Below are 270556 nucleotides of genomic sequence, written 5' to 3' on the forward strand. Positions count from 1 at the left end.
TGGACGGCATTTTAAACGTATTTTTTTGTAACATTTATGTTCACCTTAAATCTAAATAACATTTATTACTTCATACAAATATAAAACAGTGTTTGCTACATTGTATATGGAATATGACTACAAATTTTTATAATTTCTCTGTGCTTTTAGAATCAATACCGACCAGGTTCCCCGCATTATCTTAAACGAGACATTACCTGAATGGTTGGTCGCTTAGCTAAATTGATCGTAATTAACTTTTGGAATTGCCTGTGATTTTGTCTACATTACCACGGCTTGAAATCTTTCACAAAAAGCTTATAAAGCTATATATCTCCTGAGGATTTCAAACTTGTTGATTAAAAATTATTATTTTCATCGTGATGTCGTTGCTATGTCATTTATAACAAGATAGCAATAACTCACAATACTTGTTTTAATAAAATTATGTATTAAAACAAGTATTGTCGATTTAACAATATACTGATATATATTTAATTTAATTTAATAGACTTTTGCCGACAAATTTCATCGATTTTGTTTTCTTACGTCAGGGATACTAGGATTGTATTTTAAGTTAAAAATACTTGGTCGGGTTTGTGCCTTCTAATGATATCTGATCTCTTTTAACTGACTCACTGAAGAAGAAGTGAGTTTAAGACATATGAATAATAATTTAGTAATTGTTATTTGTTACTTAAAGAAATGATTCTGATAAAACTAATTGTTTCACGACACAGAAATATACATGGCTATAAATAGCCATAGCTGTAAATAGATCTATCTACGGCTACAATCACTGTATATATAACCTCTCGACCTTAGCCACTGGAACTTTGGTTCAGCCAGTCAGTGGTCAGTAACCTCCCTTTAGTTTGAAGGGACACAAAACTTCCCTCCTCTACAGTAGGATAATCCTTCTTGCTTTTAAAATAACATTTTTTAAGTTTCAACTATCAATCACATACAAACCCCATCTGGATAGATTTAAAACTTATCCCTATTCTATTATTGCATTGTACATTCTTCCAAGGTACAAGATATAAATTCAAAATATTCGATAAAAGAACACCAAACACAGTGACTAGTCAAAATCTTTGAGAAATTTGAGAGTGCGTGATATATTGTGAAGGTGTGTACACGCTGCGTATACACACCATAAGTACAAATTGTGAGTTCTACTAGCTAGCATTTGTCTTATTTTAGCATTCTAACAATTTGTCTCAATAATTGTTGATTCAGTTTATTATCCAAAAACAGTGCGTCTTTTTGGTGTAAAAGTGTCTGTTCCGAGAAGACAGTGTGCTTTTTTCCAGAGATTACTATTAACCTAAGGTGCTTTCCCAGCTTTGTCATTTTTCAAAATCAATGTAATATAAGACTAAAATGCTGTTCCAAAATAATTAAGAACTACCCATTTTATTCCTTTATGCATTTGTTACATTAAAATTCCGTCTCCGAACTTCGCAATTAAATTACTCGAATTTCCCAAAATGCAGACGAAGTAAATATAATTAAACTGTATTATTCTTTTGCAGGAAGTTGGAAAAATGAGGCTCTGTACATATTTGCTGCTGAGTTTCTTGGGTAAGTCGCTGTTTGTTTTGGGCAACGCCTTTTTATTAGACGAATTTATTCCACTCGATATCTTTTTGTTTACGATTTTCCCCTTGGATTATGTGGATCGCGTTTATGTTTTTCGCCATACTTTATGCTTAAGACGCTAAAGATTACCAATGCTGAAACTGGAGGATTTTAGAAAATACGCCTAATAAGTTGCAGTTTCTTATATATAGTATTCAAATTAGGTGTTCGATTTTAAGTTTATTAATATTTAAACATATCAATGAAGCACACATATCTGTTGGAGTTATCATCATTGTAAAATGAAAACGATATTTCACCAGCAATCGAACCCAGAGCAACTATTATTTTCTGCGTTAACGACTAAGCCTTGTTGCTATCTTTAATCCGATTACAGTATGTCGAAATATCGTTACGTATTCGTATACTTGTTACTTGTTAGACATAAAAAAATACTACCGGGCTTTGCGTATTACTATTTATTTTATTTATTTATTGTATACACAATCAGATTAAAAGAAGTCTTCAATAGTGTGGTGGAAATATACACTCTACACTGCACATAATTATTATATTTTCGACGAGAACTTTTATCCGAGTACAGGACATCTGTATAGGTTTACTGATCACTTTAATTTATGCCCAATTAGTTGTCTAACGTAAAAGAACGTGTCACTGAGTTATTCAGTGTATATTTAATAATTTACAATTCGTACGCGAATGAGATCTGGTATACATTTTTCATAATTTTTTTGAAAAACTTATGAAAAAAAAGTTTCGTAATTATATTTCCGAAACTACTCGTTTAAAAATGTATATTTAATTAAATTTATAATTATATTAATAAATGATAGTTAAACTTAAAACAAATAAAAATTCTGTATTGTTTGTATTGCAGTAAAAAAGTTTCATTCAACCAATTACTTGTCAGCAATATGTCAAAACTTACCAAAAAAACCTTCCAAACTGACATTTATAAACAACATAACTTTTTATATAAATACACTTCTGTCAGAGTTTTACATTTGATAAAAGTGTGAAAATGAAATTCGCCAGCTCGCCCCACGGGGACAGTATATCTTCGGTCGTATAACTCTGGGGCCTAGATGTCATTACGAAAGTTTTCGGTCAATGGACTGCAGTTTCATAACTAGTCCTTTACTTTATATGTATCTCTTATATTGTGTACTTGGGCTACGAATGGTAAGTGTTAAATTTTTTTAAATAATTTGTGAAAATTTAATACTAATAATTTATGTATGACAGTGTTTTCATATTTAGCGACGTAATATCAAATACACAGCTTAAAGATTATCTTACCATTAATTAAAATAATAAACTAAAATCTTAAATTTAAAAAATGTTTCGTTCTCATTAACTAAAATGCATTCCTACCTGAAGTGGTTGGGCGCAAATATGTTAAAAAAATATGCTGCCTGATACTAATTTTTTCAGTATTTTTAAGTATATTTTGTCAAGGCTCTCGTATTTTTAATATAATTAACTAGATCGTAACTAGAGATATAAGAAGTTTTCTCATGTAACTTATACTTTGTATTTTTTATTGAGAAATCAATAAAATCAATAAACGTATAAATGGAAAAATATTTGCAATATCAGCTAATCATATTTACGATTTACTAGATATAAGAATTTATATATCCTAAGACTTATAAATTTAATTTATGAAATACGTTACGTTGGCACGCAGCAAGCACATTAGTACAGACACACGCGTATTATAAAAAAACCATGCAACTGTTCGTATATCTTATAAAACCTGCATTTTCCTAAGCATATTTATGACTGCATTGCTCGAATCTCCGGAAACGAATGCGGAGTTACAAGATGGATTCTTTTTAACATGTGTCACAAATATCACAGACAAAATGGCCGACTGTGCTGTCAATACATATTTTTGGTATATGACGCCAGATTGGTTTAATATTAAAAACACCTCTTAAAATACTATATTTACTATTTCATCATAGCCAGCTTTCTAAGATCAAAATCAACAGTTTTAAGCTCTTACATTTAAGTAAAACTGAAATGCAAAATTTTCGAGAAACAATTCAACCGCAGCTCACAAAACTAAATACAACAAATATTGTTGAAGTGAAAGATAGAACTTTCTAAGCTTATTCCGAAACTGGAGTCAACGTTTGTTCTGCCGAAATGTTTGCCAATAAATAAGAACAAATATTCCTGCCACATCTGTCTTGTAAGCCAATAAACTGAGGACTCTGAGTTCGATTCCTGGCGCAATATGGCATAGAAAGAACTGAACATCACTCTCGTACTACGGAACTCGAATCTCGATCAAGGTCAAATCATTGAATCTAGCAAAATATAAACTTCAAACATCTATTAAATATTGTGCCCTGTGTGTATTATTAAAAATAAACTTTACAAATCGTTATCTTTAGCTCCATATCTCCCTATTAATATAAACAAATAACATGAAAATATTATGCTACTTTATGTTATATTACTTTTATAATATGTTAATATTATAAAAGTCAAATACTTTAGTTGCTTATTTTCGCAAATTAATTTAACAAATATATGGTCATAACCGCCTAAATAAGTAAACGCTGATAAGTGCTGAGATACTAAATTATCAACATAATATTGTTACAAAAATCAATAACTTATTTTGTACCGAGGTGCCCTAAAGTTCAATAGGGTCTAGTCAGCAGGCGTGAAATGTACTAACATTCTACAAACAAACTTGCTGTCGAGTTGCCAGACGCAGGCCCCTTTAGAATTCAGTTTGAAAAGCCTAATTTATCTGTAATATCGTGTTTTACTATGATGTCTGTAAAGCCAGTCCATTTCAGTTTTTGCATTTTACTGTCCAGCGGTATATACATTGTACTTGATAATTTCAATGAATAGTAACTATAAGGCGTTCTGTAGTTTTGTATATTTTTAACGAGTTTTTTTAAATTCTGTCTTAATTGAGGTATCCTTGATAATTACGGTCTAGCGTTATAATTTAAGTCTTACCTAATTTACTGATACGATAATATAAGAAAGTGTCCACAACAATACTACCAGTTTCTATTAAAGGACATGCTCTGTTTTCGTGTTCTACCTTTTCACTTACCACTCAAACTAAAGTGTACACCAGTTCACTAATTTTAATTCTTTCCAATATTTCTACTAGGCTAGTAGGGTCAAGAAGTTGAATTATTAATAATAAATGATTTAGGAGTAAAGTTAAAAAGTAAGTTCAAATTGTCTTACAAAAAGAATGTCCATATGAAAATGGTTATATTTCTTCCAAAATGTTTAATAAATAAATGTTTATCAATACAGGGACAGGCTGCTAGTATAAGCGTAATACAAGTATGATTATGTTAAACACAACACACTTTTAAAAAAATACCTCCATTGCAACAAAGCGTAATAATCACTTTTGGACTAATATAATAATTTAGGTTTTATTTGTATTACGGCGTTAGATGTTTCGTTTGCCCTTGACGTTTAAAACATTTCCAAGCGTGCAGAAGTTCTCAATTTGTCGCTATACTAACTTTATTTTCTTAGTAATCATTCCGATTTCTTTATCCAACATAGTAATAATATTTATTTTTTCATCAACCATTTATCATATTGGTTTTTGTAACATTCGCCTCTCTTATTCGCTTGTGATATTTATTTAGAAAAGTCTACGATTATACTTCTAAAAGCCAAGGAATATACCTAAATAAATAAATATTAATGTTACATTCTTAGTATTTATTAAAAGCAACAAGAAAATCTGCCGATACACCAATTGCCTCACAAATCGGAGTTCGAGCTTTTAAACATATGATATTACTAATTAGGCGCTGAGCCAAGTGTGTATAAACTTGGTACGAATGTATCGATTCAGGTATTTGCGGAACGATAAATTGGTTAACGACACATAGGACGACTTTCCGCGAATGCTTTTAAAGATAATGATAGCCATTACTATACTTATTGAGTGTATACCATCAGCTAAGTGACTACAGCTCCTTTGGACTAGTCAGAATAAACGTTTGTCTTCCAAGTCAGAACGCATAGAGTTAGAGAAGATATATAATGATTGGACTAGTGTGTAAATTTGGCATTCAATTTCTTGCGCTGATGACGTGAAGACAGATGTTTGATATTATTTGTAAGACCCAGAGTCTTACTCTTTGTTTGTTAATTTATTTATGTAAAAACACACATTTCCAAATAATATTTGTTTACTTACAAAAAGAGAATTATTAATGACATAATTTTATTAATAGAGTAAATTGTCAAAGTGACAGTGACATGTAGCATTAATGTATCTTCCTTTTTATATCATTATTGTTAGACAAACTACGGGCGCATTGTAGCATTATTTTGCTAAAGCCAATAATTCTACTCACGTCATCCCATAAGTGATCTCTTTTGATTTGTTATTCTCGTTATATATAGCTTAAACAGAAGTTAAATTTGATAAGATTTTGATCCCATTTTCATGAAAGCCTGTAACTTGGTAACTCCAAGTGATGTATCAAATTATAATGGAACGGGGCTCTTGCTAAGTAGTTTTGTAAACTAAACAAAGTTCAAGGCTCTGAAATTTTAACTTAATTCTCTTTTGTCACATCTGCTTTGCCGGGTTTGACATGGATATTTTAAAAGGTATGTCGACTTCTAAAAATTTCAACATTATGATTTGTTTATATCTATATGTTGAACATTCATGCAAACGTTAGGAATATAAATATTTTTTTTAATCTAAACTAAAAACCTTAAAAATATAATATAATAACTAAAATATTAGGTTGGGGAAAAAGTCTTTTCGCATTATAGCATGTATAAAATTGTAATAAAATCTCTTTGGTTATACTATTTGTATTTGGCTGGTTGTGGTATGGATGCCATTTTTAAAAAAGTGTTTCGACGTAGCTGAAGAACTGGGAATTGACAGTTTTGGCGCATTTGTAAAAAACTGGGTACACAAAAGAGCTCTGAAAGAAACCTAATGAAGCGTGTCCTCATTTGTGATTCTTTATTACGACTTAATGAAACCGAACCATTTTTGAAGAATCTGGTGATGAAAAGTGGATCACGTACTACAAGAACGTGCGAAAAAGGTCGTGGACAAAGATCGGTCAGGCTTCATAGACTGTGTCGAAACGCGGATTAACTCGCAACGAGGTGATGCTGTGTGATGGGATTGGAAGGGCATTATTAATTATGAGATGTTACCACCACGTAGGACCATCGATTCTGAACTCTACTGCGATCAACTGATGAGATTAAAGCAAGAAGTTGAGAGAAAGCGGCCAGTATTAATCAACCGAAGGGGTGTGGTTTTTCATCATGATATCGCTAGACCTCACTCATCTTTAGCCACTCAGCAAAAATTAAGAGAGCTTGGCTGGGAGGTGTTAATGCATCCGCCGTATAGTCCTGACCTCGCACCTTCAGATTCGCCAGATCCACCAGTTTCGGTCTCTTCAAATTTTTTTAGGCAGTGTCAGGTTAACATCACGAGAGGTCTGCCAAAACCAATTGTCGCGATACTTTGATCAGAAGCCTCAAAATTTCTATAGAAATGGGATCACGTCCCTACCTACAAGTTGGCAAAAAGTTATCGAACAAAATGGTACATATTTTAGTTAAACGTAAATAAACTAAATTAAAAAATGTGAATTTTATTAAATGCGAAGAAACTTTTCCCCCAACCTATTATATTTTTTAAAAAAGAGATTATTAGGCAAGGTTTCGAAGATATTGGCAGCGTTCCTCCTTTGAATAGCTAGACTAATTCATTGTCCGAGGTAGCTACCACCTCTTCGGTCTCCTGTGTTCAACTGGAGATCCGCGGTCTCTGCCCACCTTTGGTAAAAAGGCGTATATATTTAAAATGTGGAACCATTGTTTCAGTTGATTTATTTAATAACAAATTGTCTTATTACTTTATTTTTAGAAAGAGTAAGAAAGATTATCAAATCAAATGTTGATAAACACAAGAACAGTGTCTTCCAGTTATTAGACACTATAAGTAGTGCCATTGGAAAGTAGGCCGAGGGGCAAGTGCTCCGTAAAAATATGGAAACACCACTCACCTATAGTCCTCCGTCTCTTAACCTGTCTCCGTGGGAGAAGACCACAAATAAAAGTATAAGCACAAAAAGCGGAATCGTAAGCAAACGAAGCGCAAGCGTAAGCACACGCGTGACCTCGCGTTGGCGGTTTAGTCTTCTCTAAGGCGCGGGAGCATGTAGAATGGTCGCCTCCTCCTACACTTGAAGATGGCAAAAGAGAAAGAGTGGTGTTTAGGGAATTGGTGCGGTAAGGACAGAAAATGTGCACAGAGAGGACTATACGTCGCTTAGCTAACAATACCGCATAAGTCAGATTTGCTTAGTTTTCAGGAGAGACAAAAAACTGTATTACTTTAACATTTTGAATAATACATGCATGATAAAAAAATTAATATATTATATTTAGTTAAGCATGATAACTATTAAACAAATAAACTAAATATCGTCTTATTAAGTAAATTATAAGACTTAAGCAATTTTATTCTAACAAAATAAAGACTTACGCAGTGTTTGTACCTTTTATATTTAATCATTTTAAGCTTTTAATAAAAATATTTTTATACAAAACTATCACAATAAAACTTTTTTCAAAAACAGTTTTATGTAACTAATTATTTATTATAATATGAGTGGCAGTTCGAAGGTATCACTGCCTTTAAATCTTGAAGATCCTTGTATTTTCTTTGGGAAATTGGCAATCTTTCAGAAAATAATTTCGGCAGCTCTTCTAAAGGTTTTATATTAGTAATTTTCATTGGACGCTGAGGCAACGTCTGCAAAGGTTCGTCAAAGTTTAAGCTATACCAAATAGTTCCATCTGGTTTATATTTTAATACCCTTAAATCAGTAACAGTGGGATCTCCGAATTTTCTGCCCGGACGAATGGTTTTGTAAATTAAATCCTTACTAAAATTGGTAAAAAAAGAGAATTCTAATAATCAAGACTCATATGGAATTGGGTTATCTCTTGCTGTCTTTGTTATGTTCGCATACTGTGAAGGAAGGTAAATTTCTTTTCCCTTTAATCTACATTCGATGGCACTGTGCACAGAATCGCATTCCATCTGCGTGTGACCTTTTTCTAAGAATTTTTGAGTTATTATAACATTTTTTATCGATGGCTAAACGCAGAAGAGCATTGCTTAAGATGGAATTTCGATTTTGTGCACAGCAGCCATCGGAATACAATATCACCGGTAGTAATTTTCTATTTAAAATTTTCTGTAGTTGATCCACAATGCACGATGCGAAAACGGAAGCTTCAAGGGAACCATTTGATTCATCGAACCAGTAGCAGCAAGTGTTGACAAATTGTACATGGTAAAATTGTGTACAGCTAATTTTGTCTTGTAGTATATAGCACTAGCCTGAAGGTAGGGAGCTAATTTTACTGATTGAACATCTTGCGTGACATGACATGTTTTTCTTTCTATTGCCAGATTTTTGTCAGTATCTTTTTCTTGTCTAGCTTTGTCTTTCCTATCGCGATGTATTGTAATTTCAGTATCGTTTAAATTTCCAACTTTATGACCGCAGCATACATCGCATTGATCTTTTTTGGGATGAAACAGGCTCAGGTTCTGTTTTAAGAATACATTGTCAAAAACCCTACGACTAAGACATTTCAAGGAATCTAATTCGCATTTGCTGACGTATTCTTTATATAATTGTTCCATGGTTTGAAATACTGGTTCTAGGTATTGTCTGGATGAGTTTGCTCGACAGTAGTGCGATGGCATCTTCGGCAGGCTATCTAAAAATCGCTGTAGACGTTCGTGACCATCAGAGTTCTTTTTGGAGCAATCTACATTCCGAGAAATCACAGAAGGCGGTGGCATAGCACAACCAGTATCGGACAAACCATTATTTAATACCCAATGTATTTAATAACATTTTTTTACACACCTGATGACGTTCGTTGCCAATCGTGAGAAAGTATGGCGTACTTTTGGATCTTTTGGAAGCAGGATTTTTTACTTGTTTTTTATCATAAGTTGTCACATGAGAGCATATAAAAAGCCTTCGTTGCTCCCAAGACATAGTTTTCCAAAAAAAATCGATTAAGTTTTTCCTTTTGTCTTCATCTATGTTATTACAATTCCTTAGTTTTTATTTCCTGCAAAATGTTGATTCACACGCCGGCTTCATGGATCTGGCTGGCTTAAAGACATCGTGGTGTATTTTGCTTTTTTTATTGTTTTCTTTTTTTTCTCGTCTATATCCTAGGTATTCCTCTCCCTTCATTCTTAAATCACGATTGACATTTATTTTCCGTTTCCTCGAATCTTTATTAACTGTGCTCCTCCTTTTATTGTTTGTTGCTAGATCTCCATGATATTCAGGTTCATTCTTATTATTTCTTATGTGGTTTGCTGATAGGGTTGAAATTGTATGCTCGTTGGCAGGAACTGTAATATTTCTCTGATCCACTGAAATTAAATTATCGTTAAAGTTCTCATCGGATATTGGACAGGTTATGGCAATTCCATCAAATTGAGAATTATGTTTTTCTGCTACGTTGCAAGTATCAACATCTGGTGTTGGCCTTAAAGTTATGTTTAATTTCTTATTCATTTCGTTAAGAGATACGTCCACAGGATGTTCAGGCTGATGGATAGCTCTGGAATTATTTTCTGTCGGTATCAAATTAATTCAAGAAATGTTTATTAGTTCACTAGTAGAAATATTCATCAAATCACAATTATTATCGCTCATAATTAACTGGTTATTTATTATATTCATACACGGTAAATTATTAATATCTTGATTTTCAATGTTTTCTATACAACTTCCAAACATTTCAAAATCGGTAAAGATTAAATTTAATGATTCTTTTTGGGAGTTACTGATAGCGAAAGTTTCACACTGAGCTAATTCCTGATCAGAACTAGTGGGTACAGGAGCTGTATGGACACGAGGCAAAATATGGGAATTAATTATAGACGTTAAATTTGTAATTTCAGGAACACTCGATAAAAATTCTTATTCTTTTAATATAACCATCTTCTGGGCAAGTAATACTTGACGTCTCTTTTGTAAGTCACGTAAAGTAGTAACTTTACATTGAGAGTCAACTCTTGAAAAGTCATTAGGCGGTGTACCATTATCGACCAATTTGTCCATTTTCGTGTCCTGAAGTAAAATAAATGTTCACTAATATAATTATATAATTACGAAGTAGTAATAATTAAAAAAACACCGTAAACATCGCTAATTATATCGATGAATACCGCAGCAGTCAGAAATTCAAAACAGAAGTACAGCGTAAGTCATACAGACATCGAAACCAAGCAAAGAGAAAACCGCCTAAGTCGACGAAACTGTTGATTCCAACACTGCTTAAGTATTCATGTTTTTAATTTCAATCATATGAAGTATATTAATAGACAAAATATTAATACTATGTTATATTTAAGTTACCTTACCTTTTAACTACATCAGAGGGGCCAGTCCGTTACAAAAAATCAGCTTTTTATAAAACGACAAACGATCTTATTAGGTGCGACGTGGCACATTCAAATTTCTATGGCGTTATGATGACTTGCGCGATGTTAGGGCAAACAATGAGTTGTGTTATGTTACTATTTTTTGAATAACGTGCTCTTATTGGACAATATTACCTCTAGCGAGAGCTCATTAGATGCGCGGGAAAGTAATCTATCGAATGGTGTATAAAACGTCACTTGGCTAAAATATGACTTCTGCGGTATTGTTAGCTAAGCGACGTATAGGTAACTGGATGGCGTGAACAGACACTTTCTTATGTTAAATTACTTATTAGTCTTAAGTTAGACCAGATCGTAATTTTCCATGATGTCTTAGTAATGACACATGTTTTATAAAAAAAAACTTTATTTTTAAAAAACCACTTTATTATCAAATCAAAATTTAGAAATGCAATTATTTAAATTCTAAATCACTACTCTTGACAACCTTTACATGGTTAAATTTATTATAAGTCTCAATTATTTCACGAATATTTTCTGACATTAAATTTCAAAGTCCCACAACAGTAGTGATTTGTTGGCAGATTTGGTAGAAAGCAGGTTTAAATTTAAAGTACTTGCTTATGTTTATAGCCCACATTAGTAAATGTTTTGTGTGTATTTTGTGAATCGCAAAATATGTTCATAAGCGCAAAACTCAAAGACGATGGGACCAAGTAGAGTAATGTTTTTTTCATTTATTCCTGCCTTGAACTCAGAAAAGTTAATAAATGAAAAAAGGTTTTTATATAAAGAAAACTGGAAAAAAGACCAACATCATATTAAGGCGAAACGTAGTTTACGGGAGTATCTATAATAATAACATCCACAGTTTAAAAGCCAAAAGGAAAATTTAAAAAGGTTATAAAAGCCGGCCGATATTTTCTATTCAATGTCGTATCTAAATCACCGTTATTCCTTATAGCAACATAAAACGGTTCCATTCTGCAGTTTCCTTCTATTTGTGTCCATAATAGCTGTCCCTGACGAAAGTGGCAATTTTATGACAACACTTTATTTCATTGCTTTGTGGACGGATCGTCCAAATTTTTTAACAACGACATCGCGGCTTACTCCTTCTTCTTGCTTCTTTGTGAATTGTTTAAGGTTAGTTTCGAAAGGCGGTGAAGGACAGTGTTCAGCGTGCGAATCATTCCTGAGATCGTAGATTCATATTCCAGCTGTATACCAAAGGATCTGTTTATGTATTTTATACTTGTTCGTACGGAAAACAATGCGGAAAAATCGCCATACCTTAGACCCAAAAAGTCTGGCGTGGCGTGTGTCAGACACGGAAGGCTCTGATTTTTTTGGTTCACAAAACTGCTAAGAAATATCAATACAAGGATACAAATATAACACATTCTTAATTGACTTCGTCGTATCTGCACACAATTTTTTATAATGCTTCTAAGAAGTACAAGAAGTATACTACAATTTATGTTAATAAGTTAAATTGATTACAATTTTAAAATGAAAGGAACTCGGACTCGGATATTGCGAAAAGAAATATAAACTCAGACAATTGGTGCTTGGTGGTAAGTAAAATATTCAATTTAAACTGGACTAAATTCCAATCAATTAAGAAAATGTTATAGTGAAATTTCTAACATCTGCGTTCGATATCAATATCCATTTCTCTATTATTACGCGTAATTGCACGAGATTTCGAGAAACATAATACATACTCGAACGTTTCCAAGAAGTGGTTTCCAAATTGGGTTAATCCTCAAAGCTTTTCATGTTACCTACCATTCATTTATTTTTACGTGTCCATTTATACGTATTTAAACGTGGAAACAGGTTTATTTATCACATGTATTAAATTCATTCACCTTGGTCATTGGTTCAATGAATAAGTAGGTACTTATACTTATTTCATTTAAAATTGTATAATATATTAATTAAGAATATGTCTAGGTCAAACCGTATATATTTAAATATAAAGTAGGAGACAATAACGCGTATAATTGCGCTATGCCTCATTAGTATAATGTCCGGAAAATATTACAATCATCAAAGGGCATGCGTACTTTCACGCACTACCGAAAATTCAGAAACCTCCTTATTTATACATCATATTATGTATACTGCCATCTACAAAGATTAAACATGGATCCTCTTATTTAATTATAAAAAGGCCGGGAAATTAATTAAATAATTCCATTTTATTCCAGTCACGTCCACCTCTCTTTTCTGAAATTGCTATTGCTAATTAAGATATTTTATATTCGCCCGTTGTAAGGCAAAACAGATAAGAATCATATAAATTTATTGTTCCTAGTAAATTAAATAAAGTAGACAGAAAAATAAAACCATTTCGTGAAATTATTACCACCAACTATTCAAAGTTAGTGTAGTCCTCCCTCCAACGCACCTACTAAAAATGGGTGTCCAAGCACTTTAAAAGATAACACACGTGACAATGATTTGATTGAATACATAATTTCCCTTTTGTTAAATCAAATGTATACTTATGAACGTCAAAAACAGAAATATTTATGAAATACTTCTAATTTGACATTTACTGCCAGTTCTCAAATTAAGGGCGTAGAACGGAAGAGAAGAACTGGCAATAAACTCCCCACCTCTCTTTTTAATCACCAAGTTATTGTTTCATACAACGTGTGTAAGGAGCTGCAACCGCTACACATCCACATAACACATGACATCTTTAAGTAATTAATATGTTCGGAAAACAGGCATCTCCTCCGTTAGAGATCTTGTGAGTGAATAAATTAGATAATTAAACCATTATACTCAGTATGTGACGAATGAATGAATGAATAAATAGTTTTTTTACTATAATAACAATAAAGTCAGGTTATCTTAAGAAAACGTGGTTTCACAAATGCTTCATATTATTCACTTAGGCAAATCTTTACTTTACGTGCTCTGAAAACATACAACGATCATGTTCTACACATTTTTGTCTATTAGTGTAACTACATATTTATTCAAAGCCTTATTCTAAAAAAAACAATAAATTTAATATAATAGTATCGATGCAAAAATGAGTTTTTTAGTGTCAAATACAAATACGTTTTTTGTTGATGTTCGTTACGTATATTAAAAAAAAACGTCTCCAATGTATGATCAATGTTTTAATATAACACAGTAATATATGTAAATCATTTAGCATTCATGTTTCTAATTCCACGCTCAACTAAAGTATAAAATCATTGTTTTCCATTTCATAATATTTGCTCATTTGAAATTAAATTGAAATTAACATACATTAGAAAAATTCTAAGGAAAGTGGGTTAATTGCTAACAGAAAATTGAGAACGTGCTATTGAATACCACGTGGTGATATTTTTCTTTGAAATATAGGCACAGCCTTACGCTGTGAGCTAGATTTCTGAATGAATATGAACCCAATTAAACGGACATAACAACATTTATTTTCTTGAATATCCTACACTGATATCTTTCCATAATAGCATAAACTTACATTAACTGACCTAATCGACAAGTACTAGCTATGTTGAACATAATTCGTATCGGATCTTTCAAAAAAAGGTATAGGTGCAAATGCAAATCTAAATCTGTTAGAGAAAAAACACCTGCGTCGCTTAAATAACAATATTTTATTCGAAATATGCTATCGGCCTAACTGAAAGTTTTTTACGGAGGATAAAATACGAAAGTTAAGGCAAATTTCCGGACAAATAAGAAAAATTTTCCTTAAACTATAGAGGTTTTGTAAAGTATTCAAGAATATAAATAAATATATCTATTTAATCTAAAATTCGGTCTTAAATCTTCATATCTGGATACTCCATTACAGAAATTCCAATATTTTTATACAGACAAAGATTACACAGAGAATTATGAGGTCCTTAAAACCGCAAGACTTTGAACATATTCAATTATTTCTAAATTATATAATTATATTTGTATGTAAATAAGGGTTAATATATCAACAGATACTACTCAATAAAGTAGAGACTATAGTATTTTACCGCTCTCTGTTCTAGGGCCATAAAAACTCATACATTTTCCGAGCATCCCCAAGTTTCAAATAATAACTTTGCGACGTGATTTAACATTCTTATCGCAAAGTTACAGTCGACTGTGCTCTATGAAAACAGCTTTGTCTTTATGAATCTGTAATATTGTAACTTCGTTCCAGTTTTTATTATGGAACGCTTTTTATAAATATTATAGAATCTAGTGTATTTTACAGTTGACAATATCTACAGATTATAAATTTATTTAAGTAGTGAATCTAATATGTTTTTCACATAAATATATAAGGGCTACATGCTTATGTTTTTACTGATTCAAATTTATTTAGTGTTATTATATATTTCTTACATAACATATAATACATTGAAACCTATAATTGAAATTGATGACGTAATCTTTCCGCCGTGAATTTATTGTATTGGATTTTATTACTCGTGCAAACAAAAGCTTTGCACCGGTTTTCCGGTCACAGTAACGTCTCACATGTATACGGAAAAATTGTGCAAGAATTTTTAATTTTTAACTGAAATACTTTTAAAAGCTAAGAGATTCTACTAAAGGAAATACTCTCTATACATAGCCTTCTAGAACGTAATATATATATTGTTTATATATCAGCATGGCCAGGTCTACATCCATTATTTCTATAAATATTGCTTCAATTAACCTAAATTTAAGACTAACACGGATTCGCATTCAACATTTTGACGGGTAATTTGGCAAAGTCACACGTGTGGCCTGCCACTGAAATATTGCCCCTCTGTTATTAGGGCATTTGCCCTTTTTCCTTCACGTTTTTGGAAAAGAAAGTTAACTGCTAGGGTCAAGTTACACTGGTCATTATGTTACAGCTTTTATGTGTTTACGGCGGGTTTGTTTTGAATTGCTAAACTGCGGGCTACTCTCGAGTAATTTAGTAAAATGTTTTGAGATATTTAGGGTATAGTTAACAGTTTTACTGTGATCAGGTAAAATATGAGTAAATAGATACCTAGAAAGATTAAACGAGTTGTATTGACATATATTTATGTTTCGCAGAATTAATTAGGAGAAAAAATAAACATACTTATTCCTCAAGGCAATATGTTACACATAATAAATTATTGTAATAAAAATTACTTCCAATAATTGTCGAGATCCGATTTATTTTTCATCAATTGCTACCCTCCTACTAGCAACAAACGTGAGCTTTGAATGTAAGATGTGACTGTTACTGGTTTTTAGGGTTTACGGCCGTCTTCGAGTTTTGCGCTTAGCGATATAACTTGCTTTATAAAGATTTGCCAAGTCGGTCGAAAAAATCTATACATAAAATGAACCGACAAGGCCTGTTAGACTAACCTAAAGGGACACTACATACAACCGTTCAGAGAATCTTTTAGTTTCCGATATTGGTCTTTCTTCACCAGACCTACGACGGCTGAGGTGTCTTTGAAGAATCCTTCTACGGTTCTACAATTACTATAGACATTTTACCCTTTCCGTTATTTCTGAAGCTGAACCATTGTGTCGGGTCCACATAATCCCTTGAGGAGGAAAGTACATTAGAAGTTTAATTTCCAACGGGATCAAATTCGGAAAAGTTACACCGGTCCTTTTCAACAACGCCATCGCGAGCGTACCAATTCTTTTAAGGATATCAACCCACTCGCGAGTTCTCTGGCATTGAGAGTATCCATAGGCAGTGGTATCACTTAACATCAAGTGTTGCCAGTTTACCCCTGCTCTATAAAAAAAATGTAGTCATATCAATTCTTAAACGTCAGCAACGCACTTGCGACAGCTTCGGTTTTAAGCGTGTCCATGGGTATCACTTAACATCCGATTAGCCTACTGCCCGTTTGCCCCCTTTTCTATATTAAAAAAGTCATCACAAAAGGTTACCGATTCATAAACGCCAGCAAAGCACTTTCAAGACCTTTGGCATTGTCCACGGAAGGTATCACTTAACATCAGATGAGCCTCTTGCCCCTTCGCCCAGGTAAAACCAATTGATTAAAAACGGACTGATAGATTTCTGTGAATTTCATAAAGTAAATAGACATCCGAATATATTTACTAATTTGTTGGGTAAACGACGGTTGTCAGCGAATGATGGATGGTCTCATCCGGTATGACGAGTTCTTTCACTCGCCTCAATCAATCATCTACGCATTGCGTTCTATTTCCGCTGTGAAATGGAGGTTTTACTGTAATGAATTTTCATTTCGCACAGATTATTTTTTTTATTATTAAATAACCGGATAAATCTGGTTTTTAGTCTTTTACAGATGTAGTTGCTGGCTCGTCAGACGTTGTCCTGTACACACGTTTATGATTCAAAAATTAATCATCGTATTGTATCAAAATAGGAGGATTTTAATTACAAAAAAGTTAAACTTCTTTGTAAATTAATTATTACTAAGGTAAAAGCCCCAATAGATGATCCTGTACCAGTATATGATCACTCCATGTATTTGTACATCTATATTAACACTCTTTACACACTGTATACGTTATAATGATAATATAAATAAAAAATGTGCGTTTACTGCACAAGCCGTTATGCGACAGAATTACCACCAAAAGTTCTAATTTGCTATACTAAACGAATACATCAACCAATAGCGTGATGCAGCAATCGATTATGCAAATATCATGAACATATATGCCTAGAAGTAAAATCTCCATACAAGCTCCAAACAAGTAAAATGCAAAGATCTAGTTTTCAATAGTTTTCAAAACCCATGTTACTGTAGACACGTAAAGTTCCTGCAGTAGATTTTCAGAATTCAGAACGTTATTTCGTCTTGTGAATGACAAGATACGTCAACACAATATGTAATACGTAGACTTCATTCCCTCTGTGGCGACAAGGGATTCCTAATTACGACCCTCCCTGTCATGTAGATCAGTGCTGTAAAGAAAGCCTACTTCAAAGCGAACACGGCTTTTAATTGGAAAAGAAATGTCTTGAGTAATCGCTTTTTTGAAACTAATGAGAATTTTTTGTATCATTAATAGAACGGTATTTCTTAGGGCGTTTCATAAGTAATTGATATTTATGTTATTCGCTTTACGTACATTATAGCATAACCATTTAAGGTACAATAATAGTTTTACAGTATTTCAAGTATTAAATTCATTTAAAAGTCACTTTCTGCTTGATCAATCTCTAAATAACTTTATTCATATGGGTAACCAAGTACGCTTATGAACGTCAGAAAAGTTAAATTAATGCAAAATTAACATTTCCACCAGTTCGCAAGTTAAGGACGTAGAGCGAGCAAGAAGAACTGGAAAGAAACTCTCCGCCACCATTTTTAATGGCGAAGTTTTGAGTTCATACAAATTATTTGAACTGGAGCAAAAACATCCCAAAGATTAGGATTATTTAAATTTATGTTTATCGCTCGGCGTTGTGTTAAGATGTGAGATCTCTCTGCATTTACCATGGAGAGTGTTTAGAGGAGTTGTTCAGCTGAGTTTCATAATCGGACAATGAGGAGATACGACGTGCGTCAAGAGTTTTCAATAAAAAAGAGCGTAGCAATTTTTTAAATTAATGGCAACCTTTTGGCAGCGTGAGTATCACTCGGCATCTGGTGGGCCTCCTGTCCGTTAGCTTTTCTATAAAAAATCATAATTTGATGTAATTAATCACATTTAAATGCTAATGACTATTGATATTCATAAGTTATCAAAAAAGGGATTGGCTTGTTTCTCAATTTAAAAAAAAAACCAAGATAGCTAAACAAACCCAGTCTAATATCTACCTACCTCTCAAGTTTTGATAAATACATACACATTATACTTCAGCGTGGGCTGTCCCGATACTGAATTTAAATAATGTTTCAATTTCCAGTATTTCGTTCACAACAACAAAATGCTAAATGAGCCGGCTATTGTTTTTAATTTAAAACTTGTTTTCTACGTTGCATTGTGTAACGATATCCTGATTTTGAAATATTGATATAAACCTGATTATAGTGTGTTATTTTATTTAACGATTACAAAATTAAGTGCTCAGAGGAATGGTCAATGCTCTTTATTATATTAAATATGCTTTTAGTAAATAGGTTAGACATTGATTACTTAGTATTGTCTTTTGTTAACATGGCTTTTACACATTAAGAAAACACTTTTTAAACGGATTGAAGCTTTGTATTTTTATTATAAACTTATAATTATTTACATAATTTTAAATTTAAATTTTCCGACGTTTCGACTTATATACGACTTATAATACATAGCTTCAATCCGTTTAAAAAGCGTTTTCTTCATTGATTACTTTTTAGTCTTAAGTTAGGCTAGATCGTAATGTTCCACGTCAGCGAAGATACACGTATAAATTTATAGATGTATGTCTTGAAATTTTGGATTTTTACAACTGTCAATGCACTACTTCTTACTTACTTACTTCAGCTGTAAGCCTAGTTTGACGCCTCAGACGTCTGTATATATTTCCGTCACCATTTATACTTAAGTTAAGTATGTTCTGTGCATAGATTTCATATCTTAGTAAACAAAAAGCATTTAAGTATACTAAATTTTTGATTAAAAGACTTTTATCAAAGTCGTCGCATAAGCGTAGATGTCTTATAGTAATGGAAGTATAAATCATAAGTAGATTAAATTTTTCTTCAGTGACAAGTATTTGTGGATTTGGTATTTTTATTTTTCCTATTGTTTTAGCCTATAACAGAGGTCTTAATTAAAAGCATTAAAACACTTGAATTAATTTGACAAGTACACAAGCGTATTCGTCGATATGATAATGATGTAGCGACACTTATAGTCTGCGATTACACATAGCTGCGATCACGTGCTGAAACGCACTAATGAAATTATTCCAGCCACTAAGGACATATAAAACTTCTCGACAAATGGGGCCTTGGGCAATTCTAACCACTGACTGGCCCAGGCTCTAGTCAAGGTTTCGTCCTTTAGGTTGGAGAAATTGAACACCATCATTTTTTCACAATGTCAATTTGATATACACGAATAATATTAGATGGTTATGATTCCGTTACCAAATATAGTGTATATGACCAAAACTATTTTTATAAGTTTTTTACGTTATTATGCAAATTTAAGAGTATAAATTAAAAAAAAACAGAAAATACTTCTACATCTTACTAAGCGTATTTATAAACAATCTAATCAACTTACATTGTTAAATCGCTGCAATCCGGAGGAAATTGAACATGTTTTTCCGTCTTAATACTTTGACTATCTTCTTAGCTTTGCTTTAATTTCTGCTTCCTTATTACAACTGCGCAGTCGAGATAACTCTATTAGCCTCAAGTATTTGTAGCGGTTTTTCCACAATTCCTGTTCTTAAACATTTCCTGTTAGAATTTTCTTTAGCATTTACAACTTAAAGAGATTCTATATTTGAGTATGTAGAATGTAAATATTTTTTGATGTTTTGGATGAGATTTGCAATATTAAAATGCAAACACAGATTTGTTTTGAAAGGTACCTAGACAATTTAAACGAGATTAAGAATAACCTTAATGTTCACTATTAGCTACGTTATTGAAGGTTTAATTAATGTTTAATGTAATTATTATAGAAAGTGAGAAAGTAAATATATATTAATCGGTAATTTTTAACTAATCTTAATTTTGTGTCATATTTGTTAACTTACACAAGGTATAAGAAAGGAAGTCTGATCATCCGCAAACCTTAAAAACTATTGGTGACGGGAATTGAAACTTGATATTTTATTTAAAGAATGCTGATAAAATCTTTCACTTTTAATACATATTTCACTCATTTTAAAGGCGATATGAATTTAAAAATATTTCTAGTCCAGTCTTACCAATAAAAGTTATTAAATCATTTTCATATGGCAATATTGAAATGCTTTTATGTAACAATTTATTTAAAACGAAACGCAAATGTAATTACTTTAGCTGTCGGCTTAGTGGATAAAAAATTTGCTAAAATTTAAGTCAATCTTCGAGGCTATAAAAAATGTTTTTAGAAATTTTTGACATTTAAAATATATCAGATAAGTAAGAATTACATTAATGTTATTTTTGAAATATATCTATCATTTTCATCATTTATGATTGGTTCAAGATTTAATTAAACAGGTTTAGCCAATGCACTTATTTTACTTTACCTTATAGCTATTTACTAGCTACCCAGATGTTGTAGCCCACACAACTCGTCCTTACCACACTCGGCCTTTATCATATAGGTACGTCTTTCTTCCAACCTTTTTATTGCCGAACCATCTTTAAAAAATAAAAAAAATCAATGGCACTACAACCTTTTTAGGTCTGAGTCTCAGATTTCTATATCTGTTTCATGATCATTTGTAAAATGGATAGGCAAGTAGGATCAGCCAGACGCACGCCGTCGATTTTTTGGGTCTAATGCAAGCTGTTTTCCTCACGATGTTTCCTTCACCGTTCGAGCGAATTTTAAATGTGAACATAGAAAGAAAATCCATTGGTGCACAGTCGGAGATCGAACCTACGACCTCCGGGATGAGAGTCGCACGCTGAAGCCACTGCCGAACCATCTTACTATTCGATATTTCAAAATTAAATTTATTATTATTATCTAAAATCAAAGTTTAATATTGTGGTATAATTATAATTACAATCTGTATATACTTAAATTATGGCAGTATTTCATTTAGATGCATAACAATTGTACTATCGGAAACACTTTGCACAATTGAACAGTACAAATTATATTCGATATTAAAACCAAATTCAAATTACATAAGACTTGAAATTAGAACGTGTTAAATTTAAATTCATTATTCCAGGTACTTCGGTCCGATGTTAAGTTAAACAGGTGTGAGCTCAAAAAGCGATTTTCAATTAAAATACACTGAACCTGTGACAGACGTTTCATTAACCTGCCCCCGTTTCGACCAGTGCCGTGTCACATTCGCAGCTCTATCACCCTGTCGGATAATTCAAACAACGTCCGGCCTAATTGTTTGTTACGTGACGAAAATTAATGTGGGTTTAGATAAACTAAAATCTATTTAAATTAGAGATTGTTCATACAATTGCTTTATTAGACTTATATTGTTTCTAGAATATCCAATATAGAGTATTTATGTTATTAAGACGCTTCCCGTTACATTTTTTTTAAGGACCCCTACGTACTAGCCTCGCACGCTGTCAGTGAGATATGTGACCGAGTAACTACGTAGCAGGGGAGCGTCGAAGTCTTCCCTTTCTTCAAAAACGGAAGACTTAGGGGCGTTAGATTTATTGTAAGCACTACCTTGTGGTTATCACTGCCTACTCTTGATGAGAATATTATAGTACAATTATCAAACGTAAAAAAATCCTTTTGACATGCGATTATTGTAATATACTGTATTTTCCTATAATTGTTGGCGTTCACGTATGTTATGGGTCACATGTTGACGTATGACTTAGATAATCGAGTGTATCTATATCTTTATATATAAAAATGAATCCCTATTTCCCTTGGTCACGGCATCACGCGTGAATGGCTAATTCTTTTTTGTTGTATTTGTTATTTTCAGAAGAAGGTTCTTATGAAAGAACAAATTAAGTAAATTGCGCGGTAAATTAGAAAATTTAAGAATACTTAACCACCATATTAAGTAATCCTGACTTTCGTTACCATAATTTATTTTCCAGTGCATAGCGTTTTTATCTTTCAACCTTTCTTGATATAACCTTATGGCGTTTGACATCACATTGACAGAATGCGTCCTGCAAATAACGCCAAAGAGTATGTAAGAAAAATGAATATCGTTTAAAACAAATGTTTCGTTCGGAGATAAATAAAATATGAAATAATTACAGTCGCTAATTATTTGTGGCATTAATCTTGAAAATTAATTTATAAAAACTAGTTTATGTATCGGTATACCAACAAAACTAGTTATATACGCGTCAGAAAAACAAAAAAAGAATGTTGTATATCATCAAGCATTAGAGTAATAAACGTTTCTGAAATATTTTTTTAGTTATATATACCAAATCGAAATCAATAGTTATAGTTAAGACAGGACAACGTCTGTCGGGTCCGCTAGTTATAGATAAAAATAATCTACATAGTTTTATTTTTCATTTCTATATAAAAAGACCAGTACTTCCAGTTTATCGCCTGCAACTAACTAAATCTATAACTAAAACTATTATCCTGTATTTATTATCACCATAGCCTTAGCTATTTACCAATTTACGTTATTGACACTAGATGGCTTAATTGACATTGTTAGAATCCACCCTAAATCAAGTCTATAGTTTATCTAGGCTCGTGTGACAATTTGTTTGTCGAGACGTGACGGAACCAGCGTAACGTGATCCCTGACGGTGAACGACCTGTGTAGCATGGGAAAAGCCATGGATTAATTAAAAAAACATTATCCCGTAAAACTCCATTGCGTTTACGAGACATAAAACTGTCATTCATTTAGTTAAGAAACGATATTGTAGTGAAATTACTTTTGGGTTGTTCAGTAGGATTTTTGAGCTTTATGTATGTATATGTTTTTTTTCCAAAGGTAAAACTTCAGATAGGCTTAATTATGTATCTAAAATACTGGTTTAAGTAAATTTATCAGCAAAACATAGAAAATAGTTCTAAATTCCCATAACAATGCCTAAAATATTACACGTTACGTATAAATTTAAAATTACACCAAACTAGAGCTCAACACAGATATAACCTTTATTAACCTGAAATATAATCTTTATTAAATTGAGATATAAACTTTATTAACCTGATATATAATCTTAATTAAATTGAGATATATACTTTATTAAATTGAGATATAAACTTTATTAACTTGATATATAAAGTTTCTCAACTTGTGAAATAAAGATAATTTGAGATATAAACTTTGTTAAATTACAGAAACTGAGCTTGCCCTGATCTCAAAAAACAATAAAACGTATGATAAATAATATTGTATTTTATTATTTTTTATTTAATTAAAGTTAAATAATTAAAAAAATATAATTAATTTAAGCTTCTTTGGATCTAACTTCTTTTCAAATTAAAACCAAAAGTCTTGAAGAATTCTTTGTGAAATTCTTTCTTTTTAAAACTACACAAAGATTTTTACATAAATTGAATCAGTTTAAGTCAATATAAATATTAATATTTATTTCAAGGAGCTTACTTATTTTTAAATATTTTAAACATTAAATGTTATAACCAACATAAAATAGGGGCATAGGGGTTGCGACGCAAACAAAAACAAACTATGCTTATCTAAGGATTCACAAATCTAAATCACACTTATGTTATTGGACATTATCGCAAACCAGAATGTTAAAATACAATTTATGAGTGTGGTAAAAACTTAAGGGCTCAATATTGGCTTGAAGTGTACGATGATTGTTTACAATTGGTTTACGCTTCTAATGATTACCTAAATAACTACTAATAACCCAATATTTACTTCACTAATGTTGGGTTACAATTTAGTGACTTGTATTTGGTCTATAATTACTAAGGTATTACGTGTAAGAATTATTATGATGATAAGTTTACATATAAAATGAATTCGCGTGGTTTTTTACACATGAGTGCACTACATGCGAGTGTAGAACCGCAAAATATTTATAGTGGTTTAAACCAGTTACAGCTTTGATGAATATTTTGAAATTACAATAATTTAATTAGCAAATTTGTGCAGTTTGAATTTTCATTTGATATTAATAAAAACAACCTACGAAACATTACGGATATAATCAAATAATTGTTGATTTCGTTTAAGAGTGATTAAAGACATCGTTAGACATACATTGAAGAATTATATATAGAAAATGAAAACCCTTATTGAAAGTTGCATGTTACCGATTACACGGAATTACATTTTTGTATTTTCATTTTTACGGTGACAAATAAAACGATAACTTTCCTTTTAACATAATCAAAATCGGGATACTTTATATTTAGGGCTCGCGCGGCAATCATTATTCACCTTTACGAGCAAGAGTCGTTTTTTAACGAGTTAGAACGCAATCTCAACTGAGTTTCAGATTTATTTATGTGCTGGAAAGGTGATTATTCCTAAAGTATGTGTAATTTAAGACTTTTTAAGCAGTATTATTTTGTTTCTTTCACTAATAAAAATTCTTAGTTTTTATGAATGTAAGTTGCACAATTGTTTAAGTTCAAGTGGGATCATTTATTTATACTTTGTTACCATAATATACATAATTATAAAAGTAAAGTAAGTAAGTAGGTTACATAAGTTATTAGGCAACAGGCGGCCTTATCGCTAACAAGCGATTTCTTCCAGGCAACCCTAATATGGGACAATAAAGAAACACCTACAAAGTACAAGAAGTTCATAATTAATTAACAAAAAAAACTCAAAATAACATGCAACTGTAACTAAAATTTAATAAAATAATATCCAAAGAAAAAATATAAATAATAATATGTATAAGCAGACTTTTAAAAGCTCTGCCAAAGGTTAATTGACTCACATTTAATATATATAAGTAGTAGCTAATTACGAGGCAGAATAAAAATAATCAAAAAGAAGATTTTTAAATAAATTTAGAGTAAATCATCGTAATACTCCAAAGTTAATACCCACGAATTAAAACACAATTCTAAACTACATACAAATACAATAAGTTAAGGGACGATAAAACTTTTAATTTAACCCGGCAAGGGCTGTAAAGTTCCAATCAAATATTTGTCGAAGCGTTTCAACTTTGGGCCTTTGTGTAATTTAATTAAATTTCATAGGTTTCTAAGTACTTATATAATAAATATAAGCGAAATCAAGCCAATGAGACATCGATATTTATTTTGCTAGCCTAAATACTCACTAGAACAATAATCACTGAAGAATATTTTTTCGGGTAAACACACTGAAAAATCTAAGAATATCCAAGAACAATACAATTATGTATTATTTAGACAGCGAATTAAATAAAACCAGTGTCGAAAGGCACCTGGCCACGCCTGGATGCCAACCGGATGGAGGCGGCCTATGTCCTACGGTAGACAAACCAAAACCTCACTACGGAAGGAAATGATGGTTACTAAATGTTACATTGCATTTTACTTACTGTTAAAATTTATTTCTTTAGGATCTATATAAATGAAATTTCAATGTTCGTTATTATGTTTTGGAAATAAAGTCTACTATTATTGTATAATAAATCTAGACATACAACGTCTATACCTCGTTTGGATATATATTTTGTACCTTTAGAACAGAATTGGTAAAAACATTTTCTGATTTGGCAGGTCCATCCCATTTAACTACTATAATATGCTAACTTTAGAGTATATAGCTGTCACTCCAAGCTAGTACGGGCCCACCGAAAATCAGTGTTGCTGGCGACAGTAACTTATAGCTGAGTTGTGGCCATTTTTTTTAAAGTCATTTTATATTATATGTATATATATTTATTTAATTTGAACAATATCAAATTAATTATGGGACAACGTTTGATCGTCCCATAATTTGAAAGTGAATCTAAATTTTATAATTAATCGCCAGACACAGTATCAAAATGTGGATTCCCCTCTAGTTGCGCTGGAGTCGACTATCCTAACTAGAAGTAAGAATTAAACTCACTTGGGAGATATGGCCCTCAAACTCAGACACTATTACTACCAACATAGTTTTAACAGCATTGGTCTTGTGCTTTGAGTGTGCGACCCTCATTCCTGAGGTTCTAGTTTTGAACTCCGGCAAAGGACTTTTCGTCCTTCATCGTAAGAAAGGAAAATATCGTGAGGAAAACAGCTTGTCTAAAAAGTTGACGCTGTCAAATTTAAAAACTACTCACTAAGGCCTTTTGTATTATAAACGATAACTTGAACAAGTAAAAACCAGTCTAAATGTAAAAAAATGTTATTCATGCGTCAAATGAGCTACAACTGAAATTAGTCCAAAGCTATGATTTAGTGTAAAGGAAATCCTTATGTATCTTATAATCTTCACAATGTACTTCACATTTTCACTGCTACAGTGTACTGAAATGTGTTTCATATCTTATTTCATCTATAGAGTGAATTTTAAACCGAGTTTCTTAAATTTGAAATTAGAATGTATCTTTGGCTTAGGTTACCAATTAAATATATCGAAAAATGTCTTTGATTAAATGTTCTTATCTCAATTAAATCGATTTTTTGTTTTGGATATCGATTTGGTTTTAGGCTATATTAGAGTTTCTCTATGGCGAGGAGCCGACTTATGGGTACTGATCAATCAATTAATAATTAATTTCTCTTCGTGATAATAGATAATAAATAAACATTTATTTTTGTCCATTTATTTAAGATGTAATGAGGAGCAGTTCAGTATAATTAGAAGCATTCTTTTTTTCGTTCATAACTGTACATTGTGTATATGAATGCAAATAGCATATTTGTAATACTAGTAGACATCTTATTGTTGACATAAATATCCATGATGACCCGTTTTAACTCACTAAACTGAAATATAGCACCTTGAACTAATATATTCTCAAAGCTTTTAACACGTTATATAAATTCACAGACAATTACTCAAGAACTTGTGAGTCCCCACTAATCTGCGCATAATCCTACAAAGTTGACGAAAGTACTCTATAGTTATATGGGTTGGAATGAACATGTCATCATATTTATGTAGAACTAACAAAGTGGCTTCATATTATAAGTATTGTTATTAAATACTCGCTTCTCAATGATGATGAACTCCCATTACATAACTGTTCTAAGGTAGTTTAGGGTATCCACAGTAAGGCCTTATAATTCACTTCCGGTGTTTATCCGCTTGCTCTCATCCTTTAAATCACAACGGCAGACGCATTATTTGTACCCGTCCTTTGCCTAAAATTATTAAAAAATTGCGATTCATGTGTCTATATTACCTTAATTGTGATCACTTTTGGCAATATAACTTATAATTCTCTAGATTTTCATCACTTTGTACTTCTTTTGTAAAGCATCGAAGAGCTAAATAAATATATAATATTGATCCTATCAGCATAACCATGGTAAGAATTAAAAACAACGTCTGAATTTACTTCGAAATAATGGGTGAGAATATTGAAAGATGCAAATTATAGTTTGTAATGTTCGTTTGTAAATTCGTTGCTTTCCAACATCTACAGTAAGATTTAAATTTAAGAAATCAAAAGTATTTTCATCAATTTCCAAAGTTTAAAATAGTTTAGATTTTGTTTAAGAATCTCTTTTGTCTCTTTAAAAAAATTACCCGTAAACAAGTAAGGTTACCTAACGCCAATAGCACACCCTTCGTCTGATAAATGATATTAAGTTTTTCATTCAAAATTGCTAGAAAATCGCCGAGAAAGTTATAAGCTCTAGTTACCGTTGGAAGACAACGCATTAGTTATTCTTATTCACCGCAGCATTTCAATTTCTCTCTTCATTATGCAAAATTGAGCGAACTATCAAGAAAGGAATCTGTTTTAAATTTGAATTCACTTCAATTATATCACAGGATATTTAATAAATGAGAGAGACTCTACGTGATGCCAAATTTAAAATTAATGAACTTGCGACGTAGACAAAAGCTCTGTTATTTTTTTTATTTCTCTTGCTTATTACCTTTGAATCACTAATTGAAATTAAACTAATTCTGAAATTAAAATCTACTGGTTTTAACAACCAAGCGGTGGCTTATAAACTCAGAGGTGTAGGTTACATTTATAACAATATTTGGGTCAGGTTAAAGGCATAAAAATATATCATCTTTTTGTCAAATATGAATGAAGGACTCAAATACTAAAACGGTAAGATTCAGGATTTTTGCAAAACCGTTCTTGTGTATCATTAGTTAATTGATGTATCCATTTCGAAAACAATTCAATTTTTCAAATTTTACAAATTCAAATAACAGAGATAAAAAACATAAAACGTTCCACATTTGAAAACCATATAGCAAGTGCTTTGAAATTCCAAATTTAAATTTGAAACTCCCGTACTGCACCGTAGGTCGTAATTAAAATTCCTACCCAAATGATCTTGAAAAATGTAAAGATGGTGAATAATTTAAATGCATCGGAAAATGAAAGTGCGGTGTGCTTTATCGTCTCCATCGTCCATTGGAGTTGCTTCGTCCGCGAATTTAAATTTAAAGGATCCTTGAAAGAAGGATCCTTATTAATATAGCCATAACTAGGACGGCAAGGGATAAAAAGCTCCGTGAATTATGTACAAAAGAATTAAAATGTAACCTATTTTTGCATAAAGGCATTAATTGTGTATAATGAAGTTTTGTGTTCGAAGTACCCCAATGGAATAGTGCAAGCCTATTTCTAGGTCTGTTTAAAAACCGATTATAAGACAAGTAGGTAGCTTTTTTTATAGATCAGTCAGGAGGCTGACTTGGTGATAAGTGATACCGCAGCCCATAGACACTCTATGCCAGAGGGCTTGCGATTGAGTTGCCGGCGTTTTAAGAATTGATACGCTCTTTTCTTGAAGGAGTCGAATTGGTTCGGAAATACTTTAGTGGGCAGCTGGTTCCACAAAAATTGCCCTAAAAAACGGCCAGTGCTTTGTGAGATAATAATTGCATTGTAGAGAATCGAACCCAGGATCTTCAACTTAAGCGTCTTAAGCTGAGTACGCTATGTAAGCTATTAGTACTCTGTTACGAAAGGCAAGCTTTTAGTTTGATTCACTGCCAATGTACGAGTTTTTATGATAAGTACGCTATGCAATTATTAAAATAACTTTTTCCTCCATTCTTTCGTAATCATACTTTTTACAACAGACAAAGAGGTTTTATTCATTTTAGGTTTAATTTTTGCAGGAATGGAAAATGATGAGAAAAGTAATTAACGCTTTGAAGAGAGGAAATGAAACGGTACTTACCGAGTATTATCGATCCGATCACTCGAGATATAGGCGTTGTTGCCAGTCTGTACGATAATTTTAGAACTCTGCCGTACAATGGATGTTCTAAATTTGAAATTTTGAATGACGTAGACTATTTTTGGGAATTGATATTGTTAACTAATTCACGGAGGCCGTGAAAAAAACATGATCGTTTTAAGTTTCTTTAAAAGTATCGTTCAGAATATATCTACTATATATCTTATTACGCTTATACTTTGCACTATTGTAAAGTGCTTTGATATAGTCAACTCGTCGCTAAAAAAATATAAATAAATCAGTAGCGCCCCAACCTTTTTAGGTCTGGACCTCAGATTTTTGAATATGTTTCATGATCATTTGTTAATTGAATAGGCAAGTAGGTCATCAGCCTCTAGTGCCTGACACACTTTTGGATATAAGGCAAGCCGGTTTCCTCACGATGTTTTCCTGCACCGTTCGAGCGAATTTTAAATGCGCACATAGAAAGAAAGTAAATTGGTGCATAACCGAGGATCGAACCTCAGGGATTAGAGTCGCACGCGGAAGCCACTAGGCCACTGTTCTTCCCGTCGCTTAATCCATATTTCAATTCAGTCCACATACTATTTAATATAATCGGGATTTGACATCTGAAATAGTCCGTTTATGGTTCTGTGCAATGTAAAAACATTTTCTATTACAACAATGACGCCAGTGCGTAATTAAAAATGGCGACCGCACAAAGAAACAGCTGATCGTTAAAAGTTTTACAAAGCGAGTTAAAATTAATAAACGTGTTAAATATAAGTTGTCAAAGACGGTTTAAAATTTTCTGCAATTTCATTCTAAAACAATCTGTGTAAAAATTGAGTTTATAAGGACATTGTGAGCGTAAATTAAATTCTCTATTATAGAAATAAATTCATACATAGAAGGGTGATCACCTACTTGGCTAATAGAAATAAATTATATCGAAATAGATAAAAACATCTACGCCTCAGCCCCAAAAGGATGTAGCGCCAATAGTTTTTTAATTACAAGATGTACCCAACATACATAAACTTATTTCTCGAAATCGAAATGATTGTTTTCTTAAGAATTCGGTAAGTGTTTCTGCAAGACAAAGTCAAAAAGACTCGACTAGAAAGTCGTTAAAACAGATTCAACTAAAAGCGTACTTACATTATTATCTTAACAAACATGAATATAATAACTAAGTTTTAATACCGTAGTCACAAACGCTCGCACGTACAACCATAAAGTGTTTAGTCTTGGCAGGTGCTATTATTTGCTCCCTAAATGAGAAACGTGCGCAAATTGTATAGGTTATAGCTATAACTTCCTTCACAGGCAAAGCTGCTTTATTCGATTTTGATTTACATTATGTGATTCATAATTAATTAACATAGTATTTACCTATAGCGGGTTTAATATGCTCTAGTAACAATATCTCGTAAGCATACAAATGTTTACCACTAAGATTCTTGCGTTCATTCTTTGCTCTAGATTGACTTTACAACGTATCATCTTCTGTATCAATATTCTCAATGGCTTGGTACCTTTTTAATGTTGTTGTGTTGCGTGAACAATATATTATCTTTGGCAAATAAGTTGTTTTGTTCGACGTTCTGGTGGACAGAAAAAAAACCAAACATTACGTATTTTTTGTTTCCACCATAATTCTTTCTATAAGCTATGCTAATAATAACCTCGTGTATCAAACAGATACAGAAGTTATACACCAACACTACAGTCTAGTGTACACTAGTGTATATCTATATTTTTACCACACTATTTGATAGAGCCGTATTATTCTCATAGACACAATCATGAATAATCACAAAATGAACGGTGTTTTAACAACCCATGTGTTACAAAATTAATTCAATAGCGAGCGATCTGTTGCTGCGGTTTCAAAACAATGAATATTCATTCATTATAATGTTCATCATATATGTTGACGTAATTTCTTCAATTTTGTGAATATATGGTATCTTGTAAGGAAATTGTATAATTGTGAAGTTTAAAATGTTCAATGCCTATGTTCAACCTAATTTCGTAAAGCTACAAAAGCTTGTGACAAACTTCTCCAAACGTAATTACACTAAATCCATTTACGTGTGTATGTGTGTAAATAACAATAAAGTAGCATCGTTTTGTAATGAATAAGAGTATACACAAAGATAACATTATTTCTACTGCTTTGTTAATAGATAGATAATTGGGTGGATTTTATTAAAATATCACCTAACTAGTCGCAGTACAATCACAGTAATTAAGCTTTTAATCCTATGAAGAATAAGGAAACAGTAAATATGTTGACACAGAGACGTAACGTAACGTCATTAAAAGAATATAATTAAATATTGATTTTTTAAAGAAATGTGTTAGCCCCGTAGGCTATTCACGTATTTTATCATAATCTGTGCCCTGTTGTTGTACCCGTTAATGTTATATAGACTTTTTGATCAATGTAATACAAATAATAAAGCAAGTAAAAGTAAACGTAGATAAAGGGCGGTCTAATTACTAAGAACAGCCTTCCAGACTAATTGCACTATCCAACATACCATTTTTTTAAATTGCAGAGCTCAGTATGTTTAACCAGACAAACTTTTCAGATCTATAATATACGTATGGATGTACAAACTTGCGCGAAGTCATATCTGAAGTAATAAAAAATTCAGAGTTTTAGAATAAAAACAGCGAACACGACATTATCTCCCAAGCGAAATTAAACTTCACACAGCAATATAACGCTGCGATATTTTTTTGATCTCATTTATACGGAGTTCGTATATTTTCCTGTCAATAATAATTCTCTTCAAAAGCATTTGAGTAATGCTTTTACAATCCTTTCATTAACACCAACTCTCTCTACACTTCACTAGCACCACGCCTCTACGAACTTCATTTTGCCTTAATATAATTGACCTTGAACTTTTTAGTAGCTGGATACCAACATATGAAATATACTACGCTACCACACAGAGACTGTTCACCAATTTTCCTCTTCCATTAAATCTTCCTCAGAATTCAAAGAATAAATAAAACAAATCGAATTGATCCAGCCGTCTTCGACTTTAGCGCTTAGTAACGTCTTTGCGATTCATTTTTATTCATAGACTTTATTTTAATTATTCGTTTATTTTTATCACGTCTTTATATACGCAACGTATTTAAACACGTAGCGAATTAAATCGCAATAATGAAAACAATGTTTTTGTTAAATTCCTATTAATTTTAATTCTTAATATATATCCTTAATGTCCAAGATAATGTTGACATTACTTGGTAAATTCAGAAATAACGTTCGATATCGATGAGCCGAAATATTTTCCTATTAAGGAAAAAGCAACAAGCTAGCAGCAATGCATCAGGGATTTTGCAATTTCAAATGCGAGGAGGCAAAAGCCATCATCCCCAATGAATTAGCCAATAAAATCGAATTGCGCGAAATAAATTTAACATTATGACCGTTTTTCTATTAGCATTTAGGGGATCCTATTAGTATGTTGGCTTTAACTGAATGTAGAAATTACATTCAGCCAACAGTCTTTGATTTACACAAATATTACGCATAAATACATTTATTTAACATTGCCGACATAAATTATATATAACAAAAAACACTTATACTAAACATTTGCAACTGTTTAATTGACTGCCTTGACTTATTGTCGCTTTTACTTTTTCACACCCCTTTATCATACAATACAAGACAAACCCAACTATTCCAGATTCTTCGGTCTAATAAAAACTATTTACGTAACTCAGCCATGTGTCGTATACCTTCAGATTAAAACACAAATTACCAGCAAATAGATATATGTAATGTGACTAAAGAATGCTTAAAAAATATTCAAAAAACTCTGGTATCTTTTATTAATAATGGCTTTGTTATTCTTCCTTTACATTAAATTAAATATATATAAATATTTATTATAATGATCAATAGTTCTTAGAACTTGTAATCTAGAATTTAGTATGAAATTGTACTTTGTTATATTTTTTGTATAAATAGGTAAAACTGTGCTTTATGTTTATGTTTGAATGTGTATTCCGTTTTTGGCTTTTGTGTATAATATAATTGTTTGAATATTGTTTAGTGAGCTGTAGGAATACTTATAAAAAAATAAGATGGAATATATAATATATACAAAAACGTTCAAACATTTACGAAAGGAAAAAGTCAATAAAATTATTTAATACATTTAACAAAGTAATATATAATTCTAGAAAAATAATAATTTTAGAATAGAGACGTTAACAAAGTAGTTATTTTCCGGGAAATGTTCAAGTATATGATGAATTACGGGGAAATTTGTTGATACAATGCGATATAGACGCCTTTTGTATGACGCCTGCTGCAGAAAAAAGGAAATAAACAACCGGCTTTGTTCTGATGCCTTGCTTCTGTGGAGTCAGACTTCTTATTATTAAGATGGCAATTTATCACTGCATTATACTTTAAGTAATCTTGCACCAACTAATAAAAAATATTAATTAAACATTTTGTATACACTTTATCATTTAAGTCAAATATCTATCTATATATATAAAACCCTATTTGTGATGAAAAATGGATTCTTTACGATAATCGGAAGCGCTCAGGCAATGGTTGGATCCTGGCCAGCCAGCCAAATCCAAAGCCAGCCCCAAGCCTAAATTAACCCCAAAAAGTTACTTATAAGCGTTTGGTGGACTAGTGCCGGTATTGTTCATTGCAGTTTTCTCAAATCTGGCCAGACTATTACGGCTGATGTTTATTGTCAGCAATTGCAAACCATGATGGAAAAGCTAGCGGCTAAACAACCTAGGCTGATCAATAGCTCTACGCCACTGCTACTTCACGACAACGCTAGACCACACACTGCACAACAGACGGCTACCAAATTAGAAGAGGTTCAATTGGAATGTCTAAGACATCCTCCGTACTCCCCGGACCTTGCTCTAACAGATTACCATTTTTTTCGAAATTAGGACAACTTCTTGCAAGGGAAAAAATTTAACTCTGATGGGTCAGTCCAAATCGCCTTCACAGATTTTATTGATTCCTGTCCGACTGGTTTTTTTTAGTAAAGGGATCAATGAACTACCTATGAGATGGCAAAAGTGCATAGAAAACAATGGTTCATACTTTGATTAATTAAATATATTATATTTAAAAATATTCGACTTTTTGTTCCTCCCATACAAAACGCCAATTTCATATGTAAGGACCTATTACAAATAAAATAAATACAGTCACTAATTGTTTGTGGTATTAATCTTGAAAATCCATGTTATTCACCTGGCCAGTTATATGTCGCCTGTTTCCGTTTCGGAATACCAACAAAATTATTTACATACGCGCCATAAAAACCAACAAAGAATGATGTTTATCAAAAACCATTAGAATAATAAAGACTTTGAAATATTTTTTAGTTACTATACCAATTCCAAATTAATATTTATAGTTAAGACAGGACGTCTGTCGAGTCCGCTAGTTTAGAATAGTTAAAATTTACTAACGAAAAGAGTTGTATAACTCTGTCATTTTATAAAGCTTTAAGTTCCGTTAATTGTATTATTATGCAAATTATATAGACCACATTATGATAATATATTCTGAATCTGAGCCGGTATGGGGCGGAGAAATGAACAAATTTTGCCATTTTCAGTTTGCACTACAAAATCTTTTTCTTAAGGATTTAGGAGTGGAGAATATATGCTGGTGAATTTCATATCATCTTGATGAAAAACGATTTTTTGTATTTTGTGAGCCGTTTTTAAATTCTTCTTTTTTGCATAAGGTAGATTTAATCTTTAAAGCTGTATGTTACTTATATAGTATGGATAAGGCTGTATAGATTTATAATTCAATTACTATGATCTAAAAGAACACGAATAATAATTGTAATTTTATTGATACCAAAATATACCATTCATAAATACAAAATCTGTCAATCGCATCCTCATACTCATCTCTTTTCACACTTTTAAAGACTTTGACAGGAAGAGAGGAAAGAGTATTTTACTTTAAAAAAAATCTATAGTGCTACAACTTTTTTTATGTTTGGGCCTCAGAGTTATGAGTCTGTTTCCTGATAATTTGTTTATATAATAGGCAAGTAGGTGCTCAGCCTTCTGTGCCACACCGTTTTTTTGGGTCTAAGGCAAGTCGGTTTCCTCGTGATTTTTTCCTTCAACGTACGAGCGCATGATAAATGCGCACATAGAAAGAAAATTATTTTTGAAAATTGGGTCTATTGTCGCACAGTCGGGGAATGAACCTACGAACTAAGGGATGAGAGTCACACGCTGAAACCACTACGCCAACACTGCTCATTACTTACAAAATTAAAACGCATATTTTTACTATTATTTAATACATAGATAATGCAATAATGTCTGTGTTAACATTGTCCAAAAAAACTTTATAATATATAGCTCTTGACGTAATAGTAATAATAAAAATAATGTGGCAGTGGACCTTTAACGCTGGCAGCATTTCCTCGCTGTATTGCGATACTTATTCGTTGAGCGAGGAAAGTCCCAGCTCTGGAGTCACTGGTACTATCTACTAGGAGTCATCTTAAATATTTAATTAGCTCCTGTGCACTTGAACCCCACGTACCAAGAGTATCTACTGCAAAGGGAACAAATCGTAGTAGGAGGAAGGACTCTTATATTTGAGCCGTTTATTATTTTCCGCCTGCTCTGCGGCCACCCCAGGTTTTTTGCTTGTCCGAGGGAAGTGAGACGGGGCTAATCTGTCCACACAAGTAGCATCCCATACCAAAGCCCGACTTCTAAGTGATCAAAGACATCCCATGTGGCTGCTTGCCATCGAACTGTTGGCTCCAAAATGACTTGAACATTAACGTATGAAACGTAATTCAAATGCTGAAAGATAGCTTGCTATATTATAATAAATATGATAATTATATATATTTATATTAATTACATACTAGTCACAGTATCACAGTTTACATATACCGATCCATGTGAAACAAGATATTTAAAAATTAAACATATTCGAATATGTAATTTCACTCATATCACCTCGATGTCCGCCGTTCCACGAGTGAACGTTTTTCAAGGCAACTTTTGCCGCGCATCACCGCTATGTGCCAGCTACCCACTGAAGTATTTCCGAACCAATTCAACTTAGGGTCCTTCAAGAAAAGAGCGTATCAATTCTTAAAAGGCCGACAATGCACTCGCGAGCCCTCTGGCATCGAGGGTGAAAAAATCAATTTAATGTTAACAAAAACTGCTAATAACTTTAACAGCCCTAAACAGATCAGATTTGTTTCCTTGTTCAGAAGCTACGATAAATGAAGATACGACGAACAGATAAACACCGATAACCCTTTTATTTCGTTAGCGTTAAAGATTATCTTTAGCATTTAGAATAATAAAAAAGTAGTTAATATAAGTGCCAACTGATTTCTTAATTAAAAAAGACATACATCACACGTAATGAAAACCTAGACACACCAGTCTCGGAAAGCCACTAATTACAATTAAGCTCACTACGAACGTCTTCTAATCTCCTACAAATCCGGCAAATTCTGTTAATGGCTACACTAAGACTGGTATCGTATTAAAAATACGATTGTCTTTGACAATGATTCTTGCAGTCTATTTTTAATTCATTTTATTGAAATAAATTATAAAATTAAAAGGTATTTTGATATTATGACTATTTTAGGCGACAAGTTTTGCTGCATTTCGAATACAATTATATTAAAAAAAACTGTTGTTTCTACGTTTTTTATTTGCATTATAGCATTTACAGTATTGGCCTAGTGGCTTCACCGTGCGACTCTCATCCTAAGAGTCGTAGGTTCAATCCCCGGCTGTGCACAAATGGACTTTCTGTCTATGTGCGAATTTAACATTCACTCGAACGTTGAAGGAAACCGACATTTGACCGAAAACGTCGACGGCGTGTGACAGGAGGCTGATCACCTAGTCGCCTTTTAGAATGGCTAATATTCAAATTGATACAAGATATTTTAAATTAGAAACTACTGTTTTTAGACATTAATTTTTAATACAAAGGATCATATTAATAGGAACGTAATTGCTTTATCAGAGCGATGTTAGCAAACATAGTATTTTGTAATATTAGGTATCGCAAACAAGTTTGCTAGGAAACATGCTACGCAGCGCTCTGATACGATGCTACGACTGTCTACGACATCGATTTATGCCTTCATCCGACGCATCATCATAACCTACCATTTTATCATCCAGTCCGACTTCCGGATATCCCTTCTGTGGTTTACTAAAATTATCATTTAACTTAACTGTGTAAGTAGTAACTAGCTTATTATATATACTAACTCGAAGTAAGTACTTTAAAAAAGACACAGACGAGTAGCAAAATTTCAAACATTATTTAGTGCATTTTAACATTAATCAAAAGCAGGTTGTCGCCTCCTGAAGTTTTCACTTAGTCAAAAAGATTTAGTGCCTGAAATAACGATTTCCTATTATATTTATCCATGTCCATGTGTTTTGGTAGTTCAAAGTAAGTTTTACTCTTCAAATAAATGTCGAAATAATACTTCAAAGTACATCTCCAATGGACATATTCACGCTCACCTGAATACAATGCAATTGATGGACTTAAGTACCAAACAAAGCTTGTTATGTTACAATGGCTTTGCCCAGCAAATTACAGAGTTACAAAGATAAAATGAATATAGTATTTGAATTCATGATCGATCTGTTGACTTCATGTCAGTTGGAGTCCCTATCACAATCCGTACGATACGCAGTGAAACTGGCCTCAACATTTAAAGGACTGTATTGAAGCCAATGGCCACTTCCAATAGTAATTAATGTTATTTGCAATAAAACATTTTTTTTTACTTTGTTTCAGTATTTATGGCTAGACTAGGTATGTATCTCATGTAGGATCTCACTTAATTTTATCATCACATTATTGCAATTTCATTTAAAAAAATAGTTACAAAGCTTTATTTCGTTTTAAAATATTTTGCTTAGTGATTATTTAAAATATCGTAATTGTGTGTTTTTGTTTTCATTTACAAATTAATTATAAAAAATAAACCTAATATTAAATACATCACATTCCGAATACACAGCCGTGTATTGTCTTTGAAAATATAATCGCGCGTAGAACAAACAAATATTCAATAGAATGTAACAGAAAATACAAGGTTCTTCCCAAGTATTTTTATATTCACAAATACTCAAACCACAAACTCACTCAAGCAAGAATATTATTTCATTTGTTTCCAACATCTGGCAACATTTGACTACTACTTGTAGAATACTTCTTGAAAGTTTTAAAAGGTTTGCCTTTTAACGTATGAGACGTACTTGTTGTCTATTTAGACTTAAATATAAAGTAATTTGTTCTAAAATTAAATTAGGACCGTTAAAAAACCGGCATTGCATTAAGATGTCAGCGCTATTCTTGACATTTGAAAAACAATACTTTATGGTGAGAGATGTTTATGCTGATTGTTAAATTACCCAAAAGATAATAAAAAAAATCTAACTAAAATATCGTTTGATTAATTTATCTTTCCAGGTTATTGGAATCTTAACCTACATACATTCTTTATAATTTTTTCAAATTGAACACACATATAAATGAACTAAAAACCGCATAATCAGCCATATTAAAATAGGAAGCAAATGTCTATTTACAATTAAAAAACAATTATGTTAGAATGTATATAATGTGGAGAATTTATGTATAAAGGTACTTAAAACTTATAATCTACAAACTCTCTCAAATCTTAATTTGAACGAACTTCTATGTGATAAGCACATTTCCCTTGAAAGTTAATAATGAGACTAGACTAGAATAGCTAAAAATATTACTTTATAAGAAATTAATAAATATTTATTAAAAATACGTAGTCTCGTTATTACGTGCTTGATATCCTATATGTTTTTATTAACTCTGTGATAGATCTTTAAGTAAAATATTGAAAATGGGCCTTTAACATACATTCTGTTATATGTATGTTAATGTATCATCAGACGAAATGGCAGTTATCATCCTTTAATTAAGGTTGAAGAGAATATTATAATAAAAAATCATTCATTACTTTACTTTACTGTGACAATAGTCACAGAGATTTTTCATATCTTCCAAGGGCTAGATAAAAAAAAGATAAAAATAATGCTGCCATTGTAGAAGATATTAATTATACTTTGTAAAATTTAAACATCCATTTGTCACCTAATTTAAAAAAACCATAAACGGAGTTAAAACAGATTTTTTTCACCTTAAGTTTACATAGAAACTATTTTTTAACAGCAACAGCGAGACAAATTTACTGTTGAATTACCGAATATTAAATTTTAGTTGTATTAGGAATTCCGAAAGAAAAACAATATATTATCATAGTTTATAACAACGCAAACACTATTTCTCACAAGAGATTTTTACAAGAGCATCAAAAATTAAATAACAACAATATACGAAAAATATTATGACATATTTAATTTTAAAATACCAGACATTTAAATCAATTTTACTTTATTACACTACGATTACTATTATTTTCATAGCTTGATGTTTCTAACAGCAGTGAAATTTTACAAACGGTGACAGTGGTTTTATTAATATCGATTCGTCAAATCTGAAATGGTGTTTATTGAACAATACGTTACTGATGCATGAAGGATATTTAACAACACTTCCCGCGTGCAATTTTTATATATATCCGTATTAAAGAGAACAGTAGACACCCGGTAATTCGGCCCCTGTCTAATCTGGCCAATATGACACGGTCTATTACTTATAATTTTTTAAATCTTCCCTAATGCATGATTGAACAAGCACTATTGTGCTCGACGCGTAGGGCATTGTTTTGATTATGATTGCATAGTTTACATTTGAAGTTTGAAGAAGATAGCGGTACGGTCTAGCGTGTGTTAATTATTTACTGTTTATTCTATAGGGACTATAGGGGGTCTTAGGTAGTACTCTATAATCCGACAAAGTCGATAATCCAACACTCACCTGCAAAGTGTTTGTCGGATTACTGGGGGTCAAATCCATTGGTGCACAGCCGTCGAACCTACGACCTCAGGGATGAGCGCCGCACGCTGAAGCCACTAGGCCAATACTGCTCTTGAGAAAAAAAACCGGTAAATAAAAACCGAATAACCGTCATCAATTTCAATTCCTGAAGTTCCATTTAAAATAAAATAGGTCAACAGTCTCTCAAGTAATTGTCGATTAAGTCCGCTTAAATACACAAGAGGTTGCCCTGTAAAATATTTACATTAGTTACTGCTAAAATACAATAATTGGTAAAAAATACGGCATCAGATTTAAATTATCTCTAATGATTTAATATATATACGTATATATTGACAAATTAATGACTCATATTAGCCTAAGTCTGGAAGCGTCAAAATTTACTTTTTCTCCACCCATTTATAATATCCAAAAATATGTTTTTTTTTTATAAAATAGGGGGCAAACGGGCAGGAGCCTCATCTGATGTTAAGTGATACCGCCGCCCATGGACACTCTCAATGCCAGAGGGCTCGCGAGTGCGTTGCCGGCCTTTTAAGAATTTGTACGCTCTTTTCTTGAAGGACCCTAAGTCGAATTGGTTCGGAAATACTTCAGTGGGCAGCTGGTTCCACATAGCGGTGGTGCGCGGCAAAAATTGCCTTGAAAAACGCTCAGTCGTGGAACGTCGGACGTCGAGGTGATACGGGTGGAATTTTGTATTTTGCCTCGACGGCCGATGCTGAAACTCAGCTGCAGGTATTAATCCGAACAACTCCTCTGAACACTCTCCATGGTAAATGCGGTAGAAGATGCAGAGTGACCCCACATCTCTACGCAACGCCAAAGGATCGAGCCGCTCGGAGAGGGATTGGTCATCAACGATTCGAACCGCTCTTCGTTGGACGGTCAAGTGGAAGGAGCAGGTACTGGGGAGCCCCCGCCCAGAGGTGAGAACAGTATTCCATGTGGGGCCCTATTTGCGCTTTATAGAGTTGCAAGCGGTGGCCCAGAGTGAAGTACCGTCTCGCCTTGCTGAGCACACCAAGCTTTTTGGAGGCTAATTTAGCCTTTCCCTCGAAATGACCGCGAAACTGAACGAAATTTTTTATTTTTCATGTTTACCAAACCCCTTCCTCTAAACAGGGGAGCGGTCTAGTTCTCATAAAAATTAAAATTGATAACAAAGGGTCGAACTTAACTCATCGGATGTTCAGAAGTAAATATTGAAATGTTTTCGGTAAAAACAATGGTCTAAGGTGTTGTAAGGGTTACACGATGTCATGTAAAAATATGGATCATATCTCTAGGGGCCATTTCCTGTCGGGTAAAGAATATTTTTACATAATTTGTGAATGCGGTTATGTAAGTTACAGTCATTTACATAAGTATCACTATATTTACTATTAGGTACATTGTTGGAGAATGCTTTCGTAAAGTGGTGTATTTGCATAAGTGAATTTTGGATAGTTTTATCTATTACATAAGAACAACCATAGCTTTGTCGAGAACAGCTTCCGGAAAAATGTAATATTGAATTGAATACCTAGTGGATTCAGCATGTGACTCTCATCCCCGAGATCGTATGTCCGATGTCCGGCTGTGCACCAATGGACTTTCTTTCTAAGTGCGTAACATTCGTTTGAACGATGAAGGAACACATCGTGAAAAAACCGGCTTGCCTTAGACCCAAAAAGTCGACGGCGTGTCTCAGGCACAGGATACTGATTATCTATTAAATTGTCAAATAATGAAACAGATACAAAAATCTGAGGCCGAGACCTTAAAACGGTTGTAGCATTTTCGTTTCTTTAAAGAGAAGATTTTTATTATGAAACAGTTTGTAGTACAACAGCCTTACCTTAGATAGTGTTTAACATTAAATAAAATCTGGGAAGAAATATTTTATATAATATTTTCCCATTAATGTTTTAAGTTTAACAGTCATGTAAAAAGCTTGTATCTCTTTGCTACTGTTCTTTATAACATCCTTCCAAAATTTTAATTCAATATATATATCACTCAGTTAGCTAGCGGTATTGTATGGCAAAATGAAACAGTTAAGTCCAACAATAGCGATTTAATACTTTTACCAATACCGTATTTTATAAAACACATACCAACGTAAATGGCTCTCCATTACGAAAAACAATGAAACAGTTATTACTTTTAATTTCATGTAAATAACCGAGCATTTATTTCTCTCCCCATGCTTGTATTTTCCCATTACCGCTCTATTTTCCTCAAGGTTTTCCCAGATGCTTCCTTCAGTATAATAAACTCCCGCCGAATTACTTTGTTCAATGCAAGATAACTTGTGGGTAAGCCATTAGCCAGGCGTTTAATTTATTTACAACTTTGACCATTTCACACTGTTTTGTTCACTTTTGTTTTCTTCGAAATCGCACATAACGACACATTTGATAGGTACAATATCGGCCCTAGAACGTTGCATCGTTTTAATACAAACATTTATACTTTATAATAATTTATTTTATCACAGCAATCTTAACTCATGACCAAAAACACAAAACATCGGGAGGGTAAAAATAAAAGTTGGATTCTGTGTTTGCAAACCAAAGGATTGCATTTAATAATCATTAACTACTCACTAATAGAACTTTATTTTTGTATGCTCGTGCATATAATCTTAGACGCACAAAGTAATAATGAAAAAACGTTTTTCGGCAAAAACGTCTATAGCGGCGGTATCACCTAACATCAGGTGAGCCGAGCCTCCTGTTTGTAAGTTCTATAAAAAAAAATTTAGAATCTTATTCCGCTAGCAGTGATTTAAAATGTGGTCTAGCTTTTGCCCATATTGACTCGCCCATTATAGACCTTAATTCAAAATTATGAATCTAACAATAATATAAATTGTTTAATTTACACAATGTCTCGTATATGCATATAACCTTCCTGTGTAAAACCATTGATTATTATTTATCTTCATTCACTCACACTCTAACTTTGACCTGACCATTGAGTTGAAATAACAACCTAACAGTTAAACCTAATTGGATCCAGACACGTGTACCATTCACTAAAAACAAGCCCGCGGTCAAACACGCAAGCACACAACTTTATAACACTACGCTTTGAAAAGAAACAAAGAAAATCTAACAATTAAAGCAATAGGGGGATTTAAACTTGAGAGGACGTGACTAAACCGCTGAATAGTTGTTGACAGTCAAACAATAGGGTGGGAACAAAAGTGATTTGTGACAGAGCTTTTATTGTTAGGGTAGGTACTAAGTTTACCTATACAAGATTATAAGGCATATGCGGTACGGTTGATCTATGGATTATAAAATAAAAGAAAATATGTTTATTATGGAATATAAGGTACAGGCATCACTTATTTTACGTCAGTAAATTAGTATCGGTAAACCTCCGTACTCATCGCAAAAAAGACAGAGGGTGTAGGCCAAGAGAAAAAGCCGGCGTTAAAAACGTGGTACTCATTTAAAATATCAAATCATCATACAAAATGACTATGGCAAACATAGATAGAAGAAAACAGACAGGAGGGAAAAACGGTCCGCTCCTTATTTGTATTCAATTACAAAACCGAACGAAAACCTCTGACGTTAACATTACAATTATTAGATTAGGTGATGAGAACCTCTTTGTAAGAAATAGAGACTTTGTCGTCGTTGAGACCACCACCACCATAACGTCACCAGACGGAATGTGCAGGTTACAGCATATAGCTTGATATCTTCCCGCTTATCGTCAAAATTATTGACAAAACGTTCAGAAAAAACAAAGATGATTAAAAAAGATGTAATTATATATATATATATATAATTGTATATATATATAAGATGTCACGTGGAACATGGTGTAATGGTTGCAGCTCTTTACAAACGTTGTGTAAAACAAAAACTTGGCGATTAAAAAGAGTGGCGGAGTTTATTGCCAGTTCTTCTCTTCCGTTCTACGCCCTTGATTTAAGACCTGACAGTAAATGTAAAATTCGAAGCATTTTATATACATTTCTATTTTTGACGTTCATTAGTTTACATTAACACAACGTACCTATATGAATACATCTTTTAGAATTTAGATTTTTCTTGAAAGGGTGCCAAATATTATACAATATAATGATTTGTTGTCAAATGAATAAATGCGTTGGTCCTGTACTACTTTAGTACTTTGTTACCAGTTAGTTATTTAGTTATACTTCTCACTTAAGAAAAATATTACATAGTTAGTTATCAGACCAAGGTTCGTGTACCATTAAAAAAACGTAGTCACACATATTATAGTTGATCGTTAGAAAAGATATGAATGATATGATATGATTTCCGTATCATAGCACGAGGGTATGTGGAACTCAACTGACACCAATCAACCTCTACCCACTTAAACCTTCTCGGCGTCCCGAACTTTCGCGCAAGACTCCAGGGATAGCAAAACTCAGTCTCGAGTTTAAGTGTCGACATTCGAGGAAACACTTTTAACCTGGTAACATTCACTGGGGATATGAAACATTACAGCTATTAATCAGAACTACGTTCCATTAATGTAATCGTGTTCAACGTTGAAAAGCAAATGAATGTAAATGGAATTGGACTTAATTAAATTTTAGATGAAAATTGATATTTATATTTAGCATTGTTCATTACAAAACTATATATTCAGGCACATAATTATATTTACCAATAAGATTATTATTTATCAAACAATTAAATTTTAAGTCATAGAAATAGAAAGAACACATATGAAAGGCATTTCGTTGTGAAGAATATCGTTAATGTCAATTTTACAATCATATTAAAACGTACAACCTTCATAAACACAGTGAATAAAGCTCATTTCATTTATAATTATTAACTTCATTACGATTATGGAGAAAGTTTAATTATAAAACCCTTTTGGCTCACTGTATTAACATTTCATGAATGATATATCACGTTCTGACACCTGTCGAATGTTCTATTCAAAATTTAAATTTCGAATTTTTAATAAACAAAGTATTGCGTTAAAAGTCATATATCCCCTAAGTGGGGCAGAGTGGTCTGTTTTGGGCGGCCACGTTTCCTTTTGCCTTGAGAATTCCAGTCGAGGGCCTGCATGGCATTGTGACTTGGATCTTTTCAGAGCGTAGACCACCCATTTCCACTTTCGGCGTTTTATAGATTGTAAATTGCACCTCATTGCATAGGTCCCATAGCTGATTATTAGAAATTCTCTCGGCTAAGATATTTCCAGGAGTTGACGAAGGCAACTGTTCACGAAGACCTGCAGTTGTTGTATGGTCCTCTATGTAACTTTTTACGTATTGCAACCATACAGCAACACGGTCTTAATGTTGAATAGGACGTCTAAATTTTGAAACCGATTACTATCGCGTTAAGTTGTGTTCAAATTCAATTCAATTTCACACGTATATTACTTTTATCATAATGTATTGTATTGTAAGTATTTGATCAAATATTACACATTTAAATTTAACTTCTTAAACCAATAGATATAGTTTTATTTTGTAAGAGAATCGTGGTCAGAGAAAGTCAGAAATTATATGAAGTTATATAAATGTTATCAAAATTTTATATTCGTTAAAGAAATTAACTATCTATCTTTAAACTTAGTTTTACTTAAAGCTAAAACATTACATGAAATAAGTTAATTAATAGGCTTTGGGGCACATCGTATTTGTTTCAAAAATGTATAAATTATATCTAATCTGTAAGGATCTTATTATGTTTAAATATAATAAACCGCTGAATTTCATCTTGATAAAGAAGGTCAAACTTTTACAATTTACCGAGAAATTGAAGTAATAAAATTAAAAGTTCATCTAGTACTTAATTAGCGGCTTTGTTACCCTAACACTAATTAGTTGTTTTAGAACTTCGTAAATATAACTCTTTATCTATTAAACTCTAGTGCTTTTTAAAATAATCCATTCACGCATACAATAAAATGAAGTTCTTTTATAGATGTATATTTTCTTTAGTGTACTCAATTTTTTTCTTTGTTTTTACTTTCCTTTTAATGTACATCTCTAAATTACTTTAAGTTAAATTAAAGCCTTTTATATACTCTTATAACATATCCATATATATATTATTCGTTTACTGTCGTAATAAAATGTTCGTTTACTTCATTCATTTTTCTTATTTTAAGAAATGTATTAGAGTTTTATACACCACCAAAAGTTAGCTTAGGATTATTATGATATCAGACAAAGCTGACACAGTCTATTTATATATTATTTTCTGCCTGTCCAGGCTCTATATACAACGCAATATTATAAGGAAGTTTGGGGGAATTATTGGCAACTGACAGCTGACATCTGACAATGAACACAGCTTAGGGCAATGACAGGATGTCTCTAGCATACCCTATCATCTGTGTCAAGCTGTGGAAAGGTCCAGGTCAAGTCTTTGTACCTAGAAAGTATTGAGTACGGAATAAACTAGACCATTAAATTATTTTAAATAATTAATTAATTTTTTCTATTGTTTTTCTAAATCGTATCAATTCTTGCAGTGTTATTTAAATTATTAATCTTATTTTAATTGCTTAATTTTATTGTAAATTTTGTAATAATTTATATTTATTTCATTCATAATCATAAGTCATATAATACACAGATATAAGTTAGACACGTGCCACCATATGATTCGTAATGGTCGTAGAAACATTACTTATGTTTGTTCCTAATCTAATCTAGTACATTTAACCAAAAATAATTAATACACAATATTTTACGTGCACCTTAAAAACTTATAAATCTTTCGTTTATTAAAAGCGATATTAAAAATGTATGAATTATTCCGGTAGCTCGAGGTCGCGATGCAATATATTTTGATGGCATTTTCAGTGCTATCCTCGGCACGTTGCACACCTGGGCTTCATTAAGCTGATAGTTTTTCTACATGTCATATGCGCTTAGATGTATTCATTGAAGGCTTTGTACCGACGTTTGGCCTTTTGTTTTGCCGTCTATAAAAATACCACAGTAGGCAACACTTAAAACTGCAAGAACATTAATATAATATTTTTGTTTGTGTAGCAGTTTCTGAATGTCACACAGTTACACAGATTTAACAATAGTAATCTGTTGTTAATTATATTGATAAATTAAAATATTTTTATCATACGTTAGGATATGTCGATTTTAAAAAGTAAATTTAATGACAATTATAAAGGTGTATTATACTGCAAAAATCCAATTATTAAATACAGAAAATGGATAGTACTCGTAAACAAAGGCTGTTCATTAAGGGATAAGGGTGAAGTAATAGGTAACAAATATCGACTCGAAATATAATACTGAACGTTACGAAAGGCGAAATGTGAAGGGTAATATGATAAGCTTTGATATAATGTCTTGGTATATATTTGTTAGTGTGCTCTTTCTTTTGTAGCTTATTTCTTCAATTAGGTATTTTTGTGCCCGTAATAATTTTTATTCATAATTCATATGTCTTTCAAATAATAATGAAACCCATTCAAAGAGGCTTTCATACTCGAGTAATATTACTCTCGCGTCAAGTTTATTTAGTTTAAACTGTTATTGCAAATTAAAAATAACATCTAATAATTAATTAACACTTATAGTAGTTGTATAAATAAGAGGCTTTATGGTCCGCTTTGTATCCATATTCATTAAAATTAAGTTGTATCGTATGTATATATGAATTCGCTATGGGTTTTGGCATCTGTATCTTCTTTATTGTTTTGTTTAGGCATTCGCCTTGATTGATCGCCTTTTTATGCCAGCTTCAAATCGTCGATTTTGAACAATAGACGTGTAGGTTATTGCAAGATGTCTTTCAGAATAGCCCTGAAATGACCAGGACTCAAATGCACGATTTCAGGGCGTGGTTAACTATTAAAATACATGCTCGTATATCAAATAAAAACAATATTAAACCTAATACCGTATTAATATACACATACAAATTGAATAAACAGCTGTGAAACTTTTCAAATAAAATTTAATCAAGCGTGTATCCGCGGGCGCTACGAGTGTAGCACATTGCTACGAAATTATGTTTAGTGATGGGAATTTTGTTGAAACATTTGACTGGTTATTCCTTTTGTAAGATATTCAGAGATAACTTTGTGTCTTAACTGAGTCACATTCAGCCGGTCATCAAAGAGTTGAACTGTTTTAAAAAAATGTTACGCTTAAATAATTATAATACAAATTTTGAAGTCTATTTTCTTTTTTATTAGTTTATTTACCATGGCACAGCTACTCCAACCCCTTCTAAAGTTACCTTTCTTGCGGGATAAATGCCACCGCGGCCGTTTTAGCCCTCTCATCGCGTTGCATGGATGCCAATGTAGAACTCGTTCACTCCACCGATTGTCTTTAACTCTTGCGACATGTCCGACCCACTTCTATTTTAGCTTACATCCCATTCAAATTTTTTTTTTAAATTTTAATCTCGTTTTCTTCCGTCACAAACTTTACAGATAACTTAATCCTCGAAATTTTTGCCAAAATTTGGGGAAATTGTGTATATTTAAAATTATTTTTAACTTGTTGTCGAACATATATATATATATATATAGATACAATGGGCATTGTGCCGTAAGCTCAGCTAATGTTATATTCTTAAACGTTTTAACAACAGGAGTAAATATACTTTTAAAAAATAGAATTTACCCTTTGCTTATAAATCATTTAACAAATGTACAAAGCTGTTAGTAAACCGGCGACTGTGTAATGATCTTCTCTGGTTTACGTCAGTCCGTTGAACTATTTTTTTACAATTTTTAAACACTATGCATTTTTGTGTTGTATTCATATTTTAATTAAAGCTGTAGTTTATATCCATACAAATAATATCACCCTCATTTATAATATAATACGTTATATATCTTTATTACATAATTATAAAGTACGGGATTCCTAAATATATTGGCAATTCTTAAACATCCTCGGGCCTGCCTGTTAATAACGAATAATGATCGTCATAGTCTTCTGCTAATTATTATATTTAATACATTTCACAGACTAATCTTATATTCATTATATACCAAAAGCTTTGAAAATAAAAGTCCAAAGCTCCTCTTATTCTTATAATTTACCTACAGAGTGAAGATTATGTATAATTTAATATTGTCGCTACGTCGTTTAAAACAATTCTAATATCTACAACGATTCTTACACTTCAATGAGTACGTAAATTTTAAGATCTAAACTTAACTGGCTTAACGCAATATCACAGATGGTAAACACGAAGGATGTTTTTATAATTTCATTAAAAGTAAAGATTTAAAAAGCCACCTCGTGTATAGAAAAAATTAACAGAAATCCGTCAACTACCGACGAGATCCCATTTGCGAGACATTAAAGCGTGTAAAAAAATTAAGTTTAAGATAAAGTATTAATTTTTAATGAGTATAAATACTCTAAGGTACGACAGAAAGCTTACCTAAGTGGAATATTTCAGAAGTCCAAGTGCATCTGTATTGGCAAGGGCAAAACTAAAAAAACTTGTTTAGGTTCCTTAATAAAAGTGGTGTAGATAAATTAAACCGACCTGTCAACATAATTTACTAATTTATATAACTTAATATATAGATATAATAGTTAACCGTAGATCTAAATCTGGAGTCTTAGTTCCCTAAGATAGAATATAGATATACCTAATGTTAATCAAAAATGATAATTTTGATGACCTTTATTTTCCGAAAAATTTGCGACAGACATACGAATGTATTTCCAATTCCAACAGTATCACATACATACAAGTCAAAAGTCTCGTTTTTTAAAGTTAGTTAATAAACTTCAGTCCCCTTAAAATATAGTACCCCATAGATGGGACTGTGAAGTGTCTGCGTGTATCTATGATTATTTATGCCGGTCTATTGTAGTCGGCCCCATTGTAGCCCTAATGAGCGATCCGAGCATTTGCATTGCAATATTTAGCCTTTACTGAACTCTGAAAAGATGTTCCGGCTAGTGATTAAAGCTATGTAGATTAACTGTTAATGTTTTGTATGGCTGTCTGGCTGTATGAATATACGATTGAGGAATTATTCCTTAGGCCATACGGCACGTTGCAAAGGAATTTTTCATGGCGTGTGATTTGAATTTCATAAGTTTATCAACTTTGAACGTTGGTGAACACGTGTACACGTTGAAAGAAGAAAAGTCTAAAATGTTTTTTGGCTACTTATAATAAATGTATATATTTAACTACACTCAAAAATTCTGAGACAAGGAAATATTTTGGAAATTCCTTGTAATGGGATTGGTAGCAAAGTCGATGGAACTTTAAGTATCTGCAACAGATAATATTATTCGTTGTCTGTGGATACTTTTAATTAAAAGTTTTAAATTCCCAAAGACAATAGCCTATTTTTGCTGTCACTTTTTTTGATATGCACGAAGTTTTTATTTTCAATACAGATTTTTTTATAAGGGTTTATTAAAAACAATATATACATAAAACTGTTTAATAAAATTTAATAAATTTTTTAAGGCAAGGTGCCTTTATAGTGTAGGCGAGTATGTAGACCATAGGTTTGACAGAAATTGTATATAACTTAACTTTGAAATTATGTTAATCTTCTTATTATATGACATTGTAAAAATTGATATTATATTTGCATGCCTATTTACATATGGCAGATTGTGCGGATATTTGTAGTTGATCGATCTAATTGTACCACTATCTTGGCAATTAAACGATTTATTAATATAATCAAAAGGCTTAATTAAGTAACCTAGAAACTATGATTGATAACTGTATTCCAGGGCTATTATTTGTAATTCTTTATATAAATAACGGTATACTAAATATTTTTGCTTACTAACTACTGCCTTAGCTTAGCTACACAATTTAATTGGTGCGTCATTTAATTAGAATACACACATTATGTGATATATAATACTAAAGAATTGTGTCGAAATTTATTAATATTTTAGGAGTTTTCGTGACGTTGTTCTTTGGGAAAAGGATGTCATTTATTTTATTAAAATGGCAACACCACGCAATATCATAGACATCTTACAGGATATTAATTGTCAATATAAATCTATGGACGCCTGTCTTATTTTTTTAAATCAATTAACAGATCTGACGACAATTATAACCATGCGATTTTTTCTAATCTTTCTGAATCTGCGACATATATATTAATGAAATAATGTGGAATGTAAAGCCAAACGATTTGAAACTATTTATGTTTATAATTAGTTTGAAAACAATTTTGTCAGCCACAAAAATTTCGCAAAATGGTTCCTACATTTCTGTGTAATGTTGAAGCAACTTTGTTTAAAGTTTCAACAATATTCGGGAATTGTTTGTATAGATTAAACTTACTTTCAGCTTTGCAAAATAATGTTCTGTTATAAGCAGACTTAGAGTATAAAGTATGTTTTAATTATGATAAAGATTCAAAGTCGTGACTTTTGTAATTGTTATATTTCCTTTTCTTTTTTAATGTGTCGCAATTTATGAATCCGTAAGATTAGGTTTTTTAGTTTGTTTTATTACTATATCTTTTGTATATGTATATGTAGATTAAGGTTATATATTTTATATAAAATTTGGTTAAGCACTTCTTGCACTATAACTATCATTTTTTTTTAAGTTTTTTTTCTCTCCTCCAGGCCTACCTAGGCCTGTTAAATGTAATGAAGTCTGAATAAATAAATTAATGAAGTCGAGACTTAGAGAAATAATAATAATATAAAGAATATGGGTGTAGAAGTATTGGATTTATGAAACACGAGCATTGCTTAGCGGAAAGTCTCTAACATAGAAAAAATTCTACTGCTTAAAATTACGAAATAATTCCAAAAAAGTTTTTGTCAACGACTACACGAGCCTATCTGGGATTAAGATGGCTGCAACAGTTACAGCGTAATATTATTATTCGTATTATCATTCATTACGTACGAACATAACCCTGTCCAGAAAAATAACAATTCCACAAAGTAGGAAGTTCCGAGAAAGATAACATAATGTTTACGAAGTATGGTCTGTTAGAAGTTGGATAAACATAGATGATACAAAAATAAACCTGATTTACCAACACGTTGTTATGATATTATGAGACTCTTAGATAAAAATAAATGTTAAGTTAGTAAATTTTCCAATAACCATTATCTTTAAATGACTTCAAGGGAGGTTTTATAGTGAATATTCTTTGTTTTAAATGTGTATTTATTCTTGACGCGAAAACCTCTAATAAATCGATGAACGCCGGCTGCACGCACGAAAAAATATGCCTCATTGTCCCGTTACGCTCATTGTACGCTTGCGCCGCATCTATCTTTCTTCCACTAGATACGCCTATGTGTTCGAGGATTAACTCTTTTTTGTATTCATACACAACACAGATAATTCAATAAGAATTATTCAATTTTATTCTTAAAAGTATGAAATCATTTCAATAATGTTTTGTTATGACGTTCTCACGTTAAACTATGCTCAGTAAACGACTTTACAGACAATCATTTTTTTCGTAAACAGATAACCCTTATACATAAAAATACCAGAGTATTTATCAAGAACGATAAGCTATCTTAGTAACACTAGGAAACGAAACGATACATTTTGAAGGTGGTCCTAATTACTTACGCTATGGGTTAACGTTTCTACAAGAACTATTGTATATCATATCAGGAGTAGATAGTAATAATATTTCATCTTATACTACCCACGTAAAGAAACATTCTCCTTTGTAAAAAGAAATATCTTGACTTAAGTGTTTATAAAGTTAACTTGTAGAACTTACATGAGATCTGATAACTTTTAGACAATGTTTGCAAGAATCATATGGTCTCGTCTTGGCAACATTTCACCTTTTTGGTGTGTCGTTTATCTTCGAATACTGTTTCTATATATACGCTACATTATATTTATTTCAATAAAACAATTAAATATACAGTATTTACAATTTTCATAATCAACATAGTACGAAAGAAAATTAAAACAATTTTAAAAAGTTTGGCCCCCGTGGCAGTGCACCTTTAAAGCTGGCAGAATTTCCTCGCTGTATTGCGATACTTAATCGTTGAGCGAGGAAAGCACCAGCTCTGGGGTCGCGAATTTTAATTATCACAGGGTAAACATTATCTTTTTTCACAAATTTAAATATTGAACTTGCCTTTATTTGAAACTACAAAATTCGTGATCCCTATTATTCCTACAGGCTAGAAACATTCTATTTATTCATTAATTTATACTTCGTTACCATAATATATTATCTATCTATTTAACTTACTAAAATAATGTATATGCTCTTGGTTTCAAAGAAAACAAGGGAAACTCTTTAGTAATCAAATTCTATTTCAGTATTAAGAATTTTAAAACTTAAGAATTTTAAATATTACACTCGTATATATTTATGCTTTTTTAAATATTAAAGGTTTGTTTAAAATTATTAAATGATTTGATTGACATTGCATAGTTTTGAATACTAATATTTTTTGTATATTAATAATTTTACTTATATGTGAAAAAAATTAATAAGAGCATTTTTATAAGTAACTAGAGGACTTGACAGGCCTGACACGTCTTAAATTAAATATTTAAAACTTAAAAAACAACTAAAATTTATAGGGAACTAATAAACACTTTTTTTGCACTGCTGGCATGTGCACTGCTAATTTCACAAGCTTGATATTGACGGCATTACAAAAATGGCCTTGCTGAAAATGATTATATATTCCGAATCCGATGTTTAATAGTTCTTGCAAACTCCTGTGAACATTTGATGCATAACTACCTTTACTGTATTAACAAACAAGCAAAGTTACTTGTCGCTTAGCCACGTTCATTATAACACAATTAGGACGCGACTGAATGCTTCATCTACATAGGTAGCTATACAGCGGTTGCCGTGAAATTAAACGGAAATCGAAAGCTGTGGCTTGCGGTTGTAGTAACTAAGGACAATTTAAAGATATAGCAATATAAATGTATTTTATACGAAGTTTATTCTGCTGCTGTGTTTCCTTTACATTTCCGTATTTCCTAGGTCAGTGGAGATTATGGAACTTAATATCAACAATTCAATTGAATCAGAATTAATACTTCACACTAAATGTCATAAGCATGTCAAAAACGTATTGGATTTGACATATGATTGTGTCGATGTCAACTGTTAAGTGTCAAACGTCAGCGTAGAGCGTCAAAGTATATATGTATAAGTTTTATAAGTATATATGTTAAGTTTTTTAAGTATATATGTTAAGTTTTATAACGTCAAATTACCCACAGTTAGGTGAATGTAAAATACGCTACATAATACACGGGTAACTATCAATTTTGCCTTTTATTTCATAGTTGGCATAAAAGGCTATATTTAATTGTGTTTTAATGAAATCGTTACTGATGCTGATATCTATTTTGATATTTGTCATTTGTTTAGTTGAAACATATGGCAAATTATTTATGGAAACACAAAAAGTTTATAATAGATTGAATCAACAGAATTGATTATTTCAATTAGTTTTAGCATAAAATATTACAATTTAATGAAAAGTATATCATTCTCCACAGTTGTGCGTGCATCACCAGAACCTCGGAAGCTGAGTATTCTGGAGCCGCAGCATCATGTAGAGTTCACCAATGATACTGGCGTAATCCTTACCTGCTCCACGAGGGGAGCGTACCAGGTATTTATTTGATTATTTAGAAAATTCAGGGTTGGATTATAAGCGTTCCTGTCACCAAACTAACGATGCTAGAAGCCTCGTTAGTTTTTAGTTACACAAGTGCATGGTGTTTATATACAATTTTGATTAATGGAGAATAAAATACGAACATAATCTCTATATATATAAAACTCTCGTGTCACAACGTTCGTTCCCATACTCAACCGATGCTTATGAATTTTTTATGCATAGTAAGTCTGAGAATCGGGTACTATCTTTCAAACACCTATGTGGTTATTTTTATTGAACTAATAACATGTGTCCTGGACAAAACGATGTTTCCGGGCCAGCTAGTAATTTATATGTAAAGAAAACCAGTCCGAGTTGTTACCATTTAATTATTTGGTAATTTTGTTGAATCATATAAAATGTGGGAATGTTTTCTAAAACATCAGCCGTTAATCCCTTATCTAACAGCGTCTGTATTCTTTCCTTAACAATAAACAAATGTAATAGATTTTGGAAAAAGTTTTCAACTTTGCCAATCTTTATTCGTTCCCTATTTCACGTAAACGTGGCAAACGTATTACCAAACATACTAATTCCGTATTCCAAGTGTAACCAAAGTCAAATATAAATAAAGTTTCACCATTCAGCTGGGTTGGGGAAGTTTACGGTCGTTGAGACCCACCGGGAAATAAAGATATGCGCCGAGTCTTTCGCTAAATAGAACCGATGGGCGGGTAAAGTTTGACTTTCGTTGTCTGGTTTGTAACTTCGGAATTAAACGTATACGTACAATAGAAGGCAAAATAGGCTTTTATTTATTTATTTACAAAAACGATTAAATAGGCCACCTTATAGAAAACCTTTTGCTATCAATTAATCCTCTCTAAGTATGCCCTTAAATCGTCGTATACTACCCCCTACTTATGTTTCCGGCAGCGATGATACTTGTCCAGAACTGTACGTTCCTCATAATCTCTCCCTTACTACTAAGCATACTTGCTGTATGCGCTCTCCATTTCGTTATTAATTGTTCTTAAACCAAATTTGATCAAAGCTAAATCTCTACGAAGTTCTAGTCATTTATGGAGAAACCTATTCATGATTCCATATCTAAGCAAAATATATTGTTCTTTATCTTAGAAATATACGTTATTGAGTAAAAATACTTTAGGTAAATAAATAAAAATATTAAGTTAAGTAAATAAAAAATTCAAAACCTGTTCCCTAATGATCTTATGTACCGGTGTGATATCAAATCGTTAAGCTGTCAAAACTTAACAGACAGGCAGGATTAGACAGCGAAGTAATAAGAAGTTCTGTATCCAGGCTTATATACATAAATGTTTATACTGAAATAAGTAACATGTTTTAAATATAAAGTTGATTTACATCATTGTTCGTACAAACAGAGTGGCGGAGAGCTATTTCCCAGTTCCGGTCTACGCCCTCGATTGAAAAACTGGCCGTAAATGTCAATTTAAAGTCAATTCATATCGTTTTTAGCGTTCAAAAGTGAGCAATAGTTACTTATATCTTAAAGTCAAGTGCGGAAACAGGGTCCAAAATAAATACATATATATCTTGATTTGTAAAAACTAAGTAACCCAAAAAAAAAACGTTTCTAGGCTTTTCCTTCATGTTAAATGCGCACATAGAAAGAAAGTCCATTGGTGCTCAGCCGGGGATCGAACCTACGACTTCAGGGATGAGGGCACGCTGAATTTACAAAACAAACACCCCTCATATATATCCCAATACGATTCGATTTATTTATTGTCGCAAATTATTCAACAAATACATCTCAGGCGCGCTACTAGTACTTAATATTCCTGAGGGTGCTTCTTAACCTCGCTTGTCAAAACACGATTAATTTCTAACTTGACAGGTAAAGTTTATAATAAATAATAGACTATTTATTGAGTCTCAAGAGTCTTTCGTATAACGAAAGGAAAAAAATTGTAAAATTAGTTTTTTTGAAGTGAAACTTCTTTATCGGCGTTGTAACAAAATTGCCGTCACATTTTTCAGTTACGCGTCACATTATTCCGTTGCGCGTCACATTTTTCCGTTACCTGCCATCTTTTTCTTGTCCCTACCACGGTTGATTCGAAGAGATTCGAAGCCATTAACAACAAAAATATATGATAACAATTATAGTAATAGTTCTGTTACAATTAATGAAATTCTGTAATAATCTTAGTTGTAATATGGTAAAATGAAATATTGTATTATTTGTATTCATGTCTTTGATAATAATAGCCTTTTGTTAAACTTTATCTTATTTAACTTTACTTAACCAATTTCTGTAAAGTTGCATATAGTAGATCATTTTTCGAAAAATAATGTCATAAAGAAGTTTTACTTCTTACGTGGGTACACTAGTAAATGCACACATTTTTATTTGATTCTTATAACTAGATTTATAAGGTATAAATATATATTATTGATATTGAATTATTCATTTATATACGCTTTTCTTATTCTTTGGAACATCAAAAAACAAACATTACCTACGTATTTTCTTAAAGTGTTCAAAGTGTGTTCAAATAAACAATTTATTATATTATTTATATTTTTCCTTAAAAGGTTGTCTGGTTGCCCTCCTTATATTTATATATAATTTGGTTTTTACAATGTTTTATAAATACATAGAGGAATGAAAGAAGAAGCCGTCGTCTGGAGTTGTAGCACCATGTCTTTTGTTAAGTAACGTCTGACCTGGGACCCCTTGCATCATGTGTCAGATGTTGACAGATGACAATTGGTACATCATAGACCTGCTTCGTTAGTTATATAAAATCGTATATTTGCAGGTTTCGTCAATCTTTTTAAACAGTAAAAATATAGGAATTTTTAAATCTTGTTCACAATACAATTATGTACATTATATACGGATTACCTCTTCATTAATTAATTGTGTTAATAGATCTACAATTTGAACAAACAAAGCATAGCATAAGCATAGTTTAAAACCCGAAACAAAAGTAAAGAGGTCACATCTATATATATATCTATATCTAGGGAGGGTAAAAGTGCTAAGTAAAGCGGAGTCAAAGCAAACAATCGCAGAATGGAGGTCGTGACAGAAAAACTAATGAACTCGGTGCATTTACGGGATTGAATATTTGTATTTTAGACTAATTGTTGACAGTTCCTTTATAGACTGTGGAAAACGGGAAAGGGGTAAGGGGTCTCGATGTTAATACTAACATAAATAAATACTGTTTTTGATGCGTTTCTCACTTTATTATAATTAAAAACAGTTATATAACCAAAATGCGATTTTAATATAATACAGCAGTTTTATTATTTATTATTAAATTTCGTGTACCCTCTCGATACCCCAGGCATCCCATCATCCAGTGTTCCTCCTTTCAGAAGAACGGGCTTTCGCCAAAACTCACCATTCTCTAACTAGTCTGGCCATAAATACTCTTAAATAATAGATTCGTGGCCAAACAGATAAAAGGCAAAGGTGGAAATCTCGAAAGGAATATTTTCTTACTTTTTGCTGAGACTTTAATAACAGAACTAACACTTTGAAATTAATTTTCATTTAATTTTTAAAATTTATTAATCGATTTTTTTTCCTTCGTGTCTGTTATATTTGCCTATAAGTGTTTGTCACATTAAATATTGTATTTTATTCTTCTTATGTGCCAATGTATGAGTGTGCCGAGCATTGGTAACCTTTTGGAAATAAATAAATAAGTAGACAGTTCTGAATTTGAATATCAACAATACTCTTGAATTAATAATGCGCATACATATCTTCGCCAGTTGGCGGTGGTAACCCAAATTGTTTTCGATCGTATACACATGATATTGACTCCTATTTCTTTCGAAGAAGGTGCAAAATGCAAGTGCATTGTTTAGAGCTCTTATGATTTAATGATTCGGATTCTCCGGGAGTACAACCACTGGTTAAGATCTGTATACGCATTATTAATTTGGAAGTATTGTACTGTGCTGTAAATTTTTGTTTCTTTGTTTTGTTAATTTAGGAGTAGCAATACCCATAAAGTATTGCTACTTCTAAATTATATAAGAGAAGTTTTTGAAAGAACAATTTTAAAACAAAAATTACGTAAGAACAATGAACTCCGAATAATAGATTTTGTTAATATTTCTTATTATACCTTCATAAATTTAATATCATTCGGCAACTCAAGGTTATTTCGTGAAAGATACTTTATTACAATTTCAAGTATTTCATTTCAAAGGCAATACTAAAATCTTATATGAAAATACTAACTCTCTATTGAGTTTTGGCTTAATGAAATACCCTTCTTTATTGTATGATGAAACAGTTCACTTTAGGAATATAGAAATGGAAATTCCTCAAAATTGTAATGTAAATGTGTAATATACATGTAATATACAAGTATAACTGAATCAAAGAATATGAAAAGTTCTCGAAGTATTGCGTAAAATAGCATTAATTTGTCAAAAAAATCAATATATCAATATATATATATATATATATATATATTATATAACAGCAGGGAAACGTGCAGGCTCATGTAAAGTGATACGGCCGACCATGAACACTCACATGACCGTAAGTCGAATTGGTTTAGAAATACAACAAACAGTGTTGCTGCGCGTCTAAAGCTGCCTTAAGAAACGATCAGTTATGGACCAACGGATGTCGAGGTGATACGGATGGTATATCGTATTCTACCTTGACCCCCAATGAGATGCTCGCTTAAATGTCATTGCTTGTGGCGGCGTCCATGCGCTCATGCAGGTCGTCTCTCTCCCTAAATAAAGCGAGGGGACCGATAGCTGGCCATGGGTAATACTCGTGATCGGGTGCTACTTGTGGTGACTGGTCGCCAACATATATATATGTTAAGGTTGGTTATATTATATGAAAACGTTATCGTAAGCTCAGGAATAAATCAAGCTGTGTATTTGAGGTGAAATTGAAAATATGGCCATATTTGCATATGAACACAATCCTTTACAAATACGGTAGAAACTATCTCGGTTGCCGCATGTCCTCTTCAAATATACTTCACGATACGCCATGAAATGAATAAAAATCACATAATAAAAGTAATAGAATTTATTCATTGGCTACGTTGGAAAATGAAGGCTTTAAAGTTTGTAGTATTGTCTTAGAATTAAATTTATAGCTTTATATTGTACTGCATTGCGTAGAATCAAGCGATTCGATTATGTTAAATAGGATAAAAAATGAAATATTTTAAACTGTGCGATATATTTACACTTACACTTCATAATAAAAATATTATTGTTATATGTTACTTTTCTTTAAAATTATAGACTTTGGTTTAAATATTTTTGCTTTCTCATATATTCCCGCTCCTATCGGCTCCCTAAACACACACACACACACACACCTGCCTCATCTATTTCATGTAAAAAGTTCGAAAAGAAATGGTTCTATAAGAACAGATGAGCTTAATACCAAAGCTGTGTTTGTTTAACGATCTCCGAACAAAACTAAACTTCCATTAAACTGGAAAGTTCAAAGAGAAATATGGAACTTTGATAGGATGATCCCTTTCATTCCTTTTTGCAGCAATATGGTTTTTATAAATGTGTATATCGAACTGAAATTGATACCATGAACTTTATTTATACCTGTGAATCCAATATATTTTAGAGTAATAATTGCGTTCGATGTATGTATGATATACTCATCTATACTAATAACATGAAGGGTGATTTTTGAGTTAAGTTGAAAACACTTATGAACTGTTTCAAAGAATCATCTTTATCTTAATTCATATGTGGAGCAGTGTGCAACATGATCGTTTCCATAGAACACATTGTTAGAGCATAGAGCATGAAATTATATTTATTCGATCTAACGAAAAATATTGCCATACAGGAAGTGACCGAACATTAATATAAATTTGTATCTGTAATCTGTGGCAGTATCTCGCTGAACACAACCGCTGAAAATTGAAATGTTAGTTAATTATGTTTGATAACTATATTTAGTATATATTATAACTATATATAGTATATAAGTATATGGGATATAATATAATATAACTTCTTATTATATTGCATAACAGTCCTTTTAATAACATAGTATATCATTGTCGGTATGTCGTAAAAAAGCAATTTGGTTTTTTACTAATTTTTATTTTGGTTTATTAAACCAACTTATGTATCTTCTATTCTTCTTCTTCTTCTTATCCAGTACACTCTTGACAGAGCGGTCGTGATGGCTGTTTAGTAGTGAGATGGGGCAGATGTGTCACCCTGCTCCACTTATTGAGTAAACCTCATACGGCAGACTTGATCTGGTGAAGGTAATGTAAGGATGCAAGGATACGAGATTGTACTATTGAGAACAGGCGCTGGAGTTCTTAAAGTATCGTGACGTTTGTACGAAATACGGTCCACGAACCGCCAAGCATTCTACTCAAACACCACATTTCCAAAGCGTCTATTTTCTGCCTTTCCACATCTCGCAAGATCCACGTCTCAGCCGCGTATATAAATATGGGAAATATAAGCGTCCGAGTACGAGTATCGTTTTCGTGGCTTTTGTTATATTCATGTGTTTATGTCTGTGTGAAACACAGCAAAACATACAGTTTTGCGTTTTTCATACCTTATTATAAATAAATTGTATTATTGCTTATTGTAAATAGTACACAAAAACAAAGTGTCTTTCCCTTAAAGCAGTCTGTAAGTTGTTTCATTATTGGACACATTCTTATGTTAAATATATTTTTGAGTAAATTAGGTTAAATTAAATTACTTATTAGTCTTAAGTTAAGCTAGATCGTAATGTTAAATGATGTCTTTGTGCAGATACAATTAAAAAAAGCAACTTATCAATAATGAAAGTAATTGATGTATTCACCAAGTACGTAAATTCATTATTATCGACTTACTATAAAATTAATTAATATGAAACCGATTCACCGAAAACCAATTTATAGCTAGTACTATTTACATACAGATCACATATCTGTCCTATATTGAACACATAATTACATCTGTGTGCATTACACCATGTCTAAATTTGCCTGCAGCGTGGACATGTCAAAATTAAACCCTTTGGCTATAAAGGGTTATTAAAAACTGATTCCGTTTTGTTAATTCAACCAAAAAGGTTAATTAATAATTATGGAACTTCATAGGAGCATGCATAAAAGTGCATTGGGTAGAAAGGACTGGTCATTATGATAAAAAATCAATTAACTGTTAATGTTGTCTTCGATTGGTAGGACTTTGATTTGGTTGGAAGTAATTGTCACATATACGCAGTGTAAACACCATGTAACGGTTCTCGATTTAACGATGAACTCCCAAAAGCGTCGAAATTAATTGACTTTGGTTGGTTAGCTTCTCATCCATACAATGATACACTCTACATAGCATTACACCCACTCTCAATAATGACAACAATTGACTAATAAAGTACTTTTTAAGTTAGTGAAATTAGTACAAAAGCGCAGATATGTAGGTTCTCTTGTCGCTTTATTATCCTAGCGAGCAATAAACTCGACCGTCGGCATAATGCATACGAACTTTAAAAAAAATTCGTTGTTTACAAATTTGGATTGCTTGCACGTGTAGACTGTTGTTAACCATGACTAACAAGTAGGAGTCATGGATGATCTATACGTTTTTCTTCTGTCTATTTAACGACAACTCTCTATACCGCCATAAAATGCACAGTCCTTTCAGTGTCAAGTTTACACTAATATATATATATATATATATGTATATATATATATATATATGTGTGTGTATGTGTGTGTGAATATGTTAACACTGTATCTACATAATAATTAAGATAAGTGCTGCATTGATTTTTATACGCCTTTTGTTCTAGGTACATGGTTTTAACATATAATTATCAAATCAATGTATACAAAATAAAGTAAAAACTATTTTAAAAGTATGGAGTTGCTTCCCCATTCTACCCCATATGAAACTACATTTTGGATGGGACAACTAGGGTCATTTTGTCTTTCAAAAGTGTCTTTTATATAGGTCTAACTGTAATAAATGATTTAACTTTATGTTTAAAGTCCAAGACAAATCATAAATAAATGAGTAAGTAACAACTTTTACTTAAACTTTGTACTTAACTTCGTTGCAAAATTATTAACGCATTTGGTACGCACACCACTCCTTTTATATGTAATTAATGATGTAACCATAGTAACAAACACGATATTATAATGCACTTTTTATAAGGCTCGTATTCCAATCATGGCTCTTTCTTAGACTACGTAGGCAAACTGTTAAAAATCATGAATACAAAAAACGTATAAATGAGTGTATGGGACATCAATTAGCACAAACATTTTAGGTAATTAAAGAACATACACAGAACAAAAAAATTTTTTTACTATATCTGGTTAGTTTCAGCTATAGATATAGTAAAAAAAGTTTGTAACCCCAACTAAAACTACGAAAGTCCCGGACATACAATCTTCGCTCAATTCATTTATGTCACGTGACATTTATTAAATCGCGGACTCCGTTCCCTGGGAGATGGGATATTTAATATAAATTGTACTAAGGGACGACAAAACATACAGCTTAGAACAGATTTATTGTTGGCGAACCAATTATTCAGCGTAGCTGTAGAATGTATTGTCAGTGCCTTGCGAATGAACGCATTGTGGTTCCTTCGCTACGAACACACGAGATTGCATTTGTTAACATAATCAGCTATACAAGACATTTTACATTATTCTAATCTACAAAAATCCTTTTGTTAATACTATTGTTGTTCTGCCTTACGTTATCTACGATTACGAGAGTTCGAACTGAAAACTGAACGAATAACGGAATAACGTTAACTGAATAATGGATAATTGTCAATCTGCACATAAGAAATTGGCATTTTGTATTGGAGGATAAAAAAGTAGTTTTTTTTTTAATACAGAATATATTATTAATGATTAGCACTGGTAAATAACTGTAAAAACATACAACACCAACATGATACACACGAGTAAATTGCTGTAAAAAAAAATAATTTGGAATTCCAAACCAATGAGGAGATATTTGAAGTCAAAGTAGCCAGTATGACAAAACGCCAATTTCATATTTATGGACATAGTACAAGCTAACGTGTTAGTAGTGTAAAGTGATTTTATAGGTTTTATTTTAACTTTGTTTACTTAAAAGAATTCATAAGATTTTGAATAGCTTGTCGTGTCTTTGCGGTGACGGTTTTCATGTAGTACTAACTGTTTCCGCAAACTTTGTTTCACCTTAATATGATTTTTTTACTTAACATAAGATAGGTTATGCGAGTAATATACATACCATAATATGGCTACTCCATAGAGATTGTTCACTTTTTCGAAATAAAAACTTCAGTATGAAATAAAACGACATTATCTATATTATTATTATTATTTTTCCAAAAAAATATCTGCCTAAAATGCTTCCTAAAAAGGAATAAATTAAAAATACTATTATGTTATTTATAGATTGTGATTATTTATTATGGAATTACACAAGACCTTGGTTTTCATACATCTCAACGTGGTTGCTAAGAGATTAAACTTGCAAGCAGCATAATTCAATTTAGATTTTAGTTTTGGAGCCCCTTTAATTCCTGTGTAACTCGAAATATAATAAAAAGCACTTTGCAATAAGACATCTTACAAAATGTTATTAAATCTATTCTCATACGAAAATCATTTATCACGTTTCCTGAACGTAAATTAAGATTGATAACGGTAAGATATTTTTATATGAAAAATATGTTTATTCTTTGCAATAATATTTGAACACATTTTATTTTTATAAAGAAACAGTTTTAGTAAAGAGACTATGTGTCATTCAAATTGATATATTTAAAAACAATCATAATATCACTCACTCAGCTTAAGTAATATTTATTTTCGTATTTAATTTCTATGTAATAACGCAGTCTAGTCAGTCTACAGTTAATTAGTTTTCTATGAATACCCAATGTTATTGAAATATTTTCAATAAAGATTGAAAAGGACATAACTAGGTATGCATCGATACGCCTTTTTGCCGATACGATACCGATTCCGATACTCTTATCGGACTATCGCTAATACCGATACCCATGTCAAGTAAATTAAAATTAAAGGTAAAATATATCAAATTTGGTTAAAGTTAAGAAAACACTTTAAACGGATTGAAGCTATGTATTATTATCATAAACTTATAATTATTTACGGTCACGGTCACCGTGACCACGCACGCTGTAAAGCACGCGAAACATCGGAAAAAAATTAAATTTAAAATTATGTAAATAATGATAAGTTTATGATAATATAATATATAATATAAACAATGTTAACAAAAGACAATACTTGGTTAAAGTTTTTAATTTTTATTAAACAATGTAAACAGTCACAAACTTAAGGATTAAAGGTTAAAGTAAAATTAAAGTTATTCAAATTAACAATTAAGAGTAATAATTAAATTAAAATAAGATAAGTAACTGTTAATAATTAAACTTAACATTGATAATATGTTTGTAATTCTGTATTTTATTTTATTTGGTATTGAAAACATACTACGCGCGAAATGGAATGCAACAAAATGAATAAAACGTAGGGATTCCCCGGGTGTAGATAGTCCGTGCCTCGTTCGCAACGAACTAGATTAAACAAGATGCGCGTTTACATTACTTTTTAAAGCGCGATATTTTAAAAGTATCGTTGTATCGGCAAACCTAAAGTATCGCCGATATATCGGTATTGGTAACGGATGCAGCCCTAACAAAATCATTTAAATTAGTGCTAAGTGCTAAACAGTGGTATGTTAAGCCTGGTTTCCCCTTATGTTAAATATCCTTATCAGTAATTTAGGTGAGACTTCCATTACTAATTAGTCTTAAGATGGGCTAGATCTTAATGTTCCATGATGTAGTAGTTTAATTAAAATTATATATTTATTTATTATATGGCATCAGTGCCACATAATATACGATTAAAGTATATAAAATGTTACTAAGTGTTATATTTGTTATACACACACATCTAACAGGAATATAATTAGTACTTCAACTCTATAGTTGAAATAATTTTTCTTTATTTTTTATAATTTTATGTATAACATTTATATACATTAAATCATGTATTTTATCTTTGTGTGCCGAGCGTTGGCGAGCTTAAACAAATAAATAAATACTTAAACATTAAAATATTTAACAATTTAGTATTAAAGAATAATTGTCGGCAACACACTTGCGAGCCTCCTGCCAGTTTCTTGTTACATAAAATAAATAACTATTATATGGTGTAATTCCTTTAAGAATAATTCTTATAAATATTTTATATTATGTAATAAATAATATGGCTGTATAAAACACTTAATAAATATTAAACAACTTCTGTCCAACACATGTCGAGGTCTATAACGAACCTTGTGAAAACAATTTTTCCGCATTAATATTTATTATATTCCAAGAATTCATCAATAAAATTCGCTAACCGCATAAGATACTCATACAATCACCAAGTTACTCCCTTGGGGATTGTATAAACATCGAGAAGCGAAACAAAACCACAGGTGCGGTCAATCGCAAACTATTTCGAAATATGTATGCACAAACTCGATATGTACTGAATTGAATAGTATTGTTCCATCCTATGCAGGTTGCATAAAGGTTTTTATTCTATACCAGAGAGTAACATTAAAAAAATTGTTACAGAATTAAGAGATAGATATGTATAATTGTTTTTTTATTGAAAACTAGTATGAGGTGTTTGCAAGTAATGGGTCAATGTTGTATATGATTTTAATTAAATAAATATTATTATGTACTTCGAGTACATAGGGGCTTATAAAAGATTTAAGCTGGCGCTAGTAGATAGTACTGGTGACACCAGAGCTGGTGCTTTCCTCGCTCATGAATTAGTATCGCAATACAGGGAGGAAATGCTGCCAGCGTTAAAGGGTACACTGCCACAGGGACCAAACCTTTTAAATTTGTTTTAATTTTGCTTATTACAAAATTTAATTATTTTTAATTATTACTATCTACTATAAAAAAAATTTAAAAACTGTATATTTTATTATTATTACTAATATAAACTATATTATGTACTTGAAGATGAATTATTATCAAACCAAACAGCTTTATCGAATGATTAAATTTCTATTCCCTTCTAATTAATGGATTAATTGACCCAATTCTTGGCTTATTTTACGCACCGGGATTTGTATTAAGTATTTAAAAACATGAAACAAATATAGAAAATAGACGGAAAAAAGGTATCGTAATTGTCAAACATTTGTTCATCGCGTCGATATGGTAGTCTCTCCTGAAATTAAAGAATATATTTATATAAAGGCAAATAATTGACAAGGTAGGCATGGATACATAATATTCGTATAATGGCGTATTTTAGGTTTAAATGATTATGTAGAATTATGTCAGTAATGAAAAAGCGAATTTTTTGTGGTAATTTATTTTTAAAGTAAAAACTTTGTATTTATTTTATCTTCATTGTATTACTTTCAAAAAATCATAAATTAAGCTCTCCTATCTGTAATACGACTGAATATAAGGCGGTACAAAGTTCGATAGGCCAGTTTTCCTAATAATAAATTCCAGAAAGATGTCTCTTAACCTAACTGTGAACCTGTAAAGATACGACAATAATCCACTGGGACCTGTCAAAATCTGGGTAATCAATCCCATTTTTTTAATTATTGAAAAGTCCGAAACAACAGCTGGAAGGATTAACTTGATTATTGCCAGCCCAGTTAGTTATCAATAAAAATCTTTTAAAACACTATCGTCAATCTAATTTTTATGTCATTCCCATACAAATTAGATTGACGATAGTGTTTTACGGCATGCGTAAAGTAATTTTGTCTTAGACCCTTTATAAATTGGTTTCCAATAATAATAAACATCGTTTGACCCAAAGGAATCGCGGTCACGGTTGTAACTAGGAAATTCTAGAAATTATAATCTTTAAAAAGCATCATATTTCTCCAGTGGCCTAGATAGAAATGTGGGACGAGATATACAATAGCAAAAGCGTCAAATAATTAACCATTTTGTTAATTATGAGCAGCTGTGAATTAATGTGGAGTTTCAGTATTGATTTACCTTAATACCGACCTTTAGGAGTGCGCCTGTGTTAAGAAGTGTGTATGAAATTAAACATAATTAGTAGCTATTATTTTATTGCGCGCGGAAAGAACGACTGGCGCTACCAATTGCAACTACACACTGTCGCAATACAAAATGTGTGGTATTCATAAACCACAACAGTCTTTTACTTTTTGGTGAAGCTTTTTTGGAAATTGTTGTAGGCTTTGAGAAAATGCTTTCATTACAGCAGAGCTTTCAATTTTTTTAATATATTCAAATTTTATAATGTTGTATTCTTAAGTTTTAAACAGTATTTTTTTAAATATAGTATATTAGTAACGCAAAGCTTACGCAAAATTCTCCACACTTGAATATCGACATACTGTATAATATTATAATTTATTTATTTTAATTAATTATAATTAACTAAACGGTCTCTTTATAAATGTAATATTTATAAAATTGCTGGGAAACCGTAGAAAAGACATCAGCGGTAAAAGGCTCGCGAGGGAGCGAAATTTTGGGGATTATAACATCCCCGAATATCCTCCAGAGGATTATAAATAACAGCTTATGTACTGTCACGAGAAACGGCACATAGCAACTTTTTTAATATTCATTTATGAGACACTGTCTGCATATCCACTAGGAATGCAAGTTCATTTTATTAAGCCCTGTGCAAAACCATAATAAACCTGTACTCCGTGGAGAAACATATAGTACTTAAACTTCTCATATTTAAGTGTAGAATAAATTTTTCCTATAGCTTCTAAATTAGTTCGGTGGTAAGTTAAGGCTTTAAACAAAAGCCTTGTAGCTGGCGCGAACAAATTGAGATAGCATTTTTAAAATTATTTTATGTATTTTTTATGTAATAGGAGGCCCGGCCCACATTACCAGATGGCTCGCTAATGCGTTGTCGGAAAATCATACATATTCAACACATCTAATATTTTAAAATTTTATAATTTTCCAGCTTGACTGGTTACTCGTGGACAACACGCCAGTGACGTCAATAGCGGGTCTTCGGCGGGTGTTGACCAATGGCTCCCTGGAGTTCCCCCCATTTCCGGCTAACCACTTCCGGCGTGACGTCCATACCGCCACATACCGGTGTCGGTTAAGGCTGAAGAGCGGCTTCGCTGTTCTATCAAAAAACATTCACGTGCACGCGTGTAAGTATTTTTATTAATCACGACATTAGAGTATAGAGCATATTTAAAAAACTGACTCTGTGATAAGTAACAATATAAAACAAAGAAATGTTCAAGTTTTATTTCTATAATTACAATCATAATACCTTCAAGAAATATAAGTAACAATATATTCAATTCTATTTGATTTAGAATTGTTGATAGGTAGTATTGTCTTTTGTTAACATAGCTTTTACACAATAAGAAAATACTTTTTAAACGGATTGAAGCTATGTATTATTATTATAAACTTATTATTATTTACATAATTTTAAATTTAAATTTTTTCCGACGTTTCGCGTGCTTATGTTTTCTTGTTGATAGATTTGAAATATTAAAAATATTCAATTGTTTCCCTTTAAAAATGGGAGACATGATGAATATTGAGACTAATTGTTGATGATGATGAAGTTGATTTCATTTTGACGGTTCATAAAAACAACCATATTGATTTTAATTATTATAAATTAATTGTAATCTTTAACTTTCAATTTTACCAGTAACTTCGAGATTATTCGTATTTTTTTCTATTATTTTTACAACTGGAAATTCACAATTACTTTATTTATACTAGACCAACATTTGTTTCGACAGTAGTAAATACGCCATGGGAGGTGCATGTACCAGATGAGTACGTGATGTCGGGCAACGCAGCTGTTCTCCGTTGCGTGGTGCCACCACATTGCGCCGAGCGCGTCGCCGCGACTGAGTGGTTCGCGGATGACGACACCAGTGTGTTCCCTTACTTAGGTGAGTAACTATAACCATCGCAAAGCTCGAAGTAAGAAACAGAGACAACACGGGTTTCTTATAAAATAACAACAAATAAAAAACATGACGCATGCGGCCTTACCTCGCTCTGAGGCGTTCCATTTAAGGTCTGAAGTGCAAGCGAGAGCGCGGAATGAGCGACAAAGAGGCACAATCGGCCTCCGCATCGTTCGACATTTTGTATTGTATATGTATCTTTTATTTGCCAGAGATATTACTTCTTAATTAAAAAAATTGACATAATTGTATTTATGCGTACAAATAAATGTAACTTGATCAATTCAATTGTGATTTCCATATACTTCTTCTTGATATCCATACAAATATCTATTAAACAAAAAAAATTAATATTTTCTTTTGAAAAAGCAACCATTCCATCAGTATTTTTCTATGACGTTGTCACGTTCAACTATCGTCAGTAAACCGACTGTACAGACAACCGATTTTTTTAGGGGTTTCGGATACGATTGATTCTTAAGGGGCTCCTAGACTGGCCACTAATCACGAAAATGTATAGCTACAAGGGCTGTGGCTGGTGGTTTTTCTAAGTCCGATGAATTTTTAGTGTCCCAATCGTATGGCCGGAAAAATCGCTTTGTGCGTCCCTTTTTCATGCGAGGTGAAGATTGCCACGAGTCGTTCGAGTAGCGCTATGTTCGTTTGTGTTTGTTCCTGTTAATTTTAGTTGTAAGTACTAAGCCATGTATGTAAACCGTGTAATGACGAAATAATGTTGCAGAAATTTGCTGAGATTTTAAATTTTTCAGCCATGTGCTGCATTAAAATATTTTTGTATTTTCGGGATATAATATAAACGATAACTACGTTTACGAAAAGTATGAACTAAAAACAAAGAAACGTAAGAAAGGCTTTGTTTACGCTAATAATTATTAATTTATCGTATTGGTTAATAACTACTGCGTATAGATAATAAATGAGTTAATTTAAGATAAACAATTGCCAACCAGATAGAACTGTTAATAGATAAAAAACCCAAGTTCTGAATATAATTTTTTTGGATAACATAATAATAGTATTGTTAATACATCTTCATTACTCATTGAGTTTGATTCTCGGCCAACGAATTATTGTAAAGGGAACAGATGATGATTTAAAAGAAATAATAAAGAAGTTACTCGATCCACCTGGGCTAAATTTTCACTAATATTGCATCCTTATTCTTCAATGTTAGCCTCATAAAAGAGTATCCAAAAGGTTTAGAAACGGGAGATTTTTAATTCCTATACCTCACTTTTTCTTGTCCTAATTAAAACCATTTTAGGTCTCTTAAAACCCCATTAAAAGTTTATACATTCATCTTTCGACAGAACTTCATTGTAAAGTAGGAATAATTAAACTTTGACATAACTGTCAAAGTTAGTTTCAAGTTAAATTTTCTATTTCTAATCAAGATTTATTTGATGGTTTGATTAATTTTGCGTTAAATTCCTTTTAAGAATAATCGTTATTACTACGTACAACGACAAAAGCTATGGCATGCCAAAATGTATTAAAGAAAATAACTTGGAAAATATCTACATATAAAGACAATTTTCCTTTATGTCTTACCAAAAAGGAGTCAAAAGAATTTTTCAACTCAGTTCGCGTAAGGAGCTACGCAATTACGCTTTCGTCACATATCTCATTTTCAGAGAATAAAATTCGAGAATTCCATAAAACTCAATTCCGGATTTATATTAAGAAGTTGGAATTGAAAGAAGCCCGCAGTCGCATTCAAACCTACGGCTATAAAAAACTTGAAAATTTCGTGGCTTTATCCCAATTCTTAATTAAGAAGCCTAGCGGCTATATCCTTCCCATTAAATTAAGAAAGGTCCAGTCTTGAAGCATACCTATCTTTCGTTTTCATCCCAAATGTAAACGAAGACAGAAATCTGTCTATGCCAAATGGCAAGTCCATAGATATAGATAGATTTCTGTGTCTGTGTGAGCATTGTTGGCTTAGTGAATTGCGTGAGTGCGATGCTTATCTCTGAGGATTTAGGTTCGATCCCCGGCTCTACACCAATGGACTTTCTGTCTATGTACGCTCGAATGCAGAAGGAAAACCGTAAGGAAACCGGCTTGCCTTAGACCTAAAAATTAGACGGCGTGTGTCAGGCACAGGCTAAGCACCTCCTTTTCTATTAGATTTACAAATGATCATGAAACAGATACAGAAATCTGAGGCCCAAACCTTAAAAGGTGTAGCGCCACTGATATGTTTTATTTAGATTTTACATTTATATTATTTAATTAATGGCCGAGTGTTCTACGGTGTTTTTGTGTATGAACGAGTCCGAAAATAATTAACCAAGTTATAATTTTCACGTCGTAGAGCTTAGTGATTATACGGGCAAAACCCTAGATATGGCTTCAATTTGGTGACAGTAGACAGTAAACATTTGCTCGTACGGTGAACGAAAACCACAACTAATATTTGCAGTATTAGCTTACTTGTAACCAATTTCTCTCAACTAAAAACCTCAAAATCACAATATCATAATCTAAACGCCAACTCAGACCAGATATAATTTCGTCTAATATTAGAAATAATTTATTTTTATGTTTATATAGTATATATGTCGCAACCAACTAGATTATTTCGCCGTTCAATTAATAGCCTGGCATTTTAACTAAACAGCGCCGTTTAACTAGCGGCCTGAAAGATATTCTACGGTTGTTACAACATTTAATAAAATGCTTAGGCCATTCGTACAATAGTGTGACCATGTAACATAAATATTAAAAAAGATTAACATCTGACATAAATTACTCGAGTCAGTCACATTTAAATTCACATTATTATTGTCATTACACACTTCCATGGCACTTGTTGTCTTTCCTTAAACTTTGGAAAACCCCATCAAGAAACGTAATTGATCCAAATCATTTGCCTGGCTGTTTGATCAACTGGTTGAATATTTTGAGGCCGCTAGTTAAACGGCTACGACATATTAAGTTGGGAAAAGTCTTTTCGCATTATAGTATGTATGAACTTGTAATTAAATCTCTTTGGCTATACTATTTGTATCTGGCCGGTTATGGTATCATTAAAAGTTTAAATTTTAAAGAAGATAATTCCAAATTCAAGTTAGTTAAATTTAAATAAACTATATTAAAAAATGTTGTGGATTTTCTTAAAATATGCATAGAAACTTTTCCCTCAACCTATTATATACCACACTGACAATGGTGATTAAAAAAGATAAAATTGGTAAATATTATTGGATACAACATTGCCTAATATTACAATTGGATATAATGCGCGTCAACCACAGCATGTATATAAAAAATTGTCGGAAATCCAGCACGTCTAGGATCTATTGACAACGTGTCATATACAGACGGCTATTCGCCGGCAATATCCTACATCCCAACCACAGTTCATACGTACATGTAGTTGGCTAATATTTTTATATCAGCTGTAATTCCTATACTTTTTGTTTTCTTAGGTCCAAATTACGAGCGTCTAGATGATGGCTCACTGTATATAGCTGCGGTCAGCCCAGATGATCGCTACACCATATTCAGGTGTAGGGTACGGGATAGAGTTACTGATCATACCTACACTAGTCAATATTATGGTAAGTTTAATTCATTTATTGGTAATCTTACAGCTAGCATACATACTATAAAACAAAACACTTAGGCAATATACAAAGCCAAAACAGATTACATAGATAATCAAAATTTATGAAACAGAAAATTAAAGTAAGTATATTACTACACAAAAATATGAAGTAAACTGAAATTAGACATTAAACAAACGACAATTAATAATATTATTTCAATTAAAAAACTAGATTGTTACTGCTAAACAAAAAACTGTGTACAGTTTGTATTTCCAGAACACCAACTTCCTTTCTATTAAGATCATTAAATAAAATAAATAAAGTTAAAGTCTTTCCGCGTCTCAAGTATTTACTCACGTCCTCTTTGGTGAAGTGGAAAATATCAATATCCTCATAATTCATTTATTAATACTTTAATTACATCACAATAACACAAAAAAGAAGGAAAATAGGAGTTACTGAAATTGTAGATAAATACAAAAGTGTATTGAATAATCACGTAGTCTTATTACAGATATTATTTTATATAGATTCATTGGTTAAAGATGCGTTTATATAAAAGATGACATAGAGTATGTGCTTAAAGTCATCATAGTTTGGATGATGAGTACATGCTACGCAATCGGAGGTCCCTAAACAAAAACCGAATAGTGATAATGTAAGAAATGTCTGAACACATTAAAAGCACAGGAAATTTCTTTATTAATTAGAATTTATTGTCATCCAGGTCACGTTATAGTAACAGAACCAAAAGGGCAAGTACGCCCGCGAGCAGCAGTTGAAATGCGCTCGCGCAGAGTTCAAGTGGGGCATGATGTGCGGATACCCTGCGCTGCACATGCGTGGCCAGTTCCTACTTTTAGGTAAGGATATAATGTTTTAATAGTTTCTGATGAGAAAAACTCATCAGAAGCTGTTTCCTAACCTTTTTATATCCCTCAATGAATTTATACACACATACTTATGCACACCGATATTCTAATATTTTGCAAGAGTAGGCCATTTGTAACTTTTATGTAAGGATTTGGCTACCTAAATAAATAATAATAAGATATTTTATTGTGAAAATATATTTTTAACACATAGAAATAATGTTTGAATAAATATTAAATATTGAAGTATACAAATATATATGCTTATTAATTAGGCAAAATTGTTTTTGTTATAATGCGTGTCACTCTTATACTCTACTATTTTTTATTGTATTTTTCAAGTTATAGTCAGGGGTACCAATGAAAGAAAATAAAAAATATTTTAGAATTTTTCACATAAATTGTATAAGAAGAAAAAAAATTGCGTCAAAAAAATTTCACAACCAAAAGAAGCAATTGTTGTTGTGCTTCTGTGGTAATTAGTATATTAAATTCTTCAATCAATGCTATGCCGCGTTCAACAATGTCGTTCGCTACTCTTATAGAGCGTACAATTTATCAGGAAACTTTGAAGTCTTCATATTCTTCCTAAAGAAGAGGCTCTATTTGCAAAAATGTAGACGGAAATTTACGTCACGAAATTCTCAAAATTTCCTCGATGTCACTTAGATCCAAGGTGATTCGCATTGGGCTATATTCGGACCTTCCTTAATTAGTGCAATCACAATTTTTTGTTTGCTTTCAAGAAAAAGGTCGTCAAAAGAAAAACAAGCGATATATTATTCAGGTATAAATTATTAATATAACTGTTTTATTGAGCTGCAAGTTATCATTACCATAAATTTTTCAACGTTGACATGAGGTAGCGACCCCTAAAAACTTAACAAATAAATAAAAAATATAGGTTCGATTTTAGCTCATACTAGTAGAAGCGAATGGTGGTCTGACGCAGTAATTTTTCAAAAGTTGAAAATTAAGGAGTACCCTAATATATATGCCACATCAGCCATATGAGATATGCAAACAAAATCAGATAATATTACTTTAGTAAGAAGAAGTTCGTTAAAACCGAATAAAGTTTGGTGTTTGTATGGATGGTTTAAAACATGAGCTTATATCTAACATATAATAATTATATGTATATATATGCCTTAATTAATTATTAAGGGTAGTGGGAATGCGACGCTGACAACAACTAATTTGGCTCACCTAAGGGTAATAAATCTAAGTAACACTTCAATACAAGTGAAGTCGACCTTTTTGGACATTACCGTAATCAAGAATATTGTATTACAATTTATGAGGCTCCTTGTGCATGGGCATGTATTTTTGCCACCATGTGTGCGAAGATGGCTAACATTTGGTTAACGCTTCAAATTATTTACTAAATAATAACTAATGTAAGGTTACATAACTACCGTCATATTTGTTTATTTGTCTTGAAATTTCTATTCACACAGTAACAAAACTTCACTATTTACTTCTTATACAACTGGTTAAGTTAATCTTACAAAAACTGTTAATGAAAACAAAAACATTAAAAATTCCTTTATCCCAAAAATGTTTTGTAATGCGTCTGACAAGTTAAATGCGTATTACATCTTTCCTGAGAAAACAAATGCAACTGACGTGAACAAATGCACACTCACGAAAACAATGTTCTGTTTACGTTACATGGACCGAAAGTTTATACAAATGTTGTCGATACGGTCTGTATTATATGTTTGCGAAGGCGAATCGCAAGAATTGTTTGTTGTGAACAATACGATATTATTGCGTCTTTCAAAATCCATTACTTTGTCTTCTACTTTAATATTTTAGGTCTGGGAATCAAATTTCTGTAACTGTTTGGTGATCATTTGTTTTTACAACAAGTGTGTCCGATCAGCCTTCCAGCCAGTGACGTTTTCGGTCGAAGGCAAACCGGTTTTCTCACAATATTCACTGACTTCACTGACAAGAGTTTTACGACCACAGGCATGAGAGTCTTATGCTGAAGCCACTAATAAATTAAAATCTTTGCTTCGGATAGGAACGGCAAAATAAACGCCATCTACTACTAATTTAAATGTATCAAAAATAAAGAAAAACCTGTGGGTTTTCGAACACAATTATATTGTCTTATCAGTTAAACATTAATTTGTATAAGTAAAATATTAACCAGACATTATTTAATTAGAAATGTTTATAATATCCTTAAAATATCAATGTAGTTTATGTTCGGCAATATTCGATATAGCCTGTATTTTTACCCCTTTGTTTAGACCTAAGTTCGTCTAGCTGTACTCTTTCGTCTCTTTACTTTAGTTAAAATGAGTCAATTAACTTAGATTCTTCATGATCATATATTATTCTAAAACAATTTCACTTTGGTGTCTTTACGCAAGAAATAAATTATGGTTTTAAAACACAACGTTACGTTTCAGCAAGCATGTTTACAGGTTAATTAGTGTTATACAGCACAATTTTACATTATCAAATTTTTCGTTTTATGTTACAATAAATGAAAAAAACAGCCAGGTCCATGATAAATTCATTCCGAGGGTGTTTTACCCAGTCGAAATTAATTCGCTTCTTGCCAATCGAATCACGGGTGGAGATTATAAAATTGTGGTTAAATCTGCGCGCGGTAAAAGGATTTCAAATAAAACCCCCAATTACGAGGGAAAATTATATTTACCCTTACGAAGTAAACAACAGCCAATAGATTGTTGATTGTTGTGGTATTAGTTAAACACTTCTATGTTAAAAGAAAACAATTTTTTAATTATTTGTTTTGTTTGTTTATTTATTTGTATTATTATAAACTTATAAAACTTTGCTGTGATACTTTTGACATTCAACACCTTTTGTCTTCAGTCACCGTGACCACGCACGCTGAAAAGCACGCAAAACGTCGAAAAAAAATTAAATTTAAAATTATGTAAAATAATTATAAGTTTATAATAATACATATAGCTTTAATCCGTCTAAAAAATTGTTTTCTTTTAACATAAAGGCCCATAAGGCCAACAGCGATATTCCATTCTAAAAAAAGGTCCATTAGTGCCGGCCATTCTATATTTAGACTGATCGACGATCCTCTTTCAAGGTTTGAGGAAAAGTACACCTTCCTTCCTCCTCATGCTTTATGCCATGGTAAAAATAATTTATATTTTATTATTTAAGCAGATGTGACGGTCTCCTAATGATAATAAAACCCCCATGTTCGAACCATTCCTTAGTTTGAGGAGGAAATTTCTTTGAAATATTTATACAAGTACTAGAAAATCGTGTAGAAAATATACAACTCTGACACGTATAATCAAATGTACATACGATGATGTTTATCAACCACTTCGAGTGTTGCTCGGATTTGCAATATTAGCTTTAACCCAGTACTTACAAGTTCATGCATAAAGCAAAACAGACTTATATTCCTTCATATTTATTTAAACTCTATCACCTCATATTTTGCACTAAATTACCGATAAATATCTTAATTGCTTATCTATTGCGATCAAATTTATAAAGAGTTCAAATGACAAGCGCTAACGCGCGTTGCGAGAGCTCGTCAGTCTGTTCCGATAGAGCTGAACTGAAATGAACGTGAAATTTAGCTATTATTTTGTGGTTGTAGTTTTGTAATAACTTCAGATGTACTTATTTTGAATTGAATACGAAAACAAGTCACAAAAAATACGTGCAATCGAAATGGAAGCGCGCGCTCAACGGATCAGTCGAAGCGCGCGTTCGCCTACATTTAGAGACTTTTTCTCATGTGATCGGTTGTACGTAAATACCACGATGTGTAGTCACGATTATAAAATGCGAGACATTTCCATCTGAACATGGCCTAAGTTTTCCGTGGTTATGATTTTTGTTTCTATCTCTATATGTATTGTGAGCTTTTCCATTTTGAAATTATAAAAAAAATCACGACATCTACTGAAAATGTATTATCAACATGGCGTTTACTTAAAGCTTAGTAAACCATTATGGACATGAAATAGTCGCAATACTCTTCTAATTTATAAAAAAAATATACTAGCACTGGCACTAGAACCTTTTTAGATCTGGGTCTAAGATTTTATCGTCTATTCAAGCAGGTGATCAGCTTTCTGTGCCTGACACGCCGTCGCCTGTTATGGTCTAAGCCAAACACTGCTTTTATAATCACCATATATTAAAAATGAAAACTACGATGACTTTAGAAAACAAGTAATGGTGCGTCGGAATATGATGTAAATATTTTCTAAACAACCCTGTCTTAATATTAATTTAATTGAAATTTTCATCCGCAACTGTCAAGCAACAGTTTTAATTCAATAAGCTTAACTAACATTGCATTTTTAAACTTTTCACCTGAGTTCTTCTCATATATTATGTTAACGCCCGCAATTTTCTATTGAATATTTTAAAAGACATCGTATCCTATAAATACTTTTCGCTAACGAGAGTTATTTTTATAATTTTTATGTACCATTTTTTTCGTTATTAATATTTTTTTCTTTCTTTTGTCTTACCTCCAACTTCGATTTTGTACCCTCTGGAGTAGACTCTGGGCCGAGGGGATGATGTGCACAGGCGCTAATTAGAGATTTAAGTTGGCGCTTGGTGGATAGTACCGGTGACACCAGAGCTGATGCTTTCATCGATCATGAATAAGTATCTCAGTATAGTGAGAGCCACACGGACCAAACTTTTTAAATTTGTTTTAATTTTCTTTTTATAAATTTTTAATCATTTTTATTACTATTATTTAGGTTAAGAAAATTTGTAAAGACTTGTATACTTACTTAATTGTAATCTGTATACTTGATTGTAGTGATTACTAAAAAACGTTATTATATTAATAAATTTACATCAAAATTAGTTAATGCTTGATATTATATAAACGTCTTCTTAAGTAAAATTGTGGTTTCTAAAGATTTTTTATTTTAAAAAATACTATATGACGGTGGAACATGAACTGAATACTGTTTCTCCGTCCACCGAATCGACGACATTCATCCATATAATATTAATTTTACTTTGATTGAAAAGTATATGTTGGGGTCGTAGGTTCGATCCCCGGCTGAGCGCCAATGGACTTCCTTTCTATGTGCGCATTTAACATTCGCTCGAACGCTGAAAGAAAACATCGTAAGGAAACTCGCTTTCCTTAGAACCAAAAAGTTTATGGCGTGAGTCAGGCAGAAGGTTGATTATGATTAACAAACCACGATTAACAAATGATCATGAAACAGATACAGAAATCTAAGGCTCAGACCTAAAATGGTTGTAGCGCCATTGATTATTATTATTATAATGTTACGGTGATTGATACAATCATCAATAAATTAACAACAGTAGATGGTATAAACATTTTATAATAAGTGACTAAATACTTTGTCTACATATAATTATCACAGTATCACAGTTTTTAATGGCCGGCAAGGCAATCGCGAGCTCTCTAACATTGAGTGTCCATGGGCGCCGGTATCGCTTAACATCAGATGAGCTTCCCGCCCATTTGCCCTCTGGTGCTACATTGATACGATTGACGGAATACGTCAGTGGAATGATAGTTTAATACGTTCAAGCGAGCCTAGAGGCCACTGTACTTTTTGGGTTATCTGGCTGTCTAACGACTGTGGGACTTCCCATATACTCTCAGTGATGTCTTGCCCACCTCGATGGTAAAAACCAAATCTACAATTATTCATCACAATAGTGCTTGATGTTCTAACAGCTATTCTTTCAAAGAAGCTTTGTCATTTATAAGTGAAAGTAGACAAATCTAGGGAAGAAAATTCAGCAATTTAATGCGCCATGCTGCTGATAAAATCCTTTAGAATGCAAATGTCTCAGCATTTCTTTCAAAACTATTTCCAAAAGGAAAACTTGCGGAGCATTGAAGATTTCAACTCAGCCATTTGGTTCTGAGAAATTGCTGGAGGATTAGACGACGTTTGCTTCCAGATTCTAGCAATGCACAAAAGTTGAAAATAGAAAGCTTCCTTTAACAATAAAGACATTGTAATGGTGTCCTTTGAATGGCTTATATTCATACAACTGATTATCTAAACTGCCACGTTTTTATGCCTAATAGCTAATGCTTTTTTTTATAAAATATCAGTGGGGCTACAACTTTATTAGGTCTGAGCCTTAGACTAGTCTGTATGTTTCATGATCATTTGTCAATCTAATAAGCAAGAAGGTAATCAGCCTCCTGTGCCTGACACAAGCCGTTGACTTTTTCGGTATAGGGCAAGCCGGTTTCTTCTCGATGTTCGTCGTACTAGCGAATGTTACATGCATATAGATAGTCCATTGGTGCACAGCCGGGGATCGAACCTACGATCTCAGGGGTGAGAGTCGCACTCTTAAGCCCCTAGGCCAACACTTCTCACCTGCTAATGCCTTGGCAAAATCGCAAGCTTCATCTGAAATAAAAAAAATAATTTTATCTCCTCATTTGCTTACTTTTTACTGTTTTATTAAATATAGAAAAATGGTTTTTGAAGACCCACTTGAGTTTATCTCAAAAGCGACAAGATGGCTCTTAAGAATCCTTCTGCACAAATTTACCACAAAAATTATAACATTACACACAAAGTGACGTTTCAAATATTCTAGGTATATTTTGTGGGGAGTTCAAAACCACAGGAGAGTTACGAATTTTACGAAAGTTATAGGATCAGTTGGACTTTGATTTCAATTTTATTGCAATGAAAGTACAGTTTTTATTTCGCTCGCAGTTTGACAAGGAGCGAGACTGAATTGAAAGCTTCATTTTACATAACTTCAAATTTATTTCACTCGTATAAAGTGTTTACGATATCGGTCGTACCGTAATTTGTCTACTCATTATTCATGAGCGTCGTTCGAGTAGTCTGTAACTTATCAACTATATATTATTACATTCTGTGGCCTGAGTAGAATATGTTATAGTATGTCGAAGCGCGGTTCTTTGATAGTTTGTATAGTATTAAAATATATTTTTGCGTTATAAAGTCATACGGCGAATGAAAAACTATGCCAAAGGCCCCACGACAGTGACTTGACAGTGATTTTTAGACTTTACAATTAATTAGCTACATTTTAAAGTAATTAACTAAACTTATTTTTTTTAGATGGTTCCGAGAGCATCATGAGCAATTAATACCTATAGAAAAGTCAGGGCTATGGCCCCGAATGAGGACACAACGTGGTCTCCTGCATATCAAGTCCGTGCAAAGAGAAGATGGAGGCAGATTCGTCTGTTGGCTGAACAATACTGCTGGAACGGAGTCTGTTCACTTCACACTACTTGTTACAGGTATACTCTTTAAAAGCACGAAGTTTTAAGTAAACATAAGTAATGGCCACTTTGGTACACTTTGGACCCACGATAGAGAGTTTATCTGATAATTTATCTTCGGTAATCTACTATGCTTTCCAAACTAAAATATTAAGTTTTTTTCCACTGAATTATGTAGGCAGTATCAATAAAGTTTATAAAAACAGTCCGAGAGATTTTATTAATTTAATATTTCATTTAAAAAATCACTTTGTAACCTGCCGGCGTAGTATATAGGTCAAGTTATACTTCTAAGAACTACAGATGGGTCAAACAAAAGGACTTTTTGTTTGGAGTAACCGCAGTGTCCTATTTTAAACAACTCATGAAAAGTGCCAATTGTTGTCAACATATTTGTTTTGTTTAACGTGAAAATATCTCAAATGTAATTTATAAACATTTGCAAATAAAATTTTTATGTACGATAAATGTGTAAAAGTCTCTGCATCAAATACTAGTATACAAAATTTGTTCATTTCTATGTCCTTTGACAGATAGAAATCCTTTAAGAACTTAACTTTTAAATCCTGCAATATGATATCAGATACATTACTGTAATGCACTCGTAATATTATTTATTTCACACAACTTTGTATTGTACTCTAAGTTTGGAGCAATAATTTATTTTAAGTGACTATCTCTCATATCGAGGTACTCGATCTGTCAAACTCATATTACCTATCTCCGTTTTAGAATCTATATCCGTGCGAATAAGGCCCGATACAATAAGACCGAAATTAAACGCTTACATAAGCATGGACTGCAAAATCTCTGGACATCCCATTGAAGTCGTTTACTGGATACACGATGGCAAATCCGTGAAGGACACAGACAGAATCTGGGTATCAGAAGACAGACTAAGATTACATATCAAAAACACACAAATAAACGACCAAGGAATCTACCAATGTTTCGCGAGTAATACCAGAGATCAAGCCTACGGAATTGCGGAGGTTTTAATAGATGGTAATATTCATATAATAGATTTTTTAGTGTTAAAATGTTCTGTCTCTAACCACTTCCGTTCTCTACCTTCCTTTAAATCTCTGTTGTACAAACGAACCTGTCTACGTTGTATCCGTAACATAATTTAGAAATTATCATATATATATATGATATATATATATACTCTATACCTTGTTGTTAGGTTTTTCTTTATGTTTAAGTTGTTGAATATCTTACGTAAACTGCTTTTCATGCTATAAAGAATTTCTTAACAGTGATTTCCTGGTTCCAGTTGCCCTCCTTATTATCTGATTATTCCAATTGTACTGATTTTTGCATAAATATAATAAACTTTAAGTATAAATATCTACTGACCAGCATAAACCAACAATTTTGTTAAATATGTTTATATTTGAAGAATGTGGCTTCTAATATATAATACAATTATATTTTCTTCTAAAATCTACATAACGAAGTAGGCCTCACAACGGTACAAGTATATATTAAACTGAAATATGTAGAGGATATATTTTATCCGGTTAGTGGAGATAAAAGCATTTTTGTAAATATAAAGCATATTTGCAGTGTCGGAGAACAATCGTGGTGTCGGCAATCGGTCCCGTCGAGCGCCATACGCACGCAGCACACACACACACGACGCCGACTGGAACTTCACGGGAAATAGAGGTATTGAACTCTTGTTTTAAAACTTAGCAGAAAGTATATGGTCATCGCAACAGGAATAAGTCAACAACTTCTCAACTTCTCGTAGAAATATACCTTTCAATAAAAGTAATTAAGTCAACTTCAAATAGCTATTACGAAAAAGTGCGTAAATCTTAAACACTTCCTTAAGTAGAAACATTTGACTTTGGCATATAATATGTCTCCGATATGACTTCTATAAAATTGTGGTCAAACATTTACTACAAACCTTCGTTTTTTTATATGCGCTTAAAAACGAAGGTGTATTCGGATTGTAATTTTAATTGTTTCTTGAAAAACAATTATTATTTTTATTAAATTGTCTCTAAATACGATATCCAATCTAGTGTTTACCCAGTTTCTAAAGTGACACTTTATTTTTGTGTTATGTCACTGACTAACAATAAATATATTCAAACTAATACACCAACTTAAAGGTTTCTGTTTAAGTCTTCTTACTATACACAAAGTCTAGAAGCTGGATAGCATCGACATTCTCATGGAGTCATGTGTCCAGCAATATTTTTCTCTAACTAAAATTGGATAACCTAAATGTTACAACCAATATCTGGCTATTATAAATTCGACATATTAATTAGAAATATGTCTTTCTCACAAAGGAATAATTTAGAATATTACATAATACATCTCTGCTTACTAAACCGCCATACTTATTGTTTCGCCAGAAATATATATACAGAACTAAAACAAAAAACATTTATCCTATAAAATTTTATATAATCTGTATCCGATATTGCTATAGATTATATGCCGTACAAAAAATATTCTTTTAACTTTAGATTTTATAAAAGCAATTTCGGAGTTTCGTAAAACAAAAGGGATTTATGTAGGACGCTAATAGAATTACTTTGGTATATGTACGTAGTCGTTCCCAAAGTTATATCATAAATGGAAATAATGATAATAACAAAAGTACTGATCAGTTTCTGATGAGTGATATATCAATTTATAGTACATTAGTTAAGGAATAGAAATATCATGAACTACCTTATTTTTAATACAGGCACCATATTCATGTCGATTTCAGTGACTGCTTCTTTTAAATATGACTTCAGACTCACCAAATTTTTATGGGGTTTAACACAGACCTTCTAGATTTTATAAAAAGAGAAGGATTAAGGTCCAGATTGGGAGGAAGGCCAATCCTCATGTCTAATTAAGTCGATGTTTTGACGCTCATACCAGGCTTGAGTGGTCTTGGCATTGTGTGCAGGCGCAGTGTCATGCTGGAACAGGAAGTGATGTCCCGCAAATGGCGTGCTGGGCAGATCTTTGATAAGTCGATCCAAAACCGTCTCTCTGGTTGCTCTGGTCTGCCTCTGCTCTCTCTCTGCCTTTTCGCAAAAAATTACCTCAGTTGGCCTGTAATAGGACACTCCCAACCTGACCATTACTGTTGATGGATGATGTCCATGTTGCACCCTCCGAACTTTATTTCCAGCTTCGTCAGAACTCCTAGTTTACACTCTATCATTCTATTTATGGTAATTCTCTTCAATATCGAAATTTTTGTTTTTAAACAATAGTCAAATATTCAAGAAAAGAATGCAATATTTTTTTATATAATCATGTTTGAAATTAAAAAAAACTGTGCCAGTGACAGAACTTTGGGACCAACTACGTAAATAAAACAACTTAAATGTTTGTGATAGTAGGCTCTGAAAAGTCATCGATACATCAGGCATATTTTCGTATATTGCAGCGCTATCGATTTTATAATGCACTTAACACAAAGATCAAAGATTTTTATTTGATTATAACAACAATCGTTTATTACCACTGTACCACTAGGTTAGATCAATCAATTACAAATATGTGCACTACACTATAAAGGCAAGGTGCCTTTTAGCGAGTATTTGGTATATAATTTAAAATACATTTACATTTTTTTCTTTTACTATAAATTATGTAATAAGGTGTGTAATCTGTTAAAACAATATCTTTCTGAAGCTTGAAAGGTGAATAATTATTTTTGGTTTTACAATACCAAATCCACGTGATTATTGGAATAATATGTTTATATAAGGTAATAGAATAATATGATATATTATAAAACAATATGTGACAGTTACCTTCACGAACATATCTCGTCTAAAATCTTACAACTAACATATATTAGATTTAATAAAAAAGATTTAAACTAAAGATATAGCCAAAGATGGAATACCCAATTTTAAAAAAAGTTTCAAATACAAAAGCAAAAAAAAAATCAATACAATAAAACTGAGTATTAAGCCTACCTTGGCTGTGATGTGTGATAGTGTAAAAGTGAGATTACATATGTACGCGAGACTGTGTATGTAACGACGCAAGCAATACACTTCAGCTTTATCAGAAGTTTGTTTATATTTACTCAAATTATGATTTCTCCCAAGAAATAAAAATATGTGCGTGTACTAGTATGCACACGTAAGAAGTGAAACTTCTTTATGACCTTATTTTTCGCAAAATGCACTCAAATGCACACACAAATATGCTATATGCAACTTTACAGAAATTGGTTAAATAAAGTTAAATAATATAAAGTTTAACAAAAGGCTTTTATTATTATAGACATGAATATAAATAATACAATTATTTAATTTAATCAACATTTAATGTATTAAAAAATCTTTGGAACAAACGGTGGCGAAGTTCCTCTTGGAAACAGTGATCATCCATAGATTCGTGTCCTGTATAAAAGCCAAACTGGGCATTCCGAATAGATTTTTTTTATATTTTTTGCTGAGACCTTAATAAATAAGTGATAAATTTTAATAATATGATATTCCTACATTTGTAACAGAACTTATGGCAGGACTAGGACATATATATGTATAGGTACATATATGTTTTGTTTGTACACAATGTATGTTGTAAACAATAGCTTAGTTTAGTATAATTCTTGTATTGAACCTTTTAATGCACTATACATAATCTATAACTTAAAAATCAATTGTTACATAGTAATAATATTTTGTTGGGTTTGTTTAAAGTATATATTTTCAAAGTAATAAATTTTAATATAGTCATATTGAATAAAAAAATTAAAAAACCGGGCTTAAATTGGTAAGGACTATATAAATAATATCAACAACAACAAATATTAGCTCCTTACACATGAAATTGGCGTTTTGTATGGGAGGAACAAAAAGTCGAATATTTTTAAATATAATATATTTAATTAATCAAAGTATGAACCATTGTTTTCTATGCACTTTTGCCATCTCATAGGTAGTTCATTGATCCCTTTACTAAAAAAACCAGTCGGACGGGAATCAATAAAATCTGTGAAGGCGATTTGGACTGTCCCATCAGAGTTAAATTTTTCCCTTGCAAGAAGTTGTCCAAATTTCGAAAAAAAATGGTAATCTGTTGGAGCAAGGTCCGGGGAGTACGGAGGATGTCTTAGACATTCCAATTGAAGCTCTTCTAATTTGGTAGCCGTCTGTTGTGCAGTGTGTGGTCTAGCGTTGTCGTGAAGTAGCAGTGGCGTGGAGCGATTGACCAGCCTAGGTTGTTTAGCCGCAAGCTTTTCCATCATGGTTTGCAATTGCTGACAATAGACATCAGCCGTAATAGTCTGGCCAGATTTGAGAAAACTGCAATGAACAATACCGGCACTAGTCCACCAAACGCTTACAAGTAACTTTTTTGGGGTTAATTTTCGTTTGGGGCAGGATCCAACCATCCGTCAGGTTTTAGTGGGTAGGGTTTATTAAGTCTGAGTCCCACATAATCCCTGCTGGTGTAAAATACCGTAGGGATATGAATAAAAGCATTTCCTGACGAAAAAAAAAAAAAGGATCCAACCATTGCGCTGAGCGCTTCCGATTATCGTAAAGAATCCATTTTTCATCACAGGTAAAATACCTTCGGTTTAAAATACCTCCATTATTGTGCCGGTTCAGTAATGTAACGCAGCAGTCGACGCGCGTTTGCCGGTTTGCTTCAGTCAATTCGTGAGGTACCCACCTTTCAAGAATTTTAATCTTCCCAATTTGCTTCAAGTGAATTAAAACAGTTTTATCACTAACACCGCAGCCTGCAGCTAACTCGGACGTGGTTTGCGATGGATCCGCTTCCACAGTAGCCTTCAATACTTCATTATCAACTTGGGTCTCAGGCCGTCCACGGGGCTTGTTCTGCAGGTCGAAATTTCCAGAACGAAAACGTTGGAACCAAAAACGAACTGTGTTTTCTTTTGCAACATGACCGCCATACACATCATTCACCCTTCGAGTCGTTTCCGCAGCACTAGCGCCACGGCGGAACTCGTCCTCGTAAATAATGCGATACTTTAAGTTTTCCATTTTGTAAAAAGAGTGACGCAAACAGAAAAAAACAGAAGAAAATAACAAATGAATGACGGTCATCGAATCATAAATACATGAGTAAATAGCCGTACAAATTTGAATTTGGAATTCCTTACCAAAGAGGAGAACATCGTGATTAAAGTGGCCAGTACGAAATACGCCAATTTCATATGTAAGGACCTAATATAATTTTCTATAAATATAAAAATCAATCCCGTCTTAGGATTAAGTTGTATTCGTATTTGGGTCTCTCTGGAAGACCTGGAACACTGCCATCAAAGAAGATGCACTGTTCGTCGCTCCACCAAAGATAAATAACATCTTGTTATTTTACTGTGGTGTTAACTATCTTTGGGAGGGGTTGCAGCGCAAAAAATAATGGCTTAAAATTATTCTGCGTTATCCGAAAAACAAAATTTTTAAGACATAAATTGTAAACTGAATGAAACAATTTATAACTTTGACTTAAAGAAGTTTTTGAAATCACAAGCAAAAACATTTATATATTTATTATTACATTTTAATTATAATATTATAAACATTATCTATATATATATATATATATATATATATATGTATATATTTTTCTTTTAGGAATGTAATGAAATCATTATTTTCAAACTTTCATTAAAATCGTAAACTATAATACACCCAAAACGTTATTAGTTTAACGAGTATCGAACGAAAGTCGACTCAACTTTCATCCGGTCTCATTTCCTTCATCATAAAATATTTAAAAGTCCATTTTTAAGCTCCGATCCGCTGCAAGCTATTAGAGTCAACTCTTCAGCTCAAACAAAGAGTTGCTACGAAGCGCGCCTCCCTGTTACCTATTAGCGCACAACATTATGTACTAAAACGCAAAACTACCAATTAAGATCCTATCACCCTGCGTTAAGGTTGTTTTTACCTAATAAACGTCAGGATATACGCCTCTTTTAGATACTATTAATTTGCTCCCCGCTTTTTGGTGTCGCTACACTTGAGAGCTGAAGGGCCGTCGCAATGCATACATGTTACCTATTGGAATATAGAAAGCATATTCCTTTAATGACTTGTGTAATGTTCCATTTTAATTAGGCATGTTTATCGAACTTAAGTGCACTGCAGTGTATTAAACTTTGTGAATAGGTCGATTTTTCTTGTTCCTTTTTTAAAAATTTGTTTAAAATAAATGAGTTTTTTAATCAATACGTCGACTTCAGTCCAAAGGTCGTGTTTGAATCATGTTGTGACAGGCATGAGTGAATCTGTGGCCAAGACTTAATACTTTTTTGTCGAATTTTTACTTTGTTTCCAACTTGACTTATAGGATTAAAAAGTATGGATTACTTTATTATTTCTGTGTGTTAGAAGAATGTTCTACTGCTTACACCGCTAACCCTTTAATCCTTATTTCTCGAGATTTATATACCTAAGGTAAGTTCATTGTTTGTTTTGTAGAAGTGAGACACAAAATGATCAAACTGTTTAATTCTATGGCATAGCAACAACGCAGAGACCGCGTAGCGAAAAATAGTCGCGAAAGCGTGTTTTAGATATTATAAAAAATTATAATAATTATTACTTTCTTTAAAGTCTCTATATATGATCTCTCCTTACAATTACTAGCCAACTATACATAAGATACAGTTTTTTAGTTTTAACGTCTCTGTCAACTTCTGGTCGGTTACATAAAAAGAGACTGATTTGAGAAGTGTTTTTACACACAATAATACAAATAGTTATTGTGATAATTGACATAGTCGTATGTAACAGTCGTTTGTTCAACGGTTTTAGACTAAGGCATTTAAAGGGATACATCATCTATAATAAATCGATAGAAATGATCTGTGTTAATAAATATATTCTAAACGTTTGTGGGTGAAAACATATTGTTCAAAATAATATTTATTATTGAATTATTTAGCAAAATGTCACTTCGTATTCTTGTTGCCTATGTTTGCCTTTATAAAAACCGTTTCGAAAAACTAATAATAACTTTTAAAAAAATAACTTTTCTCTCTTTGGACAGTGCTCCTATTTAACCAGTGTTACTACTGGTTATATAAATCAAGGGATCTTGTTTAACAGTTCATATAAATATACAACTACTGAATACTAATACTAACCGAGTGGTTCCATTAATCAAAGTACAACTAAACAGACAAAGTCGCGGGTATCAGCTACATAAATTAAGCAAATAGTAAACACAAGTAGAACATTAATTCTTGTCTCGTTTACCAGGGTCCTTATTGGTATTGCTAATGTAAGGTTTTAATTACATGTAGCCTTTAATTAACATTGAAGGCACTGTAGGTAATAATTAAGAGGCGGTTGATAAGTTTGTGCTGGAATAAGCTATTATTATTAAGACCTAAATCTTTATAAATATAATTCTACTGTACGTTAGTGAACTCCCCTTAAACGGCTGGACCAATTTGAATACATTTTTGTATGCGTGTGTGGCGCCCTGGATGGTTTACATTCATAAATCCGGCCGACAGACGGCGCTGGAGTCAGTGCTTTCATACTTTGTTTTATATCCTAATCGCTTGAAACACCATGCAGGACAACGTCTGTCGAGTCTGCTAGTTAACCCTTTGGTTGTGTGTATTACTATACATCAACGGACTATTCGTATGTGCGCATTTATTACACGCTCGCAGGGGGAAAGAAAACAGTATGCCTTGAACCCGAAAACATGTGTCAAGCGCAGAAGCAATACCGCCTACTTCCCTATAAAGAAGAATGAAGGAATGTGAAAATAGCTGTGCTAGATAGACGTCGATTTAATAAGAGCGTTCAGGTATTAATTTGAAAACTAAAAACTAGTTAGGCATTTTTATCATAAAGAACTTGTTCCGTTCTACGCGAAATCCAGCAATTTAAGGATCTGAACCAAGCGTGAACTATAGCTCCCATGTGTCAAAATTCAACGTTTTTGACATACAGAAAAATGTATGTAAAGTGTCATTTCTGAATATCACCAAAATAATAATAGCGATCCCGTCTCCATGTGTAGTGAGATTCATGCGTTATTTCAATAACAGATATAGAAATAATAATATCGAAATTAGACACAAAATAGCCGACTTCGCGCAGAGAGTAGAATGTTTGTAATTTTTTGTAAATATTACAAGAATTACAGAGCTTAATAATTTTTAAGACATCAGGGAAAGTCAGGTGTGTGCGTGTACGTGCGTGGTTTGAAATACTTTTACCACTCAAACGCTTTATCGATTTATCTTATGTTTGTTTTTGGTATTTGCAAAGAGAAATGATATAAATGATCAAAGTATATTTTATTTTTCTTTATTTTACAAAATAATATAATATATTCAGAATATGTTACATAAGAAAGCCGCTGTGGTTTGTATTAATGTAACCATAGCAGTCTTGTTAAGGAGTGCGACAATTGCATATAAAAGAAGTTTTTTAATTTACTAATGGTTTATGTTGGTTAGTATAAGGTTATCTAAAATCAGATTGGGTAGACCATTCATTAGCCGCGGTAGCAACGTTCTCTCGCCATATACGTTGTTTGTTCTCGATGTACAGAACCGAATCTGCGGTACCTCTAGAGTCTTTACGTCATGCTCCACTCGTTTTTTTATGTCATCTCGGAAAGTATGTCATCGACGATAAGATACTGTAAATAAATTATTAAAAAACTCATTAATTGTGCCAGCGGTGTTTAAAAAATAACGCCAAATTTCCCCTTTAACTCCACTAACGTCACAATTAGTAAAATTAACTAATACGTAAATCTGTTCACTTCCCAGCCAACTAGTTTTCTCTTGTGATTAATTTATGTTGCTTGAAATGTACAAATATTTAGCAATGCTACGTGAACATTTCTGTAGATAATTATTTCGATTCAATTTGGTTTACAATATAATATTGTTGAATGGACCACAAGTCCATTCAAATTTGACTTCCACTTACTTTCTACTTTTGTACGTTTCTAAGTAATTGAAAGCGGCACACTAAACGAGATTGAAGGACCGTCATGATTATTATACTATTTTATTGTAATAGTTGGAATTCATTGGTAAGCGGAAGCGGGAATTTTTAAATACAACTTAATTTAATTCATCGTAAAAAGTAACTGAAGTCAAACATCATTTACTATATTATATGAGTAAATTTTCTTACATTTCATATTATGCATTAAAAAGAAATACATAGATTTTATTATACGGCCAGTTATAAAAGTTACCTTACATGTAACATTAATTTAAATTAACATTAATAATTAAGATTCGCTTAAACGGTGAAAGAAAAAGATCATGAGGAAACTTGCCTTAAACCCAAAAAATCGACGGCGTGTGTCAGGCACAGGAAACACATCTTGCGTATTAGATTGACATATTATGATCATGAAACAGATACAGAAACCTGAGGCCCTGCCCTAATATGGTTGTAGCGTCACTGATTTTTTTTCATAAAATCAATTTTATTTAGACTATTTTTTTTACAAAATAACATATTATGTATATTTCATGCGCCGTTATAGTATAATTTTCCTGTTTTATTAAGTAATATTTACTCCACCCATTAACGGAGTATAACAAAGTTAGAAAATCCGCAATATATTTAAATTTATGAAAAACAATATTAACAGTCTTACCGGAGTCGTGCCTTGTCCTGTTTCAGGCGGATTTCAACCAGCTCTATGTAGATAGCATATTATTATTTTATTATCAGTAGAGTACTTTAGACAATATAAGATGGAAGTTTATCTGTGAAAAATGTTTTGTATTTGGAGTTTTATTTGCTCTCTTATTTTATTAAGAAACAATTATTGATTCAGAAATCGGACCCAGAAACTTCTGCTAGCCACTAGGTGGTGTTATTTTGTACAACAGCGGGTTCTTTTTTGTAAAGGCTTATTGATGTTTGCTAATATAACATAAAAGTCTGTGGTTTAGGCCGGTAAGTCGTGTAGCGTTACCCATATAACGCCACATATATATTGACTGTACCTAGTTCACTGGCTATTTGAAATTTTCTTTTAAAAGCCTGAGATATACAAACTTAAACAAAAATAGGTCTATATAGGTGTGTATATATGTTTCTTATAAACTAAAAACTTTGGTAATAACCATATATAATTACATATATGCTCATAAAACTATCACTCACTTTTTCTTGTGCCTCGTAATTAACCACTTATATGTATCAATAAACCTTCGGGTTAGCTCTTACATTTTTGTTAATACATATTTATTTTTTTTCTTTTGGTTTTACTTTATTTTAGTTTTATTTATGCACTTCTTGTCCTTTACCCACTGTAGGTGTTTTTTTCTTTATTGTGCCATACTAGGGTTGCCCGGTCGCTTTTTAGCGATAAAGCCGCCGGTTGCCTTTATACGCCGATAAAGCTTTTTTGGCGACGTGGAAGTAAATAAATCAAAAGATAGCTTACTTTAAATTTATTTACAGAATCAAAACCAGAACTAGTTTACTGGTTTTCCGAACAGACCCTACAACCTGGTCCAAGCGTGTCCCTTAAGTGTGTGGCGATGGGCCACCCACCACCTCAATTCACCTGGACACTGGACGGGTTTCCTATACCCACTAATTCTCGGTAATATGGCAGACTTGACCGCATTTCTAACACTTAAGTCTATTAAATTTAGTAAGTATAATTTTCATATTATAAAGGCTTATTAATAACATAGTTGTACTTTGTACGTGTAAAGGTGTCATATAAATCGCTTACTACGCAATGGATTTGTTACAATACTTTCTGTTTAAGTTTCTTTCCAAGGTTTTTAAGCAGAATCAAATAAATAAATTCAGTACGTAATAATGATGATATTAATTTACCCCTAATGAGAAAGGCAAAGGATTAATACGTAACTATATACAGTAATATTAAATCTCTTTAATCTGTGAGATTTTTAATATGAAACGATTCAACATCATACAATAAATCATAGAATTTTTATGATTTTAAAATTTGTGTTTCACGAAGAAACAAGTTGGGTCTTGGCTTGTATGATTGCGGTATATTACATCTATACATACTGAAGTAATTCTTTATAATATATTATTTTATAATTGAACAGGTTCGTCGTTGGGCAGCACGTGACCCTACAAGACGACGTAGTTAGCCATCTCAACGTCAGTCGTGTGACAGAACAAGATGGCGGCGAGTACGCGTGTGTTGCCGCCAACACCGCGGGAAAAGCAAGTCACGCCGCCCGAGTTAACGTCTATGGTTTGCCCTATATTCGTGAAATGCCAAAAGTGACAGCTGTCGCTGGCAGTGATTTGAATATAAAATGTCCTGTTGCTGGATATCCAATTGAAGCAATCACATGGGAAAGAGGTTGGTAATTTTACAATATGTCTTTTAAAATACTGTTAATAATGACTCTACAAACTTATTAAAATATTATATATTAATATTGCTACGTATGATCTACATATTACCTACTCCAAAAATTAACTTGGCTTTTAAAAACATAGACACCGCAAATATGGTTTAGTATTCACGAGTGAGTTTGATCTTTTATCTATCTTTTAAACTAATTGTAAACTCAGCTTATACTGTTATGTTGCCTTGAAACGCAAATGTATTGATTAAATTAGGTATGACTTGCAAACTTCAGGAACAAGGGAAACCAATGTAACATAATTAATATTTAATACCTACCAATGTTCGACACGTGTAATGACGAAAATAAAGCGACCCCGATACAAGTTTCCTAATAAAGCTTTATTGCGCACCTGTACCTAATTAGAAGATTTTCAATGGAAAATGTCCGTTTACGTAATATTGTATAAAACGTTTTGACGTGATAACGTCTATTATAAATCGATGAGTGCCATCTGCACGCACGAAAAAACATGACTTATTGTCACGTTGCACCTGAGCCGAGCGTAACATGAATCATTGTCACGTTCCGCGTGAGCCGAGCGTGCCAGCGAGAACGCGGATCAAGCGATAGAGAGGCACTAAGCTTTTGGCTTACGCATTTGTATTATACAAAATAATATTTATTTTGTGATAATTAAATTAATAAAAGACGTTATCACGTACATTTCTCGTCCGTAAACCGACTTTACAGACAACCAATTTTTTGGATTACAATGTGTTGTAGGAGCATTACAAAGTATGTATTTATAAATTACTATAATATAAAGTCCAAGAACATTACAGGACATAAATTGACTTATTGTGAAACAAATGTAGTTAATTGACAGGTCATGAAAGAATGCAATATCTGTTTTCTTGTCACGATTCCGTAGACTTGTCAGCACGATGTCGTTAAATTCATCGAATTTCAAACTTATTCACAGATCATACCAAGTTTGCCCTCCGCAACTTGCTATAGTCAGTTTTTGACAGTTTGAACACACGGTACTACATGAATTTTATTTGAACTATGTATTCTTCCGTTTACTTCAAAATATACCCTCAGAATACTGCTCAAGTTTTCTAAACAAGGATATACCTATCGTTATATTTAATCATGAAACATATACCTAAACCCTGACCTAAAAAAGGTACGCGCCACTGGTAAATAATTGTATAGTTCTTGGCCATAAATAATAGACAATACCTATAACTATACATCTTACAATTAGATTACAATCTGAGATAAAACTTTGTTTTTTAATTTAATTTATTTTAATATTATTTATTACTTAAGATGTCATATGGAACATGGTGTAATGGTTGCAGCTCCTGACAAACGTTGTGTAATACAAAAATATTGACGATTAAAAAGAGTGGCGGACAGTTTATTGCAAGTTCTTCTCTTCCGTCATACACCCTTGATTTGAGAACTGGCAGTAAATGTAAAATTAAAAGCATTTAATGTATTTTTTTTTTGACGTTCATAAGTGTACATTATATTACCTATATGAATAAATTATTTTTGTCTTTGACTTTGACTATAAAGACATCTTCTACGATATTTATGCTGTAATTGATAAATATAAGTATAGTATTGTCTTTGGTTAACATAGCTTTTACACATTGAAAGAAAACAATTTTTTAACCAGATTAAAGCTGTTAGTATTATTATAAACTTATCATTATTGTACATAATTTTAAATTTAAATTTTTCCGACGTTTCACGTGCTTTAACGTGCGTGGTCACGGTGGTGTTTTTATCATACAATTAGATTTAAAGATATTTACAATCCTTATTTGTACGTTAGATAAAATGTACAAATTGCGTATTTTCCGTTTAAACGTGCCCGGAAGGACACTTTAGTGTATCGAATTAAGCGGGGGAAGTCAGGGGGCTCGGCAACAGGTTAAGAAACTAGGTTAAAGATGTTAGAGATTTTCCTTTTTCTTAGGTTACGTATATTTTTACCTTGGATACGGATTATATTGCCATTTTTGTTGGATTTTGTTGGATGATTTTTCCGGTTTAAAGGGAAGTACACTACAGATGAAACTCGTTTAGTTAGAGTATTGCAAAACAACTTATTTTAAATTTCGAACCCATCGTCTATCGTGGTATTGAGATTGTCATTAACAACATTTAACGAATAATGTTCTATAATATTTTATAATCGAATTAACAGACATCATTATTATTTTGTGTAAATTGTTACGAGCTAGGGAATCGGATAGAAAATGCCGCAGATCTCTTCAAGGGTTTATTTTTAAATAAATCAACCAGGAGTTTGTTTATACTAAAACGCCACAAATTATGCACAGGAATACACTAATTACCACACACAACGAGCACTAGTTACTTCAATTACGCGCAAGTCACACAGTACTCTATCACTTGTCTTCACTATTCACACTTTATCACGTGTTAGTCTTTTAGTGTCGCACTCGAAACTAACTTAATTAATCGCGTTTCAGCTATCTTATATTTCACTGGGAATATCTCGAACGATATTCGGGAACTCTCTAGACAGGAATAGTGTTTGTACAATTCTAGAACGGACGTACTCTTTATCTCTTTCGCACAATACTCCGGTCTTGTCTTACGGCGTTCTAGAGTGTTCAGTCTGGCTTCGAGAAGTTTTCGATCTTCCCTGTCTCTGGCGTATCATTCCATTCTTGACCCATACCTAGTAAATTCGGTGTGGAATGGTGTGGTGAATTTTTGTCTTCATCAAAAACAAGACAAGTCCTGAAATCTGTATGTAATCTGTAAACGGATGTCCTGAAAATTATGCCACAAGTCTACACATTTTCTGAAAGTGAAAAATATATATAGATTTGGAGTTATTGTTAAAATTCAAATTAAAACCATAAATTATTTAAATTTGAAAATTCGTTGGCGTGGGCAGGTGGCTCATCTGATGATAAGTGATACTTTAAATACCAAAGGGCTCGCGAATACGTTGCCGGGCTTTTAAAAAGAAACAGATTCGGGACCAAGACCAAGGGTTGTAACCACTGGTTTATTACAACCGCTCAATAGACGAAGTTGATAAATTAACAAATACATATAAGAGAATTCTAAAGCGCAAATTAAAATAACAATAGGTACAATGATAGCATTAAACAAGAACGCTTACACGAAAGTGAATTGGCTGGCAACATGTAACATGGGCGAGCTCGCACGATCCAATTAGGGAAAGGAATTTTTAAGTTATCGCCGACGTGATTTTTCCTTTACACCTTTCAAACAGCGATAATGGTAACTGCTTGCCAATCGTAAAGTGAAGATTATTTTTAAATTATAAATACAAAAAAAGTTATTTACATTGTTTATTAAAGTCTAGAAGTAATTAAGGTATTAATAAAATACTAAATATAGAATATTACAAACTTATGCTATACTAAAAAAATCTTAATACGCGACCTTGAAAATGTTAATACCTAACTAAAAACATGATTATCGTGTCAAATATATAAGGAGTCTTCTTATATATATTTTATTTGTATAATAATCCACTGTTTACAGTCCTGAAATGCATATTTAAGATTAATTGATATAGATATATGAAACTATTTTAATTAATTAATAAACAGTAACTAAAATTCAAGCTGTTTTCAATACAACATTTCTATTTATATGTACGAGTATATTTGTCTCAAACCTAAGAGCAATCTAAATATTTAATTCCACTTGTATATACATCAGAAATGTTCTATATATGCTATACATTTTCATGGTTTATTCGTGTATTAACTTTTACTTAAATCCATCTGCCTCTCAAGGTATTAAACGAAGACGACTTAGGGTAATTTAAGAATAGAGCGTACTTTTTAAAAGCAAAGTACTCGCAAGCCTTCACATTTGTCCATAGACTACAGTTAACACGAGGTGAGCCTGCCCGTTTTCCCCTGTTCTCTAAAAATATATTACACAAAGTGGCAAGTAATAACTAAGTGTAAAATTCAATCACGATTCTATTTTAAAAAGCTTTTACAGTATGAACGTTTGAGAGATCGATTAAGCGCCGACTGATAAAAGGGGCCATAAATATATTCTATAATAATAGGGTCACCTAAAATTATCAAAGGTAACTAAACTATGTATAAGATCGTTGTTGACAAGGGTCTAACCGGAAAAAGGAAATTACGGAGGAGTGACCGAGAAGCCTTAATTTGATCTTACGTAGTAATTCTGTTAAACGGGCTAAGCATTTTATGGTCCGACATTTTTCTTAGATATTTTTTGATCCCTTGAAATGGTTAAGGGAACACGAAAAGGCTAATTTCATTCGTTTTGTCAAATATATATTTGTTGATGTTTGAAATGTTTAAAGTTATTACAGTAAAATCTGTTATCATCATCGTACTCATATTTGGTGGTAAACACCGATAGTCGTAACAGCCAACCTTTGATTTTGGTCAATATACCCGGTATGTTGATCTAAACGATGTCGTCGTAAATGGTTTTGACTGTATATGTATATCCTTCATACATCTTATTATGCATGAAGGATATACATATGTTAGAATATGTTGTTGTTATTTTTTTAGTTTTTACAATATTTGTAGCAATTATCTGCAATTTAGGTGTTACAAAAAATCCTTAAAACATAAGCTCATATCTACTCAAAAATAACTTTATTCATATAGGTAACCAAGTACACTTATGAAAGTCAACTGAAAAGATGTTAAATTGTATCTAAATTTACATTTACTACCAGTTCGCAAGTTAAGCGCGTAGAGAGGGCAAGAAGAACTGGCAAGAAACTCTCCGCCACTCTTTTAATCGCCAAGTTTTGAGTCATACACATTTTTTGAAAGACAAATACATATAGTATTTGAAATGAAGTAAATCGATTCCAAAGATTAGGATCATTAAGTAATCGTCAAATTTATGAAAAGCATTATTGATTAACTTAATAATTTACGTTAAGCGAGAGTTTTGAATTTATTCGGTGATAATTCTCTTGCTTTGCTTGGGAGTTGGAGCCTAGATAGTCGTTAGACATTTAATGCCACTAAATCAAGCGATTTTAACACACGGACTCCAATTATAAACACACAAATACACACCCACGCCCTACACGCATTCTCTCTCTTATCATATTATTAATTATGTAAACCTTCTAATTGGCGTTTCGATTTAAAAAATATGTTTTAATATAGATATAAGACTTTTCTAAATAAATAGATTCAAAGAATACCGCCGCGGACAAATCATTTTCCGTCTAATTTACTTTTTTCCAATTTCGATTATTCTAATAGATACATATTTTACGACAAAACGTTGCGCAGATTGTCTAAAAAGATCGCATATAGCTATTTTATTATTAACTAATATCTAAGGCGTAAAATATCTAAAATAATATTTGTTATTCCAGATACTTTTGCATCTTAACACATTTATATGTTTATCTCGAACTTTTTAGCTGTGTGTCCTTTGTTAGCAAAGGCCTTCTCCAAATCCTTCCATTCCTGCGCAGTGGCACACGACTCTCTGCCATGTACCGCCTGCTTCCTTAATTTTGTCTATCTACCTACCCTAAAGAGGAAGACGAAGATCGTCTTCCTCTTTTTGTTTATTGTACTTTACAAAAGACCCTTTAATTCACATTTATCCACTTGTTATGCTGATAATCTGATTATTTAATCCAATATTCTTTTCTATTATATGCATTGTTTTCCATGTTTGCAGATGGCCAAACATTGCCATTGAATCGCCGTCAGAAAGTCTTTCCGAACGGTACATTAATCGTCGAACAGACCCAACGGGGCGAGGACGCCGGTACCTACACCTGTCAGGCATCTAACAGACAACGTCATGTTGCCAGACGAGATGTGGAAGTCCAAATATTGGGTAGATATTAATTTTGAACTAGAATTTATGAATGTTACGGCAATTCTTTTGAATGTATGCCTGGATATTTTAATGGATTGTGATTCAAGACACTCCACCTAATTTAAGCCGGTCTCTATAAAGGAGACGACAATCACTGATGTGATGATTCAATGGAATCCTCTTCAACATTCTTACTAGGCCCACGGTCTCATAAAATTGAATAGCCTTATTCAGGACTCGAACGCAGCACTGCAAAAGCTAGGAAACTGATTAACAATAGCCTCAAATTCATTCGTTTGTCAGTAACATTTAGTAGTTCAATCAAACAATAGTTCAGTTCGTTGGCGGTTGTTGGAGGGATGTTCAAATAAATGAAACGCTTTGTTTGAAGCTCAAGTGTCAAGGCTTTAATCGTTTAAAGCATGAGGTAACATAAAATTAGGGGCAGGGCAACGTTAGACTAACAAAAATAGTTTTTTGTTAGTCCAGCGTACTTACGGTGTAGTCAAGTTTGTACTTGGCTTATGTTTGGGTTCTTAAATCTAAGTGACATATCTGTTACCTATAAACAATATAAGTGTAGTCGACATTGGACATTATCGGCAACGTGAATGTTATATTACAATTTATGAGTACTACTAAAACTGACGTTTTACAATTTATTGCCTATAATTGTGAGATTGCTAACATTTGGTTTGCGCTTCATTATTAACTAATGTGTACATACCTAATATATATGTACACGAGGCTTGGATCGTTATTAAAGGTGGTTGCCTCCATTGTGATACATATTTGTATAGCTAAAAACCGCGTAATAAAACCTGAGGAGTGAAATTATTGATCTGTTATTCATTAAACTTTTCTCGCTTGTTCCCACCGCATACTTTAATGGGATAATAAAATGTAAAAAGTCTAACCTACAATGTACGTTTACGATTCCGATTAATTACACGGTTTTACAAGCCTCTGGTGCGGTGCCAAATCCTTTATCGGGACTAAACGATACTTTTGTTTTCAGTCCAGCCAAAGATATTGCCCATACAGCCTTTGACGAATTTACTGAGGGAGGGAATGCGGGCCGCTATCTCATGTCAGATACTAGAGGGTGATTTGCCGATTGCCTTCCGATGGGAGAAAAACGGGCAGGCTGTGACGTCGTCGCCGTACGCGCCCAGCGGGATTATTACTAGGCGAATGGACGAGTACAGCGCCTCTCTTGTGATTGAACACATAACGTCCCTTCATAGCGGGAATTACACATGCATCGCATCTAATGTCGCTGGCTCCGAGCGGTTCACTGTGCCGCTAACTGTTAACGGTAATTAAAAATATCCATAGACTATTTTATAGCTTACACAAATTTTTATGACGTTCAAATGTTTGTACATTCATTTTTTAAAAAAGGAATGCAATGGTTTTTTTCATAAAATTTCTGAACTCTATAATTTATTCCCCTAACAAGAAGGCTCAAATAGACAAAAAAAATATACTTTGTTTGTAGAACACGAGTTTAATAAAAAAATATTTTAGTTCCACCTCGCTGGAGGCTTGAGCCAAATGACATCGCGGTAGCATCAGGTCAAGATGTCACTCTACAATGCCAAGCAGATGGCTACCCGAGACCCATTATTACATGGAAGAAAGCTGTTGGTAAGTGTTAATATAGAAAAATATCATAATATTAATGTATTAATTAATTTTAGAAGAAATTCTGGAAATTTATATTTTTATACCAAATTTAATTAAATAATTTTACATACTACTAAAACAATATAGAAGATATTATTTTTATTGATTTCCAAATATATCAAGGATAAACATTTTATTAAGCATTTTGACCGACTCCAAAAACCCGAAGGAGGTATTTTACAATTCGTATGATTTTTTACTGTTAGAAAATACTTTATTTACCAATTCTAAAGCATAGTGTATTGACTTTAATACTTTTTTGTGCGTTACATTGAAAAGAGTTTAAAAGCATATACTGGCCGGCATATTCCTCATTGACATCAATTGTCAATTTAAAAAGTACTGTTATTTTCTTTTTTTATGAAAAAGTATTCAACTGGCTAAAAATGAAATTCAAATTTCGAACACGTCTCAATTCATATTCACAGAGTAAATGTAAACATAAATAAAGTTAATAGATGATAAAAAAAAAACTTCATTATGCTTACGCGAACGAACTCGGTTAGTCGCTCGTTTCTTATAAAATTTTAAATCTTATATAAACTCTAAATGTAAAAGTAACTTTATAACAGAAAGTGAATAAAGGAATTGAAATGAAACTGCAACAAGTTTCTCTTTGTAATATTGCAATACTTTCATTTTAAGTAACAGTTCAAAGTAATACATGAAACCTAGTAATGGACCGAGCTGAGCAAACGCTTTATATAAGCTTCAAAGCAAATATTTTTCATATCAATAAAAATGGAATTTATAAAAGGACTTACAAAATAACTCTCATGAAACTTAACGGCATTACGACTCATGGCTCAGTTGTTTTATAATGAATCACTCACACATGTAAAATGGTACCTCATTAATACATAATTAAAATTAAGAATATTCTTAATTCTAAAAGACAAAACATTTGTCACGTTATATTATTAAAAAGACAAAAGAGTGATAAAGACAGCTATTTATCAAATAGTGTCTTTCTTCGTTTTTAAATATTCGAAATCTTGCAGGTAATACACCTGGGGAATACAAGGACTTCATGTTTGAAGGCAGCTCGAGGGTTCTTGAGAATGGTTCGCTGGTCTTCGAACGAGTGGCCAAAGACAGTGAGGGGCATTACCTTTGTGAAGCGAGGAACGACATCGGAGCTGGGCTTAGCAAACTCATATTTCTCAAAGTTAATGGTGAGTTATTTGTACTTAAACATACTTTCTAAAGACATGCTGAAAGAGGTTTATATTTAGTAGTTCTTAATTCTTTGCAAATAACTTTTAAGTGTAATAATGGGCGAGATATTTTCGGATTATATATTAAATTCGGCGTAAATTATTGTATAACCCTACTTCTCATTTTAAAGTCATTGGATTATTCTAGGTATATAAATTTTATATCTTTTTATGATGCACTATATAAAAAAATACAAATTACATATAAGTATGTATATATATGTACTTTTAAACGAAACAACCACCTTTACGACGTTCTAACATGGTGTAAAGCCGGGTCTCAGGTTAGAGTCCCGGCTTTACTTTTACGCATTTAACACTCGCTTGTACGGTGGTAAGGAAACCTTAGCTTCGACACAAACTGTCGACGGCGTGTGTCAGGCACAGAAGGCTGATCACCTATCACCTAAGAAATATAAATTATAACGAAAGAGTGTACAGAAATCTGAGGCCCAGAACTAATAGGTTGTAGCGCCATTGTTTCTTTTAATAATAAAATTTAAGTAGTTAATTACATATATCTGTATGTATTTTGGCTCTCCTCCAACAGTTATCATCAGCATAGTTAATAGATCCGGTGCATCATAATAATTCATACACCTTAACAGTACTCCAACTCCAACTTATGACGAAAATAATTGGCTGAATACTCGTTCAGCTCCCACTAGCCCGTTTGCTCAATATTCCCGTATAACTTTAAATTGCTCATGTTTATATTGAACTTCAAACCTATTCGGAATTATATGAAGTATCTCCTTGAACTAGTCAAAAGTTACGAGAGACGTAACAAATTTCTTTTAAAGTACTTTTATAGCAAGACTAATGCATTGTTGTACTTAAAAAGTATAATGAAAGCTAATTCATATATTGTGCACAATAATCATAAACAACAGATTACGACAGAAACTAAATATGGCATAATAAAAAGTGAAATGTTACAAATATTTTTTAGAAAATGGTGAATGTGGAAAAATATTTATTTTCATTAAATACAATAGTTTGAAATAAAAAAAACTTATTTCAAATTGCGAGAACTTAATTGTTTTAATCGGTGACTTTTGTATAAAAATCGTCGTATAACGTTGTTGCCATGGCAACAATCGGTTTACTCACTATAGATGTTTCAAATCAAAATCTAATACAATACAACCAACTTCCGAATAACGATTTATCAAATTAAAAAAGGGAATTAACAATTCGTAAATATCAATTTCTTTTTGAGATAGAACAATTGCTATAGGTTGTATTAGGCGAAATTATGTTGTAGTTTTTTTATATAAATCTAATGTTGACATTGTACAATTACTAAAGTATTTAAATAAGATATAACTTTATTTATTTATAAACATTTTATTTTGATCCTCACCAATGTCTCGCATTTTATATTATATGCTGCGTAACAAAATGTCATATGGAAATATTTTGGATAGCCTCTCCTTTAATAAATTTCTTACTTTGAACGTTTCATAGAAAACTTAACACATTTATTTTGTACTATATTCCCCCGCGAAACATTTAACTAACCCTATCCTACCTTTTTAGTAGCTATATACCAACACATGGCACTTTTTTCTATACTACCCCTATAGAGACGCTTTTCCGGAATCTAAATTATTTTTATCTCCATAATAACCTTACTCAAAGTTAAAACAAATACTCATATTCAGCCATATTCGAGTAAAATTTTGCGAAACATTTTTTATTTATATAGATTTTATGACGTCTAAGTACGCGTACGCGGGAATTAAGTCGTAGTAAATCACTTAGCATAATAGCCAAGAAAGCCGCGCTGAAAACTTCTGGAATGCTTCATAGTACTCCGACCCGACAAGAAACTGAAATGAAAATTCTTTACCGTCATTATTGCTCCAACAACGTTCGACTACCTCCATTGTGCTTAGAACATAATTTTTCTTAGACTCTCCAAGCATTTCCCATTAAAATTATTTATTAACCTCAACGCTTTAAATGAAATATGTACTCTCCACTACCAGCCACGCTTTTAATGGGTATACTGTAAATGGATATAATAATTTTATTTCGAAATCCTACGGCTAACTTAAAATATATATAAAACGGTTGTACAAAAGATATAGCCAAAGATGGAATACATAATATGTATGTATATATAATTTTTCCTTCTGCCTCGTAATTAGCTACTAATTATATGTATTAATTTTGTTTCAATAACCTCTGGATTAGCTTTTACATTTTTCTTTATACAAATTATAGTTAATTATTTTTTTTTCTTTAGATTTTACTTTATTTTACGTTAGTTATATTGTTACGAGCTATGGGATCGGATATAAAATGCCGTAGATTTATATTTTATTCAAGGGTTTATTTCTTGATAAATCAATGAGGAATTTATGGGCACAAATTAATCGCAGAGATGCACTGATTACACATAAAAACAGTCACTAATTACTTCACTTATGCACACTTCACACAGTACTTTATCACTTGTATACACTTTAATCGCACTTTATCGCTTCGGTGTTTCTCTCTTGATATCGCATTCGAAACTAAAGTCAACTAGTCGCGTTTCGGCTCGCTTATATATCCCTAGGAATAATCTTGTATAATATTCGAGAACTCTCTAGGCGGCCTTGCTACTGAGTAGCGATTGCACAATTCGTCGTAACAATATGGTATTTTGAGGTTTTTGTTACTTATAAACTTCTTGTACGTTACCCTCTATAGGTGTTTCTTCATTTTGTCGGTCCAAATTAGGGTTGCCTGGAAGAAATCGCATGTTGGCGATAAGGCCGCCGTTTTTATACGAATGTTTTTGTATAAGGTAACGAAGTGTAAATAAATAAATATTTATATAAAAGGGTTGAAACATTTAGAAAACATAAAAATAAAAATTAATAAACTTTATTAAATATATTGTACTAAGTAACTAACGTTGTTTTTAATTCGGGTGTGCTTATGATGAAGGTTATGTAGCGTGAAGGTTTCAGGTCGTTAATTACTTTTGAATATTCTTAATACTCTTTTAAAGCAAATTTCGTGATAGCTTAAACAAGTCGAGGCTAATGGTCGTTCTATGTCCCGTACATAACTGAACTGACAAACTGCGCGATACAAAACTGAGTTTTTTGCACAGTTGCTGTTGTATGAGGTGCGTGAAACAAAACACGATTAGGAGTCTGTTAGGCAGGAGCATGGAGGTGTAATTTTCAGGAAGTGATTTACATTTTATGTGACATAATGATTCTATCATATTGATAATATAATAAACTATTCATATTTTAACAAAATATTAGTGTGATAAAATTGATTTGAATTTCCCCCATTCGCCCCTGTGTTGTGGGTGACTAGACACTGCCGTGGTACAGGTTCAAAACAATAAAGTGACGTATGAATATCTTGTTTAAGAAAATGTATCGAGTAATACCTTAAGTTGCGTGAGTTCATGAATGTGTGAATGCATATGTATGTGTGAGAGTGTAATTCAGAGATGTTACAAGTTATCCTATATGTAAACAAAAGAAATCATCATAAATATACGAAGCGGCAGTAGAGGCGATTCTCAGTTCTTCAAAGATACACATGTTTCTTAAAGAGAAGATTTTTTTAAAGAGTTTTCAAATTTCCACACACTAGTGTGCTGTGTTTGTATTATTTCCCCATTAATATACTACATTATCCTTTTAACATAGGCTATATTTATTTTCAAAAGTTATAATTGCAACAAAGTTGAATCCTTACTAAAGGCGACCTATTCCTAATAATTTCATCTATTAATTCAAACAGAAATGCAGCAATGAAGTCTTCATTGTTTAAAATGGCGCGAGAAATAACTGGAAAAGAATCGTATTGTATTTTTTAAATAAAAGTTTAAAGAGTTCCAAGATAAACTGGCGCAGTTAACAGGAAAATTATTCACACCTGACCTGGCTGATATTACGACGAGGAACGTCTCGAACTTATTAACTTTATTCTAACGTTCGAGTTGGTATTCTATTATCACATTGAAACTTTTTTCTTAATAACCTCTTTGGAACTAAAATTCAATTAAAAGTATTATTGCTAGTATTTCAGAGACAGATTCAGAGTCGACACTTAAGGTACAAGTGTAAAGCTTACTAGATTTTATTAATAGTTTATTTGCAAATAACGTAGTCAATTCAGATTGATTAATGAGAAAAAATCGCACTACTAGCTATCAAATTAGGCAAATGTATTACGTAAGCACAGGAGGTTTCGTTGATTTTCTCATCTGGTGATTACGTCAACAGTAATTATTTACGTTTTTACACATACATGTGGGTGTGTGGCTACATGCTATGCTTGAAAACGAAACTCGAGGATTCGTAATACGTATATGTACTATTTTTTTTAAGATTTGCTTACTTTTACTGAAGAGGAGGGGGAGTATAAATTGCAGTAAATCTGCTTACATAATACTTGAACGGCCCCAATGTCATAATAATAATAAGATCAGTTAAGTGCACAGTGGGGTACTGAATATACGACCACAAGGAGCACGCTGAATCCACTAGGCTAACACTGATAACATTACATGTGGATCACCTACAATTAATATTACAGAATGGCACACAAGAGACTTTACGAGAGTAAAAATAACGATTACAACAATATACGCGTTTGAGCAGAAGACTCAATGGCCGTACATCGCAATACTTCGTCCTTATTGGAAAATGAGACAGTTGGCTTCCACAAGAATGATTCTTATACGCGATATTGGCTTTTCTTGAAGAACAAATATATCTTCATCCATTACGTTTGACTTATACCGTATATTTTTTGCTCACAACGTCCTCATTTATCTTTTCGAATTAATTCGTGGAAGAGTTCTCCAACATTATTTGATATCCCAAAAATATAACAAAAAGCTCTTTATACAAAAAATTGAACAGATTGTATTATAAAACCCAGAATACTGTCAGCCGAGTGCTTAAGTGTTACACTCTAATGAAGTCTTGCATTCGATCCCGTTTATATTTGTTCTTAAAGCGCATTTAACTTGCTTGTACGTTGAAGGGAAACATCGTGAGTAGACCGCAATTTTAAATTCGTCAATTCGACTTAGGGTCCTTCAAGAAAAGAGCATACCATGGCTTAAAATGCCGACAACGCACTTGCGTGCCTACTGGCAATGTGAGTGTCCATGGTAGGTGGTATCTATAAATTTTAAAAACATTCAATGTCAGACTCAGAGCTGTGAACATGTGTACATAATTAAGTAATTTGTAATTCGTTTAACGTAACGTATGTAACGTAAGTATCCGAAAGAACTAATTTTCAAACCCGGGATGTCTTATTAAAATACCTATAATGTTATGTAACATTAAAATATCATTATTATTTGTAATTACAATTTTCTTAACCTACAGAGCAAAAATAAAAATTATTAAAACGAAAATTAAAACAAATTGAAAAGTTTAGTCTCTGTGGCAATGTACCTTTAACGCTGGCAACATTTCCTCGCTGTATTGCGATACATATTATAATTAGAATTTTTAAATATCAATAAATCCGAACAAGCGTAATTAATTTGTTTTTAAATTGGTGATATCACTTTAAAAGCCGTATTAATGTGGGCCGAAAACAGGAAAATGATTTCACATAAACATTGGCGTTCAACGATGCGTCCAATTGAATTGGCAGACACGCTGAATGATAAATATTAATAAGGCCACGTGCCCGAAATAAAATAGGGGCTGGAAAAACTTACAGTCTACGTAGCATTTGATAACAAATCTCGATCTTATGATCGTTTTAGGAATTAAAATCTAGAATGTTTTCTAAAAATTTAGTATACAACAATAAAAAACAATTAATTAGCTAATAATCGGTTGATTGCCAGGTTTATATGTTTTTGTTGTATAATTTGGAAGTGTAATAATATAATAAATATAAAAAAAACAAAGAGACATTTATTCATCTAGTAGTTACAATTTGTACACTCATATATGTCAATTCACGCCATCTCACTATATTATAGCGGCATTAGTGTCATCAAGACACATTGTTATCGTCTATATATTCTTGAACTATATAATATCCATTTTTTATTAGAGTTTCCTTGATGTAAGGTTTAAACTTATATAGCGGAAATTTGGTTACATGATCTGGAATTTTGTTATATATCTGTATACATTTCCCCATAAATGAATGAGCAGTTTTATGAAGTTTGAAAGCTGGAAAAGCAAGTCTTTTCTTACTTCTTGTGTTTAAATTGTGACAGTCACTGAGCTTTAAAAATGTATTTATGTTTTTATAGGCAACTGTTAAAAACTTAAAATACTAATTCATTTCATTTCATTTTCAAAGAGTAAATTGACAGGCTTTCAAGTTGATTTAATTAGGGTCCCCATAGCATATGGCAGACATATTTCAGCCTTTAAATGACAATTTTAAGGCAGAAATAACAATTCAAATTATAAAAATAATACAATTTGTTCAATGACATGAAAAATTATTTGTTCGCAAAACTCAGCGACCTTCGTCGTCATTAAATTAAATTTCACACAATTTTCTCGCTTTTGCTAGAATAAATAAATACGTAACAATAAATAAAATAGCTCGTAAATTGTCGAATAAAATCACGAGACCCAACTGTCTGTAAACACTCCCTTTCTACGGACAATATATTTTTGTAGCTAGCGAGTGTTCCTCGATTTTCTGCCTGGGTTTTTAGATATTGTTATAGGAATGAATTGAAGTCCTCATAAAACTAAGTTGGCAATAATCGTATTTGTTTATATAGTAAGACCGTACATTATTAATTTACACAAATGTGATATAACAATTGATAACAATGAAATTTATTTTAAGTATATTGTATTGGAAGTAGGAACATATTGTCCAGAATGCCTTTCTTCATACATACACGTTAAAATGGAAACAATAATATATCGGTACCCACGTGAAAATAACATGAGAACTTATGAATTATGACCACAGTTGATATTGTTTTGTAAATAAAATATTAAACTCCATTTGACATAAAAAAATATGTTTTACAGCCCCAGCCCGCTTTCCAATGAAGAGTAAGACGGTCCAGGTGACAGCCGGAGAAGCTGCTCACCTGCAATGCGCTGCTTCGGGAGACGCGCCCCTTGAGCTCACGTGGCGCAGCCCTCATCATCATACTATCGCCCACCATTTGGATCAAAGGTAAGAAGTTTGTCATTTGCCCTTGTGTTCTTCGTTCTTTATCCAAACTACTTGATTTTTCTATAAACATTGTTTTTGTTTCATAAATATATTGCATAAAGTCTCGCATTTATTGTGATTAATTGTGAGTGTGTGACATGATATCCTTATCATTCATTCATTTAAACAATCGTCGAACTCGTCAAAAAGCTTTATTGATTAAGTAACGTTTAGCGTTTAGAGAGTTTTGAATTTATTCAGTGATAATTCTCTAACTTCGCTTGGGAGTTTGTTGTAAAAACGAATAAAATTTTCTTATAAGAAGTGGTTCATCTTTTGGAGACTGGTTGGTCGTACGCTTAGATTTACTACACGAATATAATAACACTAATACTTCTAGATACACAATACGTGAACAAGTCCTGGACGATGGGCTAGTGTCGGAGTTGAGTATATTACAGACATACAGACAAGACACTGGTGCCCTCACTTGTCGAGCATCCAATGCGTACGGACAGGACGAAATGCTCATACACCTAGTCGTACAAGAGGTAAGATTATAGTGTGTGTTTGTGTGTTTAAGGTTAAATCGGTATTGATATGAAAATTCATGCAAAACTATACAAAAAGGCACTGCAGAACACCAATACAATAATATACTGTTTCAGGTACCAGAAATGCCAAAGAATATAAGGATAATAGACCAACAGTCAAGATCTATACAAATATCGTGGACACAGCCATACGCCGGCAACAGTCCTATTATAAACTACATTCTTCAATATAAAGAAGCTCCAGGTATTCACAAGCAGTCATCATAAACTTCTTATCCGGTACACTCTTGACAGAGCAGATATGATCGCTAGGAGTAATATTAGAAGGGGCAGATGTGATGCACTTCTCGACGTTTCGCCACCGTTGCCTATTAGGTCATCCTGCTGCACTCATTGAGTGAACGTCTTAGTCCAATGCGTAAGTGACCTTCCACGCTTAGTTCTACCTTCCTTGGACGACAAGGTGATCTATGGATTGATCACAACGCCGTTTGTACGAATCTCAGTCCACGGCTCATTATATATATTCGTGTCTAAAATAATCGTAGAAAATATTAAAAAAAATAAGAAATAATTGTGATATTTTTTTTAATCCAGTTCGTATCGCGTCGGTCATTGGATTAACTTTGAATCAAATGAAATGCGCCATTATTGTTTTAAGCTCAATGCGAATTGAGGATATGGTTTTTTTCATCGTTTTCAACCTTCTGATTAGGGATGTCAATACAACAAGTTTTTTTTCTGTGTACGCATACCTCCGCCGTTCGTAGACTAATTTGGATTTGTCTTCAAATTTGCCTAATAATGTACCAACTCTATACTATCTTGATTGCTATAGGCATTGAGAGAGTCCATGGACAGCGTTTTCACTTGATGTCAGATGAAACTCCTGCTCTGCTTTGCTTTCCCCTTACCCCCATTATTACTAACCACTTTGAAGTCAGTTATTTTTAAGGAATTTATTTAAATAATTTAAATTATCTCATCTTAAATTCTATAACACTATCATGCCAGTGTTTCTTCGCTGGGTTGGTCAAAAGATATATCTGAAAATTAAAAAAAATATATATAAATTTTTTAGAACCTTGGCCCACGACGCCTCAAAAAGTAATAGTTCCTGGTAGCGTGACGTCAGCAAGTGTACAAAATCTTCAACCAGCCACCTCCTACCACTTAAGGATTATCGCTGAGAATCGCCTGGGCCAAAGCGAACCAAGTCAATTGGTACAAGTGACTACTACAGAAGAAGGTAAGACTTTCACTTGATGTTTTTCACATTGACATACTCTGAAAAATATTGATAAAACTTATTTTACACTGATTAATATTGTCAATAAAAAGTGTTACTTCTTCCCTTTACTTAACAGAGTGCAAAAAAAATATAGTGCAAAAATAAACAGTGGACTATTCGCCGCAGAGATCAGCATCTGTTTCGTAATTTCGTTTTTCAAATAGGAACTTCGATTAGGGTTGATTTCTTGGTCTAAGGGATACCGGTTTCCTCACGATGTTTTCCTTCACCGTACGCACGTAAATGCACATATAGAAACGTCCATTGGTGCACGGTGGGTCTCGAATCTGTGACGTCAGGGATGCAAGCTCAAACCTCTAGACCAAAACTGCCCATGGTGTAAAATTTTAAAAACACAAGTTTTTGGAAATCCCCTCCATCCACTACTTGCAAAGTTATACCAAACACGAATGTATTTTCAGTTCCCAGCGGTTCACCTATAGATGTCCGTGTGGAGGCAAAAAGCTCTACGGAATTAATCGTCACGTGGGATCCACCCCAAAAGGACTTGTGGAATGGAAACATTCTTGGATATTACGTGGGATTTCAGGAGGTGATTGATTTTTTTATAGAACAGGAGCAAACAGGCAGAGATGTTAAGTGATACCGTCCGCCCATGGACTATCTCTATGCCAAAGGACTCGCAAGTGTGTTGCCGTTTAAGAATTGGTACGCTCTTTTCTTGAAGGTCCCTAAGTCGGTGGTTTAGAATTAATTTAATTATTCCAATTATTCCCTTTTATCGTCTAATATGAACAAGTACAAAATACACGTCTTGAGTTAGCGATTTAAAGCTTTAACTATTCAATCAATTTCATTTATTTGATCACTCAACGGTATTATATAATTATTGCATGTAAAATCCTCGTATGAACACTTTTTCTTTCAATTTATATCTTTACATATGTAAAACCACGGCAATGACGCTCAATGACAATATATGTACGTTCCCTTTAATCAAAATGATAATGACTAATGGTCACGCCATTATTTGTACCGTTATCAATAATACTTATTAAAAAAAAATATTTGCAAAAATGGTTCTTTTATATTGATTAATAAAACACAATCAGCCATATAAAAATGCAAGGCATGCAAATGTCATACCAATTATCACAATATCATAATGATAACAGTTACGTCAATTATAATTTTTGTCAAAACGTATGCTCTAAATACACTCCCACACTATAAAGAGACCTTATCATTTAATTCAAGTTTCGCCTAAAACACAGATTTGATATACGCTAATATTAACATTAAATGTAAAATATCAGGGATTATATCTCATTTGTTACATATAGCGGTATTTATTTAATAATTCATTCATTTAGGAAACATACCAAAACAAAACAGATACATCTCTAAAAAAATACTCATAATCTTCAGCTCAATAACAACAGTACAATACTGAGCGCGAGTGGGCCGGGAGGCGCGTCGTACACAGTTCGTACTGTTGAAGGCACGGGCAGTGCGCGAGCTCGCACCACGTTATCCGGTCTTCAGAAGCACACGCCGTACGCTGTTGTGGTCCAGGCGTATAATAGTAGAGGTGCGGGGCCCGCCTCGCCCCCAACCACTGCTACTACTATGGAAGACGGTAGGACCTTGTTTTTAATATTCAAACGCTTTTTCACGTTGTGTTAAAAAGTTATTATTTATATTTTTATGTGACGCAGGGTCAAGCCATTAAGAAAGCTTGTTTTTTTACACTAATTCAACGCTGCATATTTTTTAACATATACCATGTTTAAATTCATTGTTGAAAGTGTGCAAAATATATTTTTAAGCCGTACTTAACTACGTAAATTCAAAACTCTCGTCAAACAGTAATCTAAATCTAATCAGTAAAACTTTTTATAAATTTGACGATTATTTAAATGATCCTAATCCTTGGGATTGATTTGATCCAGTTCAAATATTTATGGTTGCTCTACCTTACAAACAACTTCATGCCTCAAAACTTAGGGATTAAAAAGAGTGACGGAGAGTTTCTTGCCCGCTCTTCGCCCTTAACTTGCAAACTGTAAATTTAAGTTAAAATCAATTTAACTTCTTTTCTGTTGACTGTTCATGAGTGTACTTGCTTACCTATATGAGTAAACATATTTTGAGTTAGTAAAATATTTGTCTAATATAAATAAAATAATTATCAGCATAACTTCTAAATATTTTCCATCAAGACACGATTTTGTTTGATTAATATTATTTACCTAATATTATCAACATTGACGTAACAATTTATGAAACCCAGAAATATTTAACTGGTCCGTGAATAAAGCTCCACATTATATCTTTCTTACAATCGAAATTAAATTAATTAATTTCCAATCTAGTACCAAGTCTTCCCCCCGGTTCACTGACGTGTTCCGCTCTGAGCTCTCAGTCCGTACGAGTGAATTGGGAGCCTCCGCCGATGCGAGGACGTAATGGAGTGTTACAGGGGTTTAGGGTGACATATGCGCCTGTCACCGATTGGTATGGTAAGTTAATATTAAACCTAGTAATTAAATATTAAAAATCTGTTATGAGACACGGATGGAGACAGAAAATACGACTCTAGAATAATAGAATAATAGAAACAAATGTTGAACTGCCCTTTGACCTGTATTGCAATGAAAATTTTCATCATCTTTTATTAGACTGTGTACAAAGTACATCGTTATAGACTCGATTGAATACCGAGATTAAATAATATTCAACATGTTCTGGTACTATGCGTGCTAAAACCCTATAAAAATCTAGTAGTGAAAGTATTAGAGTTGTGAAAATTAATTTTAGTTTAGAAAACTTAAGCAGCGTAAACGTGCTTCGAACTAGATGGAAGAAACATTCCTGTAAAAACTAATTGTTTGGAAAATCAATGCTCAGAAGCTTCTTAATACTAACAGTATATTATTATTTGACGAAACTATAGTAAAATTCATGCTATTTTTGAAGTTAATATAAAATGTTGCAAGCATCAAACGTAGTGTACGTAACGCCACAGGGACCAAACTTTTTAAATTTGTGTTAATTTTTTATTTATACATTTTTTGTTTTTATTATTATTACTATGTCGGTTAAGAATATTGTAAATATATTGGATTGTTGGAAATAAATACCTTATTAAATTTGAGAAATATGACTCAGTTAATATACTAAAAATTTTGAAATTAAAAATTTCGGAATAATGTTACAATCTTTAAGACTGTTGACATTTCAGATCTATTTCGGCCGAAATAAACGTTTAATATTTTTTAATGTAGATTTAATATGCTTAACATGCTTCGTTTTTTCAGGAAGCGAAGATGCTGTAACAAAGCAGATATCAGGCCTGCACACAACACTGTCAGGGTTGCGTCGCTTTACGAACTATTCCGTTACTGTGTGTGCGTTTACTGCAGCAGGGGATGGTGTGAGAGCCGCCCCTGTTTACTGCCATACCGAGGAAGATGGTAAGCGATCTAGAGCGTGGGATAAATACTTGATGCTCTTGAAGTTATGCTTTGAAAAACCCATTAAAATAAATTACAACGCTTCGATAACTACCTCTTCAATTTCTAATCTTACTAATTTCAACTCCTTAGTCTTGACCGTCGCCGTTCACTATTCTTTAGATTGCACTCTGGAGAATGCTACATCCATTCAACCTGATTCCGTCATCCCCTTTCAAACAATGCTCATCTAGACGCACGCTGGAGTTTTACCCCTTTGTGTCCCCTAGTGCCACACTGCACGATTTGGATCATCGTTTCTTGTAAAACAGCAAAGCCTTATCCTCATCCATCTTCCCTCAGTCTAATATGAGTTCATTTATACCTGCAATAGGCCACAGCTCACTTAACTTCAGATGGCCACAATCCGCCAAATGTCTCTCCAGTTCTGTATAAAAAAAACTTATTTAAGATTATTAATTAATATTTCAGTGCCATCAGCACCAGCTGATATAAAAGCGGCAGTATCATCGAGGAACAAGATTCTCGTGTCATGGCTTCCACCTGCCTCACCCAACGGCGTACTGGTGGGCTACACTCTTTATATGAGTGTCATTGAAGACGGGAGAGAAGTGAGTTAATTCAATAGATTTTCGCTTTGTTCAGGGTAGCTAAGTGTTTACATTAACTACAGCTTTACCTAAAGGAATTATAAATGGGATATGATTGATATAATATTCTTGGTCCATTAGCAGTGTTGGCCTCGTGGCTCCAGCGTGCGACTCTCATCCTTGAGGTCGTAGGTTCGATCCCCGGCTGTGCACCAATGGATTTTCTTTTTATGTGCGCATTTAACATTAGCTCGAACGGTTAAGGAAAACATCGTGAGGAAACCGGCTTGCCTTAGATCCAAAAAGTCGACGGCGTGCGTCAAGCACAGAAGGCTGATCACTTACTTGCCTATTCCATTAACAAATGATCATGAAACAGATACAGAAATCTGAGGCCTAGACCTAAAAAGGTTGTAGCGCCATTGATTATTATTATTATAACAGTTTTAAGTACAAGGTGTTAATTAATAAATTATAATTTTTAAAATATTATATTTTTCATCTTACCCTGATTACAATTTTAACGATTTGTATCCAATTCTATATGGTTTATCTGTAGCGCTAATGTTACAGAGTACATGCTCTTGTTTTAGTTATGTTAGGTTAGTTTTTGTGCTAAACATCAAGATAATTTTGAGGTTTAAATAATATTCCGACTTGATTGTTCAGTAATAAAGTTAATTGTTAAATGTGATCCCTGCTTAATATTTTAAAGATGCGATGTATGTATACATTTAGTATTTAGGACGTACTGATTTAGATTCGGCCAATGATTATCTTTGGTAGACATGGGCGTGATATCTTATCTGTGTAAGTTTATTGTATATTAATTGTAAAGGAAGACTAATTTGGGTGTTCTGTTGTGTTCTAGGAGGGTACCCACAAACGCATGTTATCTCCAAGTACCCTCACACATGAGACATCTCGATCCCCATCTCGAGCCACGCATCAGTTCTGGGTCTCCGCTTCCACGAGACTTGGGGAAGGAGACACGACTAGAGTCGTCACTGTGCTGCCCTCTGACTCTGGTATGCGTATAACAATGATTATTTATGTATACTAGAAGTCTTTTCGTACGGTTATGAATATATATTTCTACTAAAGTAATCAAACATTCATTATTTACGAGAAGGACATTAAGTGACAAAAATGCGCTAATATATGTAGTATGTACCCGTACATTTCGTAGCTTTAATACAAAAAATTGAGTAATTCCTAATAATGAAGACATTTCTTATACACATCGGGTGAGCGTCATGCCCTATTGTAAAAAATTCTTAATAAATGTAATTACAGTGCCAGCACGAATAACATCGTTCAGCCGTAGTATAGTTACACCGTGGAAGGAGAACATTTCCCTCTCATGCAATAAAGTTGGTATTCCCACACCTTCAACCACTTGGAGTATGAACGGCGCTATACTGGAATCTACTTTACGCAAGAATGTTACAAGTGACGGGACGCTTATTATAAGGTACGCTAGAATTCACCAAAGTTAGTTGATCAAACTGCATCGGTACTCTGTAACTTCCATAGTGGTTTTTGTATGCAATATCGGTAGCGCTGATATAAAAGGTCGGTACAGCAACTCAATATTGAAGCCGAGACTGCTTTTGCTTTTGGAAGGTGAAGAGTACCCGTGCTTCAGCCAATTCTTCCTAATCATACTGAATTATGAAAACCCAAATGTCAATTCCAAGATTTGAAGCTATTTATGTATGTATGCGTAAAATTGTATTTGCGAGAGTTTTTCAATAAAATTTTATTTCCGAAAAAAAATCATTTCCCACCTAGACACAGTTTTTATTTTAATTATATTTTTTTATTTAAATTCAATTGTTGTTTTTAGTATTTTTTAGTTATTTATGTTTCCCACCGTTCAAATCTTCCCAGAACTTTCTCAAATATTTCAAGATAATAATTTGTCAAATTTGTCGAGCCATTTAAAAAAGGAATTCATTTTTATATAATAATTTAATCTGACGGACTGTTAAAGTTCATTAATTTAGAGATTTAGGCTAAGAGATACATTTCTACTTGTTAAAAGCCCAGCCATTCTTATTTTTCGTTCGTCGTTTTAGCATGACCCAATACGCGGACAGCGGTAACTACACATGCCTGGTAGAGAACCAACATGGCCACGATGACGTGACATACATAGTGGAGGTGAAAGTCCCCCCGCAGCCTCCAGTGCTAGCTGTGGTGGACTCCTATGCGGACTCCCTACATCTTCAGTGGAGCGATCAGGGTGACGGAGGCAGTACTATTTTAGGTATCAAATTATATATCTTTTAAAATCTATAGATTTTAATGTTTTATTAAGTAACAATTACTTTAGAATTAACTTTTAACACTAAATACTAAAGGGACTCTTTTCAACAAAATATTTTAGTTATTATATTTTAACCTTAGTTAGTTGTTTTTTGTTATTTTAATGGATATTAGCAGTATTATGTTATTTTTATCTTAAAGATTAATGTTATGTTAATTCTTAATATGTTTATACGCTTCAGTTTTAAAGCTACGAGCTTTGCGTTACCGCCTCCCTTTGCCTCATCTGCAACTGTACGGCGCCAGGTTTGCATAGGACGGCCACGCTTCCTTGCGGGTTCTAATCAAGCGTCCGCTTGTTTATATGAATGGGAAGTGTATGGCCTATACATTTCTATTTGCGTCATTATAGCGGACGAAATGTATGGACGACCCGCGAGTGGCTACTTAGACCTAAGAAAGACTGCCGTATATCAAATCTAATAAGATTTGTTTGGATCATACTTACAAATTTGACTCTAAATCTTACCCATAGACTACAGTTATAGTAGTCTCGTCACTATGTTAACCTCAATTTAATTAAACAACGCAGAATATATTATAAATTTAGTCCTTTGATCATGTAAAACATTTTTATTGGAATCCTTGTAGGAAGTGGTTGCTTCAATAGATTGTTTTCAAGCGATAAGGCCGCCGGTTTGTTTGTATGAGATATTATAAAAAACAATATTTTTATACGGTATCTTTTGCCTTCTAGGATACGTAATAAATTACAAACGGGAACATGGCGATTGGGAGGAGCTCCAAGTGGAAGCTGGTACTTCGGAACACGTCCTTCCAAACCTCTGGTGCGGGACTCGGTACCAGCTTTACATCACCGCCTTTAATCGCATCGGGACTGGTCTGCCGTGTGATATCGTACATGCTTATACTAAGGGCACTGGTAAGACATCCTCATCATATTGCTCCTTTGCACTTCCTTGGACTTCCTACTAATTTCCATAATCCAATTGGTTGCTTTGTGGTTGGAATTTTCCTTTCTGTTTTTAAACTTTTTTATTTTTATTGTTAGCATTTTTGTTTAATGTGTATAGCTGACACGTCAAGACTGTACGGGCACGCTGAAAATCAGTGTTGCTGATGACAGCAACATAAAGCTAATTTCGGCCCATTTTTGATCAAAGTAATTGTGTTTTTTTTATGTATGTAATCAAGTGAATGGGTAAATCATTCACTTTTTTTCTATTTTCAAATTCTAAACGACTGAATGTTTCATAACGCACTTTTTGTCGTGTACCACAATGTGGAACCAGCTTTATATCGAAGAATTTTCGCATTAATTTAACTTAGCATCCTCCTAGAACAGAGCGTATTGATTCTTAAAAGGCCAGCGACGCATTTGCGAGCCTTGTAATAATATGCACATGGACGGCAGTGTCGCTATCCGATCAACCTCCCGTGCCCCTGTTATACTAAAGGTTGATATTACATAATACTGTCAAATAATATTTACCAGTCGTTTAAATTTTTAATTTGGACATTGGATGTATATTAATTACACTTTATAGACGGGTAGTCTTTACTTTGAATGCTTAAACTAACTTAAAAACATAAAAAAATCACATCGCATTTTATATCCATAACATTTTTATTCAGTTACAATAGAGGTCACAATACCATAATCATCGCTAATAAGTAATATTATGTGGACTTAATTTTCAACTACTAGTTAGCTTAAACTAACAGTGTTCATTAACAGCCTTAGTGTTCTATAATGTTTTGACACTATGTTCGTGTGTCCGAGATACCGCACTTGCACTCCACTAGGTAATTAGCTCAAAAGGTTTAGTTCTCTTTAGGCGTCTTATTCCTATTGTATCAAGAAGTTGCATACTTCAGCATTCACAGCACAATAATCACTGAAATAACTAAAAATATTTTTATTCAACAGTTCCAGTAAAGCCCAAGCATTCCCAAATGATAACATTGAATACCACAACTGTGACGGTATGGCTCGACTCTTGGGGAGATGGTGGTTGTGGAATACTGTACTTTGTCATAGAGTATAGAGAAGTCAGCCAAACACAGGTATTTCTAAATTACAGTAATATAAACGCGAGTTTATTACATTATTTATTTTCAGTAATCAAGATAGAGGCTGGTATATCAAGTTGATTTTCATAATAAGTTTGTCTAGTCAAATGGTTCGAATTTAACGCCATCTTTTGCCGTGAAGCTGGCGTTTCCGCAGGAATTTTTACTATTACTGAAATTATTCATATTTTTGAACTGAAATAAATAAATCAATGGCTCCACAACCTATTTAGTTCTGGGTCTTAGATTTCTGTAGGCATGTAGGTGAACAGCCTTCTGTGCCTGACACACGCCATCGACTCTCTGGGTCTAAGGCATGCTGTATAGATCGAACTTTGACCCCCATATGGAATTTTATACATTTTCGACCAGCTCCAGATATTTCCTAAAAAATTTCATTACGTCTTCTCCAGTGGCGCTTAGTATCGAACAGCGTGCAAGCAACGGAGCGGGTGTTCAGCGTCACCGGGCTCTCTCCAGCCACACATTATCAACTTCGGATAACGGCTCATAACAACGCCGGACACGCTCTCGCTCTTTACAACTTTACCACTCACTCACTCAGCGGTAGTAAGTTTTTATTTCGGATGTATTTATTAAAGATGTACCGATGGCTTAGTGAATAAGTTCGGGGCTCTTCAGAGAAACATAAACTGGAAGTACAGGCTTTTTGAAACAATAAAAAGCAATAATTTCACAAAAATCAATGTACTTTTACAAAAATTCTACTCATTACAGGGTAACGCGACTGATATGTTTTTTTATTTTTATTTTTCACCAACCTACAGATCTTTTGTAACTACTGCTTAATTAGAAATTACAAGATGTGGATAATTATTTCTTATAGGTGACTTATTTCATGTTCAGGGTATATATTTCGTATCAATCTAGACCTTGGTATTTTGAAAGATAAGAGGTTTGAGACATGCTTGTTTCCTCACGATATTTAACGTGCTATTTGTATTTTTAGATAAAAAATATTATCTTTTCTTTCTATTATTGCTCCTAGTTCGCTGCTAGCAGAAGTAACCCCGTCATAAAAACTAAATCTATTGCACTCTTTCAACTGAAGTACTCTTTCGTCTCTTTCTGTCAAATCGTATTTACGCTGTTACGAAAAGAGACACATAATTATTAAAATAAAACTGTTAAATTTCACAATTTTTATCATTCACACATGGGGAACAGTGATTGCGGTTCCTTACAAACATCTTGTACTAACACTTGGCAGTGGCAGTTACCAGAATCGATTAGTGGTGTACAATGATAATAATTTCAGTGTTGGAAGGAGAGATATCTCCAGCGGTACCGGCTGCAGGGGCGAGGTCTTTAGGAGGTGCAAGAGTTATACTGCCTGCAGCGTTATCTCTTCTAGTCTTGGCTGCCCTCATTACAATTGTGCTACTTGTTAGAAGAAATAGTAAGTATTTCTATAAGGTGCGTATGTTGTAAAAGAATGATATGATATGGAAAAATTATTTTCATGTTCACGACGATCTATGTAATGTTGGTTTTAAGACAAACCGACAGACGCACTGCGGCAAATACATAAATAAATAAATAGTTCACAGAACTCCATAAATTTTAACTCTGCGACTCGGCTTAACTCGGCAACTCTGCGAACATATAAATATGTCGATAATGTTGGAGACAGCATTCAGTAGTCGCAACGCCTTTGTTAACGGGATTCTGTGCAACAGACTGTTTCTGGACCTTGGTGTTGCAAAGCCTTCGTTGTCTCCTAAGGTTACTCACCACCTCAAGACTTTAAGTAGATAGTAGGCCAATCCCATCTTACTTCCAATTTACTGTACCCCACCATGCTTAAGACAAATAATATTGGGTACATTAAGGCATACATACAGTCTGTAAAAGACATATCCTATATCCAGAAATATATTTATAGTATGGGAAATAAAAATCAGTGTTGCTGGTGTCAGCAACTGAAAGCTAAGTTGGACCTATTTTGGCAAACAACAATGATGAACTAAAAAGGGAGTGTTTCATGCCTTTTATTAGCTTAGAACATTGTTTTTTAAATGAACAGTTTGAAATATTAAACAAACTATATATTTTTGAAATAAATAAATAGATGAAACATAATATAGCTCCTCGTCCGGCAGAGACGAGTGGTACAGAGACAGCAGTGACAGAGAGCGGAGCAGGCGAATCGCCGTCTGTCGCACAGCTTCAGAACAAAGTCAATCGCGACCAGCAGTATTTGGCTGCGCGTGCGCATCTTCCAAACCCAACGCATCACTATAAACACGCATCTAATGGTAAGCTTTACATGTAAAATAAAGTCCACAGTCGACTGCGTGTTACTTAGATTTTTGACGGATACTGTGATTTTTTTACGATGTCGATTCTTATTGTACCAATTGCATATCAACGCGGGTAAATCTGCGGATGGAAACTAGTACTTTATAAAATGAGATTCTGATTGCACAATTAACTTTTTTCTTTTTTTAGGGCTATTAATCTTTGTATAAAAGACAGCTTAAGTGAGATTAAGTTACAACTCTATCTTGTAAAAATGTAATAAAAATTTACTAATATGAGTTATTAAGCACACATATATATAGAAGACCGATTGGGCAGGTTGTATGCCACCTGCGAGCATTGCATAGTACATTTTTTCAGCATAGTATCGTAAAAAGAATTTTGAGTGCAAATTCATTTGTTTTTGAATGCCCAACCTGCCCCATCGCCTGATTTCGGCTGGACCTTGGCTTATAGATTACCCTGTATAGCAACCCCGCGGGTATCATTTTACTACTCAATAAGTTAATACACAAGAAGAAAATACTTTTCAAATATGATTTATTTATTTTCCAGAATACATAGAAGACATCTGCCCATACGCGACGTTCCAGTTGACCAAACCGAGTGCGTATAGCGAGAGCAGCTACAGCGGCAACGTCTACAGCGGCCCTTACCACTCCGTGAGGGGCTCCTTTGTCTACCATGATGTTAAAAAGAATGATAAATATAAGGTAATTTTAAGATATCGAATCTTAATAGGTCATTTGACAGTATTGCAAAATGTATGTATTATCGAGAATAATCTGTTTTAATTACGGTTTTTAATGCGTGATAGAGAACAACAATAAAGACATATTAATTTATCAAAATTCCATAAAAACATTGATTTTATACGTCAGTCACGTGACACAAAACGGTCACTGATTAGTCAAATTAACACGTACAAGACGTTTATAGCGTGTTTACAAGCATGGTCAAAGGTTCGTTGCGGCGCCATCTTGACTAGAGAAGCGTCTTGGCGGGTTTTTTTTTAAATTATGAATAATTGATTCGAATTTTTAAAGCATAGAACAGAATAAAAAATAAGAATTTGTGTAGGTTCTATAGGTACAAATTAATAATCTAAAAAGGTTTTTATTTATTTATATCACGCCATTTTGCCGGAGAGGTCCGTGGTACCTCTCCACTTGCTAAAGTTCGGACTCTCTCGTTTCCTACAACTTCATGACATTAACCATACATGGATTCGTCGGTTCTGGATACTATTAACTTGTCCCTTCTCTAGTACCTCCTGGATTTAGTCCAGGATAACGACATGTACTTCCCAATCCGACTTCACCATCCACGGTCGCCTTGTAAATCCCACTCGTTAACCGCTTCTCATTCATTCGTTCTACACGTATCCTTGTCACTACGACTTTTTATCCTACACTGCTCACGTATCACTATTATTTATCCTTTCACGCAAACGCTCTCATTTCCACGGCATTCATTCTACTTTATTATTATTCTTCTTCCTTTGCCTTACTACTGCCGTATGTTAATCGACGAGCGATCTCGCTGTATCTACACGTCCCAATTTTAGTCCACTAGATTCACTCTGACATGGATTGTACACTGACACTCTGTAATGCCCCCTTGAATCTGTCAAACACGCTAATTTGCAAATTTTAGATGACAACCGATTAAACCATTGCACACCCTCATACCTCTCAATCGACCTCTTCAAATAATTTGTGCGCGGCTTCGGCAAGATAAGCAAACTCGCTCGACGAGTGTTGCGTGTGGTTGTGTTCTTTATCTTTTTAAATGATAAGCCACTATGGAGAGAGCCGTTAATTTTTTTTTTTAATAAAGATACAAGTGCTATAAACATACAGTTGTTTAATCGTCATAATTTTGGTGTCTTGGTAAATTTTATTAGTCTGTATTAAAAAAATATATTAATTTATTTTGTAGTGTTTGTAAGTTTGAAATTATGTTTTTGCATGCTGTACCCCATATTTCAATTTAATATATGAAATGGGGCTTGACTAAACAATTATAAATTAAATGACGTACGGATTGCGGAATACATTTTGATATTGACCAAAATCTGCTTATGATGATTGAGTGATTTTAGTTTGGTAATTATGTGTAATATATGAAAGTTCCACTTTAAATAATGATATGATTTAGATAAATATCATCGTCACTTTCCACTCGAACAGCTCAGCTAAAAATCCTATCATACATTACCACTTCCAGGGAAAAGAACCGGAGTACACGAAAGTCCGAAGAAAAGGAAATAGACTTCGAGACCCGTTATCCGAGAGCCAAGGTACGTGAAACAATAATCCCAGTTTGCAAAGCTTATCTATTTGTAGTTAGGTGAATTATTTTACGTAGATCGCACTATTTATAGTTTATAACCCGTTTCTATTTGAATTTGACAAATTGATCGCCTTTTATGCAACCTGGGAGCGTAATGTGTTGTAATTTATTAAGGTAAGCATGCACAAGTTCCAAATTTAGTTCATTACTAGTTCCTCCATCGCTTCCATCATCGCTACCATCACATCTTATCACGGTCGTGGGTCCTCGAAGCGGTTCTGATCGGTTTGTGGCGTTACAGAGTCGGACAACTTGGGATCGACGGATTCGGAGGTGAAGAAGATACTAACGCTGCACCTGCCCATTACAGAGTACGAGGATGATGTCAGCGACGACGCGAGCGCCCCGCACTCGGACAGCGAACGCGCCGCCCCGCTCAGGCCTGCGCCGCCACCCACATGTATTGTACCATCATACGTAGGCCGAATAGGGGCGTTTAGGGGTTAATTTGTTCCTCGTACTATAAGACTTATATTCGCCATTAGTACACCTATTATTAAACACATAACTCGCTAGGCTCTGCGACCCAAAATGAATCTTGCCTTCCGAATCGAGACACGAGACATAAATAATTAAAAACTATTTGATAACAGTATTAATCCATTGCATAAGGTATTAATCCAATATAGGCCGGTAACGCCCTCTGACATTAAAAGTGTCCATGGGCAGAGCTATAACTTAACATCAGGTGAGCCTCCTGAAACATAAAAAACCCCTTTAATATTCTATAATAGTTACTTAATCAATCTTTAACTAATTTACCTAAGTTGCATATTCAGTAAATTTTCTAATCATTTAACGGAGGCATCTTTAACGAAAAATACGTTACAACTTTTAAAAGGCCGGCAACGCACTCGCGAGCCTCCTGGCATAGAGACTGTCTATAGGCGGCAGGTAGCACTTACTATCAGGTGCCTATTTGCCCCCTGTTGTAAAAAAATACAGCTGTTATATTGTACCAGAAATAGGAACTATAGATACTCTCGTGACAACATTTAAAAAAATAATTTTGATACGCTGGATTAACAAGGATCTGGATGTAAACAAACAAACTGTGAAGTCTGCAATTAAAACCTTAAAACTAAAGCGCTTCGGCCTTTAAAACTACCAAAATTTTGCAATTATTACCAAGAACAAGACCTGGCTGTATGGACTGAAGTCATTTGCCTTTCCCATTAGGGATACATTAATATCATCATCACTTAAAACTAAAGCTTGAGAGAGAAACATTTTTTGGATTATGATGTTTCCGTACGTCAGTCGAAAGTTACGTATGTTTTGAAATCTCACGCTAACGGCTTCAGAATGGTCCTTATGAAAGGGATTAATACCTCGTACTATATTTATTTAATAGCCATTGACATGTCTTTGTCTACATATAGTTCTTATTGTAAATTGATTAAATAAAAATTAATTTTCTAGAACAGTAAATATATAACACTTTAAAAAACTCGTTTATCACAATTTTACAATCATATAGAATTGACAATTATAACTGTGCTACCTGTTCGTGTGTTCTAAATGGACCGTTACAATTTGAAATTAATAATTGTAAATAGGCAAAATGCCTAACTTAAAATTTAAAAATATAGGCCATTTACCGCCTACAGCATATATTATATATATTGAATCTAAATACAGATCCGACAGTAGAGCGCGAAGAGTCATCATCGTCATCAGAGAACTCGGTGGCGGGCGTGGTCCGGAAGGCGTTTCCCTCGCGAAAGGGAAAGGCTGGTGTTGGCAAACGGCACGTGAGGTCTTCCAGCGGTTACAGCAGCCACAACGACGAGACCACCTTCAGGTTACTGTCCAAAACACCGACACATGATGTTCGTTTATCATTTCATATTATAGCACCATTTAGTTCGGTTACGCTTTAGTGACGTCATATAGATATTGCACTTTTATCTAAAAATACTTTCGAATTTAATATAAATATTTAACATTTTTGGCTGCACTGGTACTCTGTCACTTACTATAGATTACGTTGAGTACCGCGTTGCCAATTCCTTTGTTAACTTGGCTCTATAAATTAAAATATCATACAACATCTTCGCTATTGGAAGTTACAGAGTGTCGACGCCTGGCTTCTTGTCTAAAGTACCAACTTTAACCACTCTTTTGAAATACCTAAAATAAATTATGTAATTTATAAGTAGTTTTATCACCTTTACTAAGCCCTTAGTATTTACACAGCACAATATCCATTGATTAAAAACAAAATACGCATGCATAGATACTAGAATTAGATTATATTGATTCCTCATTTGAACATAAAGAAGCTGTCAATACTAGACAATGTTCTGGCTCATGAGTTTGAAAAAGTATTAATTGAATTTAAATCCAAATTTATTACATTATTTACTTGTTATATGTTGTGCTCTTTAGCAATAGGCTATTTGACAAGATTTTCAAAATTCGCATTAAATATTAATTTCAAGGACTCGCCAAGACGGTTCTCTGGCCAAAGGAAGGCCTGATGCGAGGCCATCTTTTAAACATGTACCGTTTTGCACGTGTTAATTAATATTATTACGAACGTTAACGTTACGACGTTCTCCCACGAAATTAAACTTTTAGGAATAGATAAGGCATGTACAATGAAAAATAATGAATATGTAATTAAAAGCATGGCATTTTGATTATTATATGTCTCTATTATAGAAAACTCGAATTGACTGAGTTTTCTATTACCTGACTGACGTATAATAATCAAAATGTTTTTCATTGTGAATTTATTAATAAATTAGTTAAAGGTCAAATTAAATATACATATATATATTATAAACATTTTACTTTTAACATTAATACATAGTATAACATGTATTTTCTTCAATATACGTGCTAATCAGATAAAAATAAGATTTCCCAACTACACTGCTTGAGCTTGCAAGAGCTTGCTTTTACTGAACTTCGAACCTTGGCCGTTTTCTCGGGGCTTCCTTCAAAAAAAAATTAAGGCTTTAAAATAGACACAGTAGTACAATAGACTTAACCACTTTATATGCGTCCATTATTTAGTTTCGCAGCAAAGCCGTATTCTATCGAAATTAAAATGTTCCAGTATCTCGAACTACCCATCATTCAACGATCACATCCACCCTCCGTCCCGGTTCTCAGACGACACGGAGTGCGAGGGTCACCCCCGGGACAGACGCAAGCGACACGGGCACGACTCCAAGGTCTCCAGGGAAGCCTTTCAAATCAATGTCTGAGAGCCCATAAGGGGGACTAAATTAACTACTAAAAACTAAAATCTCAAGACAGTCCCCACGAGTACATGTGATTTATTGAGAAAGTTTAAGGCTTTGGATTAAAGGAGTTAATAGGAAAGGAATATAAACTCATTAGTTCATACAGGAATCGTAAACCTGTTAAATCCGAAATAGGAAACGCAAAGCACTTTGAAATACAAAAAAAGTACGAAGGAAGTTTTCTAAGTACTTTAAAATTGTATGTAATGTAAAATACACATTTCAACAACTAAAATTAATAAAACCCTAATACAATTCGAAAGAATTCATTGTAATTTTACTCATGGTCGTGGTACTTTAGGCATTTTTACTTTAAAGGCTCTGTGCTAAGGTTTCGATTTTTGTCAAGCATTCATATATCTTGTCGATTATTGGTAGATCTAAGTACAAATAAAAATCAAGTATCAAAATCTATTCTTTCGTGTACCCAGAACTCGCTGCACGTCTTTTCCTTACGAAAATTAATTGTAACTATTCGTTTACGTAAACTATTCGATTTAACCGACCGTGCTAAGGATATGGCATGTCCTAATTTATAAAAATAAATATGGCAATGAAATTATAATGGAACTGTAAATTATAAAATACCCTGGCCTATTGATTAGAAGAAGTATTTTAATAAAAGAGTTATTCGCTTGGAACCCCGCAATGTTGCCAAAATGTCTGTACATATATCGTGTAGATAGATAGGTTTAGCCAATAACTAGTGCCATGTAACACAATAAACAGTTTTGTACTATGTACTCTTTGGGATATTCAAAGTTTATGAATATTATGAATGTATTAAAATTTATTCGTAATTTCGATTGCGAGTTCAACAGAGCTTTTACGTCATGTCTAGCCTAACAAATGATATAGACTCTATGGTCATAATGGCCATGAATAGTTGAAAAATGTTTTGTTGCGTTCATAGTGACACGTTGAATAGAGACAAAACATTGTATTTTGTTGTCATTGAAGTATTTGACAGCTCTGTTACACTCGCTTGTGTTATTTAAAACTATCAGCTTGGGGCTCTTAAGCCGTGTAAATAACTGTTGTATTAAATGTATTGACGAGTATCGAATATTATAACTAAGAAGAACAATAATTAAAAGTAAATATATATTTTAAACTTAATGCCTTATTGACCAAAGTCTTAAAACTAGTTACGATATAATAAAAAGTTATATCCATATAAAGTATGACTTGTTTGATTGTTGTAAATTTTATGGAAACCTGAGTTTTCATTAATACGCTATATAACTTCGAATATTGAAATAACGAACTATATAATACATACTTTTCGATGCACTCCGGTTCTATATCTAATAGTAATTGCTACGGCCTACGAGTCGTATATTAAAGAAATGTTCGTCTAAAAAAATACGTACGTCGAAATCGTATAAAAAAAATTGACATCTATCATAATTAGGTGTAGACAACCTTGTTTATGTATTTCGTGTTAGAAAAGAAACCTGTCTAAGCGTTTATATATTTATGAACCGATAATAGATATCTTGCATTTAATGATGTCACTTCTTGATAAGTAATTGATCTTATACTATTAAAAATATTTGCTACTGCCATTACATCAACCATTTCATCCATATTGAAAAGTCCACCACAAATTTGACAGGTAATAATAATTAATATCTGTGGTAATACTATGAGGAACCGTTCTACGGTTCATATAATTGTGAAACTTGTGGGGCTGGTATTACTTTTCGAAATGGCTGATATTATATACGATCAATATACATAGTCATTCCGTCACATAACATTTGTAGCTGACGCTTGACAGCTGGCAAACAGACCTTCCTAATTAATATATTCCTCGGGTAATGTTATATATCATAAGTATCGAACAATCCTCGGTAGGGGCGTCGCTATATGGTTCAGTTCCTGTACTCTGTTACCTACGGATGTATTGTATACAGTTTGGTGGTTCACTCAATATCTGTAGCGCTGTTGTTTCTTAAGAATCGCGTGGTACAAAACTCAAAATTACTCCTCGCTGTCCTAGAACCCTTAGCGACGCCCTTGCTCCTCAATGAAGAGTAACAAGACAATACCTTTAGTTTTTGGTAAATACGGCAGAAAGTTAATGTATCGAGTAGGCATAGTTTATGAATGTTGGTGACATTTTGTATTGGACCTTACACGGATTCATTTAAGTTAATTCCAATGAAGACTGCCCTATTTTTAATTAAAATCTATTTTATATATCTAGGCACAAATACTTTTGCTAGTCAAACGAAGTTATACATTGTGTAGTTGTAGTATTAGTTTACTGTTACTTATTATCGACTGAAGTAATTTCGTAAGCGACTGTGGTTTAATTGTTATAATCATGCTTTTAACATTGTCACAAAACTTCTCCGTCTCAAATACTTTCTCGCATATCAAACGCTATTGCATAGACTTTCGTTTCAATGAAGCGATTTGATTATAACAATTAGCTAGAATCAAACTAGAGACTAATTCCGTCTCAACACAACGAAGTCGCCCCATCTGACTGGCAAATTTACTCCTTATCATTTCTAGACAATGTACCATATCATTTTAGTATTTTGTTATATACTCGTACGCTGTAAGTTAGTTGGTCATGTTGTTAAAAATATGTTTTTTATAACAAATGGGTCATTAGGCAGTATGATGTGACGAAAATAAATTAATTTAATTGAATTTTGATTTTCATTTCACCTTCGTATAGTAAGTAGTTAGTATAACTCCAAACGTGCAATTTGAGCATTATATAACATATGTAACATTGTTGAGTTTTACTATAAGGAAGATTATCAGCCTTCTGTAACTAATAAGTTTTTAATTGTTAGTCTTAGACAAAGGTTTCCTCAAAATTCACAAACACTAATACTTTTTATATTATATCAGAATATAAATAATACATGCATATTGAATGAATTGTTAAATATTTTTAACAAATATTTAAAATTCACGTGGACAAAGTGACGGGCTAGTGTAGGTATATAGCTTACTAAGTAAAGGAGTAAAATTTTTGGTAAAGAGATTTTAAATGCCTAAGTGCACAAAATGATATTAGGAAAGAAAAATGAAACTCTGTAAACATACTAGCGGCTCTCTCACACCCCTTCCACATCTTACCGCTACAAGTTATTAATTAGTAAAGTAATAGATAGTAATATTCAAGAAAGTAAGAATGTTCAAACGTTGCGAAATTCAGTTTCGTGCAACTAAAAAATGCTTGATGATGTAAAGTTGCCGAGAGAATGATGTAAGCAAACACTTACAGACAATATTATTATTTACGTTTAACAAGAGTTTTAAATTATTCAGCGATAATTCTCTAATTTCGCTTTGAAAGTTGCGACATCTAAGAGGAATGGTTAGAGGTAAATCACCGGGGCGTCGAACACCTGTTGCACGTAGGCCCTCACTAGCCTTGGATGTTATCTGATTTTTTTTCATTTTGCATAAGGCACTCCTATGCCTATGTATGAAAGCATCAAGCTGGCACAGCCCGATTGAGCGAAATGTACCACTTTAGCTCGTACAGGCTGTTTGACAGTTACTTGTGCAAGCACGTGAATATAACTAATCTGGCCATAAATAAATACTACATAAAACTTTTATTTTCTTCTACTTTTTAATTATTTTGAATTTGTAACACGTAAATTATTTTAAAAACTTCTTGCAATTTCAAATATTTTTTCGTGCTCATTATCCAATAACAATATGGAATGGGGTTTTAATGAAAATAGGATTGCAGTGAACCCCTTGCGCAAAGTGAGTATGGAGCATTCGGTCATATTCCAGACAATTCAAAAGCTTAGTATCAGGCGTATGTTCGTATATCTTAATATCAACAGTTACAACAACACTTCGTCTATTGAATACCAGAAAATATCGGGGCAGCCGCGTGCTGTGTGAACTATAAAGGCTGTTAAAGCCAGAATTCGTAAAAACCGTCAAATGTTATCGCGAGAAATGGAGATTCCCGCTAGGACAAGACCTGGAGCCCAGTGTTTACCTTCGATATACAGGACATGCCCTAAATCAATCGTTAGAATTAAAGAGAGTGGATAAAAACGCCCTCTGTCTAGATACGCAGGTGAAAAGCACAGAAATATACGCTTTACCGATGAAAAAATTTTCACGATTGAAGAACACTACACTAAGCAAAATGATAAAGTATACGCTCACAGTTCTAAAGAAGCTGCTTAAGTGGTCGGAAAGGTACAACGTGGTCATCATCCTGCGTCAGTGATGGTTTGGTCTTATCAAGGAGTCACATAACTATATTTTTGAAAAAAGGAGTGAACTGTTCGGGCAGTGTATCAAGATAATACAGTCTTGGATATCTTATGAAACCTCTCAGCAATAACTCAATTTTTTAAAAATATACCATGGACTTTCCAGCAGGATTCTGCACCTGGTCACAAGGCACCAACTACCCAAGCCTGACTTGAAACCAAAGTTCCGGACTTTATTAGAGCTGAAGACTGGCCCTTATCTAGTCCAGACCTTAACCCTTTAGATTTCAAATTATGGTCAATTTAAGGAGACATGTCCTGCTCTAAACGAGAACGTTGAGAGAAGAGAAAACGAGAACGGCGACATTGAATCTCTTAAAACATCTTTGGAGCAAGCAGTACCGAAATTTCCTTGGAAACTGCGTAAATGCATATATTCGTGGCCAAAGAGATTAAAGGCTTGTATAAAAGCCAAATGTTGCTATTTAGATTTTTTATATTTTTTGCTGAGACTTTCATAAATATGTAGGAATAAATTTTAATATTACATTATTTCATTTAAAAATGCATTTTCATTTGTAACAGAACCTATGGCTGGACTAGGTAGATGATGCATGGAAGACTTTTATAGGGATTAAAAGAAAAATTCATTTATTAATAGCATTTAATCAGTAATATATACAATGAGTTGGTTATAACAAAAATCAAAAAATGTTGTCTTAAAGATTTAACTTAAATTTTTTTTCATTTTGATTCAAACAAATCCCGACTGTCATTTAATTAGGTAAAATAATAACCTGCTAATTAATTTATAATAAAATTCATATATGTACGCAAACTAATTAAAAAAACCTAATTTAGTCACTATCACTATCCTCATCTGCCGTGAAGTCAAATGGTCGGAACTTCTCCCTGAAGGAGGCCACGAGGGAATCTTCTTCCTCTCTACTTAGAAGACATTGACGCCAGTCTGCCTTATCCTCACAGTTCAATAGAGGGGGGCTTGATAGCACGTCTCTATTTTCATCATAATAAAAATTAGTCTCGAATCTTAATTTTATTTAGAACTCATATAGTTCTTAAGTTATATCGTCTACAATCTTAGGAAATAGTCCGTTGGCATCAAAATCAGTTATAGTTTTGGAGTTATCCACGAACGTTATAGCAGGTAAATATTTTTTAGATGCTTCAGTCCTTTAAATTACTATCATTATAATACATATACATATATTGATCTTCTGTGCGTATATCTGTAGATTAAATTTTTTGTGTGTTCAGTGGTTCGAGAATGGTTTAAACTTACAATTACATTCTTAACTGTTTAATTTAAAAAAATCAGTATTTAAGACGTGTGTACAATATGTTTTACATTTATTATTTTTTATATTATAATTAAATTTACAATAAATTACCTTCCAAACTGCAAAGGAAAGTGCTGCTTCGGCTTGGCGTACACGTGTTCGCCGGAAGGAAGCTCCGCGTGGAAGTATGGACTTCCGGGCAACGCAACTTGAGATATCTCCGTATAGGGCGGAAGAACTTCCAGCTCTATACGATTTATGCCTGCCTCATCCTAAAATACATTTATTCAAAACAGATTTAACAATACGTTCATTATTAATCCAGGTAATTAATTGGAAATGCCGAACGTAAGATTCTTAGTATTTCATGATTTAATAAAAAAATAACGAAAATGTAAAAAAAAACTCTCTTTTATAAATTGTTTAAAACAACATTTATTAATTTAAATAGACACGATGCCTATATAACTGATCTTAATACAGGTAGAGTAAAACCCTCTTACCTTATCTTAACCTATAACAAAAAACTTTACATAGTTTAAACTAAACCATATGTCTCTTTTTATCGTAACATTAATCCAATATGACAGAAAGAGACAACTTTTAATATTGACAGATTTAGATTTTATGAATAAGAGGGTAGTCTAGAACTTGAATGAATATGCTAGGTACGGAAATATAAAATGGCTGTTTAAAAACTTTTCAATTGATTTGCGATATTTGGCTTTTAACATAGCGTCATATACATATATAACTTCACATATTGTTTATGTGTGCCGCAGCCATATTCAAGAGAAAAGGAAAAGAAGCAAGTTGAACCATTAGAACCAGTGCCTGGGCTGGGCTCATAACATTTAAAAATAACAAACTTAATATCGAAACTTTTATTTTTTCTAACCCATATACACTAAAATCTTCATTAAATAAACATAATATAATTTACGAGTAAGTATTATTATATATAATTCCTGAAAATTGTTATGACAGTTTCAGTATTACTGATACAAAAAAAAACCTTGAACTAAAGAAAACTTTTAATAAAGTGTAGTAAGAAGTTTTCACTTCAAAAAGTTTCTATAATTAATGATATGTAGATAAAATTGATAAATTTCATCTTATTTTATAATTGAACTACTTACTTGACTTACTTATTTAATTTTTTGCACATCTATGTTTTTTTAATTTAGAAAATGATCATCAAATACAGTAATTTAAAGTTTATATGTCGCAGTAAAGTAGTTAAATTAGAGAGTTAATTGAATCTCTAGACAGTTAATTAAATGTCGATATTCAATCAAGTCGAAAGAATTTTGATTTAAGTAAAGCAGCGTCGAAAACGTTTAACTATATGTCTGACCGAAAGCCAGCGTGTTGATTAACAATATAAAACAAGCCTCCGCCATGATTATTTCATTTGTTATTTTTTCGATGTGATCGTGAAGAACTGAGAGCTTGGATATTCCGTGTTTTGCTTTATTGTAAATGGTTAGGTTAATCTTGTTGCCTAGGAACATTTAGGAAACTCGTTAAACGTTTAGTTCAGTCACTTGTCTGACGGAACTTCAGCGACTTGATTGAACATCGATTTTAGATTCAATTAACTCTCTGATTTAACTACTTTACTGCGACATATACACTGTATAATGCTTCCTATCTCATTCTCTCCCGCGTTAAATCTTAAGAATTTTTGGTGTCTGTCTCTTTTTACTGTCGCTCTTTCAACGACTTTCAAATCACAACGATGAAGAAGTTTTCACTTCAAAATAGTATTTATATTTCTGTCTCATTCTTTGCCGGCTTCATCCTCCACATCCTTTATTGTCTCTGATCTGTCGTTTTTTTCCGTTGCATACGGTTTCAAATCACAACGAATCTAAACAAGTTTAACTTCAAAATCTAAAATAACACGAGAAAATTACGAAAATGAATTTTACCTGAAACACCTCAAGTATCTGCGTTTCGCATCGTTTAGGGAGAGGCACGCATTGAATCTGCATGTGAGACGTCTTGTAATTCCGTTCAAAGAACACGCTCACATTGTTCATGCAGCCGTAAAACTTCTTAAGCGTATCTTTGAACTGGTTAATTTCCTTGACAACTTCCTCTGGTGACTGGAAAATTATGAGATTTCTATGTGGAAGAGTGGCTAAACTTTATTTAGCATTTATTATTTATTTTACAAAATAATTCCATCTAAATCATTGTACATTTAAAAACCACTCTGTATTAATAATTATAGTGTTAAAGTAGATAAAAGTTGCTTCTGAAAAAGTTACAAAATTAATACAATTGGATTCTATTGTAAACAACAAAAAGTTATGTGGCTATATGTTGTTTATTCATTATTTCACGTACAATAAATTTTATTTTAGACAAAAGTTTATTTAATTTATAATCGGACCTTTTAAACCCACCTTAGTAACAGACTGATGATGGGCAATGGGCAGGATGAGAACGTGGAAGGGCGTGAGTGGCCCTTTGGGCAGGGCCAGATAGCAGTGCCTGCCCACGCAAATCACCAAGTGCTTCTCCACGGACGGAGACGACAAACAAAACCAGCATGTGTCTGAATAAAAATACACACAGACAAATATCAGAGACCTCAATTAGAGTGGGAGTTAAATTTATGAACGTGTTTTTTTTTTAATTTTTCGTTAAATCAACAAAAAGTAGATTAAAGATTTTATACCCGGATCTATATCCCTCCGTTTCCTCTCTGGATTATCTCCACCTAACCTCTTTCTCTTCCCGTGATCGTCTTCCGAAGCGTCCATATTGAAGAAGAACTGTCCATTACCGGATACCTAAAACAATTATGTGAAATGGAGATTGAAAAAATGTGTCACCCACACAAGGCTTAACTATTCAATCCAGGATAGTTGGTTTGAGCATTAAAAACGTCTTAGCACCTCATTGGAAAATGAATGGAAACCCGGGTAGAACAAAAAAACCGCGCGGCCACCTACTAGGTGGACTGACGACATCGTCAAGATTGGTGTGGATACAGAGAGGCCAGTGCAGGGCATACTGGAGGAAAATGGAGGAAGAATAAGTCCAGAAATAGACCAAATAAAGACGATGACGATGATCATCCCATTACAGGCGGAAAAAAATAAATTATTATAATTTGTAATCCAATGGGGAATCAAAACCGATAACTGTTTAATAAAAAGCTACTAATTTAATCAAATTTAGGAGACAGGACCTCTAGATAAATTATTTTTTATATATAAACATATATAACAGAGGGCGCAATAGTAGTGCGCGGCAAAAACTGCCTTCAGAAACGCTTAGTTGTGGAATGACGGACGTCGAGGTCATACGCGTGGAATCTCGTATTCTTGACGTCCGGTGATGAAACTCAGCCGAACAACCTCTGAACACTACGTGGTAAATAGGGTCTACCGCATCATGTGATGCACAGAGACTGCTCGTCGAATAAGCGACACTCTTTTGAGTCGCCGTATAATGGTAATTATAAGCTAATTAAAAATGTATGTTGTTTTTGATTTCCTTATTTGGTGATTTCGTGAACAATAAAAAGCGTCGTGCGATGCGCCAGAGGCACCTCCGTATTTCGTCAACAATAATTATTTAATGTTTTGCACATTACCCACACATTGTCTATGCTTCAAAACGAAATGATTTTCGAGGATTCCTACACCTATTACAATACTAGCTTTGCTGACAAGAGGGGGGGGGGGTAGAAATTGCAGTAAATCTGCTTACGTAGTAGTTGAACGACCCTTAGGCCCAAAAGGAAGTCCATGCAGTTAACTTTCTTAGTAAATAACCCAATTATTTTTAAAATCAAGGAGATGAACGAATTTATTCCCAATAAAATTTACTTCATTACCTTAACGACTTTCCCAGGCTGGTGCTGTTTCAACAAGTCAGGGTCAAACGGACAATCTGTCTCATCCGTGGTACTTTGCAATAAATCTGTCATCCTCATTTTAGCAATCGGTTGTAAACTGCATGCATAAATCCATTTCTCTTTAGCTTTGCTTCCTACTGGAGCTAATGCTATGAACCTTGTCGCACATTCTTTATAGTCTTGATGGATTCCTTGGTTTCTAATATTTTTACAAACTAATATAAGCTTTTCTTACAAAACACATTGTTATATAATAATTAAACACATACATCATACATTTTCTAGTACACTTACCTATAAGGTTGTCTCTCGTAAAACTTGTTTGTTGTTGGCACTAAATGATATCTTGGTTTAAGATGTATTGTAAGCCATGCTATTAAATTTGATAGATTCTCTTCACTCACTTCTGCCTTGAAAAATTGTTAAAATAATAATAAAAAAATATGTTAATGAAAAATAACTTTTCAAATTAATTCTTAATACAGGTCTTCAGGTATAAGTATTAAATTATATAATATTGAGTTTATGCAAACTAAGTAAAAATGCATAAAATATGCTTACGAGTTTTCAAATTAAACTAATAAATACCTTCTGGCATTCATCCTGTTGTACGCCAGTGGGCCATAAAGTGGTTATAAGTATGTCTACACCTCTATATTCACTCTGTCCTCTATAACATGCATCTCTCACTGCACTGCAGTCACTCGGCTCAAATGTACATGAAGGTATCTCCTTTCCTAATTCTCGTCTAGACAGGCCTGTTAGGTAGGCAATCTTAACTTCTGAACTTGTGGTAAATATGCCTCGTCTTCCTGGAATATTTATAATTATGTAGGAAACCATGGGTTACATGGGTTACAGTTTTTAATATGTTATGTTTGACATACCCAAAAATTTGTGGTGATTTTATTTCATCAGATGTTATTTTATAATATATTATTACATGTTTCTATCTTATGTAAAATAGTTAAATATAATTTATACATACCCATGTAAATAACATTAGGGACAATTTCAGATCCTTCTTCACAGTAATACTTGACATGGTTACTATCACTTGGGCCAAAAACATAGGTTGTAACAGGAACTGAAAAAATAATATGATAATATCTAATAGTATGTGCCTAGTCCCACAGAAAGTTGGGGCAAATAGCTCACAATTGTGTGCCTCCGTCTTGAGAGAATTTAGCCTACCCTTTTCAAATATCTCTCTAATCAACACATGTGTGAAATGGCTTAAGGCTAAATCTCAATCTCAAATCATACTTTAAATGGTAAACACCACCTATTACAAAAAATAAACAGTACCTTCAATACTTTAATAACTATGCAGTATATGATTATACTAGTATTGCACTAAAGATTACATACCTTTCCTCGTCCTCATACGGTAAGCATCCAACTGTGAATTATCGTTACCGAAAAAATTTCCAACACATAATAAAACATCGAATGAACCTGACTTCTTGACAATTGTTTCAACGCGGGAAAATAATGCATTGAAATTTCCATTGACATCTCCGCAAAATAGCCTGAAATGTTCATAATAATAATACAGTTTAAAATTTATTAAAGATGTTGTTTTTTATACAATATATTATTGTAATGTATGTTTGAGTAACATGCTTACCAAAATGTAAATACTCACGTTTTTTGCTTCTCGGACATTATATTTTCACAAACCGCCGATAACCGGAGTACTGACCGGGAATATCTTTTAGATTAAAAAAAATCTAAATAGAGTTAAAATTATTAAAGTAAGTAATGTAAAATTATTATTATCCAATGATAATCAACAAATAATTCTCAGGTATTCGTATTGTAAATAAATATAAAACACAATTTCACAAATTGCACAAGTGTATATGTAAAGAAACTACAAAGCGTCTATGTACTCTGTAGTCTACAGACTACAGTCTGTACTCTGTAGATTGTAGCACCAGTAAATCAGATTATAGAACTACTATAATGGTATCTAGGGATGTAATTGTAATTACACTCGATCCGATTTAGTCTTAATGTCAGTTTAAATTGGATCGGTAATATTTTAATATAAAAACAATAAATCCAATAAAAGCTCGACATTTCACACAACATTGTAACAAATATACATTTATTTATATTTTATATATAGGTATTTAAAATACTTTATCTGCCCAACAGAATCTGGGCCTTATCTTAAGACACTACAGAGGAACCCAGAAAAAACAGAAAAAGTCCCACTGGTTTAAGAAATCAGAATATGACAAGCTGGAAGTTATAGGTGCGGAGAACGTCTGCGCAAAATCAAGTACCTTCGTCTTTTCTCCTTTGAAAGACCAATAAATCTTTGAGGACAACTGTTTGGCATAGCAAATAGCGAATGACATCTAAAAAGGTGGGCCAAGTACTTCAGTGCATCGACACCTAGTCACATCACTAACGAGACAAAACAAAGGCCAACCCTGATTCAAATGTTAATTGTCTCTTGAGCCATCTGATTTCTATAGTGTGTAGTTGTCAAATGTTAAGTGTCAGCCTTTACCCTTGTGATGTGGACTGTGAAGTAAACTGTAAACATACAAGTTTTGTTAAAATATTTTTAAGTTTCTATTTTACCTATTTACAGTTTATGTGTTGAAAATGATATAATAGTCGTATAATATTTATTGTAAGGTAAAGGAATTGCATTACTGTGTACTGTTACATGATAGTGTGTACCAATATGGCTTCGTCTAACAAATTTCTCGGCACTGGTTTAGATGATGTCAGCGTGCCTGGACAGAATTTCTTGAGAGACGCACTCACCAGTTGTACTGATCCTCTGAAAGCTATAGAAGAGTTTCAATTGGAAAATGGTATTTTATTACCATCTCTTCGACCTATGTTACCTCTTCTTGACCTACATGGAGTTCGTCGCTTAGATTTTCATACTTCTGTGCTTGAGGAATTAAGAGAAAAGATGATAGAGCATATAAATAAACTCGGAAAAAAAGATGGCAAAGGTAACGAAAAAAAGCTTAAAGAACTCTTAGCCAAAAGTTTTCCGATTATCAAAATTAAAGCTTTAAGGCCTGTTATTATGAGCATTTTGAAAAATATAACCCATATTGACGACAAATATTTAAAAGTTTTGGTCCGTGACCGTGAATTATACAATGACACTGACACAGAGGTAAAAAGACAGATTTGGCAAGACAACCAATCTTTGTTTGGTGATGAAGTTTCTCCTTTGCTTAGTTTATATATAAGAGAAAAGGAAAATGTTTTATTTGATCATGAAAACATGTCACAACTATTCTTTTCATCATCTCCAAAATTAAGAAGACAGGGTAATGTTGTTCAAAAGCTTGCCCATATGGTTGGCACAAGTGTAAAACTCTATGATATGGTCCTACAGTTTCTGCGTACACTGTTTCTAAGAACTAAGAATATTCATTACTGTACATTACGAGCTGAGCTGCTTATGACTTTACATGATGCAGAAGTTCATCCAATAATTTCTGCAGATCCTTGTCATAAATTCACATGGTGTTTAGATGCATGTATCAGAGAGAGAAATGTAGATATTAAGAGATCAAGAGAGCTACAAGGTTTTTTAGATGGGGTTAAGAAAGGAACAGAGCAAATATTAGGAGATCTGTCTATGACCTTATGTGACCCATATGCTGTAAACTTCTTAGCAACATCTGCTATAAAAATACTGCACCACTTGATCAACACAGAAGGCCTGCCTAGAGATAATTCAATATTAATATTGTTGCTGAGAATGTTAGCACTAGGATTAGGTTCGTGGGATATAATTAACACCCAACAATTTAAAGAACCTAAACTAGACAGTCAAGTGGTAACTAAATATTTACCAGCATTGATGTCTTTAATGGTAGATGATCAAGTCCGAGCATTGCATAATAAACTGCCCCCAGACGAGAGAGAGTCTGCTATAACTACTATAGAGCACTCTGGTCCACCTCCAGATGCTTGTGAAGCTTATATGAGGGAGAGTGTAGTATGCAGTGTTTTAGCAATGTATTACACACTACATGCAGCAAAAACAAAAGACCGAGGTGCATTGCTCAGGATACTTAGCATACTTGGTAGTTGTAAAAATGGGCTGGCCTATTCTGACCCTTTCTTACATCAACTAGTTGCCCTGTTAATACAGTTTCCGGATGAATTCCAAGGAGAAGACTTCAGTACTGTATTGTTTGATGAATTCTTTTTTGCAGGTCTATCTAAAGACAATGTGACTAGACACTTATTAAAATTAATATGGTATATTCACCCCAAATTACCAGAGACTAGAATACATACATTGATGAAAGCTTTACAGCCAGGAACACAGCACAATGAAGCAGTTCATAAAGTTTATGAAGCTCTACAGCAAAAGCTAACTACTCAAGCAGAACCTGCACCTAGCACTACTGAGATGGATTATTTAGATTCCCCATTATTGAGTGTGCCTATGCCAAGCCCATCCCCATATCATATGTAACATTATCTCAATAAATCCAATTATAATTTTATTCAAGTTTATTTTTTAGTTACAACATAATGTGTATAATAACTTTATTTAAAAAAATACTAATAAGATTTAATATCGATGAATGTGAAATAAGGGTCATAAATAATACATACATATATTCTTTATTATATTTATTAGTACTGACTTACAATTTTAATCATTAATGTATTAAAAATGTTAACCATCTTGTGATTTTATTAATTAAAATCTGAGCAGGTATGGGCAGTTAAGTTTTGTATTCAATAATTTTACGGCCACCACTACCTCATCAGTATTGTGAGATTAATTAATTTTCATTATAATTTTAATAATTGTGATTTTAAGTAAACTTAAATGGAATTCAGTCCCAATAAATCTGAGAAACATTTGAGATGAAAAAAAAACAATAAAATTAAATGACATAGGTAGGTCCTATAACTCTTCAACAATTCCAAAATTATAGATATACATAAAAACAGTTTTCCCTTAGGAATGAACTTAATAAATGTCGACTGCCAAATACAAGAGTAAATAGTATTTTGTATGTGGTGGCCTGTAGTGTAATTAATAATTAAGCACGATGCTCTCTTCGGTCAGGTTTCAGGTCCAATGAGTGAAGGGACCGTAGAGACCTAGATCGTTCGAACAGTGAGGGGTCAGTATAAATTGGTTCACTTCCATCATCAAAAGTGTTCGCCAAACGTCCCGAAGAGCCCGCCTCTTCGCCAATTTCAGTGAAATTTCTGCCTAGTCCGCTGTAAAAGATAAGCTTATTAAATAACTTATCCAAATAAAAACCCCTGATTTTTTCAATTTAATGCCTAGGATTATTTACGCATTATTTTTGAGCTTAGGGTGAAGTATAGAGGTTTTATATTTAGAAGGATTGGATGACCAGGAAACGATATAGATATATCGTTAATATTTAAAGATTTAAACTATTCGTTAGTAATACAATGAAGTGTAGTAGTAAAACTTGCCATTATTTTATTTCAGGCGTTATTTATTAATACAATATATTTAGCAAAAAATCACTAGGTTATTTCGCTTACTTTACCTTAAAGAGAACGGTTTATGTAAGTGTGAAGCAGAGAATAATGATGGTCGAGTTGGTCTCGGTCCCGGGGCAGCTGGACGCGCTATAGGAGGCGCTGCAGCCGATATGTTCTTACGAAGGACGCGCCAGTAACGCCTGAAATGTTTGTCCTAATGTTTACCGGATATATGTTCTGGTATACCGGTAAAAGGGTGAGATCTAGAAATGAGACTTAGCGCGAACTATGACTCTCATACGTCAAAGTCACTTTTGACCTACAAGAATCAGACTTAACGCTGTCTCATTTCCGAAAATCACCCTTACGGTAAGTGCAACTGTTAAGTAACTAGACTAGTTAGTCGGCGATACGAGATTTTATTAAATGTTACAAAAATTTCATACAAATTGAAGAATTACGTTTTATAGTATTCTCTTTTGTTAAAATAGCTTTTACACATTAAGAAAAACACTTTTTGAACGTTTTTTCATTTTTATTCTATGTTTTACTCTGGGAACGTTCAAGTATTACGTATCGAATTTGGGGGGGTCCTTTTGTAAAACGTTACGATGCGAAGCGGGGATTGAATTACGCGTTATTGATAATATTACTTTTGACTTTCTAGTACTTTACATCACATAATGGTAAGTTTTAGGTACAAAGAGTCACTGGGGGTGGTTACGAAACGTTTTACTATTGGATACAGAAAACGTTACGGTGCGTTTCATGGGGGGGTCAAGAATCTCCAAAAGATGCGTGACGTAATAATTGAACGCTTCCGGGATCTCCTAATATGTTATCTCTGTGAAAAGACAAATATCATTTAAAACCCTTTAAGTTTTACATACATTTAAATATATACTAACCCAGTTCCGTTCGCTTGCTATCTTCTAATCCAAAGATATTTATATAGTCTTGATCAAAATGCCATAAACCGAGGTTTTAGTCCTTTATTTAAAATTTATTATTACTAGGACTCACTTGTATATATATAGAGCGACAATCAACATAGCCAGGAGCAAAGCGAGCAAAGAGCACAATGCCAGCAATAAAGCTCGGTAGTGCTGTGGAGACACGCAAACACCCGCTTCAGCGACAACCGGGGCGGAGTCTGCCTGACCATTCTCCTCTATCAGCTCGTTTCGGTTGTCAAATACCTAGGACATTTTTAGGATCATGTAACAAATACAACTAGGATATCTCGGTAAGACCTTTATGAACCTAGTATAGTATTATGAAATGCAAACCCGAATTTCGTGAAAAAATATCACTAAAAACTAATACATTTTGAGTACTATATTTAATCACTCAAACAACTATAGTGCACAGTGATTTAATAGAATATACTGGCTCGAATTTAACAATCAAGCACGAAACGAAAATCTAGTAAGCTATTAAAGAACGCATTATTATATACATTTTATAAAACTTATATAAATCTGTAAATAACATTATTCTTGGAAGGATATCGTTTCCGCTAGCAACAGTACACTCACACAGTACAATGTAACTTGAAAAATCCAAACCAAATAAGATCATATGTCGATAAAAAACCTGCTCCTAATACACTGGTTTAAATTAGTTAAGTAAATAATGGCCTTATTAGATTTCTGTTTATATTTATTGATTTTCGTGATCAGTGTTTGATTAGAGGAGCTGCAGTGGAGTGACACATTGGAGTTGGTTTTATACGACATAGGCTAAACGATTTCTGGGCTTCCTAATTCGTCGACAGCAGAGGCCCAGGATTAAGAGTGGAGCGGAAGTATACAGCCGCTCAAACTGCGTTTTGCTTTTCTGGTCTAGCGAATCTATGTATCGAATATCCCACAATACCATATCCTATAATAGAACGTATCTACGTTATCAAGTTGCAATTGACATTATTATCATGGAACCATTTGTTTATAGAGTGCGCATCGCGTGAACTATCACGTGTTATACACGTTTTTACATAATTATGTATATTGAATTAACCTATTGACAATCAATTTTTGTTTATTGTACGAGTGTTAATGAGTCAATAGGGATCACCCTATTGATTTTGTAATATTTCACTTCCCATAGATCACTATAGAAAGTGTCATGGAATAGATAGGTACTAAAATCATTTTTATAAATTAAAATATGGAACAAAGATTCTTCTAATACTTCTATAATAATATAATTCAAATACTTCTCTTTAAAAAATATATTAACAATAGATCTTGTCTTGTCTTAGATGCTTAGATCTTGTGTTTCTGTATTCGATTCTTGATAAAACTATAATTATTGTTTGAGTCAGAAAATGTTCATGTCATGGTCGACAAATAGGTACACTAGGTACCTATCACAGTCCCGGTTTTTTTTTATTTATATTACAGCAGAAGGCTCACATGAAGTTAAGTGGTACCACCGCCCATGGACGCTTAATGCCAAAGGGCTCGCGAGTGCGTTGCTCGCTCTTTAAGGAATTGGTACGCTCTTTTCTTGACCCTAAGTCGAATTGGTTCGGGAATATTGTTACGAGTTCTCAGATAAAATCTTTAAATTGTTTGCCAAGAAAAAAAACCAGGTATCACTTTCACTTATTCCACATCATTAAAGGTCCAGAGCCAGTCTGTTGCACAGATCCTCGTTAACAAAGACGTTGTGCTTACTGAATGCTGTCTGCGACACAAGTTTACAGTAGCGATATTGTGTATATTACGTCAATAATTTATACTTATATATTTTGCACATTATGGTATTGGCTAAGGTACTTTAAGGATAATGTATGTATTCTTGTAAATAAATAAATTAATATTGATTTTTCCAAATGTCTATCTTTATATAAAAAAATACAGTATTCATTTAAAGTATTATGTACCTCGATCATTTTCCTCACATGGCTGGGCGTCTCAACTTCATCCTTCAAATACTTATCAACTGTTGCTTGTTCGTATGATATCTTAAAGACTGTATCTTCGGACTTATTGGTGGTTGTTTCTTCCGTATCCGTAGTGTTTGTCTCAGGAATGGTCGTGGAGTTCACATCTCGTCTACGTCGCCCAAATGACGGTTCAGTACGCCCGGCTTGATTTGGACAGTATGCCTGAGAAAATCATTACAATATAACTTCTATATATATAACTACAGTAATAAAATTATAACTAGGACTTACTAGTTAACTGTTAAGATATATGACGCATTACGAAGTTGATCAAAAGTTTGTGTGCCAACGCTGATTAATTCGCTTGCTCCGAGGAACTAAGTCGTAAAGCACTATTAAGGCTGTAACTATAACTTTTTTCATAATATTTATAAAACATTTTATTATATCAAATCAAGAGGAATTATTTATTCTACGGAAAATATTTTGTAAAGAATGTTAATAATACTCGTTTACCTACTTTTACTTTCGTGAAATAGATAGGCGACAACCATGAAAATTAGCTTTCATTTGATACCCTGTACCGTATAAGCATCCTAGTAATAATAACATTACCTGCTTTTATTTTTCCTGAAGAAAATCATTTTGCTTTTACGACTTTATTCCCCAGGAAAAGGGATTTACAGACGCGCCCCGCGTATGATGCGCTGACGGTAGTCCTTTAATTGGTTTAAGTATTTATATAATTGGATTTTCTCTTGTAAAAATTGAAAAGTGAAAATTATAACTTTTTGCCTTTAGACAGCCGGAACTGTTACGTAATCTTTACACTTTGCTATCCTTTGTTCATGCAATGTCGTTAAGAAAAAGTTACAAATCACACGTTTCACCTAATTTTACTTTTATCATTGCATAAACTTAAGTTAGCTTATGTTTTATTATAGTCAATAACAGAGTCATACTGTCTATTTTGAGAAAGAAGTATTTGTTCACGTTGACCGCTTATCCGAGATAATTGACCTCACCCCGAGTTAGTGCTTGTTAATTAAAGAGCATTACGATTGACGTCATCTTCATTATCAATGTCACACTTGTAATAATATTATTCATGTCCAATAATATTATGTTTCCTGTGCGCTTATGTATTGTTTGTAAATATTTAATCAAAGGATATCTTTAGCGCTGTAAAACCTGACAAACTTTAAGTTGATTTAAATCTAAGACTCTCGTGTTATAGAACGAAACTTGAAGCTGATGAATCATGAACATGTTCTAATTTAGCTGTAAAGTTTGACAGTTGGGCCAGCGCTTAAAACATGATTGGAACTTAAGAAACTTTGCAAGGCAAACTCTTTTGAAGTATTGTTGCAAATGAAATATTGTAACTTAAAAAACTTTATAAATTATGGAGACTATGCAACAAAGAAAATGTTACAGCACAGACTATAGTCATCAAACGACAACAATAAACGAGTAAAGATTCAGCACAGTTACGTAACTTCAAATACACATTTATACTGATTGGACGTACAACTTCGCTGGATGGAGCGAAAACTAGACAGAAAATGAACGGAGTATCGTTCATTATAAAAACTCTTTCTTAGTGGAAGGCAAAAACTATTATCATTTCAAACTCCTTTCCGCCGGTCAACTATTTCTCGCTCAACACTTACGCAGTGGTAGGCGGGGAAAATAAACTTATAACGAATACCACAGACTAGAGATTTTCATACCGGCTGGCATCCATCACGACAGGTTCGCACAGTTGCCTCGAACACCAAAAAGTTTGACTCAGGTATTTTGAATGCATTAAACCTCGCTTCGAGTGAATCGCCGCTTCTTCCTTTATCCAACTCCGGGAATACATCTGGGTCTACCGGACATCTGCAAAATATACATGTAATCTTTTAAATCCCTCTTTTGTCTTTTAACATTAATGAATTCCAATCTGCTGCACGGACTGTCATACAGATTTTGGATCAATTAGCACAAACCAAAAAACGCTGGTTAGAGGATATCATAGCTGTAGCGAGCAAGTAATGGTTGGAGTGTCAAAAAATAAAGATGAATGATATAAGTTGAAGAAGGCTTAGACGACATGGAATTCCAACCCAACACTAAAGACCCAACAAAACACTAAACTTTATTTAATGTAATACAAATTTTTGTTCCCTTTGGAGAAGAGACTTTGGCCCGTGGGGTTCAAGTGCACAGGCGCCAATTAAAGATGTAAGTTGGCGTCTGGTTGATAGTACCGGTGACCTCAGAGCTGATGCTTCCCTCGCTCAACGACATATTCGCAATACAACGAAGAAATGCTGCCAGCATTAAAAGCATACTACTACAGGGACCAAACTTTTTAAATTTGTTTTAATTTTCTATTTATTAATTTTTAATTATTAATAATATGTAGGTTAAGAATGTTTTAAATACTGTATGTTTTTCTTTTTAAGGTTGACTATATAGAAAGGCCTAAAATGATCCCAGGATAGTTTAGAATCACTTCTTTTAATGGGGTAAGACAAACTATCAGTATTGTAAGTCTAAGTTACTATACGAACAAAATCATGATTATCATGTTTACGGATCATATAAGTGATTTTATAAGCCAAACTAACATTGTAATCTTTTATTTTAATCAACTTATATAGCACAAATTCCAACGAAACATTCCAATAAATGCGTTTAAGTGTAAAAGTATCTGAAATAAAAGGCTATTATTATCATTATTATTACTATACTAACCCAACACGATCAATAAGCTGCACCGATCTTCCCGAATATGGGTCTCTGGCGATAACATTAGTTGCGAAGATGTCTGTCGCGTAGTTGTATCCGTCCTGTGCCTCCAATCTAAACGTTAATGGATCACCCACAGCGATAGTAGTTGTTGGTCTTCCTTGGTACAGTATCAGCAATCGGACTTTAGAATTCAGGGAACTCTCCTCAGGAAGGTACTCAATCGGAATGGGACTCCCGGACCTGTCAATGTCATTATCAAGACTGTGTTAGACTTTAAAATTGGATTCGATGGATGTTTAGGGACTTTGGATGAAATCATTTTGTAATATTTTGTTGATATTTCAGTATTGGTACGTTCTAAGACGATTAATTCATAAGAACGATATGAAAGGATTGAGTATTCAAATGATTTCGTTGAACGACGATTTGAAATGCGATCATTGCTTAAACGAGTACTTTACAGCGACGACATTATGTTATGAATAGCTTTATTATGTCGCAGTACTGTAATTGCATTGATTAGAATTCCAAATACCTATGCAGTTATTACCTATTCAATGTAAATATCGAATGATATCATCCAAAGTCGTTGTTAGTAGCTGTTAGTTCAATAACAGCACTCACAAAAGCTATTAAATAGATAAAAGCTTAAAGTATCCCATTTCAATGAAATTTCAGTAAACACGCAACTCACACGCAAACAAACAAATATTTTAGACGTATAAACCAAAAAAGTATAATATTTTTTAAAAGTAAATATTAAAAAGTTAGGTAAAGGCTACGAACCCTGCCCAAACAATCTAGAAGTAAGCTAGAGTGGAAAATGTTGTTAAACATTAGATATGTTGAGCAAAAATATACAGACCAACAAACGCATAGTTATATGATTTTTGTTATAGTAATTAGAAGGAGAGCCATAGATAGAGTTTTTGTTCATTTGCCAAACCCTCATTTCGCTATTTTTTGCTACTCCCAATAGCGATACCGAGCGAAACTAATGAATAATGAGTTTTTGTTCTGTACAATTACTAGGATGCCGTCTTTAACGCATATATTGAGAGAACATCGAACTTGTATACAAAAACGTCGCGTCGGTCGATATCGCCGTTGGAAATTACAGTGTAGTTTATTTAAATAAAATCTCAAAGTTTTATATATAAGTATATTAAAAATACCTTTTTAAAGATATGTATGGTATCTACTTAATAGAAAAAAAGGTTGATGTAATAATAAAGGGGAGTTTATGAGGCTTCACGAGTGCGTTGCCGGCCTTTTTTATTACAATTAGCACTATGTGTTAGTTGAGATATGGTCGAACGCGTGTATGCTGTAAAACATACCGGCTTGGTACACGATCATGGAGCTTAATATATGAAATTAAAATTAACAATTATGATTTTTAATCGTATTTATCTACAACTAAACAAAAGAACGCGTTACAGCCTGCCTCAGTACTTTAATACCCAATAGCGATTTCAATTCAATGTAGAGTTTTTTTAGTGTTAGCTCTACACAGAAGTTATGGATCGAGCGCTGATCCAAGTTCAACTAGTCTTCGATTATAAACTCACCCTGCTCCAATGTAGTTAGAGGTAACAACTGCCTCGGCAGGACCCCGGAAGAGGCATGTAAGGTTAAATCGCTTGTCGCGTGATGTTTGAACATTATCACTGAATTGTACCACAACGATGTTTGTCATTGTGTCTCCATACTGTATGGGCAAATTAAATAATTTTCACAAAATATCATTAGTTTCATAGTTCGATTAAATATTACTCTTTTTGTAATTACTAAACAATATTATTAAACATATAGAAACAGTGTTAAAATCCAATTTTAGCTAATATATTTGGTCAGCTAAATGAAAGTTTTAAAGAAAATTAAATTCATTAAAAAAAAATTCTTTATAGTAAAAAAGTTGTTATAGTATTTATTAGATTACGGCAATTTTCTTTTTCACCATTATGTGTGACAGAATCTGAGAAGCTTAGATTGTAGCACCATTATATATTTGTACTATAATATTGCAAATAAATAAGATCAATAGATGTAAATAACCTAATTAATAATTATTATAATAATAAGTATCATACTATCGTGTTTAAGAAAAAGTTACATTCGATTAACATATCCTTTATCTTTCGCAGCTATAAACTGTAAAACAATATTTAATAATATGACATATCTGTAAGAGCAGTGGCCTTGTGGCTTCAGCGTGCGACACTCATACCTGAGGTCGTAGGTTCGAGCCTCACCTGTTCACCAGTAGGCTTTGTCTATGTGCGCATTTAACACTTACTCGTACGATAAAGGAAAACATCGTGAAGAAACCGGCTTGCTTCAAACCTAAAACGTCGACGGCGTGTGTCTGGTACAAAGGGTTGATCACCTACTTGCCTATTAGAAATGATTACAGAAATCTGTCACTCAGACCTAAAAGATTGTAGCTGGTACTATAAATTTGAAGTGATATAGAAAGTAAAAGGTACCCGCTGTGTCCCGCACTCCGGATAACCGTGAGCACCCGTTATACGGAGAACATTCTGAACACCACCATTTCCTCTGAAGAAGCACCGGTCATAGAAGCCGTACGTGTACATACGGCCGAAGAAACCTTCTGGTAGACGTAATGTGAACTCCATGCCATCCTCATTACAAACTTGGGATACTGAAAATAATATTTATACTTGCAGTATTAGGGCACGTTAAGTTTAAGTGGAGAAAAGGACACATACAGAGTGCCTTTAATAAAGACTGCGAGTAGTGTTTTCGAGGGGACACTTTATTATGCTAAATATCGTTACAGTAAATTATGTAACACTTAAATTACTTATTAGTCTTTCACTAAACATTTAGCCACATATAGATCACATTGTAATTAGATAAATATTTTTAAGAGGGAACGCTGCCAGTATGTTCAGAACCTTGCGTAAAGGGACTCCTTTTAATAATATATTTTAAGGTTAATTATTGTTTTTTGTTAAATTAATTTATTTTGTTGTAGTATTACTTTATTTTAATTAAATATCTCTCTTATTAGTCTTAGGTAAGTTAGATTGATATGTCCAACAAGGTCTATGTCAAGAAAGTGTTCTTTCTATGTAACAAAAATATTACATAAATCAAGCAATTATAAATTATGCATAACAAAAATAATGCTAAACAGACTTTATCGTCATTTAATACATATTCGAATATAAGAACTCATCCTGAATTCGAATGAGAATTCTCGACAAGAACAGGTTTCTTGCATCGGCTATCGGCTACGGCGCGTCAGTGTTTAAATTGGTTTATGACGTTTTACGTGCAATTTTAATCGTTTGAATGTTATAGTTTAAATGTCACTGGCCTTAGTATGTATATATATGTTAATGATTTAAATATGTTCGACGTCCTGGTGGACAGAAAAACTCTGTACAGTTTGTGTTTCCACCACACCAACTTCCTTTATTTTAAGATCATTTATACAATAAATCAATAACAGGGGGCAAACGGGCAGTACACTTATCTGATGTTAAGTGATACTGCCGCATATAGACAGTTACATTGCCAGAGGGCTCAAAAGTGCGGTGCTGGCCTTTTAAGAATTGGTTAAAATCGTGGTGGTAATATATGCATTAAGCATATAATTTGGAGATACTGGGTTTGACACCCACTGTATATGGTTTGGATTCGAAGACTGAGTAGGCACGTACTTAAAATTAACAACAAAAGAAAACAGTCTTTGTTTCACTGAAGCATTACGGAACAATTCCACTACCGTCGGCTGAGTTTTTTTACAATGACAGTTAAAGAATTCTAAATAAATAAAATAAACAGAATTCTTATAAAAATAAATATCCATAATGTTTCAATCATAAGCTATTTTATTGTAATTTCAGAATGGATTTACGTATTAAAATACAAAAAGATGTATTAGATTCAGTGATAGTAATAAATTTTAAGTTATCACACTATTGTACGAAAACGTGTCGCGGAAAATGTAATACGCGTGACAGGTATTAAATTCATTTTTACATCACCCAAGTTTTGTTTATCAAAACATAAATAAGATTTTATTATTATTTTTTCCGTATCTATTTTAATGTATTATATTTAAGCTATTTAACATTCTTTGCAAGATAAAGCACTTAAGTTTCATAAAGAATTATCACGCCTTCTTCTATATGTAGGTAGATTTTTTCTTTCTAGACCACGAATTTCCACTTGCAACGGCACTTTCATAACATTCACCATGCATGCACGTCGGTTATTGGTACTTTTAACTTCCTTCTGTCGTACCTCCTGTGGTCCTGGTATGTACATGACAAGTCCTATTTAACCATTCACGGTTATCCATGTTCTACTTGTCCAAACCACCTAATCATTCCCTTTTATATCCTTGCCATTTGCCTTTGTTGGCTATGTTGTTAATTAGACAAAGCATATCTTTTTACTGCGTATTTATGTTCCCCGTGACCTCAAGGAAGCTAGTGCTACCGAAAAGACTATTTGCGTATAGACTAGCTATTGGAGTTGCGTGGGAAGCTTGTCTCAGCCTGTTGTATTTAAATTAAAATACTTACCATCTAAACAATCTTCAGCGATTCGTCCCAATGCTCGTTCATAGAAGTCATACTCATTTGCGGTATTGTCGAAATGCGCAGGATTCGCCGCGTCTAACTCCCGTGTATCACGATCGCTCAGCTCGCAGTTATCGCGCGGTTCAACACCGAAGGCTCCCTCCCTATAAAGTATATTTAAGGATATAAACCTACTGCAACAACAATACTTTAAACAATATTTCTTGTCTATAGTTTTATACTATAAATAAAAGTAAAAAACATCAGCTATAGTCTACAGGAATTCCAGAAAGCTTGTCTGATTGAACTTTTCAAGATGGCGTCTAAAATCCTGAAAATTAATGTTATACTTTACGAATAAAACCGATTATTTCTTTCAAATTCAAAGAATTATGAAGACAAGTGGTTTTTATTGCGACATTGTATAATCGACTAATAGATTAATATTAATAAGATAACATCAATAATATAATGTAACCTACAAAACAATATCGTCTTTGCTTACGATAAAAAATAAAAACATTGGACACGACATTATCTTATCTAAAGCTTACGAAATATGTTTACAAACCTGTAGTTGAACGACCGACATATAAAGTCCCTCGCCTCGATACATTCACGCTGGCATTGAGCCAACGATTGTGCGGTAGTGAATCGCCTCACAAATCGTCTCTGCATACGTTGTCGGCCAACTTGTCTAAAGCTCTCTTCCTCACAACGAGATCCTTGCCAGGGCCTTTGTCCAATCTGTGGACGGATCGGGCCTCCGATCGGTCCTCCGATTGGTCCACCGATAGGACCAGACGGACCTACTGGTGATATTGGACCATCTGGCTCGTAGCCACCATAACCAGGTCCACCTAAGAATAGGGTATAATGTAGTTATATTCAAATGTATATATATTTACATGATTTCTGGGGCTTCTAATTCTGTGAAAACTCTTTTTTTTTATATAATAATATTTCAATATACCGCAAGGCGATAATCGTATTAATTTATGTGTATTCGTTATTGGCCATAACATAGACCCGAAACGCATAATCTCATTTTAAGAGAAAGCATTAAATATTTTATAGAACAGGGAGTAAACGGGCAGGAGGCTCATCTGAGTGATACAGCCCTTACCGACCCGGTATGTCAGACGGCTCGCGAGTGCGTGCCGGCCTTTTAAATATGTTATTTGATTTATAAATAAGATCTCTGTGCTGCTCTATGGCGTAAAATCTTGGACGCTGACGGAGACAATGTACAAAAAACTAGAAACGTTCGAGATCTGGGTTCATCGACGTACGCTTAAAAATATCTTGATATCTTTAAAGAAGTGCTTGTACAGCTAGTTTATTCAGTATAAGCACTTCTGTATTCCGACAGATACTCCAGCTAGTGGACTATGAAATGTGTGTATTAATCTTTATATGTATTGAATGTCAGGAGTATCTGTATAGTATATGTAATGTATGTATGAGCAAGCTGCACTAGATAACTAAATATATAGATATGAGAGGGTGAGATGTTAGAACCTAACAACCCTACGGATCCCTAAGCCCTACAGATGTACCCTATCACATAAATTGTGAATGTATAAATATATAAATAAATAAGGGATGTCTGCACCAAGAGACCTAAGGTAACAGACGGAGCCCTACGAGTAGGATCAAAGGTTCGAGGTGGTGGGACTATCTCAAAGCTATCGGGCAGGCTCACCACGGTACTTAAGGGCTTGAAGTAGTCTTCGCCACTTTGAGAGGAAGCTAGAAATATGACGTTGAGAAAATTAAAATTGGGTTTTACGTAACTCCAAAAAATACTACCTCCTTCAACAAATCATACAAGGCAAAGTGGCAGGTATAAGGAGACCTGGCCGCATATGCACGTTATGCGCGGCATCCAAAATTAAACTAGTTATGACGATCGCCAAATAAGTAAGATTACGAAGAAGTACAGTAAACTTACCAATGGGCCTCTCAAAAGGTGGTGCGTAGTTTCCTCGGTAACCACCAGGCCTGTCTATAGGTCTTCTTATACCAAATGTAGGCCTTGGTTCCACAGGAATTCTAAATTTAACATTAACGTAACAAAACATAATTATGATGATATAATCTTTAATCCGAACTTGTCTTGGACGGCCTTAATAGAACAAAACAATGTAAAAATTAAATGAAGATGAATTGATATATACAATTTAATAATTACCTGTCTGGAGCTGGCCTAATAGCAGTGTCTGGATACCGATCAGCTGTTGGATACCGATCAGAAGTTGGGTACCGATCAGAAGTTGGGTAGCGATCAGAAGTTGGGTAGCGATCTGACGTCGGATAACGATCACCACCATAATATCCACCGCGCCCATATCCTGTTTATTGAAATAACTATACTTGATATCATGCCCCATACAAGCTTTCGTTACTGAATTATAATTAATCTATTGAGGAATATAGTATAACCAAACAGGTTTTCTTAAAAAAGATAATAACTAAAATAAATACTACTTTTTTATCTGTAAATAACTTACACATAGATAAATAAAAGGCATGAGATCAATAGGTTAGTGCTTACCAGGATATGATGATCCGTTTGGTGGATATTTGTCATACATATCTGGGTACCTATCACCGCCTAGTGGCGTAGGATCCCGGTTTACACCAACCGGGTATCGGCTATATGGATACCGGTACTCATTACCGGGGTAACGGTCCTGATCGTATCTATCAGGATATCTGGGATAGCCCGGTCGGTATCGGCCGGGTCGGATCGGATATCTGTCCTGTGGATACCGATCTGAGTAATCGTCAATAGGGTATCGACTTATTGGGTACCGATCAACTGGATATCGCCCAATCTCATTGTCAATTGGATATCGTTCACCATCTAAGGGATATTTACCACCTGGATAACGGTCAATTGGTATTCTATTTGGGTATTGGTCGACAGTAGGTGGGTATCGATCAGAAGATGGGTACCTGTCGTTTGGGGGTGGATACCGATCAGGTACTGCTGGATATCGATCAGACACTGGCACTATTGGATAACGAGATGGATATCTGTCTGCAGGAGGTGGGTAACGGTCAGAAGGTGGAGGGTATCGGTCGGAAGTTGGTGGGTATCGATCAGAAGGTGGTGGGTATCGATCAGAAAGTGGAGGGTATCGGTCGGAAGGCGGTGGATATCTATCGAGAGGGTATCTGTCAGGCCCAACACCAGGTGGGTATCTGTCATCCGGATATCTGTCATCTGGATATCTTTCCGGGAAGCGATCGTCTGGACCGGCCGGATAGCGATCGTCCGGGTATCGGTCCGGGCGGTTGTAGTATTTGTCGTCATCATATCTATCATCATCCGGATAGCGGTCTATGCCCGGAGGATATCTATCTCTATCCCTGTCCCTATCTCTATCATTGTTGGTACCACCTTGAAATAGAAAAATGATTTCGTAAGCGGATTATAATATCAGCATATGATAGGTATTAAGAGCTATTTACGGCATGCGATTACACTTCTAACTACAATAAATAATATTAACTACGTCAATCTACGATACCGTGCTCTATCTACAGGAAAATATAACCAACTACTTTGTGTATAACTATTAATATAATCATCAAACAGGAGACAACAAATAGCCTTCATATTATACAATTAACTAAAACTATTTGTTCTGACAAACTTTCAAAGCTATATTCTAATAACTCACTTACCTAGACACAACAATGGATACATGCAACAATAGAACATAAGAAAAACAATGAATATAATTTAAAATCAAACTACTAAAACCGTTCATGCATCGAACCTGATTTATTTGGCTTTCCCCAGGACGACTGCGAACCACCGCTGGACACATCATTTTCCCCAGTTACTATTTGATCTGGACCCCAAAATTTTGACAACATTAGATATTTAATTCCAATTTAATACGTAATTTAATATCAAAACTACAACGAATTTACATTCCATTTTTTAAATTTACTTCTTTGCCGTCGAAAAATAATAAACGGCTAAAACATTCTATCTTTCCTCCAGTTTTGATATTGCTGCTCTTGGAGTAAAGACCCTTGGGCCGTGGGGTTCAAATGCATAGGCGCTAATTAAAGATGGCGCCTAATAGTATCGGTGAGCTGGTGCCTTCCTTGGTCAACGAATTAGTATCGCAATACAGGGAGCGTTAAAGCTTAAAGGTAAAATGCCACAGGGACCGAACTTTTTAAATTTGTTAAAATTTTCTATTTATTGATTTTTAATTTAACTTAACAAAATCATAGCATATGAGTAGATTGCTTTATCTAGCATTCCTAATATGATACAGATATTATGCATGGTAACGATTATGAAAAAACCTGTATTGTATAATAAATAATCGGTCTAAGTATGGAATTCGAAATCTTCAAAAAGAAACAAAACGTATTATTCATTTGTTTTGTATAATATATTTAAATAAAACGACTTTAAAGGGTAAACTCGACCTACATTGTATAATAATATTTTAGTATTTGCTATTATATATATTATGGTTCTAAAACATCACCGTGATGTTTAACTGGCGATTCACCGAAATATTTTTAGAACATTCGCTAATAAAGTACGTTCGTATCAATTAGATACATAAGCGAGTATAGCTTGTGTAGTAGGTTCGGAAGCAAATTTATGTGGTAACTTCACGATCAGCATGAAAATGGCAAATATACATAGGCTACATCTATTTCCAGACACCAGCATCAATGTCACATCATACCACTTGCGTCAATTGGCCACTTATTGTAATTTGAATCGATCTCATTTTTATAAGGATATCATACTTACCCATGCTAGTACCATGAGACTGTGCATAAGCGTCGCAATATTTTAAAAATATAATTTAATTGTATAAAAGTTTTTTGAATTGAATCTTTTTTTATAGATTTCTGCTTTAATTTACACGTAACAATATTTATATATATAATTCTACTGTACGTGTGTATGTCACTGAACACGTCCTAATCGGTTGAACCGATTTGAATATATTTTGTATGCGTTTGTATAGATTCATAAATGGCATTGCGGTCGATGTGAAAGTGGTCGTAATTAAACTCCTAAACGACTGCTCAGATTTTTATGAAATTTTTTGTGTGTTCAAATGGAGTCAACTGATTTACATTACTAGATTTTTTGTATGTATGACATGTGTACGGGACAACGTCTGACTCGCTAGTTACTATATATACGTATCTTATGTTTCGTAACATCGTCGTTTGTGTAAAGGTGTTGTTTTGATAGCAAACTATTACATAGCAAAACTTTAAACAAAAAAATATCGATGAAGGTATTTTGAGGGACAGTCTTATACATATATATTATCGATCTTTTAAAATACTTCCTAGAAATAAGTACACGATAAAATTGTAAATATATTTTTGAAAAGATTAGATATGATTAAAATACGGAAATACTCACGCATTAAGTTCTCATAGTAATCAAAGTCAGGGTCGTACAGTAGACGCATTCCATCTTTTTGGTTATATCTGCTGAGTCGACATGTTCTTGCACGATCGCTATATACAGCCGACCTAGATTTAATTAAAAAATAGTATAAATAAATAATTTAATTAATTCGTCTTTTAATCTGTAATTTATTTGTGTTGTCTATTTAGTAATTTTACTTTGGATCGAAGTCAATTGTTTGTAATTTTGACACCAACTCTAACACGCTTACACACACGAAATGGACGGTTATAATTTAAATTAAACGTGTTATAATGCGATCGATTTTGTAAACCGTCTTATAGCTTTATCACTCATCAAAACTTGCTAAGAAATTATCAAATTAAGCTCGACTCCGATAACATGTCCAGTGAACTTATGATACCTTGTGACGCACAGTGATATATATAGAATGTGACCTGTGCCACAAGATAACATTGATAATAATCTTAGTGGTTACATACAATTAATATCAGTAGAAGCTATAATGTTGTGATAAACAAATGAATGTTGCAACTATGACGCACATGAATGACGAAATTCAGCGGTAAGGAAACTTCTATCGGTCAACACTTTTTGGGATTTTGACATACTGGTCATAAGGAAGTTACAGAACTATTAAACAGAAGTTATGTAAAAAACTTTGAAAGAAAACAATTTTTTAACCGGATTAAAGCTATTTGTATTATTTTAATTATTTACATAATTACATTACTAAAATATGACGGGGTTAGTCGATACCAACTCCGGGGAAATAAATACAGATAACACAACTTTCTCTACAGCTGTGATACTTTTGACATTCAACACCTTTTGTCTTCAATCACCGTGACCACGCACGCTGTAAAGCACGCGAAACGTCGGAAAATTTTAAATTTTAAATTTTGTAAATAATTATAAGTTTATAATAATACAAATAGCTTTAATCCGGTAAAAAAAATTGTTTTCTTTCAATGTGTAAAAGCTATGTTAGCAAAGACAATACTATGTAAAAAACTTATTGGATTTTCTCATACATAGCGACTCTGAATTTTACCCGACACATACCTGCATTGAAAACTCGTCTGTCGCAAGCACTCATCCAGGCACTCGCTCAGCGATCGTCCCGTTATTTCCGAGTGGAATTCACCGGTTATCCGGCTGTTGCGGTACCGTTGGAAGGCAGTATCCGGACGTCGTCCCGGGGCAAACAGGTGGGATGTCGCACTGTTGTCCGGGTACTCGGTACCGCGAGCTGTCACCCGGTGAGAGACTGATCATTGAGAGACAACCCTTATTGTGGTACATTTGCTCAGCGGGTCATAGTTCTTATTTTAGTGATCTTTCAAAAGGTATTGTGTGTTAAGAAAACACTGTTTAAACGGATTGAAGCTATGTATTATTATTAAAAGTCACCGTGACCACTCACGCTGAAAAGCAGGCGAAACGTTCGGAAAAAATTAAAAATTATGTAAATAAGTTTTTAATAATAATACATAACTTCAATCCGTTTAAAAAGTGTTTTCTTAATGTGTAAAAGCTATGTTAACAAAAGACAATACTAGGTATTGTGTGATTCTGTACCTCCTAAGGCGGATAATATATTCGACCAAAGCAAATAATTAAAAAGATTATTTAACTCATTGTGTAAAGATTTACTTGTGGGTAAATTATATACAATCAAAAACTTTAAAAAAAAACCTCGCAACGCTCTTCTAACGTAAAAAAGTTGTGAGATTCATTAAATTCTTGAGGGACCTTCTCTTTTAAATTATAACGTAATTAACTACCCTAACAACAGCTTATAGTGACTAAATTAATATTACTAATATTTTCTGTTCCTTAGCTTCTAATTGTATCCACAACCAAGTTATAGGGGGCCGAAAATGGCATGAACTGCTTCGAGAAAAGGATAGGAGGACTTGGGGGGCGTGGGTTCGTATCCCACTTCTGATACCAATGTTATGTTTGATGGACTAATGATATATACCATTTATAGTACTTAGTTTATTAATTATACATACGTAATACATCAGACTACAGGTTGTGTCTCAGGCGAGCCCCGACATAGCAGTGCCGGGGGGAAATATACCAATTATAGACAATCACTAGTGGTGTCCACACTAATAACATACTATACATATAGTGATGTTACAACAGACCAGATGTCTTAATACTATAGACCCAAATGTTATTTGGCTAGTTATGCTTTAACTATTAAACCGATTGATATAGAAACATTTATTTATTTATATACGATAAATACAACTTACGATTATCCAGGCAGACAAGGTCGTAAAAATGATGGGTAGGCGATGCACTAACAGTGACGTCATCCTTCTGAGACACAGAGTCTTCTTCAGAAAGGACACATTGCTTTGTCATTTCATCGTGCTCTATAGAACGGCAAAAGTACCTGAAATTTTAAAGGTTTAATAATATCTGAATTTATATTGCTTTACATACGTGTTGTGTTTTTAATGTTTTTTTTAAATTTATATTATGCAATATTTGCGGACACAAAATTAAATTAAGTGTACAAATGTCTAATTTAAAATATGATTTTGTTAAATTGTGTAGGTTCGCGTTATCCTAATAGTAATCGCACAGCATCCTGCAATTAAAATACAATATAAATTATTTAAGAGCAATGTTTGTGCATCGATATTTACCTGTTTGTTGAATTTTTGAGTCGGTTTAAAAAATATTTTTTTATACTATAATAATAATGCGAGCTTTGGCTTTCCGAGAGTACATGGGCGGGCAGTATCACTTAACATCAGGTGAGCCTCCTGCCCGTTTGCCCCTATTAAAGCCTCGGCGGGTATCTACTTGCGTGTAAGCAATAAATCGTAGTTAATAAAATCTAAACGTAAAGCCAGATATCACTTTGTTTTATACTATGTAAAATAACACTTACATTGTATATCTGTATCACACACATATATCAATAAAAAAATGGCAAAATGTGTTGACCAATTAGTTTTTTTTTTATTTAGGAATAAACTATGAGGAAAGCTTTAATGGATAGATTTAAGTAATGTTTTGTGTTATTCCGGAAAAGCGAATATTCTCGTAGCAAAATGTTAAATTTGGTAGTAAAAAATCTTATTAAGCACTGTAATTATAACAGGTAATTATTATTTAGAAGTAACTTACTTTTCAGCTCGGACACACATAGATTGACATTCATCCAGTGTCATATTGGAGAAGACGTCCGCTTCGAATGGGCCTCCCAGCCGTTTGTTCTCTTCCTTTATGAAGACAGCTAGGCCGTCGCATCTTCTCTCAGCTGTACAAAATAAAAAAAATACATTTTCCAGAATCAACAATCTGGTAAAAGAAAGATTTCGATTTTCTGTATATGTTTCGCGGTCATTTCTAATAGACAAATAGGTGATCACTCTTCTGTGCCTAACACACGCCGACGACGTTTTGGGTTTAAGGCAAATCAATTTCCTCAGCTGGAGTTCGAACCTACGACCTCAGACATGAAAGTCGAACCCGTCTCAACAATGTATATAACAAAGTTAAGATTTCTTACATTATTACCAAATTAAGTCGTCTACAAAGCATTTCCTTTGTTTATTCGCATACTACGGATTGTGAGATAAAACTGCTCTTGAAATCGTCATTTATCTATCTGGTATACAAACCTAGTGCCACTGATATGCTGGCTAACTGCTGTAGGTGACCTAAGCTGACCTCTAAATCCATATAACAGACGTAATGTGTCTGCCTCACACTAACTGGATTAGGTACATAATTTATGCATTAGACAACGCTATCACAGTAATAATCTAACAAGTTCTATATAACTAAAAATAAATCTCGAAAACTACTTGTTTTTAAGTGTTTTTTTTTTAAATTTATATCTTGAATTCTGAAAGAGGTTTTTATGGAGAGAAAAATTGAGAGAAAATAAAAAATCATATTAATACGAAATATTTCGTAAATTTATAAATAAATCTCACCATTTAAACAGGTATTCTCCAAATATTCCGCGTTATGGTCATCTTCCAACAACTCCGGGTGGGTTCTTCTCGTGAACCTACTCAATGAGCAGGTCCTAAGAGCCGAATCAAAAGTCGCTGAACGACACACAAAGCTAAACTCCCCCAAGCACTTATCTTCACATTCTGTACGATTCGCGACCATGATGTCCTTTAAATCTGATGAGGGCAGTTTGAGACGCTTACGAGCGTGACGTTCGAACACATAACGTCTGGATGGGCATTCCCGTTCTGGCCGATTCGCTAGAAAAGTAAAGTATTTATTTATAAGTAATAAAAACAACACATAGAAAACATAAGTCCATTAAGTACATTGACCCCAGCGACTTTTAATTAACTCCAAAGAAATTTCTTTTAATTAATCAAAAGAGATTATTTCTCTACTCGTGAGCGTATTTAAAAAAAATGAGCTCAAAGAAAAACTTACAAACAAAGAAAACATTGTTGGAAATGTTATTTTTTAAAACTGTAATTTAATCTAGAACAAATAGCTAATCTGGTCAAGATCTTTTCACTTGAATGTTATCGTTCTGTTATTGGAGAAATGGCACGACAACAGCACTGTATTTAAATTCTATGACAAATGCAAATTTACACTTAACTACGTACGGATTCAATGTTTCTAGTTTTGTCAAAGAACTCAAAAGATTCTTTTAAATTAACAACAATTATTATTAAAAAATACATAATAGGAATGCTTTATGTTAATAAACCGTGTTTAACGTTTCGTTTGCTATCCATTTTTTAGACATACAAAAATTCCTTCACTCAAAATACTATATCTCACAAACTAATAGTACGACCGTAGTCGTAAATATAGTATTATGTACGTCTATTGAAGGTTAGAGCTAACAAAATATCATATTAATTTAATACAATTAGCACAATCAATGTGTCTTTCTGCGAACTTTTCAGTCCACAAAATTAAGGCGTTACTGCAATCAGCTAACTCAATGTTACAAGTTCCGCTTCAGTTCCATGAGCACTGATCAACTTTTTTACAAGAGTTTATCGCAATATAAAAGACGCGCAATATTAAATACAATTCATACTTGTGGTATAACTATTTCTCTACAAATCTGGCCTCATACTTACATGATAAGCAGATCTCATTGAAATGAACACTGTTGGGGACAATCATAAGCGTTCCTATTCCCTCTGGAGCCGCCTGTTCCCTTGTAAGGTAGCAGGTTGACTCCTCATACTCCGGTTCCGGGCTGAAGGCGGCTATCCTCGCTCCTGGCTGGAAGTCTATAGAGTTACAAGTCCTTACAAGGCCATTTCCCGATCTATCACGAAGACACAGATCTTGGCATTTTTCCAAGACGCGAAAAGGGGGTGCTGTTTCACGAATCTGTAGAAAAAAAAGATTTTATTTAATTCACTAAATAGTATTTTCGTAAGAAGTTACTTGTTGAGGAAGCGCTGTTCAAGTATTATGTAACGATTTTTTTTCCTTTTGTGACATTACGATGCAGGGCGGATATTGAATTACGCGTACTTTACACCATATAAAGGTAACTTTTAGGTATAAAGATTCAAACGTTACGTTATGTTTCATGGGGGGTCAAGAATCTCCAAAAATTGCGTGACGTAATACTTGAACGCTCCCTAAATGTTAATTCCTCTCCATTATCACGAACGGTATAGTTCTTGGCATGTAAAAAGCAAGTAAGTTGTTATGTCTTTTATCACTGCAAAACATAAAACACGCCAAAAGCCACAAACATAACCCAAAAATATATATGTAAATATAAACTTACAACATCATCATCGAAGCCATGGAGTTGTTGATTGGGAAGTCTTTCATACATAACTCGTCCCATACCCTGATTACAAGTCGTTTGTGCTGAAAACATAATATATACGTTAATTACTGGGATTTTGTATATGTACTTATACTAGATAGATGTCCGTAATAAAATTAATTTAATTTTATAATAGGACTCCCGTAACCGGCAAATTGAGATGAACGTATTTATTTTTGGAACGTGTTCATTAATATTCCATACCATTAGCCATCGTTAGCATAGTAAGAGCTGAGAAGGCGTGCATGACGCTCAACCCTCGTGGCTTCATCTTCCTTCCGATATCTGCTTGTCAGGTCACCGACCGTTCATGGGGACCCCTGGAATTGTTTTTTTGTAATAAATACTCCAGTCAGTGGGGACTAAATTTCGTAATTACCTACATGATATTTAATTCATAAATCTCACACGTTTCTACTTCGTAAAAGAAATTTGCTAGAGGAAATTACAAATTTGTAATTCAAATTAATAAAGGTAAGGAAGGGTCTTGCCAAGTGTAATCACTTCATATCTGATATAGTTTTTATTTTATTGTACCTACAACAGATCAGAGCATACCTTTGGCTATCGACTGTATTAAAGGCATTCAAGTCAAAAAAATTACACAAATTATATCGCATGATATTTTTATGTTGAATATCATGAATTCGGAATGCTCTTCAATAGAAAAAATTAGATACAAAACGTAGTAACATAATAAAATATGAAAAAGCAAATTCTTGATAATGCTATGTGGTCATTGAAGAACTCTGATATAGATGCAGAAAACTAACGGTGACGATGTTCTTATTCCATTAATTTTATTTAAAAAATATATATATATATATATATATATGAATCGTATCGTGAAATGTAACTATATGTAAGTACTATATAACAAAGTTGTTTGTATTAACTTTTTGAAGTGAAACATTCTTACTACACTAAATTAAAGAAAGGTCCAATACTACATTTAGATATGGAAAAAAGTCTAATATTATTAATTATAAAAACTTCTTTGATCATTGTAGTTTTTATCAAAATTAAAAATTTATATTAAACTTAAAAATTAAAATGACTTTCGTCACATTATCTTGAAACCAAAGTTTTTGAAGGTTTCAGTGACGACGTGTGAATCACAAGTGAAGCACAAGTTCCTCACGATGTTTCATTTATCGTACGAGCGACTGTTAAATGTGCTAAAGACAAAACGTCCACTGATCGAATTTACGTTGTCATAGATGAGAGTCGCGAGCGCAACTCACCACAGCTCATACTGCTATAAATTGGCGTGATTGAAAGGAAATAATTTCCAGTAAACAAATCACATATTTCTATATAAAAATCTTTAAATTACTATTTATTTAACAAATATTGCAATGCAAACATGATATCTATTTCTGCACTTAGTAATTGCTTTTGCAAATACAGTAAGCGAATAATGTAGAGTAAATATTTTTGTGACGTTGTTTGTCGCTGAACAAACATAATTTCATTACACAAATAATGTAGCCTAATGAAACGTATATTACATTATTCAATACACAAATTGCGTTATAATAACTATTGTTGTACCGAAAACATGTACACAAATATTAATTTCATTACATATATGATATGACATATTTAGTTTATTGCCGAAATATTTTAGGAAAAACTGTAATTACTTATAACAGCGATATCAGCATGAAAGTATGAAATTTTTGGCCGTTCTACCTGATGTAGTGAAAGAACATTACATTCATTCTGATATACTTGAACACACCTAGCGATTTCGCGATGGACAATCTAACGGGAGCCAAAAAAATACTTTCTTCAGATATCGATACAACAGTGCTACATATAAACCTTGAATCGTTCAGTAGTATGAAATTACTAGTACGTATTGGTAAATGCCCTCGGCGTGTGTAAAACAGCGGTTCGTTGCACTTCATGAATGTGATGAGACAATTGAGAACAAGGCTGAATATAATATGATTGAGCGTAAAAGTTAAGTATACTAAAATGAATCTATAGCCAAACACGTCATAATAAAAATTGTTCGTACTACAGCGCATTAGAAATATTTACGACAGTTTCTATACGAAACTGTTGATAGGCCGAATTACAGCTCTTATTAGACATTTAACGAGGGATCGAACAAGGTGGGTCTCTCCATGCTGCACCACGATGTATTCAAAAAAATTTACGCTATTTAACTTTTTAATTAACTTCCTAGAAGTCATTATCACTGCCGTGTAATACTTTCAAGGCAAGGTGCGCTTTTTCCCCGTAAATAATTTCCTAACAATCACGCCACTTAACACGTTCGCTGCATTACGAGATCTATCAGATATCTTGCAGGTCTTGTATGAGCATCACAAATATACATATTTGCTTCCTATTTGAAGCTGAATTCAAGGACATTAAAAAAGAAATTAGAGATGGATTAGGTCCCTAACGCACAGTACTATAGCGTGAGCCGGTATTTCGACCAGAAGTTTGACACCAACTTAACTTAACTAAACTTAAATAACTTAACTTATTATTATGACATTATAAAATTTAAAATGACATTTTCATGCCTATTATTTGACTGATTGTGCGGATAAACAATCATTCCATTTGTACCACTATCTTAGCAAATAAACGTTTTTATCAATTATAGGCCTTGACATTTAAAACAACAAAATTTTGACAAAATTATGTACCTAGGAGCCGTTCAAGTATTACGTTAGCAGATTTAATATAATTTATCACCCTCCTATTCCTCTTGTCAGCAAAAGTAAGTAAAGATTTTAAAAATAATAGTACATACACGTTTTGTAGCCAGTAAAGCCATTTAGTTTGCAAGCATAGACAATGTGTGGGTAATATGTGTTGAAAATTAAATATTAACTATTGCCGTAATCACCAAATAAGTCATATAGTACTTACGTAAATTTATTTAGCTTAACGTGAATTTATTAACTGATGTTTCTAAAGTAATCGAAACGAGTTATGGAAAAAATATATTGCGTTTTTTAATTGTTCATTGCCTTGTTACGAACCTTACTAACTACAGTCGAACAGTATCGTATCATAAAAAGCATTGTATCGTCTATTTCCCTCATATCATATCAAAATTGTTTCGCATAATAAAACCTATTATATTTTCCAATTATTTAGTGCGCTCACAAATTAATTACATACAGTATTTACTGTTAGGCATTGACAGGTTTCAAAATGGTCTCAACTTTGTCAACGATACCGTTAATGGTCATAGACGCGTGAAAGGGGCGTATACAAATTCATCATTAATAGGATCCATAACATATTCGGAATAACGGAAGTTGACATGGCTGTAGTGGTTTTGATACTCATATCTAGAATATAAATGTTTTGTTTTTTAAAATATATCAAGGATAGACTGGCAGGGTTAAAGGTACCTACACTGACACAGGGACCGCCCTTTTTGAATATCTTTATTTTAATAGGTATATTGTTAATTTATCTATACTCCTGAAAGGTTTTGACTGAATTAATCATAAGTTACGGCAAACTTATAGAATGCTTTAAACAAAATAAAGTTAAGCTGTGTCTATAATAAACATAGTGATTAATGTTTAAAGAACTTTATTTCTCATTACAAAAGTATACTTTATTTACATGAGTAACATTATGTATATACGAGCGAAATAACGTCCAAACTTCAGTCTAGTAGATTCACACTGACCTGTATTTTTAATGCTCTTTTGAATTTGTTAAACGCGCTAATATTGCCAATTTTAGATGGTAATTGATTTAATAGTTCCACACCCTCATAAGTAATTGACCTCTTCAAATAATTTGTGCGCGGATTCGGCAAGATAAGCAAACTCGCTCGACGAGTGTTACGTGTAGTTGTGTGTTTGATTTTTTAAAATGATAAGCTAATTATGTTAATAATTCTAAAAAAACTATTATTTAAAATAGACCCCATCATAAATTCGACTGCAGGCGGTACAATAATTCTGAATACGTACTCAGTACACGCTGTAAATATGATTCAAGATACTCCATGAGGGACTCCAGACTATGAAGAATATGAAATGCTAACCGTTTATCTGGAAGGTGATGTTTGGTAGTAAAAACAAAACCTAAATTTTAATAAACGTGCTACAATGGTAAATCTGCATGACAAAGGCAGGCGAAGGCCTGGGCTATGAAAAATTTGGCGTTTCCAAAAAATTATGGCAATCAAAACGGAAGTTGGTTTCCGGTGCTTTGTGATCGGAGCGATGTCCTCGTCAGAGTGATCTGGCTGATGACGGCGTGACCAAAAATCTGTACAGTTATCAAAATCGAGGTCTACCAATTTCAAGGATCACATTTAATACTTATTGTTTGGTCGATATAATATTTAAAACAATGAGGTTGTCTTTAAATAACATAGTTGACATCGATTTTGAGCCAATTTCTGAAAAGAAGCACGCAGAATATTAATGATTATATCCATATCTTTCACTGCTCCTTAACTTCAAAGACTTCTTCAGAATTTCAAGTTATTATATAAAATAGCACTTAATATATATAAATATGTGCCCGGTGCCAATTTCTCTTCGCTCTCGCATTTCACCATTTGTAATTTCCATCCTCGGCCTATGATGTATTGATACATACATTCTTAGCCTCACTGTCTATTTTCTTAGGTAACATACTCACTGCTTGCCTTAGAAATTCGACCGGGTAAGTTTTAAGCGATGGTACCGCACAGCCCTTCCAAAGGCAGAACACAAATTTAAATTTAAAGAAATAAGCGCTCCGACCGGGAATCGAACCCGATAGCCTAACGAACACTTAATAAGACTGCTAAGCTTGAGTCCCTTGAAATGCTACCTTACTAAACCTAATCAAATAGACATAAGACAAAAACAATGTAATACAAAATGGCGTCGATTTCTAAGTCAAAATATGCTATAATAATATCTATTACAAAAACTTACGACATTTGAAACACAATACCTCGGAATTCATAGGTAACTCGTAAAAAAAAATCCCAAGGGGCTTTGGGAATTCAGTGAAAGTCACATATATGAACGGAAGTGTATTGGTCCTATTGACTTAACGGTTCTTTCATGACCGATCACGCATAACCAGGTAGAAAAGCGCATTGAAAATGGGAAGGGCTAGAATTGGCGTGGGAAAGCATTCCAGTAGTCCTGACGTAATACGTAGTACACACCTTTAAGGAAAAAGTAATTAATTCCAATTGATGGGAAGTGTACAATCGAATGCGGGCCTCTAGTATCTTTCGATACATGGGTATTTAAATCGTGTCGCGTTATTTTGACATCCTTGACTGTAGGGAAAACACTGCTGAAAGCATTTCACAGAAAATAGAAGTACTTGAATAAATACAGTCTATATCAGGACATTTGACATTTAAGAAATATTTGTCCACAGAGTATAAAGCCTAACTTTATATGACGACTAAAGAAGCCGTTATGTAAAAGTCAAAAGAAGCATGAAGAGTACCGACTTATTAACGATGATTTTTAGCTTTAACCTTTAACATTTATTCCTTAAATTTCCTTCGTCTTCCCATCTCTCATTCGTCGATTATCGATCGTAAAACGTCACATCAACGTCATACAAAAGAGACAATTATAATCTGTTTACATTAAAAAATATACGAGTATTCTCTATTAATATATCGCTCCCATGGAAAGGTTTCAATCATAACAAATTTTGACATCAACTACAAATATGAATGACATATTAATTTGCAAGTTAGACTCGTCACGTCTAGGAAGTTGGGGGTGTGTAGTTGTGTACTCTTGTCTTTGCAATTTTCAATACATTAGCACATATAACTAATAGTTAAATTAAACAGTGCTCTTATAAAAATATTGATTTGTCGTGATATTCGTATAGAGGGCTTAGGAAATAGGTATCTCTATGAGTTAGAGAATACGTATAGCCCGGAGGTCAGAGACGTAATTTCCAACGCGATAATTGGTTGAAGGCGCAGAAGTGCGTCGGTCATCATCATTTTTTTTACTTAACATATTAATTATAATCAATGGCGCTACAACCGTTTTAGGTCTGGGCCTAATATTTTAGGAATCTGTTTTATGATAATATGTTAATCTAATAGGCAAGTAGGTGATCAGCCTTCTGTGCTTGACACACGCCAACAATTTTTAACCAATTTTTGTTTTGGGTCTAAGGCAAGCCGGTTTCCTCACGATGTTTCTTCACCTTTCGAGCGAATGTTAAAATGCGCACATAGAAAGAATATCCAATCCAAACCTCAGGGATGAGAGTCGCACGTTGAACCATTATAACATATATATGGTCCAAAACCTGTTGCTGACCCCGTTAACAAAGCCTATTGAATGCTGTCTCCGACACTATCGACATATTTATATGTCCGCAGAGTGAGTTCACAGTAGCGATCCTGTGTATCTTATGTATTTAATATGATATTTTATTTTTAATTAGACATTATTGTACTGGCCTAATACTGTAAGGATTGTGTATGTATTTTTGTGAATAAATAAATATAAAGATATAAATCTTGCATATTAGATGTAAATAGATAATTAAGTAGTATATGATTATTTATTTTACTATTATATTTATACATTTAACGAATATTTAAATGATCCCAATCCTTAGGATTGATTTGCTCCAGTTCTTACAATTTTTATGACTCAAAACTTAGCGATTAAAAAGAGTGGCGGAAAGTTTCTTGCCAGTTCTTCTTACCCGCTCTACGCACTTGACTTGCGATCTAGTAGTAAATGTAAATTAACAATTAATTTAACTTCTTTTCTGACGCTCATAAGTGTACTTGTTTACCTATATGAATAAAGATATTTTGAGTTTAATTTTATTAATTGTTGGTTAATGCTTTTTACGCTTACGTTACAGCGTTGCATGATTATTGATGTAGATGTCGCAGCCAACTAGCTTAATTAGCCGTTCAACGAACAGCATAGTCTCTTTACAAAACAGTGCCGTTTAACTACGGCCTGATGATATTCAGTCGTTTCATCTACTGACACGGCTCACGTGTATTCCAAATCTTATCAGCTGTAGAGTAATTTTTTATTATATTTTATTCGAATATTTATCAATTGATGACACGACTCACGTGTGTTCCATAATGTTAATGGCTGAAGGTGCGCAATACATCAACAGCTCACTAAAATAATATAATGTATGTGTGAATAGGTGTAAGTAGTATTTAAGATATTTTCAATGAACAGTAAATGAGATTTGAATATTGCTCTGTCGTGTGCATTTCTCGCTTCTTCTCAAAGTGGCGAAAACTACTTCAAGCACTTAATTATCGTGGTGAGCCTGCCTAATAATTTTGAGATAGTCCCACAACCTCGAACCTTTGATCATACCCGTAGGGCTCCGTCTGTTACCTTAGATATCTTGGTGCAGACATCCCGTACTTATTTATACATTCACTATTTATGTGTTAGCGTACATCTGTAGGGCTTAGGGATCCGTAGGGTTGTTAGGTTCTAACATCTCACCCTCTCATATCTATATATTTAGTTATCTAGTGCAGCTTGCTCATACATACATTACATATACTATACAGATACTCCTTACATTCAATACATTAGATTAATACATAAAGATTAAACACACATTTCACAGTCCACTACCTAGCAAGTTGTACACCCACTTTCTGCCTACTCCAAACTGTCAATAAAGCGTCGCCAAACAATACACTTAATGATGTATTCCAAAGTTTAATGAAAAATAGTATGAAAAAGTGTAGTGATACTAAAAGTAAGCGTAAAAACACTAAAAAGTTACATTTTAAATATATTAAATAAAGAACTTCTTATGTCAGATATTTCAGCCTTTTTAATTCTGTCACATGATCGTACGAATGGCCTAAACATTAGCCAGGCTGTTAGTTTGATGTTGTAACAAATGCTACGACTGAATATAACTCAAGCCGCTAGTTAACCGGCGCTGTTTAGCAAAGAGGCTAGCCTGTTGATTGAACGGCTGATTAAACTAGATGGCTGCGACAGAGACACTACAAGACAAAACCTGTTATTCATAAATACACTTCACCCTTCTTACTAAAGTACTCCTTCATCTCTGTATGTCAAATTGCTTTAAAGCTGCGATGAAAAGAGACTCGGAAGATGACAGAGTAAAGTACAGTTGAAACGGTGCAACTTTATGAAGTATGTGTATGTATATTTTTTGTCTATTGCATCTGCATTTACATTAATAGTTTGTGAAATATATATAAAATATATGGAATGTGTATATATTATTCATGATCATCATTATGTTTTCGAGTATGGGGATTTAAAAAAAATGTTGCGTAATGTATGCTAAATGGATCACGTACGCAAAAGAGAAAGTCATGTTACGCAGAAAACTGCTTCAATTTCACGTTAATAAATATATATATCTAAGATTAATTAATTTACTATTTAAATAAGGCATATTGTATCTATACTATATTGTACAAAACATTTTCAAGTTACTAAGTAAAAACCTTTGGATTTTGTAAGGTTTTAAATTTTGGTAATATTTCATTTTACAAAGAGGTGTATGTTTAGTGTCAACAGTTGTCTTGTTTGGCTTACTGATGGTTAAAAAATCCCGTATAATTTTTTTTTTCAAAAGCCAAAATTTTGTATAGGATAATCTCAGACTTCAATAATCTTTCATTGTGTTTTTCCAGTTATTTTAAAACATAAACATATTCTACAAATAATCCTAATTCAATATTATAAGACTCACTTAAGCAGTGGTGGGCGGGTTACGCTCGTAGCCTCGTAGTACTAAGTTATCCCGCAAACACAAAATCCACTTCACCAACGGCTGTACCACTGGACTGTCGAAACTGAATTGTGGACACATGAATACCATAATTTAGTTAAATCACATACCGAGGGGATTGACAAAAGGTCCTATGAGCGAATCACACCAACGTCACGCCTGGCTGATCCACCATAGACACCGGTGACCCGACTGAAATCGTACTTGATGAGTTTGAGAGCGAACATCGTAATTATCGGCCGGCAGAAATAACGAATTTTGTATGCACTATTTGGTAAGTAGCCCTAAGGATAATACTAGGGCGGTAATAGTAATAGAATCTTTATTATAATTTTATTTGTGTATATTACACCCCAACAGCGTTTAAAACACAATTCTAAATCAAACAAAAGGAATTTTACATTCAGTGTCTCTCGTAGCTCATGGTGATAATTATCCTTCCTTGTGAAAGGAGTTTACCTTATTGCTAATTGTATAACAATTCTAATTCTTTATAATTGATATTTTTTCTATTTCTATATTATTATTTGTTATAAGCCAATATTAATCTCTATAAATGTGTAACTTCTTTAAAATCTTCTTAAAAATATTGATTTCAAACTCCGAAGCTCAAACCGATCGCAAGCTAAAAGATTTCACTTTATTGAAATAGACTTTTATCAAACTGCAGGATATCTGACAATAGAATATATTGAAAAAGAAACAATAATCGGGCAAGTAATAAATATTCTCATTCAGTGACCCCAAACAGCGCGCTTTTCCGGAAGCTATATGTAACAAAGGCGTCGCAGAGCATTGGCGCGTTTTTAAAATATGGCGGCGAACGTCGACCGCCATGTTCCCGCGTGCACTCGCCACAGATATCCATCAGCTTTGTGTATTAATTATCATAATATTGTTTTACACCACGACCTTGAACGCGGTTACGTATTAATATGAAAATGTGAGCATCGTTTGTCGCAGATTGCAATTGCGATTGTCATGGGTCGTAGTATGAACTCAGGTTCAGAGAATTTGCGAGTCATTCTTTAGTACTTAATAGCTATTGTCAGTTAGCGATTCGTCGAATTTGGACCAGTCCCTTATTTTAGTTTCTATGTCTATAATAAAACTGATTAAACAATATGGATCATATAAAAGAGATTTACAACCTTTGGCGTGTCTTTTAAACGGTTTTAATACATAATACAAGAAGGAAATAATAGAAATAGAATAATTTTGAAATACTTTACAGTTTTTACCATGTTTACAATCTTTTTATTGGTTTTAATTAACGCAGTCAAGAGATAAATTTAATGATTATTGAATCATTATTGCTCCTAATCGAACGACAATTAAATGGGTTTCCTAGTTGAGTGAGAATCAATTTATCAAGTAAACATCGATAATATACATATAGTGAGCACACAGTGGCATAACAATAGGGCAGGGCTGGTAAAAAAAAATAAAAGTTTATTAAAATCAAACTGAGTACAACGTGACGATTTTTACTGATAGTGATCATCAAAAGAAATTGCCGCGGGCCCCAGATGGTATAGTTAGCCACTGTGAGCACACATACCCTGTGTGATGATTATTCCAAGGTTAAGTTCAAGGGCGTCTCGCTCTTTACTACATGCTGATATTACGATCGTTTATATTGAACGCATTCATAAATAATCTTTAAATTGTATTGTATTCATCGAAATGTATATACTTCCCTCAGTCGAATATACAGTATTTACAATATTCCTAACCTACATAGTATTAATAATAATTAATTAATAGAAAATTAAAACAAATTTTAACTATATTTTATTCCTTGCTTTTGCGCATCATATAAAAGGCTTACAGAGACCTGAAGGTCATAATTCGAATTGCGTGGCTTCACGAACATCAGTGCTATCTTTATACAATGCTCTAGTCATAAGTCACTTGGAGTGCAACAATAGTGTGGTCCTTAACATGCGACCTCAAAAGATCAGAGCAAAATTGGAGATACGAAGAACCGCAAGTATGTACACTAACAGGTACAGTATTTAGTGTACACTAATAATTTCTCCCACCTCAGACTTCAGTCTACGTGCTTATTACCTTCGTTTTCGAAGCATTTTTTTATAAATTGAGTTCGCGCTTATTTGCTATTGTGTGTTGCCAACAAAATATACAATTATTTTTATAACCATAGTTCCGAAGAAGATGTGTAATTTTCTAATTCACCACAAAAGCAACTTAGGTGGTGTTTTGGGTGCTGGAACGGATTAATGGCATTTCAATTCATTTCAATACTGAAAATTGCTTTAAGATGCGGGCAAGATTATGGAACGAATTTAACTTGTAATCCGAGGTACCACCACACACTATGTTAGGGGAAGAACAAAACAAATTCACCCATTACCTCAAGCGGCTATGTTATAACATATATGGCTGAGTTCTGATCCCTTTTTTATACATTAGTTATAATATGTAGGTACTATATATTTTTTCTATAACCTATATTTTGATTGTATGCGTGTAGATATTATGGTGTTGTTCTATCGTATTAGTAATAGCTGTTTTAATAGAATATGTTGCGTCGACTTAAATAAATAAATCTTAGCAACAGTTTCTTAGAGCTGTCAAATAATAATAATTAATTTGCAAGAAAATGGTACAAAAATGTTATGGTGGTACAATATAATGTTCGCATATTCTGCCACACATAATGGCGTGCAAATTTATCTTAAAACGTAAAATATTTACAATTACATTATGAGTCATATCATTATAGTCAATTGTTATATTATTTTAATACTACAAAATATATTATTACGTTATCGAATTAATATTATTAAAATGTTTCAGGTAAACTTTAGTAAAATTGAAACAAACTTATGATTATTTTAATATTTCTCATTTTTAAATATTCGTTAGTTATTAAGAGTTTGCTTTTAAATGCCTAACTGATACTGAACCAGCACTCAGCAGCATGAGCAGGGCGAGTGACAGTTAACACACGCTGCCCACAGAGCTGTCCGACAGGGCAATACTTGTCAATAGATTGTGGAATATATGTTTAATAGATTACAACCGTAAAGTTAAGGTATAACTAATTTAATAAGTTATAATGAAAAACATCGATTACATTATATATATGAATAATAATAACATGTGGCAACACGTGATGTTTTGAATTATGCGGTTTAATCTTATTAGTTATCAAGTATTTTACTAAAAAAACTTTTAACTTAAATAATTAATAAGTTTGTATCATATCGTAGATAATTAATAAAGTTCTTAAAATATTTTAAACAGAATAAAATGACATTTTAATACCAATTGAGGAGTTGGATCTGCAGATAGATAGTTATAAAGACGGTAAATAGGTTTGACAGTTCATTATTATTTTAAAAAGTTATAAAAAAATAGTGGAACAACAACCTTTTAGGTCTGGGCTTCAGATTTCTGTACCTATTTCATGATTATTTGTTAATCTAATAGCCAAGTAGGTGACCTGCTTTCCGTGCCTGACACACACCTTTTGGATTCAAGGCATGACTGTTTCCACAGGATGTTTTTCTTTACCGTTCGAGCGAATGTTAAATGCGCACATAGAAAGAAAATCCATTAGTGCACAGCCGGGGATCGAAGTCATTAGGCCAACACTGCTGCTGGGTTATAAAAAGGTTTTAATCATTCAAAATCCTCAAACGATTTAACTCGTTAAAACTAATAAGATAATACATTTGAATTGCGTAATTACAAGTAGATACGCGCTCGTTGATTCTGAAAGAATCCATAATGAATGGGCTAAACATGTAGGTTAACCTTCGCGTTAAACGGTGGCTATGCAAGGAATTATATTGTAATAACCTTGCCTCGTACACTACAGGAAAATATCGCTAGAAAAGCCGGCGAAAGAAACTTGAAAGAAAGGCTTATAAATAACTTGATTTAGACATTTATTACTGTTTAGTAAGTCAGTTGTGGCGTATTACTACTTATTGGATGCAATTGTCAGATGATTGCTAACATTTGGTTTGCGTTTCTTATTATTAACTAAAATATATAACTATTGGCCTGGCCATAAATACTGTTCCATAAAAACTTTTCTTTTTTCTCAACTTTTTACAACACGTATCTTATTTTATAAACTTCTTTTGATTTTGCGCTATTACACATATTTTTTTCGTGTTCATTATCAAATTACAATATTATGGAATGGGGTGTTAAAGATAATAGGACTAAGTACGTATAAAATTTAATAATATTATTACTTCATTAAAAAAAGGAATTTTTGTTTGTAACAGAACTTACAGTCAGTAACTTAACTAATGTTAGTTTACATAACTCGTGCTATAAATTTATATTAAATTATTGTTCTAGTCCTGTCGATTCTTTAAGAAATTAGCGTCATATTTTAAAACTTATCCGTTCTGTGAACGTTACGCATTGAGCCTTACGCATTGAGCCAAGCACAAAGTTGTCACATTCTACTTGTCATCAAATTACCAAGGACTATATATAAAATATTTTCGAACTGGAATAATGGTCTAACAGCACGTGATTCTAAAGATTACGTTGATTTTTGGTAGCTCTTTTGTTAAGATTACTTCAGAATACAGATTAAAGATAATTCTGATAGCCAAAAGCAGGTCACATAGATAATTTTGATGACTTCATTATTTTTAATAACAAAATAAAAACAAATGTAAAACATGTTATTTCATTTATTTACACTTCGTTGTGGTACAGAAAGACAGTACAATAATAATAAGGGAAACTATAATAACTGTCGCTATCGAGCTATAGCTTCCAGGTAACCAACCACTGTGAAAAAAAATTAGATAATTTTAGCGTAAGAAGAGAGAAAACTACTAAGACATAGATAAAACTAATGTAAAGAGTGAAAGGTACAATAATAAACGAAGGACACATGAAAAATAAAAGGGCCCATAAATTACAATAATTTCAGATTAGTACGAATATTAGGGATAAGATGTGGACAGGTAATGCTTGATCAGTAAAGATTTAAAGGAAGATTTAACCTAAACATAACAATCAAATATACAGTATTTACAATTTTCTTAACCTGCATAGTAATAACAAAAAATATTAAAAATAAAATTTTTAAAAAATTTAAATTTTGGTCCCTGTGGCAGCATTTCCCCACTGTATAGCGATACTTATTCGTTGACCGAGGAAAGCACGAGCTCTGGGGTCATCATACTATCTACCAGGCGCCAACTTAAAGCTTTAATTAGCGTCTTTGCACTTGAACCTAGTCTCTACTCCAAATGGAACAAAATCGACTTCAATATAGTAGGAGCATTTAATATTTTCCGCCTGCTCTGTGGCTGTCTCAACTTTTTTGCTTGTCTGTGGAAGATGAGATGGGGCTAACGTGTCCACAGTACCATCCCATACCAAAGCCTAGCCATAACTTCTGTAGTTTAATAGTAGACGTTATTATTTTATAATATCTGTATAAATTACGTCTAAATTGAACTATAGTAAAGGCAATCAAGAGTTTTGTATTTTAGGTCAATGTCTTGGTAATTTTAACTTCAACTGGCCATGATGTAGACCGATCCTTATTCGAAGTCGATCACATTGAAATATTCTGCGACACCTTGTAAAAAAAAACACTTGTTTGTAGGTGGGTTTTTTTAATTCGTAGAACCCGAATAAATAGGATTAAAAATTCGACGTGTAAGATTTTATAATCATTAATGTTCTCGTGTATAGAAACGAGAAAGTTCATAAATATCTGGGGGGCAGTGCTAAGTCGACGAAATTAGCGACACGGCCGCCATACCAGCCTTTTCCCGAATCAGTTTAGGTCATTTTCGACCCTTCTATAACTTCATTTTGGAAAAACTTAAAGCCTAAATTCAGTAACCAAGCAGTCAATGTATATTTCAGATTTAATTCAATTTCAACCAGTACTTTAAGAATTATAACAGGTTAAAGTTTTTAATACAATTAGTGTATGTTTATCAACGATAATAAACCCATTATGAGTTAAGTTATAGAATCTAAGAGATAATTTCTAATTATGTATTCGTTATCAATGTAATTAAATACGTTATAACGCTCAACCAAACAATATCAAGCAACAACAATAATTTTAATAATTGCATTTTTGCTTGTAAAATCAATGGACAATAAAATAAGAATAATATATTTCTTTATTACAAACACATGCTAGACAAATTAACACAAAAACATGATTAAATAAGTAAATAGTAATTAAATTCTCTTACTTAAAAACCACCTACCTTGGAGGTATTCCAATCCTGTCAGAAATATGTTTTTTTTATAGAACAGGGGCACCTGATGTTAAGTGATACCGCCGCTTATGAACACACTCAATGCCAGAGGGCTCGCGAATGCATTGCTGGTCTTTTAAGAATATGTTAGTTATGAAAATTTATTCATATAACAATTTAACTAAAAACATAATATAAACAAAACAATCTATAATTATAAATACATATAAAAATAATGTATTTCTTCTGAATTGAGCCAGTGAGCAACTTAATATATATATCCGTTTCACATGCAATAATATTCATCGTGCGCTATATGTGTAAATGGCGCTTCTCTGAGTAAATTTGTACGCGCTTGAGGCACTGCAAGCAATTACGATCGCTTACCACGCCGATTGTGATAATTTGGCACACGCAGTCCGTCTCCAACATTTCCGTGTTATATATTCTACCTTTAAGGACCTTAAAAAATATGTGATAGTTACGTCCTCCCTCCTTACCTCATACTTATTGTATCCATATTAATCATTAGTCTTAGTTATAATATTGTTACAATTTACAAAAACGCAAACATCTTATTATATAATTCATTTATATAACATTAACATTCAATATATGCAATAAATAAAAACTTCCATAAATTAGAAGGGATCAAAGACATCACTAAGCACAAAGTGACTCCCGTATGTATAAATTTTTAACAAACGGTAGTAAACCTAGCCCTAAAAACAAACAAACCTTGCGTTAATTATTCAATTACACAGACGTTAAAATGTGTCCCGTAGTTCAAGCTTTATTAACAATTAAATAATTAAGAACATGTTTTGTCTGAGTATGAATATTAAATCAGTGTACAATATACGTGTCGGGATAGATAAGTAGCCAATTCTGGGTCATGTTGCGCTGTGTGCATCGACGCAGCACGCAAGCACCGTCCGTACGAACTCGCTGCTCCGTGCCTACGTGACGTCGCCCGCGTGGCACTATCGGAGGGGAGCCGGCCGGCGTGGCCATTATCGAATTTAGTGATGAGATGTTTTATCGATAATAACATACCACAAAACAAATATTTATTTCATTTTGTAGTATATTTGGTATAAACTTAAGAGTCCGGACAATAGTCTTTACATAGAAATCTTTGCGAAACAGGAGTCGAATTAAACAAGAATAAAATTAATTTAGATATATATTTGAAATTTTAAATGTTGAACATAGATAACAATAGATAGACAATTATAACAACGCAACTGATTAGTTGATCGTTTGATCATCGTATCTACAACGTATAGTAGAATCCAATTTGTTTCATAAATAATGTTATTTTCTATTTGGACAAAATATAGAAATGAAAGGATTAATTTTAAATTCTGTAACGGTTCACGAAGGCAATGGTTATCTAATTAGTTACTTCATAACAGTATCATTCTTAAAAAATGAAGAAGGTACCTCATTCAAGAAAACCCAATTCTCGATATCGACATAATGCATGTAAACAATTCACGCAACTCTATTGTATATTTTGAGTGAACGACTGGAACTGGTAAGGAGTTAAAAACACAACAAAGAATCAAGCATTCGAAATCAGTCGTTTACTAGATCTCAAACCGATCGGGTGTGTTATAAAAAACAAACAGAAATTCAAGTATCAAGACCAACGCGATTTGGAAGACTTTTTGAAGCAATAAGCTAATAAAAAATTTCAACAATGTTCTCGAAGAGGAGTGTTGATAAATTACTTCAATTATACAAGAACGAAATTCGCAGACAAATAAGCAAAACAACGAGTGTCACCAATTCGGATGCGATGTCGCCAAGACTCGACCAAACAATCATCCATGCACAGACCGAAGACGCTGGTCTTCCCAACAGACTTCTGAAGTTGCAAAAATATCACAGGTTAGTGAACTCAAATGACCTCACGTTTGCGTAACTGCATACGATATGCACCAAGAACCCTACAATACTGAAAATGAATGAAATATGATCTGTGTCTACAAACAAAGAATTTAATCGAATCCTATAATACTTTTGTAGGTATTAAATCTTGTATGATATTATCAGTCCGTTGTTTGTATTTAAAATGCTATTACATTATGATTGTGTAATAGTTTTATCATGATAAGTTGCCTTAGTAACACAATATAGGTGTTGTAAACGAAACTAAATATATCTGTAAGTCTAGTTCTCTAGAATTCCCGTATTTCTGATCATATTTTTGTCTGTCTGTCAGACATTTAAAAAATAAATTACGTCTTATTTTGGACAAGTTACACAGAAGACCTTTTCTTAGTCAAAATTAAAAAGAATATACATTTCTATTGAATTGCGTTACAATATAATTTGACAATAACAAACGATGATCGAGTTTTTGTAATATATATTCAACTTGTTTTATAATTGATCATTAATTGTTAATTGATAAAAGTGTATTTTCTTTGAAATATTTAGTTTTTATAAGGGTGTTACTGAGAAAATATTATTTTATAATAACCGTTAGATAGCGCTTTAGAGACGCTGGCTCTTAACCAGTTTTAATCCTCTAGATACCTGTCGACTCTTACGTCTCAGCAAATGCCACTGGCTGCCCGAGGACTGGCCGTCTCCAAGGACCAGTCCCGGGAGTTCATGGCTTGCTTCCCGGACATCGTGAGGGACCTCACAGAATCTGACAAGCATCTTGACGTGCCAGAAGCCAGCAAATGGTTGGCTAAGGTACGTTCTATGTTGTTTTTGTCAGAGGGCATAATAATGTAGAACCTGTTTTTGCACAAGCTAATGTCGTGATTTTGTCCATGTCAAATCCTGTATTACGTTAGCTTATGTGTGACAAACAAACTTAAAATGGCGTTACCTTATTACTCTGATAACAATAAAACAAAGTAAACGTTGGTTCGTGCTAAATATAAATATTTATTTCTATCTATTTGTAAAAAACTAGTACTTTTGGAACTTACATAGTATAAACAGGTAGACAAAAACCTTTTTTGTGTTCCATTGCGCTTTTTATGACTCTATCGTTGTATAAATCATTTAAAATGCAGGCTCGCGGTTTCTACCGCTTATGTGTATTGATGTTGAAAGGTCGCTGAGAAAACAGGTTGTTAGAAATCATTTATTTATAGCTCAGACTTTAGCCATATTATATATTATGGCTGTTCATACGCTGACTTTAATATTACCTACCTTTTACCACACACAACTTTCACGAACAGCTTTTTGAAAAGGTACAATCTTCGGTCTTATTAAATAATAAAAAACGAATTGTAAACCTTCTTAGTATTTTTCGGAATAAGTCTTTTGTGTTCGCAGACTTAAATACAATGCAAGATTACTCAGTAGCAAATAGTACCCAATAAAACTTTTTATGAGATGTCATAATACCTTTAAGATTTCTATAACAATTAAGTTAACAATATCTTTTGTAATTTTACCGTTTAGTTTAAAATTTAATCTAAACAATATTTCGTTACATAGGTTAATGTTTGCTTTGGAAACTTCTATTCGAGTTTCCCTTGCAACATAGTTTGTGGCGAAATATTTTTTACAAGTTTTCACTTGGTGAGAATAATTGCGAAATGTAATGAAACAGGGTTTTTGAAATAATTGACTAAGATGAATGCTATAATTTGCAGTTCATTCTACAGTTTATTATTTATTTTACTTTTTTCCTCTTTTCTATTAAGACAAGTTCTGATTTTTCTGTGTTCTTTAGCAAAAATATTAATACACAACACAGCTCAACTAGGTAGGTAATTTTTTAAATTGTTTTTTTTTTCTTTTGTAAATGTACCTTTTTGTAAGTATTTACAATATATATATATGTATATATTACGTATTCCATATTAAGCTATATCGTTAGTATACGATACGTTTAGTACGAAATAAATAAATATAACAAAATATAATCTTCAGAAGTACAGAACATGATACAGATGATATGATATTTTTATCTATGTCAAATTTAACGCATCTATTACTATTATACAATCTCATCAGTTTTATAATATCATCAGTCATGAAGAAATATTTATACAAGACCTGGATTGAGAATTTTGACAATCCAAATTATTGAGGAATACTTACGTAACGTATATATTTTCCGTTGTAAAGCAAAACCTTTTTGTTTCAGTTGTTGCAATACAACGTGCCGAATGGAAAGAAAAATCGTGGCCTGGCGACCGTCCTCGCATACAAAATGGTGGAGAAGAGGGAGAACTTGACACCAGAAAACATACATTTGGCTAACATTATGGGCTGGTGTACTGAAATGGTATGTTTTGACATTATTCAAATGTGATATATAGTTGTAAATGGCATAACGTATATAATTTTTATTCTGAAGAAACGGTGAAGATAAAAATGCGGCAGATTTACTGAAAAATGTTTTTAAGTAAAATCGACACAAAAACCCGGTTAATTTTATATATATATTATGGCAATAGTTTTAACTTAGTTAAAAACAAAATATGTACGTACACATATTATTTTCAATAGCTTTTTAGTTTAATTATTTGTAGTCTATATTTTTTCAAGAGCATGCTATTAAAATCTTATATTATGCACTATGTTTTCCATTCCATACATTAAAATTATCCCATAACTATTATATTACCTTAATACATATCTTTCCTTACAAACTTGTATTCATAAACAAGATTACTAAGATAATAAATATTAAAAAGATAACATACATTCCCTTTATAGATTTGAATATCTATTTAAAAAACTAAACACGCAAAACAAAACGTGACTTACGAAAACAAGTTTTTTGACCGATAACTAAAATTAATTCAATTGCCGTGAACCCAAATATGAATAGTTAGACACTGAATACTAATATACTGTATCAATTCGTGAAACAAATCCTAAGATTTTCCATAAAATTTTTGACAGTTAATAGTAGCGAGTAGTGTGAAATTGGGCGGCAATTTTTGTTTACAATTACATAGGTAGGTCTACTATAGTTTCAAATGAAGCGCTTAAGTTTAATTAAATTATAATTCGTTTAAAGGAACTTTCATGTAGCGATGTTATATCTAGACATAGTTTAACCGCGATTTTTTAACTCTTTAGTTAATAAGGGATTTAAAATTTGTTCTGTGGTGAAGTCCTTCAGGTTAAAGCATAAATAAATATAAAAATTAGTAACTAAACGTCAGAATTTTAACGTATTACTGTAATTCCATTGGGATCATTACAATTAAATCCCATGGGTACTTCTACAATGTTAAAACAGTATGAATGAATACGAGTATGATGTCACTTAGTACATTTAATTAGTCTAATTGCCCACGTATACGTATTGTATATCGCACTTTTTATCGTACGTTTTTTCAAGCGTTTAGCTTAGAGTTCGACCTTCGACCCGTGATTGTTTTCAATTCTGAACGCTACTTACAGTTAATTAATCTCACCTTTAAAGCTTTAACTTAATTTATCGGCTTTGTACTTGTGAATGATTAGCTTTTTAACGAATCAAATCTAGTGTTATTGCCCCAAGTGTATCTCTAATGCTTACATCGAATTAGGAACTAAGTAAGACACGTTATTTAAAAATTTATTTATTATAAAATATCTCTTTCAGTTCCACACACTCCAGTTATTATCCGCTGATGTCATGGAGGGCAAGGCGATGAGACGAGGTGTGCCATGCTGGTACAGGCGACCAGATGTAGGTCTCAATGGCGTCAACGATGCCAGCATGATCCAAGCAGCCATGTACTCTACACTCAAAAGATACTTCTCATCAAAACCCTACTACAAGAACGTATTGGAAATGTTCAATGAGGTATTTATCAAAAATTTGTAGAATGTTGAGTTGGTTATTGAAAATTATTATTAGAGATAATTTTTATATATTATATGGTTTTAAAAATATAGAAGTTGGCTTTGGCTGTAATTCCACCTGATGTTAAGGAGATCCCTAAAATCTATAAAAATAAAAATGAATCGCAAAAGATGTTGTTAAGCGCAAAACTTGTAGACGGCTGTACCAATTTTTTATTATTATATATATAATATTTTATTCAAATGTTTATTCTATGAAATGAACTCTAAGGAAAGTTTTTATGGGGAATTATTGTTTTTAAATATTTAAATTTAGTTTTATTTAGTACTTAGGTTTATATTCTGGAAAAGTGTATAATTTCTATAGGATAGCATAGCAAAATATTCCATATTTTGGCACATACATTTCAAAAAGACTTAGTAAAAAGTCATATTAAACAAAAATAAATTTCGCGGCGGCAGCTAGTCATACACAATTTTGGTGTCACTTTAAGCTGTCAAGGCATTTCCATTGTTTTATATTACCTTAGCTAACTTTACGATACTATCAATATTTCAGATGCTTATTAAATGCTCAATCGGCCGGTTCCTAGAACAACAAATAATGAAGACAGATAGGCCGGACCTGTCACTATTCACAATGGACAAATACGAAGCCATCACCAAATACAAAACATCCTACTACACCTTCCAAATGCCTGTTGGATTAGCGCTCCTTATGTCTGGAGTGGACGACCCTGAAACTCACAGACAGGCGAAGACAATTTTACTCGAAATGGGAGAGTTCTTTCAAATTCAAGTAAGTGTTACAACCGAGGAAATAGTTATTTATTCATTAAGGTGTAACTCCTACATATAAGGATTGGCGCGTAACTTGACTTCTTTTAGTGGCGTAGTTATAGTATAGCAATATCTACAAAGTGGTTTTTATTTTCCCTTTACTTCTTGACGATACAAGTTTTTCAGTCGAAACATCAATCTTTAGTAAAAAGAGGAACAATCAGATTTATTTATAAAATAGTATCCTATCACTTACTTGTCCAAAATTAATAGGGCGGCAAAATACTAAATCTTCAGAATAACCAAAAATTTAAACACATTTAAGACATTTAAAAAACGATTAGACAAGACTAGGGTTTGGATATATGACAAAAATTTATATTCTATGCTAGTGTTTGACACAAAATATAAATTAATTTAATTTATATTATAAAGACTGTACTTAACTTGGCTAAAGTTTTTCTACTGCGTTTTTGCATTTGATTTTAATTGGCTAAACTTTAAAGGCCTTTCCGTGTTCGAAATTGAACGCTAGATATATCTCTTATTTACCTCAAAATTACTGACGAATATACAGATATATTCCCGAGCAATCTAATTATATAAGCTGTTTCAAAATTTAAAAAGGATTTATAAGTATAAAAATAGGCAATGAAACAATAACAATGTTTATCCTTTATTACGAGAATATAGACAAGTGCTAAAATAAATTCCATTTTCATATTATATTAATAAATTACAACTTAATCAATTGTTTTATTACTTACTAAAATATTAATTGAAAACATTCAAATTATTACATATTCAAGTTTCATAGTCACCAAAATATATGAAAATAATGAATAAGCAGTTACTCAATAAATCTGTTTTACAGGATGATTTTCTTGACTGCTTCGGAGATCCAGCAGTAATGGGAAGAAATGGCTCGGACATCCAAGAAGGGAAATGCACATGGCTTGCAGTTGTTGCACTGCAAAGGGCAACTCCAGAACAAAGAGAATTCATGGAAAATCACTACGGAAGCGCAAACCGTAACGATATTAACAAAATTAAAGATTTATATGAAGAATTGCAATTGCCTCACACTTATTCAGTATATGAAGAAGCCACTTATGATCTCATTAGAACACAAATTCAGCAAGTCACTAGAGGACTGCCACATGACTTGTTTTTCAAAATCTTAGATAATATCTTTAGGCAACGAATTTAAAGTATTGATGTTTATATTGTATGAATTTAGCTGTAAGTTTTTATAGGACAAAAAAAATGTATTACAATTTTTTATTGTAAAATTAGACTATGAATCTGTGTTAACGAATAGTGCTTAGTCTCGATGTAACAACACGAAATAAATTAAAAATGATCTAATTTCTTGTTTTATTTAATCTTTAAGATTAGACAAATATATTTTTCTTGATAATAATGAATAATAAATGTATATTTCTATATTCGGACGGACGGAATTTCAAGTAAAATTTAAGACAATAAATTTAACGTATTCATTTTAGTATGTACTCAACGTAGCCATTTTTTTGTCTATGCTATTTGTCATGGCGATGACGAGGTTGATTCGAGATACGAATATACCTGGGTATATATTAGCTATATTTTGCATATAACAACTGATTCGATTAATTATATACTATTATTCCATATAACGAGGAAGTAAAAAAACCCAGTAAGTTAAAAGCGCCAGCCTAGATAAGCCTTTTAACCAGAAATCGAATCCAGGCACTATTCGCCTATACATAACTGCATAAAATCCCCTAATTTAGGATATCTAGTGTTGTAACTAAGGTCTTATATAGCGTAGTAACTAATCTGCCGCGTTTTGCCAATTTAGCGCGAAAATTTTAAATAAAGCCAGTAAATAAAAGTATCACTCACACTGACACTGATATAATACTGTCTGCGGCAATAATGACACGTCTCTACAGTCAATGTCACATAAGATTTGAGTAGTCAACTCAATCAATTGTCAAGTATCATTCAGTAAACAGTCAATAATAATTTTACATTTTTACAATTTCGATTTTAGACTTCAGTTTTCACGGCCAATGTCGTTTTAAATGTTGTGTAGTTATCTTCTTAGTACCGAATAAATTATAAATATTCACGAACATTACATTTAATAAATGACACAGACAACCTCTTGGATTAATAATTGTTTTTTCGTTTTATTAGACACTTTCGTCGCCAGTTTGAGGGAACTTTGTCCTAGATAGAGTAGTTGGCTAGTGAAAGTGGTTGGCGCGCATCATAAAATTTTAAAAATGAATTCGTGTACAAGAATGTGGAAGATATGGAATGGGCTTACTAGAACTTTACCCAAACCTATAAAAAAGTAAGCATGTTATCTCAATTTAAAATCTTGTGTTCTTGTTATTAAAATTCTGATGATATAAGATTCTACTGTTATTCCAAAACGAAATGAAATTTAATATTAATCGGATCATGTAAGACATCCTATCCTATCCATCATATTTTATAATCCTGAAAATACATCAAACTATTTATAAATCTAAAATAATACTCAAATATCAATACTAGGTAATAATTCATAATTTTGCTTTTTTTATCTTATTTACTATTGTAATAATATGGGATTATTTTATTTATCACAGATATCCTTTAGCTAAGCTGTGCAGTAGCATGAGCACCAATGCATCAATACCAGAATACAAACGAGAAATGGAAACATTTCAAGACGTATATCCTAGTATTATTGAGACCATAAGCAAAAATCCAGGCCTTCATGATAACCCAGATGTTAATGCATGGATAAAAAAGGTAATGGAATTTTTTGTCTTTGATTTTCACAGATATGCATGGTGCATTTGGCATTCTTTAACACAAAAACTTGTTTATTATATTTTTAGCCTTAAATTATTTCCTAATACAAAAAATGTTAGTGAATATCTTTTACAGTTAGTATGTATCAGGAACCCTTTACCTTAAAGGGCTCCTCCAAGGCTTGCCATCTTTCTCTATCCCAAGCTATTTGGATCCATTGACAACCTGCAATTTTGTATTGTCACTATCCCATAGAGCGTAGGGTATGCCTCTGTATCGTTTGCCTGGTGGACCTCTTCATGTAGTTACTGTCACTTTTTAGTCAAGAGTATTTTTTAGTACTGTGTTGTGAATTTTGTAATGAGCTGATTATAAAAGTATTATGGCCTATTAACGAGCTCAAGGTGTTACTATATCAATTTCACAATTTTTAAGTAGATTGTCATTTGATTTGTCTCTAAGTTTAACCTTCTTAGTTGTATAAATTGGAAAAGTGTTTGCTAGTAGATCATGAAAGAGGCTCTAAGACTAGAGCAATAAATAATTTATTTCAGAGTCATAACTTCCTCGTTTAAATTGCAAAGTCATGAACTTGCACCACATCAAATTTTTCCCAAGCTATTTGGATCCATTGACGACCTGCATTTTTTTTATTGTCACCATCCCATCGAGCTTAGGGTATGTCCCTGTATCGTTTGCCTGGTGGACCTCTCCATGTTACTGAATTCGTCCACCTGTGATCTGTGAGGGGCACTACATGACCCGCCCACTTTTACTTCATATTTTTTGCCTGGCTTACAGCATCATTTGCTTTTGTCTCTGATCTTATTTATATTTGTCTTATCTTGTGTACATTTTTAATGCTTAGCATGCTCTTTTCCATGCTCCGTTGAACTGTATTTATATTGATTATTGTTTTATTTGTAAATTTCCATGCTTGGCATGCATGTCAGGCATGGAATAAGGCATGAGTGCATAACTCTCTTAAGAATTATAGGCATATCACTCTTAAATATTTCTTTGCACTTTATGTTACTTTTAACTCTTCTCTCTATTTCTTGATCATTTCTAATGCTGCTGAATCCAATTTTTATAGTAGATCTACTGTAGTTGATCATGGCTTTTGTTATATTCATTTGCAAACCAACTTGCACGCTAACCTTGCGTAAGGTTTGCTTGTTTCAGATAGCAATACTAAGTTGTCTGAATATCTTAAATGATTTAAATATTTGCCTTGGATGTACCAGGTTCTCCAGTCTAGTTTACTTCTGATTCTAATATTGCAATAAAAAATCACCAGTATCAGGCTTTTCGTGGTCTAAGACTAATTGTTTCAGGGTAAAGACAAATTTATTTAAAATGATAAAATATATGATTTAATTCTTTTAAATAATTACTACATTTTCATAATAAAATAATTCTCATTCAATTATATAACTAAGAGTTTATATTACAATATTAAATGTTGTAAAATGTCATAAAAAGAAATAACTATAAAACAAATAAGAAATAATTGATTTTAAGATATTTTATAGAACAATGAACAGGAAACCTTTTGAATGTTAATAATGTTTTCTTTTATTCTTCTCTTTCATTATTGAATTCTGTATATTTACAAACTTGTTCACAAACACAAATCTTACTAAGGAGTGAATTCCTATTAAGCTTCAGCAATTAAATAAATTTATTTTTAATAAATTCTTCAATATCACTTTTTAGTTGAGAGTATTTTTTAGTGCTGTGTTGTGAATTTTGTAATGAGCTGATTATAAAAGTATTATGGCCTATTAAGAAGCTCAAAGTGTAACCATACCAATTTCACAATTTTTAAGTAGATTCTCATTTGATTTGTCTCTAAGTTTTACTTTCTTAGTTGTATAAATTGGAAAAGTGTTTGCTACTAGACTATAAAAGAGGCTCTAAGACTAGAGCAATAAATAATTTTTTTCAAAGTCATAATTTCCTTGGTTAAATTGGAAGTCATGAACTGGCACCACATCAAATTTTTCCCAATTCTGTCCTCGGTTTACCCCAAGAAAGCTTTTAAGTATTTTTCTATATTGTTAGGTTTGTCAGTAGTCCGTCTGTCTGCGTTCCTATGGTCACCCTAATGTCTTACTCCTGCAACCAATATGCATGACAAAAGATTTATAAACCACATCTCTCTGTTTAATGTTAAATTTATTTTATTTTTGTCTATTAATGTACTTACTTATGTTTTCTGTTTCATATGTACATATTTATTTATTAACACTTCGTTGAATTACAATATAAAAATTGAACATAATTAAATTAAAAGCAACTGGCGGCTTTATCGCTTTCGAGCGCTCTCTTCTAGGCAACCACTGTGAGAAGAGAAGAAAAAATGTATTAAATTTGATAAGGTAGACAAGAAGTGCATAAATGCATATTACACATAATTGTTGAGACAAAACGAAACAGGAACAAAAAACAAACTAAACTAAAAAAAGGATAGATCAAAAATAAAAAGTGCACATGAATCACGATAATTTAAGATCAGTCTCACGTCAGTTAGTAGTTAGTAAGAAAGTTAGGGATACGATGTGGACATGTATATGTTTGTAGAGTAGAAATTTAAAGGAAGACCGAGAAGGAGCTAATCGAATATACAAGGGGACGGAAAGTGAATATATTGTTTATCTATGTAATCTGTTTTGGCTTTGTATATTGTCCTGAGTGTTTTGTTTTATAATATGTATGTTAGCTGTGAAATTACTAATAAATAAATAGAAGGCATGTACGTATAAAATATACATGTCTTCTATTTATTATACTTTATTTAAATTTCTTTATTTTCTTTAAATCTAGAAATTTCTAAGTACAAGTTCATTATTACGACGATTATTATTTCATTAATTAGCGACGCAAATTATAGAAAATTGATTTTAATAGGCTTGTTAGAGAAGAAAATTCAACAAAATTCAAAACAATTAAAAGAAAAACATTACAATTTTGGATATAATAATAATTATAACTATACTAATTACATTTGACGTAAGAATCTTAAACACATAACAAAATAAGAACAAGGAGATAACTGTTCCGATAAATGCATTCAATATTAATAAATTGTTCATTAATTTTAAATCTGTAAATTCCTATCCTTTAAGTCTCTACTTTACAAGCATTACCTGTCTACATCGTGATGATCTGAAATTATAGTGATCCACGTGAACTTTCTTTTTCATGGGTGCTTTTATTATTGTCGTGTTCGCTGTTTACATGCTTTCATTGCTTTGTTCCTTCATTGATTAGTATTGTCTAAATTGTCTTTACGTATTTTTGCACTTCTTGCGCTTACCTTATTTTTTTTTCTCGCTTCCAGGCAGGAAGAGAACGGTCGAAAGCGAGAAGGCCAGGCTCTTAATTATGTCAATTGTATTATATTTTCGTACATGCAACGAAGTTTTAATAAATAAATAAAAATATATTATTGTTCCGCGTATCGAAGAGAAGAATTTTGTTTTATATTTTAGAATTTTATTTGTATTCAGACACCAGCTCGTAGTATATTTACAGTCAACATATAAGCTCTTCGGCTTTGGCCAAATTCTACTATATTTCTAAAGAATCTATTTTATACTCCTATTTTTGCATCTCAAGTTGCAGTTTTGGGTTGAGACTTATTAAACCAAGCTTTGGCATCTCGGATGCTATTTATAACTTTTTTCTATTACCTTTTAGAGTAAGTCTACATGGTTTACGTTGAAAATCTAGATTATTTATTTCGTTAACACGATTAAACATAACAAGTTGTATTTTTTTCTGTATCCGACATATAAACAATGGTTAAAACCTTTATGTAGGTATTTTACGGGTTCAACTTGACCATAAGATCAATGTACAAACGGTATACCTGCCTTGCTGTATCCATTTGAAAGCTTCCATAATAAACGTTCAGTATTTTTTCAGTTGTTAGACTACAACTTGCACGGTGGTAAAAAATCCAGAGGCTTGGCAACTATATTTGCATACGAGATGCTTGAGAAGCCACAAAATATTACTCAAGAATCTCTTCGCTTAGTAAGAGTTCTGGGATGGTGTGTAGAGATGGTAAGTTTATTAATTTTATCTTGCCATAAACGGCCATTAAGGGTATATTAGCTGTTTAAAACAGTAGCAACTAGTACCTATAGTAGTATATTATATATTTTTATATGTTCAATTATTATATATTGTACTATTTTTTATATACATTAATAATAATAGATATATATTGTATAAAATGCATATAACTTTATTTATTTAAGAAACTAACATCACATTCTCACAATCATCAATTTCTTTACATATTTTTTTTTATCTTTAAATTAATATCGCTATGATAATACAGAGTTTTAATTAAAAGAGTTTGAACAATTTTGTTTTTATGAATAAGAAGGAAAGCTCTTAACGCCGAGTTCAGTTAGCCATCGGTTTTCCCGCGAAATCATTAAAATATTTGTGAGATGAGTTGATTGCAGTTATTTGGAAACAAACTAAATTTAATAAAGTGTATTAACTGTCCATATAAAAGGACGAAAAATAATTGTTGAAAATCAAAATATAATTTATTCAACAATGTTACTAATTTACTCCTAATAGTTATAAATTCTCATATTTGTGTGTAATGTTAACAACTGTGCACCAATAGACTTTCTGTCTATTGACGCGCATTTAACATTTGCTGGAACGGTGAAGGAAAACATCGTGTGGAAACCGGCTTGCCTTAGATCCAAAACGTCGACGGTGTCAGGCACAGCTGATCACCTACTTGTCCATTAAAATAAAATAAATGATCATGAAACATATTTAGAAATCTGAGGCTAAGACTTAAAAAGATTGTAACGTAACTGGTTTTGTTATTTGTTACTAATGCATGATGAAACTGATAGTACCTAACAAACTGTATCACTGAATCGCGTAATCATAACTTACAATCTCTTTTAAATTCAAAAATATTCATATGACGTACGACTGCATCCTTTGTGTCTAAAGATACTTATTGTTAACTTTTCAAAACATTTGTCATAAATTTGAATATAGAAATTTGGTTACAATATGTTTTAAAATTTGACGAGAATAACTCTGCCTTGAACCACAAGTTCAAGACTAGAGTGGGCATAAAGCCGGGTCCCTGCACTCGGGTTGACCATCGGCCATCGGAGATTTTAGTTCAACAAATCAGATCTTTTATACAATTTAGTTGACCACCATCAACGCTTCAAACGCTTCTGGTCTTCACTTAGTAAATACATAGAAATAAAAGCAGCACCTGCTATCATGAACTATTCGGCACGCTCGTAGAAACTGAGTTGAAACTGAGTGTCTTCCACACTGTTGATGCTAAATTGCTCATAATCTTACATTACACGTTACACTTGTCTGCAATTAGGCGAAAATATAGGAGCTAATATAATGAATGTTTATCATAGTGTTACGGAGACGGGTGGACTGCAGTGTTTCTAGATTTTTCCACTAGTTAGAGAACTTTTCAGCAGGCTGAAATATGATTTCTTACCGTTTCAGGAGAGGCTCAATCACATATTAGTTAATTGTAATTTCCATAATGTTACCCTAGTTTTCAGGAAGCTGAAACATTTTTTCAGTCAGTTTCAGAACATGTGTAGTCGAGTGGTGCAGTTTTCAGGAGACCCGTTTTCAGGCGTTTTCAGGCCTAGTTATACCCCTTTGATGAAGGAATATTCAAGACCGAACTTTCTAGGTGTGAGACAAGGACGAAATGATACGAGAGAGAGAGAGAAGATCAGAACTTTCTCGAAACTAGACGAGCACTCTAGAACGCCGTACGACAAGGACGGAGCAACGTGCGAAAGAGACAAAGAGTGCGGACGTTCTAGAATTGTGCAATCGCTACTCAGTAGCAAGCCCGCCTAGAAAGTTCTCGAATATTGTTTAGAATTATTCCCAGGGATAACACGAGAGGAACACCGATGCGAATAAAGTGATTACAAGTGATAAAGTACTGTGTGAAGTGTGCATAAGTGAAGTAATAAGTGATTGTTTTTGTGTGTTATAAGTGCATCTCTGCAATTAATTTGTGCCCATAAATTCCTCATTGATTTATCAAGAATAATCCTTTGAAGAAATCTACGGCATTTTCTATCCGATCCCCTAGCTCGTAACAATAGAATAGATAAAGATTTAGACCGTCCATCCAGTTATCCAATGACCCCACAGGAGGCTATTCAAAAATTTACCAAAAATATTTAGAATTTGAGTTTCTGATTTTCATTAAGTTTTGTTATCAATATCTAGGTCATTTCTTCATAAATCTATCATAAGTTTCCTAAGGGAGCAATTTTTTTTAATATTAAAAATTATATGTAGGCATAGTTTGCATAAGAATTTTACTAAGGCATGGCACAAAAATGGTAGGGAAAACTTTAAAACAACTTCCTTTTGAGTAGGATATAGGGTTATGTTACTTTTTTTTCGTGCCTGTTCCGGAAATCACTAACGTACTTGCGTGAAGCGAAGACATTCTAACATTTGATAATTTTGTATTAATATTTATCCGTATAGTGTACAGAAATCTCGCTAAGTATATTTAAATAATGTAATAAGTCCTATATATATGTGTAACGTTTATATACGTCAACAAAAAAACGTAAAGCTTGAATTTACATTGATTATCAGTTCTCAAATCAAGAGCGTAGAACGACCGAAAATGGCAAAAAGCGTTCCGCTACGCTTTTTAATTGTTAAGCTTTAAGGTTTGTAAGGCATTTGTGCTTTTACCATACCATCTATATTGCCATAGCAGAGGTTAATAAAAAGTATATGTTTAATTTTATTAATATGTTCATCTATATTTGTTTGGCAACCAGTGTCTGTACTCATACACACACACACAAATACATAGTGACCCAAGAATGTGGTCTTAACTTTCTATTTAGAAAATCATGATCAATTAATATTTACGACATACATTTACATGAGGTTGCATGGAGTGTACTAAATTTTACCCATCCATCTTTGTCTGGGATATTGTAGGATACAACAAGTTAGACGTTAGGAGGGACGTTACTATCACATTATATTTTGAGGGGCTACTGGGGCTGTGTGTGCCAAATATACACACTCAGCATGGTAAGCAATTGCTTGCAGTGTCTCGAGCGCGTACAAATTTACCCAGACAAGCGCCATTGACGCGTCTAGCGCACCCTGAATATTATTGCATGTGAAACGGATATATTTAGTTCAATTTTAGTTTAGTTGTCTCAATTCACAAGAATTGCATTATTTATAATTATATATATTTATAAAAAGGTTTTTGGTATTATTGTTTTAAACGAAGTTAACGAAACGAAGTAAACGTTTTGAAAAGAAACACTCACTGAGCTGATTGTCTTTTGGTTTCGGGTTCGTAGCACCTCCAGCTTTCATCACCTGTGACGATGTCAAATACAGCATTTAAGTTACCGCCGATGAACTTATCTAACATTGGTGACACCAGTTCATGCGAAGGCGTTTCTGGTCCTCGGTTAAAGTATGGGGAATCCATCTGGTACAAAGCTTCCTGACGCCTAAATGTTCAAGTAATATTTTTTGAATTGACTCATACCAATGCCTAGGCTTGACCGTATCTGCTGATAGGTCACTCTCTTCCTCTATCTTACTTCACAGCACTGAAGTTATCTTCAGTAGTCGCTGTTAAAAGTCGTCCCTCACGCGGATCATCATTGACATTGCTACACGTCCACGCTTAAACTCGTTAAACCAATTGTAAATAGTGGCACGAGATGGAGCTTCATTAAGAAATGCTAATCGCAGCCTATCATAGCTTTGTTGTTTAGTAAGCCCACAACGAAATTCATAATAAATCATTTACCGAAAATTTTCTCGCGTTAGGTTCATTTTCACATGTAACAAGAGTTTTAGATTTGCCGCCAATCCACAAAAACAAATCACAAATGAATGCAATATTTTACTTTAGGTTACCAAAGAGTTCTAAACACTTTCAGTCTTACCCACGTATTATATTTTTAATTTAATTTTTATATAAATAAGTTTTCTATTGTATTAGTATTAATTTACCGTAAAAATTGGAATTAAGAAATAATTAAAAAAATAGCTTATCTCTATGCAGAAGTGTATAAAATATTAATGTCTCAGATGTCTGATGTGATGTATACACAATATGTATCCAGTATTTAATAATTTTAACATAATTTGAATATTATTATTTAAAAATCATTTATTTTAAACTCTTGTGTGACTTAATATAATGCGCATGGAACATCGTAAGTCTTCAAACTCGAAAGTCCTTCGTTTCCTCCGGCAACACTATATTTAATGATCACGAAGTATACAAAAATCAGAGGCCCAGACCTAAAAGGTTGTAGCGCCACTGGTTTTAGTTATTATTTATTTAGTTAGATTTTCGGCACGTAAAAACAAACCTTCAGAGTGAAATTTGCTAAAAATATATATAGTATAGTGTGAAAGTTCGTCTACATGTTTAATCAACATTCATTTATCAAAACATATTATAATAAAAATAAAAATTCTTTGTACACCCTTTTATTCATATTAAAAGATTTTTTTATTTTTTTATATTTAATTTACAGTTACAAGCATACTTCCTGGTAATGGACGATATTATGGACGCGTCGTTAACGCGAAGGGGAGTTCCATGTTGGTACCGTCTACCCGAGGTCGGTATGGGCGCAATCAACGATTGCAATTTAGTCCAGGCCGCTATGTACAATGTATTAAAGCAATATTGTGAAAAATTACCTACATATAACAATATTGTGCATCTGTTCAATGAGGTATGTATGACATACGATTACAAATAGAAGTAATTTTTTATTATTATTATTAAGCGTTTATTGCTGACACCCGGTTGTGTATATATATATTGTATATATAAACATTTGTTTTAGTCACATAACTTAACCTAATACATTAGATGCGCTGGTGGTGATCGGCATGTCCCATAGTACATCTTGTGCTAGTTGTGCTTCTGCCCGTCTATTGCTCTCTCTGTTTTCATCTCGTGGTTGCCTATTTATTAATTTTTGTCTATTTCAACCTCGTCCTAACCTATATCTCTCGTCATGTGCCCGGTCCAGCGCCGTTTCAATTGCCTTATATTCTTTATAGTGTCCTCTACTTTGATCGTTGATATTAACGATCTTAACTTCTCTTCTGGTCTTTTGCGATGACTCAGTGTTACATATTGCTTCTTTCCATTCCTCTTTTGCATATTCTCAACTTTAAAAAATGTTTCTGAGAAGCCCAAGTCTAGAAGCGTACTATGTGTAGGTATAGAAATCATAGTACGCTCTAAGTGTAAATCAATTTTGCATGTAGCATAAAATCCATCTCATAATAGAAAGCTTTTAAGAGTAATAAAACAATTTTTTAATGTAACAGAGAGCAAGTGGGCAGGAAGCTCACCTAATACCCCGCACACATCGCGCCAGAGGGCCCGCAAGTGCGTTGCCGGCCTTTTGGCAGATGCTTTATTCCACATATTTCATAATAGTCTCCAAAGATTTGACAGTTTAAGTTAACAATCTTTGATTTGCGTTTGATACGCGTAACCGTGGAAATTAAAAGACGGCATACGTACTCGTTTTCTAAAAGAGTCTCCGATCTTTAACTTCTTCAAGTTCTATAATCAAACCAATCATTGATATGTTCGCTTAACCCTCATGGCTTTAGGAGGACAAAGTCCGGAGATGTCTGTACTGCGACATGAAGTTATCTACAATTATTTTTTTCTAGACGTTATTCTATACGGCCATAGGCCAGCACTTGGACTTTTCTATGGCACACAGAGTGAAAAGCGATTATAGTCTGTTCACACCCGAACGGTACAGTGCTATCGTGACCTATAAAACCGCATACTACACGTTCAAAATGCCGGTGTTTTTGGGAATGCTTGTGACGGAAGATGTACCGCGGCACACACATCAGACGGCCGAGAAGCTATGTTTGGATTTAGGTTATTTATTTCAAATGCAGGTCAGTATGTTTCGTTAACCCACGAACTCTATACACCCACACGCCTATATTAATATAGTATAAATCAAAATAACTAGTAAAAATCTGTTATAACGACATCCGAGGGACTACTCATATTTGGTTGTATAAACCGATAGTCGTAACAGCCGATGATGTTATTAAGTACCTTATACATAGAATTCAGCCGGGACCTTTGATTTTTGTCAATATAACCGGTATGTTATTATAAACGATGTCGTCGTAAACGGTTTTGACTGTACTACTAATGTTTCACATCTTTATCATTCAGCATCCATCTCTCTCTATTCAGCATTCTCCAGATCTTTCGCATCGACTTCTTTAAGCCGCCAACCAGTCCACCTTGTAAGAGCGACCTATGATGAGCCTTTCGACGTTGTTACTTGATATAATAAAAGCTGTTTCGATTTGGCAGGGACATAATATCTTATGACCAGATCGTTCACAGTTTCTTGGCTGTTTTTAAGACAATAACAACTAACAATTGCTATACCTACCGAAGCAATTGTATCGCCGAGAAGCAAACCCTCTATACAATGTGCATTTACTAAACAAAACTAACAAATGCCATGTATGTTACCTTAGATTCGTCATAAAGATTGATAAATAAACAATCAAATAAAATTTAGGTTAATTCATTAAGCCATTAGATATATGAGTCGCATAATAAATCATTAGAGATTCTAAGGTCTAGGATTTTCCAAAGAACATTAATTTAGACTGATCTAACTGACTAATCTCTAGTAAAAGAGCAGTGTTGGCCTAATGGCTTCGGCTTGCCTCATCCCTGAGGTCGTAGGTTCGATCCCCGGCTGTGCACCAATAGACTTTCTATGTGCGCATTTATCATTCGCTCGAAAGGTGAAGAAAATCATCGTGAGGAAATCGGCTTGCCTTGACCCAAAAAGTCGACGACGTACCAGGCACAGGAGGGTGATCACCTACCTGCCCATCAGATTGACAAACGATCATTAAACATTCACAAATCTGAGGCCCAGACCTACAAAAAGGTGATATCGCCACAGATTTTTTTTAATACATATGTCTCGTATTGAGATTTGAGTATTACACAGTCTGTGCGGAAAGAGAACTAGCGTGAAGGTTATGTAAACTAATATACTTCGTAAATGCGCGTTATTTCATTTACACATTAAAATATACACTTTTTGTTTCATATTACATAAATATTATTATTGTGTAACTATAATGACGTAACGGTGTTGTCAACATTACAAAAAAAAAATTTAGCAAATACTGCGACGATTCTCTTTTCGCGCAGACCTCTTCAGTATTGTCGAAATATAGATTATGATTTGAAAAGTTTGGAAATAATTTTTACGATCTAGTACGCCAAAGCTTCAATTATGTTCCTTCAAAGATATTATTGTAATATTCCTCAGGACGACTACATAGACTGTTTCGGTGCTGAGCACCTAACAGGCAAAGCAGGAACCGATATCCAAGAAGGGAAATGCTCATGGCTGGCCGTCCAAGCTTTGCAACGATTATCTGAACCGCAGCGCAAAGTGTTCATAGCGTGCTATGGAAGCCACGAACCAGCCCATGTCGAACGAGTAAAACGACTCTACCAAGAACTTGGTATATCAGAACTATACCGGCGAGAAGAAAAACAACGATACGATGCGATAGTCCAACGCTCGCAAACATTCCTTCCTGATTCAGGGAATATGCCTGATTTGTTCATGAAACTGCTAGAACTAACTTATGATAGAAAGAAATAATTTTGCATTTTTGAAACTACCCTCAGTTACGGCCTATATTGGCATAGTGTTGTTGTCATCGTTTTCGAATACATAATCAAAACGAAAATTTTGAAACATCAATACTAGGCCCTATACAAAAGCTATTAGTTATGACCCAATCTAGATGATAATGCGCGGGACTGAAGTAACCTGAATATATTTTTTTAATTTCCCAATCATTAAGACCTTCCCAGTCCCATAAAAATTGATAAAATAAAATTAAAGAAGGTCAGTTGAGACAATGACTTATATTTAAAAATACAGAGTATATTTTTTATTTGTGATGAACTTTTTAAGTATAATATATAACAGATAATCATTAAAAATTAATTTTGTTATATTTACACAAATTCAAATATAATTTCCTGATTAATTAGATGTTCTTGAAACGTAAATGTTGATTTTGAGTTATAATGGTTAAAATTATTTAATATTTTATTATTAACCTTGTTGTATTACCATTTATTAGCGTTTAATCTCGTATCCAAAACGGAAATAAAACTTGACTAACCATGATCGTTGCAGCAAGATAGCATTTCTATTGTAAAATATACCTTAATACAAACTATATTAGAAAGGTCTCAAAGTCACAATCCTGCTATAGTGGTCATGGTCATAGACAAGAAGCATTTTGACAGCACAACATGTCCTATATAGGTTTTAGAATTCGATAATATTGGTGCTGGGATAACGATATATGATAACAACAACAAGAGATACAAAGAAAAATTATAGAGATTATAATTAAAGACATTTTATTGATTTTCGTCATGGTTTAGTTTTTATTTAAAATATTAAATGTTATATTGACATGCGGGACTGACTTGTAAATTAGGTACATATTTTACATAAACAGTTGTCAAAAGTATTATAAATACATTGTTGGGGTGATGTTACATATTTTTATGTATTTTTTACTGATTCGAAAATATATAATTAATTTTAAAAAGTCTTTTACTATCTAATCCTGATCTGGTACATTGTTTTGCGTATTACTATATAATACATAGTAAACGATACACAAAATAGGTAACTGACCTTTGTAAAAGGTCTACGTGCACAGTATGGAAATCAAACCGATTCGGTTTCTAGAGAAACTTGCAGGCCACAAAGTTTGTCATAATATATAATATCACGGAAGATTAAACTAAGTTGCTTTTTAGTGTGATGAGTTGTTTCCGGAGCTTGTTTTATTTTAATCGAAGCCAAATCAATCATTCAATCTGGAGACTAAGGAGGTCTCGCAAATAGTAGGTACGTCATCTTTCAATTCCAATAATAGACTGAAATCATTTTTCAATTTTAATAATACCGTTTGGTATAGTTTAAGCAAATTCCCTAGCGTATTACAAGCATTGTAAATATGTCATAAATTCAAATCATATGGTAAAAGCGGTTTACTATTACAAGGTTAAAGATCCTAGTTTTTAGAAAGTTGAATTTTTTTTCACTTATTCGATATAGAAGATGCTCTTAGTGATGAAAGTGATAGCTAAGATGATAGTGTAACTTAAAGCTCTGACAGATATTGATATATAATTAGTAATTGTACGTTCTAAATGTACCGAAATCATACTTGTTTACACCTGGCTGCGAAGAGCTGCGGAAGTGCGCAACGACAACCGTAATTTTTAAAAAATCTTTACGTAATTTGCTGTGATGTAGACGATATTTTATTTAAAAAACAAGTGAACGAAATCTTTTCCCAAAAATACTAGCAGCCAAATTTTGATAGGCAACTTTTTAGATATAACATTCTCCTAATTATAAATATACATAAAAAATTTAGTTTTGTTGTAATTTGGTTTTTAGCAAATAACAGATGAGCACACTAATCCTGCAGCCGGATCATAGACTATAAAGTATAATACATTTTCGAAACCCCATGGTATGCAGATTTAACGCAAATATAAAATAGTAGGTTTTATCATTACATATTTTTTTAAAACAGTGAGGGGTTTTAACTTCGTCGAGGCTTTTGACAGCTGCCGACTTCTCCCGTTGCTTTAAATTTGATTTTGTTTTGTTGGCGTAGATATTAAAGAATAACATTTATTAAAATCAACTGCGGATGGGTGCGGTTTCGGAAGTAATCGCGAAAAGTATGATTGTATCTTACTTTTCGCATTTGTCAGGACACAGAAATCCTTTTATCTATTATGGTTTCTTATGTTGAACTATTGAATTGATTAGTTGGCGATTGATAGTTGATAACAGGGCGTTTCATTTTCATTTATATTTTTTAACTTTAAATATTTTATGAAATAAATATGAGTAATTATACCTTTTAATTACTTATTGAAATAGATATGAATCTTTATTTTTTGTTGTTTTATAAAAAAGTAATAAAAAATAACTTTTTATACACTATATTGTCGTGAATGAACTAAAATAAATGACGTTTCTTAAACTGTTATTTTTATCATTTATTTAACATTATATGTATGCAAATATTCGATCATCTTTCTTGACAAATTAAAATGTTATAGATTTTTGATATATAACAGACCTCGATAAGCATATAGTATATATGATAGTGCGCTGTTGCGCTTGTACAATTCAACATTGTATTCGCCATGGTGATGACGTTTAAAAAACGATTATACAATGTGGAATTATTTTTTATTGACATTCATTAGTGTACAAATTTAAAAAAAAATATTTGTCACAAATGTCACCTATATATCGATGGGGAAAAAAAGCCACAATTATCTCAATGAATCGCAATTGGAAACGATCTAGTCTAAAAAAACAATCTTTGTTCTATTACCATTTATTCAAAAATACATGTAATAATATGCTTCATGACATCCGGGCTTGGGAAGATTTCATTTACGTTTAACAAAAAGGATTTAAATAAATACGTCTTCAGTTAACTACACTACGTAGGATTTACATTTTAGTTCATATAATACAACTCTGACACTGGAAGTTATTTTCCTTTAAAGATAAATATCGACAGGAGGAATAAAAATATTAGTGGGTAAGCCTTTATTAATACTAATAAACAAAACGACAAAAAAATCCACTACTAATTCCAATAATTGGCTATTTGACAATATTTTAAAAACCATTTCAGATTATTTATTAGTGACTACACAAATCTTATTTTTAACTCTGTTAAATTTTAAAACTTTCATGATTTCAAAAATTCTTTAGCATGATGGCGTCGCACCAGTCCCTACGACATACCAGGCTTGTAAATAGAATTTAAGTTTCCAAGTAAATTATCGTTGTTAAATTACATAAATATATTTCGATCAACCAATCAATCAATCAATCAATATAGTTTTAGTAGGTAGGTTTTTAGTAGTTAGGTAGGCGAAAACATTATTTATAACTAATCTGTGGCCATTGTGTCATGACGTATGAAAATATATATATTAATTAATGGTTATTAGTTTACTCCATAACGCTTTAAAGCCATGTTTTATACAGAATACTCTCAATAAGATTTTTATTAATATAGAATAGCCACATGATTTTTTTTGTTATAATTGGTAATGCACAGAACAACATTCAATAGCTTTCCCTTGTCAAAATCAGATAAAAAAATTGCATTCATAATTTAAAATAATCATAAAACTGTGATAGTTGCATGGTTTTTGTAAAAATAACTCTTGAATTTCAAATGTTAAAGGAAATTAATTTTCAGTGTCATTAGTTCGCACTTGGCGCATTTATGAGCCGAAACATGACCGACGAGAGATTTTAACTTTACGTCTTTATTACCATGTACTAAGGTGTATTTTACAATGGCTCAGCAAACCGGTCAAGACTTAAATAAGGTGTGCTAATATAATTTTGACTAGTAAGCACCAATTTTCTAATGTCTATATTTTATCGTATTCATACTATTTACATGTGGCTAATAAAATTTAGCCAATCACATTTTTGTATATAGATTTTATCATTAAATTGACGTTATACATGGTGTTTTTCAAACGAATTTAAGCGATAAAAAGCTTCTTCATGCATTGATGATATAAAAAATATATATTTATTGAAAAAGTTTGCGCTTTTAAGAAAGTTTATATACAAAATACCAACTGCTCGAGTCATACATTACTTTGAAATTACGATTGGTATTTTATATAGACCCGGGGAGTCGGTGGTTTAACTAGCCCGTTATTTGAAACTCACAGCGTATTTAAAACAGACAAATTATCAGACAAACTGTTTTCAAATTTAGTTTTTGTATAAAGATGGTAAATACAGGGTGGATTATTAACACTGCCAGAAAATACTCTACATTTGAATTATTTTAATGCACTACAAATTACATTTTATTTTAACCACGTTTTGTAGAGAGATTTGATCCTAATAAGTGCGGGTACTTCATTCATACATTCCCAAAATCAAAAGTTTAATTTTTTTTTACTTTACGTCGTTTAAATTTTTTACTGATGCGAAAGGCGAAATGAATCGAATTGGTATGGACAAGGTCGCGTGGCAAGTCCATACACAGCGACTGTAAAAAAGATCTGAGGGTAGAAATAAAAAGCACCCTGTATATAACGTCTCTTAAATACACGGTTATATACCTATATAATCCACACTGAGTAATGTTATACACAAAAATTCGGTGGTTCTCCGGCGACCATAGTACGTCCCAAATCTTCATTCTTCTTTTGGCTTCTGATTCACCTGTAAAAGAGACAAACAAGGCTACAGTCTACTCTTAAGTTTTTTTGCTATTTATAGTTTTATAATAAAAACAATTGCAGTTTGCAGTAGCAGCACAACAACCCTTTATGTGTACCCTCAAATTTCTGAATCTGTTTCATGATCATTAATACAGCCTTACCGGCCTCACGACACGACCGATATAATTTATTTATATAACAGGACGCAAAGAGACAAGAGACTCATCTTATGATAAACAATACCATGGACACTCAAATTGGTAGAATGCTCGCAAGTGCTTTGTCGGTTTTATGAATTGGTATGAAGGAACGTCGAATCTCGTAGGTAAACCACACAAATTACAAGCATTTGAAGCTTATTTTACTTGTACCCCGCGGTTTCTTCCATTTAAATTTCCCTTCATATCCCATTTGTTGAATAAGGCTATAATCATCTAGAGTAGTGTTTCCTAACTTTTTTTGTGTCATGTCCCACAAATAATATTAATAAATATTCTAATAGCTTATTTTTTTTATCATACATGTGTCTTTACCAAGACATCATGGAACATAACAATCTAGCCTAACATAAGACTAATAACTAATTTAAGTGTTATCTAATTTACTAATAAGGATATTTAACATTTGAAAGTGTTCAATAACACTACTTACAGTCTCCATTAAATGGAAGACACTCTACTCTTGAGTTCCATATTTTTTCTCATTGTGTAGCACTTTATACTAAAATGCATTATCACTAATTCACTGGTTCAAACGGCTTTGATTAAGTAGCCCCTCATTAACAATCAAATTGCCCTACGTTGGGAAATACTGATCTAGACACTACCGAATTATCACGCGTAAATTTGTAATAAAAAGTAATAAAACTGGGAAGAATCCTTACCATATATATGCGAATCAGCAAACACCACTTTCATGGCTCTGTATACGCAGTTAAATGCGGTGCGTGCATGAGGCGCCTATGAGCCTCGGAGCCCGTGAGAGCCGCCACAGTGACCCCGGCCTGGTACGAAGCCGGGATCACTATGTGACGTGTACGCGTATCCGCTTCCGTACAACCCGAGTAACGCCATTCGCGAAGCATGTTTGCTACTTGACCTAATAATTTAAAACGAAACTTTTAATTGTTTACTAGCAAAAAATCTTAGTAGAAAAAAATTTCAGTAGAATGTAGATGAAAGGTAAGTTATAGGTAAGGAATCATTTATATAGACGATATAGTCTTGCGGGAAGCGAACCGTCGTGGAGCACGCAGGAGACGCACGGAGACGCAAACTTGGGAGTTTTTCTCCATTATTTAGGGGGAATCAAGTTATCCTGGGCGGTATTTAGGGGGTATTTTACATATGAATTTAAAAAGACTCAATCAAATATAAACAAAAAAATACAAACTCAAAGCGTAGCTATAATTGAAATTTCAAAAGCTATAATGCGAGATTAAACTTTTATACTATAAAAACTTTAAAGGTTTTAAACGATATTTAGGAGGTTGAAGGCGCTTTTAGTGGGGGGGGGGGGGGGTTTGTTGACTTCAGTGTCGTGAGGTCGCTGCGGTGATAAGTTTTCATTATGCTGACAACACTGTTGCGTCATTATAGTTCGACAGTAATCTTGATATTTATGAAGAAAACTATACCAGCTCTAGTTTTAGTCTTTGACATTTAAATTAGAATGAAATTAAAAATCGAATATAATTTTGAGAAAAATATTACCTTAATTACTTCAACATTCTATTGATAAAATATCGTCTTTAATGCTTTGTATTGTAAAATATAAAGGAATGATAATGATTATTGAATAAACTCACCAAGCACATTCATCCTATGAAACCGGACATCAGGCACCGCTGTCAACGGGGACATATCAGTCTGCGGGTCAAATCTGGCCACGATATCCCTTGACCTCACCAGAAGCACAGAAGGGGACACCAGTCGTGACCAGACAACCCCTTCGGAGACGCATTCCACCGGGTTACACAGGTACACTCCCCTAGGAGACACCCCAAACACCATCTGATGATGCCAGGCATCTGGGATCTCACCTTCGCTACCCAGCTGAAGGTTTAAGGTGAGGATTGGTACTGCACCTGAATTATTTGGTATTAAAAATTTATCAGCTCCAATATTGATAATTAAAATACAAATTCTATTTACAAATAGTAATCATGTTTGTGGCTAGTAAATTTAACAAAACAATTTAAAAAAAATTAAATCGACGGCATCTTTTAGGGCACATAAGGCTGATCATACATATACTTGCCTATTGGAAAAAACAAGTAATCACGAAACAGATAGACAGAACATAAATCTGAGGCCTAGCTTTAAAAGGTTGTAGCGCCACTATTTTGTTTCTTATAAACATATCTAAATAGAAGTTCAAATATATATTTTTAAAGGTCTCTGAGATTCAGAGAAACTTAACAATAAGTATTACTACAGTATGTGAAATCCAATCCATTTTCTAAATACACACTAAAACTTGAAAGCCGCGATTCAATGCCACCTTGAGGACGAGTCACTAATCTGTAAATTTCTTACCCAATGAAATCCAATCAGCGAGCCAATGTAATAATGAAAGACTTCTTTCGGGATATGTTGGGAAGAATCTCGCTGTGACCAACCCATCTGAGGCCTTTTGTATGCCCGTGACGAGATCTGATGCCGTACAACCAGCCACAGAGCGTGACAATAAATACCTTTAAATAACGAAAAATACTGACCCCCTTATTCGTAAAATATTAATTAAAGAACTATCTCTTTTCATAATAGGGTAAACGCAATTTAATAAAAGGAGACAAATTTGTGCAATTACACTCATTTATTGAAGTGAAACTTCTTTATCGGCGTTGGAAATTTACCGTCACATTTTTCGGCTACGCGTCACATTTTTTCGTTGCGCGCCATTTGTGTCTTGTCCCTACCACGGTTTATTCGAAGAAGAGATTCGTAGCCATTAATAACAAAAATATATAATAACGATAAAATTATAGTAATAAATCTATTACAATTAATGAAATTCTGTAATAATCTTAATATTAATTCATGTCTATGATAATAAAAGCCTTTTGTTAAAGTTTTATCTAATTTAACTTTATTTAACCAATTTCTGTTGTTGCATATAGTAGATTATTTTTCGAAAAAAAGTCATAAAGAAGTTTCACATACGTGTGTACACTAGTACACGCACACATATTTTTTTTAAATAAGCAAGTTAAGACTGATAATGGCTCGTTACTTCAATTATAAATTGATTTTAAAATCATCCTAGACAATAACAAGGAAACTGCAATATATATTATCACTATATCTTCGATTTATATTGTTAATACTTTTACTTCAAACCATTAATAATGTTTCATAATAATCAAATACTTTAATGAGCTTGGGAGCAATGCATATTACTGAAATCAACAGGATACAACTACCTTATTAAATAATGAGGAGTGGTACCTGCCTACATATACCACAACAAAATCACAAATACAAGCATAACACCATGGATTCAAGTTGCTGATATAGTTACAATGTTAGTTCCATTTATATTGAAGAAACTCACAGTACTTTATAATTGGGCTGGTTATGTATGTAAATGTAATAAACATATAATCATTATGTAATATAATGATTTTTGGTATTACCTTGGTATAGGTGCATTGTTGGCTCTTTGTCTTGTGCCTACTGCAACATTAATTCTTTCAGTATTTACAGGAACTCCTAGTGCAAGCTGAAAATTGTATAAACAAATAATCTCTATGGAGTATAAAAAATTTTTTCACTATTGACAGTGTATATCAGGCAATGGCAATGGTAAAGCTTACTTTCCCCTAGTGAAAATTAACATGCAAATACAGTTTACTTACAAAAACATTAACTATTGCTGTAGCCCCACAGGCAGATGTGCTTATCTGCGTGACTTGTCTTTCACATGCTTCTCGCTCAGACCATACCATGCACCGGGGAGCTTCTACACAATGTTCACTAGCGTGCGAGGGACCAGCCACAGGCTCAGCATTCTAAAAGTAGAAATGTCTCTCTCTCTTATCAAATATTTAAGCTATTTTAACAAATAACATATTTCCAGACTTTCAATATAATTGAATTAACCCTGTAAGTACCTCACAAGTAGAACTTTGAACTTCATCACTTTTAGGCTGATCAGTCATAAGTCTCTTTGCCATGTTGACATGATATAATGCTGTTGTCAAGTTAACCGAGTCAATTGTTGCATTTTCACCTTGATTTATTTGATGAGCCATGCCTACATTCTTTTTTTCTTCATTGTCTATAATAAAGTAACAAAGCTCACATTACAAAAGGACTCCATATATGAAAATATTTATATTAATAGATTATGTAAAAAGGCTTACTTACAATTTAAAATTTCCCTAGCTGATACCAAATCACCACTGGAGCCATGTGCAGTAACTGGTTCAGGATTTGGGTCATAGGCCATTGTCCTCCGAACCTTTAGTTGTTCTCCTCTGACATTCACATGAGTGATGTACTCTGTACGAGTTTTCCTTAACTTTTTAACTATGGTACAGTGATCCTGCACATGAACATGATCACTGCTGGTGGATGGCACATCAAATATTGATGGTTTAACAGTGCTGCTTTGGGCTACAGGATGCATAAGTGGCTGTACCACACCAGGCTGGTATTCCGGTGATGTTCCTCTTATGACATGCTCATTGACTTCAGGAACACTGACAACTTCTATATCAGCTTCAGGTGTTGATTCATCTCCTGTGTCTGCTTCACAAGAAGGTCCAGGATCAAAGTCCATTTCCAAGAAATCCATATCAGGACTGGAAGCTCGTGAACCAGGTCTGTTATTAACTGCTTGAGGTACTGCTGGTACAGCTGGAGCTATTGCTGAATTTGGGGTCAAAGGTAATCCCATATCTAAACTAAAGAAAGAACTTGGGAGATCAGCTAAATGTTCACCGCCTCTATATGTATAAATACAACCATCTTCAGACCCCAGTGAATAATCATCATTTCCTGTATCACTTGAACTGTCTTCACCTTCAGGCACAGGCCTTTTAAGCCTTAGTGTTGATGGTCTTTTCTTATTTTCTTTTCCTTCACTATTACAAGATATGCTTTCACACTTGCTAGTTGAAGCAATATGCAGGCCACTTGAAGAAGGTTCATTGATTTCACAAATGTAGAGCTTTTCGTTACTAGTTATTTCACTTTCACTTGGAACTTTTTCACAACGTGAGCCTATTAAATCATAAGAATTAGTCATATTTTTGCTACAGCTTGCTTGCCTTATACAATTTGAACTTGTTGCATTATTTCCGTAAATTGAAATAGCTATATGTGATCTTTCTACGTGTTCAACTGGAAAAGATTGTTGATCATTAGGTTCTAAACTTTTATTAGTTTGGGTATCAGCTGACCTCTGTACAATTTGTGTAAAAGTTTCTTTTTCGTTTGACGTTGTTCCGCACACTTCGTCATCGCCATCACCTTGTCCTCTTTCCTTTAGCGAGTCTTTACTCGATTTGTGCTCTACGTTAACTAATTCTTGTTCCTGTATATTCCTCATTGATGAAGATTCTTCCTTAGCTTCCATTATATTAAAAACAAGATTCTTTAAAATTCGTCGGCATTGTATACATGAAGGTTACCTACGTTAAAATTAGGGACGTTTTGAATCTTATAAGCAATATACAAATCACAATATTGTTATTTATATAATAGCAATACAATAACACAAACTCGAAACTATAAAAAGCTTATTTTTAATTGAATAATGAATAATAACAAACTATATTTCAACTGATACTTATGAACAGATAAGTCATAAATTCTTGTCAAATAACAAGGATAGAAAATACAGATTATGAAGTTATAAATATAATACTAGTGTACACATTCGCAGACTGTTACTATTGTTTCGATTTGCTCCGTCAACGCGAGCTACACCACCTTCTATTTATTTCTCATTTAGGTTTGATTAATTAAATCTGACCCTAACCGAGACCATAAGTTAGACTTCAGAGGAATCCAATAAACTTATCTTTAATACTGCATACTTCTTAAATTTGTCAATTGTCCTGATCGTGAAATGAGAATGCATGTTGTCAAATTGTACTTGACAATTTTATTAAATACGGGCATCTTACGATTTATCCAGCTGTGATAATCTAAAATTGCGTCTAATTTTATTTTTCAAGAACTTAAAGTAAATATAGCGTAAATTGATTCACAAGTTTTAAATCGTAATATAATCGATATAACTTAAAATGGCTTACGCCTACTTGTTTAAATACATAATCATTGGAGATACAGGTATTGATTTTATTCCCTGAATATATGTATTTTGTTCATCGTTTGTTTCTTTTAATCTTAGTTTTAGGAATTATTAATTATAATAGCTGTACTTAGACAAAGATTTAAATGTATTTCTACTCATAATAATGTTATTTTAATTTCCTTTCTTTATATAGATAGCATTATGTCCTGGTGTTCCGCCTACGCTTAATATAAAAGTAGGCTTTAACTGAATGTCATTTACTTAACGTGTGTTTAATCTCACTAAAATAATGATTAATTTTATAATGAACTCATATCAATATGCCTTTAATTGTCTGTTTTTGTATCAAGGACATTGTTCTTTGTTATTGTGCAACAAAGAACAAAGTAATCTAATGCAAAAATATTGTATTATATATTTTTCCCTTTTTTTCTTTATTTTCAGGCTTTTCAGACTGATCTTGTTTTTTGTATTTAAAAGCCAGTCAGTTCATTTTCTTTCAATTCTAGTCCCATTCACATAAAACTCATTTATTATTATTTAAAAAATATGAACCATAAATAGAATATTTATATTAATACCTTAATATATATTTTTTTAACTAGGTGTGGGCAAGTCTTGTCTTCTACTTCAGTTTACAGACAAGAGGTTCCAGCCTGTTCATGATTTAACTATTGGTGTGGAATTTGGAGCTCGTATGATTACTATTGATGGCAAACAAATCAAACTGCAGATATGGGATACTGCAGGCCAAGAAGCATTCAGGTATAACATTTAAGTTAAGTTTATATAGTTTTCCTAATATATAATTAATTTCAAAGATATACATTAATAGGTATGTAATGTAGTTGCTAATGACTGAGCCTGCACTAACTCCTAAATTTGTTAGAAATACAACTATTCCTTCATCAGCATTAGTATTTTTTTAAAACTAATAGGTTTACATCATATAATATCTAATATAAAATATCTAGCTTCCAATATAATTGTACCAGTTATGTGGTGTTAGTGGTGACCATAATGTATACTTAATGAAATGAAGTATAATGAACTAGGTTAATAAACCATTCAGGTTATTGTTTTTCACACTTTGTTAGGATGTATTTAAATTTTGTATACTGGATGTAATAAAGTTTATTGAACAAAATAGACAACAAACTGACAAGCATAAATTAATTTCAGAACATCTTGTGTTTTTATGCATTGATTTGGGTTCTCATCAGCGTTTTGCGATAAAATGTTTTTCTTCTTCAGTAATTTTTTTATTGTTAACTTTACTCTTATATATTTTATCACATGCATGTGGTAATTTTTGTTAATATTTACATGTTACATTTATTTATACCATGTACTTTATTACAGATCAATCACACGTTCTTACTACAGAGGTGCTGCAGGCGCTCTTCTAGTATATGATATTACTCGGCGAGAGACATTCAATCACCTTACCACCTGGCTTGAAGATGCACGCCAACATTCCAACTCTAATATGGTTATTATGCTTATCGGAAATAAAAGGTAACTTAAACAATTTTCAACAAGTCTAATTCGTATTTCAGGAATAATTTAACATGTAACCCTTTTTGGACTATCTCCTAAATTAAATATTTTAGGTTAAAAAAAAAATGTGTATATAATTTATATTAGTTTAATTACATTATAGTAGGGGTAAGTAAGATAAATTGATTATTTATAATTAGTAGAGCCCTCATAACTTTGTAAATGAATATAAAGAGATTGATTTTATCAAAAGTGTACACAATAATTACTAATGAATCACATATACATTTATTATGATTCATCTGTTGAAATAGGAATCTTAAAAGGTCAATTCATGCATGCTTTTTATTCTCATTACTACATTAACATTGTTAAGGTACATATTTTCCTAATGATATTTATGTTATCTACAAGTAAACAAAAACAATACTTTTTATCAGCCCATTAAAAAAAAAACCAAATATATTGTTACGGTAAGACCAAGTATCTGCATATATTCTTTGGTAATAAGACCAAGTATTCCCAATATTTAATTACTAAATTTTGATGACTCCTATAAAGAGATCAGGATAAATATAGTTAAACGTGAAATTTTAAATTAATCAATCATTCCAGTGATCTAGAATCACGACGTGAAGTAAAGAAAGAGGAAGGTGAGGCTTTCGCTCGTGAACATGGACTTGTGTTTATGGAGACATCAGCAAAGACTGCCGCTAATGTTGAGGAGGCTTTCATCAATACTGCTAAGGAGATCTATGAAAAGATCCAGGAGGGTGTTTTCGACATTAACAATGAGGTTCGTTATAATTACATAATATTGAATATTTTTGGTAATTGCAATCAAATAGATGTTTCTACATGATATTCAATTTCTATCTCCTGAACACAGCCCTCCACTTATTTTCTGAATTTTTTTTATATCAACTTCACAAATAAGTTTAGAATGCTTTAACAATTGGATATGTAATTTTATGGTTAAATTTAAACACATACACATACATATTGATGAACAAAGATTGACTCTCATAATGATGTCAGTATATATACAGTAAACTCTATAATTTGACACTTCGTTAGTTTCAATCTCTTGATAATTTGGTTTATTTTTCGGTCCCATGAAATACTCGATAAATTTAATAAAATCAATGTTAATTGGTCCCTTCGGTAGTTAAAGGAATACTATCTTGCTCGCCAACATGCAATTCTCGTAAATTCTTTGGATAATGATTATTTTGAACTCTTGGCAATTTGACATTTTTCTCTGGTCCCTTAAGTTTGATATTATCGAGAGTCGACTGTATTTTATTATAATATCAATATTTCGAAAAAAAAGGTTAGAAGTAAAGACACAAAATCAAATCTAAAAGAAACAAATCATATATTCAATAATAACGTCTGAATCAAGTGTCAAATGTCAATAAAAATGCTATTGACCACAACGGAAGATTAAATAAATTGTCTTCCTCAATATCTTATTTGATTTAAATGGCTGGCACCTTTTATTATAAAGGTTTGACGCTTTTAGACATGAGGTATAAAATTAAACTTATTTGATTTTCGGGTTTAAGCACTAAAAAAAATTAATTTAATATCTATTACGATTTTATTACATTATTTATTCCATGTGTTCAATGCTATATAGTAGTGGTGAAATCAAGTCCCGCTGTCTATGCCATACTTGATGATTTAAATAAATCTTATTTAAGGTGACAACTGACACAGATCCTATTTTTTCACAGAAAACTAAGATTTGGTAGAATTTATGGTGGGTTATCGACTCAGTTTACAGTTGGGTACTCCTAAGGGATAATTCATCCACACGACTTAATTTATTGGTTTTGGTGCTATAGGCGAATGGTATCAAGATTGGGCCCCAGCACTCGACAGCGGGAGGGGCGAAGGCAGGAGGCGCCGGAGCGGGGGGTGCAGCCGGGGGTGGATGCTGTTAGGTGCTCGGTTGCACACACTGAGCGGGCTTCTAGGTAAAGACATTTTCTTTGGCCATATTAGGTTCGAACTGAATTGTCAATTGTTCTTCCTTATTTGAATACCGAAAACTTCTGTTTAAATAACCTTATTAGAACTGGCCAATGTTAACATAATATAAGATTTTATTTTTTTTATCTGTCAAATACAAGGGATGATATAGATTACTAACTGCCCCCGCGAACTTCGTTTCTCCTTAATGTGATTTTACTTAGCCTACTTTTTTAGTACATACCAGCATGAAACATTTTGCTATACTACTGTTCGGTTTTCCAAGATGAAAACTTTTTAGGATTTTCTGTGAATTTTCTCTATATAAACCTATAAAAAATAGGGATTGATCGTAGAGGGTTGAAAATAATGATTTTTATGCTGTATCATAAAAAAATAAAAACAAAAACAAAAAGTATTGTATAAAAAATAAATTTAGAGCTGGACAACCCTTAACATTTAGGGGGATGAAAAATAGATGTCCGATTCACAGACTTAACGGATATACTCATAAAATTTCACGAAAGTTAGTCGAGCCATTTCGGAGAAGTTTAATTACAAAGACCGTTACACGAGAATTTTATATATTAGATTTAACTTGTTCATACTAAACTATATAGGTACTTAGCAGGCTTTAAACTTAAGTTACATGTAAGAAGGTTTGCTTAGAAGGAATTATAGAATTAAGTCAGAAATTTAAATTTTTAACAAGTATTTTATTTTATAACAGGAAAGGTGCAGATGTGTGCAATATAAACGGATATGGAACTTACTGCATGCCGGTTTAAATTAATTTTATAAGCTACAATAGGTTGCATTAAAATGTCTAGGGTGGACTCTGGTCAGTCCACACTAGCATTTATATATTCTTCTTGTATCTTACCTTTCATGGGTAAATATAAAGTACTGTATTAACATCTTACATAGAATTGAATTATCTGTTTGCTGCTTGTTATAATGATAGTAAATAATATTTCTGATATACTATATGTTGGTTTTTGACAGGGTTTACATGATTGAACTGTTGTGGTTTGAAGCTTTCCAACCCTATTATTATAATAAGCAGTGCACTGTGATTATTTTGTATCGGGATGACCTAGAGCATATGTTTGATTTACTCACAAAAATTTAGCATGAATCAATTATGAGCAAAGAACTTTATATGGAGTGACTCCAACATATGGTTGCATGGACTGCTGATTAAAAAATTATGAACTTTAGGAATTATGTTATTAGTATGGCAGTAAAGTTATCTTCTCAAATCTTTAAAGTAGAACTAAGTCAACCATTTATAAAGAGATTGGACTATGGCTCATGTCTGAAATTAACTTATGAGGTCAATTTGCACGCATGACCTTCTTGACTAACAAATAACTTTGACTTTTGTTCACACTCATTGATAGATGACATCTTTCTTACAAATTTATGTCAACTTTTTTGAGTTCGGAGTTTCTCCCTGTCTTTCATTTATATTTAGTACTATTCAAGCTTTATTCAGCTACTTAACAGCCCTGCTTAGCCTACAGAATTGTCAAAAAGTTGGTATGATATACTTATAACCAAGTTGTTAAGACTGTCAGTTTTTAAACAGTTATAAGCCCTTCTAGTATATCAATGGTATGTAAATGTTTGATGTTAGCTTATGTGTTGTATTGTGTTGCTATGACGCATTTACATTAATAATTTTTTTATAGAACAACTAAATTTCACCACTTCTCTTCATGGTCTTTTTTATTTTTGACGTTTTAAAATCGCCTTGAGCGTATCTCATGTTAACCAATCATTTTGAATAAATTGCTAATTTGTGATTTATGTGTAATTATTAAATTAGTGTATTTATTTATGGCCAATACACTATATTTGAAATAATTTCCTAATTTCAAAGTGCAATGATTATTTATTTAGATATTTTTATAATTATAAATGTTTATTTCTACAACATTCTTTTAAATATCTTGTTGAATTAATACCCCCAGAATTGGCGACGAATTATGAATAAATGAATAGTGTTTAACTATAATGGTAATAAGGCCTTGAAAAAGGGTACATTTACAGGAGTAAAAACAAGAAAAAAAAAGTTGTTTATCAGACAACCTTGTGGACAGTAATTTGTATTAATGAGAACTGCTTGCATAGTAAAGGACATGAAATAAGGTTTATTTTTAAGTTTAGCACATTATGATGTAGTAATATTTTATAAGGTTACAATGTGCGACGTATTTGTAAAGCATATTCATGAAATAAATGTTTTAAAGGTATAATTGTTTTTATTTTAAATATTAGATACAATAATAAGAGTTTGAGATAAAACATTTTATTTTACTATATTACTATTTACACAAGTAGCAAAATCAATATTAATTACTAATGCAGTTGCCTTGTTTCTAGAAAAGGTCCTGCCCTGAGCACTTCCTACAAAGAGTATATTTTGGATTAAGTCTGTTTTTAATTTTATCCAAGCATAAAGCAATGAACAACATGTAGATAAAATTAATCTTGCAATAATTATATATTCAATGTATATTGCCATTTAAATTACAATGTCTGCCTATGTCATCAATGAAAGTTAATTTTCTATTGGATGTTTAAGGCAACAAATATGCACCTTTCTAATTAGTGAAGCTTGTACTAACCCCCCATGTTGTTTATTGAAAATCTTGTAAATGTTATCTGAAATACTGGTTCAATGTTACAAATAGTGAGTTTATAGTCTGTGCTGTCTTTATTTTCACTGTACCATTGCTCCTCACTTCAGCATTCGGCAAAATAACTTCATTTAGCTCAAATACTGTAACATCTAATGTTATCATATAAAATATTTGATTTTGCAGATTTTGGTACATCACTTGGACCAATTCCAGCTCATTTGAACACTCCCTTTTAAGGCTGTAACAAGTGTTTTCATATTAAACATTTTCAGTCTCCCACATAATTGAACTCATTTTATGAATGATATTTTATTACTTTTGCTACAAACAACTTGAATTTTTATAAATATGACTTGATTTGTGTATTACTCAAATATTAGCCTAGTAACTAAATAAATACCTGTTCCAAATACTCCGTATTTCACCAATCTCAAATTTAAATGATACCTTCTGGGTTATATCAGTTTGTGGTATTTTATAGCCAATTATGAAAAGATCTGAACTTTTAGAAGTATCAACATTAAGAAAATTTAGTCCTATTTGTAGTAACTGTAACTAAAATTGTAATAGTTTTAGCACAAATTATTATGTATGTATAATTTAACAAAAAATAAAATAGAAAAGGTTAAAACATAAATTATATATACATATTTCTATTAAAACAGGCATTAAAAATGAAATGCTAGTTTGATAATTGAAAAAAAACCACAATTTAATATGGTAAATTTTATAGATAATTACTTTCAAAAGGTAAACTAGAATTAGCATGCATGTAGTGTAAACTGGAAGTCATGGCCTAAGCCTGCAGACTACTTGATTATAGAGAATTCTGATAAATGAAGACAACTGTGTCAGTCCATGTTATTGTGGCAATTCTTATAGAATAAGAAATATCTACTTTTGAAAGATATACAAAATTTTAGGGATAACCGAAAAATAAAATGTTTGACTGATACTGCTAATATATGAAATTAACAATTTCATAAATCCATTGTATTATTACAACTCATAAAAGGTAGGAGATAGAAGATAGTGTCATAATAATAAATATAAAAATCACATTGATTTATTACCATACCTGTGAAAAATTGTACTCCTTTATGTTACAGTCAAATATATTTTGCAAGGAACTCTTTACACATACACCAACTCTTTGTTCACCTCTTTCAAGCATGTAAGGTAAGTGGATGGCATCGGTTAGTGTTAAATGTGTACCCCATGTCAGAAAAATTGCTTCATAAGCAGTTTTTGTTTTTGATTCCTTAATTGATTTCACACTTAGCTAAAAGACATTAAGATATCAGGTTATATTTATAGATATATTGGGAAGAAAAAAGATAATTGCTTTCTTTTAATTAACTAATAAATAAAAAATAGCTACATAGCAATCAATTAAATCAAAGTTTGAGCAAGATTGTTTTATATATTTTTTAACATACCAGGATTCCATTAGGATCTTCTGGAGAGAACTTTAGATATGGTAACTCTTCAAAAGAAACAGTGAACTTAATAGAAGCGTTTGCGAAAACGGCACGAACTAGGTGTTGTTTAATTGTTGTAGCATATTGTTTTAATTTTACTTCGTTAAAATGCAAGTTATTTAAAGGCGACACTGCATTAATCCTCCATTGATTTTCATTATAAATTACTGAAATAAATTCCTATTAAACATACTTTTTCTATTTTTACTAAACATATAATTAATAACTTACACGCTAGATGATCCATTGATAAGAAAACTGATTAATATTGTTCACTGCAGAAGTAATTTCTTCTAACAAACCAAACAAAATAAATCTAGATATAGAGAGTTAAAAGTATTGACACAATTCATATTATTAATTATACTTATGCTGGCAGCTGGAGTAATTTTTACAATTGAAAATAATTACATTTACAAAAATACAAACACAACAAGAACAATAACTTGTAGTTAAAACTTATTGTAAGCCGTTGATTTTGAAATTAATTTTTGATCACAGATTGTTAAATATTTGCGTTTGACAATCCACATAATGAAAACTATGTTTTATAAACTAAACTGTCACAGTCACATAGACATAAAAAAATGACGATTGTCTAATATCAAAATATTATCAACTTTAGAATACCTAACATATTATAGTTATCGAGGGACTTTGACCGTACGAAACTTGTGACTCGTAAGTTCTGTCATATATTCTCATACATTAACATAAATAATATATGACTTTGCGCTTGCACTTTTTAGTGCTCAGTTTGTTGTAGTAGTGACAATGGAGCAGTTACGATTTGACGGTCGCGTTGCCGTAGTTACCGGAGCTGGTGGTGGGCTCGGGAAAGCCTACGCCCTACTCTTGGGTTTAAGAGGGGCTAAAGTTGTAGTCAATGATCTAGGCAGTGCCAGAGACGGAATTGGCAAGTCAAATTTTGCAGATGATGTCGTAAAGGAAATAAAAGCCAAAGGTCAGAGACTGTATTCATAATTATACTAATCATTATTTATTAGTGTAATGAATTGTAACTGTCTTTATTAAACTGTAGCATATATTATATATATATAATAGCGTGTTTTATATATATAACACGCTATGGCATACCATTATAACAATGATTTGCGTTTTTGTTGAGATCTTATTAAAAAAAGCATAAAGGTATTTAAAAATAGTTGCAAACTAGACAAAACAGTTATAATTTATGTTTTTAATATTGGAGGTGTTATTGTGTTATTTTTCACAATTTGATTTGTTCTGTGTACATTGAATATTTATCCTTACAGGAAATTTGTAGATTATTATTGTAATTTCCAACAGGAACTCATTTTCCTTGGTCAATAGATTGCAGCTATTATTATATGTTACAAAATAAATATTTTTTTAGTTACCATTTTAAACGGACTGTAAATGGAATTATAAAACCTAATTATAGATAAAATGTACTAATTACCAAAAATTAGTTAAGTTTTGCTTTAAGTTACATATTTGATTTTATACTACTATTGCCTTATGTAGGCGGAGAGGCAGTAGCAGATTACAATTCTGTAGTGGAGGGTGAAAAAATTATTAAAACAGCACTAGATAACTATGGACGCATTGACATCCTCATTAATAATGCTGGAATTCTCCGTGATAGAAGTTTCCAGAAAATGTCAGAACAGGTAATTAAGACTATTCTGTAATGTTATATATTTTATAAAGGCCAGAAAAACATTGAACACAATATTTATACAGTTTATGTAGGGAGTTCAATATACTTTTGTTTATGATAAGAATATTATGTAACTTACTTGTATCAAGCAATTATACAGTTATTTTTTGTTTGCCTCAATAAATTCAGATAACTTATATGCTTTATCAGATTATAAATGTAATTTTTGTGATAATGTAAATTGTATTATTTTTGTTTTCTTTGATTTTATCTAAGGACATTTTTTATTAACTTTGGATTCCTTAAGGTATAATTATTGGAAATATTTTTGTTTAAATTACTTTCTTTATCTGCTACACCTAAAATAAATAAACATAAATTGTAAACATGGAAATCTAAACAAGCATTACAAAGAGATATATATTTTAGGTTTTATTTTTCAACCTAGTTATATGTATTTTATTCATCAGGATTGGGACTTAGTTCATGCTGTACATTTGAAAGGAGCATACAAAACCACACAAGCGGCATGGGACGCATTCAAGAAACAGAAGTTTGGCCGTGTTGTCATGACATCGAGCAATGCTGGGCTTATGGGCAATTTTGGACAGTCCAACTACAGGTAAATCTCCCATCCCATTTTTTTATGTTCATATATAGCCAAACAGGAGTGCAAAAATATTAATCACATACATATATAATTTTGCCAGTCCCACAAATAATGTAGTCATATCACTGTATTTAGCTTGATTTATAGTAGTGCAATACCGCAAATAAAATAGTATACTTCCATTTCTACATAATTTATAACTAAATTGTTACGCTTACAGCAACAATTTGCCCTTTGTTAATGTAACTGTTTTCCATAGCGCGGCAAAAATGGGCTTGGTAGGGTTAGCAAGTACATTGGCGATCGAAGGTGCGAAATACAACATCAAAGTAAACACAATTATACCGACAGCAGCCTCACGCCTTACCGAAGACATTTTACCACCAGACATGTTCCAAGCTATGAAGCCAGAACTCATTGCTCCAGTTGTGGTAAGGATTTTCTACCCGTCTATAGACTGTTTAGTTTGATTCTCAGATCAATATTCATCTACATATCGTTTTGTTCACGGTAAATAATAGGAATGTATGATTATCCTTTCTTGCCACCATATTCTAATTCGTATCTCTATTCTTAAGTGGCAGTCTCGTTGAGCGCTGTTAAATATGTCAAATTTCATATAAAAAAATTACAGACAGCTTTTGGGGTTGAAAGCTCCTGACTAGATTTAAGTTTGATTGACATTCAAAAATATGATAGTTCTCACAAAACAAAAAACTGTATTTTTAGTGGGTTTTTGAAGACGCAGTGGACTCTTTATAACTCGAATGTCAAGGTAAAGGCAAAAAAATCAAGTTTTGAATTAACGAGAACCTTGAAATTTGATTGAACTGCTGAATTTCGACTTACAGAAGTGCGATTTCTAAGTTTCTTTCGGTTGTATGCATTTAATGTATTCATTCATTGCACGTTAACAAGACAAAAACAATACACTGGAAGCCCCGAACCCGAACATTCATTTTGGATTATTATAACGAGGAGTTTATATTAGAGTCGCGTAGAAAAGAACTAAGCTTTTGGCGTTCGCGGTCGCGGCCGCGAACTCAGCGATGAGCGACTTCTTCCACCACCTCCCTCACCCGCCGTGCGTCGGACATTAGTTCGTTGAGAACGTACTTATTTGATATTTTGGACAATTCCCTCAATACTTTTATAAATTGTAGCCTATGTGTTATTCTGGTGTATAAGCTATATTATTGTAATATTTGATTAAAGTCCATTCAGTAGTTTTTAAGTGAAACAGTAACAAACACCCATCCTTACAAATTTTCGCATTTATAATATTAATAGGATTATGGGGAATTCCAAGTAAGACGTCATTACTAACTACGTCTTACAGTCTTCTTTTTGAAATTCGATTTATAGGGTATAAATATGTATTATCAATACTTCGTAGGGAAATAACATTTTGTTCGAGTTATAGTCTAAATAATTCGAGATACTGCGTATTTAGGGGTTCAGCGGAAGGGAATGGCAATTTTTTTCGACCTACTGAGGATTTTGACTTAACGAGGTTCCAGTTCGAGAGATTCCACTATTTATATAATTATATGTATAACAGGTTGATGTTTTGAGTAAATATGAATTTACTGAACAGTCCTAAAACGTTCTTTTTGTATCATAGATTCACCAAAGATTACGTATTTTTTATTAAAAAAAAATATTATATATACATAGTTGTATTAATACTTTCCAGGCATACATGGTGCACGAATCATTTGAGGACAATGGTGTTATAATTGACTCAACCCTAGGTTTTGCTCACAAAGCACACCTTGTTAGATCACAGGGTGTTCCACTAAGGTGAGACAATAATATTGCAATATCTCTGTCACAAAATGTAATTTTAAATTATACTATTATAAATATTACCAAGAGTATTGTTGCTATTTATTAAAAATGAGTATTTTTTAGTTTTTTTTTTCAGTAAATGATTGAGCATGGCATAATTTCATGTGTTTTTTAGGAACAAGCCAGCTGATCCAGTAACGATTGAATCTGTTAGGGAGAAATGGGCTGAAGTTGTGAATATGAATGGCGCTAGAAGGATCGACAAAATTGCAGAAGTCACTCTGGATCTCGTGCAAGGCTTGCAGGTGAGTTATTAATCAAACTAAATACTGCAATGATTCTCAATTTATAAAATTATTATTTATTTTTTTATCAATTTACTAGCGATCTTATATTTTAAATTGCTTTCGCAGTTGGGCTCTCGTTTATAGTTTTTTCTTATTTTGCAACCTTTTAAACAATCTCAGTAAATTACTTAAAAGTTAAAATCATAGTGATATCAACTTTTGGGAAATAAATACAGATAATATAACCTTCTCTACAAAAAAAAATCAAAATTATGTAAAATAATTATAAGTTTATCATAGCTTCAATCCGTTAAAAATAGTGTTTTTTTTTTAATGTGTAAATGTTATGTTAATAGAAGACAATACCATAATGAATTGAACACCAAAAGTCAGAGAACGCCCTGCCGAGTTTATACCATGCACAGGGAATCATTACCATGATACACGAGATAATAGAAATAATTAAACCAGATATTGATAAATCACTTGCTCTGTCTCTTTCTGTCGAATTGTGTTTACACTGAATTAAAAAGAGAAAAATGATGTAACGGTGCATATATATTTATAATATTTGTTGCAGGACTTCGAAGATCGTACTAAAATGGACAGTGTTCATCCTTCATATTGGACGACATACAACTACAATTCAAAGGACCTTGTATGCTACGCGTTAGGAGGTCTGTATTTATTTATGTATAGTAAAGCTGACTGCTTAATATATACATACATTCACCTATACTTAAGGTCTTACACGACTTTAGTTTAATTATTAACACTAAGACTAATTTTGCTTCAAAAAATTTATTAAACATACCACGGAATAATTGTTTTCTAGTTACCTACAACACTAGGGAGTGTGTCTGGGGGAGTAGCGATAGATCATGAATAAACTTTATGATTATTTATAGAATTGTTGAATGTTTGTAATCATATCTAATTTTGCTTTATAATTAAACAAGTCACTTAAAACTATTTCTTTATATTTTTAAGAATATAAAGATCGCTTTGAGTTGCTTTTTCCCGGATTAAAAGTATAATTTTAGTTAATGTTCCATGTTATTTTTTGTTATTTAATTATGCACTTCTTGTACTTTACCCTCTGAAGGTGTTTCTTTTTTTATTGTCCCATATTAGGGTTGCCTAGAAGTAATCGCTTGTTAGCAATAAGGCCGCCTGTTGCCTAATAACTTAGGTAACCTACTTACTTTTTGTTTTTTGTTTGTATAATCATGTATATTATGGTAACACAGTATAAATAAATAAAATTATTGTTTTTCTTCAGTTGGAGCATCAGTTGTGAACCCGTCAGACCTAAAGTTCCTATACGAGAGTCACGAGCAGTTCACAGCTCTGCCCACATTCTTCATCCTACCTGGGATGTGCATGGAATCACCCGTCGTGGGCAATGCCATGCCTAAAGGGAAATATGCTGATTTTACTAATGTAAGTTTTTTTTACGTTTCGTGTCTTTTCGATTCGTCCGGTTTTTATATACAATCCGTAAGCACTATAGGGGGACAAGGGGGTCTTTGATTTTCTTATTTTTTGATAATATGGGTTTGGGGGAATCTAGATGGTCATTACCTCAGCAGAAGGTAATTATTTACTTTTTTTACACATATGGCAACCCATATATAGTCTATGCTTAAAAACGAAATTAATTTCCTACAATTTCTACAAATAATGAACACGTGGTGTTCGCTTAGAACTGAGAAGGGGAATTACCGCGTGCTAAACTTGTCTAAATTTTTTCCTTCGATTTATCGTTCCACTTCGATACGATTGATGATTTGACGTATTACTAAGCAATTAGTTAATGTTTGTGTTACTGTTAATCAACTCTTGTCAAAGTTGTCGTATCAAATAGACAAATCTAAGTTATCCCAAAAAAAATTGAATTTAAAAAAATCTCATACAAAAGTACAAAATATACAGAAGTATGAATAAAAGCTTTGCTGACAAGGGAGAAGGGAAAATAAATAATTGTAGTAATTTTGCTTACGTAATATTTGAACGGCCGTTTATATACAAAATAAACAACCAAGCTTTCAGAGGACAATGTGATAACAATAACAGTTTATGTTTATCTAATTTGTTAAAAGCTTAATGACGGTAAATATAAATATGACAAAGACTGGTTATTTTATTGTTATATATTTTTTATTGATTTACGTAAATTATTTGCTTTGTCATAGCAAAAAAACGATTTATACTTATTAAATAATAGTGTTTATAAGAAGTTCAAAATCGCTAAAAGAATCGCTAGAAGAAATCTAATATGAATATTTTTACAATTTTTCAAGAGAGTTCCTTAAAATAAATTGTCTCGCGTAGATACTTCACGGTGAGCAGTACGTGGAGTTTTTCGGTGATTTCCCGGGGACAGAGGGAAACTTCACCACCAGAAACTATGTGGTCGACGTTTTGGATAAGGGCTCCAGTGCCATCGCCCTTGTTAACAGTATGTATTTTCTTTTCAGGTTTTAAAAATTATACAAAACTACGTATAATAATTCGTTTGTTGCTTTAAAGATCTTTATAAAATATATTGAGAAAGGAGTTTAGGGGCGTAACACATAAGTAGGGTAACTTCCGTACGTCAAAAAAGTATTGGATTTTGATTTTTGTAAGTGTTGTTTCTGAATCTGAAGACTTAAGCCTTAATATTTCTCCCGTAACTTTTAAGATATTGTTTTAATATTTATCAGGTGAAGTGTACCAAGACAAAGAGCTGGTAGTTCGCACCCAGCAGCACATTTTCGTTGTCGGTCAGGGAGGCTTCAACGGTCCACGAAGCAGTGATAAGGCGGTAGGTGTACTCCCACCCCCGAAGAGGTCTCCTGATGCTGTATTGGAACAGCGCACAGCTGAGGATCAAGCTGCGTTATATAGGTAATATGACATTAAAGCATATATATAAAATTAGTATTGTGAGCATTGTTAGTGGTTAAGCGTTGGTGTCTCTGCCCTATCGTATATATAATATTTGGTCTCAATTGCGCAAGACCGTATTCTATAACGTCAATAAAACGTAAATCTAGTTTCCAGACCTGTCAAAACTTTTCCTGTATGAAGTTTGACATATTTGACAGTGCTCAGAAAAAGATTGTGCCTTAAGATATGAATTAGAATATGGACGTAAGATTCATTCAAAAACATAGTACCATGATTTTATTAATTTTCTAAAACTTCACCCATATCAACCAAACCAAATATATTCTAATGCAAAAGACATTACAATTTTTAGGTTATCCGGAGACTTGAACCCACTTCATATTGATCCCAATGTTGCTTCAGCAAGTGGTCACCCCAAACCCATCTTGCATGGATTGGCCTCTCTCGGCTTCTCAGTCAGACATGTTATTGCCAAGTAAATTCTTTACTATTTGTAAAAATATGTAACAATGCTTCTTAATTTTCCATTTTATTTATGAATTTTGCTATTATTAGTTTTAATTACTTTGACAGTTGGGTTGCTAAATTTAATAGAATTACTAGAAAAAAACAATTTTAAAATCATTAATAAAAGTACTGTAGCAAAAATTTCTATTCCAATAACTACAAAGTCTATATTTAGCATAATCTGTTTTCAATTATTAACCTAAGCTCCAATCAACGGTTGGCAATATTTACTTCTGCAAACTATTAATTCAATTATTCCCATCACTATTGAGATGATACTGGCTCATAAAGTATTTGACTATAGACTTTAATAACTATAAAATAAACCATAGATATGCAGGCAGTGAATCCAAGAATGTGAAGGCCATAAAGGCTCGGTTTGCAAAGCCAGTGCTTCCAGGACAAACACTGGTCACAGAGATGTGGTTGGAAGGTACTCGTGTACACTTCCAGACTAAGGTTAAAGAGACCGGAAACATAGTTATAGCTGGTAAGTTATAGACTTTGAATGTGACCTGTAAATATATGAAGTAGTGGCTCTACTATAAATTTAAAAATATATGTAGGAAGACATCTTTGCATGATACTTAAGTCAGATGTAAGGTTGTTAATGTTTTGTAGAGAAAGTGATTTTGAGTAAAGATTTATTAAAAAGCAAATTTTAGATACGAAGTAAGTAGTTTTATAAGACTTTTTTTAAAAGTGAATGTTTGGTAACATACAATTGACTACCTTAGCTTTTATAACAAAAGCTAGTTGATAATGATAGGATCAAAAACAAATCCAAATTTATAAAGGTAATGTAAAACTTTTGTAAATGTCAATGGCAATATTGGTTCCTATAGTGTAATTTTTTAGTTAACTAAACTCAAACACCGTGTATCATCCGATCATCACTTGCCATAATAGCTGTCTATAAAAATAAATATTTTATTTAGTATTGTCTTTTATTAAAATAACTTTTACACGTTTAAAGAAAACACTTTTTCAACGGATTGAAGTTATGTTAATTAAAAGTTTAAAATAATACATAACTTCAATCCATTAAAAAGTGTTTTATTTAAAAAAAATATTTTTACTCTTATACAGGTGCATATGTGGACTTGAAGACTGTTGTCAAAGATGGAGCAAGCCCAGCTCCAGTGCAGCAATCAACGTCATCTGTAGACTTGAAGAGTGACTCATTATTTGCCAAAATCCAGCAAGGGATCAAGGAGAATCCAGACAAAGCCAAGAGTGTTGGCGCTGTATACTTGTACAATATTACAAGTAATGGCAAAACGGTTAAACAATGGAGTGAGTATTAAAGCAGGATATGCTTTATAATAAAAGTGGATAATCATTATGAACACTTATCATATGTTCATTTGTTTATATGAAAGAGTATACATCAAGCATGTTTGACCTTAAAGATGTTATGTAATGTAATATTTAAGTATCCTGACTGGCCACAGGGCTTTTGACACTATTTACAAATACTCAAACTGAAGATGAGCCCCGTGTGTGACTGTGACGACAGAACCGACCAAACGGTGGTTCATTTACTTGTTGACTGTGCCACATTTGAAAGGGCCAGATGCGATCTGGAGCTTGAGACTGGCATGAGGCTGTCCCGGGATGGGCTATCCGACATGTTGCTTAAGCACAGATCGCAGCTGGAAAAATTCTGCGGCAAGATGTCACTGACATTAATAGCACGACAGGTAACGCGGGTGGCGCCGGTCAGCGGGCTCCGACTCGCCCATAAATATCATGACGACATTTCCGGGGTAGTTGTCGCCCTGGCCCGGCGTGAGACGCCAATCCTCTAAGTTAATAATATCCTTTTTTAAGAAAGGGGAGACTTTGACACTCCCCTGCTACCAGTAGGTAGCAGTAGCTACTCGGTCACATATCTGACTGACTGCATGCCCGATGCTTGCTGCAAATTGCTGCTTTTACTAGTAAAACTCTATTTCCATGTCTAAAATAAGTAAAAAATGGTTAAATTTATTTAAACAAAGTTTACTTTGTCAGTCTCATAATTCATTTTTTCAGCTTTGGACTTAAAAACGGCCATTGGTGTATACCAGGGTGAACCCAAGAGTGGTAAAGCAGATACAACATTGACAGTATCTGATGATGACATGATTGAAATTGCTGCAGGAACATTAAGTCCACAAGTTGCTTATTTGAAGGGGAAAATTAAGATTTCTGGCAATATTATGCTCGCTCAAAAACTAGGACCCCTACTTAAGTCTGGTGCTAAATTGTAAATGAGGTTAATTTTATACAAAGGGAATATGTTATTTATAAGGAAATGTTATTTTATAATGTTATGTTTACAATCATTCCAATTTAAGGTGAGGGAATAAAATTTTATGCTTTTTAAATATTGGGTTTTATTTTTCCGTGTATTAGAAGTTCTGCTTCTCTTACTTCATCATACCAAGCTGCTTTCATATGTGGCTGAGAACTCAGGTCAACAAATTTTGTTGCTTCAATTTCTGGTAGTCCTTTAGTTTTAACAGCTATGCCAATTATGCAACAGTAAACACCTATAAAACGACAGACTTTTATGTAATAACATTTTACGATGAAAGGCTGAAGTTAGAGAAGAATATCATTTTAAATGTATGATTATTATGTACAATGAATTTCAATGATAAAACAAAGATATAAATAGTAATTAATAATGATATAGGAAAAAAGGGACCATTACCAGATTTCTTACCTATACAGCAAATAAAGCATACATTTAGAAATGTTACATGGCATTTGTTGATTACCTTTTTTTAATAAACTTTTATCAATTACACCATCAGCTGTCTCACATTTCACAATTTTAGCTCGACCAGAAGAATCAGAAATGATCAATATTATAATATCATTCCCAACGGCTTGTTCAATAGTTCCTTGAACCCATACCTCTAAAGGTGTAGGCTTATTAATAATATCCTTAATAAAAAACTTAGTGGGGTTCATAGCCATATTTTATAACAAAACAACTTCAAAATTTTATCCAAAAAATATTTTTCTTACAACTTAATTTACAAATATATCAATATCTCAAAGGTTACAGTAACAACTAATTAGCACTAATGCAACCACTTCACAGATTTTAAAATTAATTCATGCTCTCTTTACTAACGAATCAGACAGTCTAACATAGTAAGACTATCTAGTCTATGTGAGTAAGACTGTGAGTATTTTTAAAATGCAGTTTTTTTTTAATTTCATATTTGCTTATTTTTGATTACAAAATATAAGTCACAGATCTGAGATATAATACCACCTTCCAAATAACATTTTCGAATAATAGGTTACACTTAACAGTAATGTATTGTTTTTGTTTTTAGAATTTTGATGGTTAAACTACTATGACAATCAGTGTTGCCAGATGGTCTTGACGACTTACCCTTAGACTAATTTGATTTCCCCCAAGAATCTCCTGTCTCCCATCTCCTAGGATGCCCTCACCAAGCGGATCGTAGCATAGGCGATGGCGCGATTCTTTAAACGTCATTTTGGGATTGTTGGGAAATGAAAGGCATTATGCAAAGTATCTGTAATAGAAAATGGATTGACAGGTTCAAGTTTTATTCGGTTTGTGCGATTGCGACCATTTTTACCATATGTTCGTACTACAATTTAGTTCCTAAATCAGGAACGTGATATACAATAGCAAAATTAACTGTATTGTGTGTGTTTTTGGAATTTCCTCTAAAAAACCCCTACATATTCTTTCCCCCTAGCACGCTTGATAAACCCCTAAAACTAGGGGGGAAATCCTCTGATCTGGCAACATTGACATCGGGCAGTAATGCCAACTCCAACAAAATGTTTCCCCTTTAAATACACTGGTTTGAGAGGTAATTTCAAATATGAATTAAAAATACGTTGAAGTAGTAAAATATTGCTGATGTATTTATGTGAGTACATTTTAAATATTTATATATGTTATTCAATGACCGAATAATAATAATGATAATAACAATGAAATGAAACGATTGTTATTTTTTATTTCTTAACTTTTCTTTCTTCGAATTAACGTTTCTTGGCAGATTTTTTTATGCGTTTTCGTTATTTTCTTTTCATACATTATTTTTAAAGATTTTTGTACTTTTATTTTTATCTGTTCTGTTACAGTTAAACGAGACAGAATTAAAATAAATAAACGAATTGCTTCAATGTCTCCCTTTTTTCCTTCTAACACAATATTATTTAATGTATTTGGGATAACCATCTAATATTTCGTCGAAGGCATCGAGCTTGATATCGCGCTGCGTTTTGTTATTGCTAATATTTTTGAAATCGTACATATTGACGTTATCGAAGCGGTATTCCAGCATCGGATAAAAGGTGCGTTAGGGCCGGAGCCAACTCAGGAGCACAAGTACGCAGCACAATTGGGGGGGATGCCATCAGGCCCGCTCGACTTATGAATGTCCAGGGAATAGAAATGTTTACGGATAGCACATTGCCGGAACATAACTTCAGGCATCGTAGTATCACACCGCAATAATATCGGTGGTTCCTTCCTTTGATTATCCAAAGGGGAATTCGACGCAAAGAGATAGAAGATCGGCCTTCTCCTTCGCGGTATGGGCCAGTGAGTCATCCCTTATTTTGAAGACCATTGGACTAAAGCAATGCTGTACGACTGTAGATGCCTTCTTAAAATGTCATCATTACAAAATTGAAAAATAAACTCCATATCACTGCGACCTGAAACCAATTGAAAAAAATATTGAGCCTTGTGAAAAGACGCGACGCGAAAGACGGTTGAGAAAAATGCTTCTTAAGACATAAAATTGTTAAATTGACAGATTAACATTTGCAAGTAGATGATTGGCGAAATTGAGGTTTCGTGGACTGAGTTTCGTACAAACGTCTCGATACTTCAAGAACTCAGCAGCGTCTGTTTTCAACAGTACAATCTCGCATACTTACATTCTTCGGACACGTATCTCGGTGGTGATCAGTCCATAGAACGCCTTGTCATACAGGGGAAAGTGGAAGGCACTAGACCGCGCGGAAGGTCACCTACGCGTTGGACTGGCCAGATCATGTCTGCCGTAGGAGATTCACTCAATGTGTAGCAGTACATTGTCTAATAGGCAAACATTGCGAAACGTCTGCCTCTTCTAATACCACTACATAGCGATTACGACCGCTCTGTCAAGAGTGTACCGGCTAAAAAGAAGAAGATTGGCGAACACAATTTAAATGATTAAAAGACTATCGCTGACAAAAAAATTGTTGTAAAAATTATAAATCGGTAAATTTCTATGAATACTGACAGTGAAACTGAGTCAAGTCACGATACTAACTTGCATTATTCAGTAAGAAATTACAGTACACATAGAATAACTCCAATTGATCATAATTATGCAATGAATATTGTAATGTATGTACCTATTTATTTCTTAAATTCTATGCACTACTTTAAATTATTTCAAGTTCGAGTTCGATTATTCACAGTTACGGTTACGATAATGGGGTGTTAAAACTATCCCTGCAGGTGACGACGCGCTATATCAGGGTCTTTACACCAGACATGTATTTAATTCCATTTTTAAGATACGTACCTTACTCAACTTTTGATTTATACAATTAAAGCAATCTTCTAACCATCCGCCAAGTGTTCACCTTAGATGTATCCTTAGAAAATATACTCTAATGCATTTCTGTTGTAAATAGTTAACTTAAATTCAGCAATGTAAATATTTTATCCAGACAGAAAGGTTTTTTGCAATTCCTGGCACAGCCACGCGTCCGCTTTTATAAATAGCCAAATTTAAAAGCGTTAAAATGTCGGTTATACAGGCAAGTAAAAATGACTGTCACTTATACAGGTTTCATGTTTCACACTTATAGAGGTTTTAGAAGGGAATAATAACGGGACCCGGTAAATACTCTCATTAATACAGTGTTTTCGCTTACTCAGTCACTTTCAGTTTCTTAGGTCTGACGTTATTAATAATGTGTAAATAGTTAACATAAATTCAGCTATGTAAACATTTTATCCAGACAAAAATGTTTTTCCATTTCATTGCTCTCTCTATCTTACATTTTTGTTGATTTGATAAAGTTCCTGAAAATTTGCAAGATATAGCTATGAGAAAATTTATGAAAATTCTATCTAAGCGGAAGTAGGGCTAAACTTTCATTACTGGATTTTCGATTTAATAAACATAAGATGTATATTTTTCAGAACTCTTAACTGATATTTATTGGTAAAAGCTCTTATTTAAATCGACAAACTACTCAGTGAAATTATCAATTAAACTATTTTATACACAAATGATAAGTATGTAAATAAACAACTGAGTTAGTATACATATATATTAAATATTTATTAAGGTATAATTATATAATATACATATGCATTTTGGTACTCATTTCATTATTGTATAGGAAAATGCATTCCACATAAAAACCATCTTCTGTAAACATCAAAATTAAATCTTCCGCCATTTTTCATGGAGAATTAAAAATATCCACCGAACCCGGTGTTTATGAGGCGATACCGTAATGAAACCGTGCTTCAATATTCAAGCTTCGTCGTAACAACTCAATCAACGCAATTTTAAAATAAACGTTTTTACAATACACTTCTCGCACGCACACAGATGTAAACGAACAAAAAATACGATCCGGCCGCGCCGAAGGCCTCAATAATGACTTTCTCGAGAACTTGTTACAACTCTCTATGGATGAGGCAGCGTGGTTATGAACCTTATAATAACGGAAATAATTAATGTAGGTACATACAATTATGAAAAATATGTAAACAATTAAAGGTGACACATTTCTAAACGAATAATACTAGAACACAACAAATATCGAAATTAGTTCGCTGTCTTACAGTTAAATATTAGTTACTAAAACTGATTTTAGCCTAGACCATCAATCTTCGTCCAATCCGTACATAGTCGAAGACAATCTAGTGGCACGAGGACCGGTCGCGTCGCTCTAATAAAAGTAAATAAAAACAAGACAAGTCTATTTCGTATAGAACTGCGTAGATGAGAATGCACAGAGCCAGCATAGTATTTTTAGGTCAAAATAAAATGTACGTGACCGAAAAGATTATAAAGCTAGCTTGGTGGGTAACATATATAGAAATTGTATTGCAACTGTAATAATTGAGAGTAAAATTGCCTTTGGTTTACGCGAGTACTTAACATTATTTAACTCAAATATACTTATAGAAAGCAAGTATTTTAAATATATTTAATTTAACTGATTGAATTGTTTAAAAAATATGAAGTACTTTAATTTACTCGCAAACATCGAGTACCTTACATTTATTAATATTATCTCAAATAAAGTAAGAAGACAAACCGCAGTTTATTGAGTTTAATTAAATAATAATCATTTATTTATTTATTATTTGGTAGCATTATAAAAAAAGGTACGTATATCTCTGTATAACAGTAGTCTATGTTTAGCTCCACAGAGAGCCGAAGCAGGGTAGGGAAGGGAAGACATTGGGGCTGTCATCTGTCCGTAGAGTCGCTACACAACTTAATCGAAGGCGCGCGCGCCGGTACGCAACACGTTTCGCGTCCACACAACTCAAACCGCTCGTTATCACAGTGATATCAATTAAACCCATCTAAAACACACTTATTGTACGCAGTGAAATATTTCGTGGTATTTTTAGTGATATATATGTGGGAGAAAAGTTGATACAATTCCGTGCCACGAGCCATGTGACTGCAACGAAAGCGGATAAATAAAAGTACGTATTTCTCTCATTTTAACTTTATTGTGGTAATATAAATAGATCGACGTTCTACTAGAAAGTTTGATTACAAATATCGATGTTAAGAGATAAAACGTTGTTTTAAGGTAACTTTTGTGTTAGAATTAGTAGTTATTTTGGTTTTAAAACCTAGCTAAACTAACAATTCATCCATATTATTTTAAAGTTAAAAATTTAAGTGTAAACGCATTTTTAGATTTAAAATGATCATTTATATATTAGGGATAACAAATAATCTGTAAAACTATTTTATTTAAATAATCGTTACCGAATATAATCACAATTCACTTCATTACTTACGTATGTTTATGTAAGTGAAATAAAGTGTTTAGTTCTCTTTTAAACCAAAGGCAATTATAACAGATAAAATTATTTTTTATCAAATACAGTTTCTTAAAAAATTATATCACTATTATTACAAACAGCCTGTTAGCGTTTATCAACCCAAAATTTTTGCTTGAAATTGGAAACACCGCAATGCATCAGTTAGTCCTATAATTTGACGAAATAAAACAATAAGTTAGTTAGTTAATAGTTTTAAATTAAATGTTGAATCTGTATGTTTGCAAGTATTTACACGAATGATTTGATTATCTTATCTTCGTATTGTTTACCTTTTCCCGTGTCCTTAGCTGTATTTAAAGACGTGAGCAGAAATAATGTGATTATTATGATGACGTAAATTATGCGCAACGACTTCTCGCAATCTTGATAAAGTTATTAATTAATTAAGCTTATTCACCTTAACGAAAAGTTGACATAATAAAAGTAAATCTTTGCATTTCAAGAATAAAGAGTTTTATTATAAACAAAGTCTCTTATTAAAATTACACATTATATAGTAGTGTAAATGATAAGATAGTTTGAGTCACGAGGAAACAAATATTTCACATTGTTTCCAGCCAGTAATCCTGGTGCAATTTTTTTTTATTTCACGCTGTTATTTATAAGTCTGAAAACGCAATTACTTACGACGCTGCCCCTTTAAGGTATGCTATGTTGGTATCCTATTTGGATCATCAATGTACGTAGTGGCCATAAACAGTATTCAACGGCACCCGCTGATTTATGGCGGCGTGTTTCTCATAATAATGTTGTTACTTCTACCTGGACTTACAATACACAGAAGTAAAGGCTTGTATAGAGGCTATATGGGGATGTCAGTATCGTTTAACATAGTATTGTAAAATTATTTATACAAAATACAGAAATAATGTGTGTGTAATGGCGGGATTTTTAAATATCAAAATTTAAGGTAAACATCTAACACACAGACAACACACAACTGGCAGGCAATAAAACTTCTAAAATGGGCTTCGAAATTTAAAAGAAAAAGTGTTTGACAGTATTTTAACGAGGGAAAAGGAATTTTAGTTACAAATGTATACATATTAGAATAGGCTTAAGACAAGTAACAACACATTGAAAGCAATATGTAAATACCCCAGTAAAGACAAATAATGTTAACATTTGAATAATCGAACGTCGACCGAAACTAAATTTGCGAAGCGCCTGCTAAGCGGAAAATTATTCAAATAGCCGTTGGAATTCTAAGAAAGGCCTTGTTTAAAAATGACCTAGTACTAATCTTAAACGTGTCTGTGTAAGTCTAGTCTAATGCACGTTAAGTAATCCAATAGGCGGCATCCTATTTGTGTAATCACTGTTTGCTCAATTAACTGTGGTTTAGTATCCTCAACAGTATTAAATTACATGACACATCTTGCCTACTCAGCCATTTTGTACTGCTTTATTTACTAGCTAACACATATTTAATAAAAAAACAATTGAAGAGGACATACAATTTGGTAATCGCCCTCAACGCACTTGCGAGCCTCCTGGCAATGTGAGTGTCCATGGGCGGCGGTATCATTTCACATCAGGTGAGCCTTCTGCCCGATTGCCTCCTGTTACATAAAAAAAATTTCGTCATTAACTTGTGTTGTTCTTCCACCTCAAATTATCGTCAGTATACTTGATCTGGATTGTTGAGATGGACTTTAATCGGATACAATTTGTAATAGCTGCAATTTTCTCACAAATCCTACTAACGGATGCAGCCTCTCAGGATATATACCGTTATCTCTTCGTTACATAAAAAAATCTAAACATATAAAATATTAAAACAAAAAAAAACAATAAAAATGATTCAATAGATTTAAACTAAGTAATACCTAATTTGGCCGTGTTCTGTTATGGTATAAAAGTGAGTTGAGGTACGTGAGGATTTAACTCTATAGTCTGTACGTGGGGTGTGCTCATGATGTAGGTGATTTTGTAATCTTACGGATCTATCATAAAAGTTAAATGTGTTATTATCGCAGTTTTAGCCTTAGTTTTGGTCCTATCAAAGCAGTTTGGAAAGAAATGAGTCTGTAAAGAGTTTGATGTTTTTAGCTCGTAAGTCAAATGAGTGACAAGCAAGGGCAAAAATTGAATGAATGGAATCCTAAACTTAAATATTTTATAGTATTAAACAACGGATAAAAAATCAATGTCTTTGGAGACTGACGCTCAGACGTTTAGCAATTCTAATAATATCACGTATCTTAACAGTTTTTGTATTTGGTACTACGACCGTTGGTATAAATTAATCGAATTTATGAGGTGTCACGAGAAACCAAGCGATTGTACGTTTTACGGCCAATTTGACTGGGCTCAACCGAATCTGATTGTGTTATATTTGGCCTGTTTTGGCTTAAGTCACGCTTGTGTGACCCCTTTTCCTGTTTACTTTTGGTTTGCATTTTATCAATAAGTCTAATTTTGCTACCACTAGACGATAGAGTTAAACTAATTGATCTGATTGTCTTTTGATATATTATATTTTGTTTAACAATGTAATTTGTTTTGACTTTTTATATTGTCGTAAGTGTTTCCCTTTATAATATGTATATGTGTAAGATTACTTAACAATAACTGTTCTATATTCTACAATTAAAAATAAATTCTTGAAATTGAGTTTCTTTATACATATGTATATGCCCATGTTCTGAAGAAATTTGTAAGATGACAATAAAATTGATAATTTAGCAGTCAGTGCAATTTAATTGCTAATTCTAATGTCTGAACATTTGTTTCCTTTACTGGAGAAGCGACCTCAATTCTTTGCTAATTTTTCACTACTTGCAAATTCGATTGCGCAAAAGTACATCTCCACGCCGCGCCATCTACCTACATTACTTAATTTAAATTAATTAAATGACTATAAAGATTATCTCACTTTTTACTAGACTATATACTATTTGAAAGAAATGGACACAGATTACAATACAGAATTTCGCGTAATATATTTGACGTAGTCAATTTTTTTCAACTTTTTCTATAATTTCGGTTAGTGTCTGTGAATAGTGTGTAGGAACATTTTGACCAGATTTTGAAGGTATTTTGAAGAACAATGCGTTATTAAAAAATATATATCGGAACTATTTCTTGGTAAAATTGAAATAATGACCCTTGCAGCTACGTAACACATGTGTTAAGTCAACTTTTGATTTATATTCTTTTTTACATCGATTTCATGAAGCGAATCGGTTTACAGATGTCATCTTTAACAGAAAAGAATTTTACGGGTTTTATGTTTGCGGCTTTATCTAGTATTTGAAAAAAAAAACCTTTTATCCATATTACATTATTAAGCCATCAAATTTCTAAAAATAAACATTAATCGTATGTTGCTGAGCGCAAAACTTAAAGACGGTTGGACCAATACGAGATTTTTAAATTTATTAATTGAACTCTTGAAAATTGGAAAAGTATTAAAAAAAATTAATACTATGTTTTTATTACAAGCGAACAGTCCATTTGGGGTAGTATAGCAAAATGTTCCATATGTTGATATGTAGCTGCTAAAGAGGCTAGGCGGGGGCTAGTTATTAATAATAATAAACACTTACATAACAAACTCACAAAACAAGAAAAAAATTACAATGTATATGAATATTTTACACAACAGAAAACAGGAAAGTGGATTATTCCATATAGCCCAGACACATTTTAAATAATAGTATATATCATATATATATGTATAGTAAATATCCACGTTATGTAAGTTAAAATTATTCTATACGCATGAGCGTGTCCTTACTGTTATGAGTAATGAAGGGACTACCTGCGCCCCTCGTATATTTGCTATTATAATACTGTTTAAACATTGATTTAGCTACTGTGGGTTATAAACACATTTTGTTACTTATCTGTGTTATTGGTGTATAATCTGAACCAATTATAAAAGATAATGAAATCGTAAATGTCAATAAAGATTCAATATAAAGAAACTGTACTAGATTGAAATGTTTTTTATTATTATTGTTTTGTTATTGCTTACTATATTATAAATAAAATAAAAGTACAGCAACACAAAGGGGTTTAACCTTGCTGCCTTAAGGGCTACACCACAGTATACATTTTAAACTCCTTATAAATACATGGAATAGGACAGTTATTGTATAATTAAAAAAAACTAAATTCACCATTTCAACTAAAGTACTAATTTGTCTCCCCAGCGTAAACACAATTTGCCAAAACGACACGAAAAAGTATTTTGTTTTTGTTCACAAATTTTTCGCTTTCTAAAATGTGTAAAAATAATTTACACAACTGTGGAGGTACTTATAACCTTATTTAAAAAAATTACTTTTTCGGTTCTTTTTGTCAAATTGTGTTCTGTTGAGACAAATTAGTACTTTAATTGAATTAGGAGTTAGATTTATTACAAATATGGGGAATGTTATTAATTTATTGCCTGCTTATACCATGTAGAAGATAGATATTCGACACACATTTCTATCTAGTTAAGTTTCATTTATATGTATAATATGTGTGAATTAAAACAGCGATAATAGTAATTATAGGAGCCTGAGAAAGACCCGTATGATCTGCGTAAGGGGATTTTAAGAACGTCTCGAGTGGCTTTGCGAAACAATGATGATGGATATCAGAGTAAATATTTTCAGCTTGAGTATCAATGTTTTATAGCAAATCCAGAAGGCTTGAAGATTTTAGAAAATCAAGTTATGAATGACAGCTGTCTTGAGCCTGTGTATTTAAAGAATAGGGGACAAACTGGCTGGCCTTTTTAGAATTGCTTAGCATTCGCTCTTTTCTTGAGGGAACCTAAGTCGAATTGGTAGCTTTAAGAAACAAAATGTTACTTAGAAAAATTCCACATTCGAAGGCTTCATGAACTTTTGATTTACAGTACTTTAACAGTTTCGTTACTGACTTACAAGCATACATTATTCCGCTTAATAAGTATAATATCAGAAGTAATAAAAAAATTGAATAACGTTTTTTCTCGGAATTGTTTTGACTACCTACTACTATGACCTATCCAGCTAAAATTCTAGCAGTTTTTACAGATATGCATTTAATGCGATGTATGCAATAAGAGGGGTCTATAAGGTGTCCAGTTTCTCGTTCCCTGAAGTGATCTCTGATACGATATATTCTTCGAATTTTACTGATAAATAGCCTTGTGCTATTTCAAACTAAAATCTATATTATAAAGCTATTTGTTTAATTTAACGAAATGTCAGAGACTATTTGTTGATTTTTGCGTGTGGTAATGTCCACTTATCGAGGGGACACAATGTATGCTAGTGAATTAATTCGGGGGCTTATATTTTCTGTATAAATTATAATTTACGACCGTAACTTCTTATTGAAGTGAAACTTCTTTATCGGCGTTGGAAAAAAAATTACCGTCACATTTTTCGGTTACGCGTCACATTTTCCCGTTACGTGCCATCATTTCCTAGTCCCTACCACGGTTGATTCGAAGAGATTCGAAACCATTAATAACAAAAATATATAATAACAATGATACTAATAGATCTATATTACAATTAATGAAATTCTGTAATAATCTGATAATAAAAGCCTTTTGTTAAACTTTATCTAATTTTATTTTATTTAACCAATTTCTGTAAAGTTGCATATAGTAGATATTTTTTTTTGAAAAAATAAGGTCAAAGAAGTTTACCCTTCTTACGTGTGACGCACACATTTTTTATAAAATAGTAACATTTTTTACTGAAGCTAATCGTTTCTTTTTGTGAGTATATCTCGTACAGCTCAGTAGTTCATCAATGAGTTGAATTAGACGCAAAAGCAATACGTGATCGTGGTACTGTAATCCAACTAAAATTCATACAATTTTTTTCCGTTCAATACATACTTTTTCGATGTCACAGTTCAATGTTTCACTTATACTATGTGCACATTTAATAGTCGACGAGTCTAAAAGTAATTAGTTTAGAAATTATGAATGGCAATGCATTTATTTAAACGCGAATTCATTAACAAATAAACGTTTTTCTTATTTTCAGTATTATATTTGGAATAACTAATTCAATAACAAACAAAAGAATTACTGAAGTGGTTTCCACTCTATCCTCGTCTTGTCTCAGGGTATCAGGGATGTTGTCTTAATTTGGCCATACCAACGTATAAGCGATCGCCCCTGACGCGACGGTTCCTGCCATCTTCTCCATACCATTACCAGTTTATTGACACTATTTTTTCTGACCTTGGTAATATGGCCTAAGTATATAAGCGCCCGTTTGTAAATGATAGTTGGTGGTGATCTACAGTTGGTAGAGAATGGACTTATCGGTTCTTTTGCAGTTCATGGTATACGCGACATTATCCTCAACATTTAGGTATACTATTGGCTAAAAAGAGAGAAAGGTCGTGGGGTTGTGTAAGATACACTTGGCAAAATTTGAACTTATCAAAACCCTTTAATTTGTGTTATGTCTATTTGTTCTGATTCAACAACTGTTGCACGATAAGCTGATAAGACTACTTGTAAATTACAAATGACACACTGCCCTGAATTAAAACTTATGATTCGATAAAAAATTAACAAAAATCATAGGATATTTAAACCGTAAATAAAATATTTTTTAAACATTTTAGTCTAGTTGAAAAAAGCAGCAGGTCAAAAGCCAATAAAATATTATACACCTATTTCTCAATATCTTGTTTGGGACAAGGCTATTAATTAAACATAAAATGTTTGGTATGTAATTCTATAATTTTCAAACCATAGAGTGTAAAATAGAAACCCGATACACATCTTATAAGGTGTCAAACTGGTTCCGAAGATTTATGAGAATTAAAATGTCTCTAGTTTATGAAAACGTGGAAAGTATAAACGCTCCAAATTGTTAAATCAAACACGAAAACGTCGCATTATTTATTTTTGTGGGCAATTACCAGCGCTTTTCACACTCGTATGATAATTGCTGGTCTACGTTCTCGTGAAGAAATGTCAGATATTACACGAGGACACATTCTACTTTAAACAGAAAATTTCACAAACACCCATGTGTTTATAGGGAATTTGTTTCTGAAATTGTGTTCTGACTTGCAAATTTATTTTTATAAGCTTATACGGGAGCAGTGGAGAATAGTACCTAGTGCATTAGTTGAAATTATTGTGAAAATATAATTAGATTCTTGAGATTGTCTATTATCTGTAAAAAGACGCGAGTTTTGGCTTGTCATTTTAATTTTACAATAATAAATTTTTGTTAGAACATTTTTGGATTTTAATTAGGAATAAGATACAAATAATTATTGAACTTAAAGTTAAAGAACTTTTATGAAATACTAAGCTCTAAATCTGTTGCTGAAACAATTATAGATTTATTCTAACCTTATTTTTAAAACAGAAAATCTTAATATCAATAATAAACTATAATTAATAATTTACCTAAAATAATGTAAAAACTATTCCTTACATCGACATAGAAATATTAAACATTCTCTTTACATCGCCGCCATATGGGTAAAAAAAGTTCGCTCCAAGTTTGGGAGCTGAATAGAGACACTAATGTCAATTCTACATTCGTGCCTCACGACATCACTTCTCCGAAATGTTGACGTTAGATTTTATCGACAAAAGATTAGTTCTTGAAGGTTCGTTTGAAATAGTTGCGAGTCACGGAACTTAACTGGCAACAAAAAAAGCTTTATTAAAATACGATTTAATTAACAAACAAAGCTGGGCACGTACGATTTTGCTGTCGAATGTATTCTTATTAAATTCTGTGTAAGTGTATTTTTTCTGTGAAACATTATCAATTGTTATTGTAATGTTACACTTGCAGTGCGGGTGTTGGGACATCTTAAGTTGTCACTTTGTTTTCTTTTACCAGCCTCTTCAACGGACGACGACCTTATTTTTTTATCCGACCAACTTTACTATAGGGCTGCGATATTAACTTTAAAGACTATTTACGAGATCGCTTAACTTTTGTTTCTCTTTTTGTTAATTTTATTCACATTACAAAAAAGAATAGGTGGACGGTCTTTTTGCTAAAGGCAGTTTCTTAAAGACACTTCATTTGCTATGTAAGAAAGGGATTATCATATTCTATATTTGGTCTGCTTATACTTCTATTTTAAAATTTTACGTTTTATTAATTGGCAACCCTAACATGTTACGGTAAATGTGTAAGCTAGTAGCCAGTGGAGATACGTGACGCGTTTGTTTGTTTACTGACCACGCTTCCGAGAACACTGTATCAAGAGGATTACCTCAAGGCGATGCACTCTACTGTTGCAACAGGGATTTGTGTAGAATAAAACGCCCTTGATAACGCTTTTTTTAACACTTATTACTGCAGCAGCAAGCATTAGACACCGTGAAACGTAAGAGCGTTTGCGGTAGCCTGGTCCGAAATACGATAATTGTAAGCAATTAAATTATTTTAAAGATCTACCTAAGCTACGTAATAGGTCTAGTGGCCTCGGCGTGCGACTCTCATCCCTGAGGACGTAGGTTCGATTCCTGGCTGTGTACCAATGGACTCTATATGTGCGCATTTAACATTCGTTTGAACGGTGAAGGAACATCGTAAGGAAACGAGCATGTTTTAAACGCATGTGTCGGTGTTGTGTGTTAGGCACAGAAGGCTAATCACCTATCAAAATAATAAATGACCACGACGCAGAACAGAAATCTGTAGTACGTAAATAGTTTAATGTATACCTAATAATAATAGTAAAAAAATTGTAAAAATTAACAGTATATATTATAGTAAAGAATTCTGGAAAGATTTGTGTTTATAGTAAAAAAATAATAAATATATAAAATAAATAGTAAAAAATAAGAATAATTTTTACTAAAACTAATAAATTAAATAGATAAAAAAGATTTCATGGGATTTTAGTTGAGTAAGTAGATGTATTTTATAACTGCGACGAAAATTTGATATAACTGGAAGATTTTTTCGGAGCGTATTATTCCAACATTGAGCTTTATTATCAAGTAAAACAAGGTTAATTAATGAATAAACTGTATTTGTCGTTGTTGTAGTTTATATAAAATTTATTCTGTGTATATATGTATAAAGAATTGATTTAAGACAATCTTAAAAAGTATAACATGATAGAAATGTCTCGTACACAATTATTCTTCCTACCATAAAGTTCACAAATGAGCGTTCAACTTTATATGAATTAAAATCTAGCATACAATAATTATGTCTACTAAGCAATAATATGTGGACTTACTTTTCAAATACTAGTGAATAGCTTAAACTAAGTTTCTAAGTTAAGTAACTAATATTTATTAACATACTTAGTGTTCTATAAAGTTTTTAGACTATGTTCGTGTGTCCGCACGGTATATGAGCTCAAAAGGTTTAGTTCTCTTAAGGCGTCTTATTCCTGTTGTGTCAAGAAGTTGGATTGCCTCAGCATTCACATGGCTATGTAGCCTGTTTAAGTGAGCTAAGGCAAACTGTTTCGCCGTATTTAGCACTGTATCCACATTAAGGTCCTTGACACTTTCAAACACAATTAATGATACAATTTATATAAAAAGAATAACAGTGTGATTTATTGTCAATATATTATTGTTTTTTTCAAACACATCGTATCCCTAACTATCTTACTAACTACTAACTGACGTGAGACTGATCTTAAATTATCGTGATTCATATGCACTTTTATTTTTCATGTCCCTTTGTTCATGTTTAGTTTTGTCTCAACAACTATGTGTAATATGTATTTTTGCACTTCTTGCCTACCTTATCTAATTTAATACATTTTTTTCTCTTCTTACAGTGGTTGCCAATTTTTATATTGTAATGCAATGAAGTTAATAAATACATAAAACTATTGGCTGATAATTAGACGCGTATTTTTTTTCTTATTACTTCGACATTTTGAGTAATATTTGATATATAAATTCTTTTCAGGTAATGTGGTTGGTGGCAGCAGTGGTCTCCCTGTGGGTGGTGCTCAGCACCGCGACGCTGTGCGAGGAGGCGCGTATGCGCTGCGCTTACCGCAGTGGGTGTGGTGCAGCTCTCAACAACTACATGATGCTGTGCAGCGATGTGCTCGCCCAGCCCTCTGACCACTGTCCCAAGGAGTGCGAGCATGCCCTCATAGCTCTAACGTCTACTGAAGAGGGAAAGGAATTAATGAATGTGAGTAATGTATGATTTTATAAGATTAGCCCTAAAGTACTGTAATTTAAAAGTTTTTTTTTAGATAAAAGTCTACTAATCTATGGATATCAACTTTTCACACTTTGAAATCAATTTTCTTGCAGTTTTTATAACTTAGTTGTTTTGTTTTATTTTTCTTGTACCAATGAATCAGTGTGTCGAGCGTTGGCAAGCTTTTATAAATAAACAAGCGGATCCGACGGACGTTGTCTGTACACACGTCGTACATACATAAAAAAAAATTAATAATGTACATCATTCTCGGCTCCACTTGAACACACAAAATATGCATCAAAAATCTGTCCAGCCGTTTAAGAGTTGAATTACACCTGCACAGAAGATTTATATAAATATACCAGTTGTTTATTTACCATCCAGGGCACCACCCAAACATACATAGTGTTACGGAGACGGGTCGACTGCAATGTTTCTAGATTTTTCCACTAGTTAGAGAACTTTTCAGCAGGCTGAAATATGATTTCTGACCGTTTCAGGAGAGGCTCAATCACATATTAGTTAATTGTAATTTCCATAATGTTACCCTAGTTTTCAGGAAGCTGAAACATTTTTTCAGTCAGTTTCAGAACATGTGTAGTCGAGTGGTGCAGTTTTGAGGAGACCCGTTTTCAGGCGTTTTCAGGCCTAGTTATACCCCTTTGATGAAGGAATATTCTAGACCGAACTTTCTAAGTGTGAGACAAGGACGAAATGATACGAGAGAGAGAGAGAAGATCAGAACTTTCTCGAAACTAGACTGAGCACTCTAGAACGCCGTACGACAAGGACGGAGCAACGTGCGAAAGACACAAAGAGTGCGGACGTTCTAGAATTGTGCAATCGCTACTCAGTAGCAAGCCCGCCTAGAAAGTTCTCGAATATTGTTTAGAATTATTCCCAGGGATATATAAGCGAGCCGAAACGCGACTAGTCGCCTTTAGTTTTGAATGCGTTAACAAGAGCGAAACACCGAAGCGATAAAGTGCGAATAAAGTGAATATAAGTGATAAAGTACTGTGTGAAGTGTGCATAAGTGAAGTAATAAGTGATTGTTTTGTGTGTGTAATTAGTGCATCTCTGCGGTTAATTTGTGCCCATAAATTCCTCATTGATTTACCAAGAAATAAACCCTTGAATAAATCTACGGCATTTTCTATCCGATCCCCTAGCTCGTAACAATAGCATACAATAAATTCATTGAAATCGGTCCAGTCGTTTAAAAAGAGTTCAGTGACATACACATACAGTAGAATTATATATGTAAAGATAAAAACCAATTAATGACTTGAACTTTAAAACGTTTTGAGTCGGTAGATAGAAATATTAACAGATTGAGAGCATTTGTATTGCATGAATAAGTTGAAGAAATAAATCATGCACTTGAGAGGTCGTCACATATCAATAAGTTTTCATCACTGTTCGTTTATGGCGTCTACCCAATTGAGACACGTCCAGTAACATTTGACCTATCCCAGAATTTTATTGACATCGTCTCTAGAGTTGTATTGGCCTAGTGGCTTCAGCGTGAGACTCTCATCCCTGAGGTCGTAGATTAGATTTCCGTCTGTGGATTGGATTGGATTTTTGCGCATTAAATATTCGCTCGAACGGTGAAGGAAAACATCGTAAGAAAACCGGCTTGCTTTCGCACCAAAAAGTGGACGGCGTGGGTCAGGCACAGGAGGCTGATTGCTTATTAGATTGACATGATCATGATACAGAAATTTGAGGCCCAGACCTAAAAAGATTATTGAAATATTTTAATAACTGTGCAAATAGTACCTAAAACAATATCCTTTTGTTTTCTCTTTCTTAGTTCTACGGTCCCGTGAATACCGCAGTATACAATAGCCAGAAATACCGCAGTATACAGTAGCCAGAAATTATGAAAGATCCTCCAAAAATGGTGTTGTTTGGTACAGACGGGCAGCAATAAAATCTAATTTAGACGTCAGATTTGTCCGACACGATGCAGCGCCAGGGGTCGCGGTTGACGACCTCGTACACGCTTTTTCACATAGTTAAATTACAATAAAACTTAGGGGAATTATTATTTTCTTATTCTCCTAAGAGAAGTAAAAAAAAGCGTATATTGTGTATGTTGTTTAAAAACATTCATTTACATTGTAATAATATCTCATAAAACCACTAAATATACAATTCTTTAAAATTAAGTTAAAAGCATGTGTTAACCAGTATCAATTGTCCCTATAATTTGGTCCACCACCGGAATAATCCCAAAACAGTTCCAATTCTATCAATTCTTGAGTAATTATCCTTTAAAAGCTTAATATTAAATACAATAAGAATAATTCGCAATTTTATACCACATATATAAAAAATATGTGGTCACTTGGCTTAGGTCCAGGTGCAACAGTGTACCCGGATCATGAATCAATCCTGAGCTATAGTAAAAAGTTACCAAACATAATAATAATAAAAATAAATTTATAAAATTTAAACATAGTTTAAAAATTTCTGTGGCCGTGTACCTTTAATGCAGTATCGCCTGGCTGTATTGCGATACTTATTCAATATATAAACTTTCAAATATTAATTTATAATTGCGATATATTTTACTGTTTAAAGATAAGCAGAAGCCTGGTTATTACTTGATAGTTATCGTTTATATTAATTAGTTTTGTGTTACACCTTGCGTGTAATAAAATAATCTTGACAAGATAATTACATAAATTATAATTAGCATAATTAGATATGTTGTGCCGGAACTAGTAAAAATTTTAATTATGTCGTGTAACGGTTAAGGTACTGTGTGGTTGGGCAATGTGTATCGAAAGGCAGGGCAAGCAGAGCAGCCTTGAGATTGACGTCTTGATCGCGACCTACCGCAGCGCGCGCGCAGGTGTTGTTCTATCACAAAAACAGCGTAAGACGGAGGCTCTTTATTCACCCGTTTCCTACGTATCGACTTTTAATTAAACCTTACTATCCTGGTATAATTAATATTAACGAAGCCCGTTTATTTGTAATTTTAATAAGTTTTGGGAATACAGTTAGGATTTGTTATATCTTCCTTTTTCCTTTTGTACCATTGATCGGAACCCCCTTCACCGGTAAAGTTGTTTCCAGATAAGTATATCCACGGCTTTCTCCATTCGCTTCCTGCTAACGTTTCAATATCTTTTATTTTTAGGGCGCCTCTTCTCCTTCATCCCCTTGGTCTTTTCCATAGAGTTGTTTTTAAAGTCCAGCTTTTATCCGTGCATCTTGCCACCCATTGCCACTTCTGTTTTAGGGCATAATGCATCAATAATGTTTGTTTATCGTCTTATTTCTTTTAGTACCTCCTTCAAAATTTAAATGCCGTCCCCAAATCAATATATTTCTTCGTAATCTTACAGCCAATATAAATATATATTATAAAACTAAATACTTAGTCAACATACAAAGCCAAAACAGATTACATTGATAAACAAAATATATGAAAGAGAAAACATAAGTACATTAATAGACCAACAGAAAACTGATATTAGACCTTAAACAAACGACAATTAATGCTAAATATTTAAAGAAAAAACTAAGTTGTTACTGCTAAACAAAGTCAACGTCTACCCGCTTCTTCAAATATGTCCTCACTTCCTATTTGGTAAGGTGGAAAATATCGACATCTTCATCATAGTTAGCTACCACCCGAAACATTGGCTAATTACGCACATAATTCGTGTTCGTAGAGACTCAGAAATTGTTGTGAATAGCTTGTCGCTATGTCGAAATTAATGACAGCAAACTTAAAAAAAACTGAAAACATCTAGATGTGATTCGAATGAGTCATTGGTGCTTATTGCATGGTTCAACAACCGATAATCTTAGTTGAACGAATGCTAATGCGGTTACAGTATAGATATTTTATAAATCGCTAATATAGCGATGTAATGAGATTTATGCAATCCAAATGTTATACCTCGAAATATGGAAACGGGATTTTATTAACGTTTCGTAATCTACCACACAGGTTTATGAATATTTACACTGGCTTCCTATTTATGGTTTCCCCAAACTTACATTCTACGTTTTTATGTGTTGCTTTATAAATTTATTTTTGTTACAGTGCCAGTGTGAAGATGAATACTGCGTGGATGCGAAACAGAAGATCTATGTGTGTCGGGCGCAGGTTTTGAAGGGAGCTGCTGACGCCACCGCCTCCTGCCGCTTATCGCAACTCATCTGCCTCGCTGACGCACAGTGTGCCACGGCATTACGTTATTATAACCAGAATTGTCGCTCAGTTTATCGTGGAAGAAAGTGCTCTAAGAAATGTCTTAACTCCATTGAGATTTTAAGGAAACAAGAGAAGGCTGCTGCATTAACAGCATGCAGGTGCGACGGCAATGAAGATTATGATTGCCCGAGGATGCAAAGTAATCTAGCGAAGCTATGCTTTCACAAACATCTGAAAAACCACACGAGAAGCCACGAAAGAGGGTATGAGGAGAGACACCGGAAGCACCATGAAGCGTCCGCAGCTAACAAATGTATTATATCTGTGATTATAATTTCCCTTTGCCTTCTCTTCAGCTTGAAGTTCAAATCGTGACGGTGATTTGCCTTACCTTATTTGTTAGTAAACAAATACGTCAATGTATATAAGTTTGTACAAATAGTATTAAGGTCGCAAGGTTGCGTGTGTGTGTGAGCAGATTGCTTTAAGTTGTCGTTTATTTGAGTGTACTTGCAGTTAATATAGATATTCGAATAAGACTTATACGCTTTCGCCGCCCACGGGGGCCTGCGCGGGCGTCGCTATAAATACGGCGGCGCCGGTGGTCCGGTGACAAATGCTAGGGTGTATCGTCCCGACGCCAAAACTACGCCGATTGATCTAACGGTTGTCTTAACTTGTCAAGTAATAATGAATGCGCTTATTTAACATATCAAAAATTTGTTTCACTCGCCGTATAAATGACAGCGAACGAGAGGTTAAAGGAAGTGGGTGTCTCCAGCGTCCCTGTGTGTACGCTAATCGCCTTTGAGTCGGAAGTGTTATGCGGGACGCAGTGATCGTGGCGTTGTCGAAAGAGCTCTTTTTTTAAAGTCAACTTCCTTGTACTTCTGTCATCCGTTCGTTTTAATGACCAAACCGAATACATGAATCATATATACCAATTAAGCACGTTCTTGCGTTGGGTTCAGAACTTTTTCTGCAACCAAAATTGATGTTCCGACAATATTAATTCCTTATTTGAATTTAGTGTAATTTCAATGTCCCCAATTGAACGTTTCCAAGTATGAAATTTCTTCGAAAAGCGTATGACAGCGTTGTTTCTTCATAAGTCTCGGACCTTGTAATGAAGATATTGGAACCGGTTCGGGGCAAGGTCCCACGTGCGATGCTCCGATTGTTGCCGCGTAAAATGATACCAAACATACATTTTTATTAACGTTAAAATTTATTAATCCAGGCTTAAAATATGAATTTAAACATAGCTTATTCATAATCTAAACAGTAACTTCGAAATGGTTTCAAAATAAATACAAAGATCAAATTTTCAACTCCGCCAAACAGTGGTGCTCTGAATTTCGTAAAATCATCTAAAAATAATACAGTACATGACTTGCCCTCTGATATATAAAAAATTCATTCGAATTAAAAATAGAAAGAATAGTCTCAATTTTGTACTACAAACATAAAAATTCCTTCACTTTTTAGTATTCATGCCAACAGAATGTAGTTTACTAATGCTCCAACTGAACACGGTATTGCATTATGCAGTGCGATATCCTAGGAATATGAATGAAGTTCCATCTCGGCGATGACATTTATTACTCACACGATATTTATTATACATTTTTCCTACATTCATTATATCATCGCAGCGAATTTATTAAATTATTTATATCAGTTGTATGTGAATGAGTATAATATTAAATTAATTTATTTTAAAAAATTGCGACAATTTTGGACTTTCCACAACCAAATTGTACTTCACGAAAGCATCCCATTCGTGGTATGTTTTTTTATAAAAACCTCTTGATTCTCCTCACCTGGTGGATATGGTTAAGAATTCTTTTGTCGTACTTAAACGGTCCAGGCGTTTATGGGTAACATAAATAAAATATTTTGATGTATTAGGAACTTCTTCTAAAACAGGTTAATTTTTTTAAAATATAAAATGCCTTATTTTTAATTAGCGAGCGTATGTGTTACGAATATTGTGATGTGTGTTTAGAATATGCATTAAAATTTTAAAAGTATATATCACGAATTGTTCGTTATAATATAATGTACATTTTTTATAAAATCTAGTATAAATTGGATTGAGTGTTATTTGTAAGTTTATATTATTGTAATTTATTAAGCACGAACATTAAAAGTTATCATGGATTATCATCCGTTTAATGACAAATATTTTGTATTAATGATAATTCTGTTACGATGCTCTGCTTTAGTGCAAGGTATTAAATTGTAGATTTGATATTTTATTTTGTATTATTGTGATGGAATTACCATTAAGCGAGTACTACATGTAAACAATTTAACGGAAATTATAATGTTTTTGTAAGTTTCGTTTACTAGGTAACGTTTACTAACAGTAAACATGTTTCAATCTGGCATTTATTTTTAATGAATAACTTTAAGGTCTTAATTAGGGAAACTTTATTAACCACAGTTTACCAAAGTGAGATTACTAGATTTAGCAAAAAACTGTAAATATCAATTGTAAACAATTATTAATATTGATTATCGTACAAAGTATTTTAGAATATAGATATTTATTAATTTACTTTAAGTATGCTTTTAAGTATTTGTTGCATTGTTTCGTTTTTTTTACAATTAAGGATTTCAGTTGTATTTATCAAAAATTCAATAAAATTTCTGTTTTCTACATCTTGTTTTATTTTAATCAATTAAACATTTGAGGCCGATGAATCCATTTTAATGAAATTCGGTCATAACTTTCTAAACTAGTGCATGACCTAATATCGATGAAAAAAGGATAAATTAAAACTATGAGCCTAAGTAATAATATCCTATTGATTATATTAATACTAGCTTTATAATACTAACAGTATTTAACGTTTACGTTATTAAGTTACAAGATATTGAACACATAAGATCACTATGTCTATGCTATCTTTTTGGTACAGAGTGATTAAACATTATAGTTATTTATTTAATTCATACGACAGCTTACCTAAATTATATATAACAAAAATCAATTATACTAAAGATAGCCAAAGATGGATTACATAAAATTTTACACAAAAAGGTTTAAATATTTACGAAAATATTAAACGCATTTGACTAAGTAATACATAATTCCTGTGTATTGTGTGATGGTGTGTAAGTGAGGTGTTCTCATGATGCAGGTTATTTAGCGATATGGATATTATTAATAGTCATTATAAGTATATTCCGTGATAGCTTTAACAAATCGAGGTTGAAAAGTGGTCGTTGTATGTTTAAGCTGCGTTTTCCAAACTGATTTTTGCATAGTTGGTGTCATAGTCTTGCAGGAACATGGAACTGCAACTTTTCTAGTAGACAGTTCGTCGAGTTGTTGAGTTTTGACTCATTGTTCATTTTATTATGTTTTATTACTTTTAATTCTCGTCGTTACTAAAATACACAATTCCCTTAGTGTTAAAGCGCATTTTGCATTGATACAACTGTAGAGTAACTCTTTGGGGAAAAGGTAAAAAAGTTTCGCTACACACTTACTGCAGTGCTGTAACCGAAGGGAAGGGGTTGACAGAACGGAATTACGTAGACCCAGGAAGGATAAATCTTTTCGTGTACAGAGTTGAAAGTCCAATGAAATAAACTCTAAGAAAAACAATGCCTTTATGCAGCTATAATACATCTACCCGCTCAACGTCCACTATTAAAAAAACTGTTAATGGCCTGGCTACTAAACAATGCTGTTAAAAAAATTAAGATAAGAAATTGTGGTCAAAAGTTTTTCAAATTTCAAAATTGTAATTTACATATATTAACTTTTTCATGGAATTATATATTAAGTTTGTTATGACACTTGTGTTATTTACTGAAATGTGTTCCCTAATCTACTCTCATTGTAATGCTTACTTATAATGAATAGACACATTTTTATTTATTTATGGAATCATTCTATAATTTTAATCATGAGTTTTAATACAAATATAGTATATGAATCTATAAACTATCTGAAATCAGTAAAGTCTACTAATACATTGCTTTTTTATGTAAAAAGAGGCTCACCTCATGTTACTTAACATGAGGCAATATGAGGCATATTGCCAGAGGGTTCACAAGTGCGTTGCCGGCCTAATACATTGCATCCTCTTTAAAACACTTTTTTTTAATTATGTTAAATAATCCATCCTGTAAAGGTCCTCTATACTGAAGAAGTACAAAGAGAACAAAAATGCTTACAAAATGTACTTAATATACTTTTTTCAAGTACATCCGTTCCCATACCTGAGTATTGGACACATCAGGTGACGGGAGGGTCTCGAACAAGGGCTATGAAGTGGTCTGAATTAGCACTTATGAAGAGATAACCGTATATATCCTGAGAGGCTGTATCCGTTAGTAGTATTTGTGAGAAAATTGCAGCTATTGCAAATTGTATCCAATTAACGTCCATCTCAACAATCCAGATCAAGTATACTGACGATAATTTGAGGTGGACGAACAACACAAGAGTATGACGAAGTTTTTTTATGTAACAGGAGGCAAATGGACACCTGATGTTAAGTGGTATCGCCGCCCATGGACACTCACATTACCAGAAGTTTTGCAAGTGCGTTGCCTGGGCTTTAATAATTGGTACGATTTTTTAAAGGTCCCTAAGGCGAATTGGTTAGGAAATACTTCAGTAAAACTGTGACCGCTTGTTGTGTTACATTACGTTTCATTTGTTAGTAGTTTGTCAGCCAATTGCTGAGCATTGGAGGTGCAGGAACAACACAAGTGTGAATAATTTGGCTCGCTTCATGCTCAAGTTGACAGAAGAGAACGTCGTCTTAGTGAATATTAATGTTGATGTATTTATTAGTAAATTATATAAATTATAAATGGAATATATTCTTGAAGCATTTTTAATAGAACAGAGGGCATACTCTCAATGCCAGGTTGCCGGCCTTATAAGAGTTGTTGAGTTCCGCGAGGACCTAAGTCGAATTGGTTCGGAAATACTTCAGTGAATCTCCGACACCTAGCTATGTTACATTACATTTAATTTATTATTGTTGGTCAGCTAATTGCAAATACGATAGAATGTAGTAGTTTAACCCAAATTTGTAACCAGTATTTGCCTCACTTGGTAACGTATTCAACTTCAAATAACTATTTATATTTTGGACTGTTTCAATTTGTCCTTACCAAAACTATTACTTTAGATTGTCTATAGTTAGTACCAAAACATTCAATTTTCAATATATTGTCAATTATACGATCAATGATGTTCTGTGTATGGAAAATTATTTAAGAAGATTACTCCCCGTGGTGGGGTAAAGTTTGCGCATGTAGTTTCAGTTAAACAAAGGACTCGTACATATCTCCGACCCTTGCCATCTAATTTCCGGGAACGATAACGCGCATTCGAAAAATGAATTCTACCAATACCGTTTGCACACAAGTACTTGCAAAAATATCGGCAACCTGTTATCGAGCATGCAGCTTCCTGTCAGAAAAATGAATTTACATTTCGGAAAACAGTTTTTATAGTACCAATTCGAGTGAGCCGAATTCGCAAATTGGCAGTATCATTGTTTTCTACGGCGCTCCGCAATTACGTGTCGCTGTGGGTGGCCCACTCCACTATAAAATGATTACCGGTCAGGAAAAATATACATCAGACACGACAGTTAGAAAATAAACAAAATTAACAGAACGGTCCGAAACAAATTGTTCGCTTTCGGCATAAATCTAACTTTGGACGCAAAATTTTATGATGCTTGGCGTTTTGGAGCTTTTTGTATAAATGTTGCGCTTTATACTAATACCTAATTAGTGGCTAATCCAGTTATATTTTTAAGCAAAATAATTATAATTGGTAGGTACCTAATGCTGATCACTTAATGATAATAATAATAGAATTTTCATTCAAATTCTTTTACATTTAAACACGTTTCTATTTCAATATACTTTTAGGTATCCGTGTGCCCTATTTGGCAAAGACCAAACTGCTCTGTGCCACTCGCTGCAATGTCCTGCTTTCTTTAATTTGTTCTATCCGCCTTCTAAGTTGTCTTCCTCTGTTTGTTTGCTGTACCTTGGGCACCAGTTTAGTACTTTTTCGCTCTACTTTTCTGTTCCTGTTGCCAACCATTTCCAGATTAGCATCTATTTACATCTGTTACCTTAGTTGTTCTTCGTAAAGCTGTATTATTTATTTTGTCTATTCTTTTCTTCCCTATCATACATCGTTCCATCGATCTTTGCAACACCTGTAGCTTTATATGCTTCGCATTAGTGGGCGCCCAAGTTTCAGTTAGTAAAGAAAGCTCTTCAATACTTGTATACTGCCTCTACCTGTACTAAAGCTGTTCACTTACTTCACCCGAACAGCAAATACAGAATCATCCCATGCCAGTTGAGGGTTACAACTTACAAGTCTCTGTATGGGAACTTATACAACGTCGTTTGATGCAGGCAAGATTCTTGTACTTTTGATTGACCTGAACAGCAGAGACAGAATCGTCCCCTGCCAGTTGAGGGTCACAATTGTCTGTATAGGAACTTATACAATGTCGATTAATGTAAGCTGGTTTCTTGTAATTTTGATTGTAAAGCTCTTTTTTACTTTGCGTGAATGTTGCCTTAGTATAACGAATCGAATTGCTTATGTGTATTGCTGTATGTGCCTGAAAATAGTATTTCAGGCATGCTTTTCTGTCTGAATGGAGCACATAAACTGTCCTCCATCAGCAGTCACCAATTTCGCTGCTAAACCATTTCTCAGCACTGCACCAGAACTGGATATATTTGTCATAGGTTTGCGAAGACTGAGAGATGAATGTAAGTTGTTTTTTATTTTTTAATAAGATATAAATATTGTTGGTGTGTAAGTTAATAATTAGTTATATATAGATATATATAATTGTTAAGAATCCATGCTGTAAGTGAATAAATAAGTAAATAAAAATTAATGACTTGAATTGATAGAATCCAATTTTGCCTACCAACATCGGACGTCAAAGCGGAATCCGAAATTCCACCCGTATCATCTCGATGTCTGTCGTTCCACAACTGAGTGTTTTTTTAAGGCAGTTTTCGCTGCGCACCACCTCTATGTGAAACCAGCTGCCAACCGATGTATTTCCAAACCAATTCGACTTCGACTCCTTCAAGAAAAGAGCGTACCAATCCTTAAAAAGCTGGCAACGCACTTGCGAGCCCTCTGTCAACGTGAGTTTTAATGGGCGGCGATATCACTTAACATCATAAACATAAAAAAACAATGAAACCGACGCAAAACTTGCTCTACTTGGGATGAGAGAAATATTGTATATCTTTTTTACAATGCAAAATCTGAGTTTTAAGAGAGACAGAGTTCTCAAACATATATTGTTCAATTAGGTGAAACTGTGTTTTATTTGATGTCATTGCTTGGGACCACCGAGGCAGACGTTTTATAGCACGACTATCCACGCCTATAATGTGCCTGATTGCAGTTTAACCACGACATAGAAACTAAGATTTACTTCTTGTGAATAACACATTAGTATTATTACGGTTATTTTAGTAAATATCTTACATTGTCGTAATATAAACTAAGCAATTACTCAAATCACCGGTATTAAATATATTTTTATGCATGAGAGTGGATTGAAAAAAGTTTTTAATTTGAATATATCGTGGGTATATTTAATCCGAGATTAAAACCAGAATTTACTTGCTGTGTAGGAAATTATCCAATAAAGTCAACGGTACTGTATAAAAAATAAATCAATCAAAGATTTGGGTTTCAGATTTCTGGATCTGTTTCATGATCTTTTGTTATTCTAATAGGCAAGATCACCTAGATCAGCCTTCTGTGTTTTGCGTTTAAGGCAAGTCGGATTTAAAATATTGTAAATACTTTATTATCTATTCTAATCTACATAGTTCAGTAATAATATTATCCCAATACTAGATTTTTTTTTTAGGTTTTCCAACAGAAAGTACACGCGCCAAACTAAATTACATCCTGTGTTCTTGTCTATATAATTCTTTTCCATATTAAATACCACACACGATGAAGTGTTGGTATCGTAACAATGAGGAAACTATTCGTTTTGGAGGCAATTACAAGATCATTACCAGAACCCTCGAGCTGGTGACGTCACATCACCACACACGTCACGACGCAATAATGATAGTTTAATTATCAGGCATATGATCTCAATTTGAGTGTATTTATCGGTAGTAAAATTACAAAGTAAATATTTTAAAAGCCGCCTTTATATGTGTCAATAACTTGAATACTGCCTATAGATAAAGATATACTTTTACAAAAGGTACCAAAATCGGCAATGGCTTAGCCTTCGCATAGAGTATTAATCCCTATTAAGATGATAAATCTCATGATTTTATACAGTGGTATATTTATTGCTTTAAATGATTTGTTTTGTGTTTGTAATGAAAATAAAACACTTTTACACACATTTATAACATTAACTAAATCTGCTTTATATCCTTCCTGAATGACTGATGCTCTGTGGGGATCAATTCTATTATGGCTTTCATAACATTAAACGCTGAGGTTTTCTCGTACTAAGGCTTGTACTTCGTAGAAGCAAAGACAATTAAAGTACATATTTTATTGTCGCTCCAAGTCTTGCTTATCCAAAAAATATACCCTTTTGTATTTAATCCAAGTCCAAAACGACAAATACAATTTCATTAAATTGATGTAGATTACGTATTAGCACCAAAGCAACCAGTTCTACAGTTCAGCCTATTCTTATTTACTGACGTTAATATCAACAAACAAACTTTAAAAAATATAATTTGTGTAGTTTTTTTAACGAATAATAAAATCTCTAAGTTGTGGGTAATCATTGCGTTGTGTTTCGAAGTCGCCAAAAACAAATTCACAGCAGAAGTAATATTAAGATTGACAAATACAGATTAAAAGCAACATTTAGCTATTTTTGCAATAATAGAAAGCTATAATATAATTCATTTAAACAATTTAAAATATTAAGGACCTTGTAATACGACAATTTCTTAGGGAATTGTCAGCTCGAAATTCTTGAGTATATCTACTTACGTCCAGTATCATAGGAATAATATTCTATGAATAATTATAGTCGTTATTTAAGAACAGGGTAGAGGTCATTAGATTCAGCAATTTTAAGCAATTAATTGGGGCAAGCAAAGACTATAGCTAATTTATTTATTGTTATTATTAAACATTAATTTTATTTATTAACACTTCGTGTAACACACTACAGAAAATAAAAATATTAACATAATTAAATCAAAAGGAGGGCAACTGGCGGCCTTATTGCTTTCGAGCGATCTCTTCCAGGCAACCACTGTAAGTAAAGAAAAAAAATGTATTAAATTACATAAGATAGGCAAGTAGTGCAAAAATACATGTTATACACAGTTATTAAGACAAAAACTAAACAGGAATAACAAAAAAAAACAAACTAAACTAAAAAGATGATACATTAAAAATAGAAAGTAAAAAGAAAAAAGACACATAAATCACGATAATTTAAGATAAGTCTCACGTCAGTTATTAGTTGGAAAGAAAGTTAGGGATGCAATGTGGACAGGTAATGTTTGTACAGAAGAAATCTTAATATAATAGCACTTTTCTGTGTACAATAGACGTACTTGAGCTTTATTAAGGGTTTATCTTGGACGTAAGGACCTCATTAGTAACCCGGCTACCGGCATTTCTTTATATTATCGCTAAGTAGTTATTAGCATTGTATGGTTTCCTGCTTTCCTCATCATAAGAAGATTATGTCTCTTTAGGGACCATTGTTTGCGTAAATGTTTGCTTAGGAATGAGACCAGTACCAACTATACAAATAGGCAGAGTACACAATCGTTTGAAAAAAATAAACAATACAAAACACTGAGATTATGCATCTGTACATTACAGAGTGTTTTCAAATCATTAACACCGAATAACGGTATGTACCTAGTCCAGCCATTAGTTCTGTCATATGAAAATGCATTTTTTTTAAATGAAATAATGTAATATTGAAAGAATACACTTTTTTACCAGATTGAAGCTATCAGAAGTGTTTTCTTTCAATGTGTAAAAGCTATGTTAACAAAAGACATAAGGTTTAAATGTAATATTGTTAATATTTATACCTACATATTTATTTAATTCTGAGCAAAAAATGGAATATGACTGACGGATCCATACCCACTCTGTGCAAGGCGATCAATGCAATCCTATTTTCTTTAACCAAATTGTAATTTCATAATGAACACGAAAAAAATAATTATGTGAAATGGCGCAAATCGAAAGAAGCTTTTAAAATAATATACCTGTTCCAAATTCAAAATAATTAAAAAGTTGTAATAAAAGAAAAGTTTTTATGTAACAGTAGTTATGGCTAGACTAGTCAGTATATTTGGGAATATATTATTATTATTTTAAGGTTTTATGACACAAGTTTAACATGTCAGTGGCGGTACAACTTTTTAGATCTGTGCATCAGATTTCTTCATCTGTTTCATGATCATTTGTAGTAATAGTAATAGGCAAGTAGGTGATCAGCCTCCTGTGCCTGACACATGCCGTTGAGGGTCTAAGACAAACCGCTTTCCTCACGATGTTTTCCTTTACGGTTTGAGCGAATGTAAAATGCGCACATACAAAGAAAGTCCGGGGATCGGACCTAGGACCTCAGTGACGAGAGTCACACGCTGAAGCAACTAGGCCAACACTTATATTCCTTACCAATGTAAAGAACTGTGTTTATTTCTCATTTAATTTGTCTTATTTAATACATAAATAATGCAGTAACAAACAAATATTGTTTCGCTGGGAATTGAGATACGATTCTCCAAGCTATGTGCAAAATGTCACGGAACTGGTAATATATTATATATTAGCCAAACTAAATAAAAATAAAAAAAATTGCTTGTATTCGAATACAGGCAATTTTTTTATACTACAGTACTACATAATTAGGATTGCATTAAGACCATATTACTATGTTTATTAGTACACGACCTCCGACGGAGTGAAGGCCTACAAATCCTCGCCATTTTCCAATCCTTCCCCGCTACCCCTTTTGTTCCATCTTCCAAGGTTCTCTTTCTTCTTCCCATTGGGCTATTCCAAGTAAATTTTTTTGACCCATCTGTCATCACAAACGCGGGTAATGTGCCGAGTTGCTTTCCACTTTAACTTTTGTATGTGTTACGACGTCTGTTATGTTTAGATATGTATAATATTACAATGAATAATATTGAAAAGAAACCTTCGCCTAAGAATGCTATTAGTTTAAATGATTGATCAAGACTGTAATATAATTGATGTAGAGTATGATTTAGTAATCACTTGAACAATAGTACTTTATATAAGTACTTAACAAAATGCAAACAACGCTGAAGTAATCGTTATTATTGCAATAAATATTATTATTATTTAATATTTCTAGGATAAAATATAAACAAACAGGCGGAAAATAATATAGGAGTATTTCTTCTAACTTCGATTTCGGTCCTTTTAGAGTAGAGACTCTTTTTTTTATAAAATAGGGGGCAAACGGGCAGGAGGCTCATCTGATGTTAAGTGATACCGCCGCCCTACATCTCTACGCAACGCCAAAGGATCGAGCCGCTCGGAGAGGGATTGGTCATCGACGATTCGAACCGCTCTTCGTTGGATACGGTCAAGTGAAAGGAGCTGGTACTGGGGAGCCCCCGCCCAGAGGTGAGAACAATATTCCATGTGGGGCCGTATTTGCGCTTTATAGAGTTGCAAGCGGTGGCCCGGAGTGAAGTACCGTCTCGCCTTGCTGAGCACACCAAGCTTTTTGGAGGCTTTGGCCAAATTAGCCAAAACTTGGCTAATTTGGCCGTGGTGCTCAAGTGCATAAGAGCTATTTAAAGATTTAAGTTGGCGCCTCGTAGATAGATAGTACCGGACTGGTGACCTCAGAGATGGTGTTTTCCTCGGTATAATATATAAGTTCCGTAAATACAACGAGACTTGAAGTACCAATTCTTGAAAGGCCGGCAACGCACTGGCGAGCCTTCTGGCAATGTGAGTGTGTCAATTAACATCATTTCACTATTACATAAAAAACGGTACACTGCCATAGGGACCAAACTTTTTAAATTTGTTTTAATTTTTATTATTACTATGTAGGTTAAGAAAATTATAAATACTTGTATTTGATTGTTATGGTTCCTAAAAAAAATATTTCCATGTAAAAATAATATCTATGTTTTAATAGCGTGTGCTTGCGCAAGTATCTTGTTAAAGACGTCAACATTAGTTGTGGAATGAGCATAAAATAAATCATTGGGTTTTTATAAAAAGCATCATCGCACGGCGGCACATCAAAGCGACGCGCTACTTTGAGTCGCTACGCGCCGAAGCCTTCATTTAACGCTGCCTTTGATTTGTTTCCGATTTCAAAGACTTAATATCCGAGTATGTTGCCCGTGATTTACGGTTTGATAGAGACATAAAGTTAATTCATTCGTTTTATTTTATTACGGATTGTGAATAATAAATAATAGAAAATTCAATAGTTGGTTTCACGTAAGTATTGTAAAAATATCCTTTAAGAAAAGAGAGTATCAATACTTTAATCCGGCAACGCAGTCGTGAGCCCTCTGGTATTGAGTGTCCATAGGCGGCGGTATCACTTAAAATTCTAATAAAAAAAATTACATACTTGGTTTAGTAGGAAATAAGCGATCTCTCAATTCATTGGTTCTTCTCTTTTTTGAAAATGATGTTTGTGAATGAATCAAAGCAAGTTTTTGGGTTTGGTACAAGGCAGCTGTTGAGATGATCCCGGCGTAGGGACTCGCCTCGCCGCCGCCGATAGAGTCATTATCTTCCATTACCCGGCAGCGCTTCTCAAACTTGAATATATAATTTAACTGGAATTTAAAAGATGATTCATTTAATAATTACGTTTGATAAATAGAATATAATGTGAAAAAAATAAGTCAACGAATTTTGATATTAATTTACACCCATACATACACTTATCAAGTAAAACGGACCTTAAGTAAAATTTTGTTATAGTTACCATAGACAATGGTCTACGTTTTATGTATGCCAAATTTACTAGGGAAATGCATGGCGCATACGGCGGCGCGACAGTTTCGTGTGGGAGAGTTATCGCATGTGTATGCGAGCGCGTCCGACATAAATATACACATAAAAAAATGTGGGTTCTAAAACTTCATGGCGTCACTAACAATCACTCTAGGCGAGATGCGGTAACATCAGAGCCTTATCCGCTTCCCGACACGCATTACGACAATTGCGTCCGCCTTTCCACGCCCATTGTTAGTTTGCGATGATACTTAACACAGCAAGTATCATTCACAGACCAGCCCGTTCGCATAATACATGGATCTTCTTTCACTCACAGTACAAAATGTTAATAGCGCACATAGAAAAAATACTTGGCGGTTGGGCTTCGAACTCAAACCTGTATAATTTATTATTTAAAGTTTGAGAATGTATGTCTTTTGTCTGATTAACTCGTCGAGCCGGAGGTCAGGAGTCAGGCTCAGAGCGGACGGCCTGCTCCAGACATAATTTGTATCATTTTCTTCTCACTGTTTTTTTTACCTTTAGAGCGGGGAATGTTTACAATGGCTACCTTCTTTATGTGCACATATTACAAGTTACAGCTGGATGGATCAAATACACTGAGGCATATGTTGTGTGTCTTCTGTGCCTGACACACGTCGACGACCGAGCCCAAGAGGTTTCTCACGATGTAATCCTTTAAACGAAGCCGGGGTTAGAACCCAGAGTCGCAATGCTGCACAATTTTACTGCTGCATGCGTCTAAAAATATAATCTATGTAACTGCCTACTCTAACCAAACCATATTGTTTAATTATAAATTCAAAATCTGATCTCTCAAAATGGATTCGTCACAGGTTGGATGGAGCAATTATAATACAATTGATGCTGGTGAGCGTGGAATGTGGCTACACGTGCCCGGATGTTGTTTTGTCAATTTTTTTGTTTTTTTTTTAACTTGGCCCTAACAAAATTTTACAACAATTTCAGTATGATTGTTTTCTTATGAGGCACAGTTCTACTATTATTGGTGCTGTGCTGTTTGAAGACTATTAACTGATCGAAAACAAAACCATCAGTTGGAGTTTGGTTCTATTATTTATGGATAGAATTGAAGTAATAAATCTCAAAAACAACACGTATAGCAAATTACAGGAACAAAACTTTTTAAATTTTTTTTATAAATTTTCAAGTTCCTAATGTTGCGCATGCTTTTTAATATTATAGTCGAACCTTGTGTCGAAGTGACCCTTGAACATCTTATATTAAGTAATACTGTATTGGTTGTATATTTGTTTATAGTGAAACCTAAAAAATGTCAGTAATCTGGTCCCATGGCGGCACGAATGTCTGCGCATAAATAAGAAATATCTTACTGGCCGGCTTAGGTTCAATATACGAAGCGATGTTTTTACATTTGTATGGGTGATAAAATCGTTGTCCCCGGAACTGGTTTATAGTAATGAAGTTGTTATACTCTCACCTCTTTTTAGTTACCTTTCGAGGTGATTCGACGATGCTTTTTACGCGTTGCCGCAATGATGACTTCTTGATCGTTTCTTATAATGTGTTTGGAATGTGCTTTAAGTGCTACGTGATAAGCACCTATATCTGAGTCTTTTCCAATTATTACGATTCCTTTATTTTATGTATGTAAGTAAACTAGGCTAGACAAATTCTTAAGTTCGCATCTTCGGGTGCTATATATATTATCTAAAGAAAACGATAGCCAACTAACCTAACCTGAAAACGTATTTATCGTTAAATTTTAAAAAGAAAAATGTTTTGACAACTCTTTAAATTGTAATAAGATTAGATTCTTTAAGTTTAATTAATTTATTCCCTGTATTTAATTTGACTGGCAAATTGTATATTGACAAGAATTCTTCGTATTATAAGGGTGGAAAAAATGGAGGTTTATCACGATTCTCCGTCGTGAATACTCTTATTTTACTTGTATTCAATAAAATCAAATATATTAAATAACAATGCTTTCTTACAAGAATCTATTCAGTAAATAGTACAACTGTACATTTACTTTGGTATTATAGTTATCTTTGGCTATAACAGTGCAAACTTGTTTCCTCTAATCAGTACCAAGTATAGCAACAGGTTCACTTACCGGACAAATACTGTTAACTTTCTATAAAGGTAGGTAAAACGAAGTTTTTTTTTTGTATAGAACAATGGAACACTGGCAGGAGGCTCACAGGAGGCTGATGTTAAGTGATACCGCCGCCCATGGACACTCTCAATGCCAGAGGGCTGGCGATTATTGTTCAGTTTAAGAATTGGTATGCTCTCTTCTCGAAGGACCCTAAGTCGAGGGCTCCTGTGTCTAACGCTGTTTATATTCTGGTCTAAGACATGCTGGTAGTGGTATCTTCTTTTTTATCGTGCCAATTTTTTTATGTATACTAATTTGCTTTATACAATTCAACATAGAGTCCTTTAAGAAAGAGCGTACCAATTCATAAAAGGCCGGCAACGCACTCGCGAATCTATTGCTATCAAAATAGTTTTAGTGTTTTCTACTGTCTAACATTTTGAGAAGAATTAAACTATCGTTGCCTAAAAAGTGTATAAGTTTCGATGTCATTAATTGTGGTAGACAATATTATTTCATTTAAAAACTTTGATGAGCTCTGACGTAAATGACTAGTAAATTTGACTTTATGATTCGTTTATAATAAAATCCTTGATTGCCGACACGTTTTAGGTCGATAATTGTCTCTATTGAGGGCATCAAATTAAACAAATAAACTTTAATATAGGTAATTCAAATATTTCGATAAAGAGGTTCCGAATGTAATGTATTATAGTCATTGTCAAATAAAATGATTACACTAACCCCATTATTTATTTACCCAAAATCATTTAACTAAAATACTAATCTGTCTCTTTTTATTAAACAGAAAATACAATTTGTTGAAAGAGACGAATGAGTATTTAGTTAAAAGAGCTAAATTAGGTAGTTGTATTAGCTAAGTAAACTTGAAACAATTTTTTTCACACAATAGTTTTTATAAAAAGTTTTGCATGGTTATTTTGTAATTTAATGGAACAGAAAACACCTGGAATGGCGGCTGGGTACCAGTTGGCAAGGAGTTGGACGTCTTCCCACTCTGAGGACCTGGTAAAAGTGGAGGGAATAGTTATACTGAATATAAAGGGGAGAGGTCTATGTCCAGCAGTGAATGTCAACAGGCTGAAACGAACGAACGCAACATAAAAATATTTTGATATTTCCCTTAATAATAATAAAGCGGATTTTTTTTATACATCCTTAATTTCCATTACCAATGTAATGATAGTATTTACTTATATATAAATGTTTGAAGTAATATATGGATATGGACCCCTCTTGGATAAAGGCCTCCCTTTTTTACCGTCAGGAAATGCTGTTACGCATATCCCTGCGGCATTTTGCTGAAGCAGTGATTATGTTGGACTCAAACCAAATCTTTGAGCCTCCCTGACCAACTATTTAACTTAACAAAACAATATTTTCAATAATTTAATGATAATGATAGTTAACAATAGTATTTGACGATTTTTCAACGTAACTTAATTGTTTATATTCATATTAGTTTATTTATTTATTAACACTTCGTTGTACGTATACAGAAATACAATACTATTAAAATAATTAAATAAAATAGGTCAACTGTCGGCCTCATTGCTTTCGAGCGATCTCTTTCAAGCAACAGTCAGAAAAAAAAGATAGGCAAAGCAATTAAAATATATGTAAACAGTGAAAGGGTCAATGATCTCTTATTGTTTAGAAGCAAATTAGTTTTTTCTTTAATAAGTATTAAGTTTGTTTAAGGTTTTATTTCAGTTTTCTTTTTTTGTCTATTAATGTTCTTACTCCGTTTCATATATCTGTTAATTAATGTAATCTGTTTTGCTACGTGTTTTCTTTTAAAATATGAATATGTGTTAGCTGTAAGATTACTTATGAATAGATCTCCAAACTTTTACTAAAACTTAAATATACAAGTTATCATGTAGAGTCCTACTAATTAGTTAATGAACGATGTTGGTACATTTGAATCTTTAATTCCAGTCGTGCCGTACCAAACATAGCGCGTTATTTACATTGCTATGCAAAAACTGGTCACGTTCATGTCTCTATTGTTTCTATTGGGACTTAATACCCACGAGCGAACCTTGTAATACTTTGTATTTTTCTTTATGTATTCTTAGCTTTAAAAGGCGTTTTCACAAGTTCAATAAAAAATTCAGTGCTACAACCGTTTTAGATCTAGGATTTCTGTATTTACGATCAATCTAATAGGCAAGTAGGTGTTCAGCCTCCTGTACTTGACACACGTCTTCTTTTTGAGTCTAAGGCAAGCCGGTTTCCTCACGATGTTTTCCTTCACCGTTTGAGCGAATGTTATATGCGTACATAGAAAGAAAGTCCATAGGCGCATACCCAGGGATCAAACCTACGACCTCATGGATGACAGTCGCACGTTGAAGCCACTAATAATACCAATACTACAATATAGGATACGGGCGGCAGAATGTAAAAAAGAACTAGGTCTCGCTGTTGAACCTGCGTGGCGTGAAGCTTAGGATGTGATACAGAAACATGACAGCGCTAAGTCTAACTTCGATACGTCAACAATGTATTGGATTTTGACATTCATGAATCATATTTCGGGCATAGTTTCCTCGAACTAAGATTTACCAATAGTTTCTGAGATTCTTTATAATAAAACTTTCAGCTATATAGTATAATAATATAATATAATCATTATATTGAAACGTATTAATATGCAAAATAAAATCCAAACTTGTTGTACCGTGAAAGTGGTTGAGATACGAGGTAGCGGTTCGATTCCTCGCTCGGACAGGTTTTATTGATCGCTCTGATCGTTCAGTGATTGATGCACGAGATTTTTTTCACTGATATAATATTAAAATGATGTATGAGAGTTATTTAGACGCATGAAAACGTGTTAATGGACAAGACTAATATGTCTGCGTCAAATTTCAAAAAAACTAACATACACCCTTTCACATATTCAAACACGCAACTACTCATGCTTCAGTTCTGTTTTGTTTGTTACATAAGTCTAGTCATAGTATGTCATGTCTTTGTATATTTTCTGTCCGTGATGAGAGGCTAGGGACCTGCTACCAGAGGACTTCTACAGGTTATAGTAGGCAAAAGCCCCTCACAAAGATAGTCAATATATCGTAAAACGCAATATTGTAAAGAGGCAAATAAACTATATTAATATTATTTAAAAAAAATTGAGCTACCTAAGAAATCGACACGGGAAACAGTGATCATATAAATTGCTTAATAAGTAGAAACCTAACCAGTTTATATTTGAATATCTAATGGTATTTCAAACGAGATATAACTTATCTTTAATGCGGGATTTATATTACCTTCACCTAACAATGTTTACATAAGCTGTAGGGTTTATTTCATTTAGGATACGTCTCGAAACACAAATCTCTTCACTTTATTCAAATAAGTATATTGTATCCGACAGGAACTAAAGGTCTTAAAAAAGGACGCCAATAAGCTCCATAAAACTGAAAGAGACAACCGTATTTCGAAATGGAGATTGAAAGAGATGTAAAATATGACCACGTGACACCTGCCGACCGAAATGAAGATATCGCAGCTGGATGCAGGGATCAAAAACAGATGTGGCCGACCTTAAAAAAAACCTTAAGTTCCTCGTAATATCAAGCAGGGAAAAACGATTCTTTACTTTTGGAATAACGTGTCTGGTTATTGGAGATTTTATATTTTTTTCTTTAGTACACTGACACGGCAATTATCATGAGCGCACGCCAGTAGTATTGGTGTTAACATATATATAGATATAAGCATAGAATGTTGCGTTCCGTCTAGCTAAAGGAAGCCGGATATACTTGGAGCGAAATTAAACGAGCTGATTACGACCGAACGCGGTTGTACATTACTATGGGTGCCCTACGTAAGATATAAGATCTTAAGAATTTCATGGCTAGACCATATTTAACCTTCAAATAATGTTGTTTGTATTCAACAGTCATAAATAAAACATTTAAATACTCCACTAGTTACTCTGCAATAAATAATAACAAAATACTGTAGACTATGCAAATATATTTGTAAAACACAAGGCAAACATAAAAACGGGAGCTGTCAGAATATACAGGTGCATTTAAATACAAACAATACTTAGTTTTTAAGAAATTGAATTCTAATACGAACGATTTAGGAATATTTTTCTTTTATTCAAAACTGTCAAGTTCATAAAAAGGCTTGTGTTAAGTTTACTCGGTTGTAGCAAATATTTATAAAGCACATTTAAATCAAACATGAGTATAATCTTAGTAATATGATGTAGATGAAGACGTAAGCATGTTATCTAGCTGTCCACTGTTATTTATGGTTCTGAGAGTCTGTCATCAACAAATAAAATTATTATATGAAAAAAAAAATACTGTCAATTTGGATAAGCTCATACATACACTTATGTAGTGTAGTGGATACACGCAATCGCATCTTAGCAAAAAAGGGCTACCTAAGAAGGTTTAAAACTTGTTCAAAGATTGTATATTGTAACCGTCCACACATTGATTTCATATGGAAATCTAAAGCTTGTAAAATTTATAGAAGAGTAGTCTAGGTCTGTTGTTTCTTATACCTTCTTTCTACTCTAAAATTCGTAATATTAGCGTGTTTAGATACATGTCAGAATAAGACTAGTAGACTAAAATTAGGACGGCTGTCTTATGGCGACGTGCATCCAGTTCTTTAATGTTTCTCATGTAAATAAAATATCATTTTGTAACGAGAAATAAGTTTTTTAAACGTTAAACCAAAGTTCGTTTTACGGTGAAGTTATTTTTTTATATAAATTTAGTAAACAGCCTATTATTTTCCTCGCATTTATAATCTAAGACACGAACTAGCAAAATTTATTAGCCAATAACCTTACCACGTATGCCTACAATAAAATGCCCATAAACATAAGGATGACAAGAGGAAATAAGAAACGTGAGAATAATATAATTTAGATGCCGCACCTCGGGCCTTCGATAATTGAGACGTCAATTTTTTCAACTGGTCCCGCTCGCCTCGGACCGGGTTTTTGAATATTTATAATACTAGTGGAGTCGTAATTTTAGTTCACTTCTCGTTATCTCGCTTTTTTATCAGTTTCTTTCTTTTCATGCCGATGAATATACCTTTATGTTATATCGACAAAAAGTTTTCGAATGCCGCTGATTAATTAAAAGAATTGGACGTTGAATATATTCTAACTAATAATTTGGAATAGTATGTAAGGTGTGACAGTTTTTTTGGATAGATAATAAATTGGTAGCGTAACAAATATCAAGCGAATGACGGCTGAAGACAGCATGAGATAAAAAATACTTGAGTTCCTTGGAAGCGACAAGTGAGGGGATATATAGCTCACAAAAACGAGGTAGTCTACCAGCAGCAGTATTTCACTGCGTATCTTTCATTCTAGAAGTTTTTATTGTTGACTCTATGACGGCGTAAAGATGTATGTACGCGGCGACGTCTTCGTTAAGCCTACTAGACTGTCGTTTAAGCAACAATAAGGTAGAATAACTGGCAAATATGATCATACTGAGACTTTATTGTTTTATATATAATAATGGTATAATCGTGATCCAGATATTGCTAGAAGGCTTCCGGGTCGCAGCGTTATAAGTTATCGTAGTACGGCCAGTGTAACACTTACATCTTTCTATGTTAGAGATTTTAAGCTGTTTTCTCATACTGAAGTAAAGTTAAAATATGTACCACGTCATATAACATATTTCTCAATAGCGTTTATAATCTATCATTTAATTACGCACAATAGTTGAATAGGTGACATTAAAAAATACCTTTAAAGGCTGTATTGAGACGTC

The 270556-nt window shown here is 33.0% G+C and overlaps 12 protein-coding genes and 1 long non-coding RNA gene across 20 annotated transcripts; 7 read left to right on the forward strand and 6 right to left on the reverse strand.

Annotated features, from left to right (window-relative positions):
* The first annotated feature begins 1521 nt into the window (after positions 1-1521).
* On the forward strand, positions 1522-131130 carry LOC123713634 (Down syndrome cell adhesion molecule-like protein Dscam2). The gene is made up of 37 exons (XM_045667393.1): positions 1522-1566; positions 55355-55470; positions 69486-69684; positions 70297-70452; positions 73929-74060; positions 74776-74911; positions 82018-82202; positions 82917-83189; positions 83754-83855; positions 93617-93761; positions 94246-94508; positions 100237-100398; positions 101399-101698; positions 101911-102030; positions 103071-103244; positions 110288-110438; positions 110818-110968; positions 111086-111215; positions 112053-112220; positions 112685-112815; positions 113652-113862; positions 114599-114745; positions 115544-115699; positions 116171-116310; positions 117161-117317; positions 117586-117763; positions 118371-118561; positions 119318-119503; positions 120512-120648; positions 121068-121224; positions 121934-122074; positions 122778-122933; positions 123493-123650; positions 125167-125239; positions 125534-125692; positions 126934-127096; positions 128360-131130. Exons 1-37 carry the CDS (start codon positions 1530-1532, stop codon positions 128508-128510), a joined length of 5892 nt encoding a protein of 1963 aa, XP_045523349.1. The 5' UTR covers positions 1522-1529; the 3' UTR covers positions 128511-131130.
* On the reverse strand, positions 127079-129922 carry LOC123713635. The gene is made up of 3 exons (XR_006754222.1): positions 129832-129922; positions 127272-127425; positions 127079-127203 (listed from the first exon to the last, which is right to left on the reverse strand). It is a non-coding gene; the product is annotated as an uncharacterized LOC123713635 (long non-coding RNA).
* Positions 131131-133409: 2279 nt separating the features above from the next.
* Positions 133410-139827, reverse strand: LOC123713587 (CWF19-like protein 1). The gene is made up of 11 exons (XM_045667323.1): positions 139590-139827; positions 139313-139473; positions 138930-139028; positions 138530-138753; positions 138236-138351; positions 137921-138140; positions 136754-136868; positions 136479-136630; positions 135999-136175; positions 134176-134336; positions 133410-133780 (listed from the first exon to the last, which is right to left on the reverse strand). Exons 1-11 carry the CDS (start codon positions 139607-139609, stop codon positions 133621-133623), a joined length of 1605 nt encoding a protein of 534 aa, XP_045523279.1. The 5' UTR covers positions 139610-139827; the 3' UTR covers positions 133410-133620.
* A 635-nt stretch (positions 139828-140462) lies between these two features.
* LOC123712941 (negative elongation factor B) lies at positions 140463-142446 on the forward strand. The gene has a single exon (XM_045666349.1). It carries the CDS (start codon positions 140628-140630, stop codon positions 142413-142415), a length of 1788 nt encoding a protein of 595 aa, XP_045522305.1. The 5' UTR covers positions 140463-140627; the 3' UTR covers positions 142416-142446.
* A 140-nt stretch (positions 142447-142586) lies between these two features.
* On the reverse strand, positions 142587-173807 carry LOC123712940. Of its 5 annotated transcripts, none has more exons than XM_045666345.1 (23): positions 173581-173804; positions 165073-165188; positions 164824-164909; positions 164156-164414; positions 163022-163303; positions 162207-162339; positions 161321-161463; positions 160116-160302; positions 159042-159154; positions 157405-157479; positions 156171-157022; positions 155808-155967; positions 155568-155668; positions 154185-154473; positions 153617-153777; positions 151541-151719; positions 150623-150762; positions 149055-149291; positions 148043-148193; positions 146307-146531; positions 144440-144615; positions 143482-143616; positions 142587-143179 (listed from the first exon to the last, which is right to left on the reverse strand). In XM_045666345.1, the coding sequence occupies exons 2-23, from the start codon at positions 165137-165139 to the stop codon at positions 142996-142998; spliced, it is 4335 nt and encodes a 1444-aa protein (XP_045522301.1). In that variant the 5' UTR covers positions 165140-165188; positions 173581-173804; the 3' UTR covers positions 142587-142995. The 5 variants fall into 5 exon arrangements, with proteins under 5 accessions (XP_045522301.1, XP_045522300.1, XP_045522302.1 ...); XM_045666344.1 differs by having other exon boundaries at positions 160116-160320; XM_045666346.1 differs by lacking the exon at positions 157405-157479 and having other exon boundaries at positions 160116-160320.
* Positions 173808-181401: 7594 nt separating this feature from the next.
* On the forward strand, positions 181402-187784 carry LOC123712894 (farnesyl pyrophosphate synthase-like). The gene is made up of 6 exons (XM_045666255.1): positions 181402-181745; positions 182393-182561; positions 183979-184119; positions 185434-185637; positions 186196-186435; positions 187291-187784. Exons 1-6 carry the CDS (start codon positions 181555-181557, stop codon positions 187624-187626), a joined length of 1281 nt encoding a protein of 426 aa, XP_045522211.1. The 5' UTR covers positions 181402-181554; the 3' UTR covers positions 187627-187784.
* Positions 187785-188438: 654 nt separating this feature from the next.
* On the forward strand, positions 188439-201057 carry LOC123712895 (farnesyl pyrophosphate synthase 2-like). The gene is made up of 6 exons (XM_045666256.1): positions 188439-188760; positions 189041-189206; positions 193143-193283; positions 197804-198007; positions 198969-199208; positions 200627-201057. Exons 1-6 carry the CDS (start codon positions 188690-188692, stop codon positions 200966-200968), a joined length of 1164 nt encoding a protein of 387 aa, XP_045522212.1. The 5' UTR covers positions 188439-188689; the 3' UTR covers positions 200969-201057.
* A 2704-nt stretch (positions 201058-203761) lies between these two features.
* LOC123713822 lies at positions 203762-211424 on the reverse strand. Its single transcript, XM_045667696.1, has 8 exons — positions 210006-211424; positions 209750-209916; positions 209495-209647; positions 209273-209358; positions 208173-208330; positions 207443-207721; positions 206519-206733; positions 203762-205636 (listed from the first exon to the last, which is right to left on the reverse strand). The coding sequence occupies exons 1-7, from the start codon at positions 211216-211218 to the stop codon at positions 206549-206551; spliced, it is 2241 nt and encodes a 746-aa protein (XP_045523652.1). The 5' UTR covers positions 211219-211424; the 3' UTR covers positions 203762-205636; positions 206519-206548.
* A 319-nt stretch (positions 211425-211743) lies between these two features.
* Positions 211744-217637, forward strand: LOC123713824 (ras-related protein Rab-2A). Its single transcript, XM_045667699.1, has 6 exons — positions 211744-211937; positions 212508-212667; positions 213265-213420; positions 214018-214198; positions 215253-215384; positions 216110-217637. The coding sequence occupies exons 1-5, from the start codon at positions 211892-211894 to the stop codon at positions 215349-215351; spliced, it is 642 nt and encodes a 213-aa protein (XP_045523655.1). The 5' UTR covers positions 211744-211891; the 3' UTR covers positions 215352-215384; positions 216110-217637.
* Positions 217638-217696: 59 nt separating this feature from the next.
* On the reverse strand, positions 217697-219994 carry LOC123713823. Of its 2 annotated transcripts, XM_045667698.1 has the most exons (6): positions 219740-219994; positions 219467-219675; positions 219106-219309; positions 218428-218582; positions 218013-218265; positions 217697-217791 (listed from the first exon to the last, which is right to left on the reverse strand). In XM_045667698.1, exons 1-5 carry the CDS (start codon positions 219753-219755, stop codon positions 218046-218048), a joined length of 804 nt encoding a protein of 267 aa, XP_045523654.1. In that variant the 5' UTR covers positions 219756-219994; the 3' UTR covers positions 217697-217791; positions 218013-218045. The 2 variants fall into 2 exon arrangements, with proteins under 2 accessions (XP_045523654.1, XP_045523653.1); XM_045667697.1 differs by having other exon boundaries at positions 217697-218265.
* Positions 219995-220087: 93 nt separating this feature from the next.
* Positions 220088-229615, forward strand: LOC123713006 (peroxisomal multifunctional enzyme type 2-like). 3 transcript variants are annotated; one of them, XM_045666458.1, is made up of 15 exons: positions 220088-220189; positions 220258-220472; positions 221018-221163; positions 221624-221775; positions 222023-222194; positions 223460-223566; positions 223730-223859; positions 224422-224518; positions 225124-225284; positions 226176-226302; positions 226550-226733; positions 227089-227211; positions 227576-227733; positions 228333-228539; positions 229281-229615. In XM_045666458.1, the coding sequence occupies exons 2-15, from the start codon at positions 220283-220285 to the stop codon at positions 229496-229498; spliced, it is 2172 nt and encodes a 723-aa protein (XP_045522414.1). In that variant the 5' UTR covers positions 220088-220189; positions 220258-220282; the 3' UTR covers positions 229499-229615. The 3 variants fall into 3 exon arrangements, with proteins under 3 accessions (XP_045522414.1, XP_045522416.1, XP_045522415.1); XM_045666460.1 differs by having other exon boundaries at positions 220112-220189; positions 220275-220472; XM_045666459.1 differs by having other exon boundaries at positions 220139-220189; positions 220265-220472.
* LOC123713007 lies at positions 229609-230593 on the reverse strand. Its single transcript, XM_045666461.1, has 2 exons — positions 230012-230593; positions 229609-229780 (listed from the first exon to the last, which is right to left on the reverse strand). Exons 1-2 carry the CDS (start codon positions 230211-230213, stop codon positions 229611-229613), a joined length of 372 nt encoding a protein of 123 aa, XP_045522417.1. The 5' UTR covers positions 230214-230593; the 3' UTR covers positions 229609-229610.
* A 4142-nt stretch (positions 230594-234735) lies between these two features.
* LOC123713526 (growth arrest-specific protein 1-like) lies at positions 234736-250806 on the forward strand. Its single transcript, XM_045667235.1, has 3 exons — positions 234736-234972; positions 245211-245444; positions 249532-250806. Exons 2-3 carry the CDS (start codon positions 245214-245216, stop codon positions 250015-250017), a joined length of 717 nt encoding a protein of 238 aa, XP_045523191.1. The 5' UTR covers positions 234736-234972; positions 245211-245213; the 3' UTR covers positions 250018-250806.
* Positions 250807-270556: the final 19750 nt, after the last annotated feature.

Source organism: Pieris brassicae, chromosome 8, assembly GCF_905147105.1.
Source record: "Pieris brassicae chromosome 8, ilPieBrab1.1, whole genome shotgun sequence".
Taxonomy (NCBI): Eukaryota; Metazoa; Arthropoda; class Insecta; order Lepidoptera; family Pieridae; genus Pieris; species Pieris brassicae.

What these genes read in the sequence shown, in the direction of transcription:
- LOC123713006 (XM_045666458.1), top strand. Translation starts at nt 220,283, where the DNA reads ATGGAGCAGTTACGATTTGACGGTCGCGTTGCCGTAGTTACCGGAGCT. An exon ending in ATCTCGTGCAAGGCTTGCAG is followed by an intron (nt 223,860 to 224,421) that starts GTGAGTTATTAA and finishes TATTTGTTGCAG; the next exon opens with GACTTCGAAGATCGTACTAA. An exon ending in CGGAAACATAGTTATAGCTG is followed by an intron (nt 227,734 to 228,332) that starts GTAAGTTATAGA and finishes ACTCTTATACAG; the next exon opens with GTGCATATGTGGACTTGAAG.
- LOC123713587 (XM_045667323.1), bottom strand. Translation starts at nt 139,609, where the DNA reads ATGTCCGAGAAGCAAAAAAC. An exon ending in AACAGGATGAATGCCAGAAG is followed by an intron (nt 138,352 to 138,529) that starts GTATTTATTAGT and finishes CAATTTTTCAAG; the next exon opens with GCAGAAGTGAGTGAAGAGAA. An exon ending in AGCCTGGGAAAGTCGTTAAG is followed by an intron (nt 136,869 to 137,920) that starts GTAATGAAGTAA and finishes TAATTGTTTTAG; the next exon opens with GTATCCGGTAATGGACAGTT.
- LOC123713823 (XM_045667698.1), bottom strand. An exon ending in AGGAGTACAATTTTTCACAG is followed by an intron (nt 218,583 to 219,105) that starts GTATGGTAATAA and finishes TTACAATTTTAG; the next exon opens with TTACAGTTACTACAAATAGG. An exon ending in ATACGGAGTATTTGGAACAG is followed by an intron (nt 218,266 to 218,427) that starts GTATTTATTTAG and finishes CACTTGTTACAG; the next exon opens with CCTTAAAAGGGAGTGTTCAA.
- LOC123713824 (XM_045667699.1), top strand. Translation starts at nt 211,892, where the DNA reads ATGGCTTACGCCTACTTGTTTAAATACATAATCATTGGAGATACAG. An exon ending in CATAATCATTGGAGATACAG is followed by an intron (nt 211,938 to 212,507) that starts GTATTGATTTTA and finishes TTTTTTAACTAG; the next exon opens with GTGTGGGCAAGTCTTGTCTT. An exon ending in TTTTCGACATTAACAATGAG is followed by an intron (nt 214,199 to 215,252) that starts GTTCGTTATAAT and finishes TTGGTGCTATAG; the next exon opens with GCGAATGGTATCAAGATTGG.
- LOC123712940 (XM_045666344.1), bottom strand. Translation starts at nt 165,139, where the DNA reads ATGAAGCCACGAGGGTTGAGCGTCATGCACGCCTTCTCAGCTCTTACT. An exon ending in ACCTTTTGAGAGGCCCATTG is followed by an intron (nt 154,474 to 155,567) that starts GTAAGTTTACTG and finishes CCCTATTCTTAG; the next exon opens with GTGGACCTGGTTATGGTGGC. An exon ending in CAGCTTATTGATCGTGTTGG is followed by an intron (nt 148,194 to 149,054) that starts GTTAGTATAGTA and finishes TATATTTTGCAG; the next exon opens with ATGTCCGGTAGACCCAGATG.
- LOC123713634 (XM_045667393.1), top strand. Translation starts at nt 1,530, where the DNA reads ATGAGGCTCTGTACATATTTGCTGCTGAGTTTCTTGG. An exon ending in CCTATACCCACTAATTCTCG is followed by an intron (nt 93,762 to 94,245) that starts GTAATATGGCAG and finishes ATAATTGAACAG; the next exon opens with GTTCGTCGTTGGGCAGCACG. An exon ending in AACGACGAGACCACCTTCAG is followed by an intron (nt 127,097 to 128,359) that starts GTTACTGTCCAA and finishes AAAATGTTCCAG; the next exon opens with TATCTCGAACTACCCATCAT.
- LOC123712941 (XM_045666349.1), top strand. Translation starts at nt 140,628, where the DNA reads ATGATAGTGTGTACCAATATGGCTTCGTCTAACAAATTTCTCGGCACT.
- LOC123713822 (XM_045667696.1), bottom strand. Translation starts at nt 211,218, where the DNA reads ATGGAAGCTAAGGAAGAATCTTCATCAATGAGGAATATACAGGAACAA. An exon ending in AACAATGCACCTATACCAAG is followed by an intron (nt 208,331 to 209,272) that starts GTAATACCAAAA and finishes CGTTATTTAAAG; the next exon opens with GTATTTATTGTCACGCTCTG. An exon ending in TCATAGGATGAATGTGCTTG is followed by an intron (nt 206,734 to 207,442) that starts GTGAGTTTATTC and finishes TTAAATTATTAG; the next exon opens with GTCAAGTAGCAAACATGCTT.
- LOC123712894 (XM_045666255.1), top strand. Translation starts at nt 181,555, where the DNA reads ATGTTCTCGAAGAGGAGTGTTGATAAATTACTTCAATTATACAAGAAC. An exon ending in CCAGCAAATGGTTGGCTAAG is followed by an intron (nt 182,562 to 183,978) that starts GTACGTTCTATG and finishes TTTTTGTTTCAG; the next exon opens with TTGTTGCAATACAACGTGCC. An exon ending in GAGAGTTCTTTCAAATTCAA is followed by an intron (nt 186,436 to 187,290) that starts GTAAGTGTTACA and finishes TCTGTTTTACAG; the next exon opens with GATGATTTTCTTGACTGCTT.
- LOC123713007 (XM_045666461.1), bottom strand. Translation starts at nt 230,213, where the DNA reads ATGGCTATGAACCCCACTAAGTTTTTTATTAAGGATATTATTAATAAG. An exon ending in TAAAAGTTTATTAAAAAAAG is followed by an intron (nt 229,781 to 230,011) that starts GTAATCAACAAA and finishes GTCGTTTTATAG; the next exon opens with GTGTTTACTGTTGCATAATT.
- LOC123712895 (XM_045666256.1), top strand. Translation starts at nt 188,690, where the DNA reads ATGAATTCGTGTACAAGAATGTGGAAGATATGGAATGGGCTTACTAGA. An exon ending in TTACCCAAACCTATAAAAAA is followed by an intron (nt 188,761 to 189,040) that starts GTAAGCATGTTA and finishes TATTTATCACAG; the next exon opens with ATATCCTTTAGCTAAGCTGT. An exon ending in TTGTGCATCTGTTCAATGAG is followed by an intron (nt 198,008 to 198,968) that starts GTATGTATGACA and finishes ATTTTTTTCTAG; the next exon opens with ACGTTATTCTATACGGCCAT.
- LOC123713526 (XM_045667235.1), top strand. Translation starts at nt 245,214, where the DNA reads ATGTGGTTGGTGGCAGCAGTGGTCTCCCTGTGGGTGGTGCTCAGCACC. An exon ending in AGGGAAAGGAATTAATGAAT is followed by an intron (nt 245,445 to 249,531) that starts GTGAGTAATGTA and finishes TTTTTGTTACAG; the next exon opens with TGCCAGTGTGAAGATGAATA.